This window comes from Geotrypetes seraphini, chromosome 11 (genome assembly GCF_902459505.1).
Source record: "Geotrypetes seraphini chromosome 11, aGeoSer1.1, whole genome shotgun sequence".
Lineage (NCBI taxonomy): Eukaryota > Metazoa > Chordata > Amphibia > Gymnophiona > Dermophiidae > Geotrypetes > Geotrypetes seraphini.
Genome location: NC_047094.1, coordinates 117,800,845 through 118,028,623, shown reverse-complemented (window position 1 = coordinate 118,028,623; position 227,779 = coordinate 117,800,845). Strand labels below are relative to the sequence as shown.

Below are 227,779 nucleotides of genomic sequence, written 5' to 3'. Positions count from 1 at the left end.
GATTGCAAACATGTGGTGAGAGAATTTTGTCGCAGCCTGCTTGAACTGGATGGCGTTGAGGTACCCGGTGAGATTCATCTTCAGAGGGCACATCGAAGTTTGGGCCCAGTGAGAGGTCCTGGCTTCAAGGATATCATAGCCTGCTTTGCTGACTTTACACTCAAAGAACGGGTCTTGCAGATGGCTAGGCGCCATCCCCGTTTCCGTTGGCGGGAGCTGGAGGTGGGAGTATACCAAGATTTGGCCTGGTCTACACTACAGAAGCGTAGAGCTTTTAAGGAGGTCACCCAGGCCCTGCGGGAAGGGAGTCACAAGTATCGTTGGCTTTTCCCCTTTGGGGTCTGGATTACAGTAAATGGCAGGTCACGGAGAGTGTCTACTGTGGTGGAGGCCTGGTCTGCTATGAAAGAGCTGAGGTGTGTGAATATTCCTGAACCAGCGCCAGGGACAGAAGCGGCCAGTACCTCGGGTCTCCAAGGAGCTTGGTCCACGGTCTTGCGCTCTGGAAAGCGTGCTGCTAAATCGGGAACCTGATGATTCATCCATACTACTCCATTAATGGATTGATTGAACTGTCTGGCTGGGAGCTTCACTGAGTAGTGTGCTGACTCCAGTCTTACGTGGGTATTGAACTCTGCAGTTGTAGCTGTTTCCTACTGCCATTCTTTGTTGTTTGACCTGTTATAATTCTAGGTGTTGTTTTGGATTTCAGGGAAGCAGCTTGGGTTAGTCACCTGGGGTAACTTTCACTTTCTACGGATTGGCTGGTCCTTCATTGAGGGGGTCAGTTTCTGGGGGGGGAGGGGGTGGGGGGAGTTTTTTTCGGGGGAATACTTGTAAACTTCTAACTATAGGATCATGGAACGTGAATGGTTTGAACAATCCAGGTAAACGGAGTATAGTGTATCGTGAATTGAATAGATTGAAATGGGACATCTGTATGCTTCAGGAAACCCATTTGAGGCCCAGACATGTGGGGGTATTGAGGTCCTCTCACTTTGAACAGGTATGGACTCATCAAAGTGCACAGTCTGCTAAAAAAGTGGGAGGACTGGCAATTCTTGTTCGCAAGGGATTGGGGTTTACAGTTCTGAAGGTATATAGAGATTCAGGGAACAAAAAAATGTGGCCCCAAGAACAAAACCCCTAACTTTAGAAGAAGTTACGATCCTGGTCTAAAGACTTTGCATGTCGTATTGTACTGCCAGTAAAAATTTCATCAACTTTTAAGATGGTCAAATGGAATGGCGCATAAGCCCCAGGCCCAATCATAATCTACTGTTACACCATCCTACCCAGCATTATATCAATATAATCAATTGATCACTTTTCCCCATGCTAATTTCTAGAAATGAAGTCATGAATGAAGTGTACAAATTATAGGAATAAAGTACATGTTCCCAGGAGAGGAAGTACAGTTATTTTAAGAAATAAGATTGAATAAAGGTCCAAGGTAAGCAGTGGTGTAGTTGGGGGAAGAGTATGGTAGCACCCCTCCTCCACCGCTTCCCTGCCCCCCTCTAACACTTGCCATGTACACCCCCCCCCCCTAGCTCACCATTGCAAGTAACAATTTCAACATTCTCATGACTGTGTTGGCTCCTGTTGATGTCATTTCCGGGTGCCACGCAGAGGAAATGATGTCAGAGGGAGAGCCAACGTGGTTGCAAGAACATGATGTTGCAGCACACCTCCCACTCTTCCCCTTGTTGCACGCGCCTTCCCTGCCAGTAACAACTTCATTGTGACAGTATTGGCTTCCACCGATGTCACTTCCACAAGCCGTGCATAGGAAATGATGTCGGAGGGAGAGGACGAGGAGCACTGAAGATGCTGACTGTGGCAGTGAACAGATATGGGAGGAGGGCACCACTACCCTGGCGCCTCACTCGCTACACCAATGGTAAGGTCTCCAGCATCGGCCTGGTATTGTGCTTTAAGTTTGATTTTTTTTTTTTCCCCCCTAGTAAAGCCTACCCCTAACTCCTTTTCAGTGTTAAAAATGGCTTCCTCATCAGAACAATGCCAGATTTTGCTAGTTATTTCAAAGCTGGAAGAAGAGGTGCTAGAAAATGACAAAGATGAAAACTAGCTATTTTAAGAGTATAAAGCAGAGGTGTCCAACCTGCGGCCCCATGAAGTATTTTGGGCAGCCCCGGTCAAGGGCGATGCAGTGTTTTCCTCTGCTGCCCCCGGGTGTTTACCATCTAGCCGGCTCATTCCTCTGTCTTGCTGCAGCGTTTGTGCAGCCCCAGAAAAATTTTTTTCGGCCAATACGGCACACGGAAGCCAAAAGGTTAGACACACCTGGTATAAAGCATTAGTATAGCAGTTCATAAGAACAAGTATATCACTCATCACAGCTGTTTTCTTCGTATGTAGAGTATATTTTCTTAAAAAAAAAGAGAACAACTTGGCAATTCCACTTCTGTGTTTAAAGGGGACATCACCGCTATTTCCATGAGGGCAATTACTAGTTAATAGTATGAAACTCCTCATTTCCATCAGGCAGCCAGTGCTCTTCAGTCTGCAATATGCAGGAGATTCATGTCCTTCACAGCACAAGGGACCACTATGACAGAAGGTGGATGTTATTTCCGCCGGTATCTGTAAGAATAATATACACTGTAAGCCCCAGCTTATCTCTAGTCCAGGGATCTGAAAGTCCCTCCTCGAGGGCCACAATCCAGTCGGGTTTTCAGGATTTCCCCAATGAATATGCATTGAAAGCAGTGCATAGTCATTGGGGAAATCCTGAAAACCCAACTGGATTGCGGCCCTCGAGGAGGGACTTTGACACCCCTGGTTTAAAATGCTAAATAACTACATTTCTCAGTAACTCATGGCTTTTAAGCAAAGAATATGGTACAAAATTCCTTCATGACTGGTCGATCTAAATCCCCGCTTTAGGCTCAGCAAACAGTAGGAAAAAAAAGATCGTGGGATACGTAAAGCACCATCAATACAAGTGGAATTGTCCAATAAAGATAAGGTGCAACAAATAAAGATGTCTTTCAAACCGTCTGGACAATCAGGTTATTCTTTATTCTTCCAATAATACTCGACCCGATACGTAAAGCACCACCATTAACCATCTATAAGTCTGTGAATGAGTTATCACCTTGAACAGAAGCAGTTTATACACTCAATTATGCAAAACAGATTTGATTCAGCTGTTGATCAAGGCTTGTACTATTTCCTTGTTTTTAAAGAATCCAATAAAGTCTCTGTTTTTGGCAACTGATGTGGCTATAGGATTACCAGTGGCAACTCTTACAGTTTGTCTCATTCTAGGCTGCAGGCCAGCAGAGTTGCCCGATTCACTCTGGTGAATCGATTTGTGTTCCCAAAAAATTGGACTCGCCGATTCAGCAGCCACCCCTCCCCTCCCCCCCCATCCCATTGAGACTTGACATACCTCCAAGGCCTCCCAAAGCAGTGATGGTGGTGGCACGCCTTGAAGAGACAGCGTTCTGAACGGGCTGCTCGCGGCCTGCCCTGCTGGGGCCTTTGCCGCATCGTAAGTGAAGTCACTGATGATGAGGCAGAGGGAAGGCCCCAGCGGGCAGCACTCTTCTTCAAGGCCGGCCAATACTGCTGCTGCTTTGAGAGGCCCAGCGGTATGTCGCATGTAACGGTGGAAGGGCCGGTGGGGTACTGCTGCACATAGGGGAGAGAGGAAGAATTGTTGGAATGGAGGAGAGGAAGGGAGAAATGCTGCATATCTGCAGGAACTCAATTTCCCCGTCCCCACGAGTTTTGTCGCTGTCCCATGTCAGTCCCATTCCTGTAAGCTCTGCCTTAACCGCACAAGCCTTGAACAATTGATTTTAAAGTGTTTGAGGCTTGTGCAGATGAGGACGGAGGTTGCAGGAATGGGGCAGGGACAGGAAAAGAACTCACCAGGATGGGACAGGAAAATGAGTTCCCTCGGGAATGGGGAAAAAATTGGTCCCCGTGTCAGGGCCGTTTGAAAAAAAAAAAAAAAAGTTTTGATTAGGCAGGAACAGCAAATCGAAAAAATCAATTCAATAGGCTCAAATATCTATCTTGTTTAAAAAGCTGCTTATAAGTAAGTGAAGCAGTTTCTGTGAAATCACAGAATACAGCCGAATGGGTTATCTATTTGGGCTATGAGGACTTACAGTAACTCTTTAATAAGCAGCTATAGTCGGGCACGATCCTAGCACAGTCTACCCATGTGAAAAATAGCAGATCTTTATGTGATACCCTGCAGGGCAGTGGTCTTCAATGCAAGGCCCAGGGGAGCCAGTGGCAGCCGCTGGATACATCTGGGGAGGCCCCCCCGCCCCTCATCATTCTGGGTTTTTCTTCATTATTGTCTACCTCTCTTCCCAAGCTTGTGATAGAAAGCAGGAGGTGGATTGGTGAAGGGCTGCATTCTTGAAGGACAAGGCATTTCTCGGTAGAAGAGCATGCATGGAAATGCCTACATCGAGGATACCCTCAACGAAAAGTTTAAAAGTGGGCTTGAAGGGACAGAGGTCATTGTAAGCAGTGTCATGGCCTCATGTAGGAAGGCATTGTGTGGTTCTCCTTCAGCTCAATTGGATAAAAATTAGTAAAGACCACTGCTCTAGAAGAAAAGTGAAATCGGCCTCTAATCTGTGCATTGCAAGCAGGGTCATCAAAGTTTTAAATTTCATCTTTTGCCAAATGATCATAATTGACACAAACGAAGGTGAGTTACCGTGACTTAGATTTGAAGTGTCCTCCTTTTCTGTGAGTGGGTAATCCCAAACGTTTCTTGTCTTCAAACGAAGGGCTGCACAAAGGATCAGAAAGGTTCAAATGATTAGACAAAGATGACCAGGCCTCCTAACCCTGAGGCAATGTGCCCAAGCTAAAGAGTAAATCTGCAAAGCTCTGGAGCCCTTTCACAGGTGACCAGGGGCTGATTTCAAAAGGCCTGGCCACGGAAAGGCACAATTAAGTATTTCCAGTTTCCAGCATCTGACCTAACAACATTCTGCTAGAAAAGAAAAACCCAAAACCCTGGTGTCATATGACAGAATTACAGAATACAGTGGTACCTTGGATTACGAGCATAATCCGTTCCAGGAGCATGCTCGTAATCCAAAATGCTCGTTTATCAAAGCGAGTTTCCCCATGGGAAATAATGGAAACTCACTTTGATACGTTCCCACCCCCCCCACCGAGGCCAGCAGCGCTGCTTCCCCCCCCCCCTCTCACGAGAACCAGCATTGCTCCCCCTGAAGGCCCCGCGATCCGACACCTTCCCCCCTGCGATCCGGCACCCCCCGCCACCATCAGGAACCCCCCGCCGCAACCTGAAGTCCCCCAGAGCCCTCTTCTTACTTTAATGTAGCATCAGCATGTCGGCCTCCTCTTCTGTGTTGGCCGAGAGAACGTGAACTCGCAGGCCTTAAACATGCGCACATGCTCAAGGCCAGCACAGAAGAGGAGGCTGACATGCCGGTGCTACATTAAAGTAAGAAGAGGGCTCTGGGGGACTTCAGGTTGTGGCGGGGGGGGGGGGGGGGGGGGCGCTTGCAAATCGAGGCGCCGATTTTGCGAATGTTTTGCTCGTCTTGCAAAACACTCGCAAACCGGTGCACTCGTAAACCGAGGTACCACTGTATAAAGAAGTTTTGGGGAAGGTGGGACACTTTCCATAGTGCAATAACACTACAGCAGTATTATTAACAGAAACATCTGTCCCAAGTGATTTATATACTAGTGTTTATGGATGAAACAAACATTCTAAGTTACCAACTAATGCAATCAGCAACCAAGTGGAATGGAGAGGGAAGACAACGAATTATCACTTGTTTTGGGTCTGACCAAAGAATTTTTAATAGCATCTTGATATACTTGCCTGGATCTAAGAATGCAGGGAGAAGGTTGTCTTTGCTACAATGAGTACAAACAGTAAAACTAAGCACTGGAGACCATCTCTGCTATATTCTGTCGCGGGACTGGGTTCATTCCTGTCCTGGAATAATGTCTCCACAGTCCATAGGAGCACTGCTTTAGGGAAAGAGGGAGGTGGGCTGTGACCGAGTCTGCACTTACCCTGCGCGATACCGTTTTAGGGCTCTATTACTTGTGTTGGTCAGCTCCTCATCAAATAGAGACTTTTTGTTCGGCTTTGTCTTCTTTTTCTGCTTTGTATCTGTTAAGGATAAAATGAGAGAGATGAAAGTATTAGTAGAGCAGAGCTAAAAGGGTGCAGGAGTGGTGTAGTGGTTGGAGCTACAGCCTCAGCACCCTGAGGTTGTGGGATCAAATCCCGCACTGCTCCTTGTGACCCTGGGCAAGTCACTTAATCCCCCCATTGCCCCAGGTACTTTAGATAGATTGTGAGCCCACCAAGACAGATAGGGAAAAAGGCTTGAGTACCTGATTGTAAACCACTTAGATAACTTTGATAGGCGGTATATAAATACCTTAAATAAATAAAAATTGTCATCGCACAGGCATGTAAGTAATTCATGTTAGAGAATGACAGGGGGACAAATTTTTCCCCGTCCCCGTGGAAACTCATTTTCTCTCCCTGTTCCAGTGAGTTCTTTTCCTGTCCTTGCCCCATTCCTACAAGCTCCGCCCTCATCTGCACAAGCCTCAAACCCTTGAAAATCATAAGTAGCAACATTCTAGAGCTCGGAGTGTGATGTCATAATGCCTCATTCCACCAATGTCTAAGCTCCGTCCTCGTCGGCACAAGCCTTAAACACTTTAAAATCATAAGTGTTTGAGGCTTGTGCGGTTAAGGCAGAGCTTGCAGGAATGGTGCAGGGACAGTGACAAAACTCAAGGGGATGGGACGGGGAAATTGAGTTTCTGCGGGGACAAATTTGTCCCCAGGTCATTCTCTAATTCACTTCCCATCATCCACAATGGAAAGCATTTAAGTAACGATGCAGCCAAGGGGAAAATTCACCCGATCACTACAGGACTGTAATAAAATCTAGCTCTTCAGTCTCAATTCTTGGTTTGTGGGAAAAGGACAGTGTTGAATGTTTTGTTTTGTTTAATTATTATTACCTGTTATCTCATCTTCTGGCATGGCTCTTGCCCTCTTAGGGCGGCGGTCTCTTTTTGCCAGCCGCTCTGCATACATCTGTGCTTTCAGAACTTCAAACTGAGCTCGCTCTTCCGGCTAGAAGCAAAAGGTGAAGAGGGTGGATGCGTAAACCACAGTGCTATGGGGTGGGGATAACCTGCTTGGAGCAGCAATTATTATTATTTTTTATTTTATTTGCATTTCAAATTAAATACAAGAATCCTCTTGTCACAGTAATACGGAGCACAATTATTAAAAAGTATATATGATTTGTCATCAAATGTTCAAGAAAAAAACGTGGAGGGGCATAATCGAAAGGGACGTCTAAGTCCGTTTCTGTCCATTTCGCAAGTCGTCCAAAGTAAAAAAGAGCCTAAGTCCCATTTTCGAAAGAGACGTCCACGTCTTTGGACTTTCGAAAATCGTCCAATTATACATCCTGAAGATCTTATCGTCCAAGCCGCTACAACGTTGATCTTTAAAGCACATTTGCGTCCAACTGTCCGTCCAAGTCCAAAACGTCTAGAACAAGCCCTGTTGGACGTGGGAGGGGCCTGCAAAGTGATGGACAGAACACCCAGACAGGGCACCTAAATAGTGGGGTACCTTACAGGGCACTGCTGTGAACTTCACAAACAGGGTGCCATGGTTTCTCCTCACTACAGCTCCCTTATAGGTCATGAGGAGCCCCCCAAACCACCTCCAGAATCCCATAGACCCACTTATCTACCACCCCAATAGCCCTTATGGCTGCAGGAGCCACTTATATGCCAGTAAAAAAGGGTTTTGGGGGTGTATAGGGTAGTGCACATGTTTAAGTATCAATGCAGTGATTACAGGGGCTTATGGGCATGGGTCCTCCTCTCTATGGGTCCCTAACCCACCCCCAAGACGACTTAAGTTGCCTCTGTGCTGGACGACTAGGCTTTCCTATGCCAGGCGGCCAGGTGATGATGGTCTGGAGGCTGAATTTTAAAGTTGTGATTAAAATTTTTATGGGGGTTGGGTGGTCACTGGGGTAGTGAGTGGGGGTCTGTTTTATGTGTTTTCTGTGCATATCTAGTGAGTTTAGGTGGGTTTTTGTGACTTAGACCATGTTTCAAATGGTCTAAGTCACAACGTCGAAGTTCCATTGATCGTGAGCTGTATCACTTTTATACATGCTGTACGACTAAGTCTAAGCCGTCCCACGTCCCGCCCAACTCCCGCCCTAGACACGCCTCCCGAAATGCTACTTTTAGCTTTGGACGTTGAGCGGCACTATGAGGGCCTAAGTCAGGGGTGTCCAATGTCGGTCCTCGAGGGCCGCAATCCAGTCGGGTTTTCAGGATTTCCCCAATGAATATGCATGAGATCTATTAGCATACAATGAAAGCAGTGCATGCAAATAGACCTCATGTATATTCATTGGGGAAATCCTGAAAATCCGACTGGACTGCGGCCCTCGAGGACCGACATTGGACACCCCTGGCCTAAGTCGTTTAGAAATACATCCAAAACCTGGTTTGATTATCGGTGCTTGGACGTGTTTGAGAAATGGTCATCCAAGTGCCGACTTAGGCCGGGTTTTGGACGTTTTTCTCTTTCGATTATGAGCCCCATAATGTTTGTATATGATTTTATAGTTTCTTAACACAATATCCAAAACTCTTCCTTAGACCACACAACAATCATGGAGAAACAAGTAAGAAAAATAGACAAATCTCTTACTATAGGAAAATTGGTTACAAACAAAACTTAATATGGTACAAAACCAGCCTTCCATTCTTTTACAGCTCTATTGCATTCATTTTTTAGCATCCAAAAAAGTTCAAAGCTGTTCTGGTTCAAAAAAAATACATATTTTATACCAGCATAATTTAGCTGACATTTACATGGATAGGATAACAAGAAATTTGCTCCCATTTTTACAGCTTCTTCCCGCATAACTAAGAATAGCTTTCTGCGGTCCTGTTTTAATCGAGGAATATTCTAATTTTTTGTCCCATAAAAAAGACTGTGGGGAAAATCGAAAAAAAGGCCTTCATAATTAAATTCAGGTCCTGTTCAAAAACAAATGAAATGACCAAAGTTTTGGAGCAGCAAATTATAACCCCGACCACCTGACCGGGCAGAGTAGCTCATCTTTATCTGCTCTCATTTCCTCTTCCCTTCAGTAAAAATGGAATCTATGCTAAGCTAACTTGGCCACTAGATCAGCTTTTTTTGTGATGCAAGTCCTTCCTATTTGGCAGATGTGCGATAGCCTCGTGTGACCCCCCCCCCCCCACAAAGCATCCTGCTTACCGTCATTTGTCCTTTCTTCTTGGTCTCCTCCAGGAACTTCTTTCTTTTCTTTTTACCCCTCAAAGCCAAGTCAAACTCTTGCAGTGCTTTAGCGACTAGAGAAAGAGGAAGATTCAGCATGGACAAGCTCTTTCTAAAAAAAACCCCATCATTTTGCTCCATCACCCTCCCGAACTAAGAATGAACGTGCCACAAAGTCCTGCAGCGTTATAGGAGCTACAAATACTGGGAACAACATGTGGTACACAGACTTCCTGCACCAGATTTTAAAAAATATATGTAAACAGGTGCAACAAATAAGTGTAACCTCGACTGTCCATTTCCTTTGTGCAATTTCAAAGCAAGCTCTAAATTGCAGGGTAGAGAATGACACAGTGACAAAACATCACCGTCCCTGCGGATAACCGCGGGAAACCTTTTCCATGTTATTCTTTAAGGAGAGGGGAGAATCCGAGCATGAATGGGCCCAGCCACTGACCCTCAAGCCTTGCATTGAAGGATGCTGGTGTAGAAGGACTGAGGTTGAGATAGACACTAAAGAACATAAGAAGCGCCATCTCCGGATCAGACCTTCGGTCCATCAAGTCCGGCGATCCGCACACGCGGAGGCCCTGCCAGGTATACACCTGGTTTATTTTATAGCCAACCATACTTTATATGCCTCTCTCAAGGAGATATGCATCTAGTTTGCTTTTGAAGCCTAGGACTGTCGATTCTGCAATAATCTCCCCTGGGAGAGTATTCCAGATGCCAACCACTCTCTGTGTGAAGCAGAACTTTCTGACATTAGTCCTGAACTTGTCCCCCCTTAGCTTCATTTCATGTCCTCTTGTCCGTGTCAAATTGGACAATGTAAATAATCTTCTCTGCTCTATTTTGTCGATTCCTTTCAGTATTTTGAAGGTTTCGATCATATCCCCACGCAGTCTCCTTTTCTCAAGGGAGAACAATCCCAGTGTTTTAAGTCGATCCTCATATACCAGTTTCTCCATACCCTTCACTAGTTTGGTTGCTCGTCTCTGCACCCTCTCCAGCAGTTTTATATCCTTCTTTAGGTAGGGAGACCAATGTTGGACACAGTATTCCAAGTGGGGTCTGACCATTGCCCTATAAAGCGGCATTATAACTTTCTCCGATCTACTCGAGATTCCTTTCTTTATCATGCCCAACATTCTATTTGCCTTCTTTGCCGCTGCCGCGCATTGTGCTGACGGCTTCAGGGTCCTATCTATCAGTACACCCAGATCCCTTTCTTGTACACTTTTTCCCAGACTTGCACCTGACATTCTGTACTCGTATTCCTTATTCTTACTGCCTAAATGCATTACCTTGCATTTCTCCACGTTGAACTTCATCTGCCATTTCTCCGCCCATTTTTCTAACCGACACAAATCGTTCTGGAGTTCCTCACTATCCTCCTGCGATCTGATTGCCCGGCAGAGTTTTGTGTCATCTGCAAACTTGATGATCTCACTGGATGTTCCGTTTTCCAAGTCATTGATATAAATATTAAAAAGGATCGGCCCAAGTACCGAGCCCTGGGGTACACCACTAGTCACTATCTCCCAGTCGGAGAACTTCCCATTTATGCCCACTCTCTGCTTCCTGTTATCCAGCCATTTGCCTATCCATCTTTGTATATCTCCCTCTATGCCATGGCTTTGTAGCTTCCTGAGAAGTCTTTCGTGTGGAACTTTGTCGAACGCTTTCTGGAAGTCCAAGTATATTATGTCCACCGGCTTTCCACTATCAATTTGCTCGTTCACGGTCTCAAAGAATTGGAGTAAATTCGTCAAACACGATTTCCCTTTCCTGAATCCATGTTGACTGGGTTTCATCAAGTCGTGTGTGTCCAAGTGCTGAACTATGCTATCCTTGATCAGTGATTCAATCATCTTGCCTGGGACAGACGTAAGACTCACAGGTCTATAATTGCCCGGTTCTCCTCTCGATCCTTTTTTGAAAATTGGCGTGACGTTCGCTTTCTTCCAGTCGTCTGGTATCTGACCAGTTCTGATTGACAGGTTTGCAAGTTTTTGCAATAACTCTCCGATTTCAACCTTCAATTCCTTCAAGACTCTCGGGTGAATTTCATCCGGTCCAGGGGATTTGTCACTTTTAAGTTTGTCGATCTGGTAGTATATCTGATCTAAGTTCACTTCAACTGTGGTGAGGCTGTCCTCTATTTCTCCTGTAAACAGTTTCTCCGCTTCAGGTATTGTTGAGGTGTCCTCCTTCGTAAAGACGGACGCAAAGAAGGAATTTAGTTTGTCTGCGATTTGTTTATCTTCCTTGATGTACCCTTTTCTTCCCTGGTCATCCAGGGGTCCCACTGCCTCTCTTGCAGGTTTTTTCCCTTTCACGTATCTAAAGAAGGGCTTGAAGTTTTTGGCCTCCTGGGCTATTTTTTCCTCATAATCCTGTTTGGCATCCCTCACCGCCTTGTGACATTTCTTCTGATCATCTTTATGTTTGTTCCAGGCTTCGGTTGTCTTCGTGCATTTCCATATTTTGAAAGAGTCCTTCTTTTCTTTTATGGCTTCCTTCACCTGTATGGTAAGCCATGCCGGTTTTCCTTTGCCTTTACTTCTCCGATCTTTAGAAATCCTCGGAATGTAGAGATCTTGCGCTTCTGCAATAGTATTTTTCAATAGGCACCATGCCTGATCTACTGTTTCAAGTTTGTCCACCATCTTCTCGAGTCGTTTTGTTACCATGGCTCTCATGCAATCGTATTTACCCTTTTTAAAGTTTAAGGTGGTGGTTAAGGTTTTGGCATGTTTCCCTTTCCCGATGTCCAGTTTAAAGTTGATTACATTGTGATCACTCGTTCCCAGTGGAGCCATGACTTCTACTTCTGTTATCGGTCCCGTGAGACCATTTAGGACCAAGTCCAAGGTGGCGTCGCCTCTTGTCGGCTCTTTTACCATTTGCTCCAGGAAGCAATCCCCTAGCACCTCCAGGAACTTTGCCTCCTTGCCGCAGTTGGAGGCTCCTAGTTTCCAGTCTATTCCTGGGAGATTGAAGTCTCCCAATATAACTACATTGCCTGTCTTGCATACTTGTTTGATTTCCTCCATCATTTCTGAGTCAGTGTCTTCCGCCTGTCCTGGGGGACGATAGTAAAGGCCAATTTTTGTATCTGCGCCATTTTGACCAGGTATTTTGATCCAGAGGGACTCCAGCTTCTCTTTCCTGTCTGTTGTAATCATTCCAACAGAATCTATTCCTTCCTTAACATATAGGGCAATACCTCCACCTTTCTGCCCTTCTCGATCCCTTCTATATAGTTTGTATCCCTGTAGTACTGTGTCCCATTTGTTTTCTTCATTCCACCATGTTTCTGTTATGCCAATGATATCCATGTTCTCATGTCTTGCTATCGTCTCTAGTTCTCCCATTTTCTTTCCTAGACTTCTAGCATTTGTATACATGCATCTAAGTTCCCTTCGTGTTACCTTTTTGGACCTTCTACTCTTGGCTGTCCTTACAGTTTCATTTACGGTATCCTTTACTGCTCCTGTGTTATCTCCCATGTTTGCAGCGTGCTCAGCAACCAGGAAGCGGCCAGAGTCGGGGCAGAGCAGGAGAAGGAGGCAAGTGAGAACTGAAAGTTCGGGGAAGCGGCGAGAGTAAGCTCCGTCCACCCCCACCGCGTCGGAGGCAGCGTCGGACTCCCCCTTGAAAAGGGGGCGGAGCCAACGCGGCAACTCGTGGTGCTGGTGCTGAGCACAGGAGAGGCAGAAAGCAGCGTGCTCAGCAACCAGGAAGCGGCCAGAGTCGGGGCAGAGCAGGAGAAGGAGGCAAGTGAGAACTGAAAGTTCGGGGAAGCGGCGAGAGTAAGCTCCGCCCACCCCCACCGCGTCGGAGGCAGCGTCGGACTCCCCCTTGAAAAAGGGCGGAGCCAACGACGCGCAGCCGCCGAGAGCGCCTTTGCGAAGGGCCTTGCAAGGGACGAGCGCTACACTCTCAAGAACACCAGAGGAGAACTGACCGGTAAGGAACCGACAAGCAAGGAAGCAGCAGGCAAGGGACACAAGCACACAGGCACTGTAACACAAACAGACTCACTCAAATAGGAAGCCTGCAGTCAGGAAGTCAGAAGGAAAGGGGGAGGTAGGATCAGTAGGAAAAAAGAGCACAAGTAGGTCACATCAAACCACTCAGACAACCCACGAGTAAAGCACGAAATGGAAGCCCAAGGAAGTCAGAAGATGAGCTTTCCTGTCTTCTGCATCGACTGCAATATGTATGACTACCTCCCTTCGGGGATCCAGGCATACATTTGCGATCGATGCATGGAGATGGATAGCTTGAAATGTCAGGTAAGACTATTGGAGGGAACAGTGATGGAACTTGAAGACAGAATCCGAGCACAGGAGAAGATTCTAGTGGAGTACAGCCCAAACGACGAGGTCAAGGATCTAGAAATGTTCATAGAGGAAGCCCATCAGCACCACGTAGAGATCCCAGGGCAGGAAAACTGTACTCAGGAAACCCATGTGAATAGAGAAGACACCCATGCAAACACAGAAGAAAACGAAGACGAGGTAGGAGACAACCGCACACCAGGAGGAATAGTGAGAGCACAGGAAGAAGTCCCCCCGCTCAAAGAACAGGAAACAATTTCAAGAGTATCATTGGAGGAAGATGACTGGCCCTACTCCAAGGACGTGGACCTACGCCCCCCAAGGAACTCCCGAATAAAGAAGATGGGGATCATCATAGGCGACTCCATTATACGACACGTGGACAGCCACACCGCAGGAGGAAGAGAGGACAGAGTCGTCACCTGTCTGCCTGGAGCAAGAGTAAAGGATGTGACCAACAGGATCTCCAGGATCATAGATGGAGCAGGGGGAGTGGACACCGCTGTGCTTATCCACGTGGGAACAAATGATGTGAGCGGGCGGAAGTATGACAGGGAAGAGATGAAGGGCCAGCTCCGCTCACTCGGAAGACAACTGAAGATCAGGGAGGTGAAGGTGGCCTTCTCTGAAATCCTCCCTGTACCAAGAGCAGATGGAAAGAGACAAGGGGAATTGCAAGCGATCAACGCCTGGATGAGACGATGGTGCGAAGACGAAGGCTTCGACTTCGTGCGAAACTGGACGGCGTTCTGGGGAAAAAGCAAGTACTACAGAAGGGATGGACTACACCTCAACAAGGAAGGAGCAAGAGTTTTGGCAGGCAACATGAAGAAAGCAATAGAGAAGGCTTTAAACTGAAGGACAGGGGAAAGCCGACAGTCGACCACCGGTCGATGGTACGGACAACAGGATGCCCCAACGTAGGAACAAAGGACTACTACTCATACACAAGAGAGGTCGACCTCACAGCCAACAAAGGAGAACAAGCAGGAAGGGACAACTCAGACACAGGAGGGGATGACCACACAGCAAACATGGGAGATAACACAGCTGATGACAGCATCTGGTATCCAGAGCAGATATTGTGATGTCATAATGTCTTATTCCACCAATAAGAGCCAACCTCATCAGTGATGTCACAATAGCTTCATTATCTTATACTTGGCTCACATAAGAATCAGAGTATGAATGGACACAGTCACTGAACCTCAAGCCTTGCATTGAAGAATGCTGGTGTAGAAGGACTGAGGTTGAGGTAGACACTAAAGAAGGACATGGGATTGTTTCCCGCGTTTATCCATGGGGACGGAAATGGTGATGAATTTTGTTACCATGTCATTCTCTCACAGGGTAACCTGTTAGGCTTCAGCACTACAGACATCATCAGACTCGGCACTAGTGCCCATGCCCTCACATAACGTACGTTTCTCCTTCTTCCTCTCTTCCTTCGTCTGGAACCAGCTTCTTTCAGGGCGATGGGCATCATCTCCCTCAGCTTCCCCTTTCTGAAGTTTCTTCTTTGCTAGGCTAATCTGCAAGGAAAGTCACAAACAGTATGATTTCTCTCAAAGTGATCAGAAAGAAAGGTGCCAGTGCTTTTTTAAGATGCTGGTCCATAGTGTTCCTGGGTAATGCATTCCCTACCAGCAGATGGAGACCAAGAAGCACTGAGCTTTGACAACCTATAAGTGGGCTGTGCAGTCCCCTGGAAGCCAGTCTGTTCTCAGTCTCAGCAGATGGTAGATGTGAGGTGGTAAGCCTGTACAGTCTCCCTGAGGTCTTGGTTCCTTCCTGGGGGGTGAGAATTCCCTATTGATTTTTGTTTCATGGAAAAGTTAACAACTCTGTTTCTCCTTTGTTTACTGGCTGCTGTTTTGGGATTAAGGCCCATGGGGGAGGGGGTCTCAAGTTCCAGTGGTGTCACACCCCTCTCCTAGATCTTAGATCCTTTTCTTTGGGTTTTGATCTAGTAAAAAAATTAAAAAGCTTTGGCAGGTCTGTTTTGAGGTTGCGAGTTCAATCCAGCCTGTGCTCCTTGTGACTCTGGCCAAGTCACTTAACAGTTGAGCCTGTCGGGACAGATAGGGAAAATTACTTAAAGGAGTACCCGATTACTATTTAATGAATTGTAAACCGCTTTGGGTGAATCTCTTCATGAAAAGGCAGTTAATAAATCTAAAACAAATAAATAAACCAAAGGATACCTTCTTGGTTCATAATAATCTAACAGGAGCTATGCATATCTATAACCGCCTCCATAGCTCCCTTTCACCTTTCTGTCAACTGTCACGTCATCAAGAACTTCCAACATACAAGGCTGGCAGTGGGTCTTTCTTAACGGGATTGCTCCTTGAAAAAGCCTATTAGCCAAACGTGGATTCATGTCGGAGCCCCCGTTTCAGCTTTTATACATAAAACATGAAAGATAAGTTATAGTTTTTCTAATATTTAAGACTACAAAAAAATATATATTAAAAAAACTAAAAAGTTTTAAAAAAATACATGGATGGTGGAGGCCAGCCAATGAGGAGGCTAGCATCATTAAGCCTGAACTAAAATGAAATAATAAGTTCAGGTGTTGCCACTGAGGTTATGCCTACACTATTAACATTTATATATGCTGATAGTATTTATAAAAATTGTGAAGCAATAATGATAAGAATATATGAAGATCTGTGGAAGAATATTTGATGACTAGTCTTTAAGCCCGTTACATTAACGGGTGCTAGAACATATGTGTGTGTGTCTGTCTTCATTTCTTTCTCTCTCTCTCCTTAGCCGCTTTATTTCTTTCTGCCTTTCTTTTTCCTTGGCTGTCCATCACCACCCCTTGTCTGCTCCCCCTGTCCTTTTTCCCTTCCTTTTACCTCCCCTGTGTCCACCACCACCCCTTCACTGCTCTCCTTACGCAGCAGCAGCCCTTCTCCCTTTGTTTTACCTCCCCCCTGTCCAGCAGCACCTCTTTCCTTCTCCCCCTGTCCAACATTAGTCCTCCGTTCCTTTTTCTTCACCTCCCCTGTCCATCAGCATCTCTTTCCTTCTCCCCCTGTCCAGCAGTAGGCATCCCTTCCTTTTTTATCCCCCCTCCTCCTTCTTATCCCTATGATACTCTTACCTTGCTCTGCCCCTGATCAGAGGTTCCCGACAGCCACCCAGTTGCACCCATTGGAAAAGTTCCCACTGCCGCATCCCGCACCCCTCCTGACGCGGCTCCCGCTGTCCTTTCTGTCTGTCTTTCTGTGTATCTCCCTGTCCCTGTGTCTTTCTTCTTTTCTTTCTGTCTCCCTTCCTCCCTCTGTCTGTCTGCCTGTCCAAAGCAGCATTCCATCCCCCTCCAGTTCCCTCCCCCCACACCAGTTCCCTGGGCACCTGCCCCTGTGTCTTTCTTATTTTCTTTGTGTTTCCCTTCCTCTCTCTGTCTGTCCAAAGAAGCATTCCCTCCCCCTCCATTTCCCTCCCCCCCCCACCAGTTCCCTGTGCAGCAGCATTAGCGTTTCCTCTACCCCCTCTTTCCCTTCCCGCAGTCCGGACTACAAACGTGGTGATTCCAGCAGCGCTTGCATCAGTCTCCACACGCTGCTTCGGGTCCTTCTACTGCCCCGATTTACTCTGGCACGTCCCTGATGACATCATCAGAGACGCAACAGAGCAAATCAGGGCAGTAAATATGATCGGCATCCCTTACCTCAGACTCAGATTTCTGCATCTCTTTCTCTTCCTTCTCCAGTTGCAGCACAGCATAAATATCTTTCTCCAGGTTCTGAATCTTATCCCGAAACTTGGTAACCACATCTAAAACGTTAAACATAGAGGTTGAACACTCGATCATCTATTTCCCATTCTATACCTGGTCTGACTGTATTTAAACAGAAACAAATCGCTCCCTTCTCTGGGCAGTGTTCCGATGTCTTAGAACCATCCATCGCATCCTGTGCTTACCTTGGGGCAGGATTCGGGCCTTCACTGGGGTCTGCGCCTTCTTCACAATCTCTTTCAGCATTTTCCTCTCCTCCTCTCCCACAAGGGAGACGGAGCGTCCCGCCCTCCCAGCCCGAGCCGTCCGCCCCACACGGTGCACGTAATGTTTCACCGTGTTGGGCATTGTGAAATTGATCACCTGTGCCACAGAAAGGAGAACATGAACAAAGCCTCAGATGGAATTGATCTCTTTATGCCGAGACAAGGTATGTTACAAAACCATACGACCCAGCAAAGTTTCAAGTTTATTCATAGCTTGATATACCGACCATCACATGTATCTGGGCGGTTTACAGGATCACAAATTTAAAAATTTAATATGAATAGATAAAATTAAATAATATGAGGTAAACCTAAAACTATGACAATTGAGACTGGTTGGAAACGAGGATTTTTGGGGATAGGAAAATAATTAATTACAATAATAAATAAAAATAAACTAGATAGGCCCAGCAACTCTGCTTAGACCTAGTTTGATTTTTGGGATCGTGCAGAGGTTGTGGTAAATAAGGTCATTACTTAACAGCGACACCTGTTGGCCAGTTTTAAGAAGGAACCATGGTCCTTGCCTCGGACCTGGAGACTGGTGATTTGACAGCTGAGTTAGGCGGTGGAATAAAGACAGGCAAATAACCCCTCATTATAATGGAAGGTGTCAAGTGCTTATAGTAGGGCTGGGCAACCCAAGACTTCTGGGAAATTATTCTGTAGGCCCTGTGGTTTCCTCTTGGTCATTTAGGGTTCCAGATCAAATCAGAATCAGGGCTGTGGCACCACGATTCATGTATTTCACCATTTCTAACTTGTGGAGTGGAGGCGGTTAAGCAGTGAACCGAGAACCAGGGGAGCCCAGTTGCAATACCACTGCTGCTCCTTGTGGTCTTAGGAAAGTCACTTAATTCTCCATTGTCTCAGGTACAGATTTAGATTGTAAGTCCTCCAGAGAGAGGAAAATACCTACCTACTCTTCTTGAATGTAACTTGCCTTCAGCTACAACTGAAGAAAGGCATAAGTTAAATCCAAAATCCTTTTCCTTCCTGCTTCCCTTCTATCCTACTGTGGTTACGTGACCTCCCAAAGACTGCAACAGTTTCATTCATAACCCGAGGTCCATGCCCCTGAAAGTCTGGCCACTAGACATGTAATGTAGAATCCCCTTCCTCTAATGAGCTATGGCCAGCATCTGAGCCAGCCTGGGACATGAGCCCGGCTGCCTGCAGCTGGTTCGTCTCCGGGTTTCAGGACTTTTCCCCCAAACTTAACGTTTATCTGTCAATATGCTGTGATACTAGAAAAGATATTACCAAGCGATTTGCATATTACAATGATTTGGAACAACTGCTTTCCTCAAAGTCAGATGGAGATTATATGCGGCACTATCTCTGGATCATTTCTGTGTTGACCCAATGCAAGGCAGTTCAGAAGGAAGGCACATAACTGGCTGAGCAGTTCCATTGAGTTGCCATGTCTTCCCCAGCATCACCATCCACAAACACTTGCCCCATATGGTTTAAGTCTTTTATCCTCACCATGTTACAGGGAAAGAGAGTTAAAAGCACAGAGAGAGAAGGCAAAAAGGGGAAAGGAATAGCTAAGAGCAGTATGCACCCCCCAAAAAAAAAAAAAAAAAAAAAAAAAAAAAAAAGACAGGATAGATGGTCCTCTCTAAAGCTGATTTCTGAGAGACCTCTTCAGCTACGCACCGTTTTGACTCCCTCAATGTCGAGGCCTCTGGCTGCAACATCTGTAGCAACTAGGACATCAATCTGCTCATCCTTAAACCGCCTGAAATATGGAGGGAAAAAGATCATGAGTGAAAATGAAGTGCCACCTCAGCTCAGACACTGCTGATCACAAACGAAGGCAGCCTTTGGGACGTGCTTGGCTTACTGTCCAGGTTGCAGGTGGTTTTATCTGAGCATCCTGAGGAACAGGATAGTTTCTCTCTGGCAAGAGACAGAGGGAAGGGAACAGCTGAGATTTTACCTAAGGGCCTCTAACCGCTGCGTCTGGGAGAGGTTCCCGTGCAGCTCTCCCACCTTCAGTCCCATCAAACCGAGTAGGATATGCATGCGATGCGCTTGCTTCTTGGTCTGGGTGAACAGCATGACATGATCAGGAAAGGTGCGCGTCAGCAGGGCTGAAACAGAAAAGCAAGTGAAAGGCCGTCTTTCGGTAAACAGCTATTGCCAGGGATCAATTACATTTCTTTGCAGCAACACTTCAAGACTGCGCTCAGGGCTGGACCACTGGAGGAGAGTGTGGTGCAGTGGTTAGACCAACAGCCTCAGCACCCTGAGGTTGTGGGTTCAAAACCCCGCACTGCTCCCTGTGACCCCGGGCAAGTCCCTTAATCCTCCACTGCCCCGGGCACATTAGATAGATTGTGAGCCCACCGGGACAGACAGGGAAAATGCTTGAAGTACCTGTATGTAAACCACTTTGAGTGTGGCTGTAAAACTACAAAAAGGTGGTGTATAAGTCCCAATCCCTTTCTCTGATGTCATAATGCCTGGCAGAAACATTCCAGAGCTGAGATTGTGATGTCATAATGCCTCATTCTACCAATGCCTAAGAGCCAACTTCATCATTGATGTCACAATGGCTTCATTGTTCTATACTTGGCTCACTTCTGATATTGCATTGGAGGAGATTGTGGCATAGTGGTTCAAACCCTGTACTGCTCCCTGTGACCCTGAGCAAGTCACCTAATCCTCCACTGCCCCGGGTACATTAGATAGTGAGCCCACTGGGATGGATAGGGAAAATGCTTGAAGTGCCTGTAAAAGCTACGTAAACCGCTGAGAACTCTTTGAGTCGGTGGTATACCAAATTTGAATAAACATAAACTGGATTCTTACAGGAATAGCCTGTAATACTTACTAATACCCCAGGCTGAAACGAGGTGAATTATCTGTGACTGCTCCCAAGGAGGCCTACCTGACACAATCGCCTCTCTGTCACCCTCCCGATTAGGTCTAATCCGGACAAACTCCTGGCGCAGAAACGGAGCCACATCTGTGTTACTGTTCACAAATATACGAACAGGGTTCTTCAGTGACACAGAAGCCAAGTCTTTCACCTGCGAGCATGAGGAGACAGGGAGAAGTCCATCATTTTACTCACGCTTATATTCTGATATCTACAAAAAATTTTTTAAAAAATTACTAAAACAAAATGAAAAGCTGTTTCTGTCCCTCTACATTTATTTAAAGCGCCAAGGTGCATTACAACATAAAAACTCAGCATTCGCCAAAACAAAAATAAGACAACGAAGTCTCACCCTGCTGCTACCCTCAGTCATCCCTATCCGCCCAATCATCAAAAATTTTAAAGCTGAAATAGTAACATAGTAAATATTGGCAGATATTGGTCCTTCGAGTTTGAATCTGGCGCCCTGCATAGGTTTTGCTTCTTCATGACTAAACACTGGCATACTTAACCCCTCTCTCTCTTCCTGCCAATTTTGGGGCAAAGACCACAGAAGTCTGCCCGCCACCGGTCCTACTTCCCAACAACCGGAGTTGCAGTTGAAGCCTACTCCAGCCCTGACCCTGATCTGTTTTATAAATATAGAAATGAGGGTCTAAGGATATTTAATGAGTCATAAGAACATAAGCAATGCCTCTGCTGGGTCAGACCTGAGGTCCATCATGCCCAGCAGTCCGCTCACGCGGCGGCCCAACAGGTCCAGGACCTGTGCAGTAATCCTCTATCCCCTTTTCCAGCAGGAAATTGTCCAATCCTTTCTTGAACCCCAGTACTGTACTCTGCCCTATTACATCCTCTGGAAGTGCATTCCAGGTGTCCACCACACGCTGGGTAAAGAAAAACTTCCTAGCATTTGTTTTGAATCTGTCCCCTTTCAACTTTTCCGAATGCCCTCTTGTTCTTTTATTATTTGACAGTTTGAAGAACCTTTCCTTCTCTACTCTCTCAATGCCCCATCATGATCTTATAAGTCTCTATCATATCCCCTCTAAGTCTCCTCTTCTCCAGGGAAAAGAGACCCAGTTTCTCCAATCTTTCTCTCTCTCTCTCTATTTCTCTCTCTCTGTCTCCCTTTCTCTCTCTCTTTCTGTCCCTCTCTACTCTCTGTGCCCCTCATGATCTTATAAGTCTCTATCATATCCCCTCTAAGTCTCCTCTCCTCCAGGGAAAAGAGACCCATGAAAGATTTTCAGTGCATAGGACCTCACATAACATATGTTTTCCCAAGTCCACATTTCGTTCAATCTATAATCATATCACTACCTCCATCCCATCCCTTATATCTGTGTAGGATTTTTTGTGATCATGATCAAATCTAAAAAAATTTCTTTGTGTATGTGTGTGTATCCTGAATATTGCATTTATAAATAATATTTTTTACTTTTTAAATTTTTTAAAAACTTTTTAAGCAGCAACACTATCTTATATGCCAAAAAAGCCAATTCCAACATTGGTTTTATTGTAATGAAATGCCCGACGCTCTGCTTTTTCAAGAGCGTTTCAATCTCACCAGACCTTCATCGGAGGGATATTATAGATGCTGAGTTAAATTATCTCATGGATTTTGACGCGATTGTGCTGCAGAAATTTTCTCCTGCAGGACGGTATTCCAAGCTTCCACCACCCTTTCTATAAAAAAGTATTTCCTGACATTGCTCCTAAGTCTCCTACCCTGCAAAGCCAACTTATGACCTCTAGTTCCTACTGCTTCTCCATTTCTGAAAAAGATTAGGTTGTATATTAATACCTTTTACATATTTAAATGTGTGCATCGTATTAACTGGGCTTTGGCTTGCTCACAAAAATTAAAACAACTTTTTAAAAATTATCTTGGTACAGCTGAAGGGGTAGCGAGTTCCAAAATGTTGGGTCATGGACAGCAAATGCATGCATTATAACCTCCCCCCCCAAGGATACAAAGCAATGAATTGTTGCAATGACTTAGATTTCTATGCATCCGCCTCTCACTTTCTCCAGTGGCACCCCCCTCTCTAACCTCTACAGATGGAGACCAAGAGACAGGGATTTCACCTCATCAGTCATAGTAGCTGAGAAGAGCATGGTCTGACGCTGGCGTGAGCAGAGCCGGATAATCTCTTTCATCTGCTCTTCAAAATATTCATCCAGCATCCTGGGGAGACAGACAGAAAGATCTTGTAAGACTCTGAACATTATCCTTTCATGGGCTATCTCATGCGAAATGCAAGCAAAGCAGATCTGGCGTGAGTCCTAAATCATGTTTGCTTTTTTAAAAAATTTGCATTTTACTAAATAGATATTTCATAGAATTATATATAGAGAAATAATAGTCCACATCAACGAGAGGTAACTGTAGGAATAATAAAACGCAAAAGTCTGTTTTCTTTTTGTTACGAGATGGATTTTACAGGAACTAGTGCTTGTGAACCCATGGCACTTTTCACGTAGACGTCCGGGGTTAATATTAACTAGCTAAGAATTTACTTCCTAGCATGATTAAAAAGCAGAAACAAGTGCTACTGCAGATTGCAACAGGGTCAGCTGTTATCCAGTCTATAAAGCACCAGTGGAAGCTGATTGGTTTCTTTAAAGGAAACTAACTGGAACAAGTCACTGTATGGAGATAAGCGAGGTAAGCCCAAGGAATGCTACCTCTTACTGCTGGGATGTTGCTCCAGTTCATCATTTTATATAGCTGCCAGATCTAATCCCAAAGACAACTTACAGCTAAACCAGACTCTGTTAGTCAGGGTGATAAAAAAAAGTCTCCCAAGCCCCAAGAAGGAAACTGAGATCAGGGGGAGAGACTGCCCGTAGTGCCTGTAATACCAAAGAAAAACCACTTCACCTAAACAATATTTATATTTTCTTGTTAGCCCCCCTGGATCAGGGGTAGAGACTACCTGCAGTGAGTGTGTTTTGATTTTGTTTGCACTCTTTAGCACCTTTGTGTTATTTAGCACTAAAACTCACAGAGAGCCCGGGGATGTTTCACAGTTGACACCTTTCTGGGTGTAAGCCAGTGGCAGCCGTTACCTCCGGGCTCGGAGGAGGGCTGTGTGACTGAGGGCTCTCTATAAAAATCTATAAATATTGTTTAGGTGAAGTGGTTTTTCTTTGGTATTACAGGCACTACGGGCAGTCTCTCCCCCTGATCTCAGTTTCCTTCTTGGGGCTTGGGAGACTTTTTCATTTTCAGTCTATTTCAGCTCCCATTTTTCAGGTTTTGTTAGCATTCAGTCAGGGTGATAAGACATGGGCACATCCTTATCATCAAGACATCAAGTACCATTGGGAATGGGACTTGTATACCGCTTTTTTTGTGGTTACACATTCAAAGCAGTTTACATATATACAGACATTTATTTTGTACTTGGGAAAATGGAGGATTAAGGCCCAAATTCTGTAACCAGCGCCTAAAGTTGGGCACCTATTTCGGAGGTGCCCATCTAGATAGGCACCTATCTAAACTGAATAAGCTCAATTAAGCTTTTTAATCAGCGTTGATTGAAACCTAGGCGCCTATCAAGAAAGCGCGATTTTGTAACAAGGTGCCTCTAAAAATTTAGGCGGCCTTCAAAAAAAAACATTTGGAGTATTGAGATAAGACAGACAATTTCTGCATCTCAATGGCAAAAATTTTGGTCCTGGAGGATACATACTACAAGGTCAGCATCTATGAGTCAAACATGGATGTTTTTGTTACACAGAGTTTTATGGACCCCTACGCGATTACAAAAAGTAGATAGTAATAGATCCAATAGATGCTGGCATTGTAAGATAGAAGTGGGGACATTAGATCATTTAATTTTCTTTTATCCCTGTATTAATGCTTTTTGGAAAATAATTTGGCCCCAAATTAATAATTTATTAGAAAATCATGTTGGACTATCATATGATACAATATTATTTGGAACAGCAATGAGAACTCAAAGTCCGATATCTGCAAACAACAATAAACTCTTGTTAATATTGACAGGGGTCGCCATTCAGCAAATTACTCAAAACTGGAAAGATTACACTAAGTTAAATTACACTTTTTGGTGGAACTCAATTTGTCATATTTATAAAATGGAAAAAGTGATGGCGTTACAACAAGGGTATATTCATAAGTTTAATAAAATCTGGGGACCATTGACTAATTTCTCTAATGATCAGATATCATAGCACATGGATAGAGTATATAGGGGGGCTAGGGAGGGTAAACTTTTGTAAGGATATTTTGATATAAAATTCTGATAAAAGGGATTTCTTTAATTTACAATATAAGAGTATAGGTTTGTAATTTCAAGTGTTTGTTAAAACTGTATGTATTACATATATTTCACTTGATGTAAGTAATAAAAAAGAATAACGATCATAAAAAAAATAGGCGCTAGGCATGTTAGGTGTGGGCGTGGCTAAACATCAGGCGCCTTGTTGCAGAATCACTGCTCTTAAGCGTTCAGCTAGGTGCCTTTTAGTTGTGCCTGGAGCCGGCCTCTTTCTTGGGCGCCTCCAAAATAGGTGCCGCTCAGCGTGATTCATTAAACAGCGGCCAATTTTATCTGAATCGCACTGAACAGTGTCTAATTAGGCACCTAACTTTTGGGCGCTTTTTTTTATTTATTTATTTATATCTTTTATTATTTTCAATTTAAATTCCAGAAAGCAAGAATAGAATAGATATCAAATACAATACAAATGTAAATCCTAAATTAACAAATATACTATTTATGCTCAAGTCCTCAAATTGAGATCCAAGAATTAAAGAAAATTGGCGAAATTATAAAGAAAAATAATAATAATTTTTAAGAAACCAAGAGCTATAGCGATGAGATGAGGTCATAATATCCAAATTATAGGGCTCAAAGATTATTTGCATTCAGACGAGACATTGCCACGAAATTTGTCAGTTGTGATGGTTCAAAAAACACATATTTAAAAGTACGGTAATACACAATACATTTACACGGGTGTCTCAAATAAAAAGTTGCCCCCAAAGATAAAACCCCAGGTTTCAAGAGAAGAAATTCACGGCGGCGCTTTTGCGTCTCCCGTGCTAAATCTGGAAACATTTGTATTTTGTAACCAAGAAAACTTTTTTTGTCTATTTTTAAAGTAAATTTTAACAACCATGTTTTATCAATTGGCAAAGCTAAAGTAATGATCATAGTGGCTGGTGATGCGAAATCTTTCTCAGATGTTTCTAAAATCTGTGAAATGTTTAAGGGTTCTTGATCTGAAGATTTTACTTTTTGTTGTTGATGTTTTGTTCTTTATCAGGCAAATAATAAACCCGTGACTTTTGGGCGCTTCTTATAGAATTTGCCCTTAAGTGACAAGGAGCAGCACCGGGATTCGATCCCACAACCTCAGGGGGCTAAGGCAGCAGCTCTATCACGAGGCCACTCCTCACGTATAAGGAACGAACTTGGACTCCCAAATCCCAAGCCCAGGACTGATGGGAAGCCCCGGCAAGAAGGAAAAACGCCAGTAGTAAGAAAAACTCAAGGGGTGATCATATAAGGGAATTACTGCCCTCCCTTAGTACACCTGGAAGTCAATCCTGATACATATAAAAATGATATAGTTGTTATTGCTGGATCTATGCGTTAATACTTAAGAACACACACTGCAGTTCTTAGATATTTGGGATTTACCTTTATCTCTAGTAAATAGCTTCAGGTTTATTTGAAGTAGCTATACATATGCATAAACATTAAAGTCACTTGATTTGATGCAAGACCACAGAAAAGAGCTTGTAAGTATTGCAATTATTTGGGAGCAAGGAATGAACAACAGAGAATCAATCTCTGTACCAGAATCTGTTTAGATATTTCAAGTGACTCGCATTGGCCACGGTGAGAAAGCAAGATGCTGGGTGTGATGGGACTTCCAGTCTGACCCACATTCAAGTGCTCCTTGCCTCTGAAATGCATTGCCTCCGCTCCCTCTTACCTGTCTGCTTCATCCAGGATCAGCACCTCAATGCTGCTCAAGTTAAAAGAGGGGCAGTTGTGTAAGTGGTCAATGAGACGTCCTGGAGTGGCGATAAGGATATCGGGCCCAGCTCGAAGTGATGCCTCCTGTGTCTTCACATCCAGACCACCTAAGGAAGAAAGTCCACACACATGCTCAGTGCACTGGAGTTTTACTCCTTCCCAGAAATGCCAGCAACTAAATAGTATTATAGTGCAAAGGTGCCAATGTAACAGGCAAGAAATCCTCCTATTCCTTTTGGCCCTGCAAACCAGTTCAGGTAGCATGAGTATTCACTCTCTTGCCAGCAGATGGAGACAGAGGACTACCGACTTTAAGCCCTTAAATGCCTGGGCCAAGACAGTCACCGATTTGGTGAAATGAAGAGACCAGTACTGCAGGCTGCAGTAGCTGGTAATCAGTATCAGACACAGTGCAGGTTTGCAAGGTCTGCGGAGTGTCAGGTGGAACACATACCATACCATACAGTTTCTTATACCCCCACAGATTTTCAACTCTGATTCACTGCAGTTTCCAATTAAAATGATAAGTAGTTCGTAAGCTACATTAGGAGTTTAGGAGACATGTGCATCACAGAAAAGAGATTGGTCTTTAGCGTGTAGTTTGCAGCAGTTGCCACTGGAGTCTCTGCTTGTAGCCAGTGCTGCATGTACAAGACAGGCTGTACCAGAGTAGTTCCTGCGGCTGGAGCATAAAAACAGAGAGGGGATGTGCACGGATAAGGTAGACCATCGTGTTTCAGCTAAGACTGCAGTGGATACTCAATTTTAGTGAGAACTGTTGCCATCTTGTCTTCACCACAGCCAGTTACTGTTTAACTCCATGGGCTCTCACTGCAGTCTAGGTATGTAGTCTCCATATGACCTAAGGAGGTGAATCAACAGTCTACACAGGGGTTCAGCCCTGAATTCATTCATTGATGCACCAAGCCTTTGCATGCAGAAGGGCTTGGGAGCCAGGCCAAGCAGTTGTAGGACTCTCTCCCTTGATTGAAGAAAGACACACCATCTGGGGCCATGAAGCTGCAGATTTCTTTGAAGGGAGATCTGGAACACATGGTGTTGAGGTCTGTAGAGTCAGGAGACCTGATCTTATTGACGTGTAGATATTTGGATAAGTCAGAGTTTATGGATCAATTGGGGACACTAATCCCTGTCTTCAAAAGTCTGCAGTATAGTGTGGAATGTTTGGTTTTAATGAATTTCTTATTGCGTATTCCACTATGTCTTTTCCCCTGGTCCATGTAGGGGGAGGGGGGGAGGGAGGTACTGTTACTCTGCTTTGTTAAGGAAATAATGACTACATAGAGGTTGCACAGGATACTTATAGGATATCATCACTAAGTCAGTGGATCTCAGTCTCCATCTACTGTCAAGAGATTGAATTCCCACATGTCTGGACTGGTCTGGAGGGACTCAAGGAAAGAAAATTAGCAGGTAAGATCTAATTTTACCTCTCTTTAATATTAGTCTGCAATGTCCATGCACAGTTTCATGTCAGCTTTCAGGCCAGACACTTAACATCTCATTGGAAAGCTGGTGGAAAATACAGATCCTAAGAAGGTCTTCCCTAACCAGTACTTACCCACAGCAAGGCAGGTTGTGACACTAGTAAACTGTGCCAGCTGTTTTGCAACAGAATGCACCTGGATACCCAGCTCTCGGGTGGGGACTAGAACCAAAACTCGGGTCACTGGAGCTTGACGTGGTTTATAGATTAGACGCTCAAGCACAGGGAGAGTGAAAGCGGCAGTTTTACCTGTTTAAAAAAAGGTCAAAATTGTATAAACTGTGTTATGTTTCGTCATCCACTGCAAGACCTGGGAGCTCTATGCAGAAAGAGTGGCTGCACACACAGGGCCAGATTCTGTAATAGACACCTTGAAAATACAGGCGCCTGAAGTTACGCACCTGTTGCGCGTCGATCACACCTACGTGCCCATTACAGAATCGCGCCTAACTTAAAACTTATTTTTTTTTTTTTTTGTATTATTTTTTATTTTCAAATTTTACATAAAGTGTACAATATATTAAAATACAATTGATAAATATACAATATCACTTTTATATCTAATACATTATATTCTAAAGTATAATTTTCTCCCTCTCCCTCCCCCTACCCTTCTATTACTTATATTCATACATTGTATGTTGTATAATATATTATAACATATTATGTATAAATTATTTTCATTACCCCCCCTTTATGTGTGTCACAAAAAAGATATTTAAAAGAAGAAAAGAAGAAGAAAAATTCTGCTATTTATTCATTACAATATTTTGTCAATGGCCCCCATATTTTTATAAATTTTGTATATGTCCCTCTTTGTATTGCTATTGTTCTTTCCATTTTAAATATATGACATATTGTATTCCACCAAAATGTATAATTTAGATTGTTATGATTCTTCCAATTATTGGTTATATGCTGAATGGCAACCCCTGTCATAATTAATAAAAGCTTATTATTTTCTGGTGAAATTTGACTTTTTTTTCTCATCATCATTCCAAATAATATTGTATCATATGATATTGATACATGATTTTCCATTAATTTATTAATTTGTGGCCAAATTGAATTCCAAAAAGTTTTTATATAGGGACAATGATACAGTAAGTGATCTAATGTCCCTGGTTCCAGATTACAGTGCCAGCATTTATTGGACTTAGAACTGTCTAATTTTTGCAAACGTGTAGGGGTCCAAAAAGCTCTATGTAATAAAAAGAACCAAGTTTGTCTCATAGATGCTGACACTGTACATCTCATTCTCCAAGACCAAATTAGTGGCCATTGAGATGCATTAATCTGATGTCCAATCTCAATGCTCCAAATAACTTAAAACTTATTTAATACATATAACTAGATAGGTAATTTGGTTAATTGGACCCTGCTTTGTAGTGTTGGTATACCAAGTAACTTAAAACTGGGTTTTAAAGGCAGACATTACAGGCGCCCAAGTCCTTCGCCACCCCTAAACACACCTACTTTGACGTTAGGTGCCTATCTTTTGTAGAATCGCGCCCATCTCCCAATTAGTTTTTTCCCCCCCCAATTATGAGCTTGTTAAAAGCTCATAAGTGAAGCCAATTTGCTAATTAAGGCGCCTATTTGTTTAGGGGTCTCTTATAGAATTTCCCCCCTCTTTAGAAGCCTATCCTGTCCCAGGGACAGGGCCTCGGCTAATATCCACCCCTGGGAGCTTATCCTATAGACTGCACACTTCCATGCGTCTGCAGGTTTCTTTCACCTGTCCCAGTGGCAGCGCAGGCACAGATGTCCTTTCCAAGGAGCCCAATAGGAATACACGCCTTCTGAATCGGGGTTGGCTGCTTGAAGTTCAACGCTGTGATCGCCTGCAGGGGGGAGCCATAAGCAAATCAGTGGCATATGGTAGAGCAAATTTATACTTGAAAGAACGACACTTCTCCCTCCGTATTCGTGGTTTCAGCAATTGCGGTTTCGATTATACACGGTTTTTAGCTTGCTGGCGCCTCCCCCCAAATTAAGTCAGCTTGCAGAGAGAAATCGCCGATTCCAAGCGTTTACAGAGAAAAATTGCTGATTCCCAGCACTTTCGTCACCGTGTTTTGCCTCGCCTTCAGGAACAGGCCAGGCCTCCCACCATGTTATTTGCGGTTTCACCATATTCACAATGGTTTTTAATAGAAAACAGTAAATAACATATGAAAAAGTTATTTGCGGGTTTTCTGTATTTCTGTTAATCCCCTATCCCTGTGAAAACGGAGGGAGAAGTGCATAATCTTTTAAGGCTTTCAGGGCTCATACATCAACTTCTATCAATAACAGGGAAAATATTCCTACACCATCTCTACGCAGTAACACCTACATCCTAAGGCATGAGTTTTGAGGCATGCTGCGATAGAGAAGGAATCAGAGCTAATGTTGGAAAGACATATTAAGATACCTTTAAAAGAGGTCGAGAGAGGTTCATGTCTTGGAATGAGAGGTTCTCATCATACTGTGATGCGTCTTCAAAAAAGCTCTCAGCTATCTAGAATGACAAAACTAGAAACAATGAATGAAATATACAGTGTTCCCCCTCCCCCGAATTTGCGGTCTCGCTCACTCGCGGTCGGAGCAGACCGCGAGTGATTTTCTTTACCCGCTGGCACTCCAGCTGCCCTCTCCTGCCTCCTCTGACTTTTGACAGGCAAAAAAATGCATTTGCAGTTTTTTTTTAATTTGCGGGGGTTCCTGGAACAGAACCACTGCGAATTTCAGGGGAGTACTGTATACACACAGACGCACATACACCCCTTCCCCAATTCCCACCCCACCTCTCTTGCTCCAGCTTCCATCTCCGCAAGAATGTTAAAAACACCCGTGCCATCCTCAGACCAGTATCGTTCCTTCAATATCACCCTACTCGCCTTCTAGCATTCCCCACCTCCTTTACTTTTTGTACATCATCGCCTACTCAATCCTGCCTTCAGCTTCTGAAACATCCTATTCTGTCCCAAAACTTACCTCCTTTCCTTTTTTCTTGTGCTTCCTCTCCTTCACTTTCAGTGTGTCTGCAGACAGACAGAAAGACAGATGTAAGAGGAACTGGAGGCTCTCCTGGAGAGCAAAAAGACTGACTTCCTGCTCAGCCACAATCTACAAATGGGAGTTCCCTCCCCTGCTACTGAATAACCCACTCTGGGGCTCATCAAGCCTAAGAGACCAGTTTAAGTTTCATAAAAATTTGATCAATCGCCTATCCAGGATTCTAGGCGATTTACATTATAAAATGGGGAATACAAATTTTAATTAAAAAAACAAATTGCATAGGCAAAGACGGACAAACAATATAAACAAGATGGAGAGGGGTAAACTACAATAAAGAAAACAGAACAGAAAGGGGGAAGAACAAAAGGGAGGGGGAGAAGTTTCTTTAAGGTTGCTATTTACTAGTTTGGGGAAGGTGGGCTAACATTAGTGCTCAAAAGCATCTTTGAACAAAAAGCATTTTAATGCCCTCCTTAAATTAAGCAGGTTTGTTTCCTCCCTGATATGAAGGGGCAAAGAGTTCCGAGTAAGGGGGGCAGTAACTGAAAATGATGTTGTGCGGTGAGTGCTGGTAGTCGTAAGCGAGGGAATGAAGAGGAAACGTTGGGAAGTAGAGCCGAGAGTTCTGGGCGGAACGTGAGGAATGAGTAGTTGGTCAATAAAAGGCCAGCTCTTTGGTTTTAAAGGCGAGTGAGGCAATTTTTTAAAAAAAATTTATTAGAAATTTTTCATTAATCCCCCTCTTTTACAAAGGTGCGCTCTGCTTTTTAGCGTGCGCTAAACATGCACTAAACGCCAACGCGTGCATGTTATCCTTTGGACACATAGAAACATAGAAAGATGACGGCAGATAAGGGCCATATAGCCCATCAAGTCTGCCCACACCATTTACCCACCCTCTTAAGTCTTCTGACCCCTTAAGTATAATTGTAATTATACTGTCACTCTACTGACCCGCTCATTTAAGTCCTAGTGACTCTATCCCTTGGCATGACCCCGTAGGGATCCCACATGGGTATCCCATTTGTTCTTGAAGTCTGGGATGCTGCGTGCCTCGACCACCTGCACTGGAAGCTTGTTCCAATGCTCGATCACTCTCTCCGTGAAGAAGTACTTCCTTGCGTCTCCACGAAACTTCCCTCCCCTGAGTTTGAGCGGATGTCCTCTTGTGGTCGAGGGTCCCCTGAGAAGAAAGATATCCTCTTCCACCTCGACCCGTCCCGTGATGTACTTAAATGTCTCAATCATGTCTCCTCTCTCCCTACGCTCTTCAAGAGTGTAGAGCTGCAATTTGCTCAGTCTTTCACGTTAGTGGTTAGCGCACGCGTCAATTCAGGGCGCGCTAAATCCACGCTAAAACGCTTAGCGCGCCTTTGTAAAAGAGGGCCTAAATGTAATACCCATAACAAAGAATATGGAACAATCAAATATAATACAAAAAGATTTTCCAAATACCATCAAGCCCACATTATTGAGAGAAGACTGTTTCATCTTCAAAAGTAAACAATAAAGGCAAAGAAAATTTTTTCCAAATGGGACAAACCAGTCCCACGAGGAATTTTCTTTAAACTCTCAGCACTGAAAAATATTTAAAGACCCTCAGTCAGAATCAGAATGAGGCAATTTTCTAAGAAATTATGTGAAGGATGGGAAGCCAATGGGCTTTTTTGAGCAGCGGGACGACGTCATCATCTTTGGACAAAAGCTGGAAAATTCAAAAGCAACATTTCTCTTGCCTCTGCACTTGCTGAGGAGAGACCCTTGTATGCTCCTGAAAACTCATGTGGAAACCCAAAGCCTGAACTGACCAACATTCAGGGAAGAGCTACAAGGTGTAAAGAACAGTGAGGAAGTGCTCTTATGAAAGACACAAGGACAGGAAGAAAGCTGGGCTGAAAGAGGAGAGACAGCCACACGGCTAGAATGTTACTCAATAATCCTCGGTGACGAGTGCTCACACACCATACCTGCTTTGGTAAGAATGTGCTCATCTGCTGATGAAAGTTCAGACTCGGAGGATCTTTCTTCTTCCTCTTCTTCACTTTTTATGTCTTCTTCTGTTTCTGCCAGCTGGTTAGTTTTCTTGGCCGACTTTTCCTTGAATAGACATAACAGCAAATTGGCTCCAAGTTATTTTCAGAATTCAGTAAAAAGCAGTGACGATTTGCCATCAATTCCTGAATGGCATTACACCTGAATTACACAAAAGCAAGATGACCAACCATCTTCTGAATAGATCTCTGCGCTCTGAAAATTCAGCCCTGTGAAAGGCAAATGTTATCCCAAAATATGTTGGGACCAGCGCAATGACATTCTGTTGGTGCAGGGGTTAAATTGAGGAACTCACTTGTGAGTCAATTACGGAAATGTGGCGAAAAAGGCAAATTCAGGAAAATACTTAAAATGCAATGGTTTGTAAATGCCTTTTTCTAGATATGGATTCCTCATGACTGCTGACTTTTGAAAAAAAATGTTCATGATTGTCTGTACAAGCCTCTTTTGGCGTTTATCTTCTTACTGCTGATTTTCCGAGGATTGTTTGTGTTTGCCTGTTTTTCTTTGCTTCATAAATTTATGTATGTAACTCTATGTAAACCGTTTAGTTTTTAAACGGTATAGAAATGTTTTAAATAATTAAAAATCCAAGATTCAGCACCTAGGCTCGACAGACACAACCTCAACTGCTCATCTTCCCAGCTACAGAAAGAGCCCGCATTACCCCCAAGCCCTGCGCACTGCGAGACATAGCCAACCCGGTTCCTGAATTGGATTATTGTAACTCTTTACTAAATGGTATCTTTCATAAAGATTTAAAACGCTTGCAGCTTATTCAAAATACGGCCATTAAAATAATCTCGGGAGCAAAAAAATACGATCATGTTACCCCTCTGCTTCAAAAGGCCCACTGGTTGCCAGTCTCTCACAGGGTAACTTATAAAATCGCTCTTCTGGCATTTAAAACAACACAGACCAACACACCAGCTTTCATAGATAGACTTCTGATTCCATACGACCCCCCAAGAACTTTAAGATCCATCTCTCAATACAACCTTAACGTTCCCTCTTTAAAAATCATTGGCACGCGTCGCACCTCTACGTTTTCTGTTACAGCCCCTACAATTTGGAACGCTCTCCCTTTGTATATAAAAATGGAAAAAAACTTAAAAAATTTTAAAAGCAATTTAAAGTGCTTTCTTTTTAACGATGCTTTTAACTGAACTTTTTTCTCTTAACTATCAATTTTATACTACTCCCCAGTTCCTAAGTGTTCTTCCCTTATATGTTCCTCACTTTTCTATTACAAGTGTATTTCTTCCCCCTTTTCCTTATGTTTAAATGGCCTAAGGGTCAACATTTACCCAGTTTGTACGGTCTGTTGTCTTGTAGTTTTACTATAAGAAAGTATGTTTAATTGTCATTTGTGTTAAATGTAAATACTTTTTATTTTGTACAACGCTTTGTAGTAACGAAAAGGCGTTTAATCAAAAATTGAATAAACTATAAACTATCTCCCTTCCATATCCCCTGGCAGAGAAAATGAATAATTCAAAGGAAGTCAGTGCTTTTATTCCCAGGAGTACTGTAGCTGGTGCTTAAAAACATTTTTTTTTTTTTTTAAAATTTCTATACTGTTTAAAACCTAAACGGTTTACATAGGGCTCCTTTTACAAAGGTGAGCTAGGGCCTTAATGCTAAATTGCCGCGACCGCCTCCTTTTGAGCAGGCGGTAGATTTTTGGCTAACGTGCGCTATAACACGCGCTAATCCGGCGTGTGCGCTAAAACGCTTAGCACACCTTCGTAAAAGTAGCCATAGTGTTACACTTCTCCTTCCATATTCGCGGTTTCAGCAATTGCGGTTTCAATTATTCACGGTTTTTAGCTTGCTGGCTCCTCCCCCAAATTACATCAGCTTGCATAGAGAAATCGCTGATTCCAAGCGTTTACAGAGAAAATCGCAGATTCCTGGCACTTTCTTCGCCGTGTTTTGCCTCTCCTTCCGGAACAGGCCAGGTCTCCCACCATGTTATTCGCGGTTTCACCCTATTCACGATGGTTTTTAATAGAAAACAGCCAACAACATATGAAAAGGTTATTCACGGTTTTTCTGTATTTGTGGTTCTGATAATCCCCTATCACAGCGAATACGGAGGGAGAAGTGTACATACATAAATTTATAAAAAACAAGCAAACACAAACAATCCTCAGGAAAAACAGCATTTTGTGAAGCAGTGTTTAGCGTGGAGCCAAGAAGTGCATATATGAAAAACACTAGAAGATTACCCGGCGTTGCCCAGATATTTATTTATCCCAAAAATGTGCCACCCTCCCATGCCCTCCCCACCCCTCATGTGTCCCACAGGAACATCCTTCTCTATGGGGCTGAACTTGGACTTAAACGGCACTTGGAGTGCCAGTATTCATTTCAGTGAGCCCAAAAAACTATGGGGTAGACACTAAAATCTGTCGTTTTCGATCATTTTTACATGTCACCCCCTTCCCATCCCCACAGTATTTTTCCCCTGATAGTAATTCATATGTGTACCAAGCTTGGTTGAAATCTGTCCATGCGTTTCAGAGTTATACTGGAACATACATACACACACAGATACATCCGATTTTATATATATAGATTTCTATCTCGGAAAAGAGAGATAAAACCCCCATCCTTTTCCTCACCTGGCTCTTCCTTTTCTTTCGCACCGTTTCAATCTTCTCATCCAATGTTGTTGCTGGCCTCTGCATAGAAATGGCACACAAAATGATTCAAAGGATACAATGCTGGAACATCAGCCCCTTAAACCAATACTTAATGTATTTTGGGGTGCTGCTTCCGATGGCTCAGGATGCACCATTAGAGAAACTTTTGTGAAAGACCTTTGTAATGTTTTGATGAATGATTTGCAATAGTTGACGATTTTAGGAGCATACTGTGAAGTATCTAGTTCCAGCCGAGCCCCAGAATAAATCAAATCAAATCCTCTCAGTCTGCCCTATCATAAAGTGTGTAGTCTAGGCAGGGGACTCGGGGTGAAAGAACTTAAATGCATAGGTTTATTTCTGTATTCGGGTCCTGCAGTTAGAAGCAGTGGGCCTAGCAACTTGCTCCTTAATAAGCTGGAGGGGACAAACGGCCCAGTATCACCACGCCTGTTTTGAGCCCAGTTGGACTGCCGAAAACCGCCCTACAAGCGACTTGGGTTTGAATCTCCTGTCCAAGAGCAAAGCACTCAAGACAGGAGATGAAAGCAAGTAGCTGCCATTAACGAGGCAACCTCCACTGAGAGAAGCAATACTGAAGACCTCTCCTCCAGATGTCATGGCCAGCAAGAGCACAGGCATCAGCCACTCATATCAGCTTTTGGAAGGGGAAGGCTTGGTTCAGTGGTGAATAAAAAGCAATAAAAAATTAAATCGGTCTATGGAGATTATTTATATTGCAATCTTGAGGTCATCTTAATTCTACAGCAGACTTTAATACATTTTCTTTGGATCTAGTTGAGAGCTCCTTGAACCTCCCTATTGTCCCCATCAAAATTTGAAGAGCTCGGGGAAGGTGGAAGGAGGGGGATGCAGGAGGATCTGCAGGAGAATTTTGAGAGAGAACTCAGCCACAGAATTCCCCTTCCATATTCAAATGAAGTTTCTGATTTTCAAAAGCTGATTTTCCATTCTGTGCCTATGAGAGGGAAGGAAGCTTACTGGAAAATCAGACCCTTAATGCATTATTGCCACCCCTGACCTGTCTTTACTCAATCTGTCTCTCATCCTCACAACTGCTACCAGAAGTCTTCCCCTTCAATCCCCCCCAGCCTCCTCTAAATCATGCTCTTGTTATCACCAGTCTTCCTCTCTGAACCACCCACCCTCATTTCTACCAGTTTCAGCCCTCATCTACCCAGTCACCCCCCACACCATGACTTATAGGTCACCCACCCAATCATCTTCCAGAAAGGAATCTCCTTCCCTAACCTTCCACTTAACTCAATTAGCCACTGTCTCCCACTAGCCCAATTCAACTAGCTACCATTCCTCTTCACTTTGCAGGCTGTGGGTTCCAGACACTTCTAAGCTGCCACCTCACTGATGCTCCTCCTGCAACCTGTTCCATATCAGTCAAGGCTACTACCCTACCAACCCTGAACAGCTGCTCTTTTTCTGTCCTGCCCTGGGTCTCAAGTTGAGCTTGGGTCATGCAGTACTGAATTTCTGTGCTCCTCTCAAATTTTGTGGCACAGGCCTGGGAGTTCAAATAACACATAACTCAAAGGCAATTGAGAGCTGTGTAGGAGCAGTGACAGCAGCAGAACAGAAATGATATTTCAGACAAGTAAACCCCAGGTGCAACTGTGAAAACTAAATTGAGTGTGACCTGATGTAACAGTGGCTGGCAACTTGGCACTCAGAATTCAATGAGCCTTGTGCTACAGGAAATTCTGTATCAGCCTAAGTATGCTTCCCTTGCCCTACATCTCTCATTGTGAGCTGATCCTGTAGGCCTGGCACCACCTTACCTGACCAACTCACCTTTTTCTTGAGCTGCTGCATGACATCAGCCATGGCCCAGCTGTCATCGTACAAGCCATCTTTCTCCGTAAAGACAAAGTCTGCATTGAAATCCGCGCTCCAGTTTTTCTTCAGCTGCTGCTTCTTCCGTTTCAAAACGATTGGTCCATCCTGCACAACGAGAGCATGGCACAAAGATGATCACACCGAGCTGGCATGATTTAGCCAAAAGGAGGTTGTCTTTTCTGTCTATCACTGAGCAGGTGCTGCCAGAACAGTCCTTACCACATAAAGAGAGTCTAAATGAAGGCAGTCAATAGTGAGAGCAGAAAGCAGCTGCACCTGAGAGGCCAGTTACCCTGACACATCCAGCAGCATATAAAGGAAGGATAAAGGATTGAATTCAGAAGTAGTTCAAGGTGAGTTACGTTCAGGTACTTACAAACAGTAAAGATACATTTGTAGGTCCTTTGTAATCCTTATGTTTTATATAAGAAGGCAGCTAAACCCACTCAACTAAACTAAACTAAACCTTAAGTTTATATACTGCATCCTCTCCATAATTATAGAGCTCGGCACGGTTTACAAGAGTTTAATATAGGAAGGAACATCATGATGAGGTTGAGTATTACATTACATTACAATAGAGATTTCTATTCTGCCATTACCTTGCAGTTCAAGGCTAGGGGGGAAAAGAGCATTACATTTTTGTGAATAGCCTAGTTTTCAGGTGCAGGACAATGCACTATTTCACTGGTTATTTCACTGTGTATCATGCAGACAACAGCAGCTTGCATTTGACATGACGGTCACCACAGCTGCTTCCAAAGGTGGTCAAACTAGAACTCTGACACACATCAGCATATGTCAAGGCCATTTTTTTTTTTTTAAAACAGCAGTTTAGTAAAAGTGCCCTTAAGTGGATTCCTCAGAGAACAAATAAAGAGATTTACCCAAGCCCACAAGGAGTTCCAGTAGCAGGAGGCCTTTGCTCTAATCACTGACTAGGCCATTTTCACACATTTTGTTCTACTACTTTTGATTTTTCCTATTGTTTATTTATATTTATTTTCCAAAAAATGTATAAATGGCATCAGCTGCGGTGCTTCTGTCTCACACTAACAGACTGCAGCACTGTACAGATAGTCCTTACTAATGAAATGATAAGTATAGAAAAAAAAAATATATATATACGACAAAAAAAGCCAAGGAAAGTGCATAATACAGAAATGATCAAGATATAAAAGCAACCTCAAAGTCTGTGAAAACTCTGTGCCTTGGAGATTCTTCTGTGCAATCAAGCATTCTTCAAGGTTTTGCAAAATATTTTCATATCTGTTTTGCTACCTTGTATTGCTCCTTTCGCTTTTTGCAACTCAAATAATCTTTTCAAAGTCAGAGGAACCATCTTTTCAGGATGATTAGAGTCCTAAACCCAATGGAAATAAATCCTCCTGAACAGTCAAAAGTTTGCACAATATTGGGGGGGGGGGGGTGTTGCTAAAGCACCCACAGAGCTGACACCTATGTCCAAAGTCAGAAATGAGTGTCAGCAGGATCTGAACCCCGACTCCCCTAGTTATTAACCTACTGCTCCAACAAACATTCTACCCAATACCCTCAGAGGCTCTGGTTGCAGTAAAGAAACATCTCTCTAAAGCAGTGTTTCTTCCTGGAGTACCTCCCCTTGCCCGTCAGGTTTTCAGGATATCATCAATGAATATGCACAAACTTGATAAGAACATAGGAACAGCCTTACTGGGTCAGACCAATGGTCCATCAAGCCCACGGTGGCCAATCCAGGTCCGCAGTACCTGGCCAAAACCCAAGGAGTAGCAATATTCCATGCAGAATCCTCAGAGTAGCAACATTCCACGCTACCAATCAAGGGCAAGTAGTGGTTTCCCCATGTCTTTCTCAATAACAGACTATGGACTTTTCCTCCAGGAACTTGTCCAAACCTTTTTTTTAAAACCAGCTACGTTTTCCGCTCTTACCACAATCTCTGGCAACAAGTTCCAGAGCTTAACTATTCTCTGAGTGAAACAAATGTCCTCCTATTGGTTTTAAAAGTAGTATTTCCCTGTAACACTGCCTCCATTATATGCAAACTTCTTTCATGCATATTCATTGTGGATATCCTGAAAACCCGACAGGCAAGGGGCTACTAAAGGACCGAGTTGAGAAACGCTGCTCCCAAGGATCTAGTGGCCCCCAAACTGCAGCAAGGATCTCATCTTCCAATCAATCAATAATAATAATTCTTTTGATAAGGGAGCAGGTCGTTTGCATGATTTTCCTTTTCTCTGGGGCAAACACTAACCTTTAACTACCACAAGAGAAACTGACCCTCTATTTCAGGAATGTCAAAGTCCCTCCTCAAGGGCCACAATCTAGTCGGGTTTTCAGGATTTCCCCAATGAATATGCATGAGCTCTATTTGCATGCACTGCTTTCACTGTATGCTAATAGATCTCATGCATATTCATTGGGGAAATCCTGAAAACCCGACTGAATTGCGGCCCTTGAGGAGGGACTTTGACACCCCTGGCATAGACCATCCACCCTACTCACTAGATCAGGGGTGTCAAAGTCCCTCCTCGAGGGCCACAATCCAGTCGGGTTTTCAGGATTTCCCCAATGAATATGCATGAGATCTATTTGCATGCACTGCTTTCACTGTATGCTAATAGATCTCATGCATATTCATTGGGGAAATCCTGAAAACCCGACTGAATTGCGGCCCTTGAGGTGGGACTGACACCCCTGGCATAGACCATCCACCCTACTCACTAGATCGGGGGTGTCAAAGTCCCTCCTCGAGGGCCACAATCCAGTCGGGTTTTCAGGATTTCCCCAATGAATATGCATGAGATCTATTTGCATGCACTGCTTTCACTGTATGCTAATGGATCTCATGCATATTCATTGGGGAAATCCTGAAAACCCGACTGGATTGCGGCCCTCGAGGAGGGACTTTGACACCCCTGCTGTATTTGCAGGACAAGTCTCCAGCCTCCCTCCCTCTCCCCCCATCACCTCTTCTTCCTCGGAGTCCGACTCCTCGGGAACTTCCTGGTCCTCCCCGATAGTCCCGATCAGATCTAGCCCCGACAACATAGCGGCAACAGGAAGAGGAGCCAACACACACGTGTAAACGCCCCAGCCGGAACTCGCCTTCTCCCACCCGGAAGCACTTTTCCTCCCTTGCAGGGGGAGGGGGGGACGTAATCACGTAGGGGGGAGGAGCTTCGGCCTCTCTCCACCTGGCGGGGGACAACAACAGGTCACGCGAGCGCAGGGCGTCGCCGCGTCCCCGCCCCCTCGGACGCACGTTTCCCTGTGACGGAGTAGGCGGGGCCACGGCGTTTGCCGAGGTCAGGCGGCGCGAGAGGCTGGAGGGAGCGATTGTGAGATGTGCAAGGGTATCTCTTTCCATCAAGATATACGTGCAATTGTAAAGCTGTTATTCTGATTTGCTAGAAATGTTTTCTTATGCTTCATTATAAATTAAATACCTTTTTTATTGCAACAACAAAAGAGTGAGAGGAAAGAGAGCAGAATGGTGCTAGACCTGGGGGGGGGGGGGGTAGAGGAGCTGGGGAGATGTTGCTCTAGGAGAGGGGGGGGGGAAGAAAGAGGGCAGATGTAGAAACCAGGAGAGAGCGGGGCTAGGGGGCTGTTGGAGGAAGGAAATAAAGCTGGAGAGGTGGAGACTGGGACTAGAGAGAGCGAGTGTGGCACAGTGCTTAAAGCTAAAGCCTTGGCACCCTGAGGTGGGTTCAAAGCCCTACTGCTCTTTGTGACCCTGGGCAAGTCACTCAGTCCTCCCCCATTGCCCCAGGTACATTATATGGATTGTGAACCCACCTGAACAGACAAGAAAAAATGCTTTTAAGTGTCTGAATAAATTCATGTAAACCATTCTGAGCTCCCCTGGGAGAATGGTATAGAAAATTGAATAAATAAATGAGACATATAAGGACTGGGGTAGGGGTGAATACAGACAGTGAATATGTGGTATTAATGAATGGGAAATAAGCGCCATCTTACTGGTTTTTTTAGTCTTATCTCTCCTCCCCCCCCCCTCCCCAAGATGATGAATAATGATGCACTATGGAGAGCTTGCTATGGGATCTCAAAGTCCCTCCTTGAGGGCCGCAATCCAGTCGGGTTTTCAGGATTTCCCCAATGAATATGCATTGAAAGCAGTGCATGCACATAGATCTCATGCCTATTCATTGGGGAAATCCTGAAAACCCGACTGGATTGTGGCCCTCAAGGAGGGACTTTGAGACCTCTATAGGCTGATTGAAACTGCTTTTTTTCTATTTCAGCCGAAACTCAGAACTCAAGTTTGGTTATGTGAAAGTGAATCAGCAAAGGCTACCAGGGACTATCAGAGCACGCAGTCTGGATCCCTTTGCTAAACCCATAGTATCCAAACCAGAACACAATTTAAACAATGAAAGACAGTGTAGTTACTTACCTGTAACGTAGGTTCTCTGTGGACAGCAGGATAGTCAGCTACATATGGGTGTTGTCCCAACAGCTCCCAATTTGCGGATAAGCTCTCCAATAGCTCAGAGAGATTTTTTTTTTTTTTTTTCTCTCAGCACGAGCAGTGCCCGAGCCCTACCTATTTCCCCCTGCTTCCCCCTAATCCCCAGGATGTTCCTAGCTGTGGCCGGGTCAGCCATATGGGGAGGCGGGTGTGTTGTGTGGCTGACTATCCTGCTGTCCACGGAGAACCTACGTTACAGGTAAGTAACTACACTTTCTCCTAGGACAAGCAGGATGAGTCAGCCACATATGGGTGACTCCCTAGCCGAGGGATGTACCGACTGGACCTGCGCCTTAGCGCTCTGTGCATCCCTCGCCTGCTGTGGAGGCTGAGCCGGGCAGGGTAATCAGGTGAAGCAGGTGAAGTTGTGGAAACAAGGTTTTAGATAAAGTGCTGTGTTAACTGAGCAATAATATTCACAGAACAGTGAAACTGGTCAATGACAATCAATGAACAGTGAGAAACCAACTGGTCAACAGTGACAATTTGCACTTGTATGTGAGAATTCATACTTGCCTATTCCACATTCAGTCTAGACAGGAGTGCTGGAAGACCTACTTAATCAATATCTAGAACACCCTACTTGATCAGTGTTTGTTGATATTTATAACACCCTACTTGATCAGTGTTTGTCAAGGCTGTGCTAGTGGTGTTGTCCCTCCCAAGAGGGAAGAGCCACTTCCAAGACTGTTCGGCCGAATGCATTTGGAGCATGGAATGCTATGTCGAGGCAGTAGTGCTTGGTGAAGGTGAGCATGGAGGACCAAGTGGCTGCATCGCAGATGTCCCCTATTGGTGTGTGGTGCAGATGAGCCGTTGTGGTGGCTATGGCTCTGCGCTGGTGGGCGTGAGCTCCCACCTGTGGTTGACGCTGCGCTTTTCTATAGGTGAAGGGGATGCACTTGGATATCCAGCGCGAGAGCCTGCGTTTGGTGGCCGGAAGTCCTGGTCTGTTTTGCTCGTAGGAGATGAACAATTGAGGCTTGTCTAGTCTGTTGCATAGTCAGGGCCCGCACACAGTCCAGGAGGTGTTGCTGAGGTGGCTGTGTGCCTCCCTGTGGGGGGATTAGAGTGCCGGGAGGCACGCTGAAGCCACCTTCGGCAAGAATTGGGGGTGGGTTCTGGGTACCACCCTGTTCTCATGGAGGAGTGTGTCGGCCAACACGATGGTCAGGGTTTTCCCGGCCAGGAATACGGGATCTGCCTCCCCCAAAGGTTTGAAGGGGTCGAGATGAGCTGATGCGGCACCAAGTTGAGGTCCCATCCGGGTGGTGGTGGTATGACCGGTGGGTGCAGATTGGACAGTCCCTTCATGGAATTTTGTGATTACTGGATGCCTCGACACTGGTTTGTTGTCTAGGCCAGTGTGGTATGCCGCGATTGCACTTAGGTGGACCTTGATGGAAGTGGGTTTTAGATCCCACTGAGATAAGCTCAGTATGTACTGCAGGATGTCCGGTATGGGACAGTTGTAGGGGTCTCGCTGCATGTCTGTGCACCGGTAGCGGAACCTTCTCCATTTCAACCCATAGCATTTTCTGGTTGAAGGTCTTCTGGCTGCCATAAGAGTGTGCTCCACGTCTTGTGGTAGGTTCATCCTCTCATAATCCATGCAGTCAGGGCTAAGGAACGCAGGTCGTGGTGGAGGGTAAGGTTCCCGCGTTGTGTTATGAGAACTGCACTGATCGGGAGGGGGAAGAGGTGGGTGAACCGCTATCCCTTGCCAGAACGGGAACCATGGTTGCAGGGGCCCGGACAGGGCAATCATGATCACCGTTGCTCTGTCCTGAAGGATCTTCTGCAGGACTTAGGGTATGGCGAGTAGAAAGTTGTAATGGAGAACTGTAGAAAATCCGACCGATGGGAACGGGCGGAAACTAAAGACTGGGGATTAGGGGGAAGCAGGGGAAATGGGTAGGGCTCGGGCATGCCCAGTGGGGCCCGGGCACTGCACGTGCTCAGAGAAAGAAAAAAAAAAAATAAATCTCTCTGAGCTATTGGAGAGCTTATCCGCAAATTGGGAGCTGTTGGGACAACACCCATATGTGGCTGACTCATCCTGCTTGTCCTAGGAGAATGTATTTTACCTCCATGTAAAATAGTTTCCATGCACACAGACCGCAGTTAATGAAAACTTAATTTAAAAGCCATTGTGCTTTTACAGTGGCTGAGTGCTCCACTCCTGGAGTGACAGTTGATGGCCATAACTTCACAGACAGGATAATTCCTAGGGAGTTTTATCATCCCATTTATAGACTTAAATCAAAACCATTTATTTGAAGCACTCTACCATATAAACTATTGTGCAAGATCATAATGGCATTATTTGCAATTGCAGTACAACTACAAAAAGGAGCCCTCCCTCCCCCCAGACTATCTTATAATCCCTGATGGTGTAATCAGGGCAGGAGTGATGCCCCAGTCATGGCAGCCATTTTGAGAGCAGACCATAATAGGCAGTAGTAACGGAATCGCTCCTGTCTCAACTACATCTCTAGACTACCAGAGACTGTAAGATAGGCCTAGGTGGGCTTACAGGTGGTCAGAGAGGCACTCAAAGAGGTCTAGGAAGAGGGACAACTTCTGTTTGAGAGGGAGACAAAAGACAAAGTACAAATTTTCAGCTTCCAGCAAAAAACACATGATCATTTTCAGCCAAAATTGAAAACATGGCTAAAAATTAAACCTTTAGACCAAAACCAAGCAGAAAAAAAGATTTTAGGCTAAATTCGGCACTGTAACAAAAACTGCCCCCCTCCCCCCCCCCCATTTGGGGTCCTGGCCCACAGTTTGGGAGGTCTAGAGTAAGGGGTTGGGGAAAGAGTGAACCAAGGAAAATAGAAGGGCAAGGGTGAGAGGGATCATCAGGAAGAGGTGATAGGAGGACATGGAAAGCTGAGAAATAAAATCTAAATAAAGTATGGGGATTCTGAGGACTGAAGGGTGAGAAGGAGGGTGAATTTTGAGTGGTTAGAGGGGCAGAAAATAATGAAATGGAAGAAGACGGGAGGAGAGATGAGAAATCACAAATGGACAGCAGACCCTGGAATGAAACTTAGAAGACAAGAAAAGAGAAACTGGGACCAAAGCAATTGGGGAAAATTCCAATTGCCAGAAAACAAAAAGATGGGAAAAAATACTAATTGGAATATATCGGTTTTGGAAAATGAATCTCTACTGTCAGCATGAGAAAAAATATTTTTATTGTGCATTTAGGGAAAAGATAAGTTGTAAAAGTTGTTTAGAGATAGTTGGAATTAGATAGATAGAGATTTCGGCAGTTGGAACCCAAGCACAGTACCGGGTAAAGCTTTGGATTCTTGCCCAGAAATAGCTAAGAAGAAAAAATTAAAAAAAAAAAAAAATTTAAATTGAATCAGGTTGGGCAGACTGGATGGACCATTCGGGTCTTTATCTGCCGTCATCTACTATGTTACTATGTTTAAAGATAAAAGTTTTATGTCAACAAAAGCATTGTGAATGGAAGTTAGAAAAAGGATTGCATGACTCAGTTTAAATGAGTAAGATAATCGAGTTTCTAAGGATAGCAAGACAACTGAGGACTGAATATTTGATAGGCCCTCACAAAAACAATTATATGATTTATGTGGTGTTGGGATATTTTATATATGTGACACTGAAGTGGATCCCAATGCAAACCAAAAACAAGGAAACAATCTCCACGGGAAACTAACAATAGTGAAGGGAGTGGAGAGGAAACAGTACACATGAACCAGAGATAAAGTAATTGAGGTGTATTTAAAGATGAACAATCTTGTATTATATACTGTTGCCCATGTTTAAATATACCTCAATTACTTTATCTCCCCACTCCCTTCACTATCGAAGTGGATCCCCCCCACCTTGAAGAGTGGTGCCCCTCTTTGAAGAGTTTTGGGAAATGTGTATCTCTTGAGGTCTCTGCATTTTGCTCATGCAAGCAGAAATGCAGTTCTGTTTCAGGGTGGTTGTGTTTTTTTCAGTGTTGTACTGCAGTCTGACTTGAAGTTTCCTGTTCCATTTTTGACTTCATATCAGTATCACTACTTTGTGTCTCCTGTGCTTTATTTGCTGAGGGCCTGGTGCGGTGTAGTTTTCTTTGTAGAGATCTGTAGAGTCCTGCTGGTTCTATTTTCTCAGTAGGTGGTGTGTTGGTGTTTTAAAGCCCAATAACATATTTGCAGTGTTGTTTCCTAGATAAAGTGTGAGTCCTGGTATGATAACATTTGTGTTACTTCACAGTGTCTGGCAGTGGAGGGACTGTCTTGCCCTTACTGATGTAATATCAATATTCTAATACAATTTTATTTAGGATTTTGGTTTGCAAAGTGAAACACCCTGGTTCACATTTGCTTTGAACATTCTGGAAAAGGGACTTGATTAATTAGCTCTGATGTTTCTATAGACAACATGTTCTTTGTTTTCTACACAATATTTTTCTTGCGTATTATAAGCTGTAGTAGATAAAGAACAGAAGACTTAAGAAATACTACTATATATACCTGTTTTATTAATATTATTTCCATATCTGTATATGGCTTGTAAAACTTTAGTTTCTTTAGCATCTCTCCAGACTGGTACAGTTCACTGATGGGTAATGGCTTACCATGACCAGCAGGTGGAAACTGAGACAAAACTTTTGACTGTAATACAATAGCTGTGCTTCCTTCCAAAATAAACAGTCTCTTCTCAGTCTCTCAGCAGGTTGGTAAGCTGTGGCCTGTCTTCCCTTGATTAGTGTAGGGCTGTTGGAATTTGTTTAGAGGCCTTCTTGTTCCCGTCTGGTGCTGGACTGAGCTTGGGGGAACCCTTTCGGGGGTCCGTCTGACCTCGGGGGTGTCACACTTGACGGGTCACAAGTTGAGTCCCTCCCTCCATTTCCTCCACCTCCCCAAAATTTTTCTAGAGGTGCCTCAGCTGTAAGCCTTGTCAGTGTTGCCATCAATACCAGCAAGGCATATGGCTTAAAGAGCCAGTGGAGTTTGTACTGACAGAAAAAAAAAAAATCCTTATGAATCCATTCTCAGGTACACGAAAAGGCATTATTTGTCAATAAGAATATTAATTAGCATAACCTCCTCTCCTTGCAGCCATGTTAACCTTGGGCTCCTCCAGAAAATCAATTCTGCCTATGCTGCGCTCACTTGTTCACTTCCTCAGTGTGAATAGGATCCTCCAATGGGAATAATTCATTGATATTTCCAGAAACTCATGCGCAGAAAAGTCATTTAAGGCAAAGGTGTCACTGACCTCGGAGAATGACACATTTAAAGGGAACCCTTCCAAAATCATTTGCCTTTACCTTCTCCAGGATGCATTTGATTACACGCCTGCTTAAGCTGAAATAATTTAGGCATTTTGGAGAACGAATGGTATGAATGGACCACCGTTTTATATATTTGGTCAGAACAGACCCTCTCCCCTCCTAGCAGCCCCGGCCTTCCAACTTGCTAGTTCACTTAACTTTCACCCAAGGGATGACATTTAATAATTCTAATAGATTCAAAGAGAGTTAGAGAGAGACTAAGCACAGAAAAAGGAGTGGGATTGAAGAGCAAATCAAGCCTGAAGCTTTAGTACCAAATCTTTAAATGAAACATGCCCTCGTGCTTATTTATTTCCCTCCTGATGTCTCTCTGCTTTGGCTGACTTAACCTCATAATAATGCGAGGCCAGACTATCCATCACTGTACCAGGTCAGACTGACTTTGGTAGCGTTAAATTATTCCAACTTCACCTATCCCATGCATTTGCTGCAATACATCTGGATTAAGCTGCTCCCTGGCCTTTTAACAGGCCTATCATCTGATCTCAACTTTGCTGCATGCTCTGCGCTTCTTAGATTGGAGAAATGAGTAAGAAGGGATGAGGGAAGTGATAAGAGGAAAGAGAAGGGTTGGGGGGAATCCCACTTTGCAAGTTTGATCTTTCCAAATCCCAAAGGTAGTGCTTCGAATAAAATGCTTACTTTATTATTCTCTTACCCAGCGGCTAAGACACAAAATTCATTATCTTCTAAACTAAACTAAACCTTAGGTTTATATACCGCATCATCTTCACAATCGTAGAGCTCGGCACGGTTTACAGGAGTTGAGAGAGAAAGGAACTCCATGAAGGTTAAAGGGTATAGAGAAAGGGCGATTTCTTTGAATAGTTTAGTTATTTAGGGGCTATAAAGGAAACCACAGGAAAACTAAACTAAACCTTAAGTTTATATACCGCATCCTCTCCATAATTATAGAGCTCGGCATGGTTTACAAGAGTTTAATAAAGGAAGGAGTAGCATAGAGGGGTTGGATGTTGAGACCAGGGGGGAAGAGAACATTACAATTTAGTGAAGAGCCTAGTTTTCAGGTGCTTATGGAATAATAGAAAGGAGAAACCAACAAAACTGCAGACTATGTACAAGATGCAGGCAAATTTATTTGTACCAAAATTAAAATGCAAAAGATAATATAAATAAAACCCTTTTACCAATCAAGGGACCCGACACGGTCCGTGTTTCGGACAAACCTTCGTCAGGGGTCCATGGTAAATAAGGTCTAAAACATACCACAGAAAAATTGGAGATAACAACAAAATGCCTGTCTGTATGTTAAGTTCGCCGAGAATCGCTGACAGAAGTAAAGCGTCTCAAAAAGCAGTAAAAGAAAGGAGCCCAGAATCCGTAGTGGGGCAGTAAGATTATTCCAGAGCTCTGTGATTCTGAAAAAGAGAGATTTGTCCAATTTTCCCACATAGTATCCTTTTAGCGAGGGGAAGGATAGTTTAAGTTTTTAGGTGGGCCTGATGGTGTCAGGGCTCGAGGAGTTCCAAGAAAGTAGGATTAGTGGAAGGAGGTTGCCATGTAGGATCTTAAAAGCTAGGCAGGCGCATTTGAAATGATGCAGAAACGATGCACTTGATACCACGTCTTTATTTCAGTTAATAAACGTTGTTGAAATGTAGTACACCTGTTTGTTGAAGGAACAGGGACCCAACACGGTCCTTGTTTCAATCAACACATCTTCCTCAGGGGTCCGATGAGTGGTGTCAGGTCAAAAGCGCACCGGGACAAAGGCGCGTGCAGACAATTGAGCGCAGTATGGAGGCGCGTGCCGCAGAAAATTACTGTTTTTATGGCTCTGACGGGGGGGGCAGACTTAATAGAGATCGCGCCGCGTTGTGGGGGGTTGTAACCCCCCACATTTTACTGAAAACTTCACTTTTTCCGTTTTTAGGGAAAAAGTTAAGTTTACAGTAAAATGTGGAGGGTTACAACCCCCCAAACCCCCCACAACGCCGGCGCGATCTCTATTAAGTAAACTGGGGGGGCTCCCCAACAAAACCCCCCCCCCCCGTCGGAGCCCCTAAAAACTGTAATTTTCTTCGGCACGCGCCTCCGTCTTGCGCTCAGTTGTCGGCGCGCGCCTTTGTCTTTCACGGGGTTGTCTATGAACCCCGATGAGTTCCTAACAGGCCACAGCAACGTACAAATAATCTGGGACTTGTGGTGCTTAGAGGAACTGCGTGTCAGTGGGTGCTATAAAAACACTTGTTTAATAAATATATCTTATCTCAGAAACTGTAACCTGTTATTGGTTTTTGTAATTCCTAGATAACTGCTCTATCCGCCTTGAACTTTGTGGTATAGGCGGAATATAAGACAGAGCTATGTCATGAAATGTAAAAGGAGCCACTGACTGGAAAGGAAGGAAGAAAGAAGGTAGGAAGGAATGTATCTAGAAATGTTTGTGCTTATTGAACTTGATATACTGCCATTCTTGAAGGCAAAACAAGGAGAAATGAACACCTTTCATCAAGCTGAAAAGCCCTAACCTTTTTAGTCTTTCCTTATATGAGAGGTGTTCCATCCCCTTTATCGTCTTGGTCACTCTTTGAACCTTTTCTAGCACCGCTATATCTTTCTTGAGATAAGGAGACCAGAATTGAACACAGTATTCAAGGAGAGGTCGCACCATGGAGCGATACAGAGGCATTATAACATTCTTAGTCTTGTTAACCATTCCTTTTTTTTTTTTAATAATTCCTAGCATCCTGTGCTTTTTTGGCCGCCGCCACACATTGGGCGGAAGGTTTCATCGTATTTTCCCATCACAGTGAGTTCTGCCCCATTCCGGCAAGCTCCGTCCTCATCGGCACAAGCCTCAATCACTTTAAAATCATGTATTCGAGGCTTGTGCGGTAGAGCTTACAGGAATGGGACAGGGACCGCGACCAAACTGGCGGAGACGGAGAAATTGAGTTCCTGCAGGGACAAAATTGTCCCCCTGTCATTCTCTAATTGGGTTCTCATTTTACTGTGCACATACATGTCTTGAACGTTGCGTGGGCAGTGTTTCCTAAGATTAGGATTTTGCAGTGTATTCTGAAAAACTGGAAATCATCCTCATTACTGGACTACACCTTCTGGTGGAACTCTTTAAGTATGTACCACAAATTTGAATCTTATGCATATGAGAAGAAATTGTTTTCTCGATCCTCCACAAACTTGACACGAAATAAATCACCTTGGTCATTCTTAGATTCATATGTTCGTTCTGCTCTATAGACACTTCTGCCTCTCTCTCTCTATCTCTCTCTATTTCTCTTTCTCTCTCTTTCTCTTATCCCTCCTGTTTCTCTGTCTTTTTCTGTCTCTTTTCTAAGCAGTTCCAGATACTCTGGATCCTTTTCACTAATCTAGTTCTATTCAAACGATTGTAGATACGAATATTTGATACATGATTTTTATTATGATTCTATGTGTTTGAGCTGCTTTCTGTTTATATTTCTTATAATATTCAATAAAATTATTGAACTAAAAAAAAAAAAAGGATTTTTCAGTGTTTGCGCCATATTTGGATTTTGCTGGTCTTCCGAGTGTTTCATGCAATGCAGTTTCCTCATTTTTGACTTTTGCAATGTTTTCATGGGACTTCCGTTATCTACTGTACTTGGAAAGCCTTGCAAGTTGCGCAGCTTGTGGGCAGCTTGGGTTTTACTGAATATATTGCTTATTGACCATACCACACCGTGTCTGACAAAGCTTTAGTGCAGGGGTGTCCAATGTCGGTCCTCGAGGGCCGCAGTCCAGTCGGGTTTTCAGGATTTCCCCGATGAATATGCATGAGATCTGTTTGCACGCACTGCTTTCATTGTATGCTAATAGATCTCATGCATATTCATTGAGGAAATCCTGAAAACCCGACTGGACTGCGGCCCTCGAGGACCGACATTGGACACCCCTGCTTTAGTGGTTCCCAGTTGATTTTCATGTGAGATAATAAGATGGTCAGGATGGTGTTTAAAGCTGTCATGGGTTGTCAGGTGAGATCATCTTGGGTTTGTTTTTTTTTTCTTTATAAGTATAGTCAAAACTGATCTGTTAGAGGTCATGTGAATATGTTTGTAATAAGTTTGTACTAGCTTGCTAATTGTAATGTAGCTTTTTCAATATTAGTACTAACGTGTTCCCCCCCCCCAAAATAAGACCTATCCCGAAAATAAGCCCTAGTATGATTTTTAAAGATGCTCCTAATATAGGCCCTACCGCCAAAATAAGCTCTAGTTAAGATCGTCCCCCCCAAAGTTCCCGACACTCCCTGACTCCAGCCCTGACACCAGCGCTGTCCAATTTGCCAAAAAAATCTGACTCGTCAATTCAGCGACCCTCCCCACCCCGGTGAGATCTGACATACCTCTGCTCCAAGGCCTCCTAATGCAGCAGCTGTTTATAGAATACTGATTACCCGGCGTTGCCTGGTTATAAATTCCCTTGTGGATTATTTTCACTTTCTGTTTAGGCTTCACCACACAGCACTTCCTTATATACTGTTGAATGACTGAGTGACATCATTCCCGAAGCTGGCACCTCTCCTCTTCCCATTCCTCCTCTCCACATGCGCGCCCCCCCATACCTCTAGTTTAAAGTTGTGCACGGCGTTGCCCGGATATAAATTCCCTTGGGTTTTGGTTTACATTCACTTGACGAACATTCACTTGAGGATTAACATGACACAAATTTTCAGTTTTCTGTTTCTGTTTAGGTTTCACCACACCACAGCTGCACTTCCTTATATACTGTTGACTGTGACATCATTCTGACTATGTGACATCATTCCCCAAGCTTCACACAATTGGTCCATCTATATATTTAAAATCTGATGTATAGAAACATAGAAAGATGATGGCAGAAAAGGACTATAGCCCATCAAGTCTGCCCACTCTACTGATCCACCCCATTAAGTCTGAGTACTAATGACCTAGTTCCTTAACTCGACCCTCGTAAGGATCCTACTAGGGCATCCCATTTATTCTTAAAGTCAAGCACGCTTGATCACCTGCTCTGGAAGCTTGTTCCAGTGATCTACAACCCTTTCTGTGAAGAAATACTTCCTTACGTCACTATCGAATTTCCCTCCTCTGAGTTTGAGCGGATGCCCCCTTGTGACCAAGGGTCCCTTGAGAAAGAAGATGTCTTCTTCCACCTCGACACGTCCCGTGATGTATTTAAATGTCTCAATCATGTCCCCCCTCTCCCTGCGTTCCTCTAGAGTGTAGAGCTGCAGTTTGTTTAGTCTTTCTTCGTACGAGAGACCCTTGAGCCCCGAGATCATCCTAGTGGCCATCCGCTGAACCGACTCTGTGTGTGTGTGACCTCCTTTCTCACCCCCATAGTATTTTTCCCCAGATAGTAAGTGATATATATATCAAGTTTGGTCGAAATCTGTCCAAGTGTTTCAGAGTTATGCTGGAACATACATACATCTGATTTTATATATACAGATGAGCCAAAAGTCTCGGATGTAATATTTGTTGTTTATCTTGTTCTTGGTTTCTTTTCTTTGGTCCCAGCTTCACTGGGATTGTAACACAATAAGACAACAAATAGGTGTGGCTTGGAAAAAGGATATTTTAGATGGAAATAGGCTTATTACAGATGTACAGCACTCAGAAAATTGCTACAGAGCTGCATATGTGCATGTGTTTCAGTGTCTGCCTGTCCCTCTAATTGTGTGTGTGTGTGTGCAAGAGTAAAGGCAGCCAGATCGGGGCAACAGAGAGCAAGGCGTGCAGAGAGCCGGGCGGCAATGATGCTGGAGAGTGGGAAAGGATGTTTGCGACTGGTCCCCAGCAGTCGCTTCTTGGGTTGATCGGCCAGCCCAGTCGGTTTGCGAAATTTGTTTTGTGAATAGGGCCCCTGCATACTTTGCATGCCGTTCCCCTCATTTGCATGCGCAGATCGGCAGAGAGGTAAGTGAATCGGGCCAGAGTAAAATCAGGTCGCAAAGAGATCACAAACCAATCGGTGTAAGGGAGGAGCCCGAGGTGCATCCGGGGCATGGCTTAAGGCCTCGGACTCGTCTCGGGAGGCATTGGAGTAGGAGGGATTGAGCACCCCTCCTGCTCCGTTAAAGGTACGGGGAGAGGGGGTGGGGGGGACCAGGGGTGGAGAGGGGGCATCCGGGGGAGGTGGCATCAGGGAGTTGGCATCCCTCGTTACGTTAGTTTTTGGGTGGGACCGATGGCAGGAGGGAGTGGGAACCCTGCTGCCATAATTATTTTCGATGCGGCTGCGGAGCAAATTTTTTTGGGGATTCATGGAGGGAGGGGGGTTAGGGGTACTTGTTGGGAGGGGTTAGTATTAGTAGATATGGCAGGAGGGTGTGGGAATCCTCCTGCCATAATTTTAAAGAGCCCGAGTAAGGTACGGGTTGGGGTGGGCCAGGCCCGGCCGGGCCTATGGTGGTTTTGCAATGGCAGGAGGGAGTTGGCATCCCTCCTGCCATATTTGCGGGGACCGGGTGGGCAGCGTTTGGCCCGATAGCAGCGGCGGCGGCGGTGGATTTAAAACCACGGGCTTGCTCTGCTAAAAAGCATTGCGAGCCCGTGGTTTTAAAGGGCAGGAGAGTCAGCCAGGGTAGAAGCAACTGGTCTTCAGCAGTCGCTTCTTTTCTGATCGGCAAGCCCAATCGGTGTTAGCTAGAGTGTTTAGTGAATCGCTGCCCTCCCAAATTTGCATGCCATTTCCATCATTTGCATTCACAGATCGAGAGGGGGATCACTAAACACTTGAGTGAATCGGGCCGGAGGGAAATCTGCTCGCTAAGGGCTCGCAAACCAATCGGTTTGCTTAGTGAATCCTGGCCTATGTGTCCGTTCTACTGTAGGTAGCTGAGTAAGGGTGCTTGTGAGCAATGGCTGTCTGAAGCATGAATGTCTGTAGGTGTGGCGAAGATGGTGTATGTCCTTCTTTGTGTTTATATACCTGAATTCTCTTTTCTAGCATCTTCTTGTGTCATCATTTGATTTATTAGATCTGATGTTTTCTGAGTGGCAATGAGGTGTGAATTTTTTTTTGAACGCCCAGTTCTTGGAAACAAGCCTGTCCGGTTTATTTTGTCACCCTTGAGCACTGGTCCGAAAAAATGCAAACTAAGCCCAAAAGGTAGGAGACATCACCAAGGATCAGATCTGCCTGCAATCTCTCCCAGAGGCCTTTGGCTACTTCTGGATACTTCTGTCTACTTCTGGATAGGCCCTGAACAGCACAAAGGGTGGTTGATCGCTGGAATAGTCTTCCGCCTCAGGTTATTGAGGCCAGCAGCGTACCTGATTTTAAGGCCAAATGGGATAGACACGTGGGATCTATTCACAGAGAAAGGTAGGGGAGGGTCATTGGGGTGGGGAGACTAGATGGGCCGTGGCCCTTATCTGCCGTCTATTTCTATGTTTCTAATGTCATGCTGACATCTCCCACACTTTTTTATATATATATATATATATAGGTATTTTAAGAGTTCATGGAAAAAGTTGTACGCAAATCTGTGGTACCAGTGGTGAAGAAAGGGGCGGTCCGTCTCAGTGAGGGCGCAGGCACCCATCCTCTTGCCCCCGCCTCCCCCCCCCACATGTGTGCACACTGCTTCCCTTCCCCCGTACCTCTGTAACATTGCTGGCGCAAGCAGCAACCCTCAAGCTAGGGATAAGAAAGCCCCACAAACTATACTGAGCTGGATGATGGCCTTCCTGAGAATGACACATACAATAAGGCAGTCAAATGCTCTCAGGTCAGACCAATGTTAGTCTACCTGCACAATATCCTAGATAGAGAATGACACGGGGACAAATGTCTCCCCCATCCCCGCAGGAACTCAATTTCCCCGTCCCACAAGTTTGGCGCAGTCCTTGAATCCCGTTCGTACCAGGTTAGATTTAATAATGGCACTTCTCTTACTTGGAAAAATCCATGTGGCGTCCCTCAGGGCTCACCACTCTTACCTACACTGTTTAATGTGTACCTTTCTTCCCTAGGCTCTAAATTAACGAACTTTGGGTATAAAATTATTCAGTTATGCCGACGATAATCACAATTGTCATCCCATGCAGTACAATTGCTAACATCATATAGAAGCCGTTCGGAGTTTGAATAACAGAATTTAAATTAAAACTAAATCACAATGAAACAAAATTCTTCTTTGCTTCCTCTCAAAAAAACTTCCCATGAAACATCGATCGTGTTAAATACAATTCAATACATGATTTACTCTTCTATTAAAATAGTGGGAGTTGTTTTTGATTGTAACTTAACAATGAAGGATCACATCCAGGCCTCCTTGGAACGTAGACATTTCCTTGACATCGACTCGGGACCGGGGCACAGATTTACTGTGGTTTGGGAGCATTTTTGGATGACCCTTACCTCGGTGGCCCGGAATAGACTTTTGAACTCATAATAGAATTACTCTGCACTTTCTTCTCACTAGGGATTTTCTGTTGGGGTTTTCGTTGGGAGGTGGGGGGTTGGGAGGGGCAATATGGATATTGTGCACATATGTCTGTATTCTGCATTGTTTTTTACTCTGGTTGTTGATGTTTTCTGCACATTGAAATTGAATAAACACATTTAAACATAAAAAAATGAAAAAAAAAAGAGGTGGTGGAGACAGAGACCGTGTCTGAATTCAAGAAAGTCTGGGACAGGCACGTGGGATCTCTTAGAAGAGGAAGAGATAATGGTTATTGCAGATGGGCAGACTGGATGGGCCATTTGGCCTTTATCTGCCACCATGTTACAATGTTTCTATAACCATAAAGTTCTATGACATCACAATGCAGGTGTAAAGAGCTTTAGCCAATAGGGAGAGGAGGAGATAGTGGATACTCTGGATGGGCCATTTGGCCTTTATCTGCCATCATGTTACAATGTTTCTATAACCATAAAGTTCTATGACATCACAATGGAGGTGTAAAGAGCCTTAGCCAATAGGGAGAGGAGGAGACAGTGGATGCTCTGGATGAGCCATTTGGCCTTTATTTGCCATCATGTTTCTATATTTCTAAGTGTGGGGTGATAGTGGCAGTCCACCCTGGGTGCAGGGAGTTGGGGGTTGCTGGAGCGGTTGCGGGGCTGGGGTCTGCCGGCCCACACCCCCTCTGATGTCCAGGAAGGGGGACTGGCAAAGCCGATGGCCCTACATACACCCTCCCTCTGCCTGGAGAAGGGATGCTCTACCAGGTACACCACTGGCTACAGGGAATGCTTCACAATAGCTAAAGAAATTGCCAGAAGCAAGATTATTTAACTTCTTGGTGACTGAGGTTAGTGACAGGGATACAACCAGGTAAAGGAAATCAGGAACTGATCGGACTGGATAAATGATGTTAGAGGGGAGATTGTTGGGAGGTGAAGAGCTAAATTACCTTATAGAAAAGCTAAACAATTCTGAATACAGGTGGGCCCCAGGTTTTTAAAGCTGTTCTTAAGTTGGATTTGTATGTAAGTCAGAACTTGTACATTTTAAGATTCTTGCTGCTCCCAGCTGACAAAAGGGTCAACTGTCCCTACCAGTGATCTTAACGTGGCCATGCGTCATTCCTGAATCTGCTGCAGGAGAAGCGGAGGCGTCTAGGCCGCTGGAAATACTGCTCAGTGAAGGGAAGGGGTAAAACACGGACCCGACGGACCTCGCGGATCTAAACCCGTACGGCCTTAAAAATCTGAGGTCCGTGTCCTGTTTCTGTCGCTGACAGACCTTGATGAGATTTTAGCGCTGACGGATCCGTCTCAGCATAGGGAGGGGAAAAGTGTTAGGATCCGTCGGCGCTAAAAAATCTCTTCGAGGTCTGTCAGAGCCAGAGACGCGTGCTGGAGTTTGGAGACTTCTTTTCCATAACGCATGTCCGAAACCTATGTCCCCGCTCTCTTGGCTTCTGCTCTGCCCGCTCCAGCACGAGTCTCTGGCTCTGACAGACCTCGATGAGATTTTAGCGCCGACGGATCCTAGCGCTTTTCCCTCCCTATGCCGAGACGGATCCGTCGGCGCTAAAATCCCATCGAGGTCTGTCAGCGACAGAAACTACAAGCGGCACGGACACGGACCTCAGATTTTTAGGGCCGTACGGGTATAGATCCGCGTTTTACCCCGTCCCCTCAGTGAACTCAAATGAAGGTTCTTAAGTCGGACGTCTGTAACTCGGGGACCGCCTGTAACTGCATCCAGGATTATTAAGATCAGGGAAAAAGAGGACACAACACCCCCCCCCCCCTTTCTTCAGTGACAGACTGGCTCCATATCCTCCCTGTAGCCTTCCATGACTAAGTAACATAGTAGATGACGGCAGATAAAGACCCGAATGGTCCATCCAGTCTGCCCAACCTGATTCAATTTAAATTTTTTTTTTTTCTTCTTAGCTATTTCTGGGCGAGAATCCAAAGCTTTACCCGGTACTGTGCTTGGGTTCCAACTGCCGAAATCTCTGTTAAGACTTACTCCAGCCCATCTACACCCTCCCAGCCATTGAAGCCCTCCCCTGCCCATCCTCCTCCAAACGGCCATACACAGACACAGGTGCCTTGAGAAAGCCAAGAACATGCTGTCCTCTTTAACCAACTTTGTATCTTTTCAAGTGCTTTCAAGGCTCTTGGTGGAAATTCCTCAAAATTCATCCTAGCTTGTGCTGCTCTTTTTGCCCCTGTGGCTTTGACATTGAAGCGTTGGGCCTTCAGTGGAAACAATAAAAAGCCTCCCCAGCTTTCTCTTTCCGGATTAGCCAAAAAGGAGAAACGAAACTGGCGGGGAGGGGTAGGGACTTCCAGGGCTGAGTTTGCGTGTCATTTCTTGGACGTGAGGCGGGGATCCGGATCGTATATTAGGCTGGTGGGAGGAATCTGTCTGGGAGCTCTTCTCCCCCCCCCCCTTCAGGGAACAGACGTCTCGGGCAGCCACCGAGAGAGGCAAACAAATGATCTAAGGCCAGACGACTCCTGTTGCAGCCGTCTGGGGCGAAGGAAGGTAGGTTTTTTTTTTTTTGGGGGGGGGGATCTTTAGTCTGGCACGTCGCCAAGGGCAAAAGGTTCCCGTTGAAGTCCTCCGGAAACGATCAAAGCCGGGGATCGCGGGGTTTCGCTTTGTTGTGATGGTTTTGTTGTTTTTTTTTGGGGGGGGGGGGGGGAGACGCTTGGCTCCCGGAAAAAAAGAGAGTTCGCTTGTGCCTTTTCTTTCTCAGTAAATAGGGGGGGGGGGAGGGGAGGGTGCGTTCCGACTGCATCCCCCGCAGTTACATCATCGGGAAAGGTGAACGAACAAACAATGCGAGCGGCCTTTTTCTCTCGCAGCCGGATTGAGGGTTCGAATGGAACGTAGACGGGGCCGGGAGAGGCGACCACTTGTTTGAGAATCAATCGGCTGCTTTTTTTTTTCTTCTCCCTCCCGGGTAAGTGTTTTCAGCCCGCTTGTTTCGTTTAGGTCGTGAGTGAAATGTGATGGCCGTCTTGGTCCACATTTCAAAGGTAATGTTGCAGAAATAAAACAAAGGCAACAATCATGCCTTTTTATAAATGATCGGACTAGATGCATTTTATGATGAGGTCGTGGAAACTATACTGTACAGCTCTCGAGCTGCTCCTGAAAAAAAAACAAAACCCAAATCGCGATCATTTCCATCGCGGTTTGCAAAGTGCTTCTTTTATATATATATATATATATATATATACTGTAAAGTCATTTGAATAAGTTCCCGATGTCATCCAGAACCAGGTCGTCTGTGCTTGTCGCTCAGCATCAGCCAATTCTGGATCGAGCACAGTGAAAGTTTGGACCCAGGGGGATTCTGAACTTCTCTTCGGCCAGTGATGTCATAGTGACGTCATGGCTCCCCCAACCCCAAAGGGGCTTCTTGACATCTCTTTGCTTTGCTGACGCCTTAAAGCTTGTCAGCTCGAGTTTCAGGATTCCTGTTTAAATAGGGGTTTCCCACCGAACAGGTAATAAAAATATAGCCACTTGATTGATAACCCAAATAGATATAAGGTTTCAGTTTTACAAAGTAGCTTTGGAGATTATTGGGCAGTCCCATGAGAAAATACAATTTTTACTGGTTTATTTTGGTTTGCAAAGTTTATTGATGACAGGTGCATGGTTCCACACATCCTGCTTTATTTTCATATCTCCAATTTACCTACCTGTGTGTGTGTGTGTTGGGGGAGGGGGTTGTAGGAGGCGAGGTCAAAATTAATCACGGGTTTATGACTATTTCATCAAGGCCTTTCGCTTATGCTGTGTCTAAGGGTGAAAGGTCTTGATAAATCAGATACTATATTGAGAGAACAAAGCCACTACTGTATTATTGAAAAGACATTCCAGTTTGTTTATTTTCTTTAAATAACAAAAGGATATTGTCATTTTTTCAGGTGTAGTCTAAGGATTAGAAGGTGCAGGTGTATTTGCAGGGAGATAGAAGGGTGAATGTTTAAGTCATGAAGTCTGGGCTTTCTCAGCTCCATGTGCTGTCTTAACACAGATGTGATCTCAGCACCCCCAATTCCGTCGTCCTGTGGTTTCCTAACCTGTCCTGGGGGGGGGGGCTCCCCAGCCAGTCAGGTTTTCAGGAAATCAACAATGAATATTCATTTTTTTAAAAACCCAATATTTTGCTCTATCAAAACATTTCTAGGCAGATTCCAATTCAACATACACAATTTTAAGACCATACAATCTCATCTAAAAACATTAAACCTGATTGCAATTATTTTAAAAATAGGACATACCTTCAAAATCTTCAATTCAGGTTTATGAACCACTGCTAAATAATCTGAGAAATTCAACCAGAGATACACTTAACAGGAGCATTGTAACCGGGGTTATCCTCACAGGGCCAGGGCTAGTGTATTAGGCACCCCAGGCAAACTATGGGCCTTTTACCTCCTCAATAGAGAATGACACAGGGACAAATTTTTCTGTCCCAACCCCGCAAGTTCTTTTCCTGCCTTTGCCCTATTCCTGCCAGCTCTGTCCTCATCTGCACAAGCCTCAAACCCTTGAAAATCCTAAGTAGCAACATTCTAGAGCTCAGATTGTGATGTCATAATGCCTCATTCCACCAATGCCTAAGCTCCGTCCTCATCTGCACAAGCCTCAAACCCTTGAAAATCCTAAGTAGCAACATTGTGATGTCATAATGCCTCATTCCACCAATGCCTAAGCTCCGTCCTCATCTGCACAAGCCTCAAACCCTTGAAAATCCTAAGTAGCAACATTCTAGAGCTCGGATTGTGATGTCATAATGCCTCATTCCACCAATGCCTAAGCTCCGTCCTCATCTGCACCAGCCTCAAACACTTTAAAATCATAAGTGTTCGAGGCTTGTGCAGTTAAGGCAGAGCTTACAGGAATGGTGCAGGGACAGCGACAAAACCCATGGGACGGGGAAATTGAGTTCCTGTAGGGACGGGGACAAATTTGTCCCCGTATCATTTTCTCTACACTGCACCACTCTAGAAATCAAAATGTAGTAAAAGTGAGCCAAGTAAAGGACAATCAAGCCCTTGTGACATCACTGATGAGGTTGGCTCTTAGGCATTGATGGAATGAGGCATTATGACATCACAATCGGAGCTCTAAAAATAAGTTTTTCGGCAGCGCGCTTCTTTCTTGCGCTGAATTGTCAGCGCGCTGGTGTCTTGCGCGCCACTGAAATATGAACCACTATGTTAGGTTCTTTAAGCACCTCATAGAATTTTTTCCTCAGTGTTTTTTTGTATGTGGAAATCTACCCCATAGGGCACTGTAACTCCTATTAACCCAATCCACTTTTCATCTTTCCTATTCTACCTGCATCAATTGCTTATCAGTTCCTTAATTCTCGTCTGCCTTGACCCTTGCTAGGATCCGTGGCCGCATTTAGACAACTTGGTTATTGACAGTACTTTAACAAAACTCATAGCATGCACTTGCCGAGAGAAATCTCAGCCCCTCAAGAACCATTAGCACATATTGTTATACTTTTTGTGCATTTTTATGGAATTGTTCCGAGATGGGTAGGGTTGAGGTGATCAAACTTATTGAGAATCTCAAAGGCCTAACAAGTAAACAAAGGAGTAGAGAATTGACATGGGGACAAATTTGTCCCCGTCTGAATTCAATAGCCCCGCCCCCCCCCACGAGTTTTGTCGTTGTCCTTGCCCTGTAAGCTCTAAAGAACCCCTGCTGAACCTCATTCTGAAACATACAGATGTGATAATCATGTGCTGCCATGACCTGCAACAAGGTAAACCCCACTGCCTTTGGTTTAAAAGGATTAATCGATTTCAGAATTAAGGGTGCACAGCTAGCGTTTCATTTTATTAGTTATGTGGTTATTCTGAGAACTATGTTGAGTCACTTCCTCATGCTGCTTCTCGAAACTGTTCATGTCTACACTTCTTAACTGGTGCTTCTGTTTGCAGAGGGAAACACTTTGAGACAGAAGAAGCTTTAAAAATCAGTCAGGAAATGGATGGTAATCCCAATTGGAGACCACGACAAGCACCTCAACAACATCCCAATGATAACAGAAGAGGTGAGAAACCAGATCTAACCTGACAAGAGTAAAACCACAATAATACTGAAACACTACATAAATGTGATTGCTTTAGTTAATGATAAATGTAGTATATATATTGATTGCTTTGAACATAGAATAACCTATGTGCAGTAATCCTGGAGGAAAAGTCCATAGTCTGCTATTGAGAAAGATATGGGGGAAGCCACTGCTTGTCCTGGATCGGTAGCATGGAATGTTGCTACTCTTTGAGATTCTGTATGGAATGTTGCTACTCTTTGAGATTCTGTATGGAATGTTGCTACTCTTTGGGTTTGGGCCAGGTACTAGTGACCTGGATTGGCCACCATGAGAACGGGCTACTGGGCTTGATGGACCATTGGTCTGACCCAGTAAGGCTATTCTTATGTTCTTATGTAATATAAGCAGAAGTTATTAGGCTGAGTGAATGGCAGGAATATTCTAAATATCCACCTTCTTTGTAGGACCTGGAGATCATCAAAGACTTGGTCCACGACAGAGAAGCCAAAATAGGGCTGATAACCTCCTGGGGGCAGGCCAACCAATAAGACATCCAAGAGCTAACTATAACCCTCCTCCTGCTCCTAGACAGGAAGAAGACAGACACACATTGGTAAGGAACCCCGATCAGGGAAGAAGAGATCAGGGTGGCCATGCCAGTGAGGGGTTTAGGGGACAGAGGAATGAACGAGACCCTGAAGGAAGGAGGAGAAGATTGGAAAATCATGATGTCGGCAGGAACAGGAGACCCAATCCACAAGAAAACCACCATTTACAACAGGACCATGCCTACAGCAGAACCCAGGGTAATGACCAGCCTCAACCAGTGAGGAGGCTGGGCTACAAAGCACTTGAAGCGCTTCTTGACAAAGATCCCTCTGAAGTGGTTATTACGCTTGCTTCTTGTTCAGGGATGAAGGACCTCTTATCCTTGCAGACTATCAAGCCAGGCTTTCTGGAGCTTATCTGCTGTGTACTGCACAAAGCATGTAGCTCCAAAATGGACCGTCAGAATGTCCAGCATTTGCTGGGAATGGTGAAGGATTCGCACTTTCTGAAGATCTGTCTGCCCCAGTATGTGGTGGGCATGATGACCGATCCAGTCCCTGGTCACCGGCAGGAGTACCCTGTGCACATTGGACACATACTCTCTCTCTTGCAGAACCTAGTCAGTGTTTTCCCAGCCAGTTCCGTGCAGGAAACGTCCATGCTGGTGTCCATTCTACCAGCATCTATGAATGTCTTGAGGACATCTGGGGTGGATATCAGTGAGCAAATAGAAAAGAACCTAGAAAAAATCAGAACTATTATTAATCACCTTCAGGCAAAAAGACGGGAAGGGACCCTTAAGGCTGACACCTACACACTTGTGAATTCTGAAACAAAAGGTCAAGAGGAAAGCTACCGAACAATGACCATTTACCCAACGTATAATGAAGTTCACTTAGATGAAAAGCCTTTCCTTCGAACCAATATGCTCTACGGAAAATATGAAAGCACAGCAATCTATTTGGACACCCATTTTCGGCTATTGCGAGAAGATTTTATCAGACCTTTAAGAGAAGGCATTTTGGAGATCCTTCAGAGCTATGAGGACAAAAGCCTGAGGAAAAGAAGGTTTGATGATATCAGAATCTACTTTGACACAAGAATCATCACGCCTCTCTGCTCCTTTGCTGGCATAGTCTACAAGGTCCAGTTTGACCCCAAGCCCCTGAAATGTATTCGATGGCAGAATTCCAAACGTTTGTTGTATGGTTCCCTTGTGTGCATGTCCAAGGACAATTTTGAGACATTCCTTTTTGCCACGGTTTCAAACCGGGAACTGGAGGACCTCAAATTTGGCTTTGTGCAGTTGCGTTTCAACGAACAGAGTAGGGCGCAACTTGCAGAGGCCCAGCCCTCGGACTCTTTTCTCATGGTGGAGACCACAGCTTATTTTGAAGCTTACAGGCACGTCTTGGAAGGCCTTCAGGAGATCCAGCACGAAGATATTCCCTTCCAGAAATACATTGTACAATGTGAAACGGAGGTGAGTGAACCTAGTTACTTGCTGATGAGAAGTACCTATGACTTTACTGCTCTGATGGAAAACCCTTCGGAGAGTGATGAAAAAGTGCATCAGACTTATAAAGACAAATTAAGGGCACAGAACATTAATATCTTGGATCCTAAAGAATGGCCTTCAAAGGAAGCCCTGCATCTAGATGAGTCCCAGATGAAAGCCTTACAGCTTGCCCTAACTAAGGAACTAGCCATTATCCAGGGACCTCCTGGGACAGGTAAGACAAAATGTCTATTTCCAATGTCTTTGATTTGCTGAGGATAGGAAGTGTGGGGGGTGGGGGGGGGGAGAGAGATATCATGTCTATAAGACAAATTAATCTCTGGGTAACCAGAACCAAATTGCAACACAGTGGTTGAAGAATTCAGAGGAATGATGACCACATTTCTGGTATGATGGCTACAACAGCTATAATTGACACAGAACGAAAGACTTTTATTTCATGTTTGAAGATCCTCTGCATTGCTGCCATAAAGTTACAGGTGAAGTGGGACAGAAGGGGATTAGGCTTTACCCCCCTTTACTTGTACTTAATATGGAGGTCAACTCTGGAAAGAGGAACAGATGCCATCATGTTGCCACTCTTTCCAATATCAGTCTGACTTGTTTTTTGGTTATCAGAATTATAGTGCTAAGGCATTATAATGAGAATAGTATGTGGGATCCCCCCCTTCCTTAAACTGTATAAGCTATAAGTCAAATTATAATAAAGAAGGGGTCCACCTGTGACAGACTAACTTTACCAGCTCACTTGTTTACTTAAGAAAATGTTATTTAATCATAGTGCGATTAGTGAAGAAAAAACCAGGCTAGTGCTACATCATGATCTTAGGGGTCCTTTTACAAAGGTGTGCTAGCGTTTTTAATGCACGCACCGGATTAGCGCATTCTATAGCGCGTGCTAGCTGGAAAACTACCGCTTGCTCAAGATGAGGCGGTAGCCTTTGTAAAAGGACCCCTTAGGCTCAGAAAGTACAAAGATCATGTCCTTCATGAGAGTGCATTTGTCCCACTTAATGTGGCAACATAATTCTCAAGTATGACATTTTCTCCAATTCAAAAATTATGTCTTAAAATGGAATTTGGGGGATTTTGCAAACCCACCTTCTACCAGAAAATAGGGATATTCAAAGCCTCTACTGAAAATCCTATATAATAAAACGTTAGCGGCGCATGCGCTTTTAAAAAAGCATGATTCCTGCCGCTGTGGTGTGTGATCCGTGGCCATGTTCCATTTTAGAACCCGGCCAGGGATCATTCTGGCCACTCCCCTCCTCCCACCCTCACCAACCCGAAGCAAACTCAACACACCTCCTGCCCTCACCTCACCAACCCGAAGCAAGCTGGAACATACTTCCCGCCCTCGCTCACCGCTGCTGCCGCTGCCGCCAATCCTCCTCTTCGGGGCAGCCTGCAATCGTAGCCGGCTTTGGCAGGCCTCGCGGGCTGCTTTCCAGCCTCGGTGGCACGTTCCCTCTGATGCACAGGATCGCGTCGGGGGGGGGGGGGGAGCATGCTTCCGGGTTGGGGAGCAGCCTGCGAAGTTCGCTGGGGCCGGCCACCACGATCGCGGCCTGCTTTGAAGAGGAGCAGGCCAGAAGACGCCGGGATGGAGGGAGGGTAAGCAGGGGGATTAATTCAGGGGGCCAGAGGGAGAGGGAAAGGGGGCTGCTTTGGGGGGAGGGGTGTGCTGAGGGGAGACAGAAGGGGCCATGGAGAGATAGGGAGAGGGAAAGGGGGCTGCTTTGGGGGGGAGGTGTGCTGGGGACAGACAGTTTTGCTCTGGGAGGAAGACAAGGGGTCATGGAGAGATAGGGAGAGGGAAAGGGGGCTGCTTTGGGGGGGGTGTGCTGGGGACAGACAGATTTACTCTGGGGGAAGACAGAAGGGGCCATGGAGAGACAGGGAGAAGGAAAGGGAGCTGCTTTGGGGGAGGGGTGTGCTGGGGGAGACAGAAGGGGCCATGGAGAGATAGGGAGAGGGAAAGGGGGATGCTTTGGTTGGGAGGTGTGTTGGGGACAGACAGCTTTGCTCTGGGGGGAAGACAGCCATGGAGAGACAGTTAGGGAGAGGGAAAGGGGGCTGCTTTGGGGGGAGGGGTGTGCTTAGGGCAAACAGCTTTGCTCTGGGGGGGAAGACAGCCATGGAGAGACAGTTAGGGAGAGGGAAAGGGGGCTGCTTTGGAGGAGATGTGTGCTAGGGGCAGATAGCTTTGCTTGGGGGTGGGGGGGGGGGGAGACAGAAGGACACAGACAGCAGCCAAGGAAAGAGAGATAAAGAAACACAGACAGACAGACACATCTATTCTAGCACCCGTTAATGTAACGGGCTTAAAGACTAGTCATCATAATAATGTTTCAAACTCCTTGCATCTAATTCATATGTTAGAAAGGGTTCACATGAAATGAATTCCGTATTTGCATGAGTCACATTTTCATGATCTTGGCAAAATAAATAAAAAAAAATTTAGCTTCTCACGTTATGCCCATTTCTTTTATTCTTTAATTTTGTTTTGTGTTTTTTTATTTCAGGGAAAACCTTTGTGGGCCTAAAAATTGCACAAGCATTGCTCATGAATGATCATGTGTGGCAGATCAACCAACGTAAATTTCCAATCCTTGTGGTCTGCTATACAAACCATGCCCTGGATCAGTTTCTGGAAGGTACTGTAGATTGAGCAGTAGGGATATCTCGATCTATTTGTGCACATTAAGGGGACATGGGGTATGGAAGGATAAGAAAGATATAAAACTGAACTACATATTACATTCCATGGCAGACCTTGTCAGGGTTACTTCTATGAGCACACACCCTGCATTTGATCATTAAGGGGGGCGATTCTACTGTATAACTGAGGGGAAGATTCTCAAAACTTTGGGCTCTACACTCTCGAGGAACGTAGGGAGAGGGGAGACATGATCGAAACATTTAAGTACCTCACGGGACGTGTCGAAGTGGAAGATGATATTTTCTTTCTCAAGGGACCCTCGGCCACAAGAGGGCACCCGCTCAAACTCAGGGGCGGAAAATTTCATGGCGACACCAGAAAGTATTTCTTCACAGAGAGAGTGGTTGATCATTGGAACAAGCTTCCAGTGCAGGTGATCGAGGCAGAAAGCGTGCCAGACTTTAAGAATAAATGGGATACCCATGTGGGATCCCTACGAGGATCAAGATAAGGAAATTGGGTCATTAGGGCATAGACAGGGGGTGGGTAAGCAGAATGGGATGACTTGATGGGCTGTAGCCCTTTTCTGCCGTCATCTTCTATGTTTCTATGTTTAGGGCCTTCCCAAGCGTGGTAGATTTTTGTGCAGTAATTTTGTGTGTGCGCTAAAAACCCTAGCACACCTTCGTAAAAAGGAGCCCTTTGTGGTAAAATCTGATGGGCTGCTGTCGCAGCTGTAAATATAACGGTTTGCAAAAGATGAGTCAGTCTCAAAAACCCGCCCATGTAAATAATATTTGTGGAGAGCCACAGAGGGTCTCTATATTTGCATGTGACGAGTTGCTGGTGATAGCGATCGGCACATGTGCAGAATACACCCGCACATTAAAAAAAAAAAAAAAAAAAAAGACCCTAGAATTAAAGGACAGAAGGATGGATGCCCACTCCCTCCCGTCGCCAGGGTCATCATGCCCCTGACAAACTCCCCCCCCCCCCCGGCAGGAGGGATGCCCACTCCCTCATGCTGCCAGTGATACACCCTCCCCCATACCTTTCAGTCCACGACCGACCAGAGGGATGCTTACTCCAACCGGCCTGCCTCTTCAAAATGGTAGGCCTTCCCCTCTCCGGTGCATCCTGGGATGCGCTACCTAAGGCTTTGATTGGCCCAAACGCCTAAGGCCCCTCCCAGAGTCAGAAAAGACCATGATGAGTCCTTTTGAGAATTGGCCGATAGAATACGTCCACGCTAAACTGGCTGGAACCAGTTTAATGACCATCATTAAAGGCCCGGTGGGTTTTGAGAATCTTCCCCTTTGTGCTTCCAGTTAGGTACCCTGAGGCCATGGATTAGGAGGTTATTCTATAAATAGATCCAAGATGCCAAAAATTTTGCTGTAGAGTAATAGTGTAACTCAGTATTGGCACACTTAACATGGAGCTGGTGTGAGTGGCAGGGATACCATACCAACTCTTGTATCCCGCAAATGTCAGCTAGGAATTATTGCAGCTTACACAATATTAGAATTGCTACAGAGGCATAGATATTATATAGAAATTTCATGGAAGATATCATGCAGGGGACTGCATGGGAAAGGGTAAATGCACTGAGGAAAAAAGGAGAGTTTTCAGTGCTTTGCTGAATTGGACGTACGTGGGTGTTTGTTGAAGGCTGCAAGGAAGGTTGTTCCAGATTCTGGGCCCCTGAAACTCAAAGGTGGTCTCAAAGAGAGCCTTCCTTTGAACATGGCAGGGGGGGGTAGTTTCCATCGTTGGATTGTCCTTGAGTTGTGGAAGGATTGTGCGATTTGGATGGCGGATGTGAGTCCAGCTGAGTTTTCGCCGTAAATGGTCTTATGTACCATGCATGTTGCCTTGAAATGGACCCTGCTTTTGACTGGCAACCACTGTAGTTCCTTAAGGAGAGGTGTAGCCCTCTCAATATTTGGTCTTGCGTAAGATTATCTGTGTCTCTGTATTTTGGAGCAATTGTAGTCTCTTAAAGTCTTTCTCAGCAATTACAGTAGTCAAGGTAAATGCCCCCCCCCTCCCTTGCAAATATGCAATATGTAGAACATAAGAATTGCTGCTGCTGGGTCAGTCTAGTGGTCCATCATGCCCAGCAGTCCGCTCACGCAGCGGCCCGCTGGTCAAAGACCAGCGCCTTGAGACTAGTCCTACCTGCATACATTCTGGTTCAGCAGGAACTTGTCTAACTTTGTCTTGAATAGGGTGTTTTCCCTTATGACAGACTCCGGAAGAACGTTCCAGCTTTCTACCACTCTGGGCGAAGAGAACTTCCTTACGTTTGTACAGAATCTATCTCCTTTCAATTTTAGAGTGTCTTCTCATTCTCCCTACCTTGGAGAGGATGAACAACCTGTCCTTATCTACTAAGTCTATTCCCTTCAGTACCTTGAATGTTTCAATCATGTCCCCTCTCAATCTCCTCTGTTCGAGGGAGAAAAGGCCCAGTTTCTCTAATCTTTCACTGTACGGCAACTCGTCTAGCCCCTTAACCATTTTAGTCGCTCTTCTCTGGACCTTTTTGAGTAATACGGTGTCTTTCTTCATGTACAGACACGGTAGAAGGACACGGTACTACTCAAATAGCACATAGGCAGAATGGTGGCTTCTAGGCATGTTCTCAATGTGTGGCTAGATGTGAATGCTTAGTTTAGAGAATTTTCCTTTAGGTGCTATCATTGAGCAAAAGAACAACAGTGCTTTTAGTTGTATATTTCATTATGTTTATTAAAAGTTTTAACTGCAAAATATATAAAACGCAAAAAGAAAGGAACGCCATGTAAAATAGGAAAGCAAAAGAAAAAAGAGACAAGAAAGAAAGCACAAAAATGTAATTAAAAAAAAATTAATTAAATCTAAATAGTCTAAAAACCTGAAAAGGCAAATAATTTTGTTTAAATCTTGTTTAAAATAGTTGCCAAAAAAATACAGGATCCCAATATACCAATCTTCTCATAAGAATGCTAAACCAAAAAGATGCATCTTAACCATTGATCTGAATTTGACAAAGGATAAAATCCAAATATAGAATCCACATGTGTTGTAGGCAATTCAAGTTCACATGTATACACGACAAATAAAATCCACAGGAATTGGTGTCAGGAGAGCACCCAACACGGTCCGTGTTTCGATTGTGTAAATATCTTCCTCAGGGGTCCTAAGAACGTCAGGTTCGAAGTATCGATGTAAGTAAATTAAATCTTAGGAAGTAGCATAAAATTGAAGGTAGCATGAGGCGACGGCTTCTTGCACTCCATGTCCGGAGCAATCGTGGATAGGATGCCATATCCTCTGAGAGCAAAGGATACAGCCACTGGAGCTCCAAATGGTTCAGGGAGAAAATTCTTGGCCTGGGAAATATACCTAAGGCCTTTGAACAATAATGTTTCTACTGGGATAAGTCAAAATTATTTTTTTTGGTGTGTGTTTGAAGGGTAAGTTATCAACATGGGCCTGCTGTGTTGTTATATAATGTCAGCTTTGAAATGCCAAACCCACAAAAAGGCAGTATACAAGTCTCCATTCCCGTATGAAACTAGTTACTAATAAATATATGTTATATTTTGCTGTTAACAAGAAGAGACTCGATGTTCCTCGGTCAGATGACTTATTAGAAATATAATGCACTATTGCTAACATTTTATTCCATACAAGCAGGTGCAATACGGACCCGACACGGTCCATGTTTCGGCATAAAAAGCCTTTCTCAAGGGTCCATACGAAAGCACCGATGATAAAAGCAAGTATTGGATAAATGAAAATAAAACAAATTGCAAACGGCAAAATATTTGATACTGAATGCAGGTTGTGCTGTTAACCCTAGTTAGCGGTAGCCCATGTTGATCACTTCTCCCCTAAATTAGAAGTATCACCACTTGTGATGGTGAATAACCGCAGACCACGAGAGTAACTTTCTAGGCTTGAAGCTTGTGGATTGTACACAAGGTGGATGAGACCACATTCAACTATGTCTCTTCACCTAGAGCAGTGATTGCTAATCTTTTTTGAGTCACGGACCCCTTTAAAAATCTGATGAAAGTTATGGACCCCGTTCCCCAGAAATAGTCACATAAACACCACCTTGCATGCAATGAATATAATGTACTTTAGTTATCAAATCTTGATATTAAACTTTAAAGTAAACAATCTAAAAAAAAAAAAACCCACTCCTTTTTATGCAAAACATAATGATCACTCATTATAATTATGAAATACAATCCTCTTGTGCAAATTAAGAGATCTACTACATCTACTCTTTCGTTATCTGCTGTACCGGGCTGTAGAGTGAATATAAATGTTAATTTTTATCTGACCTTCAGGGACTCCCTGAAAACCCATCCATGGACCCCAAGTTAAGAACCCCTGACCTAGAGGCTGCCATTTTGCCATCCATCAGCGGCTTTCTTTTTTGGTTACAAACTTGGAAGAGTTCACCAATGCCACAATAAAATTTACGGTATATTCTTGAAGCTACACCCCCTACAATAACACATATGTCAGCAGATAAAAACACTTATTTTTTTTAACTTTTCACTTCTACTCAAGATGGACACAGAGCCCAAGCCAAGAGAGAACATTTCAGCTGCCCTACAGGTGACACTGCTAGTCATCTTTTTAAGGGAAAACGTAAGTATGGTAAATGTCTTCTCTTTCGTTATTGTAGGGATTCACAAATTCCTATGCAGTGGCATTGTGAGGGTCGGTGGGAGGAGCAGCAGTGAAATCCTGAAGCAGTTCACACTCAGAGAGTTGAGAAATACTCGGGACTTCCGTCGCAACATCCCTCTACATCTCCGCAGGGCTTATATGGATGTATGTATAATTCATAGCTGCCATACCTTGCCATCTTGTTTCTTATACCCCGCAAATGCCAACTGGGAGTTGTTGTGGCTTACATAAGAAAACTAAGGTTAGCAACATTAGACATTATGAATCATAGCAAGACTATAATGAAAACAGGTGTTTTTAGCACCTTCCTAAACCGAAGATTGATTTATTTAAAAAATTTCTACAATTCAAAATGAAAAAGTGTTCTTCCTCTCATCACTTAATACTGAAAGTTCACTCATTCAAAAAATTGCAATATTAAATAATAGCAGACTAGCTGATAATTTATCTTGTCCTTTCTTGAATGAGTGAACTTTCGTTTTGAATTCAATTAATGTTTTTCGATAAGCGTGTTCAAGGACATAGGAGGGTTGAGAGTCACATGATTGAAGGCTGGAACTGATTGATTCGGGACCTGGGATAACTGCGTTATAGGGAGGCCCAGTGATCTACCAGTTATCATAAGCTCTGATGCCTCTCTCCCTCTGTTCTTTGAATAAAAATAGGGGTGCTTTATCCAAATGGGTGCATGAAAATTGTATACTTCAGTGTACAGTGGTATCTTGGATTACAAGCATAATCCGTTCCAGGAACATGCTCGTAATCCAAAATGCTTGTTTATCAAAACAAAGTTTCCCATAGAGAATAGTGGCAACAGCAACGATTGGATCCAGAACCCGGGGTCTGTATCTGTCCGGGCCGGGTGCTGCAGCACCGTCTCCTCCGTCTGTCATCGGAAGAAGAACCCGACAGTGCCGCTTCGGGGGGGATGCCAGCCGCCGGAGAACCCCACAGTGCCGCTTCGGGGATGGGGGGGGGATGCCAGCCGCCGGAGAACCTCCTCTATCCGCCAGCCAGCCCTCCACGTGAGATGCCCCTCACATGCTGGAGAGCCCCCTCCTGAGTCCACGCAGCCGAGCACCGCCCCACCCGCATGCTGCGCATGACACGCACAACGCCGATGATTGACCCTGTGCACGTCGCACGCAACGCACAGGAGAGACAGCACCCGGCCGCGCAGGCCCAGACAGAGGTCCTCCAACCTGTGGAAGACACCCAATGTAGAAGGCTGGTCGGAAGACGGAAGAGGAATCCCCTGTAAGTGCTCGTTGATCGGGGCAGTGCTTGGTTTGCGAGTCAAAAGTTTGCCGAGTTGTTTTGTTCGTCTTGCAAAACACTCGCAAACCGGGTTACTCGCAAACCGAGGTACCACTGTATATAGAAAAAAGGTTTGTCCTACTGAAGTGTATGGTTTTTGACTAGGAAAAGAACCAGCAGCTTTCTTCCCCTAGCCTAGCCCAAAACTATTAGAACAGTCTCTCCTCTCACCAACGTAGTAGAAATGAGGCAAAATAGTTCTGCATCATTTGCTCTTGCTTCCGTAGAAGGTCTCTGCATTTCTCCTTTTTGCCTTCCTGTTTACTATGCTACTATGCTCTCCTTCCCCTGCTGTCTTTGTGTATCACCAGAAGGCATTGTCTGCTTTTTCACTTGGAAAAACCTGCCAAATCACCTCTGAAAAATGGTCTAAAAGTAATTTACCGTAGACACTTCTTAGCCTGAACAGTTCTTAAAAACAAAAGCTTGCTTTTTCTTGGAACAGATCATCAGACAGATGAAGCAATCGGAACAGAAGCTGCATGAGGGTGGACAACATTTGGAGTGCTCCATGCGAGGAGTGATGCACGAGAGAATCCTGGAGAAGTACATTGAACCGCATCACTGGGAGAGCTTAATGAATGGGCTGGTGAGGAGAACGCTTTCAGTCGCAATGTTATTCACTAAGCCAGCACAGCAGAAAGAGCTGCCTCTTGCTGGAAAGCGAGGCATAGAAAAGCTTATTGTTGTTTATAAAATCGTGCTTGTCTTTAAATCTGAGCAACTAACATACACATCCAAAAGCATATACAGTGCTCCTCCACAAATTTGCGATTCGCGGTCCCGGTCATTTGTGGTATTTTCCGCCCGCGAATGACCGGGCAGGAAAGGGCAGCTCCTGATTGGTGAGGCCTGACTGTAGTACAGGAAGAGGCGGTCAGAGCATACCTCGAGTGATTTCCTTCACTCGCCGGCGCTCCGGCTGCCCTCTGTTATCTCTCCTGCTAAAAACCGTATTCACGGTTTTTTAACATTCGCGGAGGACTGTAAACATAATAGACAATACAAGAAAACTAGACATGCAAACACTCCAGCTTTTAATTGATAAACTTCTTACCCCTTATACCTCTTCGAGGATGTTGAGATCCAACAATCAGAATCTATTAGTAATCCTCTCCCATCCGTGAAATCGACTGACACTACCCGTAAGACAATATTTTCAGTCATGTCCCCTTCACTTGGAACGCTCTGCCCCTAGACACCTTAGATTAGAATCTACTTTGGAGAAATTCAAAATCTAAACTCGAAACTTTCTTATTCAAAGACGCTTTTAGCACTCGACATTGAACTTTCCAGCCAAGGTTGACAAACTTTTTCCAAGAAGCGATTCCCACTCTATTGTGATTTCCCATTTCCCTCCCTTTTTTAAATGTATTATTTTGATGTAATTATGTTTCCCTTTCCCCCCCCCCTTTTCCTCCTGGTTTTGTGTTAGTCTCATTTAGGGCTCCTTTTACAAAGGTGCACTAGCGTTTTTAGCGCACACACGGGATTAGCGCACGCTAGCAGAAAAACTACCGCCTGCTCGAGGAGGTGGTAGCGACTAGAACGTGCTATTCCGCGTGTTAAGGCCCTAACACACCTTTCTAAAAGGAGCCCTTAGTCTGTCTATCCCTCCCCCTTTATTTTTAATTAAAGCTGTTTTTATTTTTTATATTATTAATCTTATTGTAAACCATTTAGATATTTGTGATAGACGATATATCAAGTAACTAATAAACTTGAAAACCAAACACAAAAAGCAGTACTACAGAAATAAAGAGCAAATAAAACCACCCACTGTAAAATCACATTCAAATTGAGCTGCGAGAGAGGTTAGAAGGTTCTGTGAAGAATTTCAGATGCAGGCAGTTATTCCAGTTTGCGCAAACCACTTCAGCAGACAGCTGATATAGGAATGCTGAGTCTAGGGTCGCTGAAGGCTTCTTTAATTGTGCAATACACAAGGTAGGGCAGGTGGTAACAGCACTGTCTGTGAGGAACCCGTATCTATGCTGGTTCCTGCATTCAGAACATGCGCAGAACCCAACCTCACTGGTTATTATCAACTGACGTGTTTTGCAGAATGACGAATTCATTTGCTCTCAGAGTGGAAAGCAGTCTATGATTCTGGAGTGGCTTGGCCTAGGTGTGACCGCATTTATCAGGAACGTCGAAGACAACCCTGGGGCGGAGAATGCAGGTAGTTCACACAAGCATTTGAGTAAACGTGCAGACTCAATGGATATGCAGGGGACAAGGTGCTCTTGGATCTGAAACATGCGTGATTATACATGTATTGACATAGAGAGTCAGACGGAGGGAACTTTATTGCCATGACAACATTACTTCAGTTTGGATATGCATAAATGTAAATAAACACCAGGAAAACACAGAGGTTGATATTCAGCATGAGTTAATGGGTAGGAGTGGCTGTTACTTGGTTAACTCACACTGACCATGTCCTGCCCCGATACTCAAGTGACCCTTAACTGAATATTTCCTCAGATCACCTTGGCACTAGCCAATAAGTGCCTGGACAGCTTACAATCTAAAATTTGGACCCGAGGTGAAGGAAGAATAAGTGACTTTTGTTAAGATCACAAGTAGCAGTAATGAACTGTGGCTTCTCTGAATCGTGAACAATTATACTACTCCTCCACTATATAACTTACTGTGATTGATTGCTTCTGCCTTTGATTGATCAATTGCTTCTACCTTTTAAATTAACACAGAGATATCAATTAAAAAGTGATCTTCCAAAAACTTGATATTCATGACATAGGCAATGGAATTTGGGGGAGAGGGGAGGTGAGAGAAGGCACAAGAGCCCTACCCCTCCAAAAAAATTGTGCCAGCTGTCCCTTTCTTCTACCTGCCTGGCATCTCTAAGTTCACTGCAGAGTAGAGAGTTCATTTCTTTGCTCCAGCTGTTCTGTGCTCTGCTCTCCAAATTTTTGTGTAATTAACCGCAAACTTTCAAGTTCCTTCATCCTTTTGTAGCTGTATTATTTAATCTTTTGTTAACTGCATAGAACTTAACGGTTATGCGGTCTAGAAATGGCTTTTATGTTGTGTTGTTACGTTAGCTCTAGCTGTGGGCACTGCATGGCTGTTAAAATTAAGAGAGCAACCATTTTCTGTTTCTTGTGGAGTACAGGAAATTAGTTAGCCTTTGTTTTCAACTTCTGTGCAGTGCTGGTGGCAGGAGCTTGCAGAGGAAAGACAGTGGCTGAGATGAAAAAAATAAGCTCACTGGTCTGCAGCACATTTAAAGGAATCTGATGCTAGGCCTGGGAGAAACTGGCTGGGGAGCCAACAAGGGGGGCAGATGGGAGATAGGTCTGTCTGATGCCGAGAATGGGAGGGAAAGGGTTAAGGATGGAAGAAGGAGGAAGAGAAAGAAAGACCTTATACTCTATATGATTTCTATAAAATTGACTAAGGCCCAAATTCTATAAACGATGCATCTAGTTAGGTGCCGGTTTTAATTGGTCTAATTGACGCGATAATTGATCATGTCATTTAACCCTTTAGTTGGCAGATGGTGAAATGGCTGCTTTAAGTAACTTGATGTGGAACAAGAGCAACAGTGCCAAGTAAACAAGGCATTAGGAGACGCAGATCTCCCATAAGAGCCATAGAAGACACAGGTTGCTTCTGAGCAACAAGGCCAAATAAAGGGCTACAAGCAATTAAAATGTCATTAAAAAAAAGACAAAAATGACTCAAATATAATGAAAAATCAATAGTAATATATAATAACACTTTCACTTTAATTGATGCAGAAATGTCAAGTTCAACATTGACAGGACAGCCCAGGCTCTGCAACGGGTTGAAAACGCCTCAGACAAGGGCCCTCCCACCTCCACCAAAAGGTGGTTTTTCTTAAAGGTGGTTGAGCGGTCACCTCCATTGGCAAAAAACCTTCATTGAAAAGACTCTGTGCTGTACTGTTGAAGGCACAAAAAGAGATAGAGGGAAATGATTTCAACTTATCTTCAGGACGCAGGAGACTCGCTTAGCGTCCCGTTCTGAAGTCTGATCGGTTGTGCTACACCCTGAGGCAGCAGATTTGTGAAACGCTGGCCACCGTGGGTGCACCGATCAGCTGAAGATAAGTTGAAATAAATTTCCTCTATCTCTTTTTGTGCCTTCAACAGTACAGCACAGAGTATTTTCAATGATGAAGGCTTTTTGCCAATGGAGGTGACCGCTCAACCACCTTTAAGAAAAAACACCTTTTAGTGGAGGTGGGAGGGCCCTTGTCTGAGGCTTTTTCCTTCGTTTCCAACTCGTTGCAGAGCCTAGGCTGTCCTGTCAATATTGAACTTGACATTTCTGCATCAATTCAAGTGAAAGTGTTATTATATATATATATATAAAAAAAGACACTGCCTCCACAAACGGTACCGGAACCGCAATTACAGAGGCACCTAAGAGTAAAATAGGTATGGTTAATGCTGGAAGTATCTTTAGGCGTCAGTAGGGACCTCTGTAGTCACAATTCTCATCACAGATAGATGCCAGAAATGTAGGCCAAGGTTTTCAAGGCCTACTTTTCCGGCACCTACCTATGACGTAGCCATGATTCTGCAAATGGCACCGTCTCGTGATTGACATGTAATCGACCAGGGCTGTGGAGTCAGTAGATAAATCCTTCGACTCCAACCTCCTCAGTTTCTGGTACCCAAAAATGGTCTCCGGCTGCCAATCACAGCACCGTTTATAGAAAGCAGGCCTGTCAGTCTGGATGGGCGGCAGAGCCTGGACCCCCCCACCCAAACAAAAAGACATTCTGCTGCCCCCGACAAACGACATGCCACATGCACCGACACTTGTCATCACTGTTTTCTTGGATTCTTTTCCAGCTGGTCAGCAGGAAGCCGACGAAGAAGAGGAAGGTAAAGATGAAGACGAACTTATTGAGATTGCAGAGGAAGCAGACCTGATCCAGGCAGACCGAGTACTAGAGGATGAAGAGGCAATAAAGTCCCGGAAGAAGAAGGAAAACGACAGTATGAAGGAGCTGGCTAATCTGCTGCTTGCCATGGAACTGGAGAACGAGGGCGGGGGCGTTAAGGCTGAGGACACCACTGGGAAAGATCAAGAAGGCGGCAAGTGGGAGGTAGGTAAATCTGTGATCATCTGGAATCAATTAAATTAAGCATCCATACTAGAAAGAAAAAAAGAAATACAATCCCCCCTCCAAATCTGCGGGTTCAGTATCTGCAGATTCAGCTATTCGCGGATTTTGGGCCCGGGACCCCCCTCCTTATAAATTGCTCCGTCCCCGACCTCCACATATCTTACCTGGTGGTCTAGCGGCGACGTGGAGCGGGAGCAATCCTCCTATACTCCTGCCCCATGCAGAGCTGTCATCAAAAATGGCTGCTGTGAGTTCCTGTGGTCTCATGAGACTACAACAGGAACTCACGGCGGCCATTTTCGATGATGGCTCTACACAGGGCAGGAATGTAGGAAGATCACTCCTGCCCCGCGTCACCGCTAGACCACCTGGTAAGGTCCGAGGGGGGGGGGTCAGAGTTGGCCCAAAAGTTATTCGTGAATTTTCCTTATTCGCGGGCCGGCTCTGCCCCTAACCCCCGCAAATACGGAGGGAGAAGTGTAATAGAAGGGGTGGGGGGGAGTTGTCTAGAAAGGCAGACAGATCGAACATGATTAAGTTTCAGATTACTCTATGCCATCTCCTGCAAACCTTCATACTTAGACCTCTAACCCTTCATTGTAGTTCCTCTCTATCCCATCTCCTGCAAACCTCTACCTTTCATTGTAGTTCCTTTCCATCCCATCTCCTGTAAACCGTGCCGAGCTCTACGAATGTGGAGATGATGCGGTATACAAATCTAAGATTTAGTTTAGTTTAGTTTATTAAGACTTAATCTCGGGTCCTTCACTTCTCTGTGTTTTTTGATGTAATAGGTTCATCGAGACCAGAAGAAGAAAATGAAACAGAAGGTGAAGGCGGAGCTTCGTAAACTAAATGCCATGACAGAAGTGGAGCTTGTCGATATCTGGGATCTCTGGAATCTGGATCTCAATTCTCGCTGGTGTCTGTATAGGTGAATTTCTTTTTCTTTTGCTCCACCCCTCCCCCCCCACCCCCCAATTCCCTTTTGCTTCTGAGGAAGGTGGTTTTGAGAAGTTACAGTGTGGGTCTGTTTCTAAAGGAAAAAACTCTTTACAGAATCTCCTTTTAAAAATCCTGTAGCCCGCAGTGCTTCAGATAAGCCAGTAAGAATCTCTGGAATTCAATTCCAGGTACAATGAGATTATGCAAAGATCCAGGTTCATCATACTTTTGGCTCCACTTTTTTTTTACGCTCATTGTGTTGTGGGAACCCTGTCGCACTTTGATCTCTCATTGGCAGCACGTAGCGTTATCACTGAATTAGTGGGCCAGTCCCAAAATATGTTCATGAATGGATATATCCAGAGACTGCTCTTTTTATTTCTGCAGGTTTTTTTCATTGATGCCCATTAGAGAATGACACGGGGACAAATTTTTCCCCGTGCCCGCGGGAACACATTTTCCCGTCCTATCCTCGCGAGTTCTTTTCCTGTCCCTGCCCCATTCCTGCAAGCTCCGTCCTCATCTGCACAAGCCTCAAACACGTTAAAATCATGTGTTCGAGGCTTGTGCGGTTAAGGTAGAGCTTAGAGGAATGGGGCAGGGACAGGAAAAGAACTCGCGAGGACAGGATGGGAAACTGTGTTCCCGCGGGGACGGGGGAAAATTTGTTCCCGTGTCATTCTCTGCACTGCCCCACTCTAGAAATCAAAATGTAGCCAAAGCGAGCCAAGTCTAGGACAATCACGCCATTGTGACATCACTGCTGAGGTTGGCTCTTGGGCGTTGGTGGAATAAGGCATGATGATGTCACAATCCCAGCTCTGGTTATCAGAGGCTGAAACTTCACACTATTTAGCCAATTTTCTATACTGTTCTCCCTTTGCTTCTGGATCTGAAATTATTTTTTTTTTTTAATGTGGCTTTACAGGCACTGGTTGCAGATGTACCAGGCAGATATACGAAGAAAGATTTTGCAACATGAACAGGAACACCAGGAAGCAGCTGACAGACTGGCTGAGCTAAGACTTCAAGAAGACCTCTTAATTCTGAGAGAATCCAAGGTGGTGGGGATGACAACCACAGGTTAGACGAGATTTTATCTGGCTGGGAAAGCACTAAGATAAGACAAGTACTTGAACGTAACTGATCTTGGGCAACGACTGAAAAAGGCACGAGCCGAGTACAGATGAGGAGTGGAGGCGTGGTCTAGTGGTTAGAGCTGCTGTCTCAAGGCCCTGAGGTTGTGGGTTTGATCACAGCGCTGCTCCTTGTGACCCTGCACAAGGCACCTAAACCTCCATTATCCCAGGTAACATAGTTAGATTGCAAGCCCCCCAGGACAGATAGGAAAGTGCTTGAGAGTACCTGGCTATTATTCAATATAAACTGCCTTGGATGAAACTCTTCATAAAAGACGGTTAATAATTACCAATTAATGACTAAAAATAAAATATGTAAAAGCTTTTAGGGCAGTCTCTTCAAGGTGCTGGAACTTTACCCACGTAGGTGCTTTAGGACGCCTATCGCCACCGTGAGCGTGGCTAACGCTGGAAATGGCATTAGGCGGTCTAAAGTGCTTAGAGATGAGAACATAAGCATCGCCTCTACTGAGTCAGACCACAGGTCCATCATGCCCAGCAGTCCGCTCCCGCGGCGGCCCCCCAGGTCAAATGACCTGTAAGTCATCGATTACTCTAAAGCATTCCGTATTGCATAGTACCCCTCAATCCCCTTTTCCTTCAGGAACCTGTCCAGTCCCATTTTAATCCCACAATCCCCCTTTGTTCTACCACTTCCTCTGGAAGCGCATTCCAGGTGTCCACCACCCTCTGAGTGAAGAAGAACTTCCTGGCATTTGTTCTGAATCTGTCTCCCTTCAACTTTTCCGAGTGCCCTCTAGTTTTGGTTTCCCCGGCCAGTCTGAAGAATCTGACCCTCTCTACTTTCTCTATACCCTTCATGATCTTGTAAGTTTCTATCATATCCCCTCTAAGTCTCCGCTTTTCTAGGGAGAAGAACCCCAGCTTCTCTAATCTCTCAGCATACGAAAGGTTCTCCATGCCCTTTATCATTTTTGTTGCTCTTCTCTGGACCCTCTCAAGTACCACCATATCTTTCTTAAGATACGGCGACCAGTATTGAACGCCTGGCCTGTATTTCTGGTGCATACCTTTACTGGAGGCGTGATTCTGTACTCGGTGCCGTCACATCATTGACACACGATTGGCAGCCACTTTTAAGGCAGCCGCCACCACCAGTGCTGGTTATAGAATCCGGCCCAAAGTGTAACTGTGTCACTAGGAGTGTCCTTCTCAGTCCAGTTGCTCAGGGAGACCGCTCTCTTACTTCTCTCAGGCGCAGCAAAATACCGCCAGATCCTGCAGAAGGTAGAACCACGGATTGTGATTGTCGAGGAGGCGGCTGAAGTGTTAGAGGCTCACACTATTACCACACTGAGCAAAGCATGCAAACATTTGATCCTCATCGGCGACCACCAGCAAGTAAGCATAACCACCCCTTCCTTCTTTACAGCTTACCTTCCTGCGAAGGGAGGTCTTAAAAACCAAAGAAAGCCATAATGATTAGGCTCTCTCTACTAATAACGCATAGGCCATACAAATTCCATGCCTAAGGGGAAAGGGGATGAGATCTGATATGCCACCTTTCTAAGATAAAAATCACAAAATCTCTTATTTTTATCCTGGTTCTTTCAGTTGCGGCCCAGTGCTAATGTGTATGACCTGGCTAAGAACTTTAACCTGGAGGTTTCACTCTTTGAACGTCTGATCAGGGTCAACATGCCTTTTGTCCGCCTGAACTACCAGGTGAGGTGGAGGGAAGGGAATGCTATGGGATGCTGCAAGAAAAAAAAAGGGAGATCAGTGCAATTACTGACATCGCTTGGGAAGCACGCAGGTTGCCGTACACGTCAGAGGGAAGCTTTGGGCAAGCAGCACCGCTTGCAAAATTACAGATCCCCTTGCCTTTCTTACCTGCATTGCTCGTTTGTATTACTTTCTGTCGATAGGGAGGGGGGCCCGTGTTGCTGATCGGGGGGGGGGGCTGCGTTGCCAATCGATGCTTGGGGGGATCGTTGCCATTCTAAAATTTAAAAATAGGAGTGAAAGGTGAGTGGTGAGGGAGAGAGAGAAGGGGGCAACGCAGAGCAGGGCAGATGATGGATGTGAGGAGAAGGGGGACCGAAGGGAGCAGGGCAGATGATGGATGTGGGGAGAAGGGAGACTGAAGGGAGCAGGGCAGATGATGGATGTGGGGAGAAGGGAGACAGAAGGGAGCAGGGCAGATGATGGATGTGGGAAGAAAGGGGCAGGGCAGGGTAGATGATGGAAGTGGGGAGAAGGGAGACAGAAGGGAGCAGGGCAGATGATGGATGTGGGGAGAAGGGAGACAGAAGGGAGCAGGGCAGATGGATGTGGGAAGAAAGGGGCAGGGCAGGGTAGATGATGGAAGTAGGGAGAAGGGAGCAGGGCAGATGATGGAAGTGGGGAGAAGGGAGACAGAAGGGAGCAGGGCAGATGATGGATGTGGGAAGAAAGGGGCGGGGAAGGGCAGGGCAGATGATGAAGTGGGGAGAAGGGAGACAGAAGGGAGCAGGGCAGATGATGGAAGTGGGGAGAACTTGTGCCCAGCCCTCACCTCTGCTACTGCTTTCCCACATGCTGGATGGGGGGAAGAAGATAGAATTAGTGAGATAGTGGATGGGTGAAGGAAAGGGATGGCAAGCTGTGAGTAGACACAGTGAAAAGAGGGAAACTGAGGGCTGAATAGTAAGAAAGAATTTAATTTAGACAGAGGCAGAAAATAGAGAAGAAAGACCAGAGAAGGAAAGGGAAGAGAGAGGAGAGAGATACCAAAGAACGGGGAAGGACACAGAGATATCACATCTGACTGAAGGAAATGAGAAGAGAGATGCTAAAAACCACAGGGGGGAGGGAAGGAGAGAGATGCCAGACAATGAGGGGAACAGAGGGAAGGTGATGGATGCCAGACCAAGTGGGGGAGGGGGCAGGAGCAGAGATGGCAGAGAGAGACAAACATTTTCTGAAAGGGGCAGACAGTGGATGGAAGGAAGAGAATGATGAGAAGATGAGGAAAGCAGAAACCAGACAACAAAGGTAGAAAAAAATTATATTTATTTTATTTATTTATTTTTGCTTTAGGATAAGATATTATTGTAGCTGTGTTGATAATCGTTTATTAACAGAAAATGGAAATAAGATGATACTGTTTATTGAACTAATTTTAATATATTTTTTTACTAATTCAGAGACCATGACTCCTTTCCTCAGGTCAGGACAGGGATACTGTAACAACAGTATAGTTTACTGATCTGAAGAAAGAGGTTTTAACCTCTGAAAGCTAAGAAAGAAATGTATTAGTCCAATAAAATGATAGGCACTAAATTTTCTTCCCGCTATGCCCCGTGCCTCCTACCCAAATACAAAATACAAATTGGTGGGCTTTCCAAAGCCCTGCCAGCTGAAGATCTCTTCCTCTAGGAAGGAAGGGGAGTTTTGTTCAGAGATGTTTGGAGGTTGCATAGAAGAAAAACTGTACACTGGCACTGGTATGGTAATCTTTGTTTGTTTTGAATTTTAAAATAAAAGAAATAAAGTGGAAATAAAGAAGTAAATACATGGGGGCGGGGCAGGGAGCCCAGTGTACTTGTGTGCCTAGGGGCCCTCGACAAATTAATCCTGCCCTGACCGTGGTAGTGTAGAATTCAGATGAAATTTGCCCAGGATCCTGCACAGATTTTCCCTGAGAGCAAAAGTGATGCTCGCTATGTTTTAGGCCTGCTCCTGAATTTTTATGTGGCTCCCAAGACCGTGAGACCCTCACTAAGACAGTACCTGGGGCAGTCCACCCCACCCCATCCCCTTACTATGCCACTGCATTGGATGTTTTTCTGTAACTGAGCAAGCAAGGAGAATGAAGCGCAATGCTTGGAATCAAAGATGCATGCTGGCTGTGTTTTGAAATCTGTTTAATGCGGAGACACACAACAGGCTATATATGCAAACACAATCTCAGTCCTCAGTCTTAAATATGCATTCAATGTTCTCAGCACCGCATGAGACCGGAAATTGCTCGACTCCTGACACCTCATATCTATGAAGAACTTGCCAACCACCCCTCAGTTCTGGATTATGAAGCAATCAAGGTGAGCTGCATGATGGAACACCCTGTTGATTATTAGCATGAGAATGTTAATTTTTATTTTTAAAGGGGTTGATATTCAAAAGGGTTTGACTGAGCAGGAGAGGCTCCTGCCCGGTTAAACCTCATTGAAGTAGCCAGTCCGGAATACTCTGCGGCATGTAACGGGGTACTGCAGCTGAATATCCCTGTTAGCCAGTCATTCAGTTGGCTAAATTAGGAGAAGACAGGACAGAGCATCAACTGAGCCAGTTAGCTACAGTATTTAGATTGGTAATTAGCTAAGGGCCCCTTTTACAGTGCTGCAGTAGCGATTTTCCTGTGGCAAATGCACCAAAGCCTATAGGAACAGCAGGATCACTATTGTGGCTTTGTAAATGTAGCCCAAAGTTAGAATAACAAACCTGCTATTAACCGGGCACATAACCCAGATATTTAATGCTAAGAGCCAACCCTCCCCCCCCCCAGCACAACTGACTCCTTGGGGGATACTGTGCCAGAGACCTGCTTTTTCTACTGCCCATTATTTTCCCTTCTTGCCCAGCCATTTGTATGACAGTCTTTTGTCAGACCACAGCTTTCTTTGAACAGCTACCCTTGTACCCTACTTGAGTCAGTTCACTAGGAGCTATCAAACAATGGCCCAAAAACGGGGGTCTTGAACATAAAACATAAGAACCCCCTGCCCTCTGGACTTGTTGCAGGCTTCCCACGAGTGATCCCTCCCACATCCTGTCCCGACCAACTCTGAACCACTCTGCCTCCCTCCATAAATGGTTGCTGAGAGTTCCCACAGTCTCACGAGGTTGCCGCGGGAACTCATGGCAGTCATTTTCGAAGGAGGATCTGCACAGGGCAGGAGCATAGAAAGATAGCTCCAGCTGCGGTTCACTGCGGGACCACCAGGGCTCTCCGGGCTATAGAGGTCCAGGAGATGGGGTGGTTCAGAGTAAGCCAGGACACGATATAGGAGGGATTGCTCTTTTCTCAGTTCACTGCTGGACTACCAGGTCTTAAGGCAGGCCCGGGGATCAGGGGAGGAAGGAGCTGGGTGCAGAGTCTGGCAAGGCACTTCAGTTTATCTTTGATGTAACTTTTTTTTCTCCCCTTTATAGGAGAAAAAAAAATTACCTCGGTAAATATTCAAATATATGCAGTATCTATTTGGTTCCTTACTAGTAATTCTGAATGTTGTTTCCATTACATCCCCAACTTCTGCTGGCTTGGGGAGCAAAGGCCAGGATCAGAAACTGAAGCCAGATCTCCCACTTGGTAGTCAACAGTGCCACTACTGGTGTACTGACCTGACCCTTACTTTTCATAACTCGCTATATATATAAAATGGAAAGAACAATAGCAATACAAAGAGGGACATATACTAAATTCATAAAAATATGGGGGCCATTGACAAAATACTGCAATGAATAAATATTAATATTTCTCTTCTTCTTTTCAATATCTTTTTTATGACACACATAGAGGGGGGGTAATGAAAAAAATATCTACATAATATGTTATAATATGTTATACAATAAGTAATGTATGAATAAAAAGTAATAGAAGGGTGGGGGGAGGGAGAGGTGATAAAAATATATTTAGAATATGATGTATTAGATATAAAAATGATATTGTGTATTTATCAATTGCAATTTAATATTTTGTACATTTTATGTAAAATTTGAAAATTAAAAATATCATATTAAATTAATAAAAGGGAGGGTGGAGGGTGAGGGGGAAAATCAAACTTAGATATATAATGTATTAGATATAAAAGTGATACTATGTATTTATCAAATGTATTTTAATATTTTGTACACTTTATGTAAAATTTGAAAATAAAAAATAATGGAAAAAAAAAAATAACTCGCTATAGCATTGTACTGATTTATTTTTTTCTCTGCTTGTTTTTAGGGAGTATCATCTAATCTTTTCTTTGTGGAGCATGAGTTCCTTGAGCAGGCAGTCCAAGATGGCAAGAGTCATCAGAACCAACACGAGGCTCAGTTTGTGGTAGAGCTCTGCAAGTACTTCCTGTGTCAAGGCTATAAATTCTCTCAGATTACAATCCTCACCACCTACACTGGACAGCTCTTCAGTCTTCGCAAACTCATGCCTGCTAAGGTATTCTCTGGCGTGAGAGTGCATGTTGTGGACAAGTACCAGGGGGAAGAGAATGATATTATCCTGCTCTCACTTGTTCGGAGTAACAGGGAAGAGAAGGTTGGCTTTCTCCAGATCTCCAATCGGATATGTGTGGCACTGTCTAGAGCCAAGAAAGGGCTGTATTGCATTGGAAACATGAAAATGCTAGGCAAGGTACCTCTCTGGAGCAAAATTATACATACTCTGAGGGAAAGGGGCCAGGTGGGCCCATCGCTCATGCTATGCTGCCAGAATCATCCCGACACAAAAACTCAGGTATCAAAAGCAGATGACTTCCGCAAGGTGCCAGAAGGTGGTTGTAGCCGCCCCTGTGAGTTCAGGTTGAGTTGTGGGCACGTCTGCACACGCGCCTGCCATCCTTATGACTCAGATCATACAGAATTTCAGTGCATAAAACCTTGCCAGAAGGTGCTCTGTGCAGATGGGCATAGGTGCCCTCAGCTTTGCTTTGAGGCCTGTGAAGAGTGTAGCGTGCTAGTGCGTAAAACCATCCCCCAGTGTGGTCACCTTCAGATGGTCCCATGTTCTGTTCCTGCAGAAGACTTTTGTTGCAAGGAACCTTGTCAAAATATTCTCAGATGTGGGCATCAATGTAGTTTATCATGTGGTGAAGAGTGTGACGAGTTGTGCCCTGAAGAGATTACAGATGTGCTGAAGTGTGGCCATGAACAGCAGATCATGTGTTCAATGAAGCAGGACTTATTGTATGGAAGGCCTGTGAAATGCAAGACCAAATGCTCCACCACCTTGGAATGTGGTCACGCTTGTCCAGGCTCTTGTTATGACTGCTTCGGAGGACGATTCCACGAGTACTGTAAACGACCCTGTACTCGCCTCCTGATTTGCTCACACGTATGCCAAGAGCCTTGCACAAATGAATGCCCTCCATGCCAGAAGGTATGTCAGAATCGTTGTGTCCATAGCCAATGCAAACGGAAATGTGGGGAGACGTGTATCCCATGTATAGAGCCATGCGAGTGGAGCTGCCAACACTACCAATGTAGTAAGCTGTGCTCCGAGCCATGTGACAGACCACCATGCAATGTGCCTTGCACCAAGCGACTGGACTGTGGGCATCCTTGCATTGGACTCTGTGGGGAGCCATGCCCTACAAAGTGTCGTGTGTGTCACCATGACGAGATCACCCAGATTTTCTTTGGCAACGAGGACGAGCCGGATGCCCGCTACGTCCAGCTAGAGGACTGCGGCCACATTTTTGAGGTCGGTGGCCTTGATTATTTCATGAATGAAAAGGAAAGTGAAGAGGAAGTAGTCATTAAACTCAAAGTCTGTCCCAAATGTCAGACCCCTATCAGGAAGAACCTTAGATATGGCACCATCATCAATCAACGGCTAGAAGAAATTGAGAGAGTGAAAGAGAGGATCCTGGGCCCAGCAAGTGAAATAGCAGATAAACGGCTGCAGCTGCAGGACCAGTTGTTGACTATGCGAGACATTCGAAGGAACTTTCCCATGGAATACCGCATGATGCAAGAGAAGTTCCTGGCCTCTGATCTGTCCTTGAAGACACTTGCCTTTCTTGAAAACTTAATAGTTTTTTATAAAAGACTAGCTGAACTAATGGCATCTTTGAATAAGATAGATGTTGGCGAGAAAGAAGGACTGCGGAAGAGGGTGATTGAGATTCAGGGTTGGATGGACAAGCCCCAGCATAGGTTTACAGAACAAGAGCTTTTGGACCTTCAAAGTGAGATACAGAGGCTGACTCTATTGGTAGAACTCCTTGTAAGGTGCAAAATGGCAGCTGGTAGGGTCAATGCCACCACACAAGCAGAAATCGCCGAGGTGCGGAGCGTCCTGGAGAGCAGCAAGAAATTCACTAAGGAAGACGAAAGTTTAGTGAAGACAAAAATGATGGAACTGAAAGAGAGCCTTCCTTGTTCAGGCTTAGGGATATCTGAAGAAGAGCGGGTCATGATTGTTAGAGCTATGGCTTCGCCACAGGGCCACTGGTTCAAATGTCCCAACAATCATATTTACTTGATCACAGAATGTGGTGGAGCCACGCAGAGAGGCACATGCCCAGACTGTAAGGCAGAGATTGGTGGCGAGAACCATGCTCTGCTCTCAAGCAACCGACTGGCTTCAGAAATGGATGGAGCGCGGCATGCAGCCTGGTCCGAAATGGGAAACAACATGTTAAACTTTGACCTAAGGAGGCTGATATAAACACAAAGAAATACAATTATTAAGAGTAATCATGTTTAGCTGATTTAATCTTTTAAACTTGTAGAGCTCCTTTTACCTGTTTACTTTTGCCACAATTTTCAGGCTGAATGAACTCTGTCCAATTCTTAAAGACTTTTTTTACAGACTTCCTAGGCCACGATGCTTATTTTTATAACAGCCAAGCATACTTCATTCTGCTTTTTTTCCTGTTATTTAATTGCCGGGGGAAAAAAAAGAAAGAGGACATCTCTCTCCCAATAAAAAGACACAGTGAGGACTTTTACTGATAAATTAAGAAAGAAAATGCAATTTAAGGGGAGGGTTTCCTTGCAGCAAAAATATTCTTGGAATGAAATATCTGTAACTCTAGTTATCCTTTGCAGTAGGAGTTCCGATTTGTGCTTTAGGCCCTCATTTGATGTTTTGTTTTTATCATCCATAATAATCTTAACCGATGAACTTTGCTGCATACAGATTTTAGGACTTTATTTATATCAATGTTTACCCCCCCCCCCCCCACACACACACAACTTTCCCTACCATAGGCATGAAATTGGGTGAAAAGGTTTAGAAACCATGCCCTTAGATATGTTGTGATCACTAGCTCCAAGGAGTTAAGGGTATGTTGCTTCCTTCTGGGCCAACGGTGTCGCAGAATCCCTGAAACTATTATTGCTGTAAGGAGCTTCAGATGGGTTGCACATTCTTACTAACCACTGGGGGAAGTCTTGTATGAAATGAACTTTTAGCTACAGCAGGCTGTATATGGTTTTAACAAAACAAGCACATTGTAAAAGTTACGCTGGATTTCCTTGTATCTGACGACAGGACAGTTTTATATTGAGTTCAGTTTATTTGTTCTTTGGCTGAAACAGAATCTACTCTCTCTCTCTTTCAGCCATATTGGATTGATTAACAAATACTGTACTGGTAAATACCTCAGGTCCTTTCTACCATTCATATTCTCGTGTAAGCCCCCCTGGTATAATTTGCACAATTACCCAAATGATCCTATGTGTTCTGTACTATGCACTTTAGAAGCTAAATTAAATAAAAACTATTCCTTACCAAACAGGGTGTCTTTCTCTTTATGCTCAAAACTCAAGCCACTATATCTAGCACAACACTCTCAGTATCAAAGTTCAAGTACTAGTGTATAATCCCAATACTGGATCCACTCTCATATATTTGTGGGACATATATTGCCAATTGAATCAATCAGTAGTTTAATTTATTTATAATTTTTTCTTTATTATTTTTTTGTATGGACCTTCAGAATACAGCTGGGCACAACATACTTCTGGTTGTTTCTATCTCCATCGGTCCAAATTTTATTGAATTCTTATACAGTATGCATATTCTTTTCATAACTCTTAAAATGACTTTCATTTAGCTTTCAAAGTAATTCTTCAGTGCATTAGTTGTCTTCCACTAAACCACCTCTCCCAACATGCATGTTTCACTGGAAACTTTCTTGAGGGTCGAGGGGAACTAAAGCATTTGTGGGAGCTACCATCTAGAACGGATAGTAGCTCCTGCATATCGGGAGAGGTGGTTTAGTGGAAGACAACTAATGCACTGAGGAATTACTTTAAAAACTAAGTGAAAATCATTTTAAGAGTTATGAAAAGAATATACATATAAGAATTCAATAAAATTTGGACCAATGGAGATAGAAACAACCAGAAGTATGTTGTGCCTGGCTGTATTCTGAAGGTCCATAGAAAAAAATTATAAACAAATTAAAATACTGGTTGATTCAATCGATAATAAATGTTTTTATAGCATCGATTCTCATTCTCCGTTTATGGCATACTTTTAACTCTGTCTCCATCAATCCAACCCCACCTAACCTTTGCACTTACCATTATTAAGGGTACATATCCTATATAAAGGACTTGGCCAAATGGGTGGAAACCTGTCCCTTTGCGTTCTGTGAGCTTCCAGTAGATGGGGGATCGGCAAGTGGCCTCAGTGCTTCATTCCTAGTATCCTGTTTCCCATCCCCACCACGGTTGCATGAATATTGTAATAATCAGACAGACTAAGGGTAGAGATGTGGTTAGGTATGATTATTCTGTACTACAGAATAATGATAAGAGACCATGTCTATTCAGCTTACCAAGTTCTAACTCTCTGGCTATATACTGATAAACTCTAAGTACACAAGAAAAGATTTACAACAATTAAATATAAGCAAGAATGAGAATGGAAATAATTAGGATACAAACAGATGCAGTCTCGACAAGAGGCGATGGGCCCGAGGTTCTCAAGGACCTTGAAACAACAGGTGCAACAGCCTATAGAAATGCAGATCCTGGAGCTGAAGAATCTCATAGCTGGTTGCCACAGATACGAGACCCAACAGGACTCTTAGAGGTGAGACTTTCGGCTGATGCAGCTGGGACTTCATGTGTAGACTGGACTAGGAGATTGCCCTTATCAAGGTGGGGCCAGAGGATGACCCGGAGGCATTCTTGGTCACTTTAGAATGGGTGGCCACTGCCACAAAGTGGCTATTATATCGGCCTCTTACCAATTTCTAACTATTTTACCCTCCCCTGTAAAATCCTGGGTTACTAGTCAAGGGACCAGATCAATAGAGGAGGCTGGCTTACTCGTAGAAAGATATATGGAAATGGAGGAAGGGTGGAGAGAAAGGAGCTCACCCTTAAGAAAACCATACAGAGGAGGTGGGAAATCTTAAGAAGAGAAGGGGTTCCCTAAGCCCTTGGACCTGGGGAAGGTAAAGTGGGAAGCCACAAGTAGCCGTCCCCAAAAGGAAACTCACCCTAGCTTTAGGTGCTTTGTTTGTGGGGAGGAGGGTTATTTTCAAAAACACTGCCTTCATATGGACTGCACCTTCTCAAGGGTTAGGGGTTGAACAGTCAGACCCCAGGAAAAAAAAAAGGTAATGCCATAAAAAGAGGGAGTACAAGTGACTTGGGTGTCCCTAGAAACCCTCTTGGATACTGGAAGCAACCTTATCAAGAGAATACATATGTATTACTCACAACATATGACTATCCAGAACGCTAGTAAAAGATCAACTTTAAGGGATCTCTTCATGAAAATAAAGGGATGGGCCAATCCAAGCCCAAGGTTGTTTTGTTTTGTTTTTTTAATTAGAAAATACTGATGTGAGACGGGGCCAATACATTTCCAACCAGTCATTAACAAATATATGAAGTTACAATAGTCTATTCTGGAAGAAGCATTTTTCATGGAAATGATGGTGAATGTGTGGAATGGCCTCCTGTAGGAGGTGCTGGAGATAAAAAGTGTATCTGAATTCAAGACAGCTTGGGACAAGTATGTTGGCTCTCTTAGGAAGAGGAAGGCATAGTAGATGGCATTTGGTCTTTATCTGCCTTCATTTTTCTGTTTCTGATTCACATTTATTATTATTTTTCAATAAATTACTAACACATGTGCAGTGACTGGGTGGTGGGTTCCCCTATAGGGTAATTTCCTGGGGGAGTTACACAATTCTGAGCATATGTGAAAAAATGCTGTAGTTTGTATCGAGTAGTTTGCTTGGATTCACTCAGCACACAGAAGAATTGGTGTTAATATTAATCCACAACATGTGGTGATCACTGGGTGACATTATCACCTACTGTCTGTGTCCCTTATAGGGACATTCAGCTGGGGAGGGCTTTGATGGCTGGGATGGTTTAGATGGGCTGGAGTAAGTTTTGATGAAGACTAAGCACACTACCGGGCAGAGCTCTGGGTTTTTGGACCAGAAATATCTAAGCAAAGGGACCATTTAAATTAAATGATTAAATTATAGTGTATGTATGGTTGGGCAGACTGAATGGACCACTCGGGTCTTTATTTATTGTCATTTACTATGTTACTGAAACATCAAACACGTTCCCCATTTGTAAGTATGGTCCCATCCTGTATGGGGGTCTATTACCAACTGCTGGAACAGTTCTTGTAGAGAATCCATGATCTCCCTACGTCTAGAGGACCCCACCTAGGGATACCCCAATCAATATCTGGCCTGTTAAAATCACATATTAGTAATACTTTCCCTTTTACAACAATTTTCTGAATGTCTGTTAAATCTCTGAACACGTCTGTCTGCGAAGGAGGCCTGTATATCACACCAATGTAAATACATTTTCCATTCCCTTCCTTACAGATCCTGCAATTGTGTGGCTTTAATATGATCTTTAACATATAAGCCACTCCTACTTTTCTTCCTACCCTGTCTTTCCTGAACAGATTATAGGTCAGTATAATTACATCCCAATCATTGTTCTCCATGAACCATGCCCCATGATTGCCACTAAATTCAACTCAGCCTCTTCCATCACAGCCTCTAGATCCAGAACCTTTTTTCCCATACTTCGAACATTAATATATTCTGCTTTCCGGATATTGGCCCTTTTTCCAATTTGTTCAGAGGTATTTAGTGATTCACTTACCTGAGGGTTTATATTTACCTGGGGGCTTTGATCACTCTGCCCCAATGATTCTAGTTTAAGCCCTCTTCAGTAGGTTAGCCAGTCTGCTGCTGAAAACACTTCTTCCCTTCTTTGATAGATGCACACCATCCGTTGGAAAATCATCCCATGGTCCAGGAAGCCGAAATGCTCTCAACAACACCATCTACGCATTCATCTCCAGGATGTGAGCTCTGCCCTTTACCCTTCACAGGGAGGATCAATGAGAATACCACCTGCGCACCCGACTCTTTCACCTTTTCTCTGAGAACATTTGGAGGGGTACCTAGCAGTATCATTAGTGCTAACATAGATGAGCAACATCAGATAATAGTCATTAGGCTTGATGAGTCTCAGCAAGCTCTCCTTAACATCTTGTATTTTGGCACCAGGTAGACAGCATACCTCTCGGGACATCATGTCTGGTCTGCAGATTGGTGCCTCTGTACCCCTCAGAAGGGAATCACCAACTACCACTACCTTACATCTCCTAGTGGTCATAGGGGATTTTGAGCTTTGGTCTTCTTCCTGGGTTGCTATCATCTCCACTTCCAGGGCTGCATACCAGTTCTTCAGTTCAAGGACAGGTGGAGTCACAGTATCCATTCTGCAGGGTTCTGTAATCTGAGTCCAGCTGTCTTCCCTCAGCATGGCACTTCTCCCCCACTGCTGGAAAAGGATTGGGACTTGTATACCGTCTTTTCTGTAGTTATACAACCACATTCAAAGCAGTTTACGTAGAGGTACTTCAAGCATTTTCCCTATCTGTTCTGGTGGGCTCACAGTCTTATCTAATATACCTGGGGCAGTGGAGGATTAAGTGGCTTGTCCAGGGTCAAAATCTATGATGCCTCATGAAGCATTTCATCAATGTACCTCTCATTCTCACAGATGCTTTTCAGTCTTGCTATCTCTTCTTTCAGTTCCTTTACTTCCTTCATGAGGGATTAAAGCTGAAGACATCATACACATAGAACCACTTCCTCTGCTTGGGCAACATTTTTCTGTCTGCAGAGAGACAGAAGCTGTAACCTGAGCAACAGCTTTGGTGACACAATGTTTCCCAGCCATACTGTGGTTGCAGAAGTACTCACACCTTTTTTCTAAGTCTGAATGCCAGCAGATAAGATATTCCGATGGAGTTTTTCTTCCCCTTAGCAGATCCTCACTCAGCACCTCTTCATTTGTTTCATATTTGCAATCTACAGACAAGCTTTCCAATGCCAGCTATTAAAATTTTGGGGCAATAACAATCACAGTTATGTGACATAAGAACAGCCATACTGGATCAGATCAATGGTACATCAAGCCCAATCTCATGTTTCCAAAAGTGGCCAATCCAGGTCACAGTACCTGATTCACTCTTACCTCTTCTACACCACTCAGAATTTTGTAGAACTCAATCGTATCCCCCCCCCCTTAAACGCCTTTTTCCAAGCTGAAGAGCCCCAACCTCTTTCGTGTTTCCTCATACGAGAGAGTTCCATCCCCTTTATCATTTTGGTCGTCGTTTTTTGAACCTTTTCTAATTCCACTATTTCTTCTTTGAGATATGGCAACCAAACCTTTCCACAATACTCAAGGTAAGGATGCAGCAGCAATACAGAAGCATTATAATATTCTGACTTACTTACCATGCTTTTCCTAATAATTCCTAGAATCCTGTTTGCTTTTCTTGCTGTAGCCACACACTACTACTGATCATTTCTATAGCGCTGAAAGGCATACGCAGCGCTGCGGCAGAAGAAAAAGACACCCAGGTCTTTTTCTTGGGTGCCAACTCTTAAGATGGACCCTAACATCAGGTAACTAGAATTTGGATTATTTGTCCAAAAAGTGAATTATTTTGCATTTGTCCACATTAAATTCCCTGGAAAAGCGGAGACTTAGAGGGGATATGATAGAAACTTACAAGATCATGAAAGGTAGAGAGAAGGTAGAGAGGGACAGATTCTTCAGACTGGCGGGGGCAACACTAACTAGAGGACATTTGGAAAAATTGAAGGGAGACAGATTCAGAACAAATGCCAGGAAGTTCTTCTTTACTCAGAGGGTGGTGGACACCTGGAATGCACTTCTGGAGGAGGTGGTAAGGCAGAGTACGATTTTGGGTTTCAAAATGGCACTGGACAAATTCCTGAAGGAAAAGGGGATTGAAGGGTACAAATAGAGGGGTACTATACAGTAGAAAATGCTTTACAGGTCATGGACCTGGGGGGCCGCCGCGGGAGCAGACTGCTGGGCACGATGGACCTGTGGTCTGACTCAGCAGAGGCGATGCTTATGTTCTTATGACAGCAGGATACAACAGCCACACATGTGGGTGACGTCACAGCTGACGTTGCCTAGCGGCCCTCGTCAAAGAGCTCAGAATGAACTTTAAAGTTCCAAGCTCGTGCACTAGTTCCCTACCCACCTGTAGTCAATAGTAACAGAACACTCAATATACTTTCAAGTTATTTTCTAACCGCCGCAGCGATCAGTTAGCCAAAAGTGCCCTTGATACATTTTTTATTTATTTAGCTAGTAACTTATTTATTCTAAAAACTTAGTTAGCACCGATCTAAAACAATGGATAAGAAGCCTGGGTTTAAATCTTGTACAGGAAGTGACGTCCCGACGCCGTGCGTCTGGCTTTTTCCACCTGTGCAGTCCGCCGCCTCCTTAGCACAGACGTACAGGAAGTGACGCCACGACGCCTCCTTAGCACCGGAAGTGAGGTCCCGACGCGGCGAGTCCTCCACTAGGCGCCGGGATCGTCATGGATGCCGCCGCCAGACCCAGTGAAGAGGTGGTGGTGGTTCTGCAAAATCTAGTGCGGACGCTGCGTTCGTTGCTGGGCAGGATCCGAGGTAGTTGCCGGCCTGGATTTCACTCAGAGCAGTGGCGTCCAGAACTTTCGAAAGCTCTCAATCCCCCCCCCCTTCTTCTGCTTTAAGTCGTTTCTTTCTTTTTCTTCACCAGAGCAATTGAGAACATTCTTGGATTGGAAGAAACTGGTGATTTGAGCTGTTTAGTTAAAATCTTATTTTTTAACAGCTGTGAATAATTGGGGCCTACCTGTTAGGCCTATTCCTTTTCTATTATTGTAATCTTAAATGTGGTCCCCTTGTTTTTGGGATTTGTTTACGTTGTGGGACTTCTGGGACCCTTTATTTTTCCTTTCTTCCAGGGCTGGGGTCTGTCAGGGACCAGAGCCTTGGCTACTTCTCATTTGCTGTAACCTGCTGGCATGTTGTTATGGGGGAGAGGGGATTTTTTTATTTTTGGTTCAAGGGGGGTGGGAATTATTGTGGTGGATGTGTGGTTCACAATTTGATGATATTCCCTGTTTCCCCGATGATAAGGCAGGGCCATCAAATAAGACAGCCCTCCCTTTTTAGAAAAAAATGTAAAATAAGGCACCCCCCCCCCCCCCCCGCAAATAAGCCACCCACCGATACCTGCGCTTACCCGAATCGGGTGGTACGGTGGGTGACTCCGTGTGGTCCCTCTGTCTACCGTATTTGCCTCCATGGCTGCGTGCCGCGCCTCGTCATGAAGTGAAGAGGAGGAAGTGACAGGACTGCAGCGCGCGCACGTGACTCCGCACAAGGAAACACAGGCAGCTTCCCTCATCCCTCCCTAACGGAGACTGCAGGAGTTTGTGCAGGAGTTTGTTCACGGCCAGAACATCCAAAAGTGAGACACGCAGACAGGTTTCTTTTGCTGTGAGCAATACCACTTACTGTATATAAAGCCTGTTTAAAATGCATACGGTATATAAACAATGGTTTCACATTGTCAAGTCCCCTCTGATGCTGCACTACAGAATAATCTCTTTGCTGTGTTTCCCTGATGGAGAACATTGGGGACATTAAATGGTACAATATATGGTATGATGGATAAAGCTGGCCATACACGGTACGATTTTTCGGCCGACCGATTCTTCAGCCGTCAAATAAGACAGCCCCCCTTTTTAGAAAAAAATGTAAATAAGGCATCCTCCCGAAAATAAGCCCTAGAGCATATTTTGGCCTTCCAAAAAAAATAAGACAGTGTCTTACCATCGGGGAAACAGGGTACGTACAGTTCTTGTCAATGTTCTTGTTTTGATATGTACCTTTCAATTGTTTTCGTGGTTGTATTTTTGTATCAGCAATAAAAATGTGGTTCTCTTCCCTTTTCTACGGCCTTCCTTCTGTTATAATGGTCTAAGGAAGATGGTACATAATTTTGAATTTAATTGGAGGTTTTTCCTTGTTATTTCTGTATTTCTTGAGCAAGAGTTATCTTGTGAAATGTTAAATTGCAGTAATAATAATTATATATATATATATATATATATATATATATAGTTTTTTATTCAATGAAACTTTAGTCTTACAACTGACCACTGGGAAGGCTTTATTGCATTGTTTCCTAAGTTGGTCCTAGAGTCTGCCCGGCTTTTCAGGCTGTCCACAATGAATCATATGAACCTGGTTTCCATACACTGGCTCCACTAAATGTAGATTTCTATATTCAAGTTTAATAATAATTTGATTAATCGCTTAATCTAAATTCTAAGCGATGTACATAATAATAAAATTACAAAATAAGGGGAATAATACAATAAATAAAAAGACTAAGACTAACAAGACTATTGACAAATTTAACAAAACTAGGAACATAAGGGAGGAGATGGATGAAAGTTACAATTTGTTTAAAAGTTAAAGAAACAAATTAGGGAGATACATAAGGAGAGGGAAGATAAAAAAGTTACTTCAATAAAATGGTAGAAAGAAAAATAAAATTAGTTCAAAGACTAAATGATTAGTTTACAAAGGCATCTTTAAAGAGAAAACTCTTCAGTTTACCTTTGAATTTTTCTATATTGGGTTCTTCCCTTAAATGGCTAGGGAGAGAATTCCAAGTTTGGGGGGCCGTAACTGAAAAGATCAACTGTCGTCTAGTATTAATAATTTTAAGGGAAGGAATCGTTAGCAAATGCTGTTCAGCGGATCTGTTGGAGGTGTAAGGAATTATTAATAACTTGTAGATGAAAGCCGGAGTTTTAAAAAGAAGGGATTTAAATTTAAGCAGACATAGTTTATAAGTTACCCGATGGGCAACTGGAAGTCAGTGGGCTTTCTTAAGAAGGGGTGTTACGTGATCGAACTTCTTAGCTTTGAAAATGAGCTTAATGGACGCATTTTGAATGATCTGTAAACGTTTGATTTCATTTTGAGCTATTCCGTTGAACAGAGCATTATAGTAGTCTATTTTGGAAATAACAAGAGAGTGGATAAGAATATTGAGAGAATTAACACAAAGAAATTGAGAAACAGAACGAATTTGACGAAGCCTAAAAAAAGGATTTAACAATACTACTGATGTGGTCATGAAAGGAAAGTTTGTGGTCAAAAATAATTCCTAGAATCTTGATGTTGTATACTTGTTGCAACGGAAGACCCTTGATAGCCTGAAAACCTGACTGGCAAGGGTTACTCCAGGACTGACTTGGAAAATGTGTTCAGTTCCGGTCCTCCTTGTCTCAAGAAAGATATAGCAGCACTAGAAAAGCTTCAAAGAAGAGTGACCAAGATGATAAAGGGGGATGGAACTCTTCAGCTTGGAAAAGAGACATTGCTTAGGGGAGATATGATTGAAGTCTACAAAATCCTGAGTGGAGTAGAACGGGTACAAGTGGATTGATTTTTCACTCTCAGAAATTACAAAGACTAGGGGACACTTGATGAAGTTACAGGGAAATACTTTTAAAACCAATAGAAGGAAATATTTTTTCCACTCAGAGAATAGTTAAGCTATGGAATGCTGTTGCCAGAGGATGTGGTAAGAGCGGTTAATGTAGCTGGTTTTAAAAAGGTTTGGACAAGTTCCTGGCGGAAAAGTCCATAAACTTCGGTTGAGACAGACTTGGGAGAAGCCACTGCTTGCTCCGGATCGGTGGCATGGAATGCTGCTACTATTTGGGATTTTGCCAGGTACTTGTGACTTGGGTTGGCCTCTGTGAAGACGGGATACTGAGCTAGATGGACCATTGGTCTAATCTAGTAAGGCTAGTCTTATGTTCTTACTGCACTTCATCTCTTTAACATATCGTTTCAATCCTGAAGTATTATTTGTTTAGTTATAGCTTAGTTTCCCAAGGGGAGGCAGGCGTAGGAGATCATCTTCTCGTTTGGATTTGGTGTTTGGGGTCCACTCTCCGCCAGATTTTCTGGATATGTTAGTGAGAAGTGAACATTTTAGCATTTTCTCTAAGTCCAGGATCTCTGTGTATGTACCAGAAGTAGGCATCGTTAATTCTAGGTGGAACATTCTGATTTTCTTGAAAGGGAGTTGAGTTGCTTCTTAGCATAATTTTGGTTGCCCTACCCCATTACTTTTAAGCCTTTCTGAAGTGAATTATGCATATTGGGCTATATGTGTTTTCAGAAATACAGCTTAGTGTAATAACAGACCCTTGTGTTTATTATTGCTGTTTCAAAATATTTACTTCAGACATTTTGGAAAGATAGACTTACCCCCCTCCTTTACAAAGCCACCCTAGCGTTTTTAGCGCCGGCTGCCGCGGTAACAGTTCTGACGCTCATAGAATTTCTATGAGCATCTGAGCTGTTACTAGCGTGGCTTTGTAAAGGAGGGAGTTAGTTTAGTTTTTTAAACTGAGAAGTTAGTAATTTGGCTATAAAAGTACTTACTGTATACTATGGTCAGAAAATGGTCTTGTGCATTGAAAAACTGATGATTAACTTTTTTACATCCTGCATGAATGGCTGGCAGTTGCTAATTGTCCTTATTTCTGGACTTATGGCCAGTCTAGGGTTTTAAATTTTCATTCCATTGGTATGTTACTTAAAGCGGTGGTTCCCAGCCCTGTCCTGGGGGACCACCAGCCAGTCGGGTTTTCAAGATATCCCTAATGAATATGCATGAGAGCGATTTGCATACCTGTCACTTCCATTATATGCAAATCTCTTTCATGCATATTCATTAGGGATATCTTGAAAACCTGACTGGCTGGTGGTTCCCCAGGACAGGGTTGGGAACCACTGACTTAGAGGGTCTTTTACTAAAGATTAACTCATGTTTTTTGCCACATAGCTCATTTTATTCTCATGGGTCCTGCTGCAGATAGCATGAGCTAATCTTTAGTAAAAGATCCTCTTAGCCTCTTCTTTTTCTACATATAAAATCTATCTTGCATTTACTAAGAGATAGAGATGTCAGTCAGCATTCGTTTACTTTACTGTATGTCCCCAGGAACTGAGCTATTTGGGGAAAATATTTTTTTCTTAATTTCAGAGGAAGAAGCTAGAGAGAATAATGAAGTGTTCAACCAGCAATGCTTTTGGGACACATTAGGTAAGTCGACTATTATGGAGAAGAAAACATTGGCTATGATAGATGGAGAAATGAGCCAGTTCAGACGTTTAAACAAAAATCATTTTGTATGAGAAACAGAAATTAAACAGAACCTGGACTGATTAGTGATTTTTATGGTTTGTTTATATCCATCAAAAGAGCAATTGGGGGGGGGGATTCATGATTAAAGCTAGAATGATCTAAATTCTATTGTGAAACCTAGTGACTAACCATATAGACTTTTTATTGGTTGCTATGTTCATACATGATTCACTGACCAGATGTCACCATATGGTGTCATATGGTCACTGAATCATGGATTTTAGTACTGGTTGATGTGTACAACCTCCTGTTTGTTAGACAATCATGACAATACTTGTTGCTTTGCTTAGTGGCATCCTCTCAAATCTTTCTAGCCGACAGTGACTTCTAATGGTTAGAGACGTTATCACACTTAATTTTGTTCTTTCCAAATTAATAAAACGTGGGACTGCTTCTTCCAAATCATCTCTTCCCTCCATAGACACAGAGAGCTAGCAGACAAACTACATACAAAGGGATTGGAAAGAATTTGATGAGTTAGGCTCCTAATACCATCCTCACTTGTTAGTTATCAAATATCAGACTTGTTTGGACATTTAAAGCCCTCTTTTACTAAGCCATGGTAGAGGTTTATACTGTGGCCCAGAGCAGCAGCAGAACATTTAACGCTCCAGGCCGTGGCTTAGTAGAAGATGGGGGGGGGGGGGTGAATTTAACAAAAGGAAGAACCATTGTACTAAAAATATTTCCCATTGTTATTTTATTTATTTATTTATTTTGCACTAGCAGGACCTGTAATGATGCCTACAACAATAAAAGCTTAATTATGAGAGTCTGAATGAAGAAAAGGTTTTTATTTAAATCATTTTAATAGCCATAGGATACATCAGATTGGCATTTTTTTCAGAGGGCTCAAATTCAAAATGGCTTTGAAAAGAGTTTCATGCTTTAACTGGTTTCTCACTGTGTTTTAATGTTCCTATATACAGTCCATTCTCATTATTCACGTGTATCCACGGTTGCACATATTCCCTATTTGCTTCGCTGTATTCGTGGACCTGCTCTAAAAATAAAAAAAGAAAGAAAAAAAGCTTCCTTTGCTTTTATTTTCACTTTGCATCTGACGTTCGCTTCCAGATATGGCCCTTGAGTGTCCAGAGAGTGAATTACAAGCATCTATAATGCTATCCCATGTAGGAATCTAACCCTATTTTCTAAATAGCATTCATTGTTTACTTTCTGCAGTTTTGATGCACAACGTGTACTGTTGGAACTTAACCTCTATTTTCCCATAGACTCAACATTTTGTTATTCACAGTTCACAAAACATTTTCTGGAACTGTACTACCGCGAATGACGAGAATGGACTATATTGTGTCCCCTTTTATGTGAACTAGTAATGAGATCAGCCTCCCCTTTGCCCCGCAACTTTTCAGTTTATTCTCATCAGCAGGTAAAGGTTTGAATGCCATTGTGAGGATTCAGCACTGTGACTCAAATTGCTGGATCTGTGCATTTCAGCCTTCTGTTTTTAACTAGATATGTGAGAAATTGAGATGCCTTTGCTCCAACACTAGGTTCTATTGCTGAATACTTCAGTGCTTGTTCACATGGTTAAAAAAATGACCCTTGGGTGATAGAATATTTGGTTCAACCCTTGTTAGTTCAGCTTGTTTTCATCTATGTGACTGTAGAGCTTAATGTATGTCGTGCTTTTCTCATTCTTCCTTTGTTTCAAGGTCAGACGTTCAAGGTGATATCACAAGAGGCAACCAAACTCAGTTTGGCCTTTTCAAAGCCTCCCTTGCCATTAGTAGAGGTGTGTAAGTTTTTGGTTTCTCCTACATCCTCCCCCTAAAAATACTTTTAAACACGCAATTGGGTAGAATCTTACTTAGGGACATCTCTTCCACAGAAGTGTTCTGCTACAAAGGTGTCTTTAGATTTAATGACTGCTTGTGGCATGGATGGGCAGACTGAGACTAGATACCTACCTTCATTTTTCTCTGTTTCTAGGTGACCTTTGCTGCATAGATAGAATGGTTTAATCCCAGCCCTCCAGAGGTGGGAGATGACCAGGGAGAATATTTCTTTGTGGTGTCCTGGGTGGCTAAATAAGTTTTGGGGTGGAAGAAGATAGTTGGGGAGGTGGAGAAAAGAAGTTGCATTGGCTTGAGGTTTTATGATGTGTGTCTGTGCTGCTGTCTATAAGTTGTTTGTTCAGTTCTGTTCTTACCACCAGGAATTCTCTTGGGTCTTCACACCAGCGCTATTTGTAGTTGGAGTTATATATTTTTTTGGTCTTTTTCAGGACTGTCAGAAGTTAAGTGAAGGGCTACAGAATGCTGTTCTTGCAGCTGCCACGATGTACTGTTGGCTGCCAAAGAGTCAAGGTGAGAGAGAAGAAGGGAGCTCAGGATTCAGCATCATCTCTGCCCCAATGAGCTAATCTGTGGTTACTGAAATGCAAGGTTTGGCCCTCCATAGTTTATAATGAAACGAATAAGCAGAAAGTCAATGGCTTTAGGATCCTGTGATAGCATAGATAGGCGGCTGAAATGTAGGCCAGGGTTTTCTGGGCGCTGGTTTAGGTACTAGTTATAGAATTTCCCTGTTTTTAATAGTGTGTTTTCCCATATTTTCATATAACAGCATAATGAGATGAAAGAGTGAGGTTTTTTTTTAAACTTTGACATAGGAATCTTTAATTTGAAAGGAAACTCTGCAATGAGAGGGCATAGGATGAAGTTAAGAGGTGATAGGCCCAGGAGTAATCTAAGGAAATACTTTTTTACAGAAAGAGTGATAGATGCGTGGAACAGTCTCCCGGAAGAAGTGGTGGAGACAGAGACTGTGTTTGAATTCAAGAAAGTGTAGTTGGGCATGTGGGATCTCTTAGGGCAGAGTTAGGCAATTCCAGTCCTCGAGAGCCAGAGCCAGGTCAGGTTTTCAGGATATCCACAATGAATATGTATGAGATGGATTTTCATGCACTGCCTCCTTCAGATGCAAATGTATCTCATGCATATTTATTGTGGATATCCTGAAAACATGACCTGGCTCCGGCTCTCGAGGACCAGAATTGCCTACCCCTGTCTTAGGGGTAGGAGGAGATAGTGGATGCTGCGGATGGGCATTTGTCCTTTATCTGCCTCTATGTTTTTATGAATAAAGATCTCTAAAGAATGTGTGAATTGTTTTATAAAGATAAATAAAAGTAAAACAAAGTGTATGGAATCCTTTTTTTTTTTTTTTTATATTGCCTGTACTTTTTTGGTGTTGTCATGTTTTATTGTTTTCGTTTTTAATTAAATGATGGTAGCAAAATCACATTAACGATTTGGGCATTTTATATTTATAAGGATTCCTCTAATGTGGCATACATCATATTTATTTAATTGTTACTACAAATAACCAGGTTGTATTCATTCAGGGGATCTACTAAGGTGAAGGTTTTTGATCTCGCCCAGCCTCAATCCTTGGTTCTTTTCTAGGTATGACCTTGCGCAAGAGCATACGGGGTGCCATTGCAGAGGTGGTGGATGGGACGATCCAGTTGATAGAGGTGATTCTCAGTACACCATTGCAGAGGTAGGCACAGGCTCGGTCATTCTTGACATAACCTACAAACAATGGAAGATCTTTGGTTTCCTCTCTTAAGAGTAAACACTGTTATAGGTGGAGGTGTGGCCTAGTGGTTAGAGCAGCTGCTTCAGCATCCTGAGGTTGTGAATTCAATTCCCACTGCAGCTCCTTGTGACTCTGAGCAAATCACTTAATTCATTGCCCCAGGTACAAAATAAATACAGTGGTACCTTGGTTTACGAGCATAATTCATTCCAGAAGCATGCTCGGAAACTAAAATACTCGTATATCAAAGCAAGTTTCCCCATAGGAATCTCAGAGAGAGTGTGAACTCGCAGGCCTTGAGCATGCGCAGATGCTCAAGGCCCAGCAAAGAAGAGGAGGCAGATCTTCGGGCACCGGCACCAACGCACAGGACATGCTGGTGCCGGTGGCCAGATGGAAGTAAGAAGTGTGTTCGGGTGGGTCTGGGGGATTTCAGATCGTGGTGGGGCGCCGCTTGCAAATCGAGGCAAGCTCGGTTTCCGAGGCGCCGATTTTGCGAATGTTTTGCTCGTCTTGCAAAACACTCGCAAACCGGTGCACTCGTAAACCGAGGTACCACTGTACCATAAAGTATGTAAACTACACAGTAAAAGCAGTATACAAACTTCATCCCCTTTCTCCTATAGATGTTACATGACACAAGGGGCACCACTGTGTGAACATCAATATTTTTATAAGTTGTAACTTTTATATTTTACTAGAAGTTTGGACTTGTCTTTTTTTTTTTTTAACCAACCAATTGTACATGTGTATACTTAGACAAGTTAAACTAATTTCTCTAAAACAGTCTTCTTGTGCAAGGTGGCTAAACAAATCAGGTTACCACCAAGATGCACCGTCTTGTAGCATGTACTTGTATCAAATTTGCCAGTATTTTAGATATCCCCAGAATGAGGGAACTGTTGTGATAATTCATTCAAAAATTGAAATGTTTCATGTTAGATGTGACAGTTATTAGCACTGGCTAAATTGCTAAGATTTTCCAGGTGAAGCTCTGACGTGCTACTTATCATTCTGTAAGCAGTCTTTCAGCAAAAAAAATCTTGATAAAGCAACCTCAGGTCATAAGGAATCAGAAGGTAAATTCAGGTCATAAGTGTTAATCACATGGTAAATTCTCCTTTTCAGTTTGTCCCAGGAACAACTGATGACAACAGGAGGCGTGTGGGAATCATGTGAGCAGGTGTCCTGCCTACCCAGAGGTACATGAATGGTAAACTGTTGAAATAAGATGTCCATCTTTGGATCTGTTGTATAGCTCTGAGCACTAAACAACTAGAGAGGAGTACCATGAATCTTCCCCCCCTTAAAGGAGAAGTGTCACAGTGAATCAGCATTATTGCAGTCTGCATTTAATGATATTTAAAGCATAAATATAGATGGATAGATATAAAATAAAGATTTTTTTTTTGTATTTCATTGTACCATATAAATATAAACTATTCTCAGGGGCAGTAATGTACCTCACTCTTAAACCAGTGGGTATGGAGTACGATCTCAGCCTCAAAATTACCGCTAACACTGACCAAGAGCTAATTGGTATAGCTCACAGTTTGGATAATTGTGTACGTACTGTGCCTTGGGGAGGTGGTAATTGGGGCTCTGTTTTGTCCTGCCTACAATTGGGCATATTCTGAAGTTTGACTAGTAGAGAATGACATGGGGACAAAGTTTGCCCCCGTTCCACAAGCTCTGTCCTCATTTGCACAAGAGACAGTATTTTGTACAAGTGTTTATAAGTTGCAAATAGAACCTTCCATTTCAATCTGGTTTTGGTACAACCTTCCCAAAGATTCAGTTGCCTATGTTTATACATCATCTGGGAAGGTAATTGGATTGTCTCAGACATGGGTGTACCTAAACTGTGTAATGGATGTGCAGGAAAATTAGTGTCTGTTAAATATTAGAAATGTTCCGTGATGGATGAATCTTGTTGCAGTAACAGTAAGATGCTTGAACAACTGGGCCCATGATGGAAGGATGTTGCAAATGGCAGACAAAGCCCAAATGATGTCATTTAACAGTATTTTATTTATTTATTTTAAAAATTAATGTGCTGTTTAAACCTAAATGGTTTACATATCGTTACATACATAATTCAGTAAGACGGTAGTTAATTGAAATCCAAAAGCAGCTTCTGCAGTTTTTGGGTTTTTTTTTTGTTTGTTTGTTTTTTAAATCATTGAATTCAGTTGCTAATTGTAAATCCATCTTTTCTATCACTGCTCCCTCCCTGTGGAATGCACGTCCTTCCAACCTCCGATTGGAAACCTCCTTAGAAAAATCTAAAACTAAACTCAAGACCTTTCTATTTAAAAATGCCTACACTCTTTAATCCAGTCTACCTTAGTTAATTCATCTGCTCTTTCAGAATTACTTACTTTTGAAGCGAGTCCCTTCCTTTTTTTTAATTCTTTATTCATTTTTTCATCTTACATCAAGTGTATAAATAATAAAACATTTGAAATTGAATACATCACTTGAATTTCTTTTATAACATTCAATACGTAAAGTTTTTTCCCTTCCCTCCCACCCATCCCTTAACTAAATCAATCAAAAATATCATATAAATATAAATATTCTTTTCTATTAAACTAGACATTTAATAAAATATATAACCACCCTCCCTCCCTACATTTTCAATTGTACTTATAATGGAAAAATGGTCCCTTCCTAATGTATTCCCCTTTCCCATTTACCTCCTTTTATTTTTATTTTCTATCTCGATGTATTTACTAACTTTTCTTCCTTATTTACCTTCTCGTCTCATGTATGTTAATGCGTAAAGATGTCCCTTTTTTTCTTTTCTTTAGCCATAGATATACTATTTTATCTAATTTAAGACTTTTATTTTTTAAAATGTTATTTTATTAACCGTTTCGAGTACATTTACTTGATAAACAGTATATCAAAAATAAAGAAACTTGTTAAGTTTTTACATAGTGATACTAGTCTCAAGTTTTTAGAGAATGACACATGGACAAAGTTTGTCCCCCCATCCCCGCCCCACAGGTACCTGTCCCCGTGTCATTCTTTAGTGACTAGTAAGTTTCGAGCCTTTTTCCATTTTTCAAACCTTTCAGATAATCGGGCATCGGTGCTTCTGGTGATCACAGAATACCTGGGAGTGGTGAAAGATGCCCTGGAGGAGATGGAGCAGGTGAGAAAAACTTTCATAAACTTGTTCCCTAACCTGTTAGGGGCTCTTTGACCTCCAAGCCATTGTATTCGAAAACCTGCATAGACCCAAATATTTATTTATTTAAAATTTTTTTACCAAGGCAGTTTCCAATTAAACATACATATCATTAAGACAAATACCATTACGAAGACAAGAACATCTTACTTTACATCTTCATTACTAACTGCTAAGAAATATTACATAAATGCATTAATAAATTTTATCTGTGTATTCAGTAACTTCTTGAAATTTACACGATAAGCACTCCCTACTTTTTACTAGTAAAATGGAGTTAGTAGATTCAGTACCCAATGTGGCAGAAATTCATTGTATGGTGATGACAAAATCTTTTAGACCATTAATTGTCATATGTTTGTTGGTCATATGGCAACAAATGACCATTTTGGCTACTTCTTGAAGAGCCAAATAATCCTGCTTAGAGATATTAAAGCCTGTTTTGAGTGTCTTGGTGGATTGTGTGATCTATAAAGGTCTTAGATGCTTGCCTCATCACCAGTTTTTTTTTTTTTTTGCTTCTACTCCAGGAACAAATGTTCCTTTGTCTTCCCTAGTGACTCCATTTGTGTGCTTAGTTTTGTATAGCTAGGATTTTAGTAGGTTGAATAATCTTCTCCCTTCTCCTCTCTCTTTTCTTCTCAGCTGAAGGCCTTTGTAGACCAAGACAATCTTACTTTAAAAAAAAAATGATAGCTTACAGTCCTCTCGGCCCACAGATCAAGTAACTGTTTTTCTTTGTCTGCTTCATATTGTTTCTTTATTTTAAATCTTTGTGGTTTTTGGCCCCCAGGCTCAGGCCGATAATATGAATCCTTTCAATGATGTTTTGGAGGATGAGGAGTTAGGCGCTCCAAGTAACCAGGACGCATATTGGTCCGAGGCTGACCAACAGCTCCTTGCTCCGTGTATGGGATTGATGAAGGCATCCAAAGCGTGTCTCAAGAAGGTGATTGCTGCTGTAAAGGCCCACGGTAAAGCAGATACTCCAGAGCATGTGGCTCAGCTTGATGACCTGGCAGATATAGCAAATGAGGTCAGCCCGAGGTTAGTAATAAAGTATGCTCCCAGTGTGAAGGGAGGAGGGAGGAAACGCGTAACTGAAGAACCTCAGTAAAGCTATGAGCATGCTGCATGTTTTTGTATTCATGTTTTCCTGTTTGTTTCTCTAAACTACTGTGTGCCATTTTTTATTTATTTATTTATTTATTTGCAGTTTTTCTATCAGTCGGATTCCCAAAGATTTGAGAGCATTTCCAATTTCTTTTTCTACATCTGTCTGTTGGAGGTCCATACAAATTCTTGTTGCTTGACTGCTGCCACTCCTTGTGTGTGTCTCCAGTCACTGTCTTTGTCATATTCCCAGGCAGCCTGAGAAAGGACTGTGTATTCTTTGGCTTGATGGTCTATAGTGCTGGGTAACAGCCCATCACTCTGGTTGCAATTGCAGTATCTGCTGGGAATATGATACTCGGCTTATTGTTCTTTACCTTAACCTCTGGTGCCAGAGCTACAGGTAGAAAATAATCAATTGAACACTATGTATTTCCAACAGAAAATACCAGGGTGGTGCCTTGTGTGGGGGGGTGTTTTTTTTAATTTTTTAAAGCCTTTTACTAAACTTACACTCTTACATCAGAAGTTTGAGGTTAACTTTCTTAGAGAATGACATGGGGACATAATTTATCTCCATCCCTGCAGATAACCGTGTCTATCTCAACCTCAGTCCCTCTACACCAGCATTCTTCAATGCAAGGCATGAGGTTCAGTGGTTGAGCCCATTCATACTCTGATTCTTAGCCATTGTGACATCACTGATGAGGTTGGCTCTTAGGCATTGGTGGAATGAGGCATTATGACCTCACAATATCTGCTCTGGATACCAGAGACTGTCATTCTTTAGTGTCTATCTCAACCTCAATCCTTCTACACCAGCATTCTTCAGTGCAAAGCTTGAGGGTCCGTGGCTGGGCCCATTCATACTCTGAATCTTCCCTTTCTCCTTAAAGAATGACACAGAGGTGGTTTCCCGTGGTTAACCACAGGGACAAATTCTGTCCCTATGTCATTCTCTAGGATGGTTTTAAGAGATGGGCTTGGTTCAAAATTGTTAAACTGTTATTTTACTTGTTGGGAATAGTTCTGTTTTCTTTCCCTGCTTATATTTTAGTGTTGATGAGCTTGCTTCAAGCATGTACCCTCCTATGAATCACTTGGCTGTGCGATTCAATGTAAGTATCTCTTAAGTAGGGGCAGAATGTATCAGATGGGTGCTTGCACAGGACCCCCCCCCCCTCCTTCTGCTTTTAGAAATTTGTTTATTGATCCAGTGATTTTCCTCCTTCTGGGTTCCAGATTAGTCATTCCTAAACCTAAGATCTGCTGCTGTTTAGTTTTCCTTCAAGATTAAATAATTTTTTTTAATGGTTTTTGTCCAATTGTGAGGGCATGCACCAGGAATCCTGCCACTGTTTTGGGCCCTGCACTAGGTGGCACCATCCATGATGGTTATTGCTCCCCCCCCCACACACACACACACACCTTTCCCTCAGGTAGTTGTGAGCATTGCCTCTGCAGCATTCCCAGTCTTGGGAATTGCACAAGTCCCTCCATTTGGCTGACCCAAGATTTTCATTTATAATGTAAAAGAAGTTCTTTTGCATATCCATTCAGTTTTCTATACCATTCTTCCCAGGGAGCTCAGAATGGTTTACATGAATTTATTCAGGTACTCAAATATTTTTCTCTGTCTGTTGTGGTGAGCTCACACTCAATCTAATGTACCTGGGGCAATGGGGGGGATTAAGTGAGTTGCCCAGGGTCACAAAGAGCAACGTGGGTTTGAACCCAGAACCTCAGGCCAAGGCCTTAAGTCCAAGGCCTTTATTCTGGTGTCACTTTGAGAGTCAGGCAGCTGGTTCACATCTCGCTACCGGGAGCTTGAACACGTAACTGCAACAGGTTGACATATAAAATATACGAGTATTGTTTAACTGTTGTACGGTCACTGTAATTCCAGCCTATGAAACATTTTTTTGTTATATCTTCAGTATTCCAGCACTTTGGTTACAGTGCCACCTTGCATGGCAAAAGTAAAGAAAGTCCAATTTCACCATGTGCTAACTCAAAACCATTCCATCACATATATGGGCATATGCATTTAAAATTTCAAAAAATAATCAGATAGCAAATTGTAATGCGCCTTCAAAGCCCTGGCCCTCGCTTTCAAAACCTTCCACGAAATGACCCCGCAATATTTGACAACTAAACTACAAAAATACTTCCCGAAGCGACCACTGAGATCTCAAGGAGAGAAACGACTGACCATACCACCTGGCCACTTCCTCAAGACCGAAACACAAAAACACTCCTACTCACAGTTTATACCCAGATTAAGGCACAGCCTCCCCCCCCCCATCTATTAGAACACTAGACGGACTATGGACCTTCAGGAAGGCCGAAAAAACCTTCCTCTTACAAACCCAGCACCTTAATGACATGCACTCAGAAACGCCATTCAGAGTTCAACTCTCATCCAGATGCCGCATAGTATAATATGTTTTATTTTGTCAGGTCCTTTATCTGCCTCTATGTTTTTATGAATAAAGATCTTTAAAGAAAGTGAATTTTTTAAATAAAAGTAAAACAAAGTGTATGGAATCCTTTTTTTAAAATATTGTCTGTTCTTATTTGGTGGTGTCACGCTTTCTATGAAATTATGTGATCTCTGTCTTGTCGCGACCTTATTGTGAATGTACCTTGTAACCTGTTCTGGGCTCCTCTGGGAGGATAGGCTAAATTATCCCCTCTTTTACTAAGGTGTTCTAGCCGATTTAGCGCACACTAAATGCTAATGCGTCCATAGAATATAATGGATGCATTAGCATTCGCTAAATCGGCTAGCACCCCTTAGTAAAAGGACCCCTAAATGAGAAAATAATAAATAATGGATTATCAGAAAGCTGTCTGAGTCAATAACTCCCAACATCACCAGTCCTCATCGATCCAATTTTCATATTTGTAATAGTGCTTTTTAACCCTTTTTTTTAAGATACGCATATTTATTTTTTTCAAAAATAATCCCCAAAACTTATCTGGTATTGAAGACAAATTCACCACCTCTCCTGACATGCATGTTTCAGTTCCTTCTTCAGGGTCGAGGTGCCGTCGCTCGATGCCCAAACTCGTTGTCCCAATGCTCGGCCTAATGGTTAGTGCAGTGAGCTGAGAACCTGGGCAACCGTGTTCAGTTCCTACTGGAGCTCCTTGTGATCTTAGGCATGTTGCTTAACCCTCTGTTGCCCAGGTAGAAACTCTTAGAATTGTGAGTCCATTAGAGACACAGAGTAAGTACCTGCATATAGTATATATAAACTGCTTTGGTTGTACCACATGAAGGCAATGTATCAAATCCATAACCTTTTTTACCCCTGCCCCCGTGACCCTTCTCTTTCTTTCACCCAAATAATTCTCTTGCAGCCTGTGTGAGGATTTTATGTTGATATCAATTTATTCTGCCTGCTTGTGAAAGCAGGCAGATGTGGAGAGGGTTGAATTCATGTCGCCAATTATGCAAAGTGGATGCTTCCTGTCATAGGAGCCTTACCGTTTGCATCAGTGTGCTGGTGCTCTTATAGATAAATATGTATGTATATATAAAATTTACTGTATGTTATGATCGTTTTTAAATGGGCCAGTTAAAACTTACTCCAGTTTCCACCCCCTGTTAAGATACAGTGGCTCACAATTGCTCATTTAAATTTTTGATTTTTTTCAGGCTGCAAAACTGGCTTCAGTGTTGAAGAAAGTTTTGGAAATCTCAGCGTAAGTACTCTTGTAGATTATCTTTTAAAATAATCCATTTATTTTAGTAAACTTATAAAATGATTATCTAATGTTGACTGAGTGGCAACACGGTGCATTGCCGTGTACCACCCCCCCCTCCCCCTGGTTGAATCCTCTGCTTCCTGGAAGCATTGCTTACTACCCTCCTAATGAGGACTGACACCTGTTGGTCACATTCAGGACCTGTGACTGCAGCATCCCAGAAGGTGTTCTAATGCAGTTATAGGACCCAAAACTATCACTGTGATGGCAAGACAAAGTAGGTTAATTAGAGAAAAGATATGAGCGGAAAAATCCCCGGGTACTTACAAATAAGGTTCATGGGAGCCCCCCACCGAGATCCCATGACTAGCTGTGGCATGAGGTCTTGTCTGATCGCATTTATTTGTGTGTACAGGGTAACTTGGTGAGAGTTGGGAAAGTAAATATTTTACATAAAACCAGAGGCACTGCAACTTACTGTAGCGTGAGAAAAGAACTGCCAGCATTTTGAGGTGCCAAGCACTTGTTTTCCATGAAATAGGGGAGGGATTTTCAGTATCTTTGAATTGGCTTTTAACAACATTTCTTCTCCTTTTGTAGGTCAAATCACAGCTGTGTGCAGTCGGAAGCTGGTTGGATTCAGTTCCTGAATGGTGCAGTAGATCATAATATGAACAAAATCAAGGGCCTAACCCAGAATTCTCTTTAACTTTGTTCTCGGTCTCTGGAGCTTCTCTTTCCCACACCAGATCTTGGACAATCTGCACATGCTGCAGAGAAAACAAGACTTGTACAAAAAAAGAAAGTCTAAAGAATAAATCCCCGCAGAGTGGGGAGAAGAATCTTTTTGCTTTCTTCAAAACTGGCTTAAAGGGGAGAGAATTAACTCTTGCATAATTGGTGTTTGAGCAGCGCTGCCTTTGAATGAAGTTCTCGCTTGTCAAAGGAACTGGTCCCTTTATATGGGGCGAAGACCCTTTCAATTAACTGAGGTATTATCCCAGGTTCTATCAGCTGAAGAAGTGCTCTATCCCCTTAAGTTATCTCCTAAAACATTGACGCATGAAACTTGATGCAGCTTTTTCAAAGACTGGTTTCTTCTTAAGCACACCTTGGCAAGGGTTTTATGTGTCTTAGGTATATGTAAGACACTGCTGTAAGCATATAATTTTTTCTCTTGAGGTGGCTTGCCCTATTGTGCAAATGCCTCTAGAGCAGTGTCTCGCAAACTTTTCCGGGCTGCGGCACATACACAGATGTCGACATGATGTCACATGCACATATTTGAACTACAGAGTGGCAGCGTAGCAAGGCAACAGGTATAATTAGTGATGTATATCTGTCAGTGCACCTTAAAATTAGATAGTTATTTTAGAAGTGTAATTTTTGCATTTTAGACATGTATAAACCGGCATTTAGATGCTTATAGCGCATAGATGTTTAAAACCTGACTTTACAAAGCAGGGGTATATATGTCTAAAACTGAAAAATCTGTACCTGGCAAAGGAGATTGGTCTGGTATGTTCCGATTGAGATTAACACATGCCCCCCAAAAAAGCATATATTTAGAGTTACAAGATGTCTGGATTTCCCCAAACATGTCCTCTTTTTCGAGGACATGTCCGGGGATCCAGATGAATTTTTAAAACCCGTCACTTTGGATTTTGAAAAGCGTCCTATCAAAATAGTGTCGGGAAGGGGCATGCACAGATTCAACGCAGTGATGTCATGCGCGGGGATGCCGTCTAGGGGCGGGGTTGGGGACGTGGCCACGGGTCCGGATTTTCCTTCAGGAAAATCTGGTAACCCTACATATATTTCCCCTTGCAGAAGGGGAATGCAAGTCTCTGCCCAAGTGTGCCTGATCTCCGGGACATGTAGGTTCCAGAAAAATGCTTATCCTTTGGAAGGATTAGAGGAGGTTTCTCCTTAATCCCCCAGCAGTTGATTTCCCCAAGCCCACCTCAAAAGCAAAACTGGGAAGGGATTTCGGACTCTGCCAGCTTCGGTAAAAATAAAATATTTGAGTATTTAAAATGGTTGAAATAAATGTTTGTTCTAGCCTGACTTTGTTGATATTTCAGATGCTTATGGTTACAAAATGGATACTTCTGCCACCCGTGCATAAAAAATTGGATGTATTTTAGAATGGACCCTGTGTTGGCAAATCCTGCTTTGAAGTACTAGTGGACATGATATCTCCTAACCTGGATGTTTAAATTCCAATTTGTACATGTGGTTTACTTGTTTCTATTTTAACCATTTATAACCCACTCTATCTAAGCAATTCAAGGTAGCTTTCACAATAGCATACACAATCAAGTGGAGGACAGCAGACAATAAATGAAATTAATATGAGTATAAGTAATAAGCCAAAATAAACTTTCAAATACTTAAAAGATATCTAGAGAGCAGAATAACATAAGCCAAATGTTAGGGAAAATGTAATTCAAGAATCGTAAATTGATCCCATTTTGACTTCAGAAAGGGTAAACTGACACTGGGTTTAACCTTCTTGGAGTGGCTCTCGTTCCAACCCTAAACAGAATGGCATATGTTGAATCTGCATGGAACATCAGTTCAAACTCTGGGCAAAAGCAGAAGTATACCAAAATGACTTGTGTTACCTATTGGCCAGTGTGTGTGTGTGTGTGTGTGTGTGTGTTTTAATTGTTTTACGTTTTCCAGGCTTACTGTGTAAAATAGTAATTTATAAGGACAGATGTGATGGGACCCTTTTCTAATTTCAGACTAACCACTTCTTTACCTATTTGCAAGTGATGGAGCACTTTTGAAAAATTTATCAACATGCAATCAGTAAACACCTCTCTACAGATTTAACATGTTTCAAAAAAATGAACTTGAGTGTCTTTGCCAGCCAGGTGGAAAACTGATACTGTTCCAGTCTACATATAATAAAGCCACATTATCAATCCAAAGAGCAATTGCATTTTAAGAATTTATCTTTATGTTTAAATCAAATATGCTTATAACATCTCTCCTTGCCAAAAGAACAAAAAAGTATTCAGAATTTCATATGCACATTCTCCATACCTCCTAAGCAACTTTTGTAACAGAAATACAGCTCATACTTGCAGTTCAGCCCACTGAATAGGGAGTTTGTGCTCTTTATGGCAAATGAGGGGAGTGTATTAACTCATTCGCCTTCCCTCCTATCTCTGCCTTTCTTCCCAGATCTCCCCTACACACCTCTCCCCTTCCCTTACTCCATCCAGGCTGTCAAATAGCTGTCACTTACTTTATCCATTTGAGTGTGATATATGCTCTTTTTGGTGATGCCCTCTTTCCTATGCTCTAGATCCAGAATTATTTGTCTTTTAATTATAATATAGAATGATTAGATTTTAGAGCACCATCTAGAAATAAATTTTGTTTCCATTACAAATATTTTTTGGTATGATGAGAGAAGATGCTGAGACAGGTGGACACAGGCACTCTTAAGGGGGGGAGCTCTGCTGCCATGATCTCAAGGCTCTTGTAGCCCGTGACATCCTGAAATTTGGTGCAATCCATGGCCACAGTAAGTCTTCTAAACCCAGTCTGGGTTGGTGTGACCTCAACAGGGTGTGTCAGGGTACCTCCAGCTTCAATGGTACCTAACCTAAGATGTAGGAGAAAAAGTTAGATGAATACAGAAAAATCACCCCTTTGTCTTTCCTCCAGTCCATTGAATGTCTCAAAACGGTGACACCAATGAACAAGTTATCTCTACTGGAAATTAACTCAGTTCTAAATTTTAGTCTTCAATTGTACAGATTTAAAAAAAATAAAAAATCGTTAATTACCAGTACTGTGATCAAAAATGTTTTCTAATCCTAGACTCTATGAAGGAAATGATCAAACACTATGAAAGACAAGATGATGGTGAAGAGTAGGGGAAAAGATAGTTGTTTTTATTAATTGTAATAGTTTGGCTATTTTTTTTTTTAATAGCACTAATAAAATGTTATATTTATGAACATAATTTGCATGCACTAAACTTACTTTTCACAAGTAGCTTCCAAGCAGGAGTTTAGAATGATAATTAAGAATTGTGCACCGGAGCACAAAATGAGATTCTAGGAGGCTTTAATCTTGATACAGTCTACCATCTTTTGGGTGGGGGGCAAGGAGAGATTGCTTTTTAGGGAAGAAAACCCTATTTTACTCCTGGTGGCATTCTGGACTTGTGAGATTGCAGTTCACATAAACAGTCGGATCTAAGCCAGCACAGGAGGCGGAAGTAACCCACTGTGCAGCCGTACACATCCTCCTCTACTGCCCGGGTCTTTACTGAATTCTGCACAGCTTGTGCAAGGTTCTCTGCATCCTGAGGGGGTGAGGAATTCTGCACAAATTCTGCACTCAACAGAATTCCACCAGGAGTACTCATTGAGCCAATTGATGGGTTTAGCAGAATAGGTAAAACACAAAACAAAACCCCAACCACCCAAATTTTTTATTGTAGTATCATGATGTTTGTTTTTCTCCCCTACCCCCATTCTCAGATCTTATAGGTTTCCCACCAGCCCCATTTTTAACAGCAAAATTCCTGAAGATAGGAAGCCAAAAGGCTAAAAATCAACTAAGCCTTATTACAGAAACTCATGCGTCCTTGTGAGGAGACTGTTCTCTGACCTGTATGTCCTTTCTCCGTGAACGAGGCCTTTTCCAGTAATTGTGATCGTGCAGTCCTCCAGTGGCTCTGCCAGTGGATTTGTAAAACAAATTGTGGCAGTGTTGGGGTGATACTGTAGAGCTCGTTCTGCTATCTGTGGAGAAAACAGTTATGGCGAGCGTCAGTTGCACTCTTCTAGTGCTTCATTGGTTTATGCTGTTGAGGATGTTTTGTTTCCCTGTGTCCTATTGCCCATCTTATCCCATCACACCTGGAGAGTCTTGATTATCCTTCCTTGATTAGAATATGGACAGTCCCTGTACTGTTAAGCTTAGATTCCTCAAAAGGAGATGACCTTTAGACAGAAAGACTTGGAATTGCTAAGTTAGCAACCCAACCCTTGGAATTCTATACCTCCTCGACTTTGTCTAACCACCACTTGCAAATATATTTATTCCTTTCTTAAAATGTTTTTATTTCACGATATGAAACTCAACATAGCACTTAAACAGTATGGACTCCTGTGTTAAGTCCACTGCACCATCCGAAAAAGTGGAGAGAAAGAGACCTCGGAGAATATATCACCCACATAATTCAGCATGCAACATGGGGCTTAATCACAGTCATAGGTCTGTCAAAAAAACTCCACAAAACAGCATGTATATAAAATTTGCTTCATATATGCAGCCAAACCTTAAAGACAGGAATATATAGGATTAAAGTAATCCAGCACAAAAAATAATTCAAACATCAAAAGGGCAAAAAAATGCATCAAACAAAATGCAACAGCGGCCCTGTTTCCCACAAAGCTATTTCAAAAGTTCTGGCAAACACATTCCCTCTCCAACAGGCTCAGACTCAACCACAAAAATTAAAAAGGAAAAAGTCCCATTATAGGTTCACCAGCCTATGTTGCCTATTTCAAGATGTCTATTCTTCGTTGTTAGACATTCGGGAAGAACTGGGCCTTGGCTGGAATTTCCTGTTTATTACAGCAGTTAAAAGAAATCTTTTCAAATAGATTAAGGATCTTCCTAATCCTGTATTTGTCATTGGCAATTTTCATCCGGATTGTGGGTGGGAGTGGGGATTGGGGCTGTTGCTTGGCTTATAGAGGTAGACTTGTACATTCTAAGAGGAGCATGGCCAAAGGACGTTCTTTCTGACCTGAATACTGAGAGTGGGCTTGCAGACCCTCATGTCTTGCTCTGTGAAAATGGTGAGACCTGTTCCTTTCTCCAACAGCAGGGCCGTCACTCTCAGCACATATGCTTCTGTTAGTACTTTCTTATACTGTGAGTAAAGTAGCCTCATGGTGATGATTCTGTCTAGGAATGAAAGACAGTTAAAACATTTTCCACATTTACTAAAACATTTGTTCCCAAACACATTTATCTTTTGAAGAACCACAAGCATATTTGAGCCTATTCATGTTAACTCTCAGATTGGTTCTTCATTGGCTATTTGTCCATATCACAGAGCAGACAACAGCCTGAACAGGAAAACAGCCAAATTCTAAAGTACCATTTTCACTTCAGGATTAAAAAAATGAATTTTCTAATTAGAGATCCTCTGTTCATCCCACGCTTTTTTGTGTTCTGTCACCGTTGTACCGTTCTCATCTCCGCCACCTCCCTGGAATGCCCTCCCGAGGGAGGTGATGATGAAAACAGTGACAGAATTTTTAAAAAGTATGGTATGAACACAGAGGATCTCTAATTAGAAAATGAATGGTATAAAACAAACTAAGGCCAGTACTGGGTGTTCCATAAATGGGTATTTGATTTTGGATGAGCTGGGGAGGGCTTTGATAGAAGCTTCAGTGAAAGGCTGGAGTGGGCTTCATTGGCAAATCCAGCAGTAGGAACCTAAAAACAATACTGTGTGGACTTCTATGGTCTTTTGCCCAGAAATATTAAAGAAAAGGCAATTTCACCATGAATATTGTTTATTGAGGGCTTCTATACCGCTACTAATGACTGGGGAGTCAATTCAGAGCGGTCTACATGAGCCTCTGCAAAGATGCTACAATACATGAGTTTCTGTAAAGGTGTTATGATAAATTAGCTTCTGTAGAGATGTTACCATAAGGAGTTGTGAGGTGTTACAATACATGGGTTCTATACTGAAATACACAGAGTTACAGAGGGTTACAGAGTTAATAATACTGGCATGATTATGCCATAATTTATCATCCTACTTATATGTATATACACATGTAATATTAGGTTTACTATTGCAGCTAAATACTCTATACACTACATTTATCCCAGGACAAGCAGGCAGCATATTCTTAACGCATGGGTGACGTCACTGACGGAGCCCCGGTACGGACACTTTTTACTAGAAAGTTCTAGTTGGCCGCACCGCGCATGCGCGAGTGCCTTCCTGCCCGACGGAGGAGTGCGTGGTCCCCAGTTTCTTCGTTTCCGCGGAGCGAAGAAGACGCATGTGGTTTCAACGGCTGTTGAAAACATCCTTTTTGCCTTCCCGCTCGTGTTTTTTTCTCGTTTTTTCTCTTTTTCCCTCTTCGGGTTCTCTTTTTTTCTTCAATTCAAAAAAAAAAAAAAAATCTCTCGATTTTTTTTCTATTTTTTGAATCCGGCCCAAGCAGGGCCTGTTGTCACCATACAGGCCTCCGGTTTTGATTTTGCAGAGGCCGTGTTTCCCTTCATGCCCCCTCAACCGGGCTTTAAGAAGTGCCAGCGGTGTGCATGCCCGATCTCTCTCACTGACCCACACAATTGGTGCCTACAGTGTTTAGGTCCAGAGCATCGGGCTGACACCTGCACCCGCTGTGCCACTCTTAAGAAACGCACATTAAAAAATCGGCAGATCCAGCAGAACATCCTTTTCGGTACCGGATCTGCTATGGAACCTGCCACGACGTCGACGGTACCACAAAAGGCGGCACTGACTACTTCGACGCCCGATCCTTCCTCGGGGTCGCTGGCCTCAGGTAAGCCGGCTAAGAAGCCTTCCACCTCCCTTGAGCGCCCACCAGCCACAGTGGCGACGCCGGTCCTCCCGACTTCACGCCGACCCCGCAAACGCTCCGCCCCGATCTCGGTGAGTGCCTTGTCATCGGCCTCCTCATCGCCGGGGCGTGGAGCAGCACCTATGGAACCGAAAAAGAAAAAAGCAGTACCGGTGCCACCCCTGGATGACCGCATCGCGGCCATACTCCAAGACAAATTGCAGGAACAGCTGCAGCAACAACTCCAGCACTTGTTACTGACCCTATTGGCACCACTCCTTTCGGTACCAGACCGGCCCGAGCCTCGCACCATCCCACCGGTGTCCACCCCCTCGGTGCCACTCAACACTTCCATGCCAATCCTCTCGGCTGAACCACTCCATTCTCATCCTGTGGTACAGACCCGCTCTGAGGCCGATCCTCCTCGGGACCAGGAAGGGCACCGCTCTCCCCGGGACCGGGATCAGCACCGGTCTTCCTCTTCCGGTACCGCCTCAATGTGCTCCGGCAAGTCTCTTTCTAAGACCCGCCACACTGAGCCTCCCACCCCGACATCTCGGCGTGCGCACACTGATATCAGGGACCCGGACTTATGGGAAGAATCCCCACCCGGTACCGAGGAAGACGCATCGTCAACAGACGAGGAACCCTCAGTGACCGATACCGCTTCCAAGCCTGAGCTCGAGTGCAGAGCACACCGGGGCATATGGTTATTTAGTCTGGCCGCTAGGTATTGCGGTGCCGAGAGGTGTGTGTTGGCAATAGGATTTTGAATTTCACCCTGCTCTCAATTGGCAACTAGTGTAACTCAGTAGTCTCTCGATTTACCTAGTAGAAACCTAGCTACATTGTTTTGTACTGTTTTGATCTGTCTGATGATGTATTTTGGCAAATACTGAAACCTGTGTCTATCTAAGTATAATGCTGACTCATTTTTTACCTTCATTGGCTTGAATAGAAAAACAGCATTCTTCCTTCCAAAGCTGACCATGGGAGATCCCATTGTACTGCAAAATCTGAACTCCAGCTGTTAGCTGTAGCTCCCTCCCTTCTTCAGTCCTATTCGATACCCTAACAGAAATCATTGTGTCTTGTCCCAGTGAAAGTGAAGTGGGAGACTGGATCGAGAGGAGAATTGGAACAACTGGATGAGCCAAGCATCGTGCCGTATTGAGCGTGGTCTCCTCCCCATGAGCTTGAAAATGCTCATTTATCTTTTCCAAAGCTTTTAGCAAGACTCTTTCTTCCTGGATGGAGCCTGCAAGGAGAGAAAACATAATGGCACACATTTTCAAAAGAGAAATATTTTTCAAAAGCGGCAAAAAGCATCAAATGGATGTTTTCATGGGAAACCATCTAAGTTACGGTTTTCAAAACTCAGATTTGAGATGGTTTTCTCTGCAGTTCATCTAAATCAGTGGTCTCAAACTCGTGGCCTGCCAGGTACTATTTTGAGGCCCTCGGTATGTTTATCATAATCGCAAAAGTAAAATGAAACTGTTTCTTGATCCTATGTCTCTTTAGCTATAAATGACAATATTATTATTAAGACTTATCCAAAAGGAAAGAATTATAAACTATAAAGAGTTCATGCAAAATTGTCATTTCTTTAATAAGACATTAACTATTTTTTCTGAGGCCCTCCAAGTATCTACAAATCCTAAAATGTGGCCCTGCAAAGGCTTTGAGTTGGAGACCACTGGCTTAACTGTAACCATGACATCCTGTTTGTCTTTGGGAAGCAGAGCTGAGATTGTGATGTCATAATGCCTCATTCCACCAATAAGAGCCAACCTCCTCAGTGATGTCACAATGGCTTGATTGTCCTGTTCTCTCCTCTGCCCTCCAACCCAGCCAGCAGATTAACCGTTCCTCTTAACTCAGTGGTCTCAAACTCTTTAATAAGACATTAACTATTTTTTTCTGAGGCCCTCCAAGTACCTACAAATCCCAAAATGTAGCCGTGCAAAGATCTAAATCTTATTTTGAGCATCAGCAGGGGCATAGTCAGACACCCAATTTTGGGTGGGTCTGGACACCATTTGGGTGAGCAGAAGGTCCCATCTCTTCCTCTCCTAACTTGGCGAGGCAAGATGATCTCATTCCTCCCCCCCTTCCACCCCCCCCCCCCCGCCAGCCTTTCAAAGAGCAGATTGGTTCTGGGAGCAAGAAGCGTGACTGATGCCCCCACTGCTTGTGCCAGCCCCACAGCCTTCCTTCTGACGCATTCTGCCTCTGTGTCAGAAGGGAGGCTGTGGGGTCAGCGCAAGCAGCGTGCCTCAGTCACGCTGCTCGCTGCCAGCGAAGCTCGGCCCTTTAAATGTAGGCAGATGGAGAGGGGAGTCTTTATCTGGTGTAGTTTGGGGATTTCCACTAGCTACTACATAGATGTGCTGCTACTAGGTAGACCTGGGCCCACCCATGGCTATGTCGCTGGCGATCAGACTGCTAATGTGCGACCAACTGCATTGAAAATCCTGGAAAGTGAGTGACGCTCTGCTACCTTCTGGGTACTTGTAGTACTGGGTGATGTCCTCACATCTATCGGTGCCGATGCCTTTCGTACTGATGTTGTTGCCAGTGTACTTGGTACTGTAAGTTGCTTGTTCAAGCTGACCATCAGATTGGCATATCCAGAGCACGCAGCCTGCATTCACTTCAGCGAAAAGGAAAGCGACGTCATAGTTTAGGTCTACATCTCCTTCTTTGATGGCTCGAACTGGGGCAGGCCCACAGAAGGAGGTTCCTTGGGGGAGACAAAAAAAAACTTAGAAATTTCTGTCCCTGGATTGCTTCATGTTAGTGAAAGTAGTTGGTATATAATAAGAGCAGGCAGAGGGTGATTTAAATTTATTGATGATCAAGTGAAAAACATACAAATCAACTATATACATATTCAAATGTATGACCAGCGTAACAGTCATTAAGATACTGAAATAATGCAAAAGATCACGGGAACATCCCCACTGAGACATAACAAACATACAACATGGAGGGCTATGTACGTAAATGCCCACAGTCTGGGAAACAAGATCCTGGAATTAGAAACAGAAATGCCGACCTGGATGTGGTGGCGATATCTGAGACCTGGCTCACGGATTCCCACGGGTGGGATATGGTCATACCGGGTTACAACTTGCTTCGCCGGGACAGGGAGGGCAAAATGGGAGGAGGTGTAGCATTATATACTAAAGATGACATTAAGGTCACCAGAATCACAGATATCCCCACACTGGGGAATCCCTTTGGGTAAATTTGGCCAGAAGGAAGGACAAATGCCTGTATCTTGGCGTAATATACAGACCCCCAAGACAACAGGATGACCTAGATATGGAATTAATTGGATATATAGAGAATATCACCTTGCGTGGGGACACAGTATTATTAGATGACTTCAACATGCCTGATGTGGATTGGGACATGCTTTTCTCTGCTTCCGGCAGCAGCAGGAGGCTATTAAACTCTATGAAGGGAGCAAGACTCAGGCAACTGGTGTTGGAACCAACAAGGGATCAGGCAATACTGGACCTGATACTTACCAATGGAGAAAGTGTCACAGAGGTCTCGGTGGGCGACACATTGGCCTCCAGTGACCACAACATGGTATGGTTTAATCTCAGGAAAGGTTTCACTAAATCTGCCACACTGACCAAGGTCCTCAAATTCAAGGACACAAACTTCAAAGAAATGGGAGACTTCGTTCACCAGGCACTACAAAGCCAAGCAGAAACCGATAACGTGGAAGAAATGTGGTCAACTTTGAAAGCCACCATACAAGAAGCAACAAACCGCTATGTTAAATCAGTAAGTAAACGGCGAAGGAACAATAAGCCACAGTGGTTCTCTGCAGAGATTTCGGACCTCATCAAGGAGAAGAAAAAAGCATTCATCTCTTACAAACAATCAGGGAAACGGGACTCTAGGGAAGTCTATCTGGCCAAGTCAAAAGCCGTCAAAACAGCAGTTAGGGAGGCCAAATTCCGCATGGAGGAGTCTCTAGCGAAGAACATCCAGAAAGGAGATAAATCCTTCTTCAAGTATATCAATGACAGAAATAAGAACTCAGGCGGGATAGTACGTCTTAGGAAACCAGACGGAGACTATGTAGAAGCGGACTCGGAAAAAGCCCAACTGTTAAATGAATACTTCTGCTCAGTCTTCACCTGCGAGGCGCCAGGACTCGGCCCTCAGCTATAGACAAGGGTTGACGCAGATGACCCGTTTAGTAATTTCGAGTTTACACCCAGCGGTGTCTACTGCGAGCTATCAAAGCTTAAGGTTAACAAGACAATGGGGCCTGACAACCTACATCCCAGGGTGCTCAGGGAGTTGTGTGATGTCTTGGCGGAACCACTATCCGCGCTCTTCAATCTCTCCCTTAGTACGGGACTGGAAGACGGCTAACGTCATTCCACTCCACAAGAAAGGCTCCAAGATGGAGACAGCAAACTACAGACTGGTGAGTCTCACATCAATAGTGTGCAAACTAATGGAAACTCTAATCAAACGCCAATTGGATACGATCCTGAACGAGGAGAATCTACGGGATCCCCGTCAACATGGATTTACTAAGGGGAGATCCTGCCAATCCAACCTGATCAGCTTCTTTGACTGGGTGACGAGGAAGCTGGATGTTGGGGAGTCCCTGGACATCGTATACCTGAACTTCAGTAAAGCATTCGATAGCGTACCACACCACAGGTTGCTGAGCAAGATGAGTTCTATAGGATTGGGCGACACATTGACGAAATGGGTTGGGAACTGGCTCGGAGGTAGACTTCAGAGGGTAGTGGTGAACGGCACCCCCTCCGAAATGATGGAGGTAATCAGTGGAGTGCCGCAGGGCTCGGTCCTGGGCCCGATCCTATTCAACATCTTTATAAGAGACTTGGCAGAAGGGCTGCGAGGTAAAATAACATTATTCGCCGATGACGCCAAACTAAGCAATGTAGTGGGCAAAAGCACAACAGACATAAATTCAATGTCCGACAACATGATGCACTACCTACTCCTACTGGAGCGCTGGTCTAGGTCCTAGCAACTCAGCTTCAATGCCAAAAAATGCAAAGTCATGCACCTGGGCAGCCATAATCCATGCAAGACTTACACCCTTAATGGCGAGATCCTAACAAGAACTGAAGCAGAGCGAGACTTAGGGGTGATCGTCAGTGAGAACATGAAGACTGCCAATCAAGTGAAGCAAGCTTCATCCAAGGCAAGGCAAATCATAGGTTGCATACGCAGGAGTTTTGGCAGCCGTAAGCCTGAAGTCATTATGCCATTGTATAGATCCATGGTGAGGCCCCACCTGGAATATTGTGTGCAATTCTGGAGGCCGCATTACCGTAAGGATGTGCTGAGACTGGAGTCGGTCCAGAGAATGGCCACCCGGATGGTCTCGGGACTCAAGGATCTCCCGTACGAGGAACAGCTGGATAAGTTGCAGCTGTACTCACTCGAGGAACGCAGAGAGAGGGGTGACATGATCGAGACATTCAAGTATCTCACAGGCCGCATCGAGGTGGAAGAAGATATCTTCTTTTTCAAGGGTCCCGCGGCAACAAGGGGGCATCCGTGGAAAATCAAGGGCGGGAAACTGCACGGGGACACCAGGAAATTCTTTTTCACTGAAAGGGTGGTTGATCGCTGGAATAGTCTTCCACTTCAGGTTATTGAGGACAGCAGCGTGCCTGGTTTTAAGGCCAAATGGGATAGACACGTGGGATCTATTCACAGAGAAAGATAGGGGAGGGTCATTGGGGTGGGCAGACTAGATGGGCCGTGGCCCTTATCTGCCGTCTATTTCTATGTTTCATTTATAAACTAAACTCGGGGAGAACAGAGGGGGAAAATAATCCAAATCAATAAACCGCTGAAAGTGTGTAAGAAAGAGGAAAACTCCACCTGCTCAGTGTCAATGAAGACTTCAGTGACAAATCTAAAGAAAATAGACTCTAAAAATAAAATCATCATAAGTCACAAAAACTCCATTGCTTACATAAGACATATGGGGCTCAGAAAAACATATTACCAGTGTCCATAAAGCAAAATTGTAAATTAAGACCTAGAAATATGCAAAAACATGCTAAAAATAGCACATGTAGAGAAATCCAGTAACTAAAGCTGAAGACATTATAGACTGAATTCTGTCATTTAAGTTGAAATGTGTAAGATAGAAGCCAAATAGCATTTGACACACTTGATTCTGAACGCTTGTTACTGTTATGTTTAAACTAATGACTAAAGCTGAAATGAAATAAAAGTGCTTTGTATTTGAGACAAAATCTCATGTTTTAGACCCAAAGAGAAGCGGCACCAGGCCCAGGACAAATATTAGGAAGTTCTGTTTCGCACAACGAGTGGTGGACGCTTGGAACGCTCTCCCTGAGGAGGTCATGATGGAGACCAGCATTCTGGGATTCAAGAGCAAGTTGGATGCACACCTTCTTGCAAATCACATTGGGGGATACGAGTAAACAAGGTTTCTCAGCAGGGAACACCTAGCTTGGCCTCCGCGGGTGCGGGTCGCCGGACTGGATGGACCTAGAGTCTGATCCGGCGAAGCCATTTCTTATGTTCTTATGTTTTCCATTTGCATCTCTCCTTGACCTAAGAATAGCTGTACTGGATCAAAACAAAAGTCCATCTAGCTCAGTATCCTGTTTCTAACGGCTAATCCAGGCAGGGTTACCAGACAACTGGATTTACCCCGACATGTCCTCTTTTTAGAGGACTGTCCAGGCATCCGGACGGCTTATCGACACCTGGCACTTTGTCCAGGTTTTGAAAAGCTGTTGGGAGCGGGGCTGAGTGTGGAGTGCATCTGTGCATATGCGGATGCAACGCGGTGATGTCATCACGTTGCATCTTACTCCAGATTTGGTCTGAAGAGGCGAGGTTTGCGTGGGGCTGGTGGTGGTGGTGGGGGGGTTGGACCATGCATTTTCTTTTTCCAGATGCAAAATCTGGTAACCCTAAATCCAGGTCACAAGTACCTGGTAGAAATCCCCAAATTTATTAAGATTCCTCAGTCATAACTGTAACTACTGTGTGGTTTTAATGGGACAGGAGATTCAAATTTGAGAAATGAGTAAGTATTACCTTCACTCTTCTTCTGTGGCGTTGCATCTAGCACCTGCCACCCATCATATCCTTTTGGAAGATCCTCTCGTTTCATCCAGCACTCATTCCAGACACGGAAATTCCTGTAGAAATTATTGAAACAGAATTCCAGTTATACACATTATTCCCCCAATTCTGTATACTGTGCCAAAGGTTGAGCGTGCATATTGACGCCATAGATGATGTGCAAAGTCGACAACTAAAAAAGCAGTCCAACTAATCTGCAGTGTAATGATACAAACAAGAAGCAAGAGGGAAAAAAACCTGCGGAATTGATGTTCATAGTGATGGATTTTATTATTCCACACAAGTTAAGTTCTCTGTACATTAAACTGTATCCACATGGTTTGAAAAGTATGGACCCAACACGGGCCATGTTTTAACTCAAACGTCTTCCTCAGGGGTCCTAAGATTGAACAAAAGGTCTTTTGAGAGAATAATCTCGTGTGAGGATGTTGAATAAAACGGTGAAAGTGAATAGAGAATAATATATGGGATGAACAATTGAGTGAAATTTGAATAATGATAAAAAATTTGGGTGTAGATGATGTGTGCAAACGATTAATTTGCCTAATTGGTGCAGATAATTGACAACACCTCATAATTGACACTAATTAAAAGTTATGCTCATGATTCTATAAAAAGTACGTGCCAGTTGCAGTGCGTGAATTTGAAAAGGGGGCGTGGCCAGAAGAGGATCATGGATGTTCCGAAAAGTTATGTGTATTTTTATAGAATACACCCAATATATGCACAACTTAGGTGCAGGCTTTTAGGTCTAGATTTAGCTGGCCTAATTGCGTGCGCCTCACTTATGCAACGCACACTGGCGCCTTGTAGAATCACGCTAAGCGCCATTCTAATCAGCACCGATTTTTTTTTTTTAGGTGTCATTTAGAATTTGGGGGTCTGGGCCTGATGTGTTAAAGCAGGGGTGTCCAATGTCGGTCCTCGAGGGCCGCAATCCAGTCGGGTTTTCAGGATTTCCCCAATGAATATGCATGAGATCTATTAGCATACAATGAAAGCAGTGCATGCAAATAGACCTCATGTATATTCATTGGGGAAATCCTGAAAATCCGACTGGACTGCGGCCCTCGAGGACCGACATTGGACACCCCTGTGCTAAAGGGACTTCCCCTGTTTCATGACATAAGTTCAAGTTAAGGCCCTCATGTGATAATGTAGAGGGGGCCTAAAGGAGAGGGATTGGGACTTATATACTGCCTTTTTTGTACTTTTACAACACTCAAAGTAGTTTATATACGGGTACTTCAAACATATTCCCTGCTCGCACTCTAGCTAATGTATCTGGGGCAGTGAAGGATTTGGGGCTAGATTCACTAAGCAAACCGATCGGTTTGCAACCTGATTTTCCTCCGACCCAATTCACTAACCTCTGTGCCGATCCGATTCCGATCCGTGCATGCAAATGAGGGGAAATGGCATGCAAAGTAGGCAGGGACGCGATTTACTAAACAAAAATGGGACACCGATCAACAGAAGAAGCAACTGCTGGGGACCAGTCACACACGTCTCTGCCGACTCTCCTGCTCTATTGCCGCCCTGCTTTCTGCCCCGATCTTTCAGCCTTGCTCTCTGCCCCGACTCTCCTGCCCTTAGCTCTGCTCCGAATCTCTTGCCCCGAATTGAACCTGTGATTTTAACCCACAGGTTAAAACCACGGGCTCGCGAGTAAAAAGATTTAAAAATACGGACAGATGGTCTGTGCATGTGTCTGGATTGCTGGAGAGCGATCTGTGAGGTCGGTAGGGGGCGTTCCACCGATCGCCCCCATTTGAATACAGTCGGCCTGCGTTGGATCGGACACGGAGCGGACTGACTCGGCCAAGTTAGTGAATCTAGGCCTAGGCGACTTGCCCAGGATCACAAGGAGCAGGTTGGGGTTTAAACCCACAACCTCAGGGTACTGAGGCTGTAGCTCTAACCTCTGCGCCACACTCTCCTAAGGCAGTGAGTTACTTTATAAGATCTAGGAATTGGGGAGGGGGGATTCTTCCTTGGGCTTCTCTGCATTGCAGAAGCTGCTAAGCAGAATTCATTTCTCAAGGCCCTAAGTTTGTTTTTTATGAGCCAATCTTTCAGTTTTACCCAGTGGTGTATAAGGGTGAGCAGCACCCGGGGAGTGGTGCCCCTCCCCTGCCATCTCCCCCCTTTCCCCGTACCTTGTTAACTTCTCTGGCGTGAGCAGCGTCGTCGTCGGCTCGCCTTTTGACGTCACTTCCTAGGCGCGGGTCCCGGAAGTGATGTCAGAGAGCGCCAATGCCAACGCGGGCAACAACCTTGCACTGGGGAAATAAAAAAGGGATGGGAAAAGTCAAGGGGCGTGTGCGTCCGTGAGAAGGAGAAGAGCGAGGGGTGTTTGTGCAGAGAGGAGGAGTGCTGCACCCTTAGGAAGACTGTGCCCAGGGCGGACTGCCCCCACCTTACCACACCACTGATTTTACCTTAATCTCTGAGTCAAGCACCAAGGAAGTAAAATCCAGGGGATGAGGAGAGGATGTCCAGCAGACAGCGCATAAAGCCCTTTATATGGATATAGAATTTACAAGGAAATTACTAACATTTGGTCCTCGTATTGAGAGTTGAAAGAAACTGTGAGGCAAGTGGAAATGGCTGCAGTGATCGCTTTACTTTCATTAAGGTGCCATGTTTCCTGTTACAAATGTCCTTGGCTCTAGAGACTGTACTAAGGCCCTGATGCTCTAAAGTCGCCGTTAAAATCCTGTAAACCGTTGTAGTGGTGGTAAAGCTGATTTCTAAATGACAAATGATGCTCCAAAAACTTCACATGCACATGAGGTCCGCAGAAATGCCAATCAGTCATTGGAGAAAGCGCCTGACACACGCACAGAATAGTTTATGGGAAAAGACATGTGTGCATGCGCCAGGAAAAGCTACGTCGTAGGCAGACAAATCATAGGTGTGACTTATTGTAGCGCATCACAGGGGGAGGGGACAGAGAACTACCAGCAAACCATGCAAATGTATTTCTTTTGAACTTACACTATGCAATCGGCAGCCCCAGTTCTGCTGGTATAAGGTTTCCATGAACGCGCCTGAGATGTGCCTTTAACACACGTGCCCAAGACGTGCTTTTAACACACACGGTTCAATGCTACCGGCACCTCCAGACATGCTAGTAATTTTGGAGCATTAAAGGTCAGTGCTTCATTTTGTGAATCACCTGGAGTGTGCTCATTTTAATACTATGAGGCCAACAGCGTGTCAGACTTTAAAAGAAAATGGGATATTCACGTGGGATCTCTAGGGGAGTAAAGTCATGAGGGTGGGTCATTAGAGTGGGTAGACTTGATGGGCTATGGCCCTTTTCTGCCGTCATTTTCTATGTTTCTATGTTGTACTTCATTTCCATGCTATTCTCAGAGGCTGGTAGGGAGCACAGAAAAGACCATGCAGAGTCATTTTGTGCATCGGAAGCTAAAATGCTTATGCGCTAAACTGGTTAGAACTGGTTTAGTAAAGTACGTTAAAGGCATAGTAAGTTTAGAGCATCGGGGCCTAAGTCTGAGAAAACAGAGAGAATAGGCCAGAATGAATGTGATGCTAATACCGTGTTTCCTGAAAAATAAGACCGGATCATATTAATTTTGGCTCCAAAAAACACAAGGCCTATTTTTTGGGGATGTCTTATATTTTTTTCATGTACAACAATCATCTCTCCCTCTCCTCCACCCCAATTCTTCCTCCTTCATCTGCTTCATGGCCTTCCTTGCCGGGGCCTTCATCAGTGATGCGGCGAGGGAAGGTCCTGGCAGGGAAGGTCGTGAAGCAGCCCGTTCAGAGTGCTGCCGCCGCCGCTGCTTTAGGAGGCCTTGGAGCAGAGGTATGTCAAGTCTCACCGGGGTGGGGGTGGGGGGTCGCTAAATGAACGAGTCTGATTTTTTTCAGCGAATCGGGCAGCACTAGTGTCAGGGCTTATTTTGGGGGTAGGGCTTATATTTGGAGCATCTTTAAAAATCATGCTAGGGCTTATTTTCTGGGAAACACGGTAAGTTCCTGAATAGGAGAGGTCAATCATTTCCCTTGAGAATATTTACTCCATGGCTCGCTGTAGAATTGTGCACGGTTTGTTTGAGGTTGTTAGACCTCCAGTTTCTTTCTTTCTTTTTAAATTAGTATTCTCACCAGATACTGGCGTTATAATCCTTACTGATCTTCATCCCGTTTTCATTGTAGTATTCATCCACAACCAGTTTTCGGCATGTGTCATGTGCTGAGGTAAAGTTTGTGACAACTCTTGTGGGAATTCCCAGACATCTCAACACTGTGGAGTAAAACAGAGATGGCAGGTTGTTATCAGCACAGGGTATGTCTCCTAAAGCCTTTTATTGATATAAACTCACAGAAAAATCTGTGCTCTTGTGTAATAAGCAATTGTGTATAAGTATGGACATTCATTGTTCTCAATAAGCTGAGTGGGAATCTTCCAACTGTATTGCGACCAGTAAGAGGTGGTAATTCAATATTATGTTTTCAATTGCTGGGTACAGGCATATTCCCTAGAGTCCTATAGAACTTGCATGTCCCTGACTATTGAAAATGTGATAGTGAAACAGCACCCTCCACTGGTAGGACTATAGGTGGAGGACCTGCGCTCAGCTTAAAGTGAACACTGGTAACAGTAGTGCTATCTGATTTAGGGAAAAAAATTTTGATTTGGCCTATTGAATCGATTTTTTTATTCGATTTTCCTGCCCAATCGGGTGTTTGTTTTTTTTCAAATGTCCTGGCGGGTTTATTTTGTAGCCTTTTCACCCACCCCACCCACTTTTGCCCTCTCCAACCCTATGCCAGTGCTGTGGAGTAAACAAAACAAACAAAAAAGTCTTTTCCTCTCTCTGTTAGGTCCTAGTTCACCCATGCTGTCTAACATCAGCTCTGGCAGGATCCACATTTCAAATCTGACATATTGTAATCACAAAATAGGAAATAAATTAATTTCTTTTACCTTTAGTTTTCTGGTCATTTTATTATTCATATCATGTCTACTATCTCTCTCCCTCCCTCCCTCTCTCTATGGGTCTTTGTCTCTCCCTCCCTCTTTCTAAGTAGGTCTCTCTCCCTCCTTTGTGGAGTCTTTCGCCCCCCCCCCCCCTGTCAGGTATCTCTCTCCTTCCTTTCTAACTCACTCACTCCCCCTGCAGTCCAGTCTTTTATCTCCTACCTTCCCTTCCCCAGCTATTGGTCTCTCATTCTCTTCCCTGTGGCTCCCTTCCCCACTCTTACTTTGCCGGCTGGCACTCCTCTTCTTTACATGCTAGCACTACTGCCTGGCTGGCCGGCCGATTCATCCCCTCTCCATGGCAGTCTGCCATAAAGAGGAGACTTGAAGTGGCCAGCTAACCAGCTGTGTGGAAGGGGGGACCACGGGGGAGAGAATGAGGAGAAACCAAAGCACCCTTTGGTGGGAGCCATGGCCCCCGTGTCCCCCTGTTCCGACGACTATGCCTGCAGCTACCAACCCTCTGCTGCTGTACGTGTGCGGCTCTGCCCAGCCCCGAGAGCCGTGCTTTGTGGTGCAGCTCGTAGCCGCTCACCTCAAATTGGTGGGGGATTAGCTGTAGGAGCCTGCTCCCATGGCTCTGTAACAGGAGGAAGCTCTGCTCGTACAGCTGCCTCCTCTGACTGCATCACTCCGATTGCTGTCCTGTTGCTGCTGCGGGAGAGGAGGAGCCGAGATCTGGCTACTGAATTGGTAAGGCTGATTTTTTTTTTTTTGTTAAAGAATTGATTTGAATCGAACTCTATAAACGTTGGGAGCAGCACAGAGCATTCAGCGTGCTGGCCTTGTAAAAGGGGGGAGGGGTAAATCATTTGACTATTAGTCTTGAAATGGAAGAACTTAGCAATGTAAGTACTTTTAAAAAAAATGAAGGTATAATGGCCAGATTTTAAAAATGGTGCGTCAAATTCAACACTCAACGCATATTTGTTTGTTTGCTATTATATGTTTATTTTGCTATGCAAGGTGTTTTGTGAACCGCCTAAGTTTTTAGGCAGTGTATAAATTTTTTAAAGAAATAAAATTCTATAAAAGATGCTCCAGGATGAGCGTTCTTTACAGATTAGTGTTGATCGCCAAATTCAGCACACATAAGAACATAAGCAATGCTTCCGCAGGGTAAGACCGAGGTCCATCGCGCCCAGCAGTCCGCTCACGCGGCGGCCCAAAAGGTCCAGGACCTGTGCAGTAATCCTCTATCTATACCCCTCTATCCCCTTTTCCAGCAGGAAATTGTCCAATCCTTTCTTGAACCCCAGTACTGTACTCTGCCCTATTACGTCCTCTGGAAGCGCATTCCAGGTGTCCACCACACGTTGGGTAAAGAAGAACTTCCTAGCATTCGTTTTGAATCTGTCCCCTTTCAGCTTTTCCGAATGCCCTCTCGTTCTTTTATTTTTCAAAAATTTGAAGAATCTGTCCCTCTCCACTCTCTCTATGCCCTTCACGATCTTGTAAGTCAGCTTTGGGCATAAGGATTTATGCCAGCTGAAACCTGGTGTAAATCATGGCGAGCAAGCTGGGCGAGGATCTCCACTATTCTGTGCACCTTTTGTGACTGCCTTTGACCTGCCCGTGGACGTCCTGTGGCCACGCCCCCTTTTGAGCTGCGCATGATTCAATTTAGGTGCTTGTTACAGAATTGAGCGAAGCCAGATTGGTGCCAATTAAGTGCTTGTAAACACCGGTAATTAAATTATTGGAGCCCATTAACTAATTATTGTGGGTGCCGCTCCGAAATCTGTACCAGATTTGTGTGATCTAGGGTTACCATATTTTTTTCTCCCATAAAAGAGGACGCATGCTCCCGCCTCGTTCCGCCCACAGCCCTGCCCCGTTCTGCTCCCCAACCCCAAACAAACCTCATCTCTTCGGGGCCGCATCTGGAGGGCATCTGTGCATGCAATGGTGCTCACTGCACTAACCATCAGGTTTCTCATCCACTGCACCCACAGAGCTGGCACCTATGTAAGAACTCATGAGCAGATAGTCTTGGTGTGTTAAATCTGGATCTTACCTGTGCACATAATAGCTGCAAACACCCAACACTGTTCATGGTGAACAGGCTGGCAATGGGCCTTGATCCATCGTTGTAGGATGGGTGCACTTCCCTTCCATTTCCCTGGCAGTGTTCCATTGCTGTATTCGCTATTCCAACTTCCAAATAGGATACCCTTCTTATCATCATTCAGCTAAGGTAAAGAAAAGAAGCTGGAGATGATCTTTGGTGGACCTTTTAGGGCAGAGGTCCTCAAATCTAGTCCTTGAGGTACACAACACAGCCTAGTTTTCAGGATTTCTGCAATGATCTATTTTCACGCAACGGAAGCAGTGGATGCAAATGCGTAGACCTCATTTGCTCATTGTAGAAATCCTTAAAACCAGGCTGGGCTAAGGACCTTGAGGACTGAATTTGAGGATTCCTGTTTCAGGGCATTCTCAGCAGTTGCCTGGCCGGGACAAACATTTAGGTAGGGCCCAAGGTTAACATGCACACACCACCTCTAGTAGAGGGGTCATGGTCCACTCAGGCCTACCTGTGCCTACATCCCTGATTCTCAGCATACTTTACTCCGGCATTTGTACATTTTCTTTCCCAAACTAGACATCGAGACATAGGAGTCTCCAAAGCTTAGGGTTACCAGATTCTACTGTAGCCCTGCCCCATTCCACCCCAGCTCCGCCCTCAGCTCCGCCCCTGCCATGCCCCCTGCTGCCTGTTCGTCGGGAAGGATGCGATGATGTCACACATGATGTCATGCATGCACGGATGCCCCCTCCTGACACGATTTCTTTTCAAAACTCAGATTAAATGCCGGGTTATGAAAAGCCGTCCTGATTCCCGGAGGACATGTCTGGTAACCCTACGTTTGCCTAACCCGCCTCCTTTCAACAAGGAGTAAAGTAGACACCAACCCCAATTGCTCAGCAGGAATGCTGGGTTGTCTTATGACTAATTTTATCTTCCTTTGACCTAGAAAATATTTTATCTGCAGCTATGCAAACAGGGTTACCAGATGTCCGGATTTTCCCAGACATGCTCTCCTTTTTGAGGACATATCTGGGGGTCCAGACGGCTTTTCAAAACCTGGCACTTTGCTGGGTTTTGAAAAGCCTCTAGCAACGAGCGACTTTGGGACGGCATCTGTGCATGCGCGGATGCCATCCCGACAAGCAAACAAGTTGAGGGGGCGGGGCTGGGGGGTGGAACAGGACGTGACTTAGGCAGAACGGGGCGTGGCTGGGTAGAACGGGATGGGCCTGGGAGTGGGGCCATGGGACCGGAATTTCATTTACGAAATCTGGTAACCCTATGCAAACCTATCCTGAGGCCTTGGATGAAACAGATCTTAAAACATTTCAAACTCTCTCCCCCCCCCATACCATCTCATCGTTCAGTAAGGCCCATATTATTTAGATTTAGATTTATTTAGATTTTAGGAAATTGTTAAATACTTATTTATTCAATAAACTGATATCTTAATGGTTTTCTTTTAACTTAATTATGTTTTTATCACTTTTTATCACTTGCATTTCTATCCATGCTTTTTACTCTGATGTACTATTGAAATGTATGTGTAGCTCTTTGTTGTATTTCACCAGGATACTTTGATGGAATCGTATGTATTGTTCCTGTGTTGTGAGCCGCTTAGAACCTCTCCGGTATGGCGGCATACAAATAAATTATTAATATTATTAACTTAAGTGCTGGTAGGTGCTCTACTGGCGCCTAACTTAAGTGGTGGAAGCCATTTTAAAACGTAGGGGCTTACCAGTGCCTAGAAAAACGGTGCCTTCATTGAGGTAACGTTACATTATTCGCCGATGACGCCAAACTATGCAACATAGTAGGCGAAAGCACAACAGATGAAAACACAGTGCCCGACAAAAGCTCAGTGCCCGACAGTATGACGCAGGACCTTCTCCTGCTGGAGCATTGGTCGACGACTTGGCAACTAAGTTTTAATGCTAAAAAATGTAAGGTCATGCACCTTGTCGGCAAAAATCCATGCAGGACTTACACCCTAAATGGTGAGATCCTAGCAAGGACTGTAGCAGAACGTGACTTGGGGGTGATCATTAGCGAAGACATGAAGACTGCCAACCAAGTGGAAAAAGCTTCATCCAGAGCTAGACAAATCATGGGCTGTATCCGCAGAAGTTTTGTCAGCCGTAAGCCCGAGGTCATAATGCCGTTGTACAGATCCATGGTGAGGCCCCATCTGGAATACTGTGTACAATTCTGGAGGCCATATTATCAAAAAGATGCATGGAGAATTGAGTCAGTTCAGCAAATGGCCACCAGGATGATCTCAGGACTCAAGGATCTCCCGTATGAGGAACGACTGGGTAAGCTGCAGCTATACACACTCGAAGAACGCAGAGAGGGGAGACATGATCGAGATGTTCAAATACGTCACGGGCCGTATCAAGGGCCTAGAAGATCTCTTTCTTCTTAAAGGTCCCACGGCAACAAGAGGGCATCCGCTGAAAATCAGGGGTGGGAAATTTCATGGCGACTCCAAAAAATATTTCTTCACCGAAAGGGTGGTTGACCAATGGAATAATCTTCCACAACAGGTAATTGAGGCCAGCAGGGTGCCTGATTTTAAGAAAAGATGAGATAGGTATGTGGGATCTCTTCGTGGAGGTAGTTAGTGTGGGCAGACTGGATGGGCCGTGGCCCTTTTTCTGCCGTCATTTTCTATGTTTTCTAATGCTGGAAACGACTAAACTAAACCTTAAGTTAATATACCGCATCTTTTCTATAAATATAGAGCTCGACACGGTTTACAAAAATTAAAAGGGTGGTGATAGGGGGAAGCGGAAATTTACATGTTTGAAAATAGCCAAGTTTTCAGGTGTCTTCGGAATAGTTGGAATGAGTCCAGGTTGCGCAGCTGGGCAGGGAAATTATTCCAAAGTTCTGTAGTTTTGAAATGAAGAGATTTCCCTAATTTTCCAAAGTAGGTAATGCCTTTTAGTGAGGGGAAAGATCATTTGAGCTTTTGGATAGATCTGGTGATGTCAGGTCTCGCAGCATTTCAAGATGGAGGATTTAAAGGGGGAAAAATGTGCTGCAAGATCTTGAAAATTAGGCAGGCGCATTTAAAGTCGACCCTGGAAATTACTGGGAGCCAGTGGAGTTGTAGCAAGAGCGGCAAAACATGGTCAAATTTGCTCTTTGCAAAGATCAGCCTAGCTGCAGAATTCTAAGGCGCCTCCTTAGATGCTGGAAATGTAGGCCTTTGGCCTTCATTTCTGGTGCCTACCTTTGACGAAAGCCATGATTCTGTAAACGGTGCTATTGTGTGATTGGCATGCGATCAGCTGTTTATTAGGCGGTTGCCAATAACTAGGGCTACCAGACGTCTTGGGGTCCGGACGGCTTTTGAAAAGCTTCTCATCAAAGTTGCGTCAGGAAGCAGCATCTGCGCATGCGCAGACACCATGCGGTAACGTTATTGTGTCATGTCTGCGCTTGCATGGATGCCGTCTGGGGTGGGGCTGGGGGGGGGGCAGAATGAGGTGTAACACGTGGAACAGGATGAAATTAGGCGGGCCTGGGGGCATGGCCAGGGGGTCTGTATTTTCCTTCGCGAAAATCTGGTAACTCTACCTACCCTACCTATCGAGCACCGTATCACTTAGAAAATTATGCTGAACACATGTTTCGGACTTGCCCTAATGTTCAAGCTTTTTGGAATGCTGTTTTTGTCTTTGTGGAGCGCATTTGGAAAATTACCATTCACCGCTCCCCTTTGTTATTGTTTGGAAATGTTCCTCACTCTTTCCCTCATGTACGGGGAGCTGCTGCTTTCCTTAAATGGTCTGTCCTGGTGGCCCTGAAATGTATTTTGCTGCTATGGCTTGAGGATGCTGCTCCAGATGACTCTCTTTGGTGATGTCGGATGATCACTCTCTTGATGTGGGAACGGAGGGATGTGATGGACCTTTCTTCTCTCCCAGGCCGTACTTTTCAGCGCACTTGGGAACCATTTTGGACAACTATGACCCCCACTGGCTCGAAGCCGCTTGCTGAATTGTTGAATCCCTGTATTCTGTTTTATTTTGTTGCACCTGGTTAGCCTGATCCTTTTCTGCTTTTCTCTGGGTGTGCTGTACTTGGAAGGAGGACCCTGGGGGGGGGGGGGCTGTTTTAGGAAGGGTTGCGTTGGGGTGGGAGAGGGGGTTATTGGGGGAATGTGGGGGATGGATTTTATTATCTAAAATTGTGAGCATGTTTGTACTTGGTTGTTTCCTGTTTGATGTTTTTTTTGTTGAGCGCAATAAAACATATTTGAACATAAAATTATGCTGTTGACATTCAAAACCAGAAAAGCAGGGCAGCCTGAATTCATCAATAGATTTGTAACACCCCACTCCTCTTAACGTACTCTTCGATCATCCAACCAAAATTTGCTTGCAATCCCATCCTTAAGACATATTAACACTATGAGAAATAATATTTTCTCCGTCACTGCCCCCTCGCTCTGGAACTCAGCCCCGGCTTATTTACGAGAGATTAGAACATTAGATCATTTTAAGTCTAGCTTAAAAACCATGCTTTTTAAAGATGCTTTTGCAGTATGACAGTCATTTTAAGGATGTTTTAATCTAATACTAGTCCAGCCGTTCTGGATGAACCCTCTGTTCCTCTGTCCTTATGTTTCTGTATTGACGACTTTGAATTGTGACCTCTTCGCTGATTGTCCAGCGCTTCTTGCTGTAAAATCGCCTCGAACTTTCATGGCTTTGGCAGTATATAAGAATACAATTATTATTATTATTTTTGTCCTTTCCTTTCAATCAATGTAGTTCTTCCCTTTCCTCTCGTGCCAGTCTGTCTCTTCAAACAAAAAACAGTATGATATTTACATTCTTTCTTTTTTATTTGACCTGACACCCTTCAAAAGTGCTCAGTGCTCTATTTTATATCAATTTCATTAAATAGCTATAAAAAAAAAAGCTAAAACTTATCTTTTGTTTGTTATTTGTTTGTTCGTTCATATCGGGAAGGGACCTGTCATTTCGCCCGAAGGCTGTTTCAAGAAAAGTCCCCCCTTCTGTTTTCTATCTGCACCATCCCAATCTGATCACTGCTTGGGGAGACTTTTCTTGAAACAACCTTCGGGCGAAATGACAGGTCCCTTCCCGATATGAACGAACAAACAAATAACAAACAAAAGATAAGTTTTAGCTTTTTTTTTTATAGCTATTTAATGAAATTGATATAAAATAGAGCACTGAGCACTTTTGAAGGGTGTCAGGTCAAAAGCGTGCTGGGACAAAGGCGCGCGCATACAATTGAGCGCAGCGCGGAGGTGCGCGCCGCAGAAAATTACTGTTTTTATGGCTCTGACGGGGGTGTGTGGGGGGGGAACCTCCCCCCACTTTACTTAATAGAGATCACGCCGCGTTGTAGGGGCGTTGTGGAAGGTGTGGGGGGGTTGTAACCCCCCCACATTTTACTGAAAACTTCACTTTTTCCCTGTTTTTAGGGAAAAAGTTAAGTTTACAGTAAAATGTGGAGGGTTACAACCCCCCAAACCCGCCACAACGCCGGCGCGATCTCTATTAAGTAAACTGGGGGGGCTCCCCAACAGAACCCCCCCGTCGGAGCCCCTAAAAACTGTAATTTTCTTCAGCGCGCGCCTCCGTCTTGCGCTCAGTTGTCGGCGCGCGCCTTTGTCTTTCGCGGGGTTGTCTATGAACCCTTTTGAAGAGGCCAATGCCATACTAATGATTTTAGCCATTGAAAACACTTGGCTAACAAACTGGCACTTCTGAAGGCCTTAGAAAACCAAATAAAAAAGAAAGAATGTTTTTTGTTTGACGAGTCTGTTTAGGTCAGTCATGTTAGTCCAGGTATTTCGTCTTTTGATATTTCTTTGATGTTGAGTCCTAATGTGTATACTAGGTCCCTGTTTTTCCTTATTTAATATGTAAAGCTGCCTTGATACCTGATAAGGCGGGATAACAAAATTTGAATAAACTTGGATAGCGGCCATTGTTTACAGAATTCGGCCTTAAATGTCCACAGGTTGTCATTAATCCGTCTTTTCTCCGTCTTAGAAATGCAGTGCTGAAATATTACATTTTTACCACTGTTTCCATACCAAGGTGTTGATCATGCGGCAAATGTGTATTGGGTCATTCTTTGCTGCCGAGCCCCTGATAGGATCCTCTAAGCACTCTGAGCTCATGTCCAGCAACTTCATACAGATGTCAAGGATGGTCTTATCGCACTGAAAGAAAAATGTTGTAAGCTAACATCAGGGTGAACAGAATGAAGACATTTCTAGAATCAATCTGATTTGCAGTACCGTGTTTCCCCAAAAATAAGACAGCGCCTCACTGTATATTAATTTGGGGTCCAAAACACGCATTAGGGCTTATTTTCGGGGAATGTCTTATTTTTTTTCATGTACAACAATAATCTCTCCCTTCCTCTCCTCCCCCCAATTTTTCCTCCCTCCCATCCCCCTGTGCAGCAGAACCCCACAAACCCTCCCGCTGTGAGACTGACATACCGTACCTCCGAGGCCTCCAAAAACAGCATCAGCGGCAGTGCTCTGAATTGGGCTGCTTTGCGGCCTTCCCCAGTGATGCGGCAGAGGGAAGGCCTCAGCGGGGAAGGCCCCAAAGCAGGCTGTTCAGAGCGCTGCCGCCGCCACCGGTTTTGGAGGCCTTGGAGGTACGGTATGTCAGTCTCATGGTGGGAGGGCCGGTGGGGTTCTGCTGCACAGGCGGATGGGAGGTCTTAGTATTTGTGGAAAGAGTGAACAAGCGATTCACATCTACCCTTTCCACTCCACTCATTATTTTATAGACCTCTATCATATCACCCCTGAGCCGTCTCTTCTCCAAGCTGAACAGCCCTAGCCGCTTTAGCCTCTCCTCAAAGGGAAGTCGTCCCATCCCTTTTATCTTTTTTTTTCGCCCTTTTCTAATTCCGCTATAACTTTTTTGAGATGTGGCGACCAGAACTGCGCACAGTATTTGAGGTGCGGCCGGCAGGGATTAATTCTGGTTTACCTGCCCATAGTTCCAGGGGTACGACTCAATACTGTTCTCGGTGCCCCGGTAAATGATACCATCTTCATTGAGAACGTATTCCTGTCGCTGTGCCTCATTATTCAGGAAGACGATGTCTTCTGCCATAGAGAAACACCAGAGTTTATGTTCAGTATGTGCACCCTTGACTTAATACAAGAGTCTTTGAGACCTCACAGGCCTGCTCTTCAGGTTGCAAAGGCTCAACATCTTTTGTCCTGGGCCTTTCAGCTAAAAATATAATACCTTTTACAGCTTCTATCGCCACAGATGTGATGCTATCTATTTATATCAGTTACAGTGGTGCCTCGCATAACGAACGCCTCGCACAGCGAACGCTGCGCACAACGAACTTCATGTCTTGCTTCCTACAACGAACTTCGTTTCACACAACGAAGTCGCCCGAGCTGCATCCTTCCGCGCAGGCACTGCGCTTAACTGCCCTCTCTCCGCCTGGCTCCCTGTGCAGTGGCGGACCGTTGGCTCGCAGAGGCCCGGCGCCTACTGCTGATGCGTTGGGGGGGGCGGAGCTACTCTCGCCGCTTCCCCGATGCTAGAAAAAAAAAATGAACAGTTAAGTCCCAGTTTTTGCCGCTGAGACTCTGCCCTCTCTCACTGTAAAATTAGACTCTACTTAGTCTGTCTTTAAATTTAAAAAATGTGTGTTGTTTTAAAAAACAATTATGTTTTTAGATGTATCTAAATAAAAATAATAACAAAAAATTTATCTTTTTTTATGTCATCTTAGCATATTTTATGCTACAGAACGAATTATTTTTTTTAACATGTATTGTTATGGGAAAACGCGTTTCACATAACAAACTTTTCGCATAACAAACTTGCTCCTGGAACCAATTAAGTTCGTTGTGTGAGGCACCACTGTACTTCCAGAAATGTCTGATGTGCCTGCTAGTTAAGGTGATAATTTACCTGGGCACCAGGGATTGAAAATTAGGATGAAGTCTCCCAGCTTGTGGACCGAGTGTTTAAATTTTGTAGACTTCTTCAGCAGAAGGGTGTAATAGCCAATGACAGCACTGGATGGAGTAGTGATTGAGATGCTCCAAGTATGCAAATCCCTCTCTGTGATTGCTGCACTCCACGATTTCTTGTTTCCAAGGCTTGAAATTGTAAATTCATTTTTTGTTCCATTTAGTTTGGATGGGTCAGGCCCTGCAATCAGAAATAAAAGTAACCCTTTACAAAATACAATAACAACAACAAAAAAAAGAGAAATAAAAGTTACTCAGCTAGAAAAATGATAGAAATGTCTTGATTGTGAGGTGAGTCTATGGACAGATTACCTATGTCTGAAGATAGTACATTGCTGAGGTGACTTTACGTATTTGTCATGGGGACTGTGTGGCACAGATTGCCTGATTAGAGAATGACATGGGGCCAAATTTTTTCCCCGTCCCCGCGAGTTCTTTACCTGTCCCTGCCCCATTCCTGCAAGCTCCGTCTTCATCTACACAAGCCTCAAACACTTTAAAATCATAAGTAGCAACAATTCTAGAGCTCAGATTGTAATGTCATAATGCCTCATTCCACCAATGCCTAAGCTCCGTCCTCATCTGCAAAAGCCTCAAACACTTAAAAATCATAAGTAGCAACAATTCTAGAGCTCAGACTGTGATGTCATAATGCCTAAGCTCCGTCCTCATCTGCGCAAGCCTCAAACGCTTTAAAATCATAAGTAGCAACATTCAAGAGCTCAGATTGTGATGTCATAATGCCTCATTCCACCAATGCCTAAGCTCCGTCCTCATCTGCACAAGCCTCAAACCCTTTAAAATCCTAAGTAGCAACATTCTAGAGCTCAGACTGTGATGTCATAATGCCTCATTCCACCAACGCCTAAGCTCCGTCCTCATCTGCACAAGCCTCAAACACTTGAAAATCATAAGTGTTTGAGGCTTATGATGTTAGGGCAGGGACAGAGACAGCAACAGAACTCGCAGGGACGGGACAGGGAACTTGAGTTCCTGCGGGGACGGTGACAAATTTGTCCCCGTGTCATTTTCTATGCCTGATCTCTCCTCATTATGCATTGTAATCCATGCCCTAGTCATCTCTGAGCTGGATTATGGTAATTCTCTGCATCAAGGAGTTCCCTCATCCCATCTCAAAAGACTTCAAATGATATAAGACTCATCTGTTAACCTTCCCTTTGCAAAGATGTTTGGCATTGTCAGCCCTTTCCTGGTTGAGCATTGGCTCCCAGTAGCTTACTGGATTCTGTTCAACACCATGGTATTTTCGGCAAGTTGTAGCACATTATAAGCTAAATAGATCTTTCCGATCTGAGAATCAAAGGTTATTAAACCCAATAGTGCAGGGAAATTTTGCAGATACTAGAGCGATGATATTCTGTATTGCTGGTGTTAAGATGTGGAATGCTTTGGTTGGCCAATTACGACTATGGCCTAGATTCACTAACCTGACGATCGTGCCTGATCCATGGCAGGCCGACTGATCCACAACAGGTCAGTATTTATTTTTTTTCATTTTAAATTTCTTTATTCATTTTTTCATATTACAACAAGTGTATCAGAAAAATACATATAATCTTATAAACACACACTTGATTTTCCTTCATGAATACTTTAAGTACAATATATCATATTTATATTCATATTTTTATAATGTTTTAGATAATATGTAAATCATTTAATATGTATGCCAAATATAAATAAAATAAAAAAGCCCCCCCAAGCCCTCCCTTCCTATTTCAGAAACTCTAACCTAATACTTCAAACTGCATTAATTAATTCATACATATTGTAAGGTAAATAAAATAATACCCACCCACATCCCCACTTAACAAATCTCTTATTATGGGAAAATGTTATTAATCATTACAAAAAATCTGCTAATGGTCTCCAAATCTTCAGAAATTTACCAAAATAACCTTTCTGTGTTGCTATTGTGCGCTCCATTTTATATATGTGGCATACCGAATTCCACCAAAAGTTATAACTTAATCTGTCATAATTTTTCCAGTTACATGTTATTTGTTGAATTGCTACTCCAGTTAATATGAATAAAAGTTTATTATTATGTGACAAAATTTGACTTTTTGCTCTCATTGTTGTTCCAAATAAAATAGTATCATAAGTCAAGGCTACTGGATTGCCCATCATCCTACAGGTCAGTATTTAAATGGGGGCGATCGGAGGAACACCCCCCTCCAACCACACGGATTGCTAGTGAGTGATCCTGAAGCATGCGCAGACCATCTTCTTTGCCTGTAGATGGTCTGCGCATGCTTACAAAAGCAGCGACTTTTTTTTTTTCTTTTAACTTCACTTTCGAGCCGGGTTAAAACCACGGGCTTGCACTGTGGGGAAGGGCAGGAGATCGGGGCCGAGAGCAGAGAAGCAGGGCAGAGAACTGGGCGGCAGAAGGCAGGGCAGTCAGAAAGGACCTGAGCGACTGGTTCTCAGCAGCCGCTCATTTTTGGATCGATCTGCCCGGTCGGTTTCCCTCATTTTTTGTAGTGAATCGCTGCTGCCCTACGTTTGAATGCCATTCCCCCCTCATTTGCATGCCTGGATTGGAGGATGATTGGGACGGAGGTTAGTGAATCGGGTCGGAAAGTGAATCTAGCCCTATGTGCAGACCAGTTCCAATTTAAGAAACAGTTAAAAACTCGGTTGTTCACTACTCCATTTTTGTAATTTAGTAGTCGGCATTTGTACAGAAGAAATGATTTAATTAGGAAGATTTTAAGATTTTAGTTTGTCTTTTATTCTCTGTTCATTCTTATTTGATGCAAACCGTTTAGGGCTCCTTTTACAAAGTCACGCTAACGGTTTTAGCGCACACACCAGATTAGCCGAAAATCTACCGCCTGCTCAAAAGGAGGCGGTAGCGGCTAGTGCACGCGGCAATTTAGCGCTCGCTATTCCGCGCATTAAGGCCCTAGCGCGGCTTTGTAAAAGGAGTCCTTCGTCTTTTTTTCCCGTTGTGGCATGGCCACTGTTCTATTCTAGTGTTTTCCATCTCCCTCTCCCCCCCCAAACTATTATATATACTTGTTTACAGTTTTGATGCTTTAAATTGATCCCTAATGTTTGACTCCTTTTCACTCCGTCTCTGGTTGTCGCCCTGTATAATTTTGTTACTGGTCTATTGCCTACTTAGACATTTTGAGTGATTTGTGGTATATCAGAATAAATATTTCTTTTTTTCTTTTTTTCTGTCATCTCCGGATCAGACCCATGGTCCATCGAGTCCGGCAATCCGCACACACAGAGGCCCAGTCAGGTATACACCTGATGTAGTTTTAGTCACCCATATCCCTCTATGCCTCTCGTAAGGAGATGTGCATCTAATTTGCCTTTGAATCCTAGCACAGTGGATTCCTTAATAACCTCCTTTGGGAGAGCATTCCAGGCGTCCACCACTCGTTGCGTGAAGCAGAACTTCCGGACATTTGTCCTAGACTTGTACCCCCTTAGCTTCAAACCATGTCCTCTTGTCCGTGTCGCATTGGACAATGTAAATAATTTATTTTATCGATGTCTTTCAGTATTTTGAACGTCTCGATCATGTCCCCTCGCAGCCTCCTCTTCTCAAGGGAGAACAGTCCCAGTTTCTTGAGTTGTTCCTCATATTCCAAGTTCTCCATACCTCTTATTAGCTTCGTTGCTCATCTCTGCACCCTCTCCAGCAGTTTTATATCCTTCTTTAGGTTAGGAGACCTATGCTTTATGGTCCTGATTCTATAGTCTGACAATAGTTAGGCGCTGACATCGCCACTGACTCTATAAAACTTATGTGCCCATTATAGAATCACGCTTGGGTGGCACTCAGTTAGGCACACCACACTTATGCCAGGGTCTTCTTCGCCTAAAGTTAGGTGCTGATATTGGAGCCTAACAGAACCTGATTCACAAAGAGGCGCCTAACTCGAGCACGCGCCCGCGATCTACCCATAACCACGCCTACTTTTAGTGCAGGCGCATTGGGATAGGCACCTACATTTTAGGGAATCGAGTTTCTCGAGTTAGGCACCAAACTAAACTAAACCTTAAGTTTGCATACCGCATCATCTCCACAGAAGTAGAGCTCGGCACGGTTTACAGGAGTTGGTATAGAAAGGAACTACAATGAAAAGTAGAAGGACTTAGAGAGAGAAGTTTAGAGGGACTTTGTATATCGATGAGGGAGGGGTCATTGCATTTTAGAGAAAATTAAAGCCGACCGTGAGGTGTTAAGTTTATCGATCAATTAAGATAGGCTCCAATATTGGCGCCTAAGTTTAGGCGGAGTTTATAGAATCAGGGCCTATGAGTGTGAAGGAAGTGATCTGACTCTAAAGTGAGTGCGATGAAGATTATCTATTTCCTTGGTGAATTTATAGAGGTCATCTTCTGTAATTTGTGTTTGATGGAAATGACCTGTCTCCGAGGTGAGTATTATACAGAGGTATATGAGGTGAGTTTGGTATCGAGATAAATCTGTCATGATCGAAACATTCATGATCGAAACATTCAAGGTACTGAAGGGGATAGACTTAGTAGATAAGGGCAGGTTGTTCACCCTCTCCAAGGTAGGGAGAACGAGAGGACACTTTAAAATTGAAAGGGGATAGATTCCGTACGAACGTATGGAAGTTCTTCTTCACCCAGAGAGTGGTAGAAAACTGGAACGCTCTTCCGGAGTCTGTCATAGGGGAAAACACCCTCCAGGGATTCAAGACAAAGTTAGACAAGTTCCTGCTGAACCGGAATGTACGCAGGTAGGGCTAGTCTCATTTAGGGTGCTGGTCTTTGACCAGAGGGCTGCCGTGTGAGAGGACTGCTGGCACGATGGACCACTGGTCTGACCCAGCAGCGGCAATTCTTATGTTAAGCACATAAGCACATAAGCATTGCCTCCGCTGGGTCAGACCAGAGGTCCATCATGCCCAGCAGTCCGCACACGCGGAGGCCCATCAGGTCCAGGACCTGTGTAGTAGTCCTCTATCCGTACTCTTCTATCCCCTTTTCTTCAGAAAGTTGCCCAATCCCTTCTTGAACCCCAATACTAACTAGAAACGCCTTCACCGGATCAGACTTTAGGTCCATCTATTTTGGCGACCCGCACACGCAGAGGCCAAGCCAGGTGCTCCCAGATGGAGACCCTGATTACCCCTATCCCTCAATGTGATTTGCAAGGAAGTGTGCATCCAACTCACGCTTGAAACCCAGAATGGTAGTCTCCGTTCTTATGTAAACTGAGTATGCCTGAGATTATCTGGCTGTGAAGTGAGTATTTGATGAAGATTACCTGTCTGTGCAATGAGGGAGATCTTTCTGAGACTCTTGAGGTAATGATGGACCTCTCTTCTGAAGTGCAAAGTAATGATGAAGTCCTGCCCCCTCCTCACAATTAGCTGTTGTATACTGATCTCATTGGTGTGGTGAGCCCTGTTATTTTTGGGTGCATTCAGTTCACATTTTGCCATCTGCAGGGCTGTAATGGAAAGAAACATTTAAACAGTGGTAAGTCATATTCCTGAAAATGTTCACATCACTGGTAAAGGCTACTGAAAAATCTTACTTCTAACTTTCAAAACAAAACCTAGTACATTCCCCAGCATTTATTGATAGATTGTTACCTCCTTACACAACTTCAAGATTACTTCGATCCACTCAACAAAACCTGCTTTCAATTCCATCCATCTGCCATATCTGAGACAAGAAGATGGTCTATCCAAATTCAAATCAAATCTTAAAGCATTTCTGTTCAAAGACGCTTACGAGATATAAGCTGTCATTTCCCTCTCTCATTTTCGTTATCCTATTTCCCCTTCTGTCATCGTTTTATTTTTTTTCTTTTTACATTGTAATTTCATTACCTTCCCTCCTTATGTATCAAGTTTTTTCTCGTATTGTTGTGGTCTCTGTTTTTATAACCCTTATTTTATATTTTTAAACTGAATTGTAAGCTGCTTAGACTTCGAGAAAGGCGGTATATCAAACAGAAATAAACTTGAAACTTGTCTGAGCAAAATCCAAATTAAGAAATTAACATGGCTGTGTGCCCCATGATGTGGATTTCTGTACTATTTATTTATTTCAATTTTTATCCTGTCCTCCCAAAAAGCTCAGAACGGGTTACAAGAAGACAGTCAATCCAAGGACATGACTAGTCACAAACAGGAGTCATCTACATCAGTGGTCTCAAACTCGCGGCCCGCCAGGTACTATTTTGAGGCCCTCGGTATGTTTATCATAATCATAAAAGTAAAATAAAACAGTTTCTTGATCATATGTCTCTTTAGCTATAAATGGCAATATTATTATTAAGACTTAGCCAAAAGGAAAGATTTATAAAGAGTTTTACCTCATGCAAAATTGTCATTTCTTTAATAAGACATTAACTATTTTTTTCTGAGGCCCTCTAAGTACCTACACATCCAAAATGTGGCCCCGCAAAGGGTTGGAGTTGGAGGTCACTGGTCTAGAGCAAGAATCTGTGCTGATGTCATGTTTTAACAGAAAAGGAGAGTCCTCACTGCTCTTCGGAAAGCTATCAGTGAGTCTAGTGTCTTGATTTGTGCAGGCAGTTAGTTCCGTAGTCGAAGGATGGCTTTGAAGCCCTTCTTGATGAGTGAAGCAATGGTTTTGGCACTGTGGGACTCATCTTCAAAAAAGATAGACATCCAAAGACCGGCACTTAGATGTCTTACTAGTCATGATGTCCAAGTGGGCATTTTTGAAACTGACTTTCTAGATGTCTTTCTGGTTGTTTTGTCTCCAGTGTATCTACATCTTAAGGGGGCATGTTAGAGGTGTGTTTTGGCTGGGATTAGGGCGGGCTTAGTACTTTACTTTTTTTCCTTTCAAATCGTAAGAACTTCCGCCTTAACGCTCCCCCTCTCCTCATTAGTAAACAGATCGAACTCTCTTCTCTGCATCAGACCAATTCCTTCTCTCCCCCCCTCAACACGACCCTCCTTTCTTTACTTTTTCCCCCTCCTCCTCCCCCCTCCCAATGATCCCTGCCCCCTCCTCTCATACAATATGCTTTGCTCCCCCTTCTCACAAATTCAATTGTACTCTTTTACGGTAAATACCGTTTATGCTCTGTATTAGTCCTTCCTTACTTAAATTGTCAATGTAAACTAGTTTGACCCTTCGATTGTCTTGTTATGTTCTTCTTTTTCAACTGCACTGTATGTAACTCATCTATTTGTTGTGAACCGCCTAGAACTCCCTGGGTATGGCGGTATACAAAAATAAATTATTATTATTATTATTATTCTACACACACATTAACCTAGCAGCTAATCTCAAAACAGAACCGGCAAAATAACGACTAATTGGAAAGACTGTTCTAGACTGAATTGTAGTTTCTGGTGGAACTCAGTATGTCATATGTACAAGATGGAAAGACTACTTGCAGTACAGAAGGGTTATTTTAAAAGATTTCAGGAGATGTGGAGGCCATCAATTGAATATTATAATGATTAAGGTTTATTCTTTTTCTTTATGGGATAATTTGGAGAAATGGGGGGAGGATAGGATATTCTAATTAAATAGCAGTATATTTTAACTGATTAATGCATATAAGAAATATGGTATATGTATGAACAGAAAAGGAAAGGGGGTAAATATATTGGAAATATATTGCTATGGAATTTTAGGGGATATATGGAATATGATGAGTTATATTTGTTGTGCATTTAATTTATATAATACAATGAACAAAGAGTTTGAGGAAGAAAGGGTGGGGGAGGGATAGGTTAATGTAAGATTAATTGTAATATAGAAGAGAGATGTCTAGGTATGTATATGTTTGGATAGATTATTTTGTGGATATGGGGAGGGATGGGAGGTGGGTGGGGGGAATTAAAATATGTATAATAATGTTGTTTAAGAATGTCAAGTGAGTTATGTGAATCATTTGTAATAATATTGTACACTTGTTGAAAGAAATAAAATGAATAAAGATTTAAAAAAAAAAAAACAAACAGAACCGGCAGATGAATGCAAATGCAAAGTCAAAATTAATAAAATTGCTGGTACTTATCTTGAGAAATGCTCTTGTGCTTAAAAGTGCTTTAGTTGAATTTTAAAGTGCTTTTGATTCGTGCTCCATATGGAGCACGAATCAAAAGCACTTTAAAATTCAACTAAAGCACTTTTAAGCACAAGAGCACTTTCTCAAGATAAGTATCAACGATTTTATTAATTTTGACTTTGCATTCATCTGCCGGTTCTGTTTTGAGATGAGCTGCTAGGTTAATGTGTGTGTAGAATAAAGTTCTTACGATTTGAAAGGAAAAAAAGTAAAGAGAATTTTTTTTTTTAAACTTTATTTAAAATATAATTCAATAAAGATAACAAAATAAATATATAAATTTAGTGAGTGGTAGGGCGGGTTCAAGTCAGTGATGTTAAAAAAAAAAAAAAGAGCAGGTGAAAAAATCACCTCTACAAGAGAATCCGAAGTGATTACAGCGCTCCACCATTTCAGGCTTGTAACCCTAGCAAAAGGAACGCCTTCAGTTGCATTTCTATTTTTACCAGTGGTTGTTCTGTGATAAATTTAAGAATTGGGTAACCACAGGTTTTTCAGTGTGTTGTTGTGGAACATACATACACAGATACTGTACATCCGATTTTATATATATATAGATTTCTCAACTCAGTCCTTGGGACAGACTAAGTCAGTCTAGTTTTCAAGATAACCACAATGAATATCATGACTGCTCTTGGAAAAAAGATGCCAGGCTCAATGGGTCTGAGGGAGCCTGACATTTCATGTGTTCTTATGAATGATATTACATTTAATTTGAATATCTTGGAGTCATTTTGGGGGTAAAGACCTAGAACCTAGAACAATTGCTTTCGCCCACTACTTATGAGGAATTTAGGAAACGTCTAAAAACTTCTTCCTAAAGCATCTAGACAACTGATCCTCTCTTTTCTCTCCCCTCTATAGCGATTAACTTGTCCTTTTGATCACTCTCTCCTTAACAATGAATTTCCTGTCCTATTAATTCTCTTTCTTCCTCCCCTCTTAAAATCAATCAATTTGTTACCTTTGCTTAATCTTCTGTAAACCGCATAGAACTTCACGGTATTGCGGTATATAAGCTGTTATTATTATTATTTTTGGATCCTGTGCAGTGATAGAAGCTACAGCAGATTACCGTATTTGCCGGCGTATAAGACGACTGGGCGTATAAGACGACCCCCCAACTTTTAGTTAAAATATAGAGTTTTGTTATATACTTGCCGTATAAGACTACCCCTTCTTCCGCACACCTTCTCTACCGCCCCGGGTGCAGCACAGCCGGCCAGGTCCCCTTACTTTTGTGGCACTTCCCCGACCGACCGATAACAGCCCGGGTCCGACAAACCTCCCTGCCCTTAACCGCAAATCTAAATTACCTTCTTACAGCTGCTGTAAGAAGGTAATTTAGATTCGCGGCTACAGGGCAGGGAGGATTGTCAGACCCGGGCTGTTATCGGTCGGTCGGGGAAGTGCCACAAAAGTAAGGGAACCTGGCCGGCTGTGCTGCAACCGGGGCGGGGCGGGCCGCTCCTCTCCCTTGGTAGCCACTCGAACCGCAAGGCTACTCTCCTTCTCCTTATCTGCCCTGCCTGCAGCACAGAGCCAAACGGAAGTCTTCCCGACGTCAGCGCTGACGTCGGAGGGAGGGAGGGCTTTGTTTAAGCTTTGTTTAAGCCCTCCCTCCCCTCCGACGTCAGCGCTGACGTCGGGAAGACTTCCGTTCGGCTCTGTGCTGCAAGCAGAGAAGGTAGGGAGAAGAAGAGCCGCGTACATCCAGAAGACTGAGCATCCAGCCCCGCAGGAGCCCCGCGACCCTCGGAGGCGTCCCCATGGGATCCCCGCGACCCTAGGGGGTGTCCCCGTGCAGCTCTCTAATGTAAAGTAAGGGCATGTAAACAGTACCCGGCGTATAAGATGACCCCCGACTTTGGGGAGGATTTTAAGGTACTGAAAAGTCGTCTTATACGCCGGCAAATACGGTAATTCAGGAGTACAATATCCAGGGCCAGTGCTAACAGGGAACAAAAAGGACAATTGTCCTGAGCCCGCTCAAGCCTACTTGAAGTGAAAGAAGATGCAACCTGCTGGTAGGATTTGGGGTTTGAGGCCCTCTACCCAGATCTCCACCCTAGGACCCAGTTTGTTTAACACCAGCCCTGACACCATCAGACGATTCAGTCACATTCCGTATAAGGGAGAGAAAGACTATGGGCTTCTTTTACGAAGCCGTGTTAGCGGCTTTATCGCGCGCGATTTTTAATCAAGCGCTAACTCCTGCGCTAGCCGAAAAACTTCCGCCTGCTCAAGAGGAGGCGGTAGCGGCTAACCCGGCTGGCAGTTTAGCATGTGCTAACCCGGCTTCGTAAAAGGAGCCCTATGCGGAGTAGAAATTTATTTATTTATTAAGGAAGACTTGATATATATAGTCATAATGCATAATGTGCAGCTATGTGGTTTATAATAATAATAATTTATCTATTTATTTAAAAATTTATATACCGCATACAACTATGTGGTTTCCATATCGCATACATAAAATTTTGTTTCCCTATGATTATCACATATAACATAGACATGTCTAAATAACATCATTAATCGTCCCTGTTATAAACAGGGATAAAGCGCAAATTCAATCAATTCAGAAATACAAGCAAGCTTTAAATTATACATTGCTGTCAAAGAAATTCTAAAGGGCGATTATCAACTGAACAATACCTTAGCATATGAAGGCATTGGCAAATAATTGAGTTTTCAGCATGTTCTTAAAATTCATCCTCCCCGGGGGGTGCTAGTGAGCCCGATGAGATAGGCAGCAAACCGCTCGAGCTCCGACAGCTCCGACTCAATTAACAATCAAAGGGCTTTAATATCGATTGTAACTGCGGAGCCTAACTGCGTACAGAATAAGAGAAATGTCAGCGTGTAAGTCCAACAAGCGCAAAAGCGCTGAACCCGCGTCGCCATCAAAATCCGAGACTGGTAAATCTGAAGACGCTACATCGGCGGCCATTTTATCTGAATTACGTACAATCAGAGAACTGCTAGTGGAAACGAAGCAGGACACGAGTGACCTAAAAGCCGAATTTGCTACCATGAAGGAGGAAATCGCCATCATGAAAACAACGGCGACTAACCTGGAAACAAGAACAGCGGCTGCTGAGTCCTCCATTAAATCTCTCCTAAAACAAACAAACCGCGTGGCAGCGCTGGAGCACGCTCTCGAGGACGCGGACAACCGCGTGCGGAGATCCAGCTTCCGTCTATTAGGCCTCCCGGAGGGGAGGGAAGCTTGTGACTTAATCAATTTTCTTGCAGTCCTCCTTCCACAAATACTCAAAATGCATGATGATATTAAACTGGATTTTGATTGTGCCTATCGCTTGCAGCAACCCAGTATTTCCCCAGGCCTGTGCTTGTCACGTTACTAAGACACCAACAGGTTCTTAAGATAATGCAACAAGCCAAATTGCATTCTCCCATTACATTTGAGGGTCATAAAATCTTGATTGTCCCAGATTTGGCAAAGGAGACAGCAAAGAGAAGAAAATTGCTACTCTCATATAGACCTCAACTTAAGAACCTGGGAGCTAAATATGGGATGCTGTATCCAGCACGCCTGAGGGTTACTTTTAATAATACAACCAAAGACTATCTTAATCCCGTGGAATTGGCTGACTTTATTGAGAGTGTGAAACCAACTGCTATTGACAAAGCCTGATAAGTTTAACTCACAATATGATGCTCTATCACTGTCTCTAATTGCTTAAATTGATTTCCCTGATATATGCAGTTCTCATTCTACATGCTGCCTTGTTCTCACTGACAGGTTTATTAATGTGATTTTGCGAATTGATGCCTAATGTTTTCAATTTGAGCTGAGGAAGCCTTGCGGTTTAGACTTCTCTTTCTTGTCAGCTTTCTGACCCATAGTGATGTTACTCTGTTTGATACAGTTTTTTGTGTTATTGCAGGACCAGTTGAACTGTTTATGTGCAGTATATGTTTCTCACTTTTCTCTCAGGCTATATGTCTCACATGTGATCTCTAAACATGCGATAGTACTGAAATATATTTACATGCTTGTCTCAATTTTCATTATGACTATAGTGATGTCATGTCTTTAACCTGTTTTTCCCTCAATGTGAAAGGGTCTCAAAATCCAGTGAAGAGACTTAAAATACTACGCCACACTGAACAATATCACCCTGATATCATATTCTATCAAGAAACACATCTTTGTGCGACTGAAGCACTTAAAGTCGCCCCCAAATGGGCCTCCAAACCACTGTTTTCCCCTGCAGTAGGGAGGAAGATAAGATAACGTGCTGATGTTAGCCACTGCATTGTATCTTCCTCACATGATATGGAAGGTAGGTGGCTTAGAGTTACATTGAAAATGTCACACTATCTTCTGCACACCTACAATATATATGCACCAAATGAAGATTGTCCTGTCTTCTTTGAAACCTTAGCAGAGGATATTTGCTCTGCAGAAGATTCACCAGTGTTGCTAGGTGGTGACTTTAATCTCATCTTGAATCCGGAAGTGGATAGGAAATCCAAGGCCTCATACAAAAAAATCCAAGTCATGGCACTGTTTGCAAGATCTAATGTGTCAGCTGAAATTAGTAGATCCATGGAGATTATTACATCAAACAGATGAGAAGTTCACTTTCTTCTCCCCTCCGCATGCATCCTATTCGAGAATTGACCTTTTCCTTCTCAGCTACTCTCTCATAAGCAAAGTGGATGCTGCTGAAATACAGCCCATCACTATCTCTGACCATTCGTCAATCACTCTCACGCTTCAGGACATCACCCTACCGAAATCTACTGGCGTTTGGAGATTTAATTCTTCACTGTTGACGGACTCTCTCTTCATTGACCCTATCAATACACATATTAAAGACTTCTTTCTTTTCAATAAAATAGAAGAGACCTCTTGGCAAATCACACGGGATGCCTTTAAATCTTATATTAGAGGAATCATTATTTCCTATGCTGCAAAACTAAAGGCTGATACCAGAAGACAATTACAACAGATGGAGACGCAGATAGCGACGTTAGAGGCCTCACATGCTGCGGACCTCAATAACATCACTTTGCAGACGGAATTGAATAAATTACGTTATGATTATAATTTGCGTCTTAGTACCTCTGCTGCATCTGAGGTCCTTCTTCAATCATCTCACTACTATGCCACGACCAACAAAGCAGGACATCAATTGGCACAGTATCTGAAGCTGAAGACTGAAAGAACAACTATAGCGGCCATAAAATCTATGTCAGATGAGGTCCTAACTACAGACAAAGAGATATGTGGTCAATTTCATAGCTATTACCGAGATCTGTACAAATCAGAAAATCCCACGTCAAAGACCATCGATGAATATCTTACTTGTCTCACTGGTCCCAAATTAAATGAGAGTGACAACGAATTTCTATCCTCGCCATTAGAATTGGATCATCTAAAGGACGTTTTAAAAACCATGGCTAAGCGTGAGGCTCCAGGGCCTGATGGATTATCAGTTGAGTTCTACTTGGCCTTCCAAGATATATTATTACCAATCTTGTTGTCTTACTTGACTCACCTTCTAACTCAGAGCACGGCAACTGGGACGTTTACAGAAGCGATGATTATTGTGTTGTCAAAACCGGACAAGGACCCTTTGTATGTACAACATTACAGACCTCTGTCACTGATAAATGTGGACGCCAAGATATACGCAAAGGTGTTAGCAACCAGAATGCAAATGATGTTGCCAAAATTAATTCATTCTGATCAAAATGGCTTTATGAGAGATAGACTTGCTAGTGACAACACCCGTCTTTTCTCTCATATTATATTGCAAGTATGCAGATCTGCCTCTCCTTTTGTGACTGTAGCCTTAGATGCAGAGAAGGCATTTGACCGAGTGGAATGGTCTTTTATGTTTAAAGTACTCACTTGGTTTGGCTTCTGTGACTCCTTTATTCAAATGGTGAAGGTCCTGTATTCCCATCCAGCTACTAAACTTCGTATCAATGGGACTCTGTCAGAAATGTTCTATCCATCAAGAGGTACGAGGCAGGGCTGTCCGCTCTCTCCTCTACTGTTCAATTTGGCCCTGGAGCCACTGCTGCTTGACATCAGATCCAACCCCTCCATTCGCGGTTTCCAACTGGCTAGCCTGTCGATTAAGTTATCGGCTTATGCGGATGACGTCCAAGTTTATACTTTACTGGAATCTTTACCGAACTTGCTGTCCACCATCAACAAATATTCTACTGTATCTGGATATAAGCTTAATCCAACCAAGTCCGAAGTAATGCCTCTCTCTGGAATGCCATGTGGAGAGGAGGTCAGAGCGCTTCAACTCAAATATGCCCCGACTAAGCTGAAATACTTAGGAGTCTATTTTGGCATCACTATTGAAGACACTCAGAATTATAACATCTCATACATCATGGATATTATTACATCTACCACCGCTAGATGGTCGCCATTGAAGCTGTCTTGGTGGGGCCGCTTGGACTCTATTAAAATGGTTTTAGCTCCAAAAATTACATACATTCTCTCTATGATTCCATTTCTTTTTCCGCTGTCTGCATATAAGAAATTCGAATCTGCCATGGTACAATTTCTATGGAATGCTAAGACTCCTCGCATTGCCCTGAAAAAGCTAAAGTGCACTAAAGATCATGGGGGAGTCAATTTCCCTAGTCTTTATGACTATCACCTGGCCTTTTTATGCAGACAAGGTTCACAGTGGCTAGTAACACCTGACGAATCACGTATGCCAGCATGGTTGAAATTGGAGCTTGCTTTACTTCCTGAAGATCATCTCACGTATATCTCATTTGCCCAAAAAGGGAAAAAGATAAGAGACAATGTTATCTTCTCATCTACCGTAGCTGCTATTCAAGAACTGGACTCAATTGCTCCAATTCGATGGAATGATACCACTAGTTCTCCTCTATGGCGTAATCCCTATTTACTGATTCAAGGAAGATATATGGAATGGAAATCATGGCGGAAGAAAGGCATTTGGTCGATTGGACAATTGTTGTCTGAACTTAACTGTTTAGATTTTTCAGCTCTAGTTGAGTAGTATGGATTAGTATCCACCCAATATTATGAATGGCTGCAAATAAAACACTGTTTACTGGCTTACTTCAAGACGACCACGTTATTAACGGATAATCCTACCATACTTAAATGGGCTACTCTGATCATGTCTAAAGCAGGTCAAGCATCTGCATGGTATAAATTATTGCATGAAATTATTGCATAAATTATTGCATGAAAACAAATTCAAACCCCCGCTGACACTGTACGATATATGGGCTCATGATATCTCTGTGTCTCTTGATCAACAGGAATGGGAGGAAATATGGCTGCAATCATTTAAGGCTTTAAAGTCATCTTCTATGCTACATATTGTCTTATTCATTTATCACCGTGCCTACTGGACGCCGCTCAAATTATCCAAAATAGACTCCTCTAATTCCAATAAATGTTGGTCCTGTATGACTGCCGTGGGGACCTTAGACCATATGATTTTTCACTGTTCTCATCTAGTGCCATTCTGGTCAGAAGTGTGGTTTACTGTATGTCAAATATTACACATTAAAGAGGACATATCATTTGCCATTGTCCTCTATGGGTCCAGTGCCTTACAGACACTCCATCTTGATAAATACGAAGCTCGACTACTCAAATGCTTGATCCTCATAGCATTCAAACTTATTCTATCATGCTGGAAAGACTTTTCGTCCTTACATCATAATGCACGGTGGAATACGGTTTGTTTAATTTCTAAATTTGAACTTGTAGCTGCTGACAAGACAAACTCCACTTATGCTTACCATAAAGTATGGTCTCCTGTCTTAGATTATTGCAAATCAACCTAGATAAAAATATTTGAATCCTTTCTATAGTGCATTTATACATGATGACATTATTTGCATTTGTACATTTAACATTTACTCTCATACATGTCAATAATCAGCCTTGGAAGTTATTTGCTGCATATGTATAGACCTGTTGATTGTAGTACTGCAATACACGGTTTCGTGTTGTGTTTGTTTTTCCATTTTGTACTGTTTATAATTTAATAAAAAAGATTGAACGAAACCGCAGGATACCAGGCAAAGCATTCCATTGTTCTACGCCAGCCACAGATATCATTGATGCTCCGATCCAAGCATGCCTAGTCAACAGTCTACCCTCCAAACTTAATTTCATCCCATTTACATCTCTAAGCTCTCTTCTCGGTTTATAGATCTGGAAGAATTCTTGTAAGATCTTTGGGGAAGCAGGATACAATGTCTGATGTATAATTGCAGCAATCCTAAACGGCACTCTTTGTTGCATAGGTAACCAGTGTAATTTCTATAGGCACTCCTAGGAACCCCTGTGATTAATCTTGCAGCGGAGTTGATAAGCATTTGCAAAGCCCTCAACTTCCCTGTCACAACTCCTAAGTAAAAAAGATTTAAACAGACGCGATAGAGGAAAGGAGAAGGGATTGCCAAAAGCTAAAATGTATGGTGTACACATATGCTTTGCTATATCAGGCCGCTGTAATCACTCCTGTAACTTCTGTATTATGAAGCAGTAGAAATAACAGTCTGACATGAAGCATCCTCAGGGATTTCACTGTAACTTTCATCTGGGACAGACTGGTTTCTCATGCTCCCAGCAGTGACTTACACCTTCATGTTTCCATCAGCTATAGGCGTTCATTAATCTTTTGCAAGGTTTTCGAAACTGGTTTCAAGCTGCAGAGTGGAACGGTCTTCACTCACCATGAAACTAGTTTGCAATCCACTTAAGTCAGGGAATGGTAAGCAAGGAACCAGCTGCATCTTTCTGACCAAGTTCAGTTTCCTGTATCTTTTTTTAAAAAAATGTTTGCCTTGACATTTTATTTGCTCTGCTCACCTTGCCCCATGCTGGTCGTCCTCACAGTCAGCTTTGGAGTACGAATGTCCTCTCACAAACCGCTCCCAAACTTGCTTTTGCCCGTCCGTCACACCCCACTAAATAGAGTCATATGATCCCAGTTTCTCACTACGAAAAGGAAACTCATTTTTATTTCACAGACAGTTTTCAGGGACTTCCGTTTCATGGTGCTGGGGAGGGTTTTCTGACTTTATCTTAATCTCCAGATGTGTAGCTCATTTCTGCTATCTGCTAACTCCAGGCAGTGCTCACTGGGGTTCTGTGAATGTGACCCTGAAGCTCCTTGTTAAAAATAATAACTGTTTCTTGGTTTTATCCCATTGCAAATCTAGAAAAGTAGGTCCTTGTTTGTCTATGGGGAATCAGAGCTACTATCGGCCTCTTTTACAAAGCCACACGGCAACAGCCCTGAAGCCCTTTAAATCTCTATGGGCTCCGGGGCCGTTAGCGCAGCGCAGCTGCCAGCGCACCTTTGTAAAAGAGGACGTATATATCTTTCTGCGTGCCCTGGGGGGTAGAAGAATTTAGGCAGGTTCAGCCTGTTCTTTTGGATTTAAAAACAAAATATGACACAAAACAAAGTATTTTTTTCATGCATCCCTTCATAATCATGAAAATCCCGTCTTTCTTACACTTAGTGGAAAGTCATGTATGCAATAGGCTCTTGCACAATTCTCTGAATCAATGAAATATTTGTTTTAATTGAAAAGATGTACATTTAAATGCCTTCATCTATTATGAGTAAAGGTGGAAGACTTAAGTAAATATCTAATATTGATATGTAAGGATTTGTTGGGCGAGGGAGGGGGATCAGAAGTCTTTGGGGGTGCTGTTTTTATTTTTTAGCTGAAAGGTTTTAAAATTGTCCCTGAGTTTAACGTGTGTAAAATGCTCTTCTTAAGCTGGGTGGGACCAGCTTTCACTTATCAGCATGAAACACTCTGCCAACAAGGCACTTCAGCGGCACTGATCAGTGGCAAAAGAGAGGCTTGATCACTCTGCAGTTAACCAAAGAGGAACTGCAAAGAAGAGCCCCCTCCCAACCAATTGTAAAAATAGGTGGCAAAAGCATGCAACTAATTTTCTGGTGCATCTGTATTGAAATGGTGCCTCTTTTGGCCAAGAAGCTCAGTTCCTGCATCTTCTAGAGGACGACAGTTTTCACAGAAATCATCATACAAGTATGAAATCATCATACAAATTTGATACACAAAGCATCCATGAGAGTGGGGAGGGAGAGGTATTATATGTTCTCTAAATTTGATTGTTTAGGAGGAATTGTTTAGGGGAAGAATGCTGGCATGGAGGAATGCTCAGGCCTGGAGGCACTAAACATAATTGCTAATACCGACTGGATCGCTGTTGGCCAATTCTCTGACCAATTGTGGAAGAGTGATCAACGCACCAAAAAGATTGCATGCAAATTATTTGCGTGGAGAACATAGAAACATAGAAACATAGAAAGATGACGGCAGAAAAGGGCCACAGCCCATCAAGTCTGCCCACTCTATTGACCCACCCCATTGAGTGCTAGTGACCCAGTTCCTTAACTTGGCCCTCGTAGGGATCCCACGTGTATGTCCCATTTATTCTTAAAATCAAGCACGCTGGTGGCCTTGATCACCTGCACCGGAGGTTCGTCATAATCCCCGTCTCTCTTGACCGATTGATTGGCGTGAGAGCGACTCTCACACATGCGCAAAGCTGGTAAAGGGAATCCTGAGCAGCAGAGAGACAGGGGAAGCCCCGAAAGCAGCCTCCTGCCACTCAGCTATTCTGGGCAGGGGGAGGGGAAGGCCTGTCATTTTCAACTGGCAGGCCTCAACTGGCAGGGACCGTGCTTCCCTCCAGCACCCAACATCTACAAAAGGTACCGGGGGGGGGGGGGGGGAGTTGAGAAGTGGGAGTGGGGTTCGGGGGAGCATCCGGTGGCAGGAGGGAGTGGGCATCCCTTCTGCCAATTTTCTCTCATGAGGAGGATTCCTGGTGCTGTGTTCTTTGGGGATCGTCAGGGAGGGCCATCATCGGCTGCAGGGGACTTTAAAAAAAAATAATTTTTATGGGACAGATATTTTGAATGTGTAACACACGCAAAATATCTGTGCCATTGAAAAAAAAAATGAAAACATCAGGCAGACCTGTTGGTAGCACAGTTACCAAAAGGTACATAGAAATATAGAACATGACGACAGAAAAGGGCCACGGCCCATCTAGTCTGCCCACACTAATGGCACACCCCCTAGCTACCTCCATGAAGAGATCCCACATGCCAATCCCATCTTTTCTTAAAATCTGGCACGCTCAATTACCTGTTGTGGAAAATTATTCCAGTGATCAACCACCCTTAAGGAGAGGTAGTGGATGCCTGGAATGCGCTCCCGAGAGAGGTGGTGGAGAGTAAAACTGTGACTGAGTTCAAAGAAGCGTGGGATGAACACAGAGGAATTAGAATCAGAAAATAATATTAAATATTGAACTAGGCCAGTACTGGGCAGACTTGCATGGTCTGTGTCTGTGTATGGCCGTTTGGTGGAGGATGGGCTGGGGAGGGCTTCAATGGCTGGGAGGGTGTAGATGGGCTGGAGTAAGTCTTAACAGAGATTTTGTCAGTTGGAACCCAAGCACAGTATCCAAGCTTTGGATTCTTTCCCAGAAATAGCTAAAAAGAAACAAATTGAAGGGTTTAGGTTGAATCAGGTTGGGCAGACTGGATGGACCATTCGGGGTCTTTATCTGCCGTCATTTACTATGTTACTATGTTACTGGTGTCGCCATGAAATTTCCCACCCCTGATTTTCAACGGATGCCCTCTTGTTGCCGTGGGTCCTTTAAGGAAAAAGAGATCCTCTTCCACCTCGATACGGCCTGTGACATATTTGAACATCTCGATCATGTCTCCCCTCTCTCTGCGTTCCTCGAGTGAGTATAGCTGCAACTTACCCAGTCATTCCTCATACGGGAGATCCTTGAGACCTGAGACCATCCTAGTGGCCATTTGCTGAACCGACTCAACTCTCCGCACATCTTTTTGATAATGCGGCCTCCAGAATTGTACACAGTATTCCAGATGGGGTCTCACCATGGATCTGTACAACGGCATTATGACCTCGGGCTTACGGCTGACGAAACTTCTACGGATGCAGCCCATGATTTGTCTAGCCCTGGATGAAGCTTTCTCCACTTGATTGGCAGTCTTAATGTCTTCGCTAATGATCACCCCCAAGTCACGTTCTGCTACAGTTCTTGCTAGGATCTCACCATTTAGGGTGTAAGTCCTGCATGGATTTTTGCCGCCAAGGTGCATGACCTTGCATTTTTTGGCATTGAAACTTAGTTGCCAAGTCTTTGACCAATGCTCCAGCAGGAGTAGGTCCTGTGTCATACGGTCGGGCATTGAGCTTTTGTCGGGCACTGTGCTTTCATCTGTTGTGCGGTTGCCTACTATGTTGCATAGTTTGGCGTCATCGGCGAATAATGTAATTTTACCTCGAAGCCCCTCAGCCAAGTCTCTTATGAAGATGTTAAATAGGATCGGGCCCAAGACCGAGCCCTGCGGCACTCCGCTGATCACCTCCGTCATATCGGAGAGGGTACCGTTTACCACTACCCTCTGAAGTCTACCTCTAAGCCAGTCCCTAACCCATGCGGTTAATGTTTCACCCAGTCCCATCGAACCCATCTTGCTCAATAACCTGCGGTGTGGGACGCTATCAAACGCTTTGCTGAAGTCCAAGTACACGACGTCCAGGGACTCCCCTATATCCAGCTTTCTTGTTACCCAGTCAAAGAAGCTGATCAGATTTGATTGGCAATGGGAGTGTGGTATTTTTCTGATCACTAAAACCCCTGTTGTTTTTTTTTGCATAGCCAAGTGATGTTAGTGCATCCATAGGCAGTGGAACACTTTTTTGTTTGGGGGGAGCCCACAAGCTCCACCCCAGACCCCACCCCTATAATAGTAATTCCATTTTTTCCATTCATTTTTCATATATACACAATATAATCTCATTAACAATACATAATGGTTAACCACAAAATTAAATGACACAAAGCACACTGTATGCTTCTCAACATTGATTCCTACCAGAACACAGATAACCCCTATGCAAATATGGGACCAAAAACTAAAAGTACTAATATATACAAACAAAACCCTAAGATGCAAGACTCTGCATGCAGTACAACCCCCAGAGAAATAGAAACAAATGCATTTCTTCCTGAACTGTGCAAAATATAGACAGCAGATGTAATTTCTCAAAACTGACACAATTCAATCCCTAAATTGAAAATAAAATAATTTCTCCCTACTTTTGATACCTGGTGATTTTGGTTTTCAAACCATCTTTCCCAGTTTCTGGCTGCACGTTCTTCTGTCTGTGCTCTTAACTGTGTATCCAGGGCCACCTTATCCATTTGCTGTTTTTCTCTCCTTCACTTTCTGCCATACATCCGTCTTGGTCCAAAAATATCAATGGGGACTCAAGGCTCATTATTCCAAAATGAGTGATTGAAGAGGATATGGCAAATTTAATACAAAATCACACTAGCTTTAAATCTAAATCATTCTAAATCATATAATTCCAAGTAAATGATTTAGATTTAAAGCTAGAGTGATTTTGTATTAAATTTGATACATCCATCTTGAGCATTAACTTTTAACATTCAACTTTCTTCCATTTTTCTGCTTTCTTCTCAAAATCTACTTTTCCATGCCTTCCCTTCCCATCTAACCATATGTACCATCTCCTTCCTCTTTCTTCTCCCCTATTCCCATCTATCCATAAGAAGCATTTCTTCTTATCTCTTCCCTGTCACACCCATCGCTGTGCACCATCTCCTCCCTCTGTCTCCCCTTCCCCTCCATCCCTATGCACTATCTCAACCCTCTCCCATGGTCATACGGTCTTCCCCCTTCCCCCCTCATATAGTCTGGCATCTTTCTCCTCTCCTTCCCATAGTCTGGAATCTCTCTCCTCTCCCAAGGTCTGGCATCTCTCTCTCCTTCCCTCCCTCTTCCCGAAGTCTAACATCTCTCTCCTCTCCTTTCTGCAGTCTGGCATCTCTCTCTTCCCTCCTTCCCTTCCATTCTGTGGTCTGGCATCTCTCTCTCTCCTTCCCATTTCAGTAGGTTATCTCTCCTCCCTCCCAGTGTAACATTTCTCCCTCCCTCCGCTCCACCAATATTATGTCCAACAGTTCTCCCTCTTTCTTCCTTTCCCCATATACAGTATATCATCTTTCTTTCCCTCTCACACCACACACCTATGTTCAACAATTCTCTGTTCCTTTTCCCTCCCCCACTGGCAGCATATATTTCTCTCCCTTCCCATTACTCTACCTGTGCAGCATCTCTCTTTTCCTCCTTTCCTAACCCCACTCCCCCAGCCCATGCATTTGTCCTTCCCAACCCTCTCCCAGTATATGCAGTATCTGTTTTTCCCAACCCCCTGAGCATCTCCTCCCTGCCTTCCTAACACCTTATTCCCTGCACCCAACCTCTCCTGCCAGGCTCTGCATCCAGCCCCCATTCCTCCCTCCCTTATCAGGCCCTGCACCTAGTCCTCTTCCCTCCCCTATCAGGCTCTTCACACAGCCCCCTTTCTTCCATCCCTCCCAACCCCTGTCAGACTCTGCACCCAGCTCCTTTCCCTCCCAAACCCTGTCAGGCTCTTCATCCAGCCCCTTGTCAGACTCTGCACCCAGCCCCCTTCCTTCCCAGGCTCTGCAGTGCACACTGCCCCATCCTCCTACCTCCTGGTCAGTGGCAGCTGATTTCTTCTGCTACTGAGCGGCAACTAGCAGGAGCGCGCTTTGGCGCTGCCTGTTCGGCGCTCAGCGGCTTCATTGATTGGCTCCCTTGAATTCTCGTGATTTGTGAGAATTTGCAGGAGCCAATCAAAGAAGCCGCTGAGCGCCAAGCAGGCAGCGCCAAAGCGCGCTCCTGCTGGTTGCCGCTCAGTAGCAGAAGAATCCCCCTCCATCTCCAACCTGTCGACAACTACAACCGACTTTAAATCATTCCAAAAAGAAATCAAAACTCTGCTATTCAAAAAAACTATACAGCCTTCTTATTTCCCTCCCTCGTACCCTTCCCCATTCATGCAAATTTCCAGTTGTCCTCCTACCCCTCTACTAATATCTCCCCAATGACCTGTCAAGTAACCTACCTGGAACCTCATCTTCCCTTCTATTAATCCTCCTCCTCCCTTCCTCTATCTCTTCCCTCTGCCTCTACTATTTAATGTCCCCTAATCTGAATCCCTTAAACTGAATCTCCCTTTGCCTCTACTATATAATCATCCCCTAAATTGTAACTTCCTGGAAATGCCCAGCTGTCTTCTACTGTAATCCGCTTAGAACTGCAAGGTACAGGCGGAATAGAAGTCACTAATGTAATGTAAATCAGCTGCCACCGACTAGGTTAGCAGCGGGCAGGAGCGCGGAAAGCTCGCTCCTGCCCGCTTCTCCCCTGGACCACCAGGGATCAAATTTTTGAGGAGGCCAAAGCTATCAAAACAGGTTTAGCAACGATTGATGACTTTAGTGCATCTAGCAGTTAGTGGTCAACCCAGGTCCCGTGCCTAACTAGATCTCAAGTAGTTATTTTGCGTTATGCTATATCCCACTGAGACCCATAGGACACAGCAGGATATAGTATAACATAACATAAATACTTGGAATTTAGTTAGGTGCTTGGGACCTGGGTTGGCCATTGTTGGAAACAGAATACTGGCTGGGCTTGATGGACCTTCAGTCTGTCCCAGTATGACAATTCTTGTCTTCTTATGTGAGCCAAGTATAGGACAATAAAGCCCTTGTGACATCACTGATGAGGTTGGATCTTAAGCATTGGTGGAATGAGGCATTATGATGTCACAATCTCAGTTCTGGAATGTTTCTACTCTTTGAGTTTCTGCTAGGTTGGGTTGGCCACTGTTGGAAACAGAATACTGGGCTTGATGGACTTTCGGTCTGTCCCAGTATGGCAATTCTCTCTGTATGGGTTTCTGACCGGATCCTAACCAGATTTTCAGAAGCACGCAACCGGATAATGTCACTGAAAATCCAGACAGACCAACATTGAGTTAGTCCAATAAAAAAGTATAACCTTGTCTTATCTTTTTTTGTTTTGTTTTATTTCTATTTATTACCTTTAAAAGTGGACTAACATGGTCACTACTCTATTTTGTCCATGATAAACTCGATACATTAGCAACTGCGGGCAAAAGATGATTTGGTCAACGCACACATTTATTCATGTTTTACACAATATAGTAACATTCTAAAGTGATAATCACACACAGGGTCCATTCATTCTTTAGACTGCGCAATTTATTAACATCACAACTCAATAAATTCTAAATTTGCATTATTTCTTTAAATCACGTTGTCTTAGAGAATAACTAAAATCAAGTAATTCTATCAAAACTATTGCCCAGCTTTCATCTCGAAGAAGAAACTGCTTTTGAAGTATTTCCTGCTCAGTTGATCAAAACAATGTAAAACCAATGGCATTTGGTCTTATGGAGCTACTGGTACCAGATCATCAGATTTAATTATTTTTCCACAGCTGTAACAGAACTGAGAGGATGAGAAATGAATATGCGGACTGTACACTAGCGCGGTGTTTTTCAACCTTTTTACACCCATGGACCGGCAGAAATAAAAGAATTATTCTGTGAACCGGCGGTTGAAGAACACTGGGCTAAGTTGTGGGCCAGACCCCGCCCATCTCTACCCAATCTCCACCCCAGACCCCGCCCCCATAATAGTACTAATTGCACCTTGCACGTCCCGTGCCTCATCTGGAAGCCTTCCCTCTGACGTTGCAACGTCAGAGAGAAGGCTTCCGGTTCAGGCGCAGGATGCCCGTAGGAGCCACTGCCCGTGGCTTTGTGCACTGAATCAGTTAGGAAGAGGGATAATGCCGCATCGATCGCACCATGGACCGGCTGTTGAAGAACATTGTTTTGGGCCTGATGCATGTGCTGGCCCTGTGGACCGACAGGAGATTTCTGTGGACCGGCACTGGTCCATGGACCGGTGGTTGAAGAACACTGCACTAGCGGACTCAAATGTCCTATAACATCCCCCCATGAGCCAAATATATGAAGAAATAAGGTTCTCCAAGGACAAGCAGGATGAGTCAGCCACATATAGGTGTTGTCCCAACAGCTCCCAATTTGCGGATAAGCTCTCCAATAGCTCAGAGAGATTTTTTTTTTTCTCTCTCACCACGTGCAGTACCCGGGCCCCACTGGGCATGCCCAAGCACTACCCATTTCCCCCTGCTTCCCCCTAATCCCCAGTCTTTAGTTTCCGCCCATTCCCATCGGTTGTATTTTCTACAGCTCTCCATTACAAGTTTTCTACTCATCACCTTGAAGATGCCTGAATCATCTAAAGAAACGACTGGGATGCAGGAGAAGGATGAACACACTGGATCCTCATGATTTGTGCGCCCACTGATTGGATCCGGCACTCGAGGTTTCCGTGTTGCTTGCATTGTGCGCACATGTCACCACATGCACGCAAGCTAAGGAAGAGGGCACTGAGAGACTTCATGAAGAGAAGTGAGGCCCGAGAATCTTCCTCCAGCAGCCATCCTCATCGGAATGCAGCAGCGGGGGATCCACAAGCTACAGCTATGTGGCTGACTATCCTGCTGTCCACGGAGAACCTACGTTACAAATAAGTAACTACACTTTCTAGGATTCTATTCAGTTAGAGCGATTTTTGAATTTACAAAAGCAACAGAAGACTTAGATTTGACTGATATATTGAGGAGTAATTAAGATAACACCAAATTTTAGAGGATTTGAACAGGCAAATAAATGTGTTAAACTTTTTTGTCTTTTGAAAGTTACTAGCTATGGGGTTCTTTTGTTAAGGCGCGCTAACTGATTTAGCGCCTGATAAAGATTAGCACGCGCTAAATTCTAAGGCGCCCATTGAATATAATGGATGCCTTAGCATTTAGCAAGTGCTAATCTTTAGTGCACTAAATCAGTTAGCACGCCTTAACAAAAGACCCCTATGTTTACAAGATCCAAGAATTCTTTTTTTTTTTTTGGCTTTCTTCCTTAGCTAAAATGAGATATGTCCTCTAGAGAGTTGCATGGGGACAGAAATCCCACCCATCCCCACCCGTCCCCATCAGGATCCTCTCCGTCCCCACCCATCCCCGTCAGGATCCTCTCCATCCCCACCCGTCCCTGTCAGGATCCTCTCCATCACCACCCGTCCTCGCCAGGATCTTCTCCGTTCCACCCATCCCCGCCAGGATCTTCTCCGTCCCCACCCATCTCCATCAGGATCTTCTCCGTTCCACCCATCCCCGCCAGGATCTTCTCCGTCTCCACCCGTCCCCGTCAGGATCCTCTCCGTCCCCACCCATCCCCGTCAGGATCCTCTCCGTCCCCACCCGTCCCTGTCAGGATCCTCTCCATCACCACCCGTCCTCGCCAGGATCTTCTCCGTCCCACCCATCCCCGCCAGGATCTTCTCCGTCTCCACCCGTCCCCGTCAGGATCCTCTCCATCCCCACCCATCCCCATCAGGATCCTCTCCGTCCCCACCCGTCCCCGTCAGGATCTGCTCTGTCCCCACCCATCCCCGCAAGGATTACCTCCATCCCCGCCCGTCCCCATAAAAAGCAGCAATTCCTTCTGACAGGATCATCAATTCCACAGTTTCTTTTGTGTTTGCGCTGCTGTTTTCCTTGTGGAATCTCTTTGGTGGAACCCTTTTTTTGTTTTCTGTTCAGGTAATTAACTTATAAACCCCCTCTTTTACTAAGGCTGATGTGTCCATTATATTATATGGATGAACCCTGCTTCCAAAGCCTTCCATCCCCGTGGGAGTCCCGTTGGCTAGAGGGGGGTCCCCGTGGGAGTCTCGTGGGCCAGAGGAGGCTCCCCGTGGGAGTCCTGTGAGTTAGGGGGGATTTCTGCGGGACCCCCGTGGGACCCGCAGGATTCCCGCGATCCCCGTTCCCATGCAGACCTCTAATGTCCTCTCATAATGTGGGCTTGATGGAAGATATTTAATGATTTAAATTGATTAGGCGAGCGCTAAATCGATTAGCGCGCCTTAGTAAAAGTACCCCTAAGATAATCAAAAGACTAACAATGTTGTTTCCATATTTCTTTTGAAATAATAACTCTTGGGTGAATTGTGTCGCCATTGGTTTGTTGCCTTCGGTTTGCATTGCTTGGGTGTATTGCCATTGGCTTCATCCAGATCAGCTGGTTTCTAATCGCATCAGTGTAGATACCAGAATGATGAAACTGCAAGTCACTGGACCTCGAGTTAGACCCCATGACAAGCCACGACAATGTTCTTGTATCCTTTGCAGTTCTTGAACTTGTTGCAGCTGAAATTAGCCTGCAGATGCTTAGTCCCAAATTTGAAAGGGTGAATCATCACAGGGATCATAATTGTCTCGCGAGGTTTCATGGGTCTGACACTAAAACACGTGGAAAACAGGTTTCAGATTAGAATAACACGGAAGAAAGCATTTCAACCTGATCTTGTGTCTTACTTGAGAGCAATTTCTCACACTGCCTATATTTCAGCATTGTCTTCAGGAACTTTTTATCCACCGTCTCTACCCCAGTTTTCAAAGTGAAGGTAAGCATGCATTTTTACTTTGCAAACTGCTTTAGCATACCCACAGATTCCCACCTTTGCTTCAGTGGGTGCTACCTGACCAATACAATGGGACAGATATTCAGAGCATTTTAAATGGCCAGGAGAGATTCCTGCCCATTTAAATCCCTTGTACCAAACTATTTCGGGATATTCAGTGACATGTAAAGGGTGATGTACTTGATAAACCACCTTTCTACAGTACAACCTAACAATTATTCAAGTAAATTAATTGGCACTGATAACAAACCTAATTGGCCTGATAATTGGCTTAAATTAAAATTAATTGCTAGTTAGGCACCTAAACCAGTAGGTGCCTACCGATTTTGGGTATGCACGTAACCCGAGGCACCTACCAGAAAGTGGGTATGGTTAAGGGAGGATTATGGATGAATTTTGGGCATGTTGTCCAAGCAGGCATCTAAACCTTTGGACAAAGGTGCTGGTATTTAGGCCAAGAAAACCCTGACATAAATTTATTATTATTTTATTTAAAAAAAAAAAATTATTCCACTTCAAACCTAAACGAATTGCATCTAAACATCCATATAAAAATTCATAAACTAACACATTACTCTTCATTAGATGGCAAAACACTTATCTGCCTGTTCTCAATACAATCTGTGCCCAGTGGCGTAGCAAGGTGTCTGGGGTGGTGGTGCCCCTCCCCCTCTCATCTCCGCCCCCTGCTCCTTCCCCGATCCCGCCTACCACATGTGTCCCCCCTTCCCTTGTACCTCCAGTTGAAGTTGTTGCTCGCGGCACCCAGAAGTGTCTTCAGTGGGAGAGCCGACAGGGTCTTGAAAAGCACGTTGTTGACTGCCGCGAACAACTAGATGTATGGGAGAAGGGAAGGGGGGACGCTTGCGTGGAGGGGCAGAGAGGAGGAGGGGTGCCACACTCCCACCAATATGGCACCGGGGGCAGACTGCCTCCCCTCGCCCCTCCCTTACTATGCCACTGGCCTCTCATTTCATCCCGCGCACAAGCAAACCTGAATACTGTCTCATTCCAAAGCATAAGTAAGGAGATCGGTCTTCTTACCCCATTGCCATGACTCTCTTAAGCAGACCATTGCCTTCAATCACCAGCTCACAATTGTCCACCGGCTCAAAGAGAGGATTGGTACACATGAATTCAACGGGCAACTGCTGGTTTACGACAGCCTGACCACGCACCTGCCACGAGCAAAAGAAAATGGATGAATCTCAGACAATTAGAGGAACTGGCAATCCTTGAAGAAGTTACGGCTTTGGGGCTTCCATTTTTATTTATTTATTTATTTATAACACACATCAAATCCATCTACATCATAAAAATACTGAACAATACTCAACAACACTTTTAGTATTTATTATGATTGTTCTCCTCATTTCATTTCAATAAGAGAAAACACCTCTTTGAGAGGTCACTGAAATCTATGCGGTCAATATTCACTGTGGTTTAACAGGCCTGAAATGGCTCCTGGCTGGTTAAATCACCTGTTCAGGGCTTACCCGTTATTTTTAAGGCACTTAGGGCCAGAGCTGTTAGGCATCAATAGAACCAGGGCACTCACGGTGCCAGCTGCAGCTTTGCCTCTTCTCTCCTTTTTTACTGCGTTGGTTTGCGGCCCGAGGAGGTTGAGCATCAGTCCGACTGGCAACCCAAAGCTTTTGGTAAGGCAGCTGACCGGTGGCTTGAGGCAGAGAACCCCCTCCAGATCCAGCTAAAAACACACCTGTTCCTAAAGCATCTAGACAACTGATCCACTCATCTCTCTCCCCCCAATAGCGATTAACTTGTCCTATTGATCACTTTTTCCTCAACAATGAATTTCCTATCATATTAATTCTCTTTCTTCTACCCCTCTTGAAGTCAATCAATTTGTACCTTTGCTTAATCTTTTGTAAATCGCATAGAACTTCATGGTACTGCGGTATATAAGCTGTTATTATTATTATTATTCTATAAACAGCGCCTAGCGTCATCTACATTGTAAGCACCGCTTGGTACAGTAGTCAATGAACCACTAGGCGTCGTTTAAGGAATCTCACCTAGTGGCACCTAGGCATGCTTAGATGTTGCTAGGCATCCTGAAGGTAGGTGCCGGTATGTTAGGCCAGGCTTTACTGGGCCTAATTTACCGGCACCTAACTCGGATGCCTAGCACACCTAAGTCTACCACATCTACTTTTCAGGTAGGTGTCGTTAGGCGTGGGAATTATCATTATTTTTAACAATCAACTTCAACGGTGCAATTACCACGCCATTTAAGATAATTGATTTAATTTAGGTTAGGTACATATTTTGGTAGGGCATTCCTAGGGCGCCTAGCTCACCCAAGGCACCGTAGATAGCATCAGGACTTAAACCAGTTAGTGCCGCTGGAAATTACTGGTTAGCACTGAACTCAAAACCAGCTACTGGGGGGGGGACGTTCCAGTGGTGGAGTTGGCACTTGGCCAGTTTAATGCCAATATTCAGCACTTAACCAGCCACGATAACCGCTTATATGGGACCGCATAAAAATCAGTCCTATCTTTATGCGGCATCCCATGACTGGTTAAGTGCTGAATACTGAGCTTAACCGGCTATGCTGGGGCTGGTTCTGCCGAAGCCTGGACACAGCCCGTCATCCAATTTCTGGGAATGCCAGCGGCGGTCAGCAAAATGCTCGTCACTACCAGCTAAATATCACCCCCTATATATTTAATCACTGCGTTGACAAATTATCAAAAAAACTAGCCCTGGGGACTTGGATCCAAGATGGCTGCCGCTGTCTGATGCTGGAAGGACGCCTGAGAGTGTTTTCCTTACCTCTTTGGAAATGCCGAAAAGAAGGGGCAAGAGTGTTGGTGGTGCCTCCCAGCGCTCAGGACCCACGGTTCCTACAATTGAAGACATCTTCAGATGCCTTCAAAACGAGCAAGTCGGTTCGGGGAATCGCCCGATGGAAGCGTCGGCAGAGAGGAGTGCTTCGACGACATCCCATGGGCTAGACGTGACTCTGAGCCCCGACGTTAGGACGCCTCCCCTCCAGCCGTTGCCGCTGGGAGCTAGCTCACCGCGAGAGGAGAGCACGTCAGACGAGAGTGTGTTCTCCCCTCGAGAGGCCAGCACGTCGGAGGGCTTGCAGCAGGAGACAACTCAGAGGGACTCGTTCCCTTTGGAGAAACCAGCAACTGGGACAACTCGTGCTATGGAGGAACAGGGCACTGAAGAGGTAGACCAGACATCTGAACTATCTTTGCCTACACTAACAATTCCTTTTGTTCCAGTTAAACCCCCAGAAGTCACTTTAGACTCGCTCTGGGAGTTAGTTGTGGCTTTGGGTAATTCTCTGACTCCTCAAATTAAAAACTTAGATATAGAACTTAAAGACCAGAAAGAAGTTATTAAGAATTTGAAAGAAGACATAGAAATATTGAAATCTGATACCCAAGAAGATAAGAAGGACATAAAAATGATAAAAAGTAATCATGACTTATTGGTAAAAGATAACTTGATAATGAGGAGAAAATTGGAAACACTTGAAAACAATTCCCGGATTAATAATTTGCGTTTAATTAATTTTCCAAAGGTCTCTTCAATTTCCCCAAGAGACATGATAAAGCGTTACTTTCTGGAAATATTAAAAATTCCTGAGAATTCATTACCTCCATTGATAAGAGTATATTATTTACCTATAAAGACTCAGGATCCTCAGAAGAAAGACGTAATTGGAAAATCCCAGGAAAGTTCTATGGATGTATCTGCTTTATTAGAGCAGTCGGACAGAGAAGTGGCTATTCCAGCCACTCTCCTACTGACTGTAGTTCTGGCTCCAGATAAAGACTGGATCCTTAAACTTTTCTTTAAAAATAGAACCACAGACTTCCTGGGTTTTCATATTCAAATTTTTCCGGATGTCTCTAAGGAGACTCAAAAGAGAAGAAGGGAATTTCTAATGTTGAAACCTGGTGTGACCCAGATTGGGGGTTTATTTTTCCTTAGATATCCTTGTAAATGTGTAGTAAGGTATCATACTTTGAAATATGTGTTCTTTGAACCAGCTCATTTGACAGCCTTCCTCTCCACGAAGCGCCTTGGGAATGAAGGAAAATCAGCGTCCAAGGAATAATTAGCTCCTTTTCAGTATCAGATAATGTGATTTCCTTTAGTTATTATTTTGTATCCTTAAATCACTCCGTTTCTTAAGTCTTGGATCCTAATTTTGAGGACTAGTGTGCGATTAAGTTGAGAGTTATTTCTTCTTTTTTGGAAAAAAAGTTTTTTTAATGTTGTGTTTAATATTATGTTTTCTTAATTGCACTTTCTGTACAAGATGATATGCTTGTTAAATAATGTAAAAATTTCTAAAATAAATAATAATTAAAAAAACAAAACAAAACTAGCCCTTCGAAATGTAATTAACTACAACAGTGGTTCCCAACCCTGTCCTGGAGGACCACCAGCTAGTCAGGTTTTCAGGATAACCCTAATGAATATGCATGAAAGAGATTTTAATGTAATGAAGTTGATAGGAGTGTAGATCTGCCCCATACGTATTCATTAGGGCTAACCTGAAAACCCAACTGGCTAGTGGTCTTCCAGGACAGGGTTGGAGACCACTGAACTACAAGCAACAATTACTTATCTCAGGGCCGCCATCAGGGCAGTACTACCAGTTCTGCATTCAGGGGCCCAGAGCTGACAGGGGGCCCGGGCTCCCCCAGGGTCATAGGCCACAGTTCTTCAACCGCCGGTCCGCGGACCGGTGCCGGTCCCAGTGGCGTATCTAGGGGGGGCAGGGGGGGGCGGTCCACCCCAGGTGCACAGGAGAGAGCTGGACGGGGGACCCGCGGAGTTCAATACATCTCGAGCCGCGAGGCTCGTCTTCTGTTCCTACCTGCCCTGCTGCTCAAATATAGCCGATCGGAAGTGTTCCCTGATGTCAGCGCTGACGTCGGAGGGAGGGCTTAAGCAAAGCCTGCCCTCCGACGTCAGCGCTGACGTCAGAGAATACTTCCGGTCGGCTATTTGTACGCGGCAGGGCAGGCAGGAAACAGGAGACAAGCCTCTCGGCTCGAGCTCCGTTTTGCTGAGAAAGTTGCAAAGATGGGCTGGGAGACAAACGCGGAACACAAAAGGGGGGAGGGAGTGCGTTTTGGACACAAAGCATGAACTTGGGAGAGAGGAAGGGAGGGAAAGTGATGCTGAGGTGGGGGAGGGAATGGGTTTTTGGACACAGAAGGCATGGACTTGGGAGAGAGGAAGGGAGGGAAAGAGATGCTGAGGTGGGGGAGGGAATGGGTTTTTGGACACATAAGGCATGGACTTGGGAGAGAGGAAGGGAGGGAAAGAGATGCTGAGGTGGGGGAGGGAATGGGTTTTTGGACACATAAGGCATGGACTTGGGAGAGAGGAAGGGAGGGAAAGAGATGCTGAGGTGGGGGAGGGAATGGGTTTTTTTGGACACAGAAGGCATGGACTTGGGAGAGAGGAAGGGAGGGAAAGAGATGCTGAGGTGGGGGAGGGAATGGGTTTTTTGGACACAGAAGGCATGGGCTTGGGAGAGAAGAAGGGAGGGAAAGAGATGCTGAGGTGGGGGAGGGAATGGGTTTTTGGACACATAAGGCATGGACTTGGGAGAGAGGAAGGGAGGGAAAGAGATGCTGAGGTGGGGGAGGGAATAGGTTTTTGGACACAGAAGGCATGGACTTGGGAGAGAGGAAGGGAGGGAAAGAGATGCTGAGGTGGGGGAGGGAATGGGTTTTTGGACACAGAAGGCATGGACTTGGGAGAGAGGAAGGGAGGGAAAGAGATGGTTGTGTACACGGGGAATAGAAGAAAGGAGAATTTTTGGTCATAGGGAGGGAGTGACGTACAGATAGTGGCATACCAAGGTGGGGGAGGGTGGGGGGGCGGTCCACCCCGCCCCGCCCTGCCCCGTGTTTACGTCCCAAGGGGGTGCACAGCTGGCCACCCTCCAGTGTTCTCCCTAGGCCGGCAAACTGCGGCTCTTTAGCCACTTGAGTGCCATCGCTGCCTGAACAGGCCGGCGCCAAGTTCTCCCTGCTTTTCCCTGTGGGGCCGACCAACTCTTACCACTCGCGTCAATTCTGACGTCAGAGAGGACGTTCTGGGCCAGCCAATCGCTGCCTGGCTGGCCTAGAACGTCCTTTCCGACGTTAGAATTGATGTTGGGTGGCGAGAGTTGGTCGGCCCCGCGGGGAAGAGAAGCAGGGAAAACTTGGCGCCGGCCTGTTCCCGATGGCGGCAGTGGCAGCCTATTCCCCAGTGGTGGTGGCAGCATTTTCCCAATGGTGGTGGCATAGGGGAGGGCAGGGAGAAAGAAAGAAAGGGGGGACAGGAAGCCAGAAAGAAAGAAAGGGGGCAGGATGAAACAAAGAAAAATGGGGTACGGAGAGAGAGAAAAACAGACATACAGAAAGAAAGGGGGTATGGAGAGAGAGAAAAAGAAAGAAGGGGCAGGGTGAAACAAAGAAAAAGTTTGGGGAGGGAATGAGGTCTGGAGGAGAGGAAGCATACAGGAGGCTGAAAGAAGGGAAGAAATATTGGATGCACAGTCAGAAGAATAAAGTGCAACCAGAAACTGATGAAATTACCAAAGGTAGGAAAAATGATTTTATTTTCAATTTAGTGATCAAAATGTGTCTGCTTTGAGAATTTATATATGCTGTCTATATTTTGCACTATGGCCCCCTTTTACTAAACCGCAATAGCGTTTTTTAGCGCAGGAAGCCTATGAGCGTTGAGAGCAGCGTGGGGCATTCAGCGCTGCTCCCTGCGCTAAAAACCGCTATCGCGTTTTAGTAAAAAGGGAGGGGGAATATTTGTCTATTTTTGTATAGTTGTTACTGAGGTGACATTGCATAAAGTCATCTGCCTTGACCTCTTTGAAAACCCGCGGAATATAAATGATAATTAACATTTTCTCTGCGTACAGCGTGCTTTGTGTTTTTAAAATTGTATTGTTGGTAGATCATTTTGACTTGGCCACAAAGGTAAGGGGGAGGGAGGGAGGGAGGGGAGCTGCTGAAAGACATCTAGTAATCCTTGCAGGCTTGACTGTGCAGGGAATTATTTTTGTAAAATCATGTTTTGTTATGTGACTGGCATTATTTAGACTTTAATTTCTATGAATGAATAGAATGAAAATGATATAAATTACTTGCTTGTTTTTATGTGCGTGCGCTGAAGGAAAGTGGAGAGAGAGTGGGCTGAGGACGCTGAAGGGAAATGGGGAAGAGAGAGTGGGGAGAAGACGCTGATTTATAAATTGACAATTGTACAGAATATTGTTTCTTTTTTATATTCATCCATAGCTGCATGTTAATGATGTGCTCATATGCATTTATTTATCATCATAACATATACATCATCATTAACATGCAGCTGGGGATGTGTAAGGACAGGCTGAGGAGGATGGATGGGAAGGAAGGAAGGTGCACATATCAACATATCGTTCATTTTTAACATGCATGATGCAGCTATAGGCAAGCTGAGGAGGATGGGATCATACAGATGTGTATGTTCAGATATGCGCTCAGATGTGTAGTTTTTTCTGATATATTTATTAAGCTTACAGTATTTATAAAAACACATTTAATACTTGTTACAAAAAATATTGTGCAATTGTGATCTACTTCTGGCCTACAAAGGTCAAAAGAAATCCTTAACTGAGATTTTACATTCAAAAGTGAATTATAGCTACTAGCACTATTATTTATTAGTTATTTATTATGCAGATGTTTGTTAGTTTGTTATTAGTTCAGTATTAGACATATGTTAGTTTAGAATAGATAGGTATAGATTAGTTTAGTTTAGGTTAGGTTAGGGCACTGCTGAAAGAGTCTACATTGACGTGGTTGCAGGCTTACAAATCTTTTGGTCAAAGAGTGTGGCGACAGAGAAAAGTATGTGTGTATTCGGCCCATGGAAGAAGGGGGAGTCGGGGGAGGAAAGGGTGCATGGGGGGCCCAATAGGATTGCTCAGTAAGGGGCCCAGAAATTTCTGATGGCGGCCCTGACTTATCTCCTTACTTTGGACCTTGCTAAAAATAGGGCGGGGGGATAATCAAGCTGTCCGAACTGGTGCAAATGCCACAGGCCATTTTTATCCCAAGGGGTTTCCAAAGGGTTCCCAGATTTTACTTGTGTAAAATCTGGACCCATAAACCCGCCCCCAGACCTGCCTAGTTCCACCCCGTTATGCCCATGCCACGCCCCAGCCTCACTCCAGCCCCGCCCCCCAGCCTGTTCTTGTTGGTTGGTGGGGCATCCAGGGGTATTTTGTTGCATTGTATCTTATGAAATTTAGGCATGCATAGTGTAGAATAGGGTGTAGGGCAGATCTGTGCGTAACTCGAGTTTCAAGTTTTATTTTATTTGATATACCACATAAAAAGCCTAAGCGATTTCCATACAAACGGTATACAGACTGCAAAAAAAGGGGGAATGCACAAGGGTTATTAAAAACAAGAGACAGACAATCTCGGAACAAAAGGGAAAAACGATTTAAGGATCCATCATAAAATAAGAGGCAAGCGGATCGGAACATACAAAAAGGGAGGGAACCAGAAGCTTGAAAAAGAGAAGAGTAAATGGAAAAGGGAAGAAGCTGAAAACAGAAGAGAAGAGATAAATTAATTAATTAATAGGTAGGCGTAAAACAAAAAAAACAAAAAAAGAAGAGATTTTTTCCAAGAAGATATTCAGGCAAAGATGTAGAAATTTATGTCCCAAAGGCATCGTTGAAAAGGAAAGCTTTGAGATCGGATTTAAACTTAGGGAGACAACTTTCTTGCCTGAGGTTAATGGGAAGAGCGTTCCACAATGCTGGAACGATGACAACGAAGGTTGTTTTTCTTGTGGTATCATATACTATCTGATGCATGGACGGAATGGAAGGAGCTATTGTTGGGTGGATCTAAGTCCTCTAGTCGTGCCATACGGAATCAAGAGTCTATCGAGAAATGCAGGCGAATGATTCATTTGCACCTTAAAGGGTAGGAACAGTATCTTAAAGGTGATCCGGTGTGCGACTGGCAGCCAGTGGGCATGGTTTTTCTTGTTGCATAGAGCATTTTGGACCCCAGTTCGTTTACAAAAATTTGATATCTGTAAGTCTAATAGATGCTGGCACTGTCATCTTGAAACGGGGACATTAGATCATTTACTGTTCTATTGTCCATTGATACTTAGCTTTTGGAAATCCATTTGGGGTCAAGTAAATAATTTACTGGAAAATCCGGTGGCATTATCCTATGATAGTGTGTTATTTGGTGCATCAATGAGAGCTAAGAGCCAAATATCTTCTAATAATAATAAACTTTTACTCGTTATGACAGGGGTGGCCATACAGCATATTACGAAAAACTGGAAAAATTGGAGGGCTGAATTATAATTTTTGGTGGAATTCTTTATGCCACATTTTTAAAATGGAGCGGGTAATAGCCATACTGCAGGGGCATTTTAAGAAATTTAGGGATGTTTGGGAGCCATTAACAAAATATAGTAAAGAATGAATATTACTTTTTCCTTTTGAACATACACGTCCAAGGGGGGGAGGGGGAGGGTACTTTTTGTTTTCTTATGATTAATGATAGTTGTTGGGTATGGCGGGGGAGGGATATTTGATCTGAATTAGTTTTTGTTAGTATATTAAGAGATGTTAAAGTGTAAATGATTTTATCTTGCATTGCACTTACTGAAAGTTTTAAAAATGAATAAAGAATTAAAAAAAAGAGTCTATCGATACATGCAGGCGAATGATTCATTTGCACCTTAAATGCTAGGAATGGTATCTTAAAGGTGATCCAGTGTGTGACTGGCAGCCAGTGGGCATCTTTGAAAAGAGGTGTCAGCTGGTCATATTTCTTGGCTTTATAGATGAATTTTACCACTCTATTTTGAACAATTTGGATCCTTTGGATCTCTTTTTGCGTGATGCCCTGGTAGGGTGAGTTGCAGTAATCATTATTGGAGATTACTAGCAAACGGATAAGGATATTAATAATAATAATAATAACTTTATTTTTGTATATCGCAATACCACAAACAGTTCAGAGCGGTTTACAATGCAAGAGACTGTACATACATAGCGAAGATACAATGCAAGGGAATGTACTATGCAGTTGAGCACAGTTTACAATGCAGGGGACTGTACATATTCAGCATGGGTGCTTATACAGTGAAGATACAATGCAGATTTACAATGCAAGAGCCTGTACATTTACAGTGGAGATATTTATACAGTGAAAATACAGTGCGAGAGACTTAAGAACAAGATACGATGCAAGAGACTGTATAATGCGGTTGAAGTGGATTACTATGCAAGGAGAGGTCGGGGGAAGGAGAGGTGGTAGAGTTTGGTTATTTGGAGGGGAGGGGTTCGAGAAATTTATCATAGAGGTAAGATTTGAGAGATTTCCTGAAGGAAGATGAGTTGAGATGAGATAAGTGCTTTGGTATCCAGAAGGAACCTGATCAAGATTGAAAATGATTCAAAACACAGCAGTAAGACTTATTTTATGGCTTGAAAAAGTATGATCACGTATCTCATTTCTGTCGAGAACTGCACTGGCTGCCAGTGGAGGGCGCGGGATATCTGCAAGGGGAGAGGCGTGCAGAGGATCAGAGCCGCTGGCTAGGAGGAGAGGTGCCGGTGCTGGCTGTCTGTCTACAGAATGTGCCTCTCGCCGCGAGAGGCATGTCCTGTACGCAGTCAGTCAGCGCTGGCGCCTCTCCTCTTGGCCGGCACACCCGAAAGCTCACTGCGGCACACAGTTTGCGATACACTGCCTTAGGCATATGGTTCATTCCTCAGGAGAATAATTATTTTAAGTGAATATGCTGAGCATTTAAAGCATCCACGGTCCCTCTGATGTCAATCCCACACTTTCAGCCTATTGAGGCCTAGCGTAATAACTTGCATTTAGGCTTCATTTCATCTGCCTCTCACACTTACATTAATGAGGACAGGCGGGGTCTCCAGGTCGATGTCCTTCACTACTAGAAGCTTCTTCCAGCTCTGGTTGTCTTCCCCCACAGCGATGACTTGGATTAAATTGTTGTCATCCAGGGATTTCCCGTACATGGAGTAGGGAATCGTATACTCTATGTTTTTCTCTGAGAATTGCAAAGACAGACAGGTAATGAGTGAAACATTTCATTTGTTACTTTGTATCCTATCATCTGAAAGAGCCGGCACCCCTCCTCCTCTCTGCTCCCCCTGTCCCTTCCACGCATGCGTCCTCCTTCCCTTCCCCCATACCTCTAGTAGAAGTTGTTCACGGTGTGGGGTATAAGAAACAATATGGTATCTTTATGGTAACAACGAAAAAGGAGTGGGGAAGGGACACAGAGTCAAACCGTTGTGAATGCAATCAATTTATTAAAACATCATATATTTAAAATATATATATATGTGATATACATGAAATATGGCAGGCATAAAATCATAGCAAGCATAAAAATGTAAATGTATGAACTGGACCCCAATACGGTCCGTGTTTCGGCTGAGATAGCCTTCCTCAGGGGTGTGTAAAATGGAAGCCTATAGGAACAGAACAGCAAAATAAACCATAAACATGCCTACAATCTGAGAACATATATAATTAAAATCATATAAATAATATGAAGCATGTATACACTAAAATGCCAAAATATGCAGACGGATAGTTATATAAACTAGAGAATGACACGGGGACAAATTTTTCCACGTCCCCGCGGGAACTCATTTTCCTGTCCCGTCCCCGCAAATTCTTTTCCTGTCCCTGCCCCACTGCTTCACGCTCCGTCCTCATCTGCACAAGCCTTAAACACTTTAAAACCATAAGTAGCAACATTCTAGAGCTCAGACTGTGATGCATTAATGCCTCAATTCACCAATGCCTAAGCTCCGTCCTCATCTGCACAAGCCTCAAACACTTTCAAATCCTAAGTAGCCACATTCTAGAGCTCAGATTGTGATGTCATAATGCCTCATTCCACCAATGCCTAAGCTCCGTCCTCATCTGCACAAGCCTCAAACGCTTTCAAATCATAAGTGTTCGAGGCTTGTGCAGTGAGGCAGAGCTTACAGGAATGGGACAGGGACAGCGACAAAACTTGTTGGGACGGGACAGGGAAATTGAGTTCCTGCGGGGACGGTGAAGTTGGGAAGAGGTTTTAGCTTGGTTCTTGGATAAAGATGTGTTGTTAGTACAGGTCCCATTTTATGCAATGAGACCTGGTTATTATTTATTGCTAACCCAGGATAATGATAGTCCATTGATACCTTTCCCTCTTGTTGGGCAAAAATTTCCCACAGACTTTGCTAAAATTTTGTAGCTAGGTCTCTGGACACTTTATTTCTTTATATACCACTTATAACCTAAGTGGTTTTACATTCAGTTACCGTATTTGCCGGCGTATAAGACGACTGGGCGTATAAGACGACCCCCCAACTTTTACAGTTAAAATATAGAGTTTGTTATATACTCGCCGTATAAGACTACCCCTTCTTCCGCACACCTCTCCTTCTAACTCCCTTCAAGTCCAGTAACAGATCTCCCTTTTCCAGCACCTTCCCTGCCTCCTACAGTGGCTTCCTCCCCTTCCAGCAGCTCTCCGTACTTGCCTGCAGGAAGTTGCCGATAAATCACTGCCCTGGCAAATTGGAGAGCTGGTGGGAGGGGAGACAGCCACTGTGAAGGCTCCCCAGGATCTTGTTCGCACACGCTGACCATCTCCCTCCACCTGCACCTGAATCTGCAGCTCTCTCCGGTCTAATCGCAACTTCCCCGCGGCCCTCTTCAGCAACTTGTTTCAACTTCCTGTTTCCGAACAGGCGAGACTCAGAGAGGGAAGGCCCCGACGTTGGCAGCCTATCTTGATCGCCTGAGGCTGGGAGGAACATTAATCAACAGGAACTGCAGTCGGCAGGAAATTTAACTGCCGACTTGATCTCGCCGGTCCTGCGCGGACTGGCAGAAATTTTCTGCGGACCGGCGGTTGAAGAACTGTGTGTTAGGGCATGTAAAGTAAGGGCATGTAAACAGTACCCGGCGTATAAGACGACCCCCGACTTTGGGGAGGATTTTAAGGTACTGAAAAGTCATCTTATACGCCGGCAAATACGGTACTTTATCATATTTCCCTATCTGTCGCAGCAGGCTCAAACTCTATCTAGTGTACTTGGGACAATGGGGGGATTAAGTGACTTGCCCAGGAGCAGTGAGGGATTTGAACCCACAATCTCAGGATGCTGAGGCTGTAGATCTAACCGCTGTGCCACACATTCCCACTCATTAAGACTAAGCATATTAAGGCCCCCTTTATCAAGCTGCGTTAGGGTTTTTTAAAAAAAATCGTGAGCCACTGCGGTAAAAGCTCTGACGCTCGTAGGAATTCTATGAGCCTCGGAATTTTTACTGCAGCAGCCCTTGATAAAAAAAACCCCTAACGTAGCTTGATAAAAGGAGGACTAAATTTATTACTATGTTTCTTTAATGGTCATAAATCTCTGCGTGGGGATATGATCGAGACCTTCAAAATACTGAAAGGAATCGACAAAATAGAGCAGAGATTATTTACATTGTCCAATTTGACACGGACAAGAGGACATGAAATGAAGCTAAGGGGGGACAAGTTCAGGACTAATATCAGGAAGTTCTGCTTCACACAGAGAGTGGTTGACATCTGGAATACTCTCCCAGGGGAGATTATTGCGGAATCGACAGTCCTAGGCTTCAAAAGCAAACTAGATGCATATCTCCTTGAGAGAGGCATATAAAGATATGGTTGGCTATAAAATAAGCCAGGTGTATACCTGGCAGGGCCTCCACGTGTGCGGATCACCGGACTTGATGGACCGAAGGTCTGATCCGGAGATGGCGCTTCTTATGTTCTTATGTTCTCTTCCCAAACTTTGTATTATAGCAATATTGTAACTCACCTTCAGAAGGACCAAGGTCAACATACATGGAGTTCTTCCAGAACTGCTGTAAAGGTATGCCTTCATGTTGCATAGACTGACCACTCAGATGTAGCTTTATTTTCTTGGAATCAAAGCCCAAATTGGCAGCCACCAGTACTAGACAAATGTTTTCTCCGATTTGAGGAGACTTGGTCAACCTAAACCTCAGAAATATTTGTGCATCACTCAGTGGCCTGTTGGGCTGAGGCTTATTCTGGTCGTGTGTTACTTCAGAATTTGCTGCTGGTGAAACACTCCTGCTCCCTATGTTGGCCATCCTTTCTGACGAGGGCCGAAGACTGCGTACTGCGTTAGAGTGCCTTATTTGTTTTAGATTGGCAACAGCTTTCTCAAATATTTTTCTTTCCAGTTGAGAGCCTAGTGTAAAGAGAGAGAGAAAGAGAACACATAAGCTTTCTGTCCTTTAAATAATACTTCCTGTAGAGCTGACACTCTTAGACCTTCCTATCCACCAGTTCACTATAGCAGGTGATGCTAATTGTGCCTGTATTGTAATTCAATGAATAGGTGTGTTTTACTTTGTGAATTCTCTCATGAAAAGCCTACAGTAGGACTTGAAACCATCTTGCCAGAATCAGGAATGACTTAGTTCAGATGTGGAAACTTACAGTTTGTCTTACTGAGGGGTAATGTTCTTCTCTACTGAATATACCTTTCATTTTATGAAGAAAGTTTCGAGATGGTTTGGGAGAGGAAGGTGTCTAGATGGGTCAATTACGCATTAAGGGGCTGATTCTGTATAGCACGCCGGTCTCAGCGGCCACTTAAGAAGCGGTTGAGAATTACATACCAATGGGGTGTCGAGGGGGGTGGGGGTGGCAGGAGGAAGTGGACATTTCAAGTTTCCAAGTTTTATTTAAAATATACCGCTTAAAGAAATTGTCTAAGCGGTGTACATTGTCATAACTATTAAAATCAAAGGGGAAGGCATTGGACAATAAGACTTAAATGACATATCGAAAACAGGAGGATTAGGGGAGAAATACAATTTGTAATAGGAGAGAGAGACATAATTCTGTAATTATTTGTAATCCGCTTCATTCTGCAATTCGCCTTGCTCTATTCTAAAATTTGAAGATTGTCCAGCTTTATTCCTTGGGTTGCATACAAGAGATCTTTACTACATACTTAAGATTCATATTTTCCTTTTATCTATTTCTTATGTAATAAGCTGTACCCTCACTTCTTGCATTCTGTAATTCGCTGACTGTCCAGCCTTCTTCGATGTAGAAGTCATTCGACTGTGGCGATATAGAAGAATAAAGTTATTATTATTACGGAAGGAGGAAAATATACTCTTCCTTCTTTTTGAAGTCTAGCATCTAAAAAGGAAGACCTTTAAATTAGTTTTAAATTTGTCAATTGGAATTTCCTCCCGGAGATGAGAGGGTTAAGAGTTCCACACTGTAGACGCTGTAACGGAGAAAAATTTTTTTCTGGTGGTATCATAAAATTAGATGTTGTGGAGAGGGATCACCAGAAGATGCTGGTTGCCTGATCTGAGTGTTCTAGTTGGACAATATGGAATAAGAAGTCTGTCAATGAATGTGTGTTAATTTGGTTTTAAAGATGAGTAGTAAGATTTTATATGTAGTTCCTTTTGCTGGGCTACTTCAGGGGGAGGGGTTGTCAGGGGCTCCGGAGGGCTGGGAGTGGCCATCCTTCCTACTGATTTCAGGGGTATTTGTTGGGGGTCCTCTGCTGCAGCCAGCTCAGCTGATTATGTCAGGAGTATTCCCTCCCCCTCCCCCAATCAGCTGATCATGGATTCCCTTGCCATGATCAGCTCAGTTGGCCATGTCTACTTTTAACATTTCAGGTGTCTGTTGTGGCCCTAGGGAGACACCTAGGGCCGCTTAAGCTCGCCCAAGGCCACTTCCGGGTGAAATCATGCCCTTGCCCAGCCTTGGGTGAGCTTATGTTCAAACATTTTATTGAAAGAATAAAGCAAAAATATAAATATTATACAGAAAGATATTCTTTACAAATGATTTCACAAATGTTAAAATTCTAATCCATATATTCTATAAAATTCTATCATTCCTCCAAACATTATATATAATAAACCATAACCTCCCTATCACCCCCTCACTCATTTCCAACACTAGCCCTCCCCAATCCCTCACCCTTCCTCCCTCCCCACCCCCTCCTTCCATCCTATTTCCTCCCCTCCACTCCATAATCAATTCCCCCTCCCCGAATGAAAGGTGACAAAAATAAAGAAATAAAATAAAGATCTGGAATGCAATTTAAACAACCTTAGCTTCAATGTAAATCATTGAGAATTAAATTTCTTGCTCTAGGTGAAAGGTTTTGAATATAAGTATCCCAAACCTCCATAAAAAGACAAATTCTTCTAGAAGAACGTCAAACCTCCCAAATTTCAAACAACAGTAAACGATGCAACTGGTTTCTCCAATACCAAAAGCTTGGGTGAGTTTAAGTGTCCCTATGTGTCTCCTTAGACTAGGGGTAGGCAATTCCGGTCCTCGAGAGCCGGAGCCAGGTCAGGTTTTCAGGATATCCACAATAAATATGCATGAGATAGATTTGCATCTCAAAGAGGCAGTGCATGCAAATCCATCTCGTACATATTCATTGTGGATATCATGAAAACTTGACCTGGCTCCGGTTCTTGAGGACCAGAATTGCCTGCCCCTGCCCTAGATCACGAAAAATGACTACAGTGTAAGCGTCTTACCTCAGGGTTTTAAAAAAAACAAACATGCATCCCGACTGGCTACCAGACGGCTGTAGAATGCCTATCACTGCCTACAATCAGAATGCCCATTTAAAGAATCAGCCTCTAAGTGCCTCTAACAGAATCGTGCCTACATTGTAGATATCTCTAATATCATCAACTCTAATTTTGAAATTGATTTTTTATTAACTTAGGCGTCAATGAAATAATTTCCCCCTAAGTGCTATTCTCTAAATGGTGCTGGCGCTGGGATCTTTGATATGAAACACACATCATATGGTATAAAAGTAAAAGCTTTGTTTACCTTCTGGATGCTTATATCTGTCCGTGACTTCCTCGCGCTCGTCACAGCCAACGCACTTGGTGCTGATTTTGGTGCCAATTGAGTGGGGCTCACATAAGTATTTTTCTTGTCCCCAAGCCGACGCTACCCAAGTAATACGGTCTGCATTCACCATGGCAAACACAAAAGGAGCATCGTAGCCGAATTGTATATCGCCTTCTTTAATGGCTTTCACCGATGCAGGACCACAGCAGAAGATCCCTAAATAGGAGTGAACAGAATGGGCTTGTAAATGCAAAGAAATGCAGAGTAATGCATTTGGGGATTAATAATCGGAAGGAACCGTATATGCTGGGAGGTGAGAAGCTGATATGCACGGACAGGGAGAGGGACCTTGGGGTGATAGTGTCTGAAGATCTAAAGGCGAAAAAACAGTGTGACAAGGCAGTGGCTGCTGCCAGAACAATGCTGGGCTGTATAAAGAGAGGCGTAGCCAGTAGAAGGAAGAAGGTGTTGATGCCCCTGTACAGGTCATTGGTGAGGCCCCCACTTGGAGTACTGTGTTCAGTTTTGGAGACCGTATCTGGCGAAGGACATAAGAAGACTTGAAGCGGTCCAGAGGAGGGCGACGAAAATGATAGGAGGCTTGCGCCAGAAGATGTATGAGGAGAGACTGGAAGCCCTGAATATGTATACCCTAGAGGAAAGGAGGGACAGGGGAGATATGATTCAGACGTTCAAATACTTGAAGGGTATTAACGTAGAACAAAATCTTTTCCAGAGAAAGGAAAATGGTAAAACCAGAGGACATAATTTGAGGTTGAGGGGTGGTAGATTCAGGGGCAATGTTAGGAAATTCTACTTTACGGAGAGGGTGTTGGATGCTTAGAATGTGCTCCCTAAAAAGGTGGTGGAGAGGAAAACAGTGACTGAGTTCAAGAAGCGTGGGATGAACACAGGATCTAGAATCTGATAAAAATATTAACTATTGAACTAAGGCCAGTACTGGGCAGACTTGCACGGTCTGTGGTCTGTATATGGCCGTTTGGTGAAGGATGGGCTGGAGAGGGCTTCAATGGCTGGGAGGGTATAGATGGGCTGGAGTGAGTTTTGACGTAGATTTCGGTAGTTGGAACCCAAGCACAGTACCGGGTAGAGTTTAGGATTCTTGCCTAGAAATAGCTAAGAAGAAAAAATTAAAATTTTTAAAAAAATTGAATCAGGTTGGGCAGACTGGATGGACCATTTGGGTCTTTATCTGCCGTCATCTACTATGTTACTATGTAAGAAGAAAGATGCCACCTCAGCTGTACACTTCATAGGAATTTGCAGCCCAAAACATTTCAGCCCTGATTCTATAAAAGACGCCTACAGTTAGGTGACCAGATCAGCGTGCCTAGCAAATCTAGAAACCTAATTTACCCCCCCCCTTTCCAAAACCATAGCACAGTTTTGAGCTCAAACTGCGGCAGTAACAGCTTGGATGCTCATAGGCATCAAAGCTGTTACTACTACGGCTGGCGCTACCAACCGCGCTACAGTTTTGTAAAAGGGGAATTAATTTTTTTTTTAAATTAATTTTGCTTTTAAATAATAATTCAAAGAGCAATATTGAACATAGAAATTGCAAGCACTTTTTTAAAGCTAATTGCATCATTAGCAAGAAATAGCAAAGGAAAAAATAAACTGCATTTATAGTCCACAATAATGGGGGAGGCAAGGAAAAATTCCACGGGAAATGGATATATCCAAACAAATTAACCTACGAAAAGGGCAGACATCTGAAGCATTCTATATTGTAGACCCTAATTATTGTGGCTCACAGAGAACTGGCATAGAAACTCCCTTACCCCCAAGAAAAAATTGCAATTGAACAGGTTCATAAAAAAACTAACTTAATTATTGTAATTGGTTTAATTGGCACTGATGCTGAGAGGCTGGATAAACTGGGGCTCTTCTCTCTGGAAAAGAGGAGGCTCAGGGGGGATATGATAGAGACCTTCAAAATACTTAGGGGCATAGAGAGGGTGGACAGGGACAGGTTCTTCAGACTAAAAGGGATGACAGGTACGAGGGGGCACTCAGAGAAACTGAAGGGAGATAGGTTCAAATCAAATGCAAGGAAGTTTTTCTTCACCCAAAGGGTCGTGGACACATGGAATGCGCTCCCGGAGGAAGTGAGCCGGCAGAGTACAGTACAGGGATTCAAACAGGGATTGGACGGATTCCTGAGGGAAAAGGGGATCGTGGGGTACTGAGGGAGGTGCTGGGGTGTTGCATAAGTATAGACAGCTCACCAGGTCGTGCAGGTGCAAGGCCGGAGGGTTAGGACTTCGATGAGAAACCTAGGGGGCAAGGGGGCCCCTTCTGGTGATTAAGGCAGGTCATGACCTGTTGGGCCGCCGCGGGGGCGGACTGCTGGGCGGGATGGACCTCTGGTCTGACCCGGCAGAGGCACTGCTTATGTTCTTATGATAATTGAAAATAGGGTTACCAGATTTTACTTGCGTAAATTCCGGCTCAATAGACTCGCCCCAAGCCCTCCCAGTTCTACCCATCCCCGCCCCATTATGCCCACGCCATGTCCCCTAGTCCCACCCCCTCAGCCTGTAATGGTCGGTCGGTCGGGCATACACAGATGCGACGCGATGGCATCATGCGTACGTGTACGTGACATCACCGCATTGCATCCGCGCATGTGCGGATGCTCCCTCCTGACGTGATCTGAAGAGGATGCTTTTCAAAACACGGACAAAGTGCCAGGTTTTGAAAAGCCGTCCGGATGCCCGGACATGTCCTCTAAAAAGAGGACATATCTGGTAACAATTGAAAGTGCTATTAAAAACCAATTACAAATGATTAAAATTTGAATTTGCTGGTAGGCCTCTAACTCAGTAGACGTCTACCACTTCAAGGTAGGCATCTACACCAAGGTGCTATGGTTCCTACACGGCAGGTAGGCATGGTTAGGGTGGATTCAAGGTGGACCTTTTGTATGTGGATGATTGAGTTAGGAGCCAATAGGTGCGTACCATAGGCGCATTCATTTAGGCCAAGAAAACCCTGGCCTAAATGGCAGAGCACCTACGAATTTATCGCCTACTGGAGCCCATGACTGCTTTGGTATGATTCTATAAATGGTACCTAGCAGTTGATTGACAATCTCGCTGAATAGCGCCTAGGAGTCATGCACTGTTTATAGAATCAGGGCCTTCACGTCATGTCAAACTTCATCCAATCATGGCTTGATCCTCCATATCTTTTCCTAACCTTTTGTACTTATCTTCATTGTTCTTCTATCAAGTTTCAAGTTTATTAATTTTTAATATACTGACCATTTACGGGAATCTAGCCGGTTTACAATAAAATATTAAAAGAAGAATAAAAATGATACTAGTAGGGAATAAGTTGAAAGAGAGGAAGGGAAGTGTACATTGAAGACATTGACAAGACGAACTGGAGAGTGATGATAAAGAAAAGAAGGGGGGGATAAAGTTATATTATTAGAGGTTAAAAACTTAAAAAAAAAAAAAAGGTTGAAAGGAAATATAAGGGAAGGGGATAAAACATTGGGGATGGGATCGCTTCTTAAATTCGGTTGGCTGATTTGAAGATGAGAAGGATCAAGAGCAGTAGAATGCATCTTGAAATAAGAATGTTTTTAAATTTGTCTTGAATTTATCAATTAATTTTTCATGACGAAGTTGAGATGGCAGAGCATTCCATAAAGTTGGAGCTACTACTGAGAAATTAGATTTTCTGGTATAGAAAAATTCCTTTATGGAAGGAATAGAAAGTAAGTTCTGATCCGCTGATCTAAGAGACTGTGAAGGGCGAAAAGGGGTGAGAAGCTTATCAAGAAAAGAAGGTTGATGAGAATGTTTGATTTTGAAGACTAACATAACAGTTTTGTAGGTAATGCGATGTGTAATGGGTAACCAGTGAGCTTCTTTCAGAAGAGGGGTGACATGATCATATTTCCCTAACTTATAGATAAGTTTTATTGCCGTGTTTTGAATAAGCTGTAGACGTCGTAATTCTTTTTGAGGAATTCCGTTATAGAGGGAATTACAATAGTCAAGATGAGAAATAACTAGAGAGTGAACTAGGGTGTGATTGCTTTAGTGTCAAGAATGGACGTTAGGGAACGTATAAGTCTAAGCTTATAAAAGCAGGTTTTTACCACTGCACTGATTTGATCATGAAATGTTAAATTTGTATCTATGATTACCCCGAGTAGTTATGATTGTATTTCTCCCCTCTCCCCCTGTTATTTTCAGTGTGTTAGCCTAGCCCGTCTTTTGTATTATAATCAACCTGCTTGTAAGTTTTAAGTTGTGCCCATTTTAATTGTTGGATATTGCCTAGAAATTTGATAGGCGATTAAATCAAATTTTAATAAAACTTGTAAACTTGGATGTTGCTTCCCATTTTCATTGTGTTCCTTTTCCCCTTTTTATTTTGTTGAAGGAGCAATATTTTCAACTGCTGAACACTTTTGGAAAGACTGCACTTTTTGGGAGGGAATGCACACAAGATGAATCCCGAAATGTATTTCTTTGTTCAGTCAAGTTGGCCAAAAAGCAACACAAAACAACATGAAAAATGTCGTTGATATTTTCCACGTTGTTTCAAACGGCTGCATGACCCTTACATTCAGGTTTCTATTATGTGGGCGAACCTTTCTAAGAAGCATTAAATTGTACCATTGCTTCTTTCCTGGGGTGTTGGATCCAGAACCTGCCATCCTCCGTAATTTGGTGGAAGGTCCCGTCGTTCCATCCAGCACTCAGTCCATACGTGAAAGTTCCTAAAAAATCAAAATGCCGTTAACTCTAAGTTAAAAGCATCACAGAATCTAAAAATGTCAACAGCAATTTTTGCTAACCTGTGCAGGAACAATCCATTATGTGTGTTTGATCTTATGCAAACCACCTAGGACTAGACGGTATAGAAATTTTTAAAATAAAAATAAATAAAAAACAGTGCCTAGTGCGATTCTACAAAGTGAACACACCTTTTATAGAATTGTGCTAAGCACCAATGTGTCACATAACCTTTAGGCAGATTCATTTAGACCAGCTAATACCAGGCGTAAATGTCTGAACTTAAGTTGTGCGTGCATTGGTTGTATTCTATGACAATATATCTTTTAGGAATGCCTGCAATCTGCCCATGCCCTCCCCCAGGCCATGCCCCCTTTTCAAATTCGCACACCGGAACTGGCGCATACTTTTTACAGAATTGCACTTTCCAAGTTGTGCGTGCAACTTTTAATTTGAGCCAATTCGTATCAAGTGCAAAGTGTCAATTGCCAATTAATCAGTGCCAGTTAGGTCAATTAGTCAATTAAGTTGTGCACGCACTGATCTGCACACACAACTTAAGGCACCTAATACAGAATTTGGAAGTCAGTGCGTGGCATCAAGATGCTTACCTTGAGTAGCCTAGTTATAGAAGGTGAATTTTCAATGGAAAACTCAGACTCCTAAGTTTGGCTGAAAATAGGGCACATATTTAGGGGGTCTCATTTAGGAGTTCAGCGTTTTTTGACTACCAAGCCCTAGGTTCCTTTAGTTGTGAGTAAAGCTTCTTGAATCATTCCATGGTGCGACCTCATCTGGAGTATTGTGTTCAATTCTAGTCTCCTTATCCTAAGAAAGATATAGAGGTGCTAGAAAAGATAGAGCATGGGACTTCTCTCGTATGAGGAAAGACTAAAAAGGTTAGAGCTCTTCAGCTTGGAAAAGAGACTGCTCAGGGGAGATATGATTGAAGTCTACAAAAAAACCTGAGTGGAGTAAAACGGGCACAAGTGGATCGATTTTTCACTCCGTCAAAAATGACAAAGACTAGGGGACACTCCTTGAAGTTACAGGGAAATACTTTTAAAACCAGTAGGAGGAAATATTTTTTCACTCAGAGAATAGTTAAGCTCTGGAACGCATTGCCAGAGGATATGGAAAGAGCAGATAGCGTAGCTGGTTTTAAGAAAGGTTTGATAATTTCCTGGAGGAAAAGTCCATAGTTTGTTATTGAGAAAGACATGGGACAAGCCACTGCTTGCCCTGGATCGGTAGTATGGAATGTTGCTACTCTTTGGGTTTTGGCCAGGTACTAGGGACCTGGATTGGCCACCGTGAGAACAGGCTACTGGGCTTGATGGACCATTGGTCTGACCCAGTATGGCTATTCTTATGTTCTTATGTTATGTTCTTGTTCGATAATGAATAAGGGAAGCAAACATTTGCAGTTCTGAGTACAGTAGAAAATCATCCTATTTTAGAATTACTGGAAACTCGCTGAACCAGTTTGGCACTTCTCTGGCCACAAGGAAACTTTCAACTGATGAGTAAGATGCTGAAAAAGCAAGAATCTTTTTGGGAGTGGCTCTACAGTGATCTCATAGTTGCTGATACTTATTCAGCAGTCACTGGTATACGTGTCACGCAGGCCGTGGTATTGAACCTATGGATGAAGAACTGAAGTTCCTTCGCTTTGAAATTTTTATTTTGAAGGTTCTTTTTCTGTTGCAGGCCCTCGTAAAAGCAACATACTCCCTTCACAGAGCTTTTAAAATGGATCTTTTAAAATGGTGTCGAAGAGCCATTTATTTGTCTAGTCTAGTCTTCGGTTTATAAACCGGATCATCTCGTAACAGAGCTCAACTCAGTTCATAAATAATTAAAGACCAGAATACATAAATATGAGAACATGAAAAAAAAGAAGGTTAAAATGCTATCAATTTGATAGTTTAGTAGGTAAGCCATTTAGATATTGTGTAAACAGAAGAATTTTTAGGGCTTTACGAAATTGTTGTAGCTGACCTATCAGTCTAATAGTCAGGAAGTCTGTTCCAAGTTTCTACCAGTTTGAAAGCAAAGGATTGGCTAAGCTTCCCGACAGATTTGATTCCCCTAAAGGAGGGGAACGATAGTTTATATTTCTGTGTAATCCTCGAGCGGCAAGATCTAGAAGTATTCCAATATAAGGGGACTAAAAGATCAAATATTCCATTTGAACAGGACAAGTGAAGAGTCTGAACCAATATGAATGGTGTGAGACAGAGTTATGCAGAATGGAAGGGACGTGAGAAATGCTGTCAGATGGAGCCTTGAAACTGATTTAGTTTTGCAGAGAAGAAGCTGTTCTTTAGCATAAAATATGCATTTTTTTGTTTTGGTATATTTTATTATGTATATTTTAATTTTGTAATCTATTCTGGTTTAAAGCAGATGGCGGATTTTCAATAGGCTTCGACCGAACATTCTGCAGTCAAAGATATTATTATGTCTGGACTATTGTAATCTTGTGCTCTTGGGCCTACCGACAACCCTGTTAAGTGCATTACAGGTTGCTCAAAACTCAGCGGTTAGAACTCTTTTTCGCTTGAAAAGGACTGAACATGCCACAGAATATTACGTGAAGCTTTACTGGTTGAAGTTAGAAGACCATTTATACTTTAGACTGCTTGTGATGGTCTAACTTTGTGTTTGAATGGTTTGGCTCTTGCAAGTCTGGTGGGTATTATTCAGGCTTATGTCCCTTTATCCAAGTTACATTCTGTCCATCATGGTGACTTGTTTGTGTCATCTGTAAGGAAATCGAGGCTAAATATCTCACGTGTAACTATGTTTTCCTGTAGGAGGAGCCCCCAGGAATGGAATCGTCTACCTTTGTACATTAGAAAGCAATGTCATCCTGATGCTTTTAAGAAGTTTTTGAAGAGACATCGATTCTGTAACATGAAATATGGGCATTAAGGCATTTGCACTTGTGTAAGCGCTGGTCGCTTATTTTGTATGTGTTGTTTGGTGTCATTTTCTCTGTCACGGCACTGCAAACGTGGAATCCCCTTCCCATTCACTTACGGGGAAGAGCGTCTTCTAGACAGATTTAAGAGCAAGTTAAAATGCTTTCTTTCTAAAGATGCTTTTGACTCTTAGCTCCCCAAGTTAGGATGACACCTTCAATTTCTGACCTCTGATTTCTTTAACAAAGACAAACCATTTTCCTTTCTCTCTTTATTATTCTTTTCTCTCATTTTCATTCTAATTATTACTTTCTTCTCTTTCTTTCTGCTCCTCTAAACCCTTCCTGAAAAAATGGGAACACATCACCCCTTTCTACCACAAACTCCATTGGCTGCCATTAGAATCCAGAGTCCTATTCAAATTCGCCTGCTTCTGCTATAAAACAGTATTTGGTTTATCCCCAAGCTACATCATCCCTCACTTCGCCCTAAATCACAGCATCAAGGACTCCCGCAGAATCCAACTATTCGCCTACCCCTCCCTTAAACTTTGCCACTCTAAAAGATTCCTCGACAAAACCCTCGCCTTCCAAGCCACTAAGCTAAACCCATGGTTATCCCAAATGGCCCTCAAGGCCCCCAACTACCTCGGCTTTAGAAAACTACTCAAAACCCGCCTCTTCCAAGACCAGGATCCCAACGCCCCTTCTATCTAACATCCACTCTCCCCTCTACATCCTTCCCTCACCCCCCCCTGGCAACTTTGATCAATTTGTTATTGAACCGCTCATAACCCCGCTCAACTACTGTAAACCACTTGTAACCTTGTTTAATTGATGTGAACCGCCTAGAACTCTTCCGGGTATGGCGGGATACAAAAATAAAGTTATTATTATTATTATTATTATTATTCCTCTTGTCTTATCCCCTATTTGTTTCCTTTCCTGTCTAATATTGTATTTCTCACCCCTTTTCCCATCGGCACCGTAAATCCTATACGTAGAGTCTACATCTCAGGTCTTGTTTTCCATGAACGTTGTAAAACATTTTAGCCATGTTCATCGCTTAGAAGTATGATTAAGCGATTAATCAAATTTTAAATAAAACTTGAAACTTATTACAATACTCCCCCCAAAATTAACGGGGGTTCCATTCCAGGAACCCGTAGAAATTTTTAAAAACAGCAAATGCGGTTTCTCGTCTGTTAAAAGGGAGGGGAGGCAGGAGAGGGCAGCTGGAGCGCCGGCGGGTGAAGAAAATCACTCGCGGTCTGCTCCAACCGCCTCTTCCTGTAGTAAAGTCGGGCTACACCAATCAGGAGCTGCTTTGACACGCAGCTCCTGATTGGTGTAGCCCGACTTTACTAAAGGAGGCGGTCGAAGCAGACCACGAGTGAGCAAACTGAGAATTCGCTGGGGAACACTGTATATGTATTTTATGTATTTTTTATTACGTATGTTTACATTGTGAGCCGCCTTGGGAAACAAACAAAGCTGAACCCCATTCAGTGCCTTTGTCTGTATGGATGGTAGTGTTGAATATACAGATGGTGTGGTCACTGTGCTGGCAATGACGGGCACTTTTGTAAAATGTGTGTAAATGTTTAGAACAGTGGTTCTTAAGCTTGTTGGAGGTACTGAACCCCACCAGTTTCGTATGCGTGTTCACCGAACCCTTCTTTATTCCCTTAGTTTTGCCGGAGCTAGACTAGAATTACTCAACTTGGCATTGCAAATCATGCAATTAGGACGCTGACTCCCATCACGTTCCGTTATACATGTGAATCCATATTGTACATATTCGTCCGACCACTTTTGTATTTTGCTTGACATAGTTAGTAAGGGATTAAAATATTAAGATAGGTATCACACGACGTACCATCACAACAGTTACAATTCGACTACTGTGCGCATCAAATCCCCTGCAGCACAGGTAGGCCAAGCGATGTTGCGTGATCACCTGCAGCCAATTATGGACAAGCGGGGCGTATCATCACAAATCATAAGCGCTTCGGTCACGTTCAATCATCTATCAGTTAAATCACAAATTTTGATCAGGAATTGATTGATGTATATAAGGCGTTAGTTACAGATTGATAGATCAAGAAACCGAGTACACGATCAGTCTTGATCAAAATCACTGAATAACTGATAGATGATTGAACGTGACCGAAGCGCTATATGAGTCGGAGGTGCCGAACCCGCGAGACTGACTCACCGAACCCCTGGGGTTCGGTCGAACCCAGGTTAAGAACCACTGATTTAGAATAATGATATTTACATGCGTATACCATGGTGGTTATTTTAGAAGCTCCACTCTTGTTTTGAACATCCGAAAACTGGCATTTGAACATTCATATTGCATCAACGTCAAAATCTCAATTATATAAAGCAGTGTATCACAAGCTGTGTGCCTCCTGAGATGTCAGGCGTGCCGCGGTACACTGGGGGGAAGGAGGAGGAGAAGTGCTGGCTCCGGCTGACTGCCTACAGGACGAGCCTCTCGCAGCTAAATCCATTAAAATCCATGCCATTAAAAATCAATTAAAAAGAATGTTTTTATTACTAATTAAGGTTGTGCATGGAATTCAGTGTGGTCCCTAACGACACCTAAGTCGAGGTGCTCGCCAGCTCCTAACGACGCCTACCTCAGAAGTAGGCATGGTTATAGCATTGAAATCAGGAGACTCCTTAATCATTGAATTTTCATCTAGAATCCTTGGCTTTATTTTAGATTCTTCTTTATCATTAAATAATCAAATCAGCAATTTATCTAAAAAGTGCTATTTTAATTTACGGATGTTGAGGAGAGTTTCGAGGGTTTTTTTCATCAAAATCATTTTGCGGTTTTGGTTCAAGCGATTATTCTGGCACATCTGGATTATGCAAATTCCCTGTATATCGGATTAACCAAATTTAACCTGAAGAGGCTACAACTCATTCAGAACACTGCGGTCAAATTAATTTTTGGAAGACATAAATATGATCATGCCTCTCCACTGTTGAGGTTACTTCATTGGCTTCCTATTTACTGGCGAATTCAATTTAAATGTGCCAATATCATTTTTAAAATTTTACATGGAATTTTTTCACCTCTTTGGTTTCACACTACTTAGAATACACATAAATTTAGATTGCTTTTCCCTTCTGTTACAGGGATTGAAACCCTAGGTAAATTCCTTAGCCTATTCATCTTCCCTCGACTATCAGAACGTCATTATCTCTGTCACCTCTTTCAGAGATTCTTAACTGAGGACTGATCTAATTTATTGAAAATTTTTTTTATTACCTTTATTATTATTTTATATTACATTCTTTTAAACTTTGTTAACCGGCTTGAGTCCTTGCTGGAATGATCCGGTATATAAGATGGAAATTAGATTAGATTAGGGGGCGGAGAATGGGCGTGGTTGACTTAGGTATCACTAGACATCTGAATACACTAGAACCTACCAGCATGGGAGGGGCTAAAACTTATATGTGTAACTTACAGGGTACTGTAAAGTCAGGCATGAGTCTATAAAAGTCACCTAGAGGTTGATTGACAACTGCTTGGAGAGTCATCTACTATATAGGCACATTTATAGAACCAGGCCCTACGATAGCAGATCCTAGCGTAAAGTACTTTAGAAATGAACGTCCATTTGTGACGTGGCTTCACATTCTGACTTGGATGTCCTTTCTAAAATTCCGCTCCACATGTCACATGCTCTTCTGCAAAGACTTGCGTAAATCACGCAATGCATTTGCAACGAAGGTGATTATTTTGACAACTTGCTCTAAATCTTTGATTCGTTGACTGCAGTTGGTACAAAATGCAGCTGTTAGACTGATTTGTGGCCTAACTAAACACGATGGACTTAAAGCTCTACTATTTTGAAATCCATTAGCTCCCCGCTGCTGTTTGTATACAGTTTAAAATCGGTGTCACCATTTTTAAGATATTATATGAAGATTTGCCAGATCTAGTAACTTTACTGCAAGGGTCAAATACGAGATATGCTACTTACAGTCTTTCCCTATTACAGTTCCCAATATTTAAAAAAACAAAATCCATTAGAAAACTTTCCTCTTCAATTCAATCAAGAAGAAAAAAGAAATGTTTGATTAATGTTCACGCCCACAATAAAAGTAATATCACAACCACTACAATCGCTGCTCAGACACACTGGCAGATGACTGAGTGACTAAGGGACACAAGTCACTCTTTTTCACACCCCTTAAAAATTCCATCTTGCACCACCTGGGGGTGTGGGCACCCCTAGATTGGGAACCCCGGCTTACCAGGCGTCTGGATTTCCCCGGCCATGTCCTCCTTTTAAGGACATATCCGGGGGTCCGGATGCCTTTTCAAAACTCGGCACTTTGTCTGGGTTTTGAAAAGAAATGGCTTCGGGAGGGGGCATCCGCGCACCTGCGGATGCAATGCAATAATGTCCCATGCACGCTGCATGAACGTGACAATGCGTCGCTGCGCGGATGCATTCCTGCCCAACGAACAGGCGCGGGGGGCAGGGCTGGGGGGGGGGCAGAGGTGAGGGTGGAGCTGAGGCATAATGGGATGGAAATGGGTGGAACTGGGCCAGTCTAGAGGGTCCGGATTTTACTGACATAAAATCTGGTAACTAGAGAATGACACGGTGACAAAATTCATCACCGTTCCCGTCCCCGCGGATAACCGCGGGAAATAATCCCATGTCATTTTCTAGTGTCTATTTCAACCTCGGTTATTATTCAAAGCAAAGCTTGCGGGTCAGTGGTTGTGGCCATTCATACTCTGATTCTTATGGGAGCCAAGGATAATGAAGCCATTGTGACATCACTGATGTGATTGGCTCTTAGGCACTGGTGGAATGAGGCATTATGACATCACAATATCTGCTCTGGATACCAGAGACTGTCATTCTCTAGTGTCTATCTCAACCTCAGTCCTTCTACACCAGCATTCTTCAAAGCAAAGCTTGTGGGTCAGTGGTTGTGGCCATTCATACTCTGATTCTTATGGGAGCCAAGGATAATGAAGCCATTGTGACATCACTGATGTGATTGGCTCTTAGGCACTGGTGGAATGAGGCATTATGACATCACAATATCTGCTCTGGATACCAGAGACTGTCATTCTGTAGTGTCTGTTTCAACCTCAGTCCTTCTACACCAGCATTCTTCAAAGCAAAGCTTGCGGGTCAGTGGTTGTGGCCATTCATACTCTGATTCTTATGTGAGCCAAGGATAATGAAGCCATTGTGACATCACTGATGCGATTGGCTCTTAGGCATTATGACATCACAATATCTGCTCTGGATACCAGAGACTGTCATTCTGTAGAGTCTGTTTCAACCTCAGTCCTTCTACACCAGCATTCTTCAAAGCAAAGCTTGCGGGTCAGTGGTTGTGGCCATTCATACTCTGATTCTTATTGGAGCCAAGGATAATGAAGCCATTGTGACATCACTGATGTGATTGGCTCTTAGGCACTGGTGGAATGAGGCATTATGACATCACAATATCTGTTATGGATACCAGAGACTGTCATTCTGTAGTGTCTGTTTCAACCTCGGTCCTTCTACACCAGCATTCTTCAAAGCAAAGCTTGTGGGTCAGTGGTTGTGGCCATTCATACTCTGATTCTTATGTGAGCCAAGGATAATGAAGCCATTGTGACATCACTGATGTGATTGGCTCTTAGGCACTGGTGGAATGAGGCATTATGACATCACAATATCTGCTCTGGATACCAGAGATTGTCATTCTGTAGTGTCTGTTTCAACCTCAGTCCTTCTACACCAGCATTCTTCAAAGCAAAGCTTGTGGGTCAGTGGTTTTGGCCATTCATACTCTGATTCTTCCCTCTCTCCTTAAAGAATGACATGAAGATGGTTTCCCACGGTCATCCGCGGGGACGGGAACGGTGATGAATTTTGTCACCGTGTCATTCTCTACTGGTAACCCTAGGAACCCCTGATCTAAAGGGTCATTTTTGTTAAGTAATGTTTAAATTGGCTGATAGAAATATAAATAAACAAAAGAAAATCTCGATATTACTGATTTGCCAATGTCAGTGGCATAGCTACTGGGGGGCCTGCCCCTCCCCCCCTTTTTAGTTAGGTCAGCATCATGGCACTGGTGGCTGCTATGGCTGCAGGGGGTCCCCGAGCCTGGCCAGCAGAAGTGGTTCTCCACCACCGGTTCGCTCCACCAGAACACTTGAGAATGAATGCGCGCAAGGCCTGATTCCAAACAGGGCTCACCATATACTGTCGCGGCTGATGCCCTGAATCTTCTTCCCGGTATTGTCAATGAAGTTCTCAATGAACAGGTTTGCATTGCTGTCGTGGGCCGAGTTAAAATTCGTGATCACACGGGATGGAATCCCAAGGCATCGCATTACTAAAATGGGGAAAAAAACATCCCCCCACCCCAAAAAAATAATAAATGTAATGCATGGACAGCTAGAATGGGAATAAAAATCCTCAGTAAATCACAATAGTTTATATCCATCATACAACATTCAATAGTCTAAAAATTGGTAAGTTGCTTTCAGTAATGAATACTATATGGATATGTGTAATAGTTTTGGATAATATTAGAATATCAGAGATATAGGGTCCCTTTTACTAATGTGTGCAGAGTCCTTAATGCATGATTCTGCTTGAAAACAGATTACTGCACAAGCAGGGCAGGATTTAACCAATAGGCCAAGTAGGCACATGCCTAGGGCCCGAAATGGTCAATGGGGCCCGATGAAGGAAGGCATCACATTGTTTTTTCCAAACGTCGTTGGGCCCCTCCAGCATCGATTGGCAATGCGGCCCCCCCCCCCCCCCGACTTGCAACGCGGGCCCCACCCCGATCGGCAACCCCCCCATCGACGGAAAGTAAGACAAGCAAGCAATGCGGGTAAGAAAGGCAACGGGAACTGTAATTGTGCAAGCGGTGCTGCTTGCCCAAAGCTTCCCTCTGACGCAGCTTCCTGTTTCCGCCTGGGCGCATCGTAGGGTGGGGCAGGGCAAGGGGCCCAGTGTACTTGGGTGCCTAGGGGCTCTCGACAAATTAATCCTGCCCTGCGCACAAGGTTAAGATTTTTGCAGACTGATACTGTTTCCATGTGCTAAAGTGCACTTTAGTGAATTTCCAAATATAATTTTGGGAGGGGACATGTTATGGGCAAAGAGTGGGCATGGAAACACTAGCCAGATAGTGTGTTTTATTTAGGATTATCAGACATCTGGAAAAACCCAAATGCCCCCTTTTTAGAGGACTGTCCAGGCTCCCCAAAGGACTTGCCAAAACCCAGCATTTTCCCAGGTTTTGGAAAGCCCCGATGAGCTCCAGCATGTCTGGAGGGCCTCTGAGCATGCGCAGATGACGTCACACACACCCGCACATGCTCCAGGCCCTCCAGACACGTCTGGAGCTCATCCGAAGAGGAGAGGCGGCAGTGCTGGGTGTGAAACGGGGCATGACTGTGGGCAGAACAAGGCGGGGTCATGTGTCTGGGGTTGCCTGGAGAAAAATATGGTAACCCTAGTTTTATTTAATGCATGCAAACTAATAGAGGGTTAACGTGGGAGCTCGCAACACTTCCTATATAGGGGGTGGCAAGAGCTCTTGTATTAACTATGGGCAGGTACCACACACTAATGACCCACCATCAATAGCACGCAGGACATTGGCGCTTGGTCAGATGCGTGCAATGACAAGAGCATGCATGAAGGGAGGTAAATTGTGGAGGCAGAATTGTGCCCCCTGGAGCAAGTTATATGTGGTGAGAGCGCGAATTGTAAGTGTAGTGGGGGGGGGGGATGTGGGGGGGGGATGTTCCCTCCCCACTCCCCTGAATGAAAGGACGAGTGTAGTAGGGGGGTTTCCCCCCTTACACCCTCTCAGAGTCCAAACTGGAAGGCATAGAGCAGCATGCGCATTAGTTCTGCACGCAAATGTCGGGGTAGAATTGTCGGCGCACCAAGGTCCTGCGTCCGTTTGACAGATTACCTAAATTTACAGTTAAAAAGCTTGCTTGCTAGCTATCAATATATGCACGAGATCAACCAAGATAATAGTTGATGTGCAAAGGACCCAACAAGATCTGCGTTTCAGCATTCAGTTATCTGGGGGTATCTGCCGCGTGTCAATCTCCATCGCGGCTTGCTGGGACCCTAGGTGCCAGGGTTGATTGACTTTAAAAGCTAGGTTACCGTCTTTTTCCCATTTAATTAGCCATAATTTGTGGTACTATGTTACATATTAAACCTCCCCTTGATAAATACAAAAGCCTTCTTTTCCTGGTTTTGACTGGAATAGCTTTTCAATTGATCACGAAAAACTGGAAAAGCCATGATAGATTAAACTATACTTTTTGGTGGACAAATGTATGTAATACATACAAATATGAGAGAATGAATGCAGAATGTTTGGGGTCCAGTGTTTCATTTAACAAAGTATGGAGTCCATTGGCTTTATTTGCTGCTTCACATTAATGGTTTATGTACTTTTCTTCTAAGTTTTTCCTTACACATCCGGGGGTATGGTGGGGGTGGGGGGTTAGGAGAGGGAGAGGGAGAGGTAATTGAAAACTTGATATTAATTCTTCGTATCAATGTAATAAAGTTGTATTATTAATAATTGATAGATGGGTGGGTGGGTGGGTAAGGTGCTCATAATCGAAAGAGAAAAACGTCCAAAAACCGGCCTAAGTCGGCACTTTGACGAACATTTCTCAAAAAAGTCTAAGTGCCGATAATAAAAATGGGTTTTGGATGTATTTCTAAACGGCCTAGGCTTTCATAGTGCCGCTGAATGACCAAAGCTAAATGGGGCGTTTCAGGAGGCGTGTCGAGGGCGGGAGTTGGGCGGGAGCCTAGACGGAACTTGGACGTTGTGACTTAGACCATGTAAAACATGGTCTAAGTCACAAAAACCCACCTAAAGTCACCAGATAAGCACTGCAAATACATAAAACAGACCCCCACACACTACCCTAGTGATCACCAACCCCCCCCACCCCATAAAAATTTTAATCATAACTTTAAAATTCAGCTTCTAGACCATCATCACCTGGCTGCCTGGCATAGGAAAGCCTAGTCGTCCAGCCCAGAGGCAGCTTAAGTCATCTTGGGGGTGGGTTAGGGACTCATGGAGAGGAGGACCCATGCCCATAAGCCCCTGTAATCACTGCATTAATACCTAAACATGTGCACTCCCCTAAACACCCCCAAAACCCTTTTGTACTGGCATATAAGTGGCTCCTGCAGCCATAAGGGCTATTGGGGTGGTAGATAAGTGGGTCTAGTGGATTCTGGAGGTGGTTTGGGGGGCTTACCATAACCTATAAGGGAGCTGTAGGGAGGAGAAGACATGGCACCCTTTTTGTGAAGTTCAAAGCAGTGCCCTGTAAGGTACCCCACTATTTAGGTGGCATGTCTGGGTGTGCAGGCCTTCACTTTGCAGACCCCTCCCATGTCCAACAGGGCTTGTTCTAGGCATTTTGGACTTGGACGGAAAGTTGGACAAAAATGTGGTATAAAGATAGACGATTTAGTGACTTGGATGATCAGAACGGCAGGATATATAATTAGACGATTTTCAAAACGAAAAAAAAGTTGGACGTATCTTTCAAAAATATGTCTTAAGCTGTTTTTTGTACTTTGGACGACTTGCGAGATGGACGTAAACGGACTTAGACGTCCCTTTCGATTATGCCCCTCTTAATTGTATAAAATGGTGTAATCTCTGTAATATTTTTCTGTATTCAATCAAATGTACTACACTGTTGTAGTTTATAAAATAATAAAATTTTTTAAAAAAAGCTAGGTTACCATCTTTTTCCCATTTAATTATTATATCAGGTTACAGTTGTGTAACGACAGAATCATAAGCATTTAGATTGTAAACAATTAAGTCTCCATATTATTTAGTTATAAAGAACTTGTGCCAAGCCAACATTTAAGGAAACACTGGCTACCACAAGATAAACATCTGGGGGAAAGAAAAATATTGGCTATTATTAATACATTCCAAACTGAAATTATTATTATTTTTTTTTTTCATTAATTCTTTATTTAATTTTCAATTACAATTTCCAAGCATATTCATCTTGAACAGAAAGAGTGACAGAAATTAAACATACAAATAGTATAAATTAAAAGAAATCTAAATCAAAATTACAGGAATAACAGCAATATGTCTATCATTCTCAAGTCCTCAATTATAGGGATCCAAGATTCAAACAAGTGACAAAACAACAAAGAAACACTTAAGTCAAGGAAAAAACAACAGCCTATAAGGTGGGAGATTAATCTTCATTTAGAGTTCTTATCACTTATTCTTTATCAAGGCGTTTAAGAGACAAAAATTCAGTCAACTGGGATGGTTCATAAAAAACATATTTAAGGGGTTTATATCTAATTATGCACTTTCAGGGGTAACATAAGAACCCCCCCCCAACCGATGGATGTTACTGCGGATCTCATCAACAAAAATTCTCACCTTCTTCTCTGAGTGTCTTTAGAGACATCAGGAAACATCAATATTTTTTGTCCCAGAAATATTTTTTACATTTATTTTTAAAAAATAACCTCATTATCCATTCCTTATCAGGAGCTAAAACGACTGTTACTAATAGTGTTGCTGGTTTCCATCCAAACCGAAATTTACGATCAGAATTGACGATGAAGTGCTGCTGTATCTGTAACAGGGCCAAAGACATTGGAATGCAATGAGAGTAGGGTTAACAGATTTTCCCAGAAGGAAAATCTAGACCCATGGCCATGCCCTCAGGCCCGCCCCTAGACAGCATCCGCGCATGTGAGGAAGTGATGCAATGATGTCACACGCAAGGTGGGGTGGAATGGGGCATGACACAGGCAGAACGGGGCAGAACTGGGTGGGTCTGAGGGGCGTGGCCATGGGTACAGATTTTCCATCGGGAAAATCTGGTAACACTAGCTGATAGGTGCCTATCTCCCAATTTTATATTTTTTAAATTCTGAACTTGTTAAAGGTCCTAATTAAAGCCAATGTGCTAATTAAGTTAGGCACCAGTGCCTGTTTATATAGGTGCCTCTAACAGGATTTCTCTTTAGTTGGACACCTTGATAATCTAGTCAGAAGTTATGCATTGGCCAAAGAGATCTGTTCAGTGAAGTCCAAAGTTAACTGCTTGTAACCTTTGGAATTTCGCTATCCTTACAGTGCGTTCTTACTATACGCTGGGAATAGGTTCCTCGAAAACTCCGTGAATACCGGAAACGCAAATAAGGAACCGTTGATCTTGAAACAGGGGTTAGATTCCTGTGCGACCCCGTGTAATGTACAATTTTGCTAGCAAACACACAAATTCATCATTTTTATATACTTTTCTTGTACAGAACAGCTTGATTATTATACACTGGGGATTTCTTTTTGCGTGAAAACAGTCATTTGGTGTAAGAATATTCACGCACAGCTCTATGAATATCTTCGTCCTCGTGTGCATGATTGTGAATAGTGAAAATATGTTACTCTTTATTTTGTGTGCCTAAGGGCAGTAGCAGTTTCTAGTGTGGGGAGTTCCTATGAGCATTGGGAACAGCGTGGGCCATTCGGTGCAGCTCTCTGCACTAAAAACCACTAGCGCAGTTTAATCAAAGAGGGGGGAAGCCTATCTGTGAATATGGACTGAGAATGCACTGTATTTTTAAGTCCATGCTTGCTTACCTGTGCACATGACAGCTGCATAGACCCAGCACTGCCCGTATCTGACTGGCTGGCAATCCTTTGCATACCAGTCTCTCAGGATGGTTACGCTGCCGTTCCATACAGACGGGCTGACCCCGTTGTCAAATTTTCCGCTCCAATTGCCTTCCAGCACCCCGGCGTCATCATTGCAGTTGATCTGCAATAATAAACATTGAATTGCATAACTTTCGTGAATGTATTTGGTTTTTTTTGTTTTGTTTTAAAGTGATACTGAAGCAGCAAATAGTTGAATAACCTTACCTAAACAGAAACTTGAGATGTAAACAGATTAATCATATCCTTTGGCTAACATGTGCTCCCTTGCCAAAATATTTTGTCAGCTACTGCCTAAGGCTAGAGTTACCATATGGCTCCAGAAAAAGGAGGTCGAATTCAGACATTGGAAGTAAAACCCAGATGTCTCAATCCATCCTCCTTTTTCTGGAGCCATATGGTAACCCTACTTAAGGCTGATGTTGGATGTTTTAGGAAAGAGCTTCCCAGACCCATCCCAGAAACCCCATAATGACTGAGTTCTCAGGCTATTCGGTGGCGTAGGAAGGGGGGGGGGCATTGTGCGCCCTCACCTGGAGTACTGCGTCCAGCACTGGTCACCGTACATGAAGAAGGACACGGTACTACTCGAAAGGGTCTAGAGAAGAGCGACTTAGATGGTTTAGGGGCTGGAGGAGTTGCCGTACAGCGAGAGATTGGAGAAACTGGGCCTCTTCTCCCTTGAAAAGAGGAGACTGAGAGGGGACATGATCGAAACATTCAAGATAATGAAGGGAATAGACTTAGTAGATAAAGACAGGTTGTTCACCCTCTCCAAGGTAGGGAGAACAAGAGGGCACTCTCTAAAGTTGAAAGGGGATAGATTCCGTACAAACGTAAGGAAGTTCTTTTTCACCCAGAGAGTGGTGGAAAACTGGAACTGTCTTCCGGAGTCTGTTATAGGGGAAAACACCCTCCAGGGATTCAAGACAAAGTAGATAAAGACAGGTTGTTCACCCTCTCCAAGGTAGGGAGAACGAGAGGGCACTCTCTAAAGTTAAAAGGGGATAGATTCCGTAAGGAAGTTCTTCTTCATCCAGAGAGTGATGGAGAGCTGGAATGCTCTTCCGGAGTCTGTTGTAGGGGAAAACACCCTCCAGGGTTTCAAGACTAAGCTAGACAAGTTCCTGCTAAACTGGGACATACGCAGGTGAAGCTGGACTCATTTAGAGCACTGGTCTTTGACCTGTGGGCTGCCCTGTGAGCGGACTGCTGGGCACGATGGACCACTGGTCTGACCCAGCAGCGGCAATTCTTATGTTCCCCTCTCCGCCCTCCCTCTAGGTGACTTGCCCAGGGTCACAGGGAGCAGCGTGGCGTTTGAACCCACAAACCTCAGGGTGCTGAGGCTATAGCTCTAACTATAGGAAAGTCAATTGGAAGGAATCCCATGCCCAACACACTAGTCAGACTAGAAGTGGGATGGGACAATGGATTTCCCAAAGAAAAAGAGGATTAATGCGTATTTCAGCATAAATACCTGTGTCAGGCTTCAATTATTGAGATCCACTGTTGTCACTATCCAATATACTGAAAGTTGATGAATCAAGAATTTGCTTCACTAGTAGAAGGGTTATGTGGCATAATGGTTAGAGCTGCTGCCTCAGCAGCTTGAGGTTGCGAGTTCAATCCCAGCCTGCTCCTTGTGACTCTGGACAAGCCACTTAACTAACTATTACCCCAGGCAGTGGCATAGTAAGTGGGGGGGGGATGGTCCACACCAGGCACCATCTGTCCCACCGCTCCTTCCCTGCCCCCCCCTCCGCTGCCACGTGTGCGCACCGCGTCCCTTCCCCTGTACCTCTGAGACGTTCCTGGCTTGAGCAGCAACCTCCAACCTGCTGTCGTGCCAGCGTTGGCTCTTCCTCTGATATCACTTCCTGGACTTGCGCCTAGGAAGTGACATCAGAGGAAGAGCCGATGCTGGGGCAACAGCAGCTTAGGGGTTGCTGCTCAGGCCAGGAATGTTACTTCTAGTATGGGGAGCCGCGCTGAATGGTGGGGGGAGGGCAGGGGATGGGCACCACCGCCCACCCTATGCCATTGGCCCCCAGATACAGATATATTGTGAGCCTGCCAGGACAGATAGGGAAAAATACCTGGTTACTATTCTGTAATCCTATAAACTCTTTCAGCATGCCCTTGTAGTGTTTTACTACAATAAAGTTATCTAAATCTCTTTAAAAGACTGAAACACAGAAGCCCAAAAATCTGTAACCAGCGCCTAAAGTTAGGTGCCCAACTAGATAGGCGCCTATCTAAATTGATCAACTAAGCCCAATTAAGCTTTTTAATCAGCACTGATTGGAATCTAGGCGCCTATCAAGAAAGGCGCGATTCTGTAACAAGGCACCTCTAAAAATTTAAGCGACCTTCAAAAAAAGAGGTGCTATGCATGTTAGGCGTGGGCGTGGCTAAGTGTTAGGCGCCTTGTTACAGAATCATTGCTCTTAAGTTTCTCTAATCTCTCAATGTACGGCAACTCCTCCAGCCCTTTAACCATTTTAGTCGCTCTTCTCTGGACCCTTTCGAGTAGTAATGTAATGTAATGTAATGTAATTTATTTCTTATATACCGCTACATCCGTTAGGTTCTAAGCGGTTTACAGAAAATATACATTAAGATTAGAAATAAGAAAGGTACTTGAAAAATTCCCTTACTGTCCCGAAGGCTCACAATCTAACTAAAGTACCTGGAGGGTAATAGAGAAGTGAAAAGTAGAGTTAGAGGAAAAATAAAAATAAAATAAACATTTTAACAAGACACTCTTGGTAGGATCGGGTCTGTGTGCTCTCGATGGTTGTGGCTGGTCTCATTGCTGCTTAGGTTACCGTGTCCTTCTTCATGTACGACGACCGGGATTACTGTGTCCAGCACTGGTCGCCGTACATGAAAGACACGATACTACTCGAAAGGGTCCAGAGAAGAGCGACTAAAATGGTTAAGGGGCTGGAGGAGTTGCCGTACAATGAGCGATTGGAGAAACTGGGCCTCTTCTCCCTTGAAAAGAGGAGACTGAGAGGGGACATGATCGAAACATTCAAGATAATGAAGGGAATAGACTTAGTATTTTGAACGTTTCGATCAAGTCCCCTATTTAATGGGCGCCTTCAAAATAGGTGCTGCTCAGTGGGATTCACTAAACAGCGCCCAATTTTACTTGAATCGCGCTGAACAGTGCCTATATCAGCGCCTACCGTTTGGGCGCTTCTTGTAGAATTTGCCCTTAAGTGACCAATGGACAAACCTAACAAAGCATTAAAGAAAAAGACGGTTTAGAATAACATCAATAAATTAAGAACTACCAGTACAAATATTCTCTTCCACATTGACTGCTGCAGTTTGTGTAATCTCCGCCTTTTCAAGGTAACAATAGCTTCCTTGTTTGCTGGATTACTCTGGCATGCAAACCAAGAAACTTTGCACATGCATAACTGGTCAAGCTCTGTCTTGCTCACATACTGCCTTCAACTTGCCTCCTAGTCTAGTTTCTTTTGTCAATGCCTTGTTAAGCCTGGAACCTGAGAATTCCTTCATTAACCCCTCCTGTCCACAGGACTGTGCATGTGCCTATACTCCTTGTTAAGAATTGTCATACTGGGACAGACCAGTATACTGGGACTGTTTCCCAATAGTGGCCAACCCAGGTCCCAAGTACCTAGCTAGATCCCAAGTAGTAAAACAGATTTTATGCTCCTTATCCTAGGAAGAAGCAGTGGATTTCCCCAAACCATCTCAATAATGGCCTGTGGACTTCTCTTTTAGGAAATTATCCAAACCTTTTTAAAACCCTGCTAAGCTAACTGATTTCACTACATTCTCTGGTAACGAAGTCCAGACTTTAATTACACGTTGTGTGAAGACACATTTTCTCTGGTTTGTTTTAAATCTACTAACTTAGTAACTTCATCGCATGCCCTCTAGTCCTAGTATGTTTGGAAAGAGTGAACAAGTGATTCACATTTGCCCTTTCCACTCCACTCATTACTTTATATCATATCCTCCCTGAGCCAAAGAGCCCTAGCCGCTTTAGCCTCTCCTCAAAGGGAAGTTGACCCATCCCTTTTATCATTTTTGTTGCCCTTCTCTGTACCTTTTCTAATTCTGCTATATCCTTTTTGAGATATAGTAACCAGAAATGCACACAGTTAGCAGGAACAGTTTAGCAGGAACAGTTAGCAAGACAGAGTTTAGCAGGAACAGTTAGCAGGAACAGTTTAGCAGGAACAGTTAGCAAGACACAGTTTAGCAAGAACAGTTAGCAAGACACAGTTTAGCAGGAACAGTTAGCAGGAACAGTTTAGCAAGAACAGTTAGCAAGACACAGTTTAGCAGGAACAGTTAGCAAGACACAGTTTAGCAGGAACAGTTAGCAGGAACAGTTTAGCAGGAACAGTTAGCAAGACACAGTTTAGCAAGAACAGTTAGCAAGACACAGTTTAGCAGGAACAGTTAGCAAGACACAGTTTAGCAGGAACAGTTAGCAGGAACAGTTTAGCAGGAACAGTTAGCAAGACACAGTTTAGCAAGAACAGTTAGCAAGACACAGTTTAGCAGGAACAGTTAGCAAGACACAGTTTAGCAGGAACAGTTAGCAGGAACAGTTTAGCAGGAACAGTTAGCAAGACACAGTTTAGCAGGAACAGTTAGCAGGAACAGTTTAGCAGGAACAGTTAGCAAGACACAGTTTAGCAGGAACAGTTAGCAGGAACAGTTTAGCAGGAACAGTTAGCAAGACACAGTTTAGCAAGAACAGTTAGCAAGACACAGTTTAGCAGGAACAGTTAGCAAGACACAGTTTAGCAGGAACAGTTAGCAGGAACAGTTTAGCAGGAACAGTTAGCAAGACACAGTTTAGCAGGAACAGTTAGCAAGACACAGTTTAGCAGGAACAGTTAGCAGGAACAGTTTAGCAGGAACAGTTAGCAGGAACAGTTTAGCAGGAACAGTTAGCAAGACACAGTTTAGCAGGAACAGTTAGCAAGACACAGTTTAGCAGGAACAGTTAGCAGGAACAGTTTAGCAGGAACAGTTAGCAAGACACAGTTTAGCAGGAACAGTTAGCAAGACACAGTTTAGCAGGAACAGTTAGCAGGAACAGTTTAGCAGGAACAGTTAGCAAGACACAGTTTAGCAGGAACAGTTAGCAAGACACAGTTTAGCAGGAACAGTTAGCAGGAACAGTTTAGCAGGAACAGTTAGCAGGAACAGTTTAGCAGGAACAGTTAGCAAGACACAGTTTAGCAAGAACAGTTAGCAAGACACAGTTTAGCAGGAACAGTTAGCAAGACACAGTTTAGCAGGAACAGTTAGCAGGAACAGTTTAGCAGGAACAGTTAGCAAGACACAGTTTAGCAAGAACAGTTAGCAAGACACAGTTTAGCAGGAACAGTTAGCAAGACACAGTTTAGCAGGAACAGTTAGCAGGAACAGTTTAGCAGGAACAGTTAGCAAGACACAGTTTAGCAAGAACAGTTAGCAAGACACAGTTTAGCAGGAACAGTTAGCAAGACACAGTTTAGCAGGAACAGTTAGCAGGAACAGTTTAGCAGGAACAGTTAGCAAGACACAGTTTAGCAGGAACAGTTAGCAGGAACAGTTTAGCAGGAACAGTTAGCAAGACACAGTTTAGCAGGAACAGTTAGCAGGAACAGTTTAGCAGGAACAGTTAGCAAGACACAGTTTAGCAAGAACAGTTAGCAAGACACAGTTTAGCAGGAACAGTTAGCAGGAACAGTTTAGCAGGAACAGTTAGCAAGACACAGTTTAGCAGGAACAGTTAGCAAGACACAGTTTAGCAGGAACAGTTAGCAGGAACAGTTTAGCAGGAACAGTTAGCAAGACACAGTTTAGCAGGAACAGTTAGCAGGAACAGTTTAGCAGGAACAGTTAGCAAGACACAGTTTAGCAGGAACAGTTAGCAAGACACAGTTTAGCAGGAACAGTTAGCAGGAACAGTTTAGCAGGAACAGTTAGCAGGAACAGTTTAGCAGGAACAGTTAGCAGGAACAGTTTAGCAGGAACAGTTAGCAAGACACAGTTTAGCAGGAACTTGTCCAGCTTAGTCTTGAAACCCTGGAGGGTGTTTTCCCCTACAACAGACTCTGAGGTGCGACTGTACCATAGAGCGATACAAGGGCATTATAACATTTTCATCTTTGTTTTCCATTCCTTTCCTGATAATTCCTAACATTCTATTTGCTTTCTTAACAGTTGCCATACATTGAGCTGAGGGTTTCAACATATTCTCAACCAGGACACCTAGAACCTTTTCCTGGACGGTGACTCCTAACACAGAACCCAGCATCATGTAGCTATTGTTTGGGTTCTTCTTTCCCACATGCATCACTTTACACTTGCTCACATTAAACCTCCTTAGCCAGCTTTGCTTCAATAGTCTGTCACTGAAGTCTCCCTAATAGAAAACCTACTTCTGTCCCTCCCAAACCCCCTGCTTGAGAGCTGAACTAAAAAGGTAGGGTTACCATATTTTAGAAAGGAAAACCCCAGACACATAACCCTGCCCCATTCTGCCTCCAGCCCCGCCCTGTTCCACCCCAGCTCCGCCCAGTTCAGTCTCTAGCCCCGCCCAGTTTTGCCTCCAGCCCCGCCCAGTTCCACCCCAGCCCCCCCCCCACCAAGCCTCCTATCTTCTGTAATGAGCTCCTGTCATGTTTGGAGGGCCTGGGGATATGTGTGGGGCCTGAACATGCTCAGAAGCCCTCCATACATGGCTGGAGTTCGTCGGGGCTTTCTAAAACCCGGACAAATGCCGGGTTTTGAAAAGCCCGTCTGGGAGCCCAGACAGTCATCTAAAAAGACGTCTGGTAACCCTATGAAAGAGTATGGAGTGGACTGAAGTGATACGAGCATCTTCAGTGGGTACCAGCCCAGTCAAAGCTGATCCATGAAGCAAGAAACCACAAAAATGTTTCTACTGAGCCATTGGACTATCCCTGTCCCTCTAATCATACTTTGTCCTCACCATGGCGCACACCACCCGGCTCACGTACACAGGATCATTTCGGCGTGCCATGTCCTTGAATGCATCCTGCGTGAAATTTAAATTCTTGTCCAGTAGTTTTAGGCAGATATCCAGAATATCTTCTTCAAACTACAGAAATGAGTTAAAGAGAGCAAAATCCCTTTGTTAAAAGTATCCATGTGGCATTCTGGGTTATTCTTAGGTCTGAAGACAATCCAGTGAGATATGCATCCCCAGGACCAGATCACATTATATTCAGATAAGCAGAGGAGTGCAAGATAAATATTTATATCAGAATTATATCATAAATCATATGTAAAAATGGGGAAAATATCCTAAGTATAGGCATCTCCTAAACTCCTACACATATAATGAACAAAATAGCTTCTAGCATGCACAGAAAATTCACTTTTCTTATCCTCAATCTGAATCTTCATTTCCACTGTCACTGGATCCAAGGAGAGCTTAATGATTAGAGCAGTGCGTTGAAAACCAGGGAAGCCAGTGTTCAAAGCCCACTGCTGTTCCTTGTGTATTTGGACAAGTCCTTTAACCCTCCAAACTTAGGGGCCCTTATAGAGAGCTGTGCTGAAATCTGGGCTCAGCGTGTCTTAATGTGGAATTTTCTTGCAGGCTAAGCCCAGATGCAGAACCGCACAATTTAAAGGCTCTTTTTTTTATTGCTGGTTATCAGTGGCCTAGTAAGAGGGGCAGGGGGGGGGGCAGACCACCCTCGGCGCTGTCTTGGTGGGGGTGCTGGCATCTCTCCAGCTCCCACGCCATGCTCTTGCCCCCTTCCCCCCTTCCCGACAGAGTGATTGTGGGAAACGATCCTTGTTAAAGCGTTGACTACGTGAAACCTGTCGGATCCGAGTTTCCCCGATCATAAAAACTAAGATAAGTCATAAACCTTTAGTACATATGTACAAGCATTTGACTAGTAGCACTTTAAGGCACTTTTTAAGCCCTTTGAAACTATTGCACTTTAAAACTGCACTTTAAATATTGAAATCCAATTAGGATTAAAAAAAAGTGGGCCAGTGAGGAGACAACATGTCAAGCGTATCGCTATGATAAATATTTGAGCGACGAGTGGTGTTTCTGAGGTCCGAAGCTTCAGTAAAGTTATGAAATTTGTAGCTATTAAGAGTGGTTGAATCATATACCACGACGGATATTTATTACTTGGAATAAAAGGTATTTAAAAAATAAAAACGCAAGCTTAGTGCATGTTAACAGACAAATTTCCATGAAACAATTTAACGCATTTTGCGATAAGCCTTTTTGCCCACATTAAGGCCCAAATTCTGCAACCAGCGCCTACAATTAGGCACCTATTTCGGAGGCGCCCACCTAGATAGGCGCCTCTCTAAAATTGAATAATGAGCCCAATTAACCTTTGTAATCAGCACTGATTGAAACCTAGGCGCCTATCAAGAAAAGCGCGATTCTGTAACAAGGCGCCTCTAAAAATTTAGGCGTGGGCATGACTACGTGTTAGGCGCCTTCTTACAGAATCACTGCTCTGAAGCGCTCAGCTAGGCGCTTACCTTTTAAGTGTCTAGAGCTGGCCTATTTAATGGGCGCCTCCGAAATAGGTGCCGCTCAGCGTGATTCACTAAACAACGCCGAATTTTACTTGAATCGCGGTGAACAGTGCCTCTACAGGCGCCTAATATTTGGGCGCTTCTTATAGAATTTGCCCTTAAGTGTGCATCAGTACTTAACGCAGCTTTGCAAAAGAGTCCCTTAGATCAGTGGTTCCCAACCCTGTCCTGGAGGACCTTAGATCGGTGGTTCCCAACCCTGTCCTGGAGGACCTTAGATCGGTGGTTCCCAACCCTGTCCTGGAGGACCTTAGATCGGTGGTTCCCAACCCTGTCCTGGAGGACCTTAGATCGGTGGTTCCCAACCCTGTCCTGGAGGACCTTAGATCGGTGGTTCCCAACCCTGTCCTGGAGGACCTTAGATCGGTGGTTCCCAACCCTGTCCTGGAGGACCTTAGATCGGTGGTTCCCAACCCTGTCCTGGAGGACCTTAGATCGGTGGTTCCCAACCCTGTCCTGGAGGACCTTAGATCGGTGGTTCCCAACCCTGTCCTGGAGGACCACAAGCCAGTCAGGTTTTCAGGATAATCTTAATGAATATGCAAGAAAGAGATTTGCATGTAATAAAGGTGACAGGAATGCAGATCTGCCCCATGCATATTCCCGAGTGGCTAGTGGTCCTCCAGGACTGCCTTCGATCATTTATCCGGAGGCAGGGAAGTACCAAGGGTAGCAGTTTCCTTAGGTCCTACTGAAAATCCAAACGCCCTTTTTGGAGAGAAGCGCACGTTTTACCTGCCCAAAGTTCCAGGCACAGGGGTTGATCCTGTTCTCGTTGCCTTGGTAGACGAAGCCGTACTCATTCAGGACATATTCATCCCTCTGTTTATCATCGGCTAGGTATACGTCATCCTCTAGCATGTATGGGCAGGAGGTGCCAGGTGGGAAGCAATGTGAGAGTGCAGTTAGAATGCAGCCTTCACTCCCCATGCCCCACCCTTATGCTATGAGATCCTGACTTTGACATTTTAATGTTGGTTTATTTTTGCTAATAAAACTTTGTGACTCAGGAAAGCGAGGCAGCCAGGACTCTACCAACCTCTTATCAATTAATCTTTATCAATAGGATGTATAGATTTCTAGTGCTGATTTCCAATCCCATTCTAAACTTTTAATTAAATTCTATTCTAAGTTTAATTAAATTCTAAAATTTTAATGCTCTGTTTCTTGTGACGCATGAATAATTTGATTCTGCACAGAAAAATGACTTAATGGTTGTGTCTCAACGTGGGAATAGCTTGTGTGTTTCTCAGGGGGGAGGGGGCTGCAATTCTCAAAACTAATGCAAAAGGGACAATTCTTGACGCCTTGAAGCAGGCACCGCAAAAGCACGAAGAGGCGATGATCTGTGAATATTCTCACAGGCACAAACACAGAGCAAACCAATGATATCAAGGAACAGCAGCTTAGTAAGAGGGTACGGGGGGAGAGGGGGGTGTTCTGCCCCAGGCATGGCACCCCTCCTCCTCTCCACCCTCCCTCCTGCACCTCTCCTTGCCATACGTTTGCCCCTTGCCTTTCCCCGTACCTTTTTTACTTCCCCGGTGCAAGGGTGCGGCCCGCGTCTGCATCGGCGCTCTCTCCGAGACCTAGGCCTAGGAAGTGATGTCAAAGGGTGAGCTGACATCGATGCTGGTATGCTGCTCACGCTGGAGAATTAAAAAAGGTACGGGGGAAGGGAAGAGGGCGGGGGAGGGGTGTATAAAAATGTCACATCATAAAATAGCCTATCTGAAAGTTCCTGCGCTCAGATACAGAAGCACTGAGACAGGCGTTTTAAAGAGGCCTCACAGCCTAGAAAGACTCCAGTTCCAAGTGTATAAAAATGGCTCTGCTAACTGAACGGTCAACATCACAAGGCTGAAGGAGCTCTCCCAGAAATGCTATTGGATGCAAACATTTTGTGAAGAGGAGTGCAACATCCACTCTGCCTGTGCATACCAATTACCAAACCGCAATCCTTTCCGCAGTCAGGTCAACCTTAGAAATACTAAATTCACTCTATTTTGTGTCCTCATGCATTTTCTATTTGGCTTTGTGAAAAGTCTGAGTTGGGTGAAGAGGAGGCTCTTTGCATTTTCAAAAATCCATTGCGTGTGCATTCAGAGTCAACAAATTAATGCGGCTACTTTAGATAGCTACTTTAAAGAAGAGAAGGCTAGATTTTGTACCTGGAGACCATGGGTTAAAAAGTACGTCAAACCGCCCCAATAGATAGCTGATGGGTGTATTTTTGGTGAAGACATGGACCTTTAAGGAGTATTGTCCAATGATAGCATTGCCTGGAATGAATATTGAAATGAGCATTGAATTGGGACCTTTGGATTCCAAAACTGCACTCCAGGACTTTGGTTTTGTAGAACTTGCCAAGTAAAATGTAACTTTTCTTCCGGATGCTTCATCTGGCCATGGTCCTGTATAAGCAAGAACAATTCACAAATTATATTTTAATATGGTGCAACTCCCTAAGGCCCCCTCCTTTGTCACCAAAGGCACAAGGTAGGTACCTGGTAGGTCAGTGGTCCAAGGGCAGGAGTGATTCACGGTCACTCCTGCCCTGCTGACACTGTCTCCAAACTGGCACTTCTGGTGGTAGCCTCATGCTACAAAAACATTACCCTAGTGGTAGTAACACAAGTGGGTGCCATTTTGGAGATGACAACCAGCAGGGAAGACATGACTGGGGATCGCTCCTGCACTTGGACTACTGGACCACCAGGCACAGAGACCTTGGAGCCTTAATGACGGAGGGCAAGCCTTAGGGGACAGGGGTCTTGATCGCTGAGTGGGGGTGTTGCTCCCGTTGGGAGTTGTGGTCCGAGGGAGGGATGGGGAGTGTATATTATGGGGGGACATGGTGGGGAGAATATGATCAAGGGCAGAGGGTTGAGATCGGGTGGTGAATTCTGATCAGCCCTCTATCCCCTTTAAGGCCAGGCCTGAGAGCATCAGGCTGCAGCTTTGAGGCTCAATGCCCTGGCTTTTGGTCTAGGGTTATTTTACTGTTATTTTATGACCATAATGCAATTCATGCTGTGCATCATGTTATGGTTTTTACATAGTAATGACCTACTTTATTTGCATTTGCATGTTTTGCATCTCATTATTATGTAACCTGAAGTGACTTAAATATTAGGGCACAACTAGCTGTCTTAGAGTCCTTTAAGTTAGTGGTCCCCAACCCTGAAGGACCACTAGCTTGTTGGGTTTTTGGGATAACCCTGTTGAATATGCATGGGGCAGATCTGCACTCCTATCATCTTCATTACATACAAATCTCTTTCATGCATATTCATTAGGGTTATCCTGAAAACCCGACTGGCTGGTGGTCCTCCAGGACAGGGTTGGGAACCACTGCTTTAAGTCATGTTGAGGGTCAGTTACTATGACTTAAGACCCTAAAGCAGCTTGATAATTCCCCTGTCCCCCCTCGTTGGACAATCCTGAGTCTTGGATGACAGAGAGCGTAAAGTCCAGGTTCACCTATCTCCACAGTGAAGGCGATCTGATTACTTCCTTCCAGATATCCTCCTGCCTGGAACTGAAGTTTGATGGTGAAGAGCGCTCCTCTTCTTAGAATCAATCTCTTGGTGCTGATATCAGCTGTGTGGTGTTTCAGATTATTTTTGTAGCACTGCAGATCTGAACCTGCCACCTCTAGCCCTATAGTAAGAGAAAGACAGGAGGAAGAGAAGTTCACAGACAGATCAAGATAGACATGTTTGTCTTGAATGAATTCCTTCCTGTACCTCCCCGATGCATTAAAAACACACATTGTAAAATTTTTTTTTTCCAGTGAAACAAGCAAATCTCGTTCCTGTGTATCACACCCAGCTCTGGGGCTGGGATGCTGCAAGGGCTGATTCACTATTCTTAGCCAAGAACACGATGACTGAAAAAAAAGGTACAAATTATAAAGGCATGGGATAAATTCACTGAGGTGTGAGGGGTCATCAAAATGTCATTTGCTCTGTCTACAGGGGCCATTGCTAGAGATGGAAAGCAGGATGATTGCTCCTCCGGGCGCAGAGTTGGGTGGGTCGCTCACTCTGAATCTTAGTTATATAGGTATTAATGAGTATTACTCATCTTTTTCCAAATCTAAGCTCAAGGTGAGTTCCATGTTCAGGTACAGGAGGGAGTTCCATGCCCAGTCTACTTGTACCTGAGGCAATGGAGGATGAAGTGACTTGCTCAAAGTCATCACTAGGGGCAGCAGTGAGATTAGGAATTTGGTTTCCCTGATTTGCACCCCATTGTTTCCAAGTTTCCAAGTTTATTAGTTTTTAATAACCCGATCATAAAATGAATATCTGACCGGTTTACAATAATATAATAATTAAATAAAAAGAATTTAATATAGAATAGAGAGAAATAAAAGAGTGAAAAGGGTAGATAGAGTGAACACGTATGACATTTACAGACAAACTGGAAAGTGAGGAAAAACGGGGAGGTGGGAAAAAGTTACATAATTATAGAAGAAAAAAAGGATATAGAGGGAAAAGGGGATGACACATAAGGGGTGGGGGTATAATAAAAAAAAAAAAAGAAGGTGGACTGCTCTAAAAAAAAAAAAAAAAAAAAAAAAAAAAACTTTTTATTTTAAGATTAGGATTTATCGTACGCATCTTGAAAAAGGAAAGTTTTAAGATTGACCTTAAATTTTGGTAGTTGTAGTTCATCGCGAATATATTGGGGGAGAGAGTTCCATAGGGTGGGTGCTGTTATTGCGAAATTAGTTTTTCTAGTGTAGTAAGATTCTTTTAAAGATGGTATATAAAGAAGTTTTTGATCTGTAGATCTTAAAGAACGAGGTGAACTTTGAGGTATTAATAATTTGTCAAGAAATGAAGGTAAGTGAGAGTTTTTAATTTTGAAAGAGAGGAGAATAATTTTATATGTTATACGGTGAGTGATCGGGAGCCAGTGAGCCTCCTTAAGGAGAGGAGTGACATGTTCGAATTTGCCTTTTTTATGTATTAATTTGATTGCTGTGTGTTGTATGAGTTGTAAGCGTCGAATTTCCTTTTGGGGCAGACCATTAAGAAGGGAATTACAATAGTCTAAATGTGAAATGACTAATGAGTGGATTAGAATATTAATTGAATCTGTATTTAGAATAGAACTGAGAGAGCGGATGATTCGTAATTTGAAGAAGCAGGTTTTAACAACAGAACTTATGTGGTCATGATAAGAAAGCGTACTATCAAAAATGACACCTAATAATTTTATTTGATTTTTCATAAGTAATGGGATAGATTTAATGTAGATAGTTCCTGGTAGTGATTCTGAAGTTTTAATCGGGAGAAGAAGACCACAGGATTTTTCAATATTAAGTGAAAGTTTGTTGGAATGGAGCCAATCACTTAGAATATCTAATTTGAGATTTAGATCTATAATGTCTGAAGGGTTTGATGTATTGATTGGATAGAGCAGCTGTATATCGTCAGCGTAGGCGAAAATTGAAAATCCTATTGATTGGGCTAGAGAGAGAAGAGGGGATAAGAAGATATTAAAAAGTAAAGGAGACAGAATTGAACCTTGGGGTACTCCAAAAGTTTGAGTTACCGAAGAAGAAGTTTGATTATTTGAAGAAACTATAAAGTTTCGGTTGTGAAAGTAGGATATGAACCATTGGAGAGCATGACCTGTGATATTACAATCCGAAAGTCTAGCCAAAAGTAGGGAATGATCTATGGTATCGAAGGCTGCTGATAAGTCCAGAGAAATTAATATAATAGATTTTAGGTGATCATGAAAGTATTGTATGGTTGTAGTAAGACCAAGTAGTGATAGTTCAGTAGAATGAGAGGTGCGAAAACCGGTTTGATATGGATGCAGGGCATGAGTTTGGTCAAAAAATTCTGACAGTTGGGAATGAATAATTTTTTCAGTAAGTTTGGAAATTAATGGTAAGTTAGCAATAGGACGGTAGTTGTTAGGAAGGGAGGGATCTGTATTATATTGTTTGAGTTTTGGAAAAACTAAAGATGTTTTCCATGCGATAGGAACAGAGCATTCCGAGAAAGATTTGGAAATCATTTCTCGTAGGAAGGGACCAAAGAAAGAAAAATGTTTTTTAAGCAATAGTGGGGGAATGCATTCCATAATATGGTTAGGGGAGTTAATAGTTTGAAGAATAGTGTGAAGATGAGTTAATGAAGGGACTTTGAAATTGGAAAAAGTACTAAAAGATAGAGAAGTAAGATTATCGTTAGTTGGGGATAAGAACGTAGGTAGAGATGGTCCTAGATTTGTTCTAATTGTTTTGACTTTGGAATCAAAAAAATTGGAAAGTTGATCAGCTGATGGTAAGGTTGATTCGGGAGGGGAGAGTTTTTTTTTTGAATATTTTGATAGAGACTGAGCTATGCGAAAGAGTGTGGATGTATTTCGGGTAGAAGAAATGAGTTTGGAATAATAATCTTTTTTTGTCTGCTGAATAGTTATTTTATAATGAAGGGCTTTTTCTCTGTAAGATAGAAAATGATTATTATGACGAGTTTTGCGCCATTTGTTTTCGGCAGAACGGACCTGTCGACGTACAAGGATCAAATTATCATTAAACCAGGGTTGGCTTTTTTTTTTTTTTAAGGCAGAATTGTGAGTTGGTTTATTTTGTATAGGTAATTTGGGCGCAAGTAAGTCTAATAGGGATTTAGTAGACATTTCCCAATTAGAAAATTGATCTGTAATAGAAAGAGAAGAAAAATCATTGATATTTAGATCGAATGAAGATTGAATAGCGGGAAGAGTTATATTATTTAAATTGCGTGTGGAAGGGGAATTACTTAATTGTTGAGAGTGATTTGAGTGAGTAGGATAATCAAATTGCCAAATGATCAAAGAATGATCGGACCATGGTATAGAAATGTAATTGAAATTATGGAAAAGATGGACCAAAATAGTTGGGCAGAAAATCATATCTAGAGTGTTTCCAGCAGAATGAGTGGGTGAGTGAATGAGAGGTGATAGTGATAAATCATTTATTGAAGTTAATAGTTCTAGAGTGTTATAATGTTTAGGGAGATTAAAATGAATATTGAAATCTCCTAAGATTATAGAGTCAGGATAGGTAATGTTGAAGTCAGATATAGTGGAAATAAGGGATAAGAGAGAGGTTTTAGTTATTGGTGGAGGTAGATAGATGAGAAGGAAGTACAGAGATTTATTAAGGGCGGAGGAAGATTTAATAGAGAAATGAAGTGATTCAATAGGAGCCTGAGAAAAAGAATTAGAGGTATTTACCTGTAAGGGGATAGAAGAATGATATATAATAGCGAGACCGCCCCCTTTTTTGTTTGGGCGGGGTAGAAATGTGGTTTTGTAGTTAGGTGGACAGGCTTGAGTAAGATAGGCTTCCTCTCCCTGAGTTAACCATATTTCTGTAAGACATAAAATTTGTAAATTATGTTGGATAATAGCGTCATGAACTAAATGATGTTTATTTTTTATAGAACGTATATTTAATAAACCAGATTTAAGTGAAAGAGAAGAGTAGGCTTGATTGGGGTGAGGATTGGGGGAGGAAAATGTTGGGATCGAAATGTAATGTCTAGGTTGATGAGTGGATTTAGTTTTGTAACCTAAAGATTCGGGAAGTCGGCGGCCTAGGATGACAGGAATAGAGGACATTGTGTTTGAGATAGAAGATGAAGGAACAGAAGCTACAAATTCGAAATCGTGTTGAATCAAGATGAAGAAAGCAGATAATGTAAAAATAAGTTGAAATGGATTAGGTGGAAAGGGTAAGTTAGAAAAGGAAGTAATGTGAAAAGTATTTCTCTAACCAGTCAGGGCTGTCCAACTACAACCATGTGCACCCTTTCATTTTATATCCGCTCTTCTGATCTTATAAAGACATAAAAACATCAAATGTGTTTGATGAATGTGGAGCAGTGGTTAAAGCTACAGCCTCAGCACCCTGAGGTTGTGGGTTCAAACTCACAACCTTGTGACTCTGGGCAAGTCACTTAGGCCCTCTTTTACAAAGCCGCACTAGCGTTTTTAGCGCAAGCCGTGGCAGTAAGAACTCCGATGCTTATAGAATTCCTATGAGCATTGGAGTTCTTACCGCCTTGGCTTTGTTAAGGAGGTGGTTAATCACCCCGTTGCCCTAGGGATGTTAGATAGATTGTGAGCCTGCCAAGACAGACAGGGAAAAATATTTTAGTACCTGAATTAATTCATGTAAGCTGTTATGAGCACCCCTGGGAGAACAGGATTGAAAAATAAATAAATGTATTTATTATATTCCTTTGTGGAGGAGTGATTTATTGGTTAGAACCTTCGGCCTCAGCATCCTGAGGTTGTGGCTTCAGTCCCCACACTGCTCCTTGTGACCTTGTGCAAGTCACTTAACACTCCTTTGCCCCAGGGAGAAATACTGAAGAGTAAATAGAATAGAAGCAGTAAATAAGAAATGTAAATACATAAATTCTCACAGAAAAAAATACTCCAATGTGTGCTAAAAACAAAATGAAGAAAACAAACCAAATATATATGAAGAATTGAAAAGAAATAAATGGAAAACACAGTGAAAATCCCTAAATATGTACATTAGGCTAGGGCAAGTACCCCCTGGTCAGAGAGAGCCCTAAGCCAGCTGGAAGCTAAAGAAGCACGGCCTGGCTTTTGCGGTCCCCAGTTAGGTCTAACACCAGCTCTAGCAGGAAACATATTTCAAATCTGATATAGTCTAATCACAAAATAGAAAAATAAAATTATTTTTTTCTACCTTTTGTTGCCTCGTCATTTTCTTCTTCAAATCATGTTGGTCTCAGGCGCTGGTCTCTTTTTTCTTTTGTCTTCTCTTAACTCAGCTGCCAGGGTCTCCTGACCATTTGACATTTCTTCTTTTTCCATGCTCATCATCCATCTTCTATCTCTGTGTATGTATTGTTCCCCATGTTCAGCATCTCCCTTCTCTATGTCTCTTATACATCCCTTTCTAGTATTTCCCCTGTGCCCATCTCTCTGCCTTCATCATCTCACCATTCTATGATCCTCTCCCCCTGTGGACAGGGAGGAGGGAAAGAGAGAGAGAGATCCAGGGTGCATCTCTCCCACTCCCTCTACTGCCACATCCAACATTTCTCCTTCTCTCATCCCCCAGACTATGTGCAGCATTTTTCACTACTGCCCACCAGCCCCATGCCCAACATTTTCCCTTCTATCACCCCTCTCCAGCACCATGCCACTTCTCTTCCTCCATCACAATGTCCAACATTCCTCCCTCTTGCATCCCCCTTCAATTGGTCCCTCTGTTCCCTCTCCACCACCATACCCAACATTTCTCCCTCTCAACCTTCTCTTCCCCATGCATCTCTACCTCACTCCTCTTTCTCTCTCTCTGCCCAACAATTTTCCTCTTTCTTCCTATCCCCATGTACATTATCTTTTTCTCTCTCACTCACACACTCATGCCCAACAATTCTCCCTTTCTATTCCCTCCCTCCTATGTCCCAGGATAGTGCCTCCTTCCTCCCTCCTTTGTGTCCCAAGTTCATGCCCCCTCCCTTCCTTCTGTGTCCCAAGTTCGTGCCAGCCTTTGTCCCTAATTCTTACCCCCTTATGCCCCAAACGCTCCTTCCCCCCATCCTTTTTCCCTTTGTTCCACATTCATGCCCCCTCCCTTACTTGTTCCCTTCAGCTGGGTTGCTCCTTCCTGCCTGGATTCCCTTCAGCTGGGTTGCTCCTTCCTGCTTTCAGTCGCACTTGTTCTTTGCAGGGACGCAGGCAGCAGCTTTTGCATACTGTACGTGGCTGACCAACAAGCCTTCCCTCTGACATCAGCTCTTACGTTGGAGGGAAGACTTCTGGGTTAGTCACGTGCAAGGTGCAAGAGCCACTGTCCGTGTCCCTGTAAAGAACAAGTGTGACTGAAGGCATGAAGGAGCAGCCCACCTGGAAGGAGGACTGTTGAGGTAACTGGGATCCCTGGCTGATCCTGAAGACTTCCTTCTGACTCCAGCTCTGACATTGGAGGGAAGCCTTCCGGGTTGGCTTCGGCAGAGGGGGCATGCAGCTGGAGGGAAGGAAGGAGGCCTGTTTACATATGGGATCCCGGCGGTGGCAGCAAATGGCAGAGGCTCCACACTGGGGAGGAAGGAGGTGAGAGACCCGTGCAGTGCTGCTTACCTCCCAGAAAAGGTTAATGATGGTAAGGATCCAACTGCACTCACTGTTCTCTTAGGTGGTGAAAAGTTTTGCTCCCGTGTCTGCGGCGAATCAGGCTTTGGCTTCTCCGTAGCTGTGGACAAACCGTGGTTTACTGGGGCTCGCTGCGGTATTTGTTCACAGTGCCATTCTCTATTACAAATAAATATCTGGTATAGCTCCAGCCTTTTTAGCTGATCAATTTATTTTTTCCCATCATAAACATTCTACTCGGATAGCTTTCCTTTTTGATTTTCCATCGCCCGAAGGTTGCCGCTATAAAAGATATCTTAATCAACTACTGTCATTTCTAGCAGCTACTTGGGATACTGATTTTCATCAATTATTCTTTATATCTACATCATATCAAAATTTTAGGACACTATTAAAGACTTATTTATTTAGGAAAATTTTGAAAGGTTGAAAATGTATTTCATTCTGTGTTGTAGCAGTATTTTACTTTTGCTAAGCTGCATAGATCTGAGGGTAATGCGGTATATAAATGTTATGTTATATTTAAGAGGCACTGTGGGGGAAGGGGAGGGGAGTGCAGTTCAGAGATCCTTCATTGCTTGGGGAGGGGGACACCATCTTTCTTCCACCTGGGTGCCAGCTTCCCTAACTACACCACTGGAAGGGTGCATCCAAGGCTGTTGTGATATTTGAATATTATGGCCAATTTTGACATCATGAGACTTTAATCCAATACCAGTGTCTCGTACCCATCTCCATGCATTCTGCACTTCCTTGAAAAGAAGCATATTCTAGAGAGGGTCCAGGGCTGCAGAAGGCAATGGAAGAGATGCAATTGTTGGAGTTGCTTTCGTTGATGCTCCCTTGGCTATAACTTTGGAAAGCATGTGGAGAGCTCTCCAGAAAATGGACTCAACGGTCACCAGATCAGTGTCAGAAGTTTTTACTTTGATTTCTAAAGTTGATTCTTTAACTTTAAGTTTGTCATTCACCGAGACTTCAGGAAGTCAAGAGAGATGTTGGACAAGTCAAGAGGGATATAAGACCACTTCAAGATTTAACCAAAAAGTTATTGTAAAAGATAAATTGGTACTAAACAGAAGAATTGAACACCTTGAGAATTTCAGTTGCAGACTTAATTTACATTTTCTGAATTTTCCTAAAATGTCACCCATTGATACCTTTAAGAAATATTTAATTGAATATAATGGACGCGTTAGCGCGCTAATATTTTAGTGTGCCTAGTAAAAGGACCCCAAAATGATTTCAATCCTTGTCCCAAGATGCCGCTTGATAGGATAGAAGGCGTTGATGGTATCTTTTAAATCTACAGCCTTTAACAGACGGAAAACTGAATAGAGCTGTTACCACCTCGGCCGGCTATAAACCACGTTATGGTTTTATAAAAGGGGGGGAGGGGAAGGAGGGGGTGTTAATGTTTATCTCACCACGTGTGCTATTTCTTTATTGTAAAATGAGTCTGATGACGCATTATTCTGTTCTCCATTTTAAATCCTAGTCTTTCCCAATATGTGTTGGATATGAAATTCAGAATTATTTTTTTAACTTCAAAAGGATCACATTGCTGACTCTCTAATACCGGGTGGGGGTCCACCATCATGTTCACCCCTAGCCCTGCCTCCTCTCCTAGGGCCAGCTCTATGTGAACTCATTATAAAAATGACTCTTTGTAACCCTTTAAGAAGATGCACTATGGAAAGCCTAGATTACTTTTAGCTAGATAAAGGACAGTTTTTGGACCAGACCATTTACCCTGGAAAATTGCTATTTACCAGAGAAGCTTGTCCTCTGTATTCTTAAAGGATGGAGTGGACGAGTGATTGGAGCAGAGGGCTGACAATCACAGAAGCTGCCCCTTGTGACCTTGGGCAAGTCACTGAACCCTCCATTATTTCAGATGCAAAGTCATCTAGGGACAGGAAAGTAACTCCCCTTGAGCTACAAGTGAAAGAAGGTGTGAGCTAAATCCTAATAAAAAAAAGATTGCTGGCTCTTTATTCTTCTCTTGAAGCAATTTAATCTTTATCCTTCTGGAAGACAAAACTCAGACAATGCTCTTGTTTAATACAAGTCTAGGAGTTTCCACAGACACTCTCTGAAGTTCAGTGTGCTCCAGCTGCATAAGCCAGGAGCTGTCACTGGAGGTCTGGAGGTCAGCAGCTGCTCTCTTTGCTTCCACAAAACCTCGGTTTCAGCAGCTGCTCCACCAAACCGCAATCGTTTTTCCTTTTGCAGTGTTCTGACATGTTTTTTCTGTGCTGAGATTTGAGAAATTCTTTTACCTTGCTCTTCCCTAAGCTGCTAACGAGGCATCTTCACGCCGAGTCTTTTGCATGTGCTGCTGGCGTGTTAGAGCACTGGCTTACCTTGTGCCATGTTCAATGAGTCTCCCTTTCTGGTTTCCTCTGGCAGGTTCAGCTGGCTGTCCGACACATATCAAGCCCTACTGGACTTCAGCGGCTCCTTAAATGCCTGCTGGAGTTGGCCAGAATTGAAATGAGCGAGGTGGGGCATTGACAGATTTTTTTTTTTTTTTAAATCTTCTGCTTGCTAACACAGATCCAGACTGGTTCGTTCTCTGAATCACAGAACTCCTCTTGGCAGCCTCGTCTGTTTGCGACTGGGAGGGGCAGGTTGACATCTTCAGTGGCCACATCCTTTTTGAGACAGGGAGGGAGGTGAATATGCCATGAATGCATGTGCACTCAAAATGGATATAGGGAAATGCTTTCATTAATTGGCAAAGCTGTCTGCCTGGTATTGTAGCCACTGAGGCAAAAGCTACACCAAACATTAGCGCATTTAAAAGGCCAACAGCCTTCTGCCTCCGGTCCTCTTCAGTAGTCAGATTAGCACAGTGAGATCAGGCTGGTGCCAGGAGAACTCAGTAAGCACCAGCTGTGCCCACATTTTTGTGTTCTTTCTGATCATTTCTTGCTTCTCATCTTCCAGGAAAATAATTCAGGAGATTATGTTTACAGTGAATAATTGGATGAAGGGTATAAATTAAAATGTAATACTGACAAAAGGAAATTTTTTTTATGCCTCCCCTTCTAATAAAATGATAGAAAAAAAAACCTGATTGTAGATGGGATAAACTACACTATCGACCCAGAAATTAAAATTTTGAGGGTTTACCTGGACAAGAATTCAAGTGTGAAACCATTTGTTAACGCCTTAGTGAAAACATCTTTTTTCACTCTTTGGAAGTTACGCACCATTAAGGCTCTCTTTTA

At 43.6% G+C, this 227,779-nt stretch overlaps 5 protein-coding genes across 12 annotated transcripts; 2 read left to right on the top strand and 3 right to left on the bottom strand.

The window, feature by feature from the left end:
* Nucleotides 1-2,364: 2,364 nt before the first annotated feature.
* Nucleotides 2,365-40,844, bottom strand: DDX27 (DEAD-box helicase 27). The gene is made up of 21 exons (XM_033963679.1): nucleotides 40,693-40,844; nucleotides 37,675-37,824; nucleotides 35,827-35,886; nucleotides 33,115-33,244; nucleotides 31,124-31,170; nucleotides 30,561-30,647; nucleotides 29,883-29,988; nucleotides 28,220-28,393; nucleotides 26,594-26,744; nucleotides 22,706-22,805; nucleotides 20,624-20,765; nucleotides 19,670-19,823; nucleotides 19,387-19,468; nucleotides 17,644-17,821; nucleotides 17,390-17,496; nucleotides 15,128-15,236; nucleotides 9,335-9,429; nucleotides 7,030-7,144; nucleotides 6,058-6,157; nucleotides 4,712-4,786; nucleotides 2,365-2,607 (listed from the first exon to the last, which is right to left on the bottom strand). Exons 1-21 carry the CDS (start codon nucleotides 40,771-40,773, stop codon nucleotides 2,592-2,594), a joined length of 2,259 nt encoding a protein of 752 aa, XP_033819570.1. The 5' UTR covers nucleotides 40,774-40,844; the 3' UTR covers nucleotides 2,365-2,591.
* A 106-nt stretch (nucleotides 40,845-40,950) lies between these two features.
* Nucleotides 40,951-89,459, top strand: ZNFX1 (zinc finger NFX1-type containing 1). 4 transcript variants are annotated; one of them, XM_033963315.1, is made up of 15 exons: nucleotides 40,951-41,078; nucleotides 49,815-49,922; nucleotides 61,926-62,038; nucleotides 62,506-64,323; nucleotides 66,638-66,769; nucleotides 71,465-71,613; nucleotides 73,232-73,375; nucleotides 74,851-74,968; nucleotides 77,637-77,893; nucleotides 78,709-78,848; nucleotides 79,788-79,942; nucleotides 81,215-81,360; nucleotides 81,574-81,684; nucleotides 83,949-84,044; nucleotides 85,952-89,459. In XM_033963315.1, exons 3-15 carry the CDS (start codon nucleotides 61,972-61,974, stop codon nucleotides 88,391-88,393), a joined length of 5,775 nt encoding a protein of 1,924 aa, XP_033819206.1. In that variant the 5' UTR covers nucleotides 40,951-41,078; nucleotides 49,815-49,922; nucleotides 61,926-61,971; the 3' UTR covers nucleotides 88,394-89,459. The 4 variants fall into 4 exon arrangements, with proteins under 4 accessions (XP_033819206.1, XP_033819209.1, XP_033819207.1 ...); XM_033963316.1 differs by having other exon boundaries at nucleotides 41,027-41,110; XM_033963318.1 differs by lacking the exon at nucleotides 49,815-49,922 and having other exon boundaries at nucleotides 40,952-41,078.
* Nucleotides 89,460-95,510: 6,051 nt separating this feature from the next.
* On the top strand, nucleotides 95,511-114,828 carry CCNDBP1 (cyclin D1 binding protein 1). 2 transcript variants are annotated; one of them, XM_033914760.1, is made up of 11 exons: nucleotides 95,511-95,702; nucleotides 100,141-100,200; nucleotides 101,982-102,061; nucleotides 102,554-102,635; nucleotides 103,737-103,833; nucleotides 105,001-105,074; nucleotides 106,956-107,032; nucleotides 107,862-108,115; nucleotides 109,239-109,299; nucleotides 111,846-111,892; nucleotides 112,496-114,828. In XM_033914760.1, exons 1-11 carry the CDS (start codon nucleotides 95,612-95,614, stop codon nucleotides 112,602-112,604), a joined length of 1,032 nt encoding a protein of 343 aa, XP_033770651.1. In that variant the 5' UTR covers nucleotides 95,511-95,611; the 3' UTR covers nucleotides 112,605-114,828. The 2 variants fall into 2 exon arrangements, with proteins under 2 accessions (XP_033770651.1, XP_033770652.1); XM_033914761.1 differs by lacking the exon at nucleotides 109,239-109,299.
* Nucleotides 114,829-114,840: 12 nt separating this feature from the next.
* On the bottom strand, nucleotides 114,841-158,811 carry LOC117345703 (erythrocyte membrane protein band 4.2-like). 4 transcript variants are annotated; one of them, XM_033914756.1, is made up of 13 exons: nucleotides 158,658-158,811; nucleotides 146,993-147,178; nucleotides 141,647-141,889; nucleotides 140,699-140,817; nucleotides 139,780-139,908; nucleotides 133,677-133,851; nucleotides 130,783-130,921; nucleotides 126,592-126,695; nucleotides 121,994-122,236; nucleotides 120,431-120,748; nucleotides 117,681-117,841; nucleotides 116,534-116,667; nucleotides 114,841-115,517 (listed from the first exon to the last, which is right to left on the bottom strand). In XM_033914756.1, exons 1-13 carry the CDS (start codon nucleotides 158,665-158,667, stop codon nucleotides 115,295-115,297), a joined length of 2,184 nt encoding a protein of 727 aa, XP_033770647.1. In that variant the 5' UTR covers nucleotides 158,668-158,811; the 3' UTR covers nucleotides 114,841-115,294. The 4 variants fall into 4 exon arrangements, with proteins under 4 accessions (XP_033770647.1, XP_033770648.1, XP_033770645.1 ...); XM_033914757.1 differs by having other exon boundaries at nucleotides 158,522-158,660; XM_033914754.1 differs by lacking the exon at nucleotides 158,658-158,811 and adding an exon at nucleotides 157,580-157,679.
* Nucleotides 158,812-168,494: 9,683 nt separating this feature from the next.
* LOC117345704 (protein-glutamine gamma-glutamyltransferase 5-like) lies at nucleotides 168,495-227,040 on the bottom strand. The gene is made up of 13 exons (XM_033914759.1): nucleotides 226,910-227,040; nucleotides 217,875-218,054; nucleotides 216,563-216,805; nucleotides 215,127-215,245; nucleotides 212,785-212,913; nucleotides 205,725-205,902; nucleotides 200,279-200,417; nucleotides 190,985-191,088; nucleotides 186,300-186,539; nucleotides 183,253-183,651; nucleotides 180,283-180,443; nucleotides 170,373-170,506; nucleotides 168,495-169,146 (listed from the first exon to the last, which is right to left on the bottom strand). The coding sequence occupies exons 1-13, from the start codon at nucleotides 226,917-226,919 to the stop codon at nucleotides 168,990-168,992; spliced, it is 2,193 nt and encodes a 730-aa protein (XP_033770650.1). The 5' UTR covers nucleotides 226,920-227,040; the 3' UTR covers nucleotides 168,495-168,989.
* Nucleotides 227,041-227,779: the final 739 nt, after the last annotated feature.

Coding starts and splice junctions, on each gene's coding strand:
- DDX27 (XM_033963679.1), bottom strand. CDS start 40,773: ATGTTGTCGGGGCTAGATCTGATCGGGACTATCGGGGAGGACCAGGAA. Junction 35,887..37,674: donor TGCAGCAGCTCAAGAAAAAG/GTGAGTTGGTCA, acceptor ATTTCTATGCAG/AGGCCAGCAACAACATTGGA. Junction 17,497..17,643: donor GGCCCGAATCCTGCCCCAAG/GTAAGCACAGGA, acceptor TTAACGTTTTAG/ATGTGGTTACCAAGTTTCGG.
- ZNFX1 (XM_033963315.1), top strand. CDS start 61,972: ATGGATGGTAATCCCAATTGGAGACCACGACAAGCACCTCAACAACAT. Junction 74,969..77,636: donor CCCTGGGGCGGAGAATGCAG/GTAGTTCACACA, acceptor ATTCTTTTCCAG/CTGGTCAGCAGGAAGCCGAC. Junction 79,943..81,214: donor GGTGGGGATGACAACCACAG/GTTAGACGAGAT, acceptor TACTTCTCTCAG/GCGCAGCAAAATACCGCCAG.
- CCNDBP1 (XM_033914760.1), top strand. CDS start 95,612: ATGGATGCCGCCGCCAGACCCAGTGAAGAGGTGGTGGTGGTTCTGCAA. Junction 95,703..100,140: donor GTTGCTGGGCAGGATCCGAG/GTAGTTGCCGGC, acceptor TCTTAATTTCAG/AGGAAGAAGCTAGAGAGAAT. Junction 102,062..102,553: donor CTCCCTTGCCATTAGTAGAG/GTGTGTAAGTTT, acceptor GGTCTTTTTCAG/GACTGTCAGAAGTTAAGTGA.
- LOC117345703 (XM_033914754.1), bottom strand. CDS start 157,664: ATGTATAAATGCACTATAGAAAGGATTCAAATATTTTTATCTAGGTTG. Junction 130,922..133,676: donor TGCAGCTATTATGTGCACAG/GTAAGATCCAGA, acceptor TTTACTCCACAG/TGTTGAGATGTCTGGGAATT. Junction 122,237..126,591: donor GCCACAGAAGAAGAGTGAAG/GTAATACTTACT, acceptor GTCTCCCCCAAG/GAACCTCCTTCTGTGGGCCT.
- LOC117345704 (XM_033914759.1), bottom strand. Junction 212,914..215,126: donor GTGCCTGGAACTTTGGGCAG/GTAAAACGTGCG, acceptor TCATTTCTGTAG/TTTGAAGAAGATATTCTGGA. Junction 200,418..205,724: donor TGCAGCTGTCATGTGCACAG/GTAAGCAAGCAT, acceptor TCCCCATTTTAG/TAATGCGATGCCTTGGGATT.